The sequence below is a fragment of the Lithobates pipiens genome, unplaced genomic scaffold, assembly GCF_037356315.1.
Source record: "Lithobates pipiens isolate NorthernLeopardFrog02 unplaced genomic scaffold, aLitPip1_a1.2 Scaffold_8, whole genome shotgun sequence".
Lineage (NCBI taxonomy): Eukaryota > Metazoa > Chordata > Amphibia > Anura > Ranidae > Lithobates > Lithobates pipiens.
This window is the reverse complement of record NW_027507903.1, coordinates 313,970,459-314,239,043: the sequence shown is the minus strand read 5'-3', so window position 1 is coordinate 314,239,043 and position 268,585 is coordinate 313,970,459. Positions and strand designations below refer to the sequence as shown.

Here is a 268,585-nt window from a genome sequence, read left to right as displayed (position 1 = left end):
TGGGTTATACGCTACCTCTAGGTGATTGGACACTGGCAACCAATAGCAAGAAGGTTCCTCCCATATAACCCCTCCCATACAGGAGTTACCTCAGTTTTGTAGCAAGCAATGAAGAGTCCCAGGAAAGAGGGGAGGGATCTCTGTGTCCCGTGATGTATTCAAAGAAAAGGATTTTACAGGTAAGCTGTATTTAAAAATCAGTTTTTCTTTATCATACATCACGGGACACAGAGCAGTTATTCATGACTATCTGGGATGTCTTAAAGCAATGCACCTGAGGGGAGGGATACACAGCTTAGACAAGTCCCAACTGTCCTTTGGCCCTATAAGGCCATCTGCAACACGCTATGACCAAAGATTGTCTCTTTGAGACCTGACATCCACCCGATAAAATCTGGTGAATGTGTGAACTGAAGACCATGTGGCTGCCTTGCAGACCTGAGCCAAAGACACCTGTCGATGCACTGTCCACGAAGCACTAACCCCTCTAGTGGAATGTGCCTTCAGATCTCTCAGTGGAATCCTATGCCTCAACTCATATGCCTGAACAATAGTTTGGCAAATCCACCTTGAGACAGTTGAAGTCCTAGCTGCCTGTCCTTTCTTAGGACCCTCAGGCACAATAAAGAGAGAGTCAGTTTTCCTGAAAGGAGCCAACTCCTTTAAGTAGACTTTAATAGCCCTTACTACATCCAGTGAGTGGAGTAACTTTTCTTCCTTAGACCTGGGATTTGGAAAAAAAGGAGGGTAGAATGATATCCTGATTCAAATGAAAATTGGAAACTACCTTTGGTAAAAACTCAAGACGAGGGCGCAAGACTGCCCTGTCCTAGTGCAGAATCAAGTAAGGTTCTCTGCATAAAAGGGCGGTTAGCTCCAACACTCTTCTGGCCGAAGTTATGGCCACCAAGAAGACTAATTTCCTGGTCAATAGGACTAAAGGAATCTGCTTAATAGGCTCAAAGGGAAGATACTGAAGGACTGATAGTACCAAAGTCCCAGGGGCATAAGGGGGGCTTAATCGGTGGTCTTAGGTGCGTCACTCCTTTAACAAAGATGTGCACCAAGGAATGGGCTGAAATCAGTCTTTGGAAAAAAAACAGATAAGGCCGAAATCTGACCTTTTAGGCCAATCTTAAGCGTACACCTGCCTGAAGGAAAGCAAGGATCTTTCCAATTGTATACTTACGAGGGTTCCAACCTTTCCCTTTGCACCAGGAAATGTATGCTTTCCAAACCGTGTAGTAAATGGCCCTGGAAACCGGTTTCCTAGCATTTATCAAAGTGGACAAGGCTACAACTCTAACCCCGCGGTCCTTTAACACCCTGGCTTCAATAGCCAGGCCGTCAAATTTAGCGACCGTAAAGCAGGATGGAATATTGGTCCTTGGGACAATAGACCCAGGCGTAACGGAAGGAGCAGTGGGTCCCCTACTGCCAATTTCACAATTTCCGTGTACCAGGACCTCCTGGGCCAGGCTGGGGCCACCAGGATCACTGGTCTTAGTTCCTCTTGTATCCTGCTCAGCAGATGCGGCAAGATCTGGATTGGAGGAAAGGCATACAGCAGGGAATACTGGTGCCAAGGAGTCACCAATGCGTCTGTCCCGACTGCTGCGAGGATCGTTGGTTCTGGACACAAATCTGTCCAGCTTGGCATTGAACCGGGATGCTAGAAGATCCACATCCGGTGTCCCCCAATACTGATAAATCTGGAGAAACACCTCGGGATGAAGGGACCATTCCCCTGGCAACAACTTTTGGCGACTTAAGTAGTCTGCCTTCCAGTTGTCTACCCCCGGTATGAATACTGCCGTCAGAAACAGCACATGCCTCTCTGCCCATCTTAATATGTGATCCACCTCTTTCTGAGCCTCCATGCTCCTGGTGCCCCCTTGGTGGTTGATATAAGCGACCACTGTGGAATTGTTGGTTTGAACCCAGACTGGGAGACCCTGCAGCTTGGTCGTCCAGAAATGCAGAGCTAGTCGGGCTGCCCGAATCTCCAAGAGATTGATGGGCAAGGCCCTCTCTGCTTGAGACCACTGTCCCTGGAACGACGCTTCCCCCAGAACTGCTCCCCAGCCCAGACGGCTGTGGTCTGTGGTCACAACCTTCCAGGCCACTGGTGTAAAGGAGTTCCCGACCTTTAACCACTTGCAGACCGGACCATTTTGCTGGTCAAAGACCAGACCATTTTTTGCGATTCGGCACTGCGTCGCTTTAACTGACAATTGCACGGTCGTGCGACGTGGCTCCAAAACAAAATTGGCATCCTTTTTTTTTCCACAAATAGAGCTTTCTTTTGGTGGTATTTGATCACCCCTGCCGTTTTTATTTTTTGCGCTATAAACAAAAATAGAGCGACAATTTTGAAAAAAAACACATTTTTTACTTTTTGTTATAATTAATATCCCCCAAAAATATATAAAAAAATGTTTTTTTCCCTCAGTTTAGGCCGATACGTATTCTTCTACATATTTTTGGTAAAAAAAAAAAATCGCAATAAGTGATTATTGATTGGTTTGCGCAAAAGTTATAGCGTTTACAAAATAGGGATAGTTTTATAGCATTTTTATTAATTTTTTATTATTTTTTTTTTTACTAGTAATGGCGGCGATCAGCGATTTTAATTGTGACCGTGACATTGTGGGGGATCCATCGGACATTTTTGACACATTTTTGGGACCATTGTCATTTATACAGTAATCACTGCTATATAAATGCAGTGATTCCTGTGTAAATGACACTGGCAGTGAAGGGGTTAACAGTGGGTGGCAGTGTAGGGGTTAAGTGTTCCTAGGGGTGTGTTACTAACTGTGGGGGGGGGTTGGGCTTTCATTTAGTGAACACAGATCTCTGCTCCAATCACATGGAGCAGAGATCAGCATCACTAGTTGCTAGGCAGAATGGAGAAATGCTGTTTACACGGCATTTCCTCCATTCGGCCGCTCCGTGAGACGATCGCGGGGATGCCCGCGGCGATGCCCGCGGCGATGCCCGCGGCGATCGAGTCTGCGGGTCCCGCGACCGGACTCACCAGCGCGGGAGCACGCCGCCGGTGGCGCGCTCCCGATGGCAGGGCGGCATTGAATATTGGACGTACCTGTACGCCAATATGCCTGCCCGTGCCATTCTGTCGACGTACATCGTCGTGCGCTGGTCGGAAAGTGGTTAAATTGCTGGTTTTTGACCACCAAGTTAGGCTCCGTAGAGTCTGTTGGGACAGGAACATAGGATGATCCAAAGTTAGAGTGGTTTTGTTCCAGGCCTTTAGAATGTTGCTCTGGAACAACCTGGAGTGGAATTGAGCATAAGGGACTGTGCTGAAAGACAAAACCATTTTGCCCCATAGCAAATAGCCTCATTCAAAGGCGAGCAGATGGTTTTTCTTCTCTTTTCATCCTCCGGACGAGCTCCACTATGGAGTTGATCCTTACAGGAGGTAAAAACACCTTTTCTTGGATAGTGTCCAAGTTTAGACCCAAGTACATTAATACTTGAGTGGGGTGAAGGTTTGATTTGTTTATATTCAGAATCCAGCCTAGGTGTTGCAAAATTTGTACAGTCTTTAAGATGTTTTGGTGTAAAAAAATACTGCACTGTGAAAAGATGTGTTCTACCCAGCTGCCAACACTACTGAAGACTACACAGTAACATACAAAAATTAAAACAAAAAAGTGTGGTGCTTAGGTGGCAACAAACCACATGAACCAGTAAGGCACTAATTCAAGCAAAGAAAATATGTGTAAATTCCATTGTATATCAAGAGATCTTACTCCCAGGTGGAAGAGTGCATGAACCTCATGCACACAAAAGGTTAAGGTAAAATTAATTTAACATATACAGTCCATCAAGTGAACGTCTAACAGTCCTTGAAATGTGTAATATCAATCACAATTCCAAACTTGAGGTGACGTGAAAAAAGGTGAAATTCAACTTCTGATGTGTAAAATAATACCACCACCACCGTGAAAAAGCAGGGGAGAGGAGGCTTACCAAATGACGTGGACTCAGAGGAAGGCTTACGCCTCTCGAGTCATATGTAGGTTAGCAAACCAGATAATCATACATCTAGTATGTAATCTCCTGCAAGTCTTCAGGTCATGACATCATCCGTAGCGATCCTCCTATAGTGCTCATCCCACGAAAATAGGGGACTCAGGTATCAAAGACCATGGAAGTAGAAAACTAGCATAGCGTGATACCGTTTTAACATCCAATTTATTAAAAAATAATAATAAAATTACACTCACATTTGGTTCAATCGTAATAACATAGTCAGAAAGTAGCGATGTCTGTAAGGGGGTCCACCCAGCGCGTTTCAGCCGTCCTACTCTTCCACCTGGGAGTAAGATCTCTTGATATACAACGGAATTTACACATATTTTCTTTTTTTTTTAAGTGTATGTAATTTTCTTTGCTTGAATTAGTGCCTTACTGGTTCATGTGGTTTGTTGCCACCTAAGCGCCACACTTTTTTGTTTTAATTTAAGATGTTTTGGACCAGGACAGGACGAGACTGATCCTTCAAAAGAAGATTGTCCAAATATCCTACCACAACAATTCCCTGGGATCTTAGGACCGCCAATACAGGGGCCAGAATTTTTGTGAAGACCCGAGGAGCTGTGGCTAAACCAAACGGCGACGAATTGAAAATGTCGCACTTCTACTGCGAAACAGAGAAACCGTTGATGCGGCATGGAGATGGGCAGATGAAGGGATGCATCCTTGATATCTATGGATGCTAAGTAATCCCCTTTCTTTAGGGATGTTACCACAGAGTTGATTCCATACAGAAACTTTGGACACTTAGAAACATATTGAGAGATTTGAGGTCCAAAATGGGCATTACCTCCCGATTTGTTTTCGGTACGGTGAGCAGGTTTGAGTAAAACCCTTTGAACCTTTCCCCGTGCGGGACCTTGATGATTACTACCTGCTTTTGCAGATGCTCTAAGGCTAGGAGCAGACATTTCCTTTTCTCTGGTTCCGCCGGAACCCTTGAGCTCAAGAACCGAGTTGGAGGGAACTCCCAAAACTCTATCTTGTAAACCGATGTTATGATGGAAATGACCCACTTGTCCTGAACCTGTTTTTTCCAAGCATCCAAAAACAGCCGAAGTCTTTTCCCCACCCGTAAGAGCGGGGGCGCCCCTTCACAGGGTAGACTTAGAACTGGGCTTGTTTGACCTTTCAGTCCAGGGTTTTTTCTGACCCTGCAGTTTTTTTAAAACCGGACTGCTGAGGCCATCTATACCAATTGGGAGAAGAAGAACTAGGTCCTGGAGCATGGGGAATCTTAAAGGAGGGTCGCTTATTCTTCCTATTAACAGGGAGCAAAGCACTTTTTCCACCTGAGATCTTTGGGTTTACTTATCAAGATCTTCGCCAAACAGGCTTTCACCATGAAAAGGAAAAGCTGCAAGAAGCTTTTTTCATGGTGTTTCGGCCGACCAGCTTTTTAGCCACAAGAACCTGCTCATATGCACGGACAGAAGTGCACAATGAGACATCTGTTGGATTGCATCTTTTAGTGCGTCTACTGCAAAGCCCAAGGTGCAAGGGAGCTCCGATAATTCCTCGGTAGCTTCTCCTTGACAAGGTAGGTTCCTGACCAATCTTTTAACACGATCTTTTAAGGACTGGCAAATGGCAATAGCTGCTATCGCTGGCTGAAAAGCTGAACCAGCAACTGTAAAAGAGGCATTTAGCAAGGTTTCTAGCTTTTTATTGGCCGGATCCTTAAATACCTGGGCGTTATCCACCGGGCAGGTCAAATTTGTATTTACTGAAGAAATGGCAGCATCCACCAGAGGTGTACCCCACTTCTTCTTGAATTTCTCCTCCATAGGATACAAGAGGGGAAACCTTTTTGGAGGTAAATATATCCTGTCAGGATGATCCCAATCTGCATAGATCACCACTTCTAATAACGGATGCACCGGAAATCCCTGGGAACCCTGCTGAGGTGGAAGAGAACCCAAAGTAGAACAGGAGGGTCCCGTTTCCTGGACTGTGGGTCATTTAAACCCAGCTTGAACCATCTCTGTCAGAGAATGGACAAATAATTTTTGGGGAATGGGAGGCTGAAAATGGCTTGTCCGAGCTAGACTCTGCCATTGAAGAGTCCTCAGCTTCTCCTTCTTCCTGATCCTTTGCAACCGGATCCTCCTCCCACTCTGGGTCCCCTGGTCCTGCCTGGTTATTAGAATCCTGATGCTCAGATGACTCACCATCATGATCACGTTCTGGAGAGGGAGATCTGTTACGTTTTCTCCCTGCTTGTGTTACCAAGGCAATCATACCCGCTATTTTACCTTCAAGGCCAGATAAGGCGGATGCCAAATCATCCTTAGTAACATAAGCCAAGGCAGGGGCACCAGTTGTGGCCACAACAATGCCTGACAAATGCAATGGCTCAGCCAAGCTAGAAGCCGCAGGACCTTCAGGGGAAGTTGGAATAATATCCTCAAGAGTTTGATCTCCTGCTTTTAAAGGAGGTACTCTTAACCCTGTATTGGTCTTGCTGCCTGTTCCTCTTTTCCTGGAAGACATTGATTTGCTTGCAAGTATGGGAAGACAGCACTCCCTCTGAGCTTCTAACTATAATCCAGTATACAGTAGCTATTACAGTTTTAACACTGTCCCCTTTAACCTGATGCAACTGTGTCCAAAAACCTGCAGACTCATGTGCCCAACAAGCTCTATGCCTCCACGCACACACCAGGTGAACTGCCTCTTTTTAAAGGTTTCCAAATGGCGTCATACGATCCACGCAGAAGGCGTGGTATCTGAACATATAGTGGTGCGTATGACCGTACGGTCACGGCACGTGCACACGTTCGTGCGGCACCAGCTTCTCCGCATGCGCCAGCGTTTCATCGTTATAAAACACATCATGGAGACATTCTGTAACAGCTTTTGAAAAGACACAGTAACAGAGGGAGTACTCACCAGTCCACGCTGCAGGACCTGAGAATCCAGGCCCAATCTTCCCCCATCACGGTGGGTAGTGCCTCTGTGGACCTTCAAGGACCGGGTCCTGCCTTGGGCCTGTAAAGCACCCTTTGGGTTATCTTGGGCAAGATAATGACCAGAATACCATTATCCAAGGGTGCGGCGCCTAAATAGGACACATTACAAGCAAAACCTCGTTCTTGCATCGAGGCTCGGGTACCATTCCTTTAGCTTCGTGCCATCCAAACGGATCCGATTACAACGTCCTCACTGGGACGCTCAATTGACGAATTTTTGAAGAGCTTCACGTTCTTGACCATCACCTGAAGACACTGGCAAAAAAACTGAGGTAACTCCCGTATGGGAGGGGTTATATGGGAGGAACCTTCTTGCTATTGGTTGCCAGTGTCCAATCACCTAGAGGTAGCGTATAACCCAGATAGTCATGAATAACTGCTCTGTGTCCCGTGATGTATGATAAAGAAAGTTCAATCTCTCCGAACTCCCACCGAGTTTGAAAAACTGTGCTGATCTAAGGAGGTGATCCCACATGGCCTCTCCTGCCACGTACACACGACCGGACTTTCCGGCAAACTAGGTCCGATGGTCTTCCCGACGGACTTTCGGCGTGGTTCCGATGGACTTTCCGAATGAACGGGCTTGGCCACACATGAACGGATTAGGTCCGTTCAAAAGTCCATTAGTTTTAAACGTGTTGACGTAAGACGGGACTAAAAAAGGAAGTTCAATAGCCAGTATTATACAAATGACCCATAGAGCTTCTATCTCATGTAAAACTCAAGAGACAGGATACACAATTTTATCTAGGTGATGCAGGATCCCTAAGACCTTACTAAATTATTCCTGCAGCGTTCTCTGCTGTGTTTGAGATGTTGAGAAAAAGAGGGCTCTGTGCACCATGTTTTCTGGTCTTGTGCAGGTCTTAAGGACTTTTGCCAATTAAAAAATGGATCTTGAAATTAACAGAAGTACAAATGCCTGACGATGCTGCAGCCCCTCTACTACATCGGACCCCCTATGTCACGAACCGCTAAGTGTTCTCTAATGCATTTACTCAATGCTGCTCCGGTATTCAATGATACTCATGTATTCCATTGTTATGGAAACAAACTGCTGCTCTTCCCCTCAAGTTCTTGGGAAGTTGGGAAGTTCTTGATCTGCTCGACTCATGTCGCATGCATACAAGCTTTCTCCCATTTCCCCTGTGCCTCTTTTTTTCTGTCATTCCCTCTTGCTCAGTCGGGCCTTTTCTTTTGTTATATATACTGTATATATAGCCAGCAATTTTTTAGTACATATGGACATAATTCTACTTTTTTCCCATATTTAAGACCACTGGTACTGTACTTACAGGGTGTTACTGAATTTAAATTCTTATGTGTTTTGGACAATGGATGTTCAATGAATGCTGATCTGTTATTATGGATTTTTGTTCTTTTCAACTGGTTTAAATTTCCCCTGTATGACAAAACTATACAGAATGAAAAAAAATAAAAATCTGTTGTGTTCTATCAGAACGCATACCACCAAATATTGCAGAAACACTCCCGGAATGGAAAACCATCAACCTAAGCCTAACCCCAATGGGGGACAAAGAAGTGATAAACCAGCTAATCACACATGAAAATATGCAAGTACGGCAACCTCCTATATACCTATGCAATGCTGGTGGCGATAGAGGCTGATTCCATCAGAGTCTGTAATTGCGGTGAGAGGTCCATCCTCCCACCATATTACCCATATTTGCCATTCTCCCAGTCACTTCTCAGTAAAAACCACAACAGCAAGATCATAAGCAAGCATCTCCCCTTTCCCTTGTGCCAAAAAAGAGGCTTGGAACCACTAGCCCCCGGAAAAACTGACATCACTCCGACTGAAACTTATGGCTGGTGTCATCAAGCTAACAGAGGACCCAGAAGTACTGGCACAAGCATTGTGCACAAACTGCAACTGCACCGCCAGTAAGCACCACATTCTACTGATGCGATCAGTGCCAGCCCACCAGAAGTGCAGCCGGAAATCCCATGGAAGCCTCTGTCCCAGGATGTGCCTCTTCAAGTCATGGTCTTCCCCATATCTTTTCAGCAAGTAAGCTTGCTAGGTTCCACCAGACAGAGCAAATGCAAAAAGTGAAGGATCTGGAGGACTTTCTTTTACCTGGCAATGTTTTTCCTGCCCTGATGGAAAGAGACTAAACATCTTACATGCAGTCGTGGAAGATGACTGGCGGAAATTACTTCTTGTAGGCATTTTATATAAGGCTACTTGCACTCTGGGGCAATAGGGACATCGGCGGTAAAGCACCGTTTTTTTTAGCGGCGCTTTACAGTAGTTTTTGCAGCCCTTTTCAAACGCTAGTGGGGTGCTTTTAACCCCCGTTAACAACCAAAAAAGGGTTGAAAGCACCCGCAAAGTGGCACTGCAGCAGTGCTGCCCATTGATTTCAGTAGGCAGGGGCGTTGTAGGAGTGGTGTATACACTGTCCTACAGCGCCCCTGCCTACTGAAATATGCTGCTTGCAGGACTTTTTTTTAGCATCCTGCCAGCTCACTGCTCCAGTGTGAACGCACTGGAGAGGAGAGGCTCTTTTCAGGCACTTTGCAGGTGCTATTTTTTGCACTATAGCACCTATAAAGTGCCTCAGTGTGAAAGTAGCCTTACTGCCTACCAGTCTATAATAGTAAGTCAGTGAAATTTTTGACTACTCTTCCATGCAAAATTCCTTCAATTGCAGGATGTTTGTGTTTTTTTCTTTTTTTTTTTTTTTTTTTTTATCAGAAAGAGGTTTTTATCGAGTAAAAGCATAACATTATTGTGACATACAGTAACACTTCAATAAGCATATTGCCTGTCATCATAACCCATTACCCAGCAGTATAGTTTTGCCAAAACATTAAATTACAGCTTATTAATATGACATGTAGAAACGTTCATGTCTGTCTAGGTACCTATTTTTATATATCCACGTAGGTATATTTGGTAACATAGAGATTCTGTATCTAAAAAAATATTAAACCTTTATTTAACTTAACACGTGGGTATTTATTTTCCTATGCCAACCCCACCTTTTCCATACAATGTTTCGTTCTATATTTCTCAGCCCTCCAACAATCTGTTTAGTACTAATTGTTGCGGTGCCATGCCTGAAACATCCAAATATGGCTGCCAGATGGAAAACAATTTTTTGGGGGCCTATGTAGTTAGGTTAATTTTTCTCTTATGATCATGTTATTGACCTGTTCTATCCACTGTCTCCAGGTGGGCACCCTGGAAGAGATCCAGCATCTAGTGATCAACTTACGTGTGGTATAGAGTAGCCGCAGTAGTGCAAAAAATGTGTTCGGCGTCAACAGCTCTTCTTTCAGTGACCCCAGCAGACAGACAGTAGGGTCTTTTTTTAACTGTAGTTATAAGCCTGTGATATTGTGGAAATGACCTCCGTCCAACATCGAAAGAGTTTCGGGCACCTCCATAACATATGCAATAAGTCCTCATGTCCTTGCTGACATTTTGGGGCATAATGGACTATCCCTATGCCCCCATTTATGTAGGTGTTGGGGTGTTCTATAGGCCCGGTGAAGTAGGAAAAGATGGGATAGTTTTTGTGTGACCGATACTGATACCAAAGGGGCAGCTAAGCAAGTTTCCCATACGTTATCTTCTATATTGCCCAAATCCTTCTCCCATACAAGGTAGTTCCAGGTCTCCCTTTATCGCATTTAGGATTATGGAGTATGCTCCAGAGATCATACCCTTTAAATCTGTAGTCATAAATACCTTTTCTATAATAGTGTGGTCTGTCAAAATTAAATCTGATGTCCGGGCTTGTGCATTTAAGGCATGCCTCGGTTGCAGGTATTTATGGAACTGTTTCGAAGGTATATGATATGTCTGTTGGATCTCTATGAACGCTTTCACTGTTAGCCCTCGATAAAGTTGAGATATGTATTGTAATTCAGCTTTCTTCCATTCTCTAAACCCTTCCAAGGGCAGTAATTCCCTATATTGAGAGTTGTGCCATAATGGAGTACATAACAGAAAATCTGTAATGTGAAGTGTCTTAATATACTGCCAAAGTGTGTTTAGTAGAAATACGGTTAGTAAGCCTGAATTCAGATGTGGAAAGCCTCCTTCCAAATGCATTAAGGCCAAATGAACCGATTCCTCTGGGATGAACATATTTCTAATTGAATCCGAAGGGTCAATGACCCCCCAGCCCCCTAATTGTTGAATCTGCAAAAGTACAAAGTATGCCCTGGAATGTGGGGCAGCTAAACCCCCTCAATCTTTTCCCACCTGTAGCTTTGACAGTCTAATGCGAGCGTCCTTCTTCCGCCAGATTAAGTCACAAAACTGTGAGTCTATGCACAGGAACCATTTTCGTGGAATCCATATTGGGGCATTATTGAAAATGTATAATGCCCTGTACACACGGTCGGACAAGATTTTGTCTGAAACTTATGTTACATACACATAGTCGCACAAAGTTGTCGGAAGATCCGATCGTTCTGAACGAAGTGACGTCAAACATGTATGTTGGGATTATAAACGGGCCAGTAGCCAATAGGTTTTGTCTCAGTTTATTCTAAGCATGCGTGGCACTTTGTCCGTTGGAATTGTCTACACACGATCGGAAATTATGCGATCAGATTTTGTTGTTGAAAATTTTTAGATCCTGCTCTCAAACTTTGTGCATCGGAAATTCCGATGCAAAAAGTCAGAGAGCCCACACACGATCGGATTTTCCGACAACATAATCCGATTGGACTTTTCCCATCTGAATTTCTGACCATGTGTACAGGGCATGTGAGTTGAGGGGCCAACACCATTTTTATTAAATTAATTCTTTCCACTACGGAAAGTGGCAGTTTACATTCGTTCAAGCGAATATACTCAAGCGGTTCCAGTGAAACCTGTATTCCCAAGTACTTAAATTTTCCGACTACTTCCACTGCCCGTGCACACTCTGGAAATGGGCAAGGAAGCGGGTCGAGCGGTACTCATTTGTCCCAATTTATCGAGAATCCAAGTTTCCAAAGTCCTCAATAAGTTTTATCACTGCTTGCAATTGCCCCTATCGTGCCACCCAGATACAGTAGGGTGTTATCTGCACACAGACACAACCTCTGAGTTTGGTCCCCTCCTAAATCCCACCATCTCTGGTGACCTTCTGATATGGGCAGCTAAAGGTCCCAAAGCCAAGGCAAATAGCAGGGCGACAAGGGGCATCCCTGCTTAGTGCCCCGATAAAGCTTAAATGGTCCTGACATGTCCCCATTTACTATAATACGAGCTGATAGGGTTGCATATAATACCTTAATCCATTGAATAAAAGTGTTACCCACACCAAAAACGCTCCAAGACCTCCCATAGATAGGCCCATTCCACACTATCAAAGGCCTTGGCTGCTTCCAATGAGAATAGTGCTCTGTTGCCTGTATTGTCTACCCGTACTTGTAAATTTAGGAAAAGGCATCTAAGGTTCTGGGCTATGGACCAGGCTGGTATAAAGCCACATTGGTCTCGGTGAACTTGCTTTTAAATAACTGTCAACAATCTCAATGTCAACACCTTGATAAACATGTATAAATTGCCCTCTCAAAAATGCCTTTGCTGCGTCCCATACTACTCCTATGGCTGCAGAATCTACCTTAAATCTGGGGAAGGATGTTATCAGCTCAGGAATGGGGTCAGGTTCCGGAAATAGGGATAACCAAAATGGATTAAGTTTCCAGCTGGATTGTCTCGGTGCTATGGGGAATGCTAGGTCCACCCAAAATGGGGAATGGTCTGAAACCTGTCTAGATTCATATTGTGAATCTGCCTAGAAGGGGAGCATATGTTGATTACCTAGTCCCAGATCAAGCCTAGATAAACCGTCATAAGCAGGGGAGTGACAGGAATTCATCTTTGTATTAGGGTATTTCCTCCACATTTCCACAATCCCAAGCTCTCCCACTAGATGGGGCAATGGCGTAGGTTTCCCGACAGTAGGAATGGATTGAGATTTAGGATCCAACTTATCCCATTTTGAGTCGAAATGATTATTATAGTCTCCTGCTGCTATCACCAGCATGTCAGGGCATCTGGCCATAAAACCTGCCAATATTTTGAGCACCTCGGCTGAGAACAGTGGAGGAATGTATACCCCAGCTATTACACATTGCACCCCATATGATTTACATAAAATAAATATATATCGACCATAGGGGTATATCAGCACTTGGCAGAATGTAAATTGAGTCCCCTGTCTTATGAATATGCTCACCCCTCTGGAATAAGTAGCATGATATTGGTAAGTATACATTCTCGGCGACAGTTTATGAATCAAAGCAGATGATAAAATAAGTCTATCGAAGACATATAATGTCAGTTTTCAGCCGTTTTGTATTTCGGAACACCGCCATATATTTGACAGGGTTACCCAGTCCCCGAACATTCCAGGAGAGAATTCGTATAGAGTTATCCATGGAGTCTGAATAACAGAATTGGTGAGCATCCTCCAGCAAAGTCAGGGAACTGTAACCTTTCACCCTAGAAAACAGTAGGGGAAACAGTTCACTTGTGAATTTACCCTTTGTACCTCGATTCCCCTAAGGGAGATCGGTTGGTGCAAAGGGGGCAGAGGCATAGATATCCTGAAATAGAAGCAGACCTACGCAGGGCATCTGAAGAAAAGGTGGCACAGGAACAAAAACAAACAGTAACAAACGGTGTGTGGCCAAACTGAGGCCCCCATAAGAAAACGTTCATATCCAACTGGCCATTTGGGACTTCCATGGGGGGGTCAGTAGAAGGTCAAAAGTAGTTCAGTGAAATTTTTGTGTTATCCATGATCAGTGAGCCACTCATATTGCGTGCCTTAGCAAGGATCACAATTCCGTCCTCATAATTCAATAGTTTAAACATCAAGGTGCGAGGGGGGATGTCCTGGAGGTAGAGGGCGCATGGGCACTCTGTGTGCCCTCTCAACAGAGAACATGAGAGTAAACGATTCTTTCCCAAAATGGTGGTCAGCCAGGCCTCAATGAAGGCAACAGTATTTTTCCTCTCGGTCTTTTCAGGAATGCCTATGGCCCTCACATTGTTTCTTCTCATCCTGTTCTCCAAGTTGTCATCACATTCTGCTTTACCTCCCGCATCAAGGGCTCAATGTCATCCTCCACACTACTCAACCGGCCCTCCAGAGCTGGTGTTCTCAGTTTTTACAGGTCATGCCTTATAACGGAGACATCCGCCCCTTTTATCTTAGCAGTCAGTACAGTAATGAAGGTGGTGCAGTTAGTGACCACCGCCATGATGTCTCTAAGAGTGGGCTCAGGGATCTCTTCAGGGGAAGGGGAGGGTGCAATCTGAGAGGCATGTTGCAAAATCATTTTCTCTGAAGTTCATTGACTGACACAGTATCTTCATCTTGACCTTAGGGTTATAATTGCCCCTTTAGGAGAGGACTAGGCATAACATGTTAAAAACAGCAAAACTGCACAGTATGCCCAGGGGGCGTTCCTACTGGCTATAACCCCTCGCACTGCATCCAGCTCAGTTCGTCAAAAGCAGTAGAATTATAAATAGGAGGGGTGTCCGTCAATGAACTTCAGAGAAAAGTATATTTTACGGGGAGTACCAAAATCCAATTTCTCTTTCGTTCATTGACGGACACAGCATATTCATCTTGACCTTAAAAAATGAGGGATGGGAAAAGCAAGAATATAACTTCACCCATAACAACCATAACTCCTCAATGGAGGAGTTGCAACCTAAAACAGCCGCCTGCAAAACCTTCAGGCCGAAGCAAGCATCCGAAGATGCGCTCACATCAACCTTGTAAAATTTTGTGAAAGTGTGAACGAACGAACAGGTCACCGCCTTACACATCTGAGAAACAGACGTTTGATGTCAGAAAGCCCAAAAGGCAACAATTGCCCTGGTAGAATGTGCCGTGACAGGAAAGGGAGGCGCTCGCCCCCTTATGGCATAAGCCTGAACCACAATCTGTCTGATCCACCGATTTGGAGTCCGACCTCCAAAAAGGAGCCATAGCAGACAGATACAAGAGATACAACCGCAGAGCCCGGACCACGTCCAAGGAATGCAAAGCAACCTCTTTGGTGTGTGACGGCCGAGGGCCGTCAACTCAGAAAACCTCCTGGAAGATGACCACTAGAAAGACCAAGAGTGTCAATAAGGGGATCTAATGTTTTCAAACAGCGGTTTCTGAAGCACCGAGGACACCAGATTCAAATCCCACAGAGGCAGCGGTGGTCGAAATGGAGGGGCCACGTTGAACCCCCCGAACAACTGTATTCACCAATGAATGAGTCGCCAAGAGTCGCTGAAAAAAAGACAGCCAAAGCTAATCTCTGCCCCTTAATGGTGCTTAAAGCAAGTTTCTGATCCACTCCTTGCTGCAAAAACAGCATGATCCTGGAAACTGAGTATGTGCGCGGATGCCACCCCATCTCCTCACACATGGAGATGTAGGCCTTCCACGTACGATGATAAATCTTCCAAGAAGATGACTTCCCTGCCCTCAGCATAGTGGCGATTACTGAATCCGACAGACCTTAGCCCCTTAGCACCTGGCTTTCAACAGTCATGCTGTTAAAGCCAGTGACAGCAGGATGAAGTATTGGACCTTGCGACAGAAGGTCCTCTCGCATCAGCAGCCGCCAAGAAACATCCTTTACCATTCGTACTATGTCGGCATACCACAGACACTGAAGCCAATCCGGGTCAATGAAAATCATCGAAATCCCCTCGGCCTCCAGCAGACGTGGTAGAAGTTTGAGTGGGGGAAGGCATAAATCAGGCGATAATGCCCCCATGGAGCCACCAACGCCTCTGCTATGTCCGCCCAGGGATCTTTTTACCTAGCCACAAACCTCTGCACCTTCCGAATCAAGAGGCCAGGAGATCCACGTCTGGCATGCCCCATCTTACGCAAAAGAGCCGAAATACATCCGGATGCAGTGGCCATTTCCCTTGATCCAGCATCTGAAGACTTGGGTAGTACGCTTGCCAGTTTTCTACGCCTGGAATGTACACGGCCGACAAAGCCGGCATGTGCCGCCCTGCCCACTGCAGGATGTGAGTGACCTCCAGTGCTGCAGCCGAGCTCCTTGTTCCTCCTCGATGATGGACATACGCCACCACCTTGGCGTTGTCCGACTGGATCCTGGCCAGATGCCCCTGCAGCCTCTGTGACCATGTGGAGAGGCACCGCCTGATCGACCGAAGCTCCAGCACATTCATCGGCAGGCGGGATTCTTCCTGCGTCCAGCAATCCTGGGCCGACTGTATGCCCCAAACTCCCCCCCAACCGGTCAGGCTGGCATCCGTTATGATCACCGTCAAATCAAGAGGAACGAACGACTTCCCGGATCAAAGGGCCGGCGACCTCAGCCACCAGAACAGGGAATCCCTGACTAACTGGCTCACCCAAATTTGACAATCTAGGGACCACGGAGATTTATCCCATTTGGACAGGATCTCCTTTTGCAAGACTCGAGTGTGGAATTGAGCATACGGTACTGCCTCGAAAATGGGTACCATGAGACCCAGGACTCGCATGCAAAAACGCAGTGACGACCACCTGCAGGACACCAACAACTTCACTGCAGCTTGAAGAGTCTGCAGCTTGTCCGAAGGGAGAAAGACTCTTGCCTCTGAGGAGTCCAGAAGCAAGCCCAGGTACTCCAGGTGTTGAGTCGGCAACAACACTGACTTCTGGAGGTTCAGTACCCAACCATACTCCTGAAGAGTTTGCATTGCGATTGCCACATCCTCCCTCAATTCTGAGGCGGAAGCTGCTCTCAGAAGGAGGTCATCCAGGTAACCCACGATTGCAATCCCTCGCTGCCTTAGCAAAGCCAGAAATGGGGCTAGCACCTTGGTGAAGACCCTCAGTGCCGACACCAGGCCAAAAGGGGTAGCTAAAAATTGGTAGTGCCCGTCCCCAAATCGCAGAAACCTTTGATGCTTGATGCATATGGGGACATGCAAGTTTGCATCCTGGATGTCCAGGGATGCCAGAAATCCCCCTGGAGTGCAGCGACCACTGAGCGAATGGATTCCATCCTGAACCTTTGTATTGTCACAAAGCAGTTGAGGGTCTTGAGATCCAGGACCGGATGGACTTCCTTCTTTGGGACAACAGATTGGTGTAGAATCCCTGAAACCTTTCCGGTGTTGGTAAAGGGATTATCACCCCGTGTAGCAGCAGGTCTTGTACTGCCCCGAACAGGGCTTCCCGACAAGCCAGATGATGATGAAGGTTGGAGGGAAAGAGTTTCTTTGGTGGACAAGAAAGAAACTATCTTGTATCCTGATGAAACCAGTTCGCAGACACACTGGTCACAAAGTAGGGAGGTCCACTGAGCTGCAAACTCCCGAAGGCAAACCTTCATGCGGCAACAGATTTTCTTTCAAGTTTGTTTGGCTTACGAAACCAGGGATGCTTTTGTCCCTCAGCGGGCACCTTGGCGGACTGGAAACGCTTAATTGCTGACCCGGGCGGATGAAAAATCTGCTTCTGAGCGGAAAAGGAGAGCCCTTGCCTATGGCATGGCTCCTTACCTTTCCTAGACTGTGGGAGAAAAGTACTCTTACCTCCAGTAACATTCTCAATAATGTCATCCAGTGAGGCTCCAAATAGCCTCTCTCCCTGGAAGGGCAAATCCGCCAGTGCTTTCTTAGATGTCTGGTCCGCAGACCAGCATTTGAGCCAAATCAGGCGACCTAGCACTACTGCTGACACTTAGCCTCTAGAGAGCAAGGGGGCCATATCTAAGACCGCATCACAGACATACTTAAGGCCCTGCACCAACTAGTCCTCCAGCTCCACAGAGACCGGGGAAGTCTGTTGTTTCTCCAACTCACGGTGCAACAATTTAGCCCATTCAGTAAGCGTCTGTGACAACAGGGCCGTGGCTAGCACTGGCAGCAATGCTGACCCCACCACCATAAACATGGACCGGGCAAACGCCTCGGCCCTCCTGTCGGCAGGGTCCTTGAAAGCAGGGGTCCCTTCCACCGGAATCGTGGTTACCTTATTTAAGTGGCCTGTGAGCATCTGCCTTTCCTTGGTGGCCTTCCAGACATGATCAGGATTTTTTTCTTTTCACAGCAAACTACACTGTATTATATACTGTGTACACTGGCTGCACTGTATTACAGTGGTGTGAAAAAGTGTTTGCCCCCTTCCTCATTTCCTGTTCCTTTGCACGTTTGTCATACCTAAGTGTTTCGGAACATCAAACCAATTTAAACAATAGTCAAGGACAACACAAGTAAACACAAAATGCAATTTGTAAATGAAGGTGTTTATTATTAAAGGTGAAAAAAAATCCAAACCATCATGGCCCTGTGTGAAAAAGTGATTGCCCCCTAAACCTAATAACTGGTTGGGCCACCCTTAGCAGCAACAACTGCAACCAAGCGTTTGCGATAACGTGCAATGAGGCTTTTACAGCGTCCTGGAGGAATTTTGGCCCACTCATCTTTGCAGAATTGTCCTAATTCAGTTACATTAGAGGGTTTTTGAGCATGAACAGCCTTTTTAAGGTCATACCACAACATCTCAATAGGATTCAGGTCAGGACTTTGGCTAGGCCACTCCAAAGTCTTCATTTTGTTTTTCTTCAGCCATTCAGTGGTGGACTTGCTGGTGTGTTTAGGATCATTGTCCTGCTGCAGAACCCAAGTTCGTTTCAGCTTGAGTACACGAACAGATGGTCGGACATTCTCCTTCAGGATCTCTTGGTAGACAGCAGAATTCATAGTTCCTTTTATCACGGCAAGTCTTCCAGGTCCTGAAGCAGCAAAACAGCCCCAGACCATCACACTACCACCACCATATTTTACTGTTGGTATAATGTTCTTTTTATGAAATGCAGTGTTCCTTCTACGCCAGATATACTTGGACACACACCTTCCAAAGAGTTCCACTTTTGTCTCATCGGTCCACAGAATGTTGTCCCAAAAGTCTTGGGGATCATCAAGATGTGTTGTGGAGAAATTGAGACGAGCTTTGATGTTCTTTTTGCTCAGCAGTGGTTTTCTCCTTGGAACTCTGCCATGCAGGCCATTTTTGCCCAGTCTTTTCCTGATGGTGGAGGCATGAACGCTGACCTTAACTGAGGCAAGTGAGGCCTGCAGTTCCTTGGACGTTGTTGTGGGGTCTTTTGTGACCTCTTGGATGAGTCGTCGCTGCGCTCTTGGGGTAATTTTGGGCGGCCGGCCACTCCTGGGAAGGTTCACCACTGTTCCATGTCTTTGCCATTTGTGGATAATGGCTCTCACTGTGGTTCGCTGGATTCCCAAAGCTTTGGAAATGGCTTTATAACCCTTTCCAGACTGATAGATCTCAATTACTTTCTTTCTCAATTGTTCCTGAATTTCTTTGGGTCTCGGCATGATGTGTAGCTTTTAAGGATCTTCTGGTGGACCTTACTGTGTCAAGCAGCTCCTATTTAAGTGATGCCTTGATTGTGAACAGGTGTGGCAATAATCAGGCCTGGGTGTGGCTAGAGAAATTGAACTCAGGTGTGGACAACCACAGTTATAGTATGTTTTAACAAGGGGGGCAATCACTTTTTCACACAGGGCCATGATGGTTTGGATTTTTTTTCACCTTTAATAATAAACACCTTCATTTACAAATTGCATTTTGTGTTTACTTGTGTTGTCCTTGACTATTGTTTAAATTGGTTTGATGTTCCGAAACACTTAAGTGTGACAAACATGCAAAGGAACAGGAAATGAGGAAGGGGGCAAACACTTTTTCACACCACTGTATATACTGTGTACACCACCTGAAGTGTATTGGAAACTGTACACACTGTATTATATACTGTGTACACCGCCTGAAGTGTATTAGAAACTGTATATATATATATATATATATATATATATATATATATATATATATATATATATATATATATATATATATATATATATATATATATATATATATATATAGGCTACACTGAATGCAGTGAGTGTGTGCGTGTGCATATATACACACACACACCGCCTGAAGTGTATTATATAATGTACACACCAAAATGAAATTATATATTATATATATATATACATACATACACACACACACACACACACTGTACACCACCACATGAACTGTATAATTATATAAAATATATATACATTTACATACACACACACTAGAAATATATATATGTCTATCTAGATCTCAAATACACTGCCTGCACTGACTGAATATATAGTCTACGCTAAATGCAGAGAGTGTGTGTGTGTGTGTGTATGTATGTGTGTGTATATATATATATATATATATATATATATATATATATATATACACACACATACACACACACACACACACACTCTCTCTGCATTTAGCGTAGACTATATATTCAGTCAGTGCAGGCAGTGCATTTGAGATCTAGATAGACCGATATATATTTCTAGTGTATGTGTATGTATATATATATATATATATATATATATATATATATATATATATATAAATTACAGTTCATTTGGTGGTATTCAATGTACATTATATAACACACTTCACATCAAATACACTGCAACTAACTAAATGACCTGCCTGCCTAATCTAGCTCAAGCTATCCCTCTGTCCATGCCAAGAACACTACACGCACCTGCTCTATAAGTGGCCTTATATAGAGTGGGATGTGGACTTCGTTCCCCTGAGCCATGATTGGCCAAAGGCACCCTGCCTTTGGCCAATTATGGCTCTCTCAGCAGAGTGTGCTGCTATTGGCCAAAGCATGCAGGTCAGGTGCATGCTTTGGCCAATCATCAGATGCTAATGCACTGCACTCTTGCAGTGCATTATGGGGCGTTCCACGGCACTCGAATTTCCCACAAACGCTCCATAATGTTCACTGCTCGGCAAACTGGGGAATACCCGATGTTCGAGCTCATCCCTAATTAGAACTACCTTTATAAGTGCAATTGTTTTTAATGCTTTAAAATAAAGCCTGCATTCACTATATCTGGTCTCCCACAGTACACAGAACATGAAAATGCAATTATTTTAGTAAATACAAACGGCTAAATACCTCTTTTCATTAGCAGCATATAGCAGTCTCGCGACTTCGATCAGTGTCTGTTTAAAGCTTGTAGGAGGAGTTTTCATTCCGCACCGACTGTCCTATCAGGATGCAGGACCATCAACCCTCTATCTGGACAGTACTGATTGGCCCTGTGCTGATCACATGCACCCTCCCAAGAAGAAAAACAAAACAAAAAACTTTCTAGCAATACACACCAAACTGAGCATGTGCAGCCTGTCCCCGGAACAATGTATTATAAGGACATTAGGACAGTAGGAGGAGAGGATCAGAGAAGACAGGATCAAACAGTCTTTTTACACAATGCAGAGTATTAACACCTTAGGTTCCACAGAGTGTATAAGAAGCATGCTTAACTACATATACAGACTGATTTTACTGTTGTGGGTTTGTAACACTTTAATATTAGAGGAGTGGAGTATAGTGAGAAGCCATACAAAACCATACCAGGATACTAACAAGCCATTCTGACATGACTGTCGGTGAGTGGGGAGTACAGGCAGGAAGCACTGCACTGTGGACTCTGCAAATTGAAATATTCATCTGCACCAGCACTTTGATTTGCACTTATGGACTTCATTAAGATTGTTGCACTGGCACTTTAGTAGATTACTTTATATGTATGTATGTATGTATGTATGTATGTATGTATGTATGTATATATATATATATATATATATATATATATATATATATATATATATATATATATATATATATATATATATATATATATATATATATATATATATTAGACACTTTATGAAACATAGTACTATATTTCATATGTTTGAATTGATGTATTTATTGATGTATTGATAGAGTGGAGAGAGCACGGAAATTTATATATTTAGAATAGTAGCATCTTGTTTTTTTCCCCGATATTGATCCAATAGTTATATTAACCTAATACTACAGTAGTAGCGCCACAGTTCACATTGATTCATTTTATAATTTATTATTGGTTAACAAACAAAACATTCTGTGTTCAGCTACACCCAGCCTTCCCTAAATACCTACCTAAGCCTCATCTCAATCTAGAACTGTGCCAAAAGCAGCGATGCTGCTCTGTCTCTCCCTCTATCTGCACTGGACATGGAGGCAGCAGGAGACCTGCTGCTGTCAATCACAGCCTGTGAGGAGAGAGCGGAACCAAGATGTGCTGTGTGTGTCAATAGACACAAAACTTGGCTCGGGATTGAGCCTGCACAAGTGCCTCCATAGCAAGCAGTTTGCTAGGGGGGCATTTGGAAGTCGAGAGGAGCCAGGAGTGCCAGCAGGGGACCCCGGCAGATGATCAGACATTCCCTGTGAAAAAACATTAAGCAAAATAGGTAAATATACGTTTAAATAAACATCCATTTTTTTCCCCCTATGGTTCATCTTCATAGAATGAAAAACATATATACTAGGTCGTAGGTCACGTACAGTTTGAATTAGTTGAAAGCCAAAAGGTTAACAGGCTCTTCAAGAAAAATGGAAAAAAAAATTTACAATAGGGGATTGTGCAAAAGGACCTACAGTCAATCATTCAGATTTGCGTGGAGACAACAGGGACAGAGCATGAAGATGAACTGTTTTTGTGTGGGTTAATTGGTCATTTGAGAGCTAGAGTGAACATATTTTGCTACGTAATGGATGTTTTGCCTTGCGAAACACTATGACCCCCCTTTAATAACACACCCAGTTCATAGAAGATACACATTCCAAACATTTTAATTGACATTTTCCTTCTGCAGTAATATACAATACTGTGTTCTTGTGTTTAAAAGTGCTTGGCCTTTCACACTCTAAATAACTCTTTGATGACACTCTTGTGCCACCAAGTGGTCAAGGATATACACTGACTTTTATAACTGCTTTTGCAACTACAGGAGACACTTACTGGAAAGTCAGAATTGAGGTCTTTCGATATCCCATTCTGCGGTGTCTGACACTGAATATTCACATTTTATGTGTAACCCTTTGGTGATGTCAGGGTCTGCACGGGAGGTTTCCAATATAAAGAAAGTTGACCACCACTGAGTTAGAGTCTACATGTTTCCATTTTTCATAATATAAAAGAGGCTGAGACTCTACAGACATACTCTGCATATTTTTTTTTGCAGTGAAACACACTGCACAAAACATTATCTGTGCTACAGAACACTGTGGAGTTGTGTTGGATTGCCATTCCAAAAGGAATGATGGTGTGAATGAGCCCTACATACAGTTGGTATAGAAAAGTATCACCCCCTTTAAAATCACATTTTGTTGCTTTGCAGCATGACATGAAGACGTTTTTTTTTTTATCCAGCTGTATTAACTAGTGCAACTTATAACATTCAAGAGAAAGATGGTACACCAACATGTCAGAAAAAAAAAAAAAAAAATCAAAAACAGTTGGAAAAAGAATCACCCCCTTGTGTCAGTATTTTCACCTTTTGCTATAATTACAGCCTTTAGTCTGTTGGGATAGGTCTCTAACTTTGTACATCTAGACATTGCACTATTTGCCCATTCTTCTTTGCAGACCTGCTCAAATTTAGTTGATGGTGATCGTTTGTAGACCACAGTCAACGGGGTTTAAGTCTGGGCTCTGACTAAACCATGCAAGGACACTCACCTTTTACTCCTTCAACCACTGCGTGCTCATTTTTGCTGTGTGCTTTGGGTCATTGTCATGTTGACAACTTTCTGTCAGAGAGCAGCAGATTTCCCTCAAGAATTTGATGTTTTTTTGCCCCATCCATTCTTCCTCTATCCTGACAAGTGCTCCAGTCCCTGCTGCAGATAAACACTTCCCTAACAGGATTTTTACCATCTTCATGCTTTACTGTAGGAATGGTGTTATTTGGATGGTGAGCTGTATTGGATTATTGCCAGACATACTGTTTGGCGCTGAGGTCAAATAATAAAATTTTAGTCTCATCTGACGCACCTTGAAGATTTTGAGGCCACGTGGAAGATAGTGTTCTGGTCAGATGAGACTATAATTGATTTGGCCTCAACACCAAATGTCTGGCAAAAATCCAATACACCTCACCATCCAAATAACACCATTCCTACAGTAAAGCATGGAGGTGGTAAAATCCTGTTATGGGGATGTTTCTCTGCAGCAGGGACTGCAGCACTTGTCAGGATAGAAGGAAAAATGGATGGAGCAAAATACCAACAAATGCTTGAGGAAAATCTGCTGCTCTCTGTCAGAAAGTTGTCAATGGGAAGAAGATTTACCTTCCAACATGACAATGACCCAAAACGCACAGCAAAAATGACACACAGTGGTTGAAGCAGAAAAAGGTGAATGTCCTTGGATGGCCTAGTCAGAGCCCAGACTTAAACCCCATTGAAAATCTGTGGAGAGACTTGGAGACTGCAGTCCACAAATGGTCACCATCAAATTAAACTGAACTTGATCAGTTCTGTAAAGACAACAGGGCAAATATTGCAAAGTCAGTAGAGACATCCCAACAGACTAAAGGCTGTTATTAAAGCAAAACGCGGTCCAACAAAATACTGACATAAGGGGAATGATTCTTTTTCAAAATTAGTGCTTCTGTTTTTGTTTTGTTTTTTCTGACATGTTGGTATTTTATCTTTCACTTGGATGTTATAAGTTGTACTAGTAAATACAGCTGGATAAAAAAACTGTCTGTCTCCATTTCAGGCTGAAAATCAACAAAATGTGATTTTAGGCTGGGTTCACACGACTGCGAATTGGATGTTCGCATAGCAGGAGATTCTGACTGGCTCTCTTATGGAGCCGGTTCACCCATCTTTGCAGTGGCTCCAGTACACATTGCACAGGAGTCTTGTGCATCTTTTGCTCCATTTTAGGTCTGAATTCAGCCAAAAATTGAAAATCGGACCTGAAACGGTGAATGGGGACACACCGGACTCCTACTGTGAGCCGGAGCATGCTGCAGTGTGAACCCAGCCTTAAAGGATGGTCATTATTTTCTATACCCATTGTATGTGACACAAAGAAATGTAGGAACCTTGAAGCAGAGAACTGGATTCCTTAAAGGATATAAGAATTTGTTACACTGTCTTTATTGGATTCACAGTCTCTAATGAGAAACATAGCAGGAAAAGCAGCATCTCCTGTGTTTTACTTAACCTGCTTGAGATAAGAATAATAATTAAAAAAAAAAGTGCTGACAAAATATAGCCATTTCATGTCCTGACCAAAACGCATTAACCTTAGCAGATTTTCTGCTGTCATGAATTTACTTCCTGCACTATATGCAAGAGACAGGTATACTTTAATAAAAGAAATATATAAATCCACACTCGCATAAAAAGAAACAGTTTACATTTATTCTCTTGTTACTTTATTAGATTCTCTTATATACATTGCAGTGTTTTTGCCCCAGCTGAAAACTCTTCTGAAAATAATTTTAACTGCATTCAAGTTTCCTGCAGAATTCTCCGTCTAAATGAAAAATCAGTTTCCAGTATGGAGATAAATATATATATTTTTCCAATACAGGTACAGAATTGAAATAAACCAAAACACTGCATTTCAGGAGTTAGCAGCAATTAGCAAAGTGGGCTTTTTTTTTTTTTTTTTTTTAAAGAGTTTTTATAGATTTTTGGCTTCATTCACATCATGCAGGACTCAAACTGTTCCCAGCTGCAGTCAATAGCTCCTATCCCTATCAGGGAACACACATTTTTCACATGAACGGAGCTAGTCTCAGGCTACATAATGTCAAATATATTAGGTGTAAAAACTATTAGAAGGGAAAGTAGTATGCCATGTTATTACTATCATCTTGCTAAATGCTTTAGGTATATTTATAAAGGCAAGGTTATGAGTGGTAACAGAGAAACTAATCAGCATTGCTCTATTACTAGCCTGTCAAACTGTCATCTGATCTGGTTGCTCTGGGATACCCCATCATAGACAATACTCACTTTTTGCATTGTCATGGTAAATAAGCAGTCAGCTCTTGCAAAATACAAGATTTATACTGATCCATTACTTCACATGTTATAAGCGATCTCCCACACTTCTATAACTTGACCTTCACTAATGACTGGCCAGCAGCCTGCTACATTTCAAACAGAAATAATGCACTAAACAACTTCAAGTCAAAAAGCTATGAAATAGATTAAACCCTTACGCAAATATCTAGAAGGCACATTAATTGGGTAGATGGCTAAAGAAAATATTTTTCACTTGGTCCCTTGTCGTGCTTTAATTAAATAAAATAGATATGATTGGGCATAAAGCAATAACCCACAGCATTAAGACTGGATTCCATTTAATGGCAACACTTGAAGTGAACTGAAATCTGATATCTGTGGGTTATTCAATTTTATTAAATAAACCACAAAGATTTTAAACTCCAAATATAAATAGATTATATTCTGGTCTGCATTTAAACTATAGGGCTTCTCTGGACTTAACGAGAATCAGTTAACTAACTTACCCTTCTAGGGCAAAGTGATAGATTCTCTTGATAGAAACACCTCACCTCCAGATTCTTATCCCAGGATGCAGTGCCCAGTCCTAAGTAGCCACTCTCCAGGCCCGAACATGTCCAGGAAGAGGAAGGTGGTAATGTGGAAGCTCTGACACCGAACTTACATAGGGGTTATGATGCCACACTCTGAGCCATGGGAGGCAGAGACATATGGGGAAGAGTTTGCACTGATTGGGCAGAGTAACAGTCTCTTTAAACATTTCTGTTCTATTTTTTGATATTTTTTGTAAGATTACATGGAGAGCTCACCATGTAGACAGAAGTGCTGCAGATACAAAAAGAGAAGCATCTGTAATGATGGTATACGATTGATAAACACACAATGAAGTGACATAAAAGTTAGCACAGTGGCAAACAGATCATCTAGGTAAATATACAAGCAATGGATGAGGAATAAACTGACAGCATGTATACAGTTTCCGATTTTCGTTTTTTTTAAATGGAAACTTTTTTTGTTTAGTAGGACTATAAAACACAGAGCCAAACAATGGTTGGTCCCTGAAACCAACCCTACATATGGTGCAATTGGTTTTTAGCTTTTTAGGACACAAGTAAAACCTTACATGTATAATAATGAACACTGACTTCCTCCTATGGTTTACAGGATCCTCAGATTCTATAATGTCCTAGAGATAACTTACACCCGTCTTTACAGATATGCTGGAGGCACCAATAGGAGTTGTTGGTTAAATTGTAGGAAATCTTTCTCCAGCTTTGTCTGCAGGTGAACTTTACAGTCTGTATTGTTCTCTTTAGTTAAACAAAACTTTATGAAGCTACAGCTGAACTGTAGGCATGCAGCTTGCCAGGTTTCTGGATTGATCCGCATTGTCCTACTTCTACTTCACTCATGCGGAAAAACATTTCCTGTTCCTGCTTCTTCTGCTCCAAGTCGTCCTCCAGTGCCTGGTGTAAAGTAAAAAAAAAAAAAAAACACAGATGGGAAATAAAATAAAATCTAAAAAAGCTTCTAAGAATTCTTGTTTGTGATTTAATAAGAAGTACAACCCAAACTTTACCTTACATAATGCACAACTTACATCCAACGTAAGCTCAACACACTGGAATAACTGCTAAATAATACCAGTATGTTCACCAAGTAGTAATATTTATAAAGAAGTGATTGCAACATCTGGAATCTATAATATATTTAGGGAGTCGTTGAAATGTAACTGCCCCCTTGGTGCAATTTCCCTAATACTGAGCTGTCCCGATACACACTCAGTTTTTTGTTTTTGTTTTTTTTCATTCAACCCAGCGGGCTGAAAGAAAACAAAACAAACAGAGGAGCTTGCTGTACTAACTATCATATGTTAGTACAGCGATCTCCTCGCTGAGCTATTGTGTTCTGATGGGGGACTGCCCCCTCGCCAAAACACACCAGTTATCGCTCACAGCCATTGACTGAGAGCGCTGATCGAATGCCAATATTTCTTCCATGCCCCTTCGACAGAAGCTGGATGTTTGGCTTGCTTCTGTCGGACAGGCTGCTGTACACACGGGCCAAATGTTGGATGGTTTCTGTTGAAGCAGTCGATATCCGGCCCATGTGTACTCACCTATCACTGATCCAGCATCATGCCACTAAAAGTCGCCAAACCGCTCGTTAAAATATTTTAAGCCAGGGCTGGCTGTGCACTCTTCATTGAATCCTAAGGAGAGTCTGTACCCAAGCTCCACCATTTATAATAAAATAAAAAAACAAATAATGAAAAAAATGTAAAAAAAAGTGTCCCCCCGCGCATAGGTTCAAATGCAAGCACGGACATAGAGCCAGCACATGTATGTAAACAGCAATTGTACCACACGTGTGATATACTGCCAAGAACATCAGAATGAGAGTAATAATTATACTACCACAATTCATGGTTAAAGGATAAACCTAACATTAAAATCCCTGAATATACAGACTTCCACGATCTAACACTAAACTATCTAACCCTGTAAAGAAGAAATCAGTACACATACTGTAACTTTTTCAAGTGACCTAACTTGATCCCACCCTACGCTGAGCTGTCACCTGCAGTTTTGCTGTGGAGGCAGGTGCAGAGGACACATCAGTCCCTATTCATTTCACAGCCATTGTCGGCTGTGTCCTCTGCAGAGCTTCCGCCACTGGAGACCAGACTGGATCGGCTTCAACAAAAAGGTATGTATATGGATTTCTTCTTTACAGGGTTAGATAGGTTAGTGTTAGATTGTGGATGTCTGTGGATGTAGAGATTTTAGTGTTAGGGTGGACTTATCCTTCAAGTCTGGGTTCACACTAGTGAAAATTGAATGCTGATGTTTCTGCATCCAATTCGTATGACAGGAGAGCATGCCCAGCTCTCAATGGAGCCATTTCACACATCTCCGGGGCGGCTGTGAAGCAGATTGCACAGGTGACCTGTGCATCTTTGGATCCGTTTCAGGCAAAATTTGGACATGATTCGTCCCTGAAACAGAGAAAAGGGGCGCACCATACCCCTGCTGTATACCACGCAAGCAAGAAGTGTGAACCCAGCCCAACTCTAAACCGGTAACCTCATTTCACAAGTGTGCACAATTTTGAGTCCTGACATGTTTGGTATCTTTTTACTCGACGCAACCCCATATTTTATCATTAACAAAATTGGGTATTAAATTGTGTCTGTGTACTAAAATTCATTTTAGTGCATGTTTCCTGAGAATTTGTATTTTATAAATAACTGTGCAAATACTGTGTAAAAAAATGCAACTGCAACCATAAAAAAAAAATAAAATCGAAAAATGTTCCCAGGCACAAAGTGGTTAAAACATATTTCCATTATTGCAGGCAGATTGGGCTAAGGGGGTGGGTTCACCTTTTTGCAAAAAATAATAAATGCGCACATTTTCTTTTAGGAAAAATAAATTTGCATTTTTAATTTTTGCACAAGAGCCTGTGGAGAATTTCACTTGTGATCCACTGGGCTCCTGCAGACACGTCATCTGGCTTTTGGCCTGTCCCTCCATACAGGCTTTCTTTCAGAAAGCTAGAGGACTTGTCAATGGAATTTGAATTTCTCAGCCCATTGAGAACTACAAGCCGTCTGCTGCATTGGTAGATGGGACACTCAGGGAGCAGCTGTAGGACCCAGATAGCAAGGATAACTTGCCAAAAATTTGTGGCAGTGTTGAATTGTAGAAGACCAAAAGGAGCTGCGCTAAACAATGACAGCACTCAACAATTCAACGTAATATGAACCGTGATGTCCACCGGCGCTGTGGATGGGGCCTGCACAACTGCTGCTTTGCGGTACAGTTTTAAGGATGTGTGGCTGATGCACTGAGCCAAAAGCTATGGGAAAGCAAGGGCCGGACAAACCCACATTGACTGCAAGAACTCCCGCTGATTGGAGTAACTACTCCCGTCAGCATAAGGTCGGCCAATAAATGCAGAAATAAAACTTGTGGCTTCCTGTCTATATAGAGACATAAAGACAGAGAGGTAATGGTGATTGTGTCAATCATAGTAAAGATTAATGGTGTATACAAAGTATGAGAGTAAAAATAAAATTGAAAGCTCACCATATCAAGGAGTATGCATAGATCAATGGGTCCCAGCAGCGAGCACCAGCAATGCGAGTGACATTGCTTCTGCCAGATCCCTGAAAATTGCAGGAGCCTTCCCCCCACCCGAGCGAGCGAGAGGGAGGGCGCCCCTTCATAAGGAGGCTTTAGCACTCTGCTTTGTGGGCTTCTTTCCCCCAAGATCTCTTCTAACCTTGGTGCTGACCCTGGGGTTTTCCCCTTGAACCTGACAGCTGAGGCCCCTGGTACAGGAGAAGAGGCCCGCTTAAATGAGAAATGTCTGAATTTCTACTTTACCGGTAAAAGAGAGCTTTTGCAGGTATTCATCCAAATCTTCTCCAAATAGCCGTTCACCATGAAAAAAGGGAAACTGGCTAGGAGCTTTATACACGGTGCTTCAGCTGACCAATTCTTCAGCCAAAGAATTCTGCGAGAATGCAGTCCCAACATAAGACATGAGATTTGCATCTCTCATAGCATCTACTGTGAAACACAGCGTGTCTGCTAAATCAGCGTACTGTTGGGTCTGTTCAACAGGCAGCAATTTAAGCATCTCCTCAAACTGTTCCTTAATGGCCTGGGATACACCTGGCAAGAACCGGATGCACTGCTGAACCTGCTAAAGCCATCTGTTTTTTAGAAAGGAGCTCCAACTTCGTATCTGCTGGATCCCTTAACATAAGCGCGTTATCAACAAGACATGTGAGGTTCTTATTCACCAAGGTAATCACAGCATTAACAGCTGAACCCCCCATTTCTTATAGAAATCCTCTGCCATAGGATACAGTTTGGAGAATCTCTTAGGAGGTTTAAGCTTTCTTAGCCACGCATGAATAGGAAAGACATCCCCAGACGGAGGAGGTTTTAATGATTCTAACTTAGAGATGGGATCATCAAGAGCCTGCGCTGCAGGTAGCAAAAAAGTTGAACGAACCAACTTAGTGAGTGTGCACAAGCAAGCTCTCTTGTGGTGATACTCCTTCCATATTAGGATCCTTAGAAGAGGATAAACCAGAGTCTTCCAAATCCCTAGGAAGATCTGCCTAAACATCTGCCTCAGCATCCTAAACCTCCAAACCAGGATCTTGAGCACTTGATGGGGATCTGCTATGTTTAACCCCAATCTGGAGGGATAAAATAGCATCAAGCTTCTTTTCCAAACCAGCAATGGTAGAAGACAACACTTCACGTGTAACATACTCAGGGGCTGAAGAGTCTTGAGTGACTGCAAGTACAGTTTCCCCCGACGGCTCAATCTGATCGGCTGCAACACTCTCAGAGGAGGATGACATTCTTTTGGAAAGTTTTAGTTTTTTGTGACCCCTTAGGACCCTTAGAAGAGTTCCTGGTGCCTTTACCACTCATAGCTTACAGCACATAGCAGAGGCACTACCAGCAAAATAATTTAACACTTGCTAGGCTATAGTACAGCACAATAACTGCTATTAATCCTAGCTATATAGTACAATGTTGTCAAAAGGGAAATGCCTGTGTCACCAAACCTCCCTGTCACTGTGTCACCCAGTGCTGTGTTCATATTTTTCTTTGATCACTGTACTGGTGACATTTGTGACACTAATCAGCATTAGGGTACTTAGTAGTACGTCCAGATAGGTCTAGGGACCCCTCCAATAAAGGTTTAACCCCTTGATCACCCTGTCACGATCACCATATTAGTGTCACGGTTGACACTAGTTAGTTATTTTTGTATAGCGTCAGGGCACCCACTGTACATTACCTAATAAAAGGTTTAACCCCCTGATCACCTGGCGGGTGATATCAGTTAAGTTTTAGCGTCAGATAGGGCCTGCGTCGCCTCAGGCAGCGTCAGATTAGTGCCAGTAGCGCTAACACCCACGCACGCACCATACACCCCTCTTAGTAGTATAGCGTCTGAACGGAACAATATCTTTGATCTGATCAGAACTATATTAGCGTCCCCAATAGTTTAGGGTTCCCAAAATCGCAGCGTTAACAGCATCAGCCCAGATACCTGCTAGCACCTGTGTTTAGCCCCTCCACCCAGCCTAGCCCAGCCCACCCAAGTGCAGTATAAATCAGTCACTGTCACTTTCTAAACACATAACTGCAGCATACGCAGAGTCAGGCCTGATCCCTGCGAACGCTAACACTTTTTTTGGGTAGCGTTTGAAGTAGTAGCTGACAGGTGCTCTTTTTTCCTGTGAGTCTCACTACTGTACCAGTAAATTTAGAGGCCAAAATGTCCAATCGAAGGCACACTAGTGAAGAGGCCTCCACGTTTCTGAGCATGACAGATGAATGTGAAGAGGAACTCACCCAACTGTCAGATTCAGGCTCAGAATATGAACCTGTAGACAGCAGCGGCACCCTGACAGATTGCTCTGATGATAGAGTAGTGGTCCCTGCCAAGGTCAGGCGTACCCGACCCCCATTCTTCTGCTGTTGTTGAGGTGCAATAACCACAGTGCTCTAGCATGGGAGCAGAGAGCCAGTACTAGTACCGCTCACCCTTCTGGTGAACTGGCAAGCACCAGCAGCTTAGTACATCCTGGTTGTAAATCCAGCACTGCAGTAACACTTGGTGACATGGCGAGTGCCATAAGTGCAGTTCAAGCTGATGAGGTGGCTAGCACAACTAGTGTCCTGCTGCCACCAAGAAGACAAAAACAGGCCCCATCAAGCCCATAGTGCCCTTCCTGCTGCATTTGCCAATCTGAATTGGGAGCCCACCACTTCTGCAGCACCTGTAATTCCACCATTCACTGGCCAATCCGGAATTCAGGTGGAAACAGTTGATTTTACATCACTTGATTTTTATTTACTGTTTTGTTTTTTTAAACAGAAGATCTCTATAGATCTATTATAGACCAAAGAAATTTGTATGCTGGTCAATTCATCGCTGCTAATCCCCAGTTGACCCTTGCCAGAGATTGGAGACCTATTATGGTCTCTGAATTTAAGACCTTCCTGGTCCTATCCCTCCTCATGGGAATAACAAAAAAAAAAAAAGTGAGTTGCGGTCATATTGGACCACTGACCTAATTCACCATATGCCTTTGTCCTCTGCCTCCATGACCATGACACGACACGAGCAGATCTTGCAGTTCATGCATTTCAATGACAATGAACTCTGTAGTCCCTGGGGTGGCCCTGAATACGACGATTGGCTCAAAAAATTCAGCCCCTCGTAAACGACTTCAACCAGCAATTTGCAGCCTTGTTTACTCCCAATCAAGTTGTCTGTGTTGATGAGTCCCTCATTACGTTTTCTGTCAGTATCTTCCCAGCAAGCGTACCAGATATGGGGTCAATATGTATAAGCTCTGTGACAGGGCAACAGGCTATACATAATAACCCCAATTTTTTTTTTTTTTTTTTTAAAAGAGTACCTGTCACTACCTATTGCTATCATAGGGGATATTTACATTCCCTGAAATGATAAAAAAAAAAAAAAAATGAAACGTATAGTTTAAAAATAAAAGAAGCAAAGGCGAAAGTAAGCGTCAGTCTGGTGTCATATGTAAACAGCAATTGCACACATAATGCATGTGAGGTATCACTGCAAAAGTCAAGATCAAGGGCAGTCATTTTAGCAGTAGACCTCCTGTGTAAATCTAAAGTAGTAACTTGTAAAGGGTTTTAAAGACTTTTAAAAATGTATGTAGTTTGTCGCCGCTGCATGTTTGTGCGCAATTTTAAACATGTCATATTTGGTATCCATGTACTCGGCATCATCTTTTTATTTAATCAAACATTTGGGCAATATAGTGTGTTTTAGTGCATTAAAATTAAACCAAGTGTTCCAAATAAATTGCGTTGAAAAAAAAATCACTGTGCAAATATTGTGTAAATAAAAATAAAAAAAATTGCAATTCCCACCATTTTAATCTGTAGGGCCTTTGCTTTGAAAACAATATATAATGTTTGGGGGTTCAAAGTAATTTTCAAGCAAAAAATAATATTTTTTCATGTACACAAAAAGTGTCAGAAAGGGCTTTGTCTTCAAGTGGTTAGAAGAGTGGGTGATATGTGACATAAGCTTATAAATGTTGTGCGTAAAATGTCAGGACAGTTCAAACCCCCCCAAACGACCCCTAAGTTTTGGGAAAATTACAAACTTTTTTTTGTGCACAAAGTTGTCACTAAATGACGTATTGCTCAAAAATGCCATGGGCATATGTGGAATTACACCCCAAAAATACATTCTGCTGCTTCTCCTGAGTTTTTGAATATAACCATGGCATGTGTGAGCAATATATCATTTAGTGACAACTTTGTGTAATTATTTTTCTGGTCATTTATCACTTGTGACAAAAAAAAAAAAAAAATATTTAACCACTTGAGGACCGCCGTATTGCCATTGTACGTCAGCACAATGGCACAGGCAGGCATAATCACGTACATCTACGTGATTGCCTTCCAGCGGGTGGGGGGTCCGATCGGACCCCCTCCCGCTGGATACGGCGGTCCGGTTCGCTCCAGGAGCGCTCCGTGATGAGGGGATGGCCGTTGGTTTTCGGCCACCCCCTCTGGATCGCTCCTGGCCAATGAGAAGCTTCCTCCCCTGTGTATTGTTTACACAGGAAGGAGGAAGTGATGTCATTCTCCTCGGGGCGGTCTTTTTGACCGGACTACGAGGAGAACAGTAAAAGTAAGTGTGCACCAACACTACACTGACATGTAGGTACACACAGGCACACAAACCCCCCCCGATCCCCCCCCCGATCGCCCCCCGATCCCCCCCCCGCCCCCCCTCCCCCCCCAGTCACAGTGTCACTGATTGCATTGATCATTTCTTTACTGATCAATGCATTCAGTGTCAGTTGTGACAGTAAAAACTGTCAGGACAGTTAGTGTTAGGTCCAGGGTAGCCCCCTATCACCCCCCAATAAAGATTTAACCCCCTGATTGCCCCTAGAGTTAACCCTTTCACCCCCTTTTGCCAGTGTCACTAAGCGATCATTTTTCTGATCGCTGCATGTGTCGCTAGTGTCGCTAGGTAGCTAGTTATTTTTTTAGGTTCACCGCCAGGTTTTTATATCGCTAGGTACCCCGATATACTACCCAATAATGTTTTTAACCCCCTGATTGCCGCTAGTTAACCCTTTCACCCCCTTTTGCCAGTGTCACTAAGCGATCGTTTTTCTGATCGCTGCATTAGTGTCGCTACAGTCACTAGGTAGCTAGTTATTTTTTTAGGATCACCGCCAGGTTTTTATAGCGCTAGGTACCCCGATATACTACCCAATAATGTTTTTAACCCCCTGATTGCCGCTAGTTAACCCTTTCACCCCCTTTTGCCAGTGTCACTAAGCGATCATTTTTCTGATCGCTGCATTAGTGTCGCTAGGTAGCTAGTTATTTTTTTAGGTTCACCGCCAGGTTTTTATATCGCTAGGTACCCCGATATACTACCCAATAATGTTTTTAACCCCCTGATTGCCGCTAGTTAACCCTTTCACCCCCTTTTGCCAGTGTCACTAAGCGATCGTTTTTCTGATCGCTGCATTAGTGTCGCTACAGTCGCTAGGTAGCTAGTTATTTTTTTAGGTTCACCGCCAGGTTTTTATAGCGCTAGGTACCCCGATATACTACCCAATAATGGTTTTAACCCCCTGATTTCCGCTAGTTAACCCTTTCACCCCCTTTTGCCAGTGTCACTAAGCGATAATTTTTCTGAACGCTGCATCAGTGTCGCTAGTGTCGCTAGGTAGCTAGTTATTTTTTTAGGTTCACCGCCAGGTTTTTATAGCGCTAGGTACCCCGATATACTACCCAATAATGGTTTTAACCCCCTGATTGCTGCTAGTTAACCCTTTCACCCCCTTTCACCAGCGATCACAGTATAAGTGTCACTGGTGACGCTGGTTAGCCAGTTAGTTATTTAGGTTCCCCGTCAGGTTTTTATATAGCGCCAGGGACCCCCATATACTACCTAATAAAAATTTGAACCACCTGATTGGCCCTAGTTAACCCTTTCACCACTGATCACCGTATAAGTGTTACGGGTGACTCTGGTTAGTTTGTTTTTTATAGCATTTTATATTCAAATCCGGAAGGCAGTGCTTGGTTTTCGGGGTCCCGTACGTGGCTAGGCTCCCAAAAAGTCCCCCACATGTGGTATCCCCGTACTCGGGAGAAGCAGCAGAATTTATTTTGGGGTGTAATTTGACTTCTGCCCATAGCATGTGTGAGCAATATATCATTTAGTGACAACTTTGTGCAAAAAAAAAAAAGTTTGTAATATTCCCGCAACTTTTGGCAAAATATAAAATATTCCATGGACTCAACATGCCTCTCAGTAAATAGCTTGGGGTGTCTACTTTCCAAAATGGGGTCATTTGGGGGGGTTTTGTGCTATTTTGGCATTTTATGGCCTTCGAAACTGTGATAGGTAGTGAGGAGTTAAATCAAAAATTTGCACCCTTAGAAATCCTGAAGGTGGTGATTGGTTTTCGGGGTGCCGTGCGCGACTAGACTCCCAAAAAGTCCCACACATGTGGTATCCCCGTACTCGGGAGAAGCAGCAGAATGTATTTTGGGGTGCAATTCCACATATAACCATGGCATGTGTGAGCAATATATCATTTAGTGACAACTTTTTGTAAAAAAATATTTTTTTTTTTTTTTTGTCATTATTCAATCCCTTAGGACAAAAAAAAAAAATATTCAATGGGCTCAACATACCCATCAGCAATTTCCTTGGGGTGTCTACTTTCCAAAATGGGGTCATTTGGGGGGGATTTGTACTGCCCTGCCATTTTAGCACCTCAAGAAATGAGATCGGCAGTCATAAATTAAAAGCTGTGTAAATTCCAGAAAATGTACTCTAGTTTGTAGACGCTATAACTTTTGCGCAAACCAAAAAATATTCGCTTATTGACATTTTTTTTACTAAAGACATGTGGCTGAATAAATTTTGCCCTCAATGTATGACTAAAATTTAGTTTATTCGATTTTTCTTATAACAAAAAGAAGAAAATATCTTTTTTTTTCAGAATTTTCGCTCTTTTTCCATTTATATCGCAAAAAAAAAAAACCGCAGAGGCAATCAAATACCATCAAAAGAAAGCTCTATTTGTGGGAAGAAAAGGACGCAAATTTCGTTTGGGTGCAATATTGCATGACCGCGCAATTACCAGTTAAAGCAGCGCAGTGCGAAATTGCAAAAAGACCTCTGGTCCTTAAGGTATTTATTGGTCCGAGGCTGAAGTGGTTAATGGGCTCAACATACCCATTGAATATTTTAACCTCCTCAATTTCCTTGGGGTGGCTACTTTCCAAAATGGGGTCATTTGGAGGAGGGGGGTTGTACTGCCCAGCCATTTTAGTACTTTAACCACTTTCAGACCGGACCATTTTGCTGGTCAATGACCAGAGGTCTTTTTACAATTTGGCACTGCGCTGCTTTAACTGGTAATTGCGCGGTCATGCAATGTTGTACCCAAACAAAATTTGCGTCCTTTTCTTCCCACAAATAGAGCTTTCTTTTGATGGTATTTGATTGCCTCTGCGATTTTTATTTTTTGCGATATAAACGTAAAAAGACCGCAAATTTTGAAAAAAAATGATATTTTCTACTCTTTGTTATTAGAAAAATCCAATAAACTCAATTTTAGTCATACATTTAGGCCAAAATGTATTCAGCCACATGTCTTTGGTAAAAAAAAAGTCAATAACTGTATATTTATTGGTTTGCGCAAAAGTTGTCACATCTACAAACTAAGGTACGTTTTCTGGAATTTACGCAGCTTTTAGTTTACGACTGCCTATCTCATTTCTTGAGGTGCTAAAATGGCAGGGCAGTACAAAACCCCCCCAAATGACCCCATTTTGGAAAGTAGACCCCCTAAGGAAATTGATAAGTGCCATGTTGAGCCCATTGAATATTTTATTTTTTTGCCTCAAGCGATTGAATAATGACAAAAATTCACAAAGTTGTCACTAAATGATATATTGCTCACACATGCCATGGGCATATGTGAAATGACACCCCAAAATAAATTCTGCTGCTTCTCCTGAGTACGGGGATACCACATGTGTGGGATTTTTTGGGAGCCTAGCCGCGTACGGGGCCCCGAAAGCCAAGAACCGCCTTCAGGTTTTCTAAGGGCGTAAATATTTGACTTCACTCCTCACTACCTATTACAGTTTTGAAGGCCATAAAATGCCAAGATGGCACAAAACCCCCACAAATGACCCCATTTTAGAAAGTAGACACCCCAAGCTATTTGCTGAGAGGCATGTTGAGTCCATGGAATATTTTATATTTTGCCACAAGTTGCGGGAAAATTACAAACTTTTTTTTTTTAATTTATTTTTTCCACAAAGTTGTCACTAAATGATATATTGCTCACGCATGCCATGGGCATATGTGAAATGACACCCCAAAATAAATTCTGCTGCTTCTCCTGAGTACGGTGATACCACATATGTGGGACTTTTTGGGAGCCTAGCCGCGTACGGGGCCCCGAAAACCAAGCACCGCCTTCAGGCTTTCTAAGGGCGTTACAGTTTTGAAGGCCATAAAATGCCAAGATGGCACAAACCCCCCCCCCCAAATGACCCCATTTTGGAAAGTAGACACCCCTAAATTTAGGGGTACACTAGTGAGACTAGGTAATAAATGGCGGGTGCCCTGAAACTATAAAAAAATAACTAACCAACCAGCGTCACCTGTAACAGTTATATGGTGATCACTGGTGAAAGGGTTAACTAGGGGGCAATCAGGGGGCTTTATGCGGTAGTATATGGGGGTCCCTGGCGCTATAAAAAGCTGCGGCGAACCTAAATACCTACCTGCCCAACTAGCCTCACCTGTGACACTAATACAGCGATCAGAAAAACTATCGCTTATTAGGCTGGGTTCACACTGGAGCGATGCAGGAACGCCACGAATCCGCGGCGGGTTCCCGCATCGCATGCCTCCCGGCGGCAGTTCAAACTGCCCTATGCGAACTGCTGGGAGTGTCAGTGAAATGTTAATGACACCCCCAGATCAGTTTGCATATCGCAGTGCGATCTGCAAACTCGGATCGCATGGTGTGAACACCCATGCGATCCGATTCTGCTGCGGACCAAAAAAAGGGTCCCGTGCGAATTTGCCGCGGGTGCGGCGCGAATTCAGCCATACTATCTGTATGGCTGAACTCGAATCGCACAGAGATCGGATGTGATTTGCACTGCAGTGCGGTGCGAATCACATTCGTTCTCATAAACCGCTGCAATGTGAACCCAGCCTTAGTGACACTGGCGACGGGGGGTGATCACGGGGTTAAACCTTTATTGGGGGGGTTAGGGGGGTACATTAGAACTAAAGGGGGCTAACCCTAACTGCCCTAACAGTTATTACAGTCACAAATGACACCAATGCAAAAAATAAAAATAAAATGCAATTGGTGTCACTGTGACTGGGGGGGCAGGGGTAATTGGGGGGGTGATCGGGGGGTGAAGGGGGGGTGTGAGTGTGCCTGGCATGTTCTACTGTGTAGTGTCGTGTTGGTGCAACTCACCGATCCTCTCTCCTCGGTGCCGGAACGAAAACTACCGACACGGAGGAGAGATTACATCACTTCCTCTCCTGTGTTTACATTACAGGAGAGGAAGTGATGTCAAGGAGCATTTCTATTCGTCGGGAGCAATCGCGAGGGGGTGGCCATGAATGAATGGCCGCCCCCTCATCCCAGATCGCGGGAAGGCAGGGACGTATATATATGCCCATATGCCTGCCCGTGCCATTCTGTCGACGTATATCGTCGTGCGGCGGTCGGCAAGTGGTTAAGAAATTAAATAGGTAGTCAAACTAAAAGCTGCGTAAATTACAGAAAATGTATCCTAGTTTGCAGACGCTATAACTTTTGCACAAACCAATAAATATACACTTATTGTTGACATTTTTTTTTTTTACCAAAGATATGTGGCTAAATACATTTTGGCCTAAATGTGTGACTAAAATGGAGTTGATTGGATTTTTTTTTTATGACAAAAATAGAAAATATTTATTTATTTCTTTTCAAAATTTTCGGTCTTTTTCCTTTTATATCGCAAAAAAATAAATAAGGCAAATCAAACACCATTTAAAAGAAAGATCTATTTGTGGGAGAAAAAGGATGCAAATTTAGTTTGGCTACAACATTGCATGACCACGCAATTACCAGTTAAAGCAGCACAGTGCCAAATTGTAAAAAGTGCTCTGGTTAACGTAACCCCAGCCTGTAAAAGACAAGCATCTATACTTACCTTTTCAGGTGCTTACTCTTTGCTGCTCTCTTGTCGTGGCAGGCATTCGGCACTCATTAGGTGTGTTTAATATCTAAACTCCCTACTAGAATCTGTGGTTCCTCCTGCTGGCTCATAATCCCATAGTGACTTGCGAGCCGGAAAAAGGAAATACAGTGTAAGGCAGTAGAAACAGGTATCCTGGGGAGTAGTGCCTACACGGCTTTAATCATAACTACGATAAGACATGAAAAACATATAAATAAAATATACAAGGTGAAAATATTATGTACATACCTTTTTACGAGGTCTTAGCATCTCTCTCCAGTCTCTTAGCATATGAATGTGGGATTCATCAACTGCCTTCAATTTTTGGGTCTCATGCTCCACTAGAAGGTGACACTTCTCATTCTAAAAAGCAATCCAATGAATGCCAATACATGTCAGGAACAAAGATGGACCAACAGGATAAAAATATGGCAGCATCATAGCAGAGTCATTGACACCAATTTAATTAATTAAATCTGAGGCTGCAGAGCTGAGAAATAAACTAAAATGCAGTGTAGTCTACTGAAACAGAGAATATGGGCCTAAGAGGTTAAAAATGTATTAATGAAAAATCTTAATTAAAAACAGATTCTGTCCTATAGGCCTGTAAAAGCTACAAGTAAAAAGATAAAAAAAGAAAGAAAAAAAAAACTGCTAATACAGTTACTGCATGTTTAAAGGTAATACCATGAAATTATACGCTACCTAGACATACTACAATATCTCTGCAAATATCTGTCTATATGATAATATTAATGCAGAAAAAATGCAAGCCATGATATTGATTTTGTTAAAACTAAAAGCATAAAATTATACTCAATAGTCTGTTGTGCTGTAACATCCAGGACATATCACATATACAGATAGACTCTCTATGTTGTCTTCACCTGTAACTGTTGCAGCTCCCTTGCATTGCTGTCACACTGAGCCTGCATTTCCAGTAGGTGGTGCTCATGTTTCTGTTGCTGTTGCGCTCTCTCTGCTTTCTGTCTCTTCTCCTCCTGCATAGAGAACTAAAAAGGGGGAAAAAAAACTGTAATCTGGTCTGCCATTAAACACAGCCTTATAAATGTATCAAGCCTATCAAGAAGACCCTGAAAAGTCATACTGCATTTTTGGCACATTTAGAGGCAACAGTAACCTTTTACAATTTGACCCCATGCCCCAACAGTCCATCTCTAGTTCCGATGTGATTGAAATCACATTTGTTGAGGCTTCGTTATTTTTCAGCCTAAGTTCAAGAATGACATTTTTTTTTCTATTTGGTCTCCTTAGTATTGCTGGACATTCATAACATGTAGTATGAATGGTTCACTACTAGCATCTAATGCCGCGTACAAACGATCGGACTATGGCGGGAGTCCGCAGGACCGCTCGTCCCCACCCACTTTCCTGACGGGCCGGGCTGTGTGCTCGGATAAGGGTCTGTTATGGACTCTGGAGGGACCACCACGCTGTTTTTTCAGTGTAGGGCTTCCCCTTTAAATCCATACCATGCGACAGCACTAGCGAGATGTCAATCTCGCCGATGAAGTCGGCGACATTCACCTCCTTCGCTAGTCCCATCTACCAGGAGCCACGTTCAAAATGAACAGACTTTTCTCCGTGTGTGGGCAAGTCCGTTCATTTCGAAAGTCCGGCGGACTAGCACACAGACGGGCGGATTGTCAAAACTTCTTTCTAAGTCCACCTGACTTTTGGAAAGAAGAAGTCCGCCGGAGCCCACACACGGGCTGATTGTCTGACAGACTCTGGTCTTGTTTGGCCTTCATCCTCCCCTGAGTCTAGAGCATGACATATCCCTGCTCCACATGCTCTTATCCCAGGAGGTTACAGCTGAGGCATAATAGTGCTGGATGTTGAACCTTGTGGCGCGTCAATAAGGGGCCGACTCATAGAACCCAGAAGAGACACCTGGCTCCCGATGATGCAAGGAAGAATATGCCATTGCCAGACATGGCGTGCAGTGGCAGACTGGCAGATCACAGCCCTGGATTCGCTGGGATTCTAAGTATGTTTTTAGGATACCCCAGAGAAAAAGGTAAATAGGAATGCAAAATGAAATATGTACGGAGGTGAAGTTCCTCTTTAAAGTTGCACTGCCTGCCAGCCAGCCCATTTATTAACTAAATGGTTGCTTTTAAGAGACATTGTCCTTAACACAGGATAACATGCATTACCACATTGCATAGCAAAATAGACCTTTAAATGTTATTTATAACACGTGAAGCACCTTTAAATCTACAGCCTGCTGTACTTTTTCGAAAGTGTCATAAAGCAAATGGTGTAAAATTGGAAAATCTAACTGAATTTATAATTGTGATGAGACCATGGAAACCACCTTGCTATTATACCAATTGCTACAGAACACAAGATGTAAATCAAGGAGTATGTGTAGTTTGAATATAAGATACAGACATTAAAGTGGTTGTAAACCCTTACATATACCCAGTGAAGTGACTAGCCTTACTCAAAGATTAAACAAATCTTCCTACATAAGTTGTACATGTTTATCTGCAGCCCTCCCCCCTACAGCTATCCAAACCCCCCAAAGGCCCTTTTCAGCTCCAGCAAGCAGGGATCTGATTTCACATACAGCGCACAGCTCAGAGAGAAGAGCCGAGTATAATTTGAGCCCTAAGTGAAGGGAAGGGCCCCGCTTCTACACAATCCCGTAGGGAAAAACGCACAGCTAAGAAACCAGACTTCTAACAGAACTCACACTCAGTGGTTTGGCTTGAGGCAAGTGCACACTATAGAAGGATATGCTTTGTTCGTTTTTCAAGTGAGGTTTACAACCACCTTAAGATATTTTTTTTTTTTCAGACTAAAAACTACCTTGATTACATGAACAGATTAGAAATAGACACATGCACACACTTTTGGAAGGGACCTTTAAAAATAAAAAAGATTAAAAACCCACAACAGGCAGGCTTATGCTACCCACCTGCTTAATTTTCTCTCTCTGCTCAGCAGCACTAGAACTAGAACTGATATGAAGGCTTTTCTTGTACATGGCCATCCTGGTCTTTCCTTCACTTCTCTGGACTTTTGGTAGTCGAACCCTTTCCTGCTGTTGCCGTAATCGAAGCTGCTCCATCATGCGCTGGTTGTACCTCTGCATCTGTTCTTTCTCCTGTAACAAGGATACAGTTGCATTTTATTTCAGAATACCACCAGATATGCCATTGTGAAAAAGTCTGCATCTAAATCACGAAAAGACAGTTTCAAGTAATGTAGGGCACCTACGTCTCATGCTAAAACAGCTAAATTGGGGGGCTGTCATCTAATTCTTAGGATTGAGCATTTATAAGTGCAGTGTGTATATCAAGTTTTTGCTTCAGCAAACTTAATGCCTTTAAAGAAATCTCAATTTCAGTTTGTTGATATTAACATAGATCTTAAAGCGATATTAACTACAAACATGCTATATATATATATATATATATATATATATATATATATATATACATACATATACATATATACATACACACACACATACAGGTGCATCTCATAAAATTAGAATATCAATAAGTTAATTTATTTCATTAAAAAGGGAAACATGTATTTTATATAGATGCGTTACACAGCGATATATTTCAAGCTTTTCTTTCTTTTCATTTTGAGGATTAAGGCTTACAGCTAGTGAAAACCCAAAAATCATTATCTCAGAAAATTATAATATTATATAAGAGCAGTTTAAAAAAATAAAATAAAAAATAAATACCGTATATACTCGAGTATAAGCCGAGATTTTCAGCCTCTTTTTTGAGGCTGAAAGTGCCCCCCTCGGCTTATACTCGAGTCATCGCTGTCTGCCCGCTCGATCAGCGTGTCGAGCAGACAGACAGCGGCCATTCTATTCAAAAGCCGCGCCTCCGGCTCCGCCTTCGCCTGTGATAGGCGGAACACTGAATTTCCCAGCAGCCTGTGTTCCGCCTATCACGGACATCGTATCATCCTCGTACTACGGACGAGGATGATACGACGTCTGTGATAGGCGGAACACAGGCTGCTGGGAAATTCAGTGTTCCGCCTATCACAGGCGAAGGCGGCGGCGCAGCTTTTGAACTTTACAATGGCCGCCGACGAAGAGGGCACGGGACGGAGGCAAGGCAAGGCACGGCACGGCACGGGACGGGACGGGACGGGGGCAAGGCAAGGCACGACACGACACGGGACGGATGCAAGGAGGCAAGGCACGGCACGGGACGGAGGCAAGGAGGCAAGGCACGGGACGGAGGCTCGGGACAAAGGTAGGCTGGACACACACACACACACACACACACACACACACGGATGGAGACACACACAGGGATGGATGGATGGATGGATGGAGACACACACAGGGATGGATGGATGGATGGATGGAGACACACACACACAGGGATGGATGGATGGATGGATGGAGACACACACACACAGGGATGGATGGATGGATGGATGGAGACACACACACACAGGGATGGATGGATGGATGGAGACACACACACACAGGGATGGATGGATGGACACACACACACACAGGGATGGATGGACGGACACACAGGGATGGACGGACACACAGGGATGGACGGACACACAGGGATGGACGGACACACAGGGATGGACGGACACACAGGGATGGACGGACACACACACAGGGATGGACAGGCATGTCTCACCCTCGGCTTATACACGAGTCAATAAGTTTGCCAGTTTTTTTGGGGGTAAATTGGGGGCCTCGGCTTATATTCGGGTCGGCCTATACTCGAGTATATACGGTAAAAGGATTTTTAATACAGAAATGCTGGCTTACTGAAAAGTATGTTCACGTACAGTATAGTATGCACTTAATACTTGATCGGGGCTCCTTTTGCATGAATTACTGCATCAATGCGGTGTGGCATGGAAGCGATCAGCCTGTGGCACTGCTGAGGTGTTAAGGAAGCCCAGGTTGCTTTGGTAGCAGCCTTCATTTCATCTGCATTGTTGAGTCTGGTGTCTCATCTTCCTCTTGACAATACCCCACAGATTCTCTATATGGTTTAGATCAGTAGAGGTTGCTGGCCAATCAAGCACAGTGATACCATGATCATTAAACCAGGATTTGGACTTTTGTCGGTGTGGGCAGGTGCCAACTCCTGATGGAAAATTAAATCAGCATCTCTATAAAGCTACAACCTGGGCTTCCATAACACCTCAGCAGTGCCACAGGCTGATCGCCTCCATGCCACTTTGCATTGATGCAGTAATTCATGCATAAGGAGCCCCGACCAAGTAATGAGCTAAAACTATCCTGTATATGGACATACTTTTTAGTAAGCCAACATTGATGTATTAAAAACACTTTTTTTTTATTGGTCTTATGTAATATTCTAATTTTCTGAGATACCGAATTTGGGGTTTTCACTAGCTGTAAACCATAATCAGCAAAATTAAAAGAAAGAAATGTGTAATGCATCTATATAAAATATATGTTTCACTTTTTTAATTTAATACCTGAAATAAACTTTTTGATAATATTCAAATTTTATGAGATGCACCTGTATGTGTATGTGTGTGTATATTTATTGAAGCATCAAAAATACCCACTGGCACAGGTGGTTCCCACTAGGGTCTGTAAGAAGCACAAAAGTCACAATCTTTAAAAGTACCAAGGTAAACCTTGCACCTACATCCTGATCTGATGGGTTCCCCGAAGCCACAAGATGACCTTCCTTACAATTAGAGCCAGACTGCTACTAACAATAAGATGGTTTACCATCAAAAAGAAAAATCTACACAAGGAACACGCACTGACATGGTCAGGTAGTCATGCCAGGGGTTAAAAAACACAGCTATGGCTAATTACTGGACAATGCAGGCTTAGGCAGTCTAACTATTGAAATTTAACTAGTGACGATCCTTTGCATAGAAAATGGTCTCTTCAGTATTTTCTATAGTGAACAGAGAAGGGCCTCCTTTTCTTCCCTTCTATCCTGCTCACACAGGGCCGGGCCTATTCATATAAAGGCATGCAGGCTAGTCTAGTACAAAAGATAGATCTTTCACCCCAATCACGAAGATCCTAATATAATAAATTCTCATCAAGCTGTGTCCCCCAATGGGCAATAAAGAAAACGTTTTGATTTAGAGGAGTACTGAGCTGCAATCTTTTTTGCACCAAACATTTAATGTAAAAAGTTACCAGTGATCAACCCCAGCTGTTTTTGTACCTTGTCATGTTTTCTAAGCAATTCATGCCGCTGTAAAAAGTACTGGTCTTTCAGCTGTTGCTTATTGAGCTGGTGTCTCTCCTGCAGGTGGCGCTCCTCCAAGTCCCAAATGCAGGCTTCCCTGTCTAAGAGAACAGAATAGAACTCTGGTTAAAACAACAAAACAAAACCATGAAATATAATTATAGCCAAAGTTTTTATTTTTTTATTTTTTATGAATGGTCAAAGTTTTTGTGATTTTTTTCTTGCCATCTATGTCCCACTAGGGAAATTTCCCTGAGGGAAATCATCTTTTCACCAGAACAAGTGTCCGCATTCCCACTATTCCTGTTCTGTGGCCAACTTAAAATTTGTAATTTTCTCTCACTTTCATTTTCAGTGATATCGGTCACCAAGAGAGGGTTAATCCAACAGGGACACTTGCAACGTCTGCTTGATACATTAGGGTCCCTGCCCTATAAAAAGAACTGCAACAATAAAGTAATCAGTAATCCTGAAAATGTTTCAGTCATCCTGAAAAAACACAAATTCATGTCCTTGGGTTGCTATGTTTACTCTAGACTGCATGTATTAAACAATACCTAGATGCCACCCATGCTGGATGTCTGCCCTTTTTATCTCCATTACACGGTTGCTTGATGAGATTAGTAATTTACAGAAAAGAACATTGTTTGTGCTCTTAGTTCATCTCCCAAGAAGGGACACTAAAAAAAATGTTCTTGGTCTGAAAAGTTTAAAACTATTGCCGCCACCAACTTTAAAGCTCTAATTTCTCATGCAGCAGAGGATCCGGATAGTTAGTGGACCTTCCTTTTTTTAAGCTTTTTATTAATATATCTCAGAAAATAAATGCCCACAGGCATAATCATTACTCCCCTCTTTCAACCCCACCACTATAGACAAGGTTGCTAAACTGCTTGGTAATGTCCACTTTACCACCTGCCCTCTGGATCCTGTTCCCTCACAAATGCTGTGTTCACCCTCTGGCTCTATGCTACACTCTCTAATCCACATCTTCAATCTCTCCCTCTCTTCTGGCATCTTCCCCATCTCTCTAAAACATGCACTTGTCCGACCCATACTTAAAAAGCCCTCACTGGACCCATCCAATCTTAACAACCTACACCCCATCTCCTTGCTCCCCTTCTTATCCAAACTCCTCGAACGTCTGGTCTACAACCGACTGACCATCCACCTCGCTGATAATAGCCTTCTTGATCCCCTACAGTCTAGATTTCGTCCTCAACACTCCACAGAAACTGCTCTCCTAAAACTAACAAACGATCTACTAACGGCCAAAACCAAAATCGACACTATTCTGTATTCCTCCTCCTGGACCTCTGTGGTGCCTTTGATACAGTTGACCACCCACTCCTCCTCACAAAACTCCACTCCTTTGGTCTCTTGGGTGACTGTACTTTTCGCCGGTTCTCTTCTTACTTATCCGACCGCACCTTTAGCGTTTCTTGCAACTCTACTTCTTCCTCTCCTCTTCCTTTCTCTGTTGGGGTCCCCCAAGGTTCTGCTCTTGGACCTCTCCTATTTTCAATCTATACCTCGTCCCTGGGTCAACTGATAGCCCTCCCATGGCTTCCAATACCACCGCTATGCTGACGACAACCAAATCTATTTCTCTACATCTCAACTCCCTCCTTCTGTCTCTGGACGTATAACTAATTTACTATGAGATATATCAGTCTGGATGTCACACCACTTCCTCAAACTAAATCAAAAAATGGACTTATAACTTTTGCTCCCCCATATGCCCCTTCCCCTGATTTCTCTGTCAAAATTGGTGACACAACTATAAGCCCATCCCCGCATGCCAAGGTTGTAGGTGTAGTCCTGGACTCTGAACTCTCCTTTAACCACTTCAGCCCTGGAAGAATTTACCCCCTTTCTGACCAGAGCAATTTTTGCAATCTTGCACTGCGTTGGTTTAACTGGCAATTGCGCGTTCGTGCGATGTGGCACCCAAACAAAATTTACGTCCTTTTTTCGCCAAAAATAGAGCGTTCTTTTAGTGGTATTTGATCACCCCTGAGGTTTTTATTTTTTGAGCTATAAACAAAAAAAGAGCGACAATTTAAAAAAAAAAGAAAAAAAAAAAAACGCATTATTTTTTACTTTTTGCTATAATAAATATCCTCCAAAAATATCTAAAAATAATTTTTTTCCTCAGTTTAGGCCGATACGTATTCTACATATTTTGGTAACAAAAAATAAAAAAATAAAAAATATCACAATAAGCGATTATTGATTGGTTTGTGCAAAAGGTATAGCGTTTACAAAATAGGGGATAGTTTTATGGCATTTTTATTAATATATATATTTTTGTTTAAATGGCGCGATCAGCAATTTTTATCTGGACTGCGTCATTATGGCGGACATCGGACATTTTTGACACATTTTTGGGACCATTGTCATTTATACAGCAATCAGTGCTATACAAATGCACTGATTCCTATGTAAATGACACGAGCAGAGCCCTCTGATCCCTCCTGTATTGATTTGTATTGTAAGTGTACTGTCAGCCCTCATGTTGTAAAGCTCTGTACAAACTGTTGGCGCTATATTAATCCTGTATAATAATAATAAATGGTTTAATTTTAGGGGCTCATTCACTCCAGCAGTGTTGGGCTGTGCAGGGCAGTGTTGGCGAAGGGAGTCCCGTCAAAAGAACAGCATTCTTATTCTTGACCAAACGCTTCACATGAATGGCTTCTCCATGCTACCCTGTATCTGGGGAAAAAGGAAAAATGTATGTGCTGTCCATAGAAATTACTCCTGCACCAGAAAAACAACAGCTGGTATCTGCAACTGGCAGCCCACACAATCTTCTACCCTCCAATTTTTATCAGCCCAACTGCACTATCCTGTGAATGATGTAAAGTACATCTTAATAATTAGAGGTCATTTTACATGGAATGCATCATTCATATGAATGTGACCTATTGCCCTCTGACTTGGGGGCTGGATTTTTCTATAATAGTTGTTGCTAACTTTGTAAATTTGGCACAATCTGGCAGCAAACAGCATTATCCGGTTCTCAACAGGTCTCATACCAATGATACATACTTTGACTAGTCTGAAGCTGGGCAACGATGGATCGAAATTCTGTCGGTTCAGCAGGTACCGGTATAATTTTAAAAGGCTTGTGGCCCTCTGTGCTTGACAGAAGGTGATTGTTAGGTTGAACAGATGTGCTAGAAAACTTTTGTCTATCAGCAGCTGCAGCCAGTTTGGTATACCGCCATCCATTTCATTTGTGTGAATTGAGGATTTTTTTATTTTTTTTCAATCAGCCTGTAGACTGAAAAAAAAAAAAAAAAAAAACGACTATGCTAAGCTTTAGAACAGTATAAGTATTACTACTATCACTAGTATTTTTTTTTATTGTTTTGCAATTGTACAATCAGATTGTATAATGTATGGTTCAAATTCTACACATAGCCATTTTGAGATGCACTATATTACTAAAAGTATTGGGAAACCCGCCTTAAGATGAAGTTTAATGGCATCCCGGTCTTAGTCGTAGGGTTCAATATTGAGTTGGCCCACCCTTTGCAGCTATAATGGCTTTAATCCTGGGAAGGCTGTCAACAAGGTTTAGAACTGTGTCTATGGGAATGCTTGACCATTTTTTCAGAAATGCATTTGTGAGGTCAGGCACTGATGTTGGATGAGAAGGCCTGGCTCGCAGTGTCTGCTATAATTTATCCCAAAGGTGTTCTATTGGGTTGAAGTCAGGACTCTGTGCAGGCCAGTCAAGTTCCTCCACCCCCAACATGGCTCATCCATGTCTTTATGGACCTTGCTTTGTCTATATTCTGGTATTGACTCAATTAAACAGGTCCCTGAGTATTCCTCCCACAACAGGGGATGCGTGCCCCCCCCCGTAAGTAACTGGAGACATTCCATCCCCCAGAGCGTGGAAGAATGAAGTCCAGGCCCCACAATACTAAATCCAAAAAGAAGAGGAAAAAAAAAAAAAAAAAAAAAAGAGAAAAGGAAACCAAAAAGTACAATAACTGAAAAAAGAACGAGGGGAGGAGGGGAGGGGGAAGGACTCCGAGCTCTGATCCATGTCAACCAGGAGGATACCTAGTCAGCGGCTTTCTGGGGATCATTAGCTATCCAATCCATTTGGCACTTTAAGACTGGAGATTTTCTAGGATGTAGAAGCTGCCTTCCCAGGAACCAGATCATCAGTGGTCTACAAACTGTGGCCCTGGGGCCACTTGCTTTTATTGGGCCCTTGAGACATAATTCCTGCCACTGAAACTAACAACATGGCCCTATTCCTCCCACTGTCACCAACTATTCATCTCCCTAATAGCAAAGAGCAGTTATGGTTTACTCCCACTTGGTACAGTCCATCCACTCTAAAGTCTGAAGGACAGTAAACTGGCCCCTTATTTAGAAAGTTTGGAGACCCCTGATTTACATCAACATTAAAATTTCAAGATGACAACATCAGTGAGATAACCATATAGGTATAGTGCAAATTTTCAATTTTCCTCAGCTTCAGCAGAGGGGACCATAATTTCATCAGCACAGACCTTTGGTATGAGACTCGAAAGAGTCAAGTGTTTTTTGTTTTTTTTTGGAAAACATCCATTACATTTTTAGGGGGCAGCCTATGATGTCATGTCTCAAACCGGAAGTCAACGGGCCACCATTTTCTAGCACTATATGTTCAATCATTTTTTGAGATTCCCACATACTTGCATTGGGGGATGGAGATGGATTGAAGCATTCCTGTAGGAGTGGAGGAGAACAACGTTCCTGGTATACCAAATGTGGCTTAAAGTGAAAATTGATTTGACCTGATGATTATTGGGTCAAACTAGAAGGCAAGAGTATTGGCACGTTGGCTTGTGCACAATTAAACAATTAAAGAGACGCACACATATATTAAGAGGATATACTAATTCCAGCACAAGTGGATGAAAAATAATAATGGGCATAGTTAATAAAATTTGATGGATATAGACTTGCATATCCGAAGGACTCTTATTTATTCAATTTGTTATCTTTTCGTTTTTTTTATGGTTAATTCTTTTGGTTGCACATGACGACAAGATTGGGGTAACCATGCAAATGGACTTGAAGAATTTTTTTTAGATTTAGTTTTGCACCATTTGATTCAAATGTTATTGTTGCATTTAGTATAAATTCTTCTCCACGCCACTGTTGAGTATACAGGCGGTCCCTGGGTTACAAAAATCCGACTTACAGTAGGAGGGAGACAACAGGAAGGGAAAGGAAATCTACCTCTTGGGAGGGAAATTCACTCCTGTAAAGCCCCACACACACTATCAGATTTTCTGCTGATTTTTTTCCTTCAGATTTACCAAAACCATATAATATGAGGTCAAACCGTAGGAGTTTCAATTTGTATGCAATCAGGCAGGCCCTTCCACTACATGGTTTTGGTAAATGGGGCTTAAGAGTTATCATGGGAAAAAGGTGTCTCCACTGAAGCTTTGTCACCAATCCTTGTTTCCACAACAACCCAACATTTTCAAAATCCAATTGTCACAGGGACAGAAAGTGAAATGAAATCTTCTGAACAGGGACAGCAAATCAAATGTTACAGGGGTGTCAACCCTTCCCTATGCTATCCCAAAAACCTAAAAAAAAAAAAATTTTTGGGCTGGAGCTACACTTAAAAAAATATACCTGTTCCGACTTGCATACAAATTCAACTTAAGAACAAACCTACAGACCCTATCTTGGGTACTGCCTGTATTAAGATTCCATTGACAGTGTCTGATTCATACGTGCATAAATTACCTGATGAGCCTGACAGAAATGTTGTCAGTGTTCTGTGTTCTCTGCCCATTATGCATTCTTAATAATGACATTGTTCTCAGCTGAGGGTTATAGTACCCCTCCTCTCTAGGTTATTGAGAAGAAGAAAGGGGACAGTGTTTATATTCCTGTGGTGGCAGCACTACGTTTCCATTTCAATATAGTATTCAATTTTTGTTTTTAGCCCAGTACACAGGGCTCGAATGTTGGGAGTCAACAGCTGGTTAAAAAAAAAAAAAAAAAAAAAGTCTGCCATTCGGCCCATGAGTCAGTCCAACGGTAGCTGTCCGTTTGGCTGGCTTCTGTCGGAAGAGCATGCTAGAAAACCAGCAGTTGACCGGCGTGCTCAGCCAATGGCTGTACTCATTTTTGATCCTTAGTACAACGGTTCCGACCGGAGCGGTCAGGTTTTTTTTTGTTCGTTTTTTTATGAAAAAAACAAAAACAAAAAACTGTTAGTGTGTTCCAGGCTTTACATATGCTCAAAATAAAATGGTAGTACCTTCTGCATTAAAGATTTCATCTTATAGATGTTTTGACACACATTTTCACACCTAGTTTAATCGCTGATAAAAGGTATACATAAAACACCCTAAAGGCATTATGCAGTTTGTCTTATGCCGCGTACACACGGTCGAACTGTTTGACGTACTTAGTCCGTTGAAACACATTTCAGCGGACAATCTGCTTGTGTGTGGGCTTCAGCTGACTTTTTCAGCGTGCAGTCCGGAGTACTAAGAATTTCGGATTTTACAAAAATCTGTCCGTCGTACTTTGGTTTCAGCGGACAATACGGTCGTCAGTATGCTAGTTCGACGGACTAAGAACGGCGCATGCCCAGAAAGGATTTACATGGCGGAAGGGTGCTTTGCTGTGTCTTGGACTTCCTATTTCTAGTCCCGTCGTACGTGCTGTACACGTCATCGCGCAAGCTTTCGACGGACTGTTTGTGCATCCGTGTGTGGTCAAGTCCGTTCAGTGGAAAGTACAACGGACTGTCCGTCGGATTGTATGACGGACTAAGTACGTCAAACAGTTCGACCGTGTGTACGCGGCATTAGGAAGGTCAGTTCCGCCAAGCCTAATCCTACACTGGGGTAAAGCGGAGGAGAACTCAAAGCACAACAGTGTACACCTCAGTAGCATGCAGAATGGCCCTCTCAGGTGTTACGTTACCTCTAAGAAGTTGTTGTTTCTTGTTCAGGAATTCCCTCTCTTTGCTGTAAATCTCCTTCTTGTTCTCTAGGGTGATGGCACTCATGGCCAGAGCCATATCTTGTTTCTGTTTATTTAGGAATTGTTGCTCCTTCAAAAATGACACAAGTGAATTGTAATGCAATCATAGCTGACACTCAGCATTCAAAGCCAACATTTACTTAGGTAATATGAAAGTCCAACCAGCTTACACTGCTGAAAATGACAAGAGTACAGTGACTATCTTATGTTACATTCCCCACTAAGAATACAAAAGCAGTACAGAAAGTATTCCAAGGAGCACTTGGCAGTTATTCAGGGCCAGCCAGCGAGCTCTGAATAAGCAAGCCATGCTTGTTCTATAGAACAAAAGAACAGTGTTTATCCACAGGTAAGCTGAGCACCTTGCTTAAATGGTTTTTAACTATATCTTTTCCATGATAGGTTTTGTACTCTACAATAACTGATCTCGGTCTCCTGGTCCTACAGAGCCTCAGAGCCGGTTCACACAGGGGCGACACGACTTTCAACACGACTTTTGGAGGCAACTTGGACATGACCTGGGGCGACTTGCAACACGACTTTAAGTCGCCCCAGGCCAGGAGACTTTTGCCATGGCCAATCAATCAGAGAATGAGCTCTGAAGGGGGAACTCCACGCCAAATAAAAAAAAAAAAATGGCATGGGTTCCCCCTTCGAGAGCATATCAGGCCCTTAGGTCTGGTATGGATTCTAAGGGGAACCCCCTACGCAGGAAAAAAATGGTGTGGGGGTCCCCCCCAGATCCATACCAGACCCTTATCCGAGCACGCTACCCGGCCGGCCAGGAAAGGGGGTGGGGACGAGCGAGCGCCCCCCCCCAGATCCCGGCCCCCCACCCTATGTGAATGAGTATGGGGTACAATGTACCCCTACCCATTCACCTGTGAAAAAAAAAAATGTACAAAAAAAAAAACACAACACACAAGGGTTAAAATAGTTTATTGCACAGCTCCGGGGGTCTTCCGTCTTCGGGGGTCTTCTCGCTCGTCCCCACCCCCTTTCCTGGCCGGCCAGGTAGCGTGCTCGGATAAGGGTCTGGTATGGATTTGGGGGTTAACCACAAGCCGTTTTTTCTGTGTAGGGGGTTCCCCTTAGAATCCATACCAGACCTAAGGGCCTGGTATGCTCTCGGAGGGGGGAGCCCATGCCATTTTTTTTTTTATTTGGCGTGGAGTTCCCTCTTGAGAGCTGATAATTCTGTCAGAGTCGCCTCCGTATAGACGGAGATCCGACTTGGAGGTGACCTCCATTGAAATCAATGGGTACCAGTCGCCTACAAGTCGGATTGAAGTAGTACAGGAACCCTTTCAGAAGTCAGAGCGACTTCAGTAGTGTGCATTAAGACGGTTCTCATTCACTTACATTGATTTTTACATGTTGTCCGACCTGAGGCGACTAGGGGCGACCTGAAGTCAGATCTGAGTCGCCCCTGTGTGAACCGGCTCTCAGGATCATCATACGTGGAACAATGTAAATGCTTGCAAATTGATACATTGACAAACTCATCTTGGTCTCCTGGTCCTACAGAGCCTCAGGTTCATCATACGCGGAGCAATGTAAATGCTTGCAAATTGATACATTGATAAACTGATCTTGGTCTCCTGGTTCTACAGAGCCTCAGGATCATCATACGTGGAACAATGTAAATGCTTGCAAATTGATACAAACACCATGAACCGAGGAAAAATCTGTACTGCATTAGTCTTTTGGGGCTAGTGGAAAATTTCTACTGAAGGCAAACCTTGTGTTAACATGTGCCGCTATTATCTATGAAATAGAGCAGCATGCTGTTACCTCTGACTGTTTCCTCTGTGCAAATTCATCCATTTTTAGCCTCATGGTTTCTCTCCGTTGTTGTCTTGGAAGCTTCTCCACTTCAGCCTTCAACTGTAAGATAAAGCAGATGGAACTTGAAAAGCCACTGGTTATAATAAAAAAATAAAAAAAAAAGTAAAGCTGTGACATAATAAAACTCCCTGCCCCCCTGCTGTAATTGAAGATGCCACAGCTGGACAGTTCCCTTACTTGTTCAGCCAAAAGTCCAATAATGATTTAAAAAATATATCGATTCATACTAATTTAGCGAACGTGTGTATAGGGCCATTCATGTTCAGTTAGTATACATTATAAAATGGTACTAACCCACAAGTAAACACTTATTATGATAGGAGATGAGCTGAGAGGCTCTAGAATAGCATACACCTCATCCCATTTAGTGAAGATCAAGAAAGAGGATTGGGATTATTGCGATGCTTGTAATGAATAATGCATAAAGAGTGAAATAAAAATAAATAAATAGATAGAGATAGATAGAGATATATATATATATATATATATATATATATATATATATATATATATATATATATATATATATATATATATATATATATATATATATATATATATATATATATATATATATATATATATCTATCTATATAAAATATCTTTATGCATTGTTCATTAATTACAAGCACCACAATAATCCCAATCATCCTCTTTCTTAATAAACATTTATTATATTGCAGTTTTGGATTTTTAGATGCGATGGCTGAATTTGTTTTTGTTTTTTTCTTTTTCAGGCTTTTTTTTTTTTCTATTTTCACCTTGTGATCCAGCCAGTAATTCTGTTTTTCTAAAGAGTAATCTCTCCAGCAGAATGCATTCACTACACAAATGAGACAAACCATTTTTACACTGACAGGGGATACTAACATGATCAGCTTTTATTTATGTAAAACCTTTATCCCACAAGTAAAATAACTGTTTGCTGTAACTGCTTATAAAGTGTTAACTGGAGTTTGGCTTCAGTTTGCTGGTGTATTTAAATCAGCTAGTGCATCTAACACTCCCCTCCCCGCAGACTGACAATGCTGCTGTCCAAAGGTGCCCATTGTGCTCATTCATCCAGAGTAGAGGCACTCTAATGCAGGAGGTGTGTTTACTGGCCAGATCACCAGGTGAAAACAGACAGGAAAAAAAAGCTAAAGAAAACGGATGAAGCCACCATATCTAATGATTGCTAAACTACAATATTTAACATTTTACACGTTGGGTTTAATGCGGCTTTAAAAAGAAACTTCACCCTTATGTTAAAAATCACAACAAAGGCACTTTTTTTTAAATGTTTAGATATTGGAATCTAAGTCCCCATAAAATTGTGGGCCATTTCTGCTTTGCATACCTGATTTTGATTTTCTTCTCAGTGTGACCACTTTCTCTAAGGGCAGATTAATCTGTTTCCCTTTACTTCCAGGTACTTTGGTTCTACCTCTTGAAATATGTGACAGTGCACATCATCTGAAGGGAAAGCCACTGGTAATGTAGCCTTCCCATGATGCATCTGTGACGTCCTGGTTAAATCACCAGTACCTCACTCAACCAGGAAGTGGAAAAACAGTAATTGTAAGTAAAAGCAAAGTTTAACTTATGAACGTAAGCGGTTTTTATATCAGCATGCAGATAGTTAAAGGATGGAAAGACCTGCTTTAAGCTGTCATTGCACAATTTTCAAATGCTTGCTAATTTTCATATTTCATATACAGATAAAATATGATCTAAAGTATTTTAGCTTGTACTTGCAGACAAAGAATGTTCAAATGTTAATGGATGGTTAGCTGATGTCAGTCATGAACCAAAAAAAAAAAATCCAGTCAGTCAATTGGGACAGGAAAAAACATGTCCATGTATCAAAGTGGACATCCTGTACAAAGGAATTTTATAACTTCTAAAGGTAAATGTCAATTTTTACGCAGAGTTTTACAGTATACGTCTGCTAGAAAGCTGTGATATGAGAAAGGGAGCAATAAATAGCTTACAACAGTCTCAGTGCAAAGGTATCAGTCTAGGTCATAGTAAGAGGAATAGCATGGGTCATAAGGCATAAATAACTGGCAGGAGATGCTGTAAGTATAGTCATGGAGTTGATGAACTGAAGGCATCATGGCAGGGATCATAATAAGGCCTAGCAATGCTGGATTGTACTGGCAGCTTTTAGGTTAGATTTGTATTAAGGAAAGAAGTTTGTTCATACCATGATTGCCTTGGCTTTTTTTTTTTTTTTACTTTACCTACAATTATGCAAGTGTAACAGTAGATACATAATACCGTAAAAGCTCCAGTGATCTCCAAAAGTTGTATAAGCTAGGACTCCATTGTGGGCGATTCAATGGATACATTTTTGGCTAAGGATACATATCAGAGCATGGCTGTAAGAGTCTTGTGGTGCACCATCTGCCACCAGTTGCATACCACAAGGCTCTGTACTAGGTTATGTTCTGTTTAACCTGTTTGTAAGTGATATGACTGAAGGTCTGATGGGCAAGGTTTGTCTTTTTTGCTGATCAAAGAAAGCCGTGATATCGGGTTGATATCCCCATAGGTGTCTAACACAGAACATGATTTGGCATTGCTGGAAGATGGGTCAACACAATCATCAGTTCAATGTCTCTGAATGCAATGTAATGCATCTAGTGAAAAGGAATCCCTTGATAGAGTGCATCACAGTGTTGGCCAGCAACTACAGAGAAAAAAAAAAAAAAAAAAAAAGATTTGGGGGTACTTATTTCATATCCCTGCAAAATGAGCCAACAGTGCGACCAGGTAGTGGGGAAAGTGAATGGAATTCTGGGATGCATCACTAGAGGGATCGCCACATGAGGTCTTGAGATCCTCTTTACAGCTCCTTAGTTATACATCATTAGAATACTGTGTCCAGTTCTGGGTACCTCACTAACAAAGAGATATTGATAAGATGGCAGAAAAAAAAAAAAAATGGTAAAAAGGTCTAAAAGCAGGGGTAGTGAACCTATGGCTCGCGAGCCAGATGTGGCTCTTTTGATGGCTGCATCTGGCTCTCACCTCTCAATCCGCGGATTGCGTGGTGTGCCGATCCATGGATTGAGCCCATAGGAAAGGCCACAGCTTCGGCCTAGCTCCGGCGCTGCGGCTATCTTGGTACACCCGATGGCAGCCTAGGTGAGCGGCGCGCTGACGCCATCATCCCCCACCACAACTTCCCGTGGATCTGCCTGCCCGTGTGTTATGGTAAGCAAGCAGACAATCGTAGGGGAGATGTGGATATTACAGTGGGGGAAGATGACATGGATATTACAGTTATAATTGAAATGAATCGATAAAAAAAAAAATGTAAACATATTGTATGGCTCTTGTGAAATTACATTTTAAAATATGTGGCTTCATGGCTCTCTGCGCAAAAAAGGTTCCCTACCCCTGCTCTAAAGGGATAAAACATCAGGAACCAAATATGTACAGTCTTGAGGAAAGAAGGTAAGGAAGAGCATAACAAATCTTTAAATAACCTAGGGGTGGGAATACGTTTCAGCAGGGCAGTATTTTTCATATGAGGCCAAGACCAAGAACATGAAGATACAATCTCAAAACTAGCAGGAGGAAAGTTTAAAACTAACCAAGAAAGTAATATTTTACCAAAAGAGTAGTGGATGCTTGGAACAGGCATCCAGCAGAAGGCCTAAGTCAGTCAGCAGTAAACAAATTTATATATGCATGGGACAAACATAGATCTATCATTTAGAAAAAAGGTTAAAAAAAAAAAAAAAAAAAAAAAAAAATCACTTTCTGTTGGCACTCTTTTTTTTCCAGTGGGCAGGGCATAAAATTCTTCATAAACAAAATGATATAAATAAAATACACACATTCCAGTTACTTAGCAATACGCGTACGAACACATATTGGCATTTAAAAATACTTCCTCTCTCATATACTTTACAAAGAAGACAAATGCTACTGAACAGGATTGTAAGGTTGTGTAAAGTGATTCTGTCAGATAATACGATTAATGCATTATCAGATACATCTGAAATGTACAAACATGTCAAAACAACAGGCACTTACCTCTTTCTTTCGTAACTTAAGCTGCTCAAGGAATCTGTTATATTCCTTTTCTTGCTCGGTGCGAATTCGCTTGGTCTCATCTCTCCTGCGCACGGCATGCATTTGTTCCATGTGTTCAATATGCTGCTTCTGTTGGCGTTCTAGCATTTCAAGTTCTGTATCATAGTACTTTTTCTTTGACTGAAAAAAACAGAGGTAGGCAACATTCTGTAAACTAAGAGGGTAGGCAGTACTGGAGTCCCTCAAAGTGAAGATGCACTGTGGTACAACTCCTATTTAAAGGGGCATATTGGCATACAACTTACATAGTGTATACTCTAGATCAGTCAATAGATGGCATGCCAAATGTTCGCTATATCCCTCCAACAACAATTGCCATTGTGTCACATTCAAAGACACTCATATGCTTATGTATATGGCCTGTAAAGGATTTGGTCAGAGTACATAAAACCTGTCACTGCTAAGCTATCTTTCTGAAAACACCAGCTGCCTAATGGGCACGCTGGTCCCCTTATTACAATTTTCTTTTATTGACTGATCTGTAGCAAGGATATAGATCTGACATTGAAGTATACTATATTTCTTTATCTGTTCTGGAGCAGTGACTCTTAAAGTATTGAAGCCAGTAGGTCAGCAAGTCGTATCAGGAGGTGGTTAGGAATTGCAGCTACTTATTCTACTTGGGCAGGTTTCCATTTCAAGCCAAACTCCATGGATTCTCTTAAATGGTTGGTTCATCCTTTCCAAAAAACGCCTATGCAGATAAGGGGTATCTGTAGATAAAAACAAACTGTGCAGCCCTGACTAAAGTTGAATAATGCCCTTGCTAAATTTACATACATCCTAGGCCAAGTGAGGCCTAGGCACCAGGGCAGCAACAGATACTTTTGGTCCCCTTTGACAGTTTAGGCCTGACCATCAACATTCCCCAGGGCCTGCCCACGGGCTATCCCACCGAATCCACACACCCGCCACCTCACCTGTACGCATTCAGCCCCCCTCACACCTGTATAAATGTCAGCCGCCCTACACACACCTATATCTATGGCAGCCACACACACACCTGTATATATGCCAGTCCTCCTCACACCCGTATATATGTCAGCCCACCCCCCCCCCCACACCTGTATGTATATATGCCAGCCCCCCTCACATCTGTCTGCATATATGCCAACAATCCTCACACCTGTATGTGTGTATTTATACATCTCAATCAGCCCCACACATACACAAATCTGTAAACACACAAGCCTCTGGTCCCTCCCTGTACACAAACACCCTCCTCCCATTCCTTCACAGCAGCTACCTGTAAAGGAAATCTTCCTACCTAGTCCCAGCTCGTTTGCACAAAGCTGACATATTTCTGATAAAGAGGAGCACGGTACAGGCAGCTCAAATCAGGGGTGAAAATGCACATAGTAGCCAGAGGTGGCATTAAATAGCTAGATGTCTGAGCTCAATGACACAGAAAGTAGTGGAGGCTGCGAGATCATTTCTATAGTGCACCCTTCACCTGTCTTGCCCCTTACAGTTGTATTGGCTGTACCCCCCTGATGGCAGCCCTGCTAGGCACTGTTAACTGTGGGACCTATATAGACAGGTGTGTGCTTTTCCAAATAATGTCCAATCAACAGGGCCGGATTAACATAGGGGCTATTGGAGCTGCAGCTCCAGGCCCCTTTGTCAAGATAGGCCCCTTTCTCAAGATAGGCCCATTTGCCCAAAAAAAAAAAAAAAAAAAAGAAAGAAGAAAAAAAGAAGATCGACTGAGGATTGTAGCTTGGCGATCAGGAGTCACAGAGACCCCACATTGGGGGGTAGGTAGATAAAGACCCACTCCAGCACTGGTTAAAAAAAATGGGGCTGCTATCATCTATGGTTCCGGAGATACAGGGCTGCTTGCACAGCCTGTCAGAAGCTACATACAGAGCGGCCAGTATAAATACAAGCTGGAACACTCTGCAGCAGACTGAGAGGGTGAACTGACAGTGCTTATAATAATTATTTGTATATTACTTATGATAATTAACCCCTTGCCACCCAGGCCCATTCTGAGACTTCTCTCCTACATGTAAAAGTCATCATTTTTTTTTATGCTAGAAAATTAATCAGAACCCTCAAGCATTATATATTGTTTTAGCAGACACCCTATGGAATAAAATGGTGGTCTTTGCAACTTTTTATGTTACATGATATTTGCGCAGCAAACGTTTTTAATTTAATTTGTTTTTAATTTAATTTGTTATAACAAAAAATAGTTTGAATTTTTATTTATTTATTGTTTATAAAAGGCCCCACCAAAATCCTCAGCACCAGGCCCATGATGTTCTTAATCTGGCTCTGCCAATCAACTGAATTTACCACAGGTGGACTCCAGGTTGTAAAAACATCTCAGGCTGGGTTCACACTGGTATGACACGACAGTCATACAACTGTAGATCAGACTGCCCTGCAACTTGAAGTGTGACTTCAATCCGACTTCAAAGAACGGGGATCCGACTTTGACCCTGACAATACCAGGCACTTTGTGTCTGGTATGAATTTTTAGGAGAAACCCCATGCCAAGTTTAAAAAAAAAATAATAATAAAAAAAAAAAACACACACAGCATAACATAGGGTTCCCCCTCCAAGACCCTTATCCAAGAACGCAGTCCGACAGGTCAGGAAAGGGGGCAGGGACAAGCGAGCACCCCCCCTTGCACCATACCAGGTCACCTCCCCTCAACATGGGGGGGCGGGTTCTTTGGGGAAGGGGGTCCTGCGTCCCCCCCAACCCCAAAGCACCTTGTCCCCTTGTTGAGGATAAGGGTCTCTTCCTGACAACCCTGGCCGTTGGTTGTCAGGGTCTGCGGGCGGGGGGCTTATCGCAATCTGGAAGATTCCGGTCCCCCACCCTACGTGAATGAGTATGGGGTACATTGTACAGCTACCCATTCACCTAAAAAAAAAAGTATCAAAAATAAAAACAGTTTTTGACAAAGTAATTTATTAAAGCAGCTCCAGCATCTCTTCTCCTTCCGGCGATGTCTTCATCCTCCGGGTTCCTCTCCCTCCGCTGATGACATCTTCCGCTGACGATTCTCCTCTCTCTCTGCTGTCTTCTCCCTCTGATCTTCTCCAAACGCTCGCTCCTGCTGTAATGCTAGGTCTGCTGTGTGGCACTGCTTAAATAGCCATGGGGGCCACCCAGTGATGTCACCAGGAGGACCAGCCCCCTTGTGATGTTACAAAGGGCAGGGCCTCCGGATGATGGCACTGGGTGGCCACACCTCATGGCTATATAAGTAATAGCACACGGCGGACCTCGCATTACAGTGGGAGCGAGCGTCGGGAGATGATCCGAGGGAGAACACAGAGAGAAGATAGTGGAGAGAGAACACAGCGTAGAGAGGAGAACCGGCAGAGGGAGAAGACATCGTAAGAAGAGACGCCAGAGGTGCTTTCGTAAATTACTTTGTTAAAAACCTGTGTACTGTTTTTATTTTTGACACTTCTTTTTAGGTGAATGGGTAAGGGTACAATGTACCCCATACATATTCACCTAGGGTGGGGGGGCCGGGATCTGGGGGCACCCCTTGTTAAAGGGGCTTCCATATTCCAGAGCACCCACATCCCTTATTTTCTTGGCAGGTTACCTGGTATGGTTCGGGGGGGGGGGAGGGGGAGCTTGTTTGTCCCCACCCCCTTTCCTGACCTGCCAGGCTGCTTGCTCAGATAAGGGCCTGGTATGGATTTTGGGGGGGACCCAGGCCATCTCTTGGCGTGTGGATTCCCCTTAAATTCCACACCAGACTGAAGGATCCTTAGAGCACAAGTCGCATGCCAAAGTCGGATAAGTCAAGACAATGATCCAACTTCAATGATATGCAATAGGCTAAAATAGGATCAAAATCGGACTAAAGTAGTGCAGGAACCTTTTTCAAAGTAGGACCAGTTAAGAAGGCTTATAGGGAACCATTGATTTATACATGTCATGTGACATGCGCTCCCGATGTCGAAGCATTTGTCATACTAGTGTGAACCCAGCCTCAAGAATGATCAGTGGAAACAGGATGCACCTGAGCTCAATTTTGAGTGTCATGGAAACAGCTGTGATGAATAAATATGTACATATGATTTTTTTTGTTTTTTATTTTTAATACATTTGCAAAGATTTTGTAGAATTAGAAGGAAAATAACAAATTTATTCCATTTGGGAATAAGGCTGTAACATGAAAATGTGGAGAAAGTGAAGCGCTGTGAATACTTTCCGGATGCACTGTATGGACCAATTTTTAAATATTGTCAAAAAACTTGATAAACAATATATTGTCTAAATATCTGTGGATCTCACTTCAACTACTGTTTTATTTTTTAAAAGTCACTTCAGGCTGGAAAGAAACTAAGGAGACAATATTTGCATTAAAGCGGGAGTCCACCGGGACTCCGCGTTTTTTTTTTTTTTTTAAAAGCCAGCAGCTACAAATACTGCAGCTGCTGACTTTTAAAATAGTGACACTTACCTGTCCAGCGCGCCAGCGATGTCGGCACCCGAAGCCGATCTCTAGGTCGTTTGTCGGGTCCTGCCGCCGCCATCTTGGGTATGGGAATCAGGAAATGGAGCCTTTCGGCTTCATTTCCCGGTTCCCTACTGCGCATGCGTGAATAAAATGTACTGCTCTTTTAACATAAAGTTAAAAGAAAAATGTTGGGCATTTCCTAGATTGTTGCATGAGTGACTTCAGCTAAACTTCAGCTAAGTTATAACACAAACACCCTTTTACATTATGATATCTTTATTAAACAAAGAGAACACATCATTAAGGTCAATGGGAATACGATTACCATTTAGAGCAAGGACATACGGAAAATGGTTAAATCACACTCAAGAATTCCAGGCAAAGAGATAATATTTAAAGTGTGATTTAAAAAAAGGCTTCTAATATTTCAGTGCCAATAAGGTCTGTTCTGAGGCAAGATCTGTTCATGAAAACCATGCCACAATAAAAGAAACTGTAGAAGACATTAAAAAGAAGAAGCATTTTATAGTTTTATGAAAGTCTACCGAGTCCTGTAGTGATGTGAAGGTAGGTAGAATGAGGCCTCCAGTAATACCTGCCCTTTATCTATTCTTATATGTGCTCCTACTATGGAGGCTCTGGAAATTAAGTTAGGACCACAGTATATACAGAGCTCCCTTGGTGTGGGCACTGTGGCTTATGCATATACTGTATTGGCAAAAGTGTGCAAAAAACCCTTGGTTTTTAATGTATACTGTTAGACAGGGCCAATTAAGTTGTTTTGCAGGCTGTTCGGGAAGTGATGGAAATCTTTTGTTGGTTTGTGATGTGCATTGTCCTTCTATGTGCACCTTGCTGCAAAGGTCGGTTATAGTTTGGGGTGGTTACTATTTTTGTTTAGGTGGGATGAGACACTGAGCGCTACGGGGGACGAAAAAGATCAACACTTCAGGAAACGTTGGTTTCCAAGAAGTCATCAGCCTGGGATTTAGAATTGCTCCGGAATCAAAACATTGAGACATTTTGGCTTACTAAAAATAATCTGTTGGATGTGATTGGATCAAGAGAGTACAATTGTGTTTCATCAGCTTAAACAGACCCCGTCACCAACTTAAATAATTGCAGGTAAAAGCACAGGAAAATTAAGTATTTTAAATGCTTACTGCATGACTGCTGCAGCTAAATTTTCCATAACTGATGCTTTATTTACTTACAATATGCCTTTGGACTCGCTATGAAATTTAACAACGCTGGTTAGAGTCAATTCCTAACACAGTCCCTCCCTCATTGCAGTTCTCTCCTCTTCTGGGATCGCCAAGTTACTCATGACTGGCCCAGCTCCTCCCCCACCGCCCTACATGACCTTTTACATAGCTTCCGCATTAGGAGCAAAGTGGAATACTATCACGTGCCACTTGAATGACAGCTCCGAGTCTGCTGGGGCTGCTCACATAACCAAGATGGCAGCACCCAAAAGCCATCTCAGGCCCTTTGAATGTCCACAAAAGGGAGGCTTTTTTTTTTTTACAGGTAAATTACATGCATTAGATACATTTAAATGCACATATATTCTTATTAGAAGATTGTTGTTGAAATGAATAGTCTGGCAAAAGGGTTTCTTTAAGCACAAATGTGTCTATTTATGGTACCTCGAAAAAATTCAGGAAATCTTAGGGGTTCAAAAACTTACACTACTCTAAACCAGGCTGCATTTGAGCTTTACTGACCCCTGCCTATCACATTTTTGCCACTAAGCAATATTATGCTCCTTGATGCTTTTCAGTGAGATTAGCTCAGTAAACCTTTCTGAAAACGAAAGTTATTCACATGTCTCATGCCATCATATATCTAAAAATCAACAGGATTATTCCTCATTCCAGAACAGTGGGCTGGGTGATGCAAATACCATAATTTATTTTGTCAAACCAGAAATGCTGGTGTATAAAGCAAAAAAATAAATAAAAAATCTAATAAAATACTTTCAATAAATCATCAAGATGCTTTCCTTAAATAAAAAAATAAGGCATCTTAACCCCTTCCTGCCTGGCCTATAGCAGAATGACAGCTGGGTGGTGGTTCAGTTATCCTGACTGGGAGTGTGTGGCGATCGGTGTGTCAGTCTGACACACCGCTACACCGATCTCGGTAAAGAGCCTGGGGAGGAGGCTCTTTATCACGTAATCAGCCATGTACAATCACAGCTGATCACGATCTAAACAGGAAGTTGATCGGCTTTTTCTCATTCGCATCTGACAGATGCGAGTAGAGGAGAGCCGATCGGCGGCTCTCCTGACGGGGGGTCTGCGCTGATTGTTTAGCGCAGCCTCCCCTCAGATGCCCACACTAGACCACCAGGGAAGCCCCCAGGACCACCAGGGAAGACCCTAGCATGTGGATGGCCAGATACATCCCCATGGCCATCCACATGTGAAAAAATATGCCAATTAGTGCCCACAAATGGGCACTGACTGGCACCTCTTGGCAAAATACAAAACAGGGATGCTCAGTAATGCCACCCATCCGTGCCACTTATCAGTGGCACCCATTACCTATCAGTGCCGCCTATGAGTGCCCATCAATGCAGCCTATGAGTGCCACCTATCAGTGCCCATCAGTGTCACCTCATCGGTGCCTATCAGTGCAGGCATATCAGTGCCCGTCATTGAAGAAAACGTACTTATTTACAAAAAAAAATGTAACAGAAACAAAGAAAACTTATTTTTTCAAAATTTTCTGTCTTTTATTTGTTGTGCAAAAAATAAAAATAAAATCGCAGAGGTGATCAAATGCCACCAAAATAAAGCTCAATTTGTGGGAACAAAATGATAAAAAATTTGTTTGGGTACAATTTACCATGGCCGCGCAATTGTCATTCAAATTGCGACAGCGCTGAAAGCTGAAAATTGGCTTGGGCAGGAAGGTGTCCAAGTGCCTGGTATTGAAGTGGTTAATGTGAAAACATTATGTAAAACTATTTCTGTGCCTTCTAGAATTACGGTATCTCTGAGCTGAAAAAAGATACAAAAGCCAATTCATTCTAACTTCTGAAATTTTAAAGGTGGCCTCTACTATTAATAGGAAAAAGGATTCTTACGTTCATTTCCTGCTCAAAGCGACGTATCATCTGCTCCAGCTGTAAGACATGTTTTGCATTCAGCTGGGCCTGGTTCCTGTGCTCTTCTTTCTGCAAGAGCCTCAATTCACGTAGTTCTTGGCGCCTGAGGTAGGTAAAACATTATTGGATTTAGTGCTTGCATACTCTTTATATTATTGGACAAGTTCATTTTGTCTCACACACGTGGTGGTAGAAGTCCATTGACATTTGTTTCAAAAGGTTAAAAATTCTTAGTATGCAGAGCTAAAGCTGGATTGAACCAAGAATTACATTTTCTGTTCCCACAAAGGAAGTGGCAATTTCCTTGCTTCCTCGTTCTGCATTAATAATGGAGCTGTCAGTCAAAGTTATGTAGCAGAAATGCTGCCTAAGGACATACAGTTTGTGAAAATGCTTAGAAAATAGAATTGTTTACAGAGTTCAACCATGTTTTTTGTCTTTTTTCTAGATTAAAGTTGTTTAAGCTGTTGCAAAGGAGTAGACCCAACCTAGAAATCACAAAACCCCAATAAGATCACTTATTTCCAGGGCAGAGTATAGTCCCCTGCTAATGTTCAAAATTAAATTACAATGATCCTTCTAGCATTATCCCTATAAATACTTTGCTGCCCATCCAGTATGCTACACTTAACGAGAAGTTTGGGGATAAAAAAGGAAAAAAAACAACTTTATAGTCATCTAGGTGAATGCAGCATTGATCCAATGCTGCATCTGTACCCCCAACTCTACACCGAGAACTAAGGGATCAAAGACCACTGATCACTCACTTCCCAGTCTTCAGTGAGCTGGTGACTGTCAGTCATCACCTCTCTGCTCTGCCCCTCCAGCGCTAGGCTGGTGGGGGGGCAGGAGCAGCTGGCTCAGGCTCTCAGCGGTTCATTAACATTAAAGTCAGGATCTATCCAGAGTCTAGACTGGCTAAATACGGGTCAGGGGAGTGCAGAAGTAGGCCAGAAGAGCTATACTTCTCCCTTACCACTCTCTAAGAAGCACCCAAACACCAACCTAGGGAATTCCCCCAGTAATCTGCTCTTATTTTATCTCTTTCAGGATTGTGAGAAAAGCAATTCAAAACCCACGTTTGACTGCACGATCCCTCCAGAAAGATCTGGCAGACACTGGAGTTGTGGTACACTATTCCACTATAAAGAGATACTTGCACAAATATGGTCTTCATGGAAGAGTCATCAGAAGAAAACCTCTTCTACGTCCTCACCACAAAAATCAGCGTTTGAACTTTGCAAATGAACATATAGACAAACCTGAGGCATTTTGGAAACAAGTTCTGTGGACCGATGAGGTTAAAATAGAACTTTTTGGCCGAAGCAAAGGTACATTTGGAGAAGAAAGGGCACATAATTTAATGAAAAGAACCTCTGTCCAACTGTTAAGCATGGTGGTGGATCAATCATGCTTTGGGGTTGTATTGCAGCCAGTGGCACAGGGAACATTTCACAAGTTGAAGGAAAAATAGATTCAATAAAATTTCAGCAAATTTTGGATGGTAACTTGATACCATCTGTGAAAAAGCTGAAGTTAAAGAGAGGATGGCTTCTACAAATGGATAATGATCCTAAACACACCTCAAAATCCACGGAGGATTACATCAAGAGGCGTAAACGGAAGGTTTTGCCGTGGCCTTCACAATCTCCTGGCCTCAACATTATTGAAAATCTATGGATAGACCTTAAAAGAGCAGTGCGTGACAGACAGCCCAGTAATCTCAAAGAACTGGAACACTTTTGTAAGGAAGAATGTGCAAAGATACCTCAAACAAGAATTGAAAGACTCTTGGCTGGCTACAAAAAGTGTTTACAAGCTGTGATACTTGCCAAAGGGGGCAGTACAAGATATTAACTCTGCAGGGTGCCCAAACTTTTGCAGATGCCATTTTTTTGTTTTCTGTAATTTTGAAAGTGTAAATGATGGAAATAAAATCTAACTTTTTTTGACATATTATAAGAATGTCTAATTTGTAATTTGATGCCATTTGGAGATTTTTCCATCTTTCCTTGGCTTCGTTATGCACATTAATACACATTTTTACCAGGGATGCCCAAACTTTCGATCCCCACTGTAGCGCGACTTAAGGCGACTAGGGGCGACCTGAAGTTGGATCTGAATCGCCCCTGTGTGAACCGAGCCTAAGAAAAGCTTTCCAAAATATTCCTTAGACAGATCTTGATCAAACGATCGACTGTTGAGCAGGAACTGCCACACAGTGATCAGAATGTGACCAGTCCTTGCTGGATTCGAATTATGTTTACTTCGGGAAGATTTATTCTCATTTCTTGTTGCATTTGATTTTTTTCCTCCATTTTCTTTATTGGATGCGTTTTATAGCAGAAAGTAAAAAATATGGTTTTCTCTTTTTAAAACTGTCTGTTTTTTGTTTAGAGCGCAAAAAGTAAAAACTGTAGAGATGATCAAATACCACCAAACGTAAGCTCTATTTGTGGGGGGGGGGGAAAGACAAATTTTATTGGTGTACAGCATTACCCGACTGCACAATTGTTAGTTAAGTTAACACAGTGCCGTTTTGCAAAAAATGGCCCGTGATGAAGGGGGAGGGGGGGGGGGGTAAATATTCCAGAGGGCAAGTGGTTAAAAAAATCCTTTATATTCACTTTAATATGATTTATCATATATTTACCAACTACAAGTATGACGGATGCCTTTAAATCGGTGAAGAACAAAAAGATCTTGTGTACCTTAAAAAGCGCATCTCTTCATCTTTTTTATCATCGTCCCCAATAATCTTGGAGGTTGTAATGCTCACTTCAACTCCATCAACTACATATCGCCTGGTACGCTTCAGTGTTTTGCTGTGAAGTCGAGAATCCTAGAAAACATAGGAAAAATGGCGTTAACAGTTTATTGTACACCCGTTAACAGAGATAACTGAAAAACAACTCCAGTTATCAGTAAGGCTGCATTCACACCTGAGCATTTTAAGTCACGTGTTTTTACGGCAATTTGGCCAAGTTTTTTACCCCGCTTTTACCGCGATTTTGTTCAGGTCACCAATGTAAAAGGCAGAAAAATGCCTGTAATCTGCCCCATAGAAGCTTATGTTCTTTTTTGAGCTCAGGGCATTTTTCTGAAGTTTTGCTTCAGGTGACAAAACGCTCAGATGTGAACAGGTGCCATTGAAATTAATGTGATTTTGCTTCTTTGGTGTTTTTTTCAGGCGTTTTACGAGCTGAAAAAGCTCAGGTGTGGATGCAGCCTAAAATGGCAACACTCAGCCAGTAGCTACAGAGGCATACATTCTTCAGAACGATGGATACATGGTAAAAATGTAGCATTTCCTTTATACGATTTGCAAGAGCACACCGCTTACACTATTGTATAATCATTATTTTGTGCATAGTTGTGTGTATATATGTACATGAGTAAAATAAATTGCAACTCTCAGAATGAAAACAGACCTTGGTGCAACAAATCGGCTTAGCGGGATTCAGGTAACAAGTCCGGGTCGGCTGTAAGGTGCCAACCTCGTTTTCAGGGAGTCAGAGGTTGAGTAGTCGGTTCAAATAAGCCAAAGGACCTTAAATTTGTGTAGGCAACTACCCTCCACCACTCCACATCTCCAGCATGAGGGAGATACGGATGGGAATATTTTATGAAGAGTTTGAGGATCTATGTACCATCGGGAGAGGAGTTTAAATTTTTTTCCTGGGTATAGCAGGATATAGAGGATTTATGCGTAAAGTGGAATGATTTTTGCCAGTCCTCTAAAGGAAGATCCCTGCCCAAGTCTGTAGACCACTTCCTGGTGTAAGAAGGGGGTTGAACATGTAGCAGTGCATGTTGTAGAGAGTACAAAGAGGAGAGTAGGTGTCTAGGTGTTTCTGAGAGAGAGCACAGCTGGTCGAATCCCATTAAAGGTCTATGGATTTGGGAAGAGGAAAACAATTCAGAGCAAAACGAGGATATCCGAAGTGTCGTGAGCCACCTTGAACGCCTGGTAAAACGGGGGTACCTAAAGAGGGATCCACAAATGAACTTGCTACAGGCCAGATTGGTCAGGAGAATGGGCCTATTGTATTGGACCCCATACCTTAAAGCAAAGAAAGGTGGTCAAATAATGAAGTGAGGGGCGAGGGGTCTGTGGATAGAAGAGATGACAAGCCCCTTTTGTACCAGAGATGTAAGGCAGTGTCTGTTAAGAGGGAGGTGAGGAAAGTAAGTGTAGTTTCTGCCCATAACGCCAGAGTAGAGCCCGTAGATCAAAGGGGGATAGGTCTTGTTCTACCGAGATGGATGCTTTAGGGAAAGGGCAAGGGAACCATTCCAGGACCCTGGACAGCAGAGCTGCCCTATGGTATAGTTCAAAATCCGGGAGACCCAGCCCACCCCAAATTTTAGGATAAGTGAGCAATGTGTGGCGAATGCGGGATAGGCCCTGGTGCCAAATAAATTGGATGGACATGGAACGGAGGGAGTTAAAAAAGTGGTTAGGGACGGCAATAGGTATTGTTTGAAATAAATACAGTAATTTAGGTAGGGTGTCCATTTTTAGGGAGTTAATGTGACCGAACCAGGGTAGCGAAGAGGAGCATCAGCGTCTAGTTCCTTCCTGAGTCGGGTAAGTAAAGGAAGATAGTTAAGGGAGTAAAGATCCGACAAATTAGATGGGATTGTTACCCCCAAGTACGATATGCCTTTAGTGCTCCATAGGAACGGGAAGTTAGCCTTTACCCTGGCAAGGGTGGGGGGCGATAAGGAAATATTAAGGGCCTCTGTCTTGGACATATTCAACTTGAAGTTACTAAACTCCCCGAATCTGTGGAATTCGTGCATCAGAGAAGGTAGGGATGTGTGTGGCTGCTGGATGTAGACCAGGTCATCCGCGTAGAGGGAGAGGTTGTGGTCAGCGGAGGGTGTCTTAATCCCTACACTGGAGGTATTCTGTCTGATGGCTCTAGCTAAGTGTTCTATCACTAATACAAAAAGTAGGGGTGACAGGGCAGCCCTGCCGGGTACCGTTCGATATGTGGAACCGTGTGGATGAAGATCCATTAATCAGGACGGAGGCTGAGGGTCGGGAGTATGGCACCATAACCTTGGACACAAAGGCGAGGCCAAGGCCTATCTGTTCGAGACAGAGGTGCAAAAACTGCCAAATGACTCGGTCAAACGCCTTCTCTGCGTCAAAGGAAAGAAGGCATGCCTTAAGGTGGTGTCATTGAATGTAAGAAACAAGATGGATGGTTTTAGTTGTGTTGTTTCTGGCTTCCCTTCCAGGGACAAACCTCACTTGATCTGTGTGGATAAGAGAAGGTAAAAAGGAGTGAGAAGCGGTTAGCCACAACTTTTGCAAAAAGTTTAACATCTATGCTGAGTAGCGAGATCGGCCAGTAACTACTGCATTGGGAAGGGTCTTTACCTGGTTTGGGTATGACTGAGATTTTGGCTGATAAAAGGGCACTGGAGGGAAGATGGGAATCGTCTATAAAGTTAAACGCTAAAGAGAGCAGAGGGGCGAGGGATTGGGCAAACAATTTATAAAACTGGGGAAAAACCCATCGAGGCCTGGACATTTACTGGATTTCAGCCCTTAAAATCGCAGTGAGGAATTCCTCCACTGTGAGAATCATCTAAATCAGCAGAGTCTTTTGCATCTATCCGTAGTAGGGCCGTCTCAGTGATATAGTCCTGCATGTTGGGAGGGTGCGGGCTATTTGCGGGGGACTGTCTAGTCTGTGGGGGAAGGTTATATAGCTGGGAATAATAGCATTGGAAGGTGTCTAAGAAACCCGGGTGTTACTAATCTTTTGTTGACTGGAAGTGCAAATATGTTGGATGGGTCGGCGGGGGGGAGGGTGTTGGACTTTCGCTAAGTGTTGCCCACATTTGTTGGCTAAAGTATAGTGCCTATTACGGCCTCTATCTCTGGCTATAAGGGAGTGGGCGTTTAATGTGTTGAGTAAATCTCGTTGGGCATTGGAAAGATCAACATAGGTGGTAGGGTCCGGGGTTTGCTTGAGTGCGAGTTCCAAAGTAGCGAGCGTGGAAAGCAAGTGGGCGATATCAGCAGATCTGGCCTTCTTTAGGTGGGCCCCTTTCAGCTTTTAACAGGGGCAACTGTCTGTACCCCTGTTAAGCAGATTCACCCCCTCTAATTATTTAGTTTACCATTATGATTGAAAGCAGAATTAAAACAAAAGCCCAAATTTTGGGGTGTCCCCAGAAAAGTAATAGAGGGGAAATCTTCCAATGGGGAGACTAGTTCTGATGACCTGGGGGTTCCAAAGGAATCCCCTTCAATTGCAGGGATTTTCTCTCACTTCCTGTTCACAAATGTCTGCAATAGAACACAGATTGGGGGGGGGGGGGGATCTGGCAGAGGTTCTAATCCTCCCTTGCTCTATTCAAAATGTAAAACATTTTCCCTATAGTTCTACTTTAAGTCCTTGTATCATTTCATTTGCAAACCCTGCACAACAGAGCTTAGACTGGAAGAGGAAGAAGTTGCTACACTGCTCTATGTAACAAGGCCCATGGGGGGGGGGGGGGGAAGGAGAGGGAGAATAGAGATGAACTCATCAGCCTGCTGTTCTTTTCACAGTCCAATCACAGGCTCAGGACAGGGGGCAGGACCTATTGTACCTGCATCAGGTAGATGTCAGACCTCCAGGCAGGCTGTGCTGTTTGGAAGAGCTGTGTTAATCTCAGAGAGGAATACAAATTCTTTGCCAGGTAAAACAACTCCCTTATTTGGAATTCATCTCTGTATTTAGCAGTTTGCATGGAGGTCAACTTTGCATATCCCTCCCTATTTATCCACATATCTCAACAACTTTATCAAACTTGTAAGCGAGTACACTATCATAAGGAATTGTGAAAATGTCAATGCCATGGTAATTTTTATTTGCACAAACAAAAAAAACAAAAAAAAACAACTCCCCTGACTTTTTTTTTTTTTCCCCAATTCTACCAAAACCTAGAAAATAAAAATGTATGCACCGAAATTTGCTATCAAATTAAAGCCACATCTTTTCCAAAAGAGATTTGTAATTTTAGGAAATACTACAAATGCTAAAAGGTGCAAAACGAACACAAAAAAAAGGTAAAAAGGTTCTGGGACTCAAGGGTAAGAAAAAAGCTCTGAGACTTGTGTGGAAAGGGAAAACTCTCCACAATTCAAGATAGAAAGGGAATAGGCTCTGGGATTCAATGGCCGAAAGGAAAAAAAAAAAGTCTGTGGGACTTGAGGTAGGAAGAGAAATTAGGCTCTAGGACTCCAGAGTGGAAAGGGAAAAAAGGATTGCGACACTCAAGGGTGGAAAGGGAAAAAAAGTATTTGGGACTTGAGGGAGGATCACTATGAACATCACCCCATCACTTGTCCCCTGCTGACCGACACACCACTTTCCCCGCTGCTTAAATAAACAAAGAGCAAGGTCAATGGCATCACAAGGGGCAGGGCCACCTGGTGACGACATGGACTATAAATGACCATGTCCATATTTGGTCAATTATGTCATAAGGGGGTGGAGCCATGGATATTTCCCTTTTCCCTTATGATGTCATTGATCAAATATGGACATGTCGATTTATTGTCAATAATGTCACCAGGTGCCCCTCTTGATATCATTGACCTCGCCCCCTTTGTTCAAGTAAGAGAGCGTCAATTTGGCAGGAGCCAAGCGACAAAGCGGTCGTGTCAGCAGGCTTTTATTTTTTCATATTGGCAATGGGCACCATTTATCGTAATTGATGCTGTACATCGGGGGACATTTTAAAATGTGTTTTTTTTTTAAATATCAAAATAAAAAAGGTCAAAAGTTTCATTGTGTTTATTTATAGAGCACATTCTAATTTTTTTGGTGAACGAGTAGGGGTAACACTCATACACATGGCAGGGGCTGGAATCTGGGGACTTCCTTGCTAAAGGGGACTGCCAGATTCTCATAAGTCACCTGCACGTCCACAACCATTTGGTCGGGCTTGTGGGGAAGAAGCCCTGGTCCTAATCAACATGATGCAAAGGTGCTGTTCTGGGGGAGTCCACCCCCCAGCATAAAAGCACCCTCCCCATGTTGAGGGCATGAGGCATGGTATGATTTGGGGAGTAGGGAGGGTTCACACTCACCCCCCCCCCTTTGTTGGCCTGCATGCTTGGATAAGGTTCTGGTACGAATTTTGGGGGGGGGGCCCTCATGCCAAAAAAAATAAAAATAATGGAATGATGTGAGGCCCAATGGTCTTGGTATGGATTGGGGGAAGGGACTCTCATGCCATTTAAAATAAAAAATAAAAATAAATAACGTTGGCCTTTTTGTTAACGTTCTGTTGTCAGCAGGGATAAGCCATTATTATGACGCATTGCACACAGTACTGGATTTGTGTTCTCTTCAAGAACCCTTCTACTGTGTTCCCTTTCCACCGACATGTCCCATAATAGCAGCATAGGCTGCTATGTCTATTGATACACGGCTGCCTGATTGTATGCGTCGCTCCCTCACTGGCTGAATAAGTGACGCTTTTAGCTTTCTGGATCACTTCGCTACTTAGTGGTCAGCGGTCAGGATGCGTACTCACTATAAAAGGTGTACTGCTTGAGGCAGACAGGCAACTTAAAAAGCTGCACTGCTGAGGCAGGAAAAAGGTGTATTAGAAATGTATTATTTAGCAGTTAGTATAAAGTTAAGCTTTGAATACTGTCAATACACTTTGAAGATGGGAATAGTGTATAAGCATGCAATGACATCATCAATCGACAAACAAATTCAAATTTCACCGACAACCACACTGGACTAATTTCCAATTATAAAGATTAATTAACCCTTGGAGGTGTTGGAAGATACAGGTGAATCTGTATTATGTTTTTATATCTTTCGAAGAGCTCCACTCAAAAAAACAGAAAAAAGGCGCAAAACTTGTCCACGCGGGAATTTCTACATCGTGCACTGGATGAGTGTATCAACGAAAACTGCGATAAATTAAACAAAAACGTAGTTCTCTTCTCAGCATGCAAAACTCACATCAAGGCACTTCCGCAGCGTGTGCTAATATAGGGAGCGCTCCAACCCAATCTTTCATGTATTTTGAACTTCTGAATAATGCCACCAACAAAATAAGAAAAGGGAGGGTGCAAACTGGCTAAACAAGTTAACTGTACACTAAGTAAATCATTGCTGAAGATCTTTATGCCAATAAAACAGGCACACAATATACGTCACTCACTTTGCTTTGACCTATGTAAATAATGCTCACTCGTATGCAGATGTTGTTGAGTCATTTTAAACAAGGGCTCATCTGGTACTAACATTCCAGAAATGTGAAGAAGCAGGGTGGGTATGTCCTAGGATACAGAAGTGTGAACCCACACACGGCAGCAGCCTGGGTGAATGATTAACAGGTAGGCAATTCTATTACTGATGGCAGAAATAACCTCTAATGCAGGAATATTTGTGTACACAAAACACAGTGCAGAGTACAATTTAAGGCACAGCTAGAAAAACACATAAACTAGTACAGTATCCAAATATTGCCAGCAAACAATATTTATGTTTTATCCCTTAATGACCTTAACCCGTTGCTGACTGCCCTATAGCACATTTACCACTACAGAGCGCTCACGCTGCGCAGGATCTTTTATTTCCACATGATCCTGCATTTCCAGTTATCGGGCGTGGGAGCTGATCAGAGGGTCCCACGGACCCAATGTCCGCCAGCACCCGCTGATCTTTCAGAACACAGTCAGATTACCATTCTGTCAGTAAGGAAGGAATGGATCCTGTGTTCCTGCAAAGGTAGGGACATGGATCTATGCCTTCCACTAGTACAACCACCTTCCTCACTAAACTAGAACACCAGCTAGGCACACGGTTAACTCTTTGATCGCTCCTGATGTTAACCCCTTTCCTGCCAGTGTCATTAGTACAGTGACAGTACATATTTTTAGCAACACCGTGCCGTACAGCAAAAAATGGCCTGGTCTGGAAAGGAGGGGTGTAAATCTTTCGGGGCTCAGGTTGGTAATACTACTGTACAGTAAAACAAATAAAAAATTGAAAAGTGCAAGCCTATTTTTGAAGCACTTTAAAGGTGGCACTGTCTTTCCAGCTTGCACATGCAGATCACAGGAAAATGTACAGAGCCAGTGTGGCTTTGTTCTATGGATCACCGAGATCCAATCACAGCAATAAAAATGTTTTAACAAAAAATGTCAAGAAACCCTTACTCTTCCACCAACTGCTTATGACTTTATAAGGATGGCCCATAAACTAAGCAATAATAAAAGACAACACATCTACTTAGTGTTAAGACCGATTGTCAAACCTCTAGGCCTCTAAATAGGATATATAATGCTGCTCTGGAGCATTAAAACTGAATTTGCAACTTTCTTTTAATAGAAATGAATGGAATGATCAATCCCAGCATAGATCATACCTCTGTACTATGCTGCTTTGTTGTCTGCAGATCCCCTGATATTCTGGGTTTAGTTGTTGCTTTGTACCACGTGACACACTGTAGTTTTTGAGAGACTGTTTCTTCAACAAGCCCCTTCTCTGCAGTGACCGAACACTCCCCTTTGTAATCTTCCAGACTCTGCAAATGATGCAACTTCCTTCACAGCTCTGATGGTGGGTGGGATGAAATACATCCCAATTAGCAGTCAATCCCACCTAGTCACACTTAGAGGAAGAGTCCAATCCTCCCAAGTCCCTCCTCACAGATCACTCACAGATCACAGCTTTATTCAAGAAAACAACTTCTTACACAGCTTGTTTTGAAAGCTAAAAGCTAAATGTGCCACTGCTGGGCAGGATTGAATGAATCACAATTCAGTCCTGCCCAGTTAAATATGCTGACCGGTGAGTACAGGGAGAGTCCCACCCCTTAGATCCCACCCTCTTAGAGCCCTGCTCCCTGTGAAGTGATTCATTTACACATGAAGGAAACACCATCATAATAACCTCCCATAGCCCTGTAGTCTTAGATTGTGCCATTATTCTTTGGCATGCTGCAAAACAGAAAAGACACAGGAAGGAGGAACGACACATTTATACCTTTCACCACCCACATGAAGGCCAAGAAACACCCACAATAACCTTACAACCCACCCACATAAACTCCCAGAACTGGTACAAGTGGCTCCGCTCCGAAAATGCAGCGGCTCAAAGGATCATGGGACATGTAGTGTCAGGACTAGAAATGGAAGGAAACAGGAGGTCAGAGAACTTTGAAATTCAGCCAGGAGGAGAGACACCACAGACAGAGAAACCTGCTGTATACAGCTAAATGAGGTAGGACATAAAAAATGGACCCTGGGGTTGTCATTCATTTACATGCACAAGGCATCCGTTTCAGGAAGGAAAAGCTGGAGTTCTTCTTTAATGACAAAGTGTCATGCGCTCTTTACCTTTTGTCTGCTTAGGAAATATTAAATAGTACTTCTGCAACATTTTCAGTTGTTTGTAAAGCCCAAAAACAAACCACCTATGCTGCTGATATGATTTATCACACAAATGCTGTGTCCCAGCTAAAAATGCATGAAATTATGCCGGATAATGCTGTCCAAATCATAAAACTAAACCGTAAATCCAATTAATAAAAAAGTAAGCATAAATAAGGCTAAATATAGGTTAAGGAGATCATACCAAGACATTCAACAAGACTTCATAGAGAAACAAACTGGAGGGAAAGAAAGGATGAATGTGTTACCCTTACCAATCCATCAGATGTTTTATTTTTCTACACTACACTTTTTTACACTACAAAATGCCAAGCATCTGTTACAGCCATCTTCTATTCTGCCTTCTTCTTAACTTCTATGAAAAAACCAAATGCACACAGGCACATTGCTCTGCTTTCATTCAGCACTGACTAGACTCAAGCTATATTGGTGCTATTAGACCCATCTAACAAGAACTGCTAAACTTTCATCTGGCTCTACGGAAAGGTGAACAGGAAGCTGCAAATGGTATCAGTTCAATGAACTCAAGATGCAAAACACTTGAACTTCATAGGCCCTGCAGGAAACAGAAATGAGGGTAAAAGATAAAAGTTTACTGAGCAGCACCAATGACACAGCCGAACTATGACTCAGTGGTGCTTATCAAGTTATTGCTGAAAAGCCAGCAAATCTCACAAATGTTTTACTAAAGAAATGTTAAAACACACTGGCATGGGTAAACATCATCTTACCCTGACAGAAATTGAACCAGTTTCTTTGTTAAGGGAAAGATCAGCGGACAAGTTCATGCTGAGATCCACACTGTCTGAAGCAGAATTACTGCCTGAGTCGGAGTCCCTTTTTGACCAGCTACTGAAGAAACGTGAGGGAGAGCTGATGCTTCCATTATGCATTAGCTCAGCAGAAAGGCGTTCATATTGGCTGTTCTTTGGCTTGTGACTGTTGGGTAGAACGGAGATGTGGTCTTTATTTCCATCTTGGCTATGATTTTCAGCTGCAGAATGGCCCCTTCTATCTACTTCAATCAATGGGTTGATGTTAATAATGTCAGGCTTTGGATCTTCTACACTGTGAGTACTCTGTACATGAATATTCTCTGAAGAACTTCTGCTGTCAGCTTTGCTGCTTATAGTACTGTCTGGGCTTTGGTCCTTCGAATGTTCTGCAAGAGGCTTTATTCCATTGCTAACTGGGCGCTTGTCTTTTTCCACATCAGAGGGGTACTGGCCGTTCTTTGCTGGTGGCTAAAAAACAGAATGACAAAAAAAATCGATGTAAAAAATAATGACCAAAATATGCACCATAGCAGCAAATAAAAGAAAATTAACACATACTAAGTGATTGTAAAGCTTAACCCTTTTTTTATTAAAATATAAAGCCTACTATATACTTACCTGCTTTGTGCAAACGGTTTGCACAGAGCGGTCCGGAAACTCCTCTTCTGGGATCTCTGACCAGAGCTCTTGGCTTATACTCTTCTGCGTCTGCCTCCACAGCAAGCGCTTGCTATGAGGGCAAACGCTCAGGCTTGCTCCTGAGCAGAGCGGTGTGCATCCATAGATACAGATGCCTTCCAGAAGCTGCTAGTGTGGCATAGTGCAATAAGCAGCCAGATCGTGAATATAAAAGTGTTAGTCAAAGGAAGAAAAAAAAAAGGGTGAAAGATAAAAAAAAAAAAAAAAACACATCTTCAACAGGAGAAGGAGTCCACCATTTGAAAAGCACTAGCAAAAAACTGGAGCCTCGAGGAGCAAGCAGGGTTATAGAAATACACTTGGGCCCACCAAAGATTTAGTCACCTGAAGGTAGCCGCATGAAGGCCCTTTCAAATGGGTATTCCACTTGTATGTTTTTTATATGTCTGTTTTTGTAAGAAAAATGGACAGCAATTTATTCCTATGAGCTTGCAGATGTAAACCGATGATCATCTGCTTACATCCACCTACATCTGTGTCCATTCAGGTACATTTTTAAAACAGAAAAAGACTGCATCCTTTTCAGTTTACACATATCTGAAAAGAACTAAATGCATGCTGTCCACTTACATCTATTTTGTTTATGTTAGTTTTTACCCAAGAATCTTTTTTTTTTCATAATGTCTTCTATGGTTAGTGTATTCAAGAAAACAAATGCAAAAACGGATGTAAACTAAATCAGTATTCATAAGCTTATTAGCAAAAAGTTTGACTGAACTGATTATGCCCGCGGGCCTTGCTCACACAGGTGTACTCAAGCGTACACCCATGCAAGGGCCACGTTTGCCTGCACAGGATGAACAGATTGCTCTGTGCATCTGTGTGTGGGTATTCCTATTCATGTCTATTGGAAACAACAGCTGTTCCCAATTTGACAATGTGAGGGTGCCTGTCCCCAAATGCCGAAAATGCGAGTTAGGAGACACGTACCCACACAGATGTCAAATTGGAGTAGTGGTGGTGTCTGTGCAGCCACTGTGCCCAATAGACATGAATGGTACTGCCCACCAATGGATGCACGGAAGAAATATGGCCCTTGCACAGGTGCATGCTTAGAGTTGTAAAGGCAGAGGGTTAATCTGAATGCATTATATGCATTAAGATAAAAATTATTTTGTGTGTACCAGCCGCCCCAGCACCCACCTAAATACTTACCTGAGCCTCATCTCTCTCCAGCGATGTTGACGAATGTCTAAGCTGTCCTCCCGATTGGCTGAGACACAGCAGATGCGCCATTGGCTCCCACGGCTGTCAAAGTCAGCCAGGGTAGAGAGGGGCAAGGTAAGGGCTCAGTGTCTGAATGAACACACGGAGCTGTGACTCTGCTTCAGTGCCACCATAGGAAGCTGCTGACTGTGGGGGCACTTGATAGGAGGGAGGGGCCAAGAGCAGCAAATAGGGACCCGAGAAGAGTAGGCTCCAGGCTGCTCTGTGCAAAACCAAACTGCACAGGGGAGGTAATTAGAACAGATTTGTTATAATAGACTTTACAATCACTAAGCACACCGTGTATATGAGGATCAAGAATTAAGTTCTGTGTCCTGTACTTTACATTAAGGATGTATATTTAATTCCAACAGGTTATATCAAAACCCCTAATAGCCTGGAATGCTCTTGTTGTAACAAACATTAGAAATTTTCAAGTTTTTGCATTTGCTGTTGTCTACTTTTGTGCCATAATGGGATGCATAGGCATCTTTTATACCCCAAAACATAATCTGCAATCTTCTAGCGAAGATACAGAAGTGCAAATTTTATGTAAAGAAACAGTGTGGTAATGACCATTAGTCAAGGCTCCCCTTTCAATTAACAAGGTCTAATTTTCTTTTGACGTTATGACAACATAACAAGAAAACAATTTGTTTAAGGCTACATTTACACCTGAGCATTTTGTTTTCAGGCAGAAAGTCAAGCATTTTTACAGCGATTTTGCACAGGTCAAAAGGTCACACATTGGGAAGATTCAGCTTTTTTTTTTTTTTTTTTTACTAGTGGCCATGGTCATCTAGAAATAAGGTGAAGGGAAAATTCAAAATTTTATAGTTGCCCTCATGTTAAGAGGCGTGAAGAAGTCTTCCAATGGGGACACCTGTTCAGGGTACAACTGACTAAAAGGAGAAGTCATTTATGAGATTTCCTCTGACTTCCTGTTGGAAGCGAACGGAAATGTCCCCAATGGTAAGAAGAACGAACAGACTTACTGGCAGCATCATCAAATTAAAAGGAAAGAAAGCCTAAAAAAGAAAACAAATGCAGCCATCATATGGAAGAATTGGTAAGCTGCAATATAATAAATTTGCTTTTGGGTTTAATACCCTCTTGCTTCTTGTTAACCTTCAGTGAAGAAAATAAATACTTGTAATGTCTATTTACCTTGGCTAGTATAATTTAGCGCACTCGACATTACTGAGTATTGGGTATAAAAGGCGAAACAGACTCCATTGTGGTTGTTGGTAGGGAAAGAGATTTGGGCTATATTGACCCTTCATTTTATTTACAATGGTTACAAAAAAGCCAAAATAAGTCAGAGCTTTAAAGTAAAGATGGCAACTTACAGAAACTGAATCTGGAGAATCTTCTTCCTCAATTTCTCCATTTTCTTCTATTTCATCCAAAACCTCAGCTTTTGCTTCTGCCACAAGATCCCGCAAAACACGGTTTTTGAGGTCTTTGTTTACAAATGGGTGCTGGAAGGCAATTCATAAAAATTTGTAAAAAGAGAAGGTACATTTGATCCAGTTGTATACACAAGATCAATAGTCTCACACATGCAGGCATTCTTAATGTAAATAAATGGAGATTAAGAAAGAGCCCCAACAAAGTTATGTAGAACTGGTTACAAAAATGTTATGTATTTTTAATATCAAAATTTTAAACCTCTGGAGTTTCAACTATGCTCTGGTGATTAATCTTTTACATATGTTGCTACTTGCTGTTTTTGTGCCTCTTGAAATACTGGTGCCATCTTGAAATATTTAACATCTTCACTTACCTGTCCAGGGAACCAGCACTGTCCTCATTCAGGCTGGTTCTTGGGGTCCCATGCGACCGCCATGCTAACCGTGGGAAGTCAACCTTAACTCCTTAAAGCTTCACAGCCAGCTCTCTGCGCTGCATCCTGTAAAACGGTCCTGCAGGTGTGACGTTTCCCTGTGGTCAGGTATGGGAGGCAGGAGACAAACTTATGCTCAGTTCGCCCAGGCGATCCGGGCATAAGTGGGAGTGGGTTCCTGTCAAAACAGGTACCAGCTCCTGCCCCCCCCCCCCCCCCTCCCAAAAAAAGTGTGCAAATATTGAAAAGGAGAGGAGAAGGAGGCAGAAAAGCGAACTTGCCTTTAGGGGTAAATAAAAATGTATAATGTTTTATTATAGCTATTAAAACACCAGACTTTGGATGCTTATTTCCCAATTGCGTGTACAATCCCCATTAGTATAACAAAAAGGGCAAAGAGGGGGGTATAATCCATAATTTATTTTTTATTTTTTGCCATCTGTGTACCACTGGGGAGATTTCCATTCACATTCTGTCCCATAGTCAAAACAGGCAGAGAAAAAAAAAATCCCTGCAAAGTGAGGGAATCCCAGTGTTTCACTATGGTCACCGGAACTAGTGTCTCCATTGGATGACTACTGTGTCAACCCAAAATTTGGGATTTTCTCTCATTTCTACGCCAACGGTAAACAGGACAAAAAGAGAGGGTGAATCTCCATAATGTGGGCACAGACAGCAATAAAAATTCACAGGTGTTCTAAGCACTCTCCATTTTATACAAAACAAAAAATCTTTAGTTATACTTTAAGATGCTAATTAACCGGTTTCCGACATCGTCAGAATGGCACGGGCAGGCAAATGGGCGTAACTGTACGTCCCTTTCAATTTGTCGCCCTGCCGTCACGAGCGCGCCAGTCGGGACCCCTGTGAGTGCGGTCATGGGTCCCGCGGACTCGATCGCCGCGGGCATACCCGCAATCTTCTCACGGGGAGGCTGAACGGAGAAATGCCGTTGTAAACCTAGCAACTAGTGATGCTGATCTCTGCTCCATGTAATTGAGAAAGCCCAGCCCCCCACAGTTAGGATCACTTAACCCCTACACTGCCACCCACTGGTTAACCCGTTCACTGCCAGTGTCATTTACACAGGAATCACTGCATTTATATAGCAGTGATTGAGGTATAAATGACAATGGTCCCAAAAATGTGTCAAAAATGTCCGATGTGTCCGCCATAATGTCGCAGTCACAATAAAAATCGCTGATCGCCACCATTACTAGTAAAAAAAAAATAATATTAATAAAAATGCCATAAAACTATCCCCTATTTTGTAAACGCTATAACTTTTGAGCAAACCAATCAATCGCTTATTGCGATTTTTTTTACAAAAAATATGTAGAATATGTATCGGCCTAAACTGAGGGAAAAAAATGTTTTATTTATTTTTGGGGGATATTTATTATAACAAAAAGTAAAAAATAATGTTTTTTTTTTCAAAATTGTCGCTCTATTTTTGTTTATAGCGCAAAAAATAAAAACGGCAGGGGTGATCAAATGCCACCAAAAGAAAGCTCTATTTGTGGGAAAAAAAGGACGTATATCTTGTTTGGGAGCCACGTCACACGACCGCACAATTGTCAGTTAAAGCGACACAGTGCCGAATCGCAAAAAGTGGTCTGGTCTTTGACCAACAAAATGATCCGGGGCTGAAGTGGTTAAACATTAAAATAGGTTCTATCGGTGTAGTAATTGAAGAAAAATATAGCTGGAAAAATTTACTTTATAGGCACCACTGATAAAAATAAATTTTATTAAACACACCACAAAAATATAAAAACAGAATTAATTAATTCTGTTTTTATATTTATGTGGTATGTTTAATAAAATGTATTACTTTTTATAAGTGGTGCCTATAAAATATGATTATTATAACAGCTTACCTGTAAAATCCTTTTCTTTTGAGGTACATCATGGGACACAGAGACTCAGTAATTAGTGATGGGTTATAGGGTATCACTAGGTCTCTGTGTCCTGTGATGCACCTCAAAAGAAAAGGATTTTACAGGTAAGCTGTTATAAAAATCCTATTTTCTTTCTCGTACATCACGGGACACAGAGACTCAGTAATTACTGATGGGATGTCCCAGAGCAATGCTATCTGAGGGGAGGGGAGGGGAACCCCACAACATAGGGTGTAATCAGACCTGTGGACCCTGTACCGCTGCCTGCAGCACACTACGCCCAAAGGCGATATCTTCATGCCTTCTCACATCCACCTGATAAAATTTGGTGAATGTATGAATTGATGACCAGGTTTCGGCCTTGCAGATTTGAGCCATGGAGGCCTGGTGATGAACTGCCCACGAAGCACTAATAGCCCTAGTGGAATGTGCCTCGATTTGAAAAGGCAGAATCTTTTGCTTCAAACCATAAGCCTGAACAATTACTTGTCGAATCCATTTAGCAATGGTAGATTTCGACGCTGCCTGTCCTCTTAGGACCCTCTGGCAATAAGAACAAAACATCTATTTTGCGAACCTGAGCAGTCGCTTCCAGATAGGCTTTGACTGCTCTCACTACATCTAAAGAATGTAGTGACTTCTCTTCCATAGAGCAGGGATTTGGAAAAAAGAAAGGCAGAACAATATCTTGGTTTAGATGAAAATCTGAGACCACTTTTGGTAGAAAACTAGGATGAGGGTGGAACACCACTCTATCCTTGTGCATTATCAGATACGGTTCTTTACAAGAGAAGGCCACTAATTCTGATACTCTTCTGGCAGAAGAAATGGCCACCAGAAAAATACATTTCCTTGTCAACAGAACTAAGGGAATTTGATGTATCGGTTCAAAAGGCTGCTTCTGTAAAGCTGACAGAACCAAATTCAAATCCCAGGGGTTCAGAGGCACCCTAACTGGAAGATTAAGGCGTGTTACCCCTTGTATAAAGCTTTGGACCAAAGAATGCGAAGCAAGTGGACGTTGAAACAGAATCAATAAGGCCAAGACTTGGCCCTTGATAGTACTCAAGGCCAGTTTCATCTCTAACCCATTTTGCAGAAATTCGAGGATTCTGCTTACGACATATTTTCTGGGATGCCAACCCCTGGATTCACATCAGGAGACACATGCTTTCCAGACTCTATGATAAATCATTCTGGAAGCTGGCTTTCTTGCATTAATCAAGGTAGATATCACAGGGCCCGAAAGCCCACGATTCTTTAGAATGTGGGTTTCAATAGCCAAACCGTTAAATTTAGCGTTTGTAAGGTAGGATGGAATACTGGTCTCTGGGATAGCAGGTCTGGAAGGAACGGTAAGGTCCAAGGAGAGCCTAACGCCATCTTCACTATTTCTGCATACCAAGCTCTTCTGGGCCACGCCGGGCCAACAGAAGCACCAACCTTTTTTCCTGCCTGATCCTGCAAAGGAGTCTTGGCAGTAGCAGAATAGGAGGGAATGCATAAAACAGAGAACTGATGCCACGGAGTTACCAACGCATCTGTCCTGCATGCAAGAGGATCCCTCATTCTTGATACAAAGTTGTCGATCTTGCTGTTGAACCTGGACGCAAAGAGATCTACATCCTAAATCCCCCATCTCTGGCATATGGCCAAGAAGACGTCGAGGTGAAGAGACCATTCCCCTGGGACTAACTTCTGGCAGCTCAAGTAGTCCGCCTGCCAGTTCTCTACCCCTGGAATGAAGACTGCCGATATGCATGACACATGTCTTTCTGCCCAGATTAAGATCTGGTTTACTTCTCTCTCAGCTGCACGACTCTTGGTGCCCCCTTGGTGATTGATATAAGCCACTGCTGTGGCATTGTTGGACTGGATCCTGACAGGGCAACCCTGCAACCTGAGTGTCCAGGCTTTTAGGGCTAGATACGCTGCATGGATCTCCAGAATGTTGATCGTAAGGCCCTCTCAGTCGTGGACCATCTCCCTTGGACAGTCGACTGTTCTAGGACTGCCCCCCAACCCGAAAGACTGGCATCTGTTACCACTGTCCAGGTAACTGGTAAAAAGGATTTTCTTTTCAGCAGATTTTTCGGGTATCAACCACCAGCTGAGGCTCAGACACGTTGTAGGGGACAGATGCATCAGAAAATCTAACGCCTGAACCTTCTTGTTCCAGGATACTGTTTGCAGTAGCCTCAAATGAAACTGAATGAAATGAAAAAATGAGTGTAGGGAACTGCTTTGAATGAAGCCACCATCGTCCCCAACAACTTCATACAAAGACAAATAGAAGGACCCTCCTTTGCCCTGACTACCTGAATCAGTTCTCTTATAGCACTGATCTTTGCTTGGTGTAGGAATACCCTCTGCTGGGCTGCATCTATGACCAGACCCAAATACTCTAGTCTTCTTACTTCTCTAATTTGAGAGCCCAACCTAAGCATTCCAGGTAGTTGATTGTGATGACCAAATTTTGGTCCAGGCGGGCTACCGACCGGTCTATCAAGAGCAAGTCGTCTAGGTATGCTATTATTGTTATACCTTGGGCCCTTAATCTGGCCAGAGGAGGGGCCAAGATCTTTGTAAACACCCGAGGTGCAGTAGCTAGCCCGAAAGGCAGAACTACAAACTGAAAGTGGTGTTTTTCTACTTCGAAACGCAGGAATTTTTGATGAGCAGGGAAAATAGGTACATGCAGGTACGCATCCTTGATGTCTATTGATGCCAGAAGTTCTCCTCCTTGCAGGTTGGATACTACCGATCAGATTGATTCCATAGGAAAGGACCTTATCCTTAGAAATCGGTTTAGATCTTTGAGATCTAGAATGGGTCTGACATCTCCATTTGGTACCATGAAAAGGTACTGTGAAAAGGTTTGAATAAAACCCCATTCCCTGCTCTTGCATGGGAACTACCATGCTAGGAGAGACTTCTTTTTCTCTGGGGAGTACATTTGATCTGAGGAAATTAGAAGGGAATTCTTGGAATTCTAGCTTTTAACCTAGAGTTATTGAGGAGACCACCGATTTGTCCCGAAATTCCTCCTGCCAGAGCCCTGAGAACTTAAGTAATCTTCCCCCCCACTCGAGTGAGCAGGGGCGCCCCTTCATAAGGAAGTCTTAGCGTTTTGTCTTGAAGACTTTCTCCCCCAGGACTTCTTTTGTCCCTGGGGTTGACTCTGAGTTTTAACCTTTGAGCCTGATCGAGGAGGTCGTCATGACTGCCTGGAGGCTGATGACCCTGGCACTGGAGAAAGCGCCCGTTTAAAGGAGGGACGTTTACTCCTTTTCTTGACTGGTAAAAGGGTGCTTTTCCCACTAGAGATCCTTTGGATATAATTGTCCAAATCCTCTCCAAACAGTTTTGCACCACAAAAGGGAAATCCCGCCAGGAGTTTCTTACATGGTGATTCGGCTGACCAATTTTTCAGCCATAAGATTCCACGCATGTGTATCAACACAAGCGTAAGGCGAGAGGTCTTAAGGATAGAATCTCTGATAGCATCAACAGCAAAACACAAAGCCGCTGACAGGTTAGCTAACCCCCGGGCTTGCTGTTCGGGTAAAGCTTTAAGCACCTGTTTAACATGGTCTCTCAAATATTGACAGACTCCAATTGCTGCCACTGCAGGTTGAGCTACTGAATCTGCCAAGGAAAAAACATTTTTTAATAGGAATTCGATTTTCTTATCAGTTGGATCCCTAAGCCTCTGAGCGTTGTCAACAGGACAAGTCAGGCTTTTGTTTACGGAGGAAATGGTGGCATCAACTGCCGGTATACCCCACATCTTAGTAAATTTTTCCTCCATAGGATAAAGTGTAGAAAACCTTTTAGGAGGAAAAAAATGTTTATCTGGGAGATCCCACTCAGAATAGATAAGCTTTTCCAGTAAACCATGAACAGGAAAGGCATGTGCAGTTTGAGGAGGTTTCAGTGAACCCGGAGAAGAAGTGGGTTCTTTAACTGACTCAGGTACAGGTAACTTAAACGTGGAATGGACCGATCCAGAAAAAATTTGCACCAACATCTTCTCATCCTGAGAAGCTTAAGAGGGCCCTTCTCCACTAGATTCCTCAGAAGTAGAATCATCAGTCTCCTCCTAATCCTCTGAGGGGGATTCCTCTCCTTTATCCCAGAGTTCCTCACTCTGAGGGTCCTGGGTGATAGAGAGGGGCCTAGTGCGTTTTCTTCCACTGAGTGAAGATGCGATTAAGGCCACTAATCTTTCCTCTAAACCGTTTATGGTTGAGGAAAAAACCTCCTGTGTAATGTATACAGGGGCTGAAGTGCCAGAAGCAGCTGCAGCCCCTGACCCCGATGGCTCTCCCTGGCCAGCCTCCCCGGGTCCTGCAGGGGGGGGGAGAAGGTGCTGCAGAGGGGGGTCCTCAGAGTCCTGCCTGTCCTCTGAAGGGGACCCCTTTGAGCCCCTATTCTTCGGGGTACTTGTACCTCTTCTACTCATAGTGCAAAGAAACAAAAGGTAGAGGTTCCACAAAAAAATGCACTGCCTGCTGAGCACTGTAGTTCAGCAACTGCCGCTGCTACCAAGACTCAGTCTGGTGCCTAAGTAAATGCTGCCTGGGAATGCCTGTGTCCTCCACACTCACATGCGCCTGTGAGCTCTGTGTCCCTACATAGGCTGTGTACATCTGAAAAAGAGTACACTTTAAAGCCTGTGTAGCCTAGTGCTCCGCTCCCCCTCCTCCGATCACTTCTGCCCCCCCCCCGCTAATTTTTTTTTTAAAACAAGCATTTCCCGCATGAGCAGAGGCTCTAACCCTGCTGACAAGCATGGAGGGGAGGCTGGGGCAGAGAAGAGCGAAGGGCCAGTGGACGTGAAGCCGCTGTAATGACAACGGCAGCGGATGGCGGCGGGTGGTGCGGTATGTCACCGCTCTCTGCCCAGGCCTGTCTCAGTCCCCAAATCCGTGGAGGGAGAATCCCAGAAAGAAAAAACCCCCTTAACTTCATCGTTCCTCAAGCATGGCTGGAGGAGCATAGAGCGCGGACACCAAGCAGACAGATCAGGCATGAAAGGTATGTGCTCTTGGCAGCCCCCGGTGGTGACTATAGGCATAGCATACATTTACTTAAAAAGGAGAAAACCTACTAGAATTAGAAAAATTCTTGAGGAGTCTCCCTTACCTTATCCAGCTGCACGGTTTGAATAACAGGACAGATCTTCACCTCTCACGGTGGGCTACGTTAGGAAAAAAAACCTTCAGAGACTGGGGCCACCTTGAATAGGGCAATCCGCAGTTCTGGGCCCGTAAAGCACCCTGCCAGGAATATGGCTGAAAAAAACAAATACTGGATCCCAGGGTCCAGCTCTCTAAAAAGAGAAGCGCTACAGGTAAAACCTTGTTTCTTCTGACACAAGGCATGGGTACCATCCAAGTCAGTCTGGAAAATACACTTTTGAATGGATTCGGTTGCATAGCTGGCCCCAGTAAGGATATTCCAGCGGAGCTCAGCACAGCACATCTTAACTTGTGACCAACACCTAAGACACTGGCGAAAAAACTGAGGTACCTCCAGTAGGGGGAGGGGTTATATGGGAGATTGAACTTCCTGTCTAGGGTGTGCCAGTGTCCAATCACCTAGTGATAACCTATAACCCATCAGTAATTACTGAGTCTGTGTCCCGTGATGTACCAGAAAGTAAGTAAATTTTTCCAGTTATATTTTTCCTCAATTTCTCAATATGTGAGATCATGGCGCTTTGTTATTTTTGTACACCCGCAGAGCCATCCTGCGTTGGTGTGCTTAGATTTTTTCTTATCTATCAGTGTAATGATAATGATTCTTTGGATTGCGGCTAAAAGTTTTTTTTTATTTTTTGTATAGGAAATGTTTTCCTGGTGTACTCTCTCTCTTGGGAGTAGTATGGTATCAATTTCATACTGCGCTTACAGACAAAAAACGGAGTTACGTACCGGTAACATCCTTTTCCGGGAGTCTTTCAGGACAGCCACCTTAGAGAGACCCTGGCTCCTCCCCTCTCAGGAAACACCGCCTTCAATTTCAAGATTTAAGCCTCGTCCTCCCTCTGCTCCTCAGTTCTTCCAGAGTACCTCCGGCCAACTGGGGAGACACAAGAACACGTCAAACAAACAAACTTTCCATCTTACCTGACAGTCTCGTGTGACGAGTTCCCGACGATCTCCAAAAACCTGGGTGGGAACCGGGGCTGTCCTGAAAGACTCCCGGAAAAGGATGTTACCGGTACGTAACTCCGTTTTTCCCAAGTTCGTCTTTCAGGACAGCCACCTTAGAGAGGATAAGCGAGCACATTACCTTAGGGTGGGACCACTGCTTGCAGCACTTTACGACCAAAGGCCTGGTCTTTGGCTGACAGGAGATCCAGTCTATAGTGTTTCACGAACGTAGCAAAACTGGACCATGTTGCAGCTCTACAGATCTGTTCAGGAGATGCACCAGCCCACTCTGCCTGAGAAGTTGCTACTGCCCTGGTTGAGTGTGCTCTAATCCCAACTGGGGGTTCTAACCCCCCTGCCACATAAGCCTGCCCAATGGCTAACCTTAACCATCTGGCTATCGTACGTCTAGAGGCTCTGGAACCCTTCCTAGCCCCTGAAAACAACACAAAAAGTGAATCAGACTTCCTGAACTGACTTGTACAATCTAAATAATGAAGGACACATCTTCTAACATCCAATCTATGAAAGATGTGTTCCTGTTCTCTTACTGGATTTGAACAGAAAGTAGGTAGCACAATCTCCTGGGCTCTATGAAAACTAGAGGCTACCTTAGGCAAAAATGCCGGATCCGTCTTAAAAACCAAACGGTCCGGAAAAACCTGAAAAAAAGGTGCCCTAACAGAAAGGGCTTCGAGTTCACTCACTCTCCTTGCTGTAGTGATCGCCACCAAAAACACAGTTTTGAGAGTGATCAGTTTTAATGAGCAACATTCCAATGGCTCAAAAGGTTCTCCTGTGAGAAATTGTAAAACTAAAGAAAGATCCCAAACTGGGAAGGGGGACTTTGAAACAGGTCTCTGCCTACTTAGGGCTTTGAAGAATCTCATTATCCAAGGGTCTGAAGCTAGCTGCCTTTCTAAAAACACGCTTAAAGTGGATACCTGACCCTTCAGAGTTCCAAGACCTAAACCTTTATCTGCCCCAGCCTGTAGGAACTCTAGAACGGCTACAGAGCTGTGCACATTGAAGGAGCTCTCTGAGCACCAGCTATTGAACCGCTTCCATACTTTTAAGTAAATGGTCCTGGTTTCCTTTTTCCTGCAGTTTAGGAGCGTGGCTACTAAGCGATCAGAGAAGCCCTTGCCCTTCAACAGTTCTTCCTCAGAAGCCAAGCTGCAAGGTTCCACCACTCTACCTGAGGACAGCAGATTGGACCCTGAGAAAGAAGATCCTCCTGGACTGGGAGAATCCAGGGGGGTTCTACAGACAGGCCCTTCAGAATGGAGAACCACGGCCTCCTGGGCCAGTGAGGTGCGATTAGAATAAGGATAGTGTTCTCCACCTGAAACTTCCTTAACACTGCCGGAATCAGTACGGGAGGGGGAAAAGCATAGCACCTGGAGAAATCCCAATTCTGTGCTAGTGCGTCCACCGCCAACGCCCCGTCCCGCTTGTTTATAGAAAAGAAGCTGGCTACTTTCGCGTTTTCCCTCGAGGCAAAGAGGTCTATCGAAGGAATCCCCCACCTCTGGGTGATCATTTCGAAAACCTCCTGTTTGAGAACCCAGTTGCCTTCTCTCAATGTTCTCCTGCTGAGGAAATCTGCCACCTGATTTTGCTCCCCCTTCAAGTGGACTGCTGACAGGGACAGGACATTTGCTTCGGCCCACCCAAGGATGGCTTTTGTTAGGGCCCATAAGGATTCACTCCTGGTGCCCCGCTGTCTGTTGATGTAGGCTACCACTGAGGAATTGTCCGACCTGACTTTTACGTGATGCCCCCTGAGTTCTCTCTGAAAGGTCCTGAGAGCCAGATCTACTGCCCTCAGCTCCCTCCAATTCGAGGATCTCTTCGACTCCCTCCTCTCCCAGGTACCCTGTATCAGGCGGGAGTTTAGGTGTGCACCCCAACCTGAGCTGCTTGCATCGGTTGTGACCACCCTGGATATTGGTAAAACCCACTCTAGGCCCTGGGACAAATTTGCTCCCTTTCTCCACCACCAGAGGGACCTCTTTACCTGGTCCGGAACCGACACCAAAGAATCCAGGGACCCCTGGCTGTGATCCCAAACCTTCAGCATAAATAATTGCAGGGGACGGTAATGTAATCCCGCCCACTGGACCGCCGGGAGCGTGGACGTCAGCAAACCCAATGCCGACATGACCCTCCTTACTGAGATCTGGTGGCTGCCCTGGAGAAACAACAGTGCCTTGTCTACCTTTTGAATTTTTTCTGAAGGGAGGAAGACTTTCTGTACTGTTGAGTCCAACACATATCCCAGGAAGGTGACCCTCTGGGAAGGATCTAAGTTGGACTTCTCCAGGTTCAGAAGCCAACCCAAGTTTACTAACAGGTCTCTTGTTGTCTGTAAATCTCGAGTCAACTGTGTCGGAGAAGGGGCAAACAGGAGAAGATCGTCGAGATACGCGATCACTGAGATTCCCCTGAGACGCAGATAAGCCAGAACTTCTGCCATTACTTTGGTGAAGATCCGGGGGGAAGAGGATAGCCCAAAGGGAAGTGCTTTGAACTGTAGGTGTAGCACCCCTACCGAGGTTCTTACTGCCAGTCTGAGGAAACGCTGGTGGGCCTCTGCGATGGGAATATGCAGGTATGCATCTTTTAAATCTATCGATGCCATGAAACAGTTTGGTGGAAGAAGTGCTTTCACCGAGTAAACTGAATCCATCCGAAACCTTTTGTAAGTGACTGAGACATTCAGAGGCTTCAGGTTCAGGATAAGCCTGAACTTTCCCGAAGGCTTGCGAACCACAAACACGTGGGAATAGAAGCCCCTGCCTGTCTCTCCTGCTGGGACCCGTACTACCACTTCTTGCTCCTCTAACTCCTGCAGAGAGGAAAGAAGGGCAGACGATTTTTCTGCACATTTTGGCAGCTCGGTGACAAGGAGTCTCAGAGGGGGGAGTTCTGAAAACTCCAAACGGTAACCCCTTCTGATGACCCCCAACACGAACTGATTGGAGGTGATCATCTCCCACTGTGGGAGGAAGGCCCCCAACCTTCCTCCCACTGTGACCCTGTCACTGGGACTTTTTGGGCTGTTCAGGAGGGCGAAAAATTGCTCCCCCGCGCCCTTTGCCCTTGAGCCCCCAACTTTTCTTCTGCCGATTAGTTCTAGGGGCTTCAAACTTCTTCTGGGGATGAGTCTTTTTCTTTGACTGCTCCCCAAATTTCCTCTTAACGGGAAAGGCCTTTTTCTTATCCGCCGTGCGATCAAGCACTGCTTCAAGACCTGGCCCAAACAGCAAGTCTCCTGTAAAGGGGATCCCACAAAGCTTTGCTTTGGACACATTGTCTCCCTGCCAGGTCTTCAGCCATAAAGCCCTCCTAGCTGAGTTGGTCAGAGCCGAGGACCTTGCAGACATTCGCACGGATTCAGCTGAAGCATCCGCAATGTATGCTATCCCTTTAAGCAGCATGGGAAAGGAGGATAGAATGGTCTCCTTTGCCGTCCCTGCTTCAATGTGCGCATTAATTTGGGTAAGCCAATACTCCATATTACGAGCCACCACTGTGGCTGCCATGGCCGGTTTAAGATTCCCCTGTGATGAATCCCAGGCTTTCTTTAGGAGTGAATCCATCCTTCGATCCATAGGGTTTGAAAGTACCCCCATGTCCTCGAAGGCCAGATCAGTGTGTCTGGACACCTGGGAAAAAGCAGCATCTAATCTGGGAGATTTATTCCAGACGAGAGCCTCCTCTTCTGAAAAAGGAAACCTTCGTTTTAATGCCCCAGAAAAGAAAGGTTTCCTCTCAGGATCCTGCCATTCCTTCTTGATGGCATCGATCAAGATGTCATGCACCGGGAACACCCGTTTTTTCTGTTCCCCCATGCCCTTGTACATCTGATCATGGAGTGACAGTGCCTTCTTTTCCTCTTGTATGCCTAAAGTGGTATGAATAGCTCCTAAGAGCTCATCCACTTCCTCCAGGGAAAGCTTATACCGTGAGGTTCTACTGGATTCCCCATCCAACCCCTCATCATCAGATTCCCCTTGGGAGTCTGAGCCGACACTGTCAACCTCTTCCTCAGCTTCCTCTCTGGGACCCCCTGGATTCTCTCCACCTGCAGGAGGAACATCCACAGGGCTGGATGGTACACTCTGCTGCGCTGGTGTAGGAGTGCTCTGGGGCTGAGGCCACTGTAAACTAGAAAAAAAGTGTCTGGAAGGACTGGAAAGTATTAGAAAGTTCCTTCACAGAAGCCGCCAGATCTGCCCCCTGTTCTGCTGCCTGCTCTCTAACCAATCCTTCAATACACTCTCTGCAAAATGCCTTGGACCAGGAATCCCCCATAGAGGCTCTACATGAAGGACACTTCTTCCTAGAACCATGGGGGGACTTGCTTGTGGCTTTCTGAAAGACAGAAATAAAAGAGAGAGCAGCATAAAATTAAAAAAGAAAAAGAAACACCAGCGCTACATAGAGGACCACCGGGAGTGCCTCCCCCAGGATCAACCACCACCAGGATCCCAGACGCACTGCCCTTCCCCCCGACCACCAAGGGGGAAAAAACACCAGTGGAGCTACTGGTTATAATGTAAGGGAACACCTCCCCAGGGTTCCCCTTACCTTTGAGTGGCTGGTGCTGTTATCTCCAGGAGCTCTTGGAGCCTCTGCTTCAGACATTCTCCTGTTGAGGAAGAGTGGTGCGAACGTGCCTCCTACAGCTGCCTGTACAACTTCAGAAAGAGAGGCCGCACCAGCCGAACGCTTGGTCCCCTTTCACGTGCCGCGTCCGGAACCGGAAGACGCGGATACAACGAAGAAGTCCACCCCCACCGGAACTGACGTCGCCCGTCATCCGGTCCGGCCTCCAGCTCCAAGCCGACTGCTAACACAGGGGGACCTTGGACGTCTCGTTGCAGCGCCCCCCTGGGCGAACGAAGGGATGGACCGCCCCAAACTTCCTGCTTTCCCCAAGCGAAGTTTAGACTGCGTGTAAAAAAAGGTCAGTACGAGGGTCCAGCTCCCCAGCCGACCGGACTGCCTACCCTGTTGCAGCACCCTCCTGGGCGAACGAACAGGAGAACCTCTAAAACTTCCTGCTTTCCCCAAGCGAAGATTAGGGTACATGTAAAAGACGGTCAGTCAAAAAACCAGCTCTCTGGCCGCCCAGACTGCCGAACCCGTCGTAACACCCGCCTGGGTGAACGAACGGGTGAACCTCTAAAACTTCCTGCTTTCACCAAGCGAACATAGAGTACATGTAAGACGGTCAGTACGACAGAGTCGGACTGCCGAACGGAGTCAGAGCTCCGTTTCAGATACGTAGCCTCAGTTTCGCCAACTGATTTAGCTAAGGTTCCTTAGCGGTGTCTCCCCGCCAGAGGAAACACCATAACTGAGGAGCAGAGGGAGGACGAGGCTTAAATCTTGAAATTGAAGGCGGTGTTTCCTGAGAGGGGAGGAGCCAGGGTCTCTCTAAGGTGGCTGTCCTGAAAGACGAACTTGGGAAATTAGGTTTGACTCTAATGTGTTACCAACTGGCAAATTTTAACAGAATAAGGGTATCCTAGTGTTCCTTACTCAGTTTTGGGGGTGCTCAGACCTCATTACTGTCACACTAATCAGTAAAATATTATAGTATTAAAATGTGTCTTGGGCTGCTGATCAGGTCACTTCAAGTATCATTCGGCTTAAAAACTTTAACTGTAGCATCTGAGATGCCAGAACTTACCAGACATTGGGGTTGATTTACTAAAACTGGAGAGTGCAAAATCAAGTGCAGCTCTGCATGATAGCCAATCAGCTTCTAATTTCAGCTTGCTCAATTAGACTTTGACAATACAAAAAAAAATATGAAAATTGATTGTTTTCTATGCAGAGTGGCACCAGATTTTGCACTCTCCAGTTTTAGTAAAAAAAACCCTAATGTATTACAGCCAATGCAAGCCTTCGAGGGGAGCTAAAGGTCAATATAAAAAAATAAATAAAAGAGAAATATTGCACACTGCCACTTCACTATAGGAACATTGCATTGATATACAGGATTTGCTAAAATTTCAACTTTACCTCTATCCCTGCCTCTCATATTGCATGCATCTTAGGTTGAGAGTTTTGACATGCACTTTACAGCCTTGAAAGCTATTAAAATACATCACTATATTATATATATTTTTTTAAAAGTGCTGAATAGATTTTGGCAGTGTTTAATTGATACTTCCTATGAGATGTTCACTAATCATTTAGTATTATAGAAACATGAAGTCCCTAAAAGCATTCAAAAAGCTCTTACTTCGTAATACCCAATACGTGTACTGCAATATGGGTCTTACAATACGTATATCTGTGCATAATTATGGTGGGTATGTGTAGGTTTTGTATGTATGGGGAAGGGTGATGAGTGTTCTTTGTCTTTTTTTTTTCTCTTTTGGACTTAAACTTGTTTTTTCAACCATTCCTCGACATAACATATTACATACATAATGTGGGCATCTAAAATCGGGCACAGTCATGATGCAATATTGAGCAGTGAAGGGGTTATAGATGCAACAAAATTTCTCCTGATCTCTCTATATTAAAACATTACCAAAAACAAAAGAACAATATTAGCAAAAACGTTGAGATCTTGTAGATAATGCTCATTGTGTCTGAAGATGTTTGGCTTACCTCCAGAAGCTGCGCTGCACTTGGCCTTGTTTCAGAGTTCTTATCAAGGGCTTTTTTCAGGAAGTCCCGAAACTCTAGAGACCTTCCAATGATACAAATAGTTTGTGATGTCATTAGATACAATATGATAGAAAACATGACCAAAAGCTTAATGCATTCTTCTTTCACGTGCTCATTTCCCTATGCATATCTGGCAAAACTCTCAACAAAACAGACAGAAATCAATGATTCAGAGGACATGCTTCCAAACAATCAAAATTGTCTAATTGTATATAGAAAAATTGAAAAAGATACATTTATGCACACACAGAACAACATTATGGTGACACAATAACAGACTTTAAGAGGATAACCCAAACACATATTTGTTTTTTTGAAACAAGCAATATGCAACAAAAACTCAGAGCAACTAACCCGGAATCATTGTTCGGCCATGGCTGGTGTTGGACGTTTCAATCATCCCAGCACCATGGTTGGTATGATGTCAGGATGATTGAAGTGCATTATTTTTATTATTACATAGTTCAAACATAATTATTACATAGTACAACCATGATGCAGAAGTGAGAGCCCTGAGCATGTCACTTGCCACTGTCACCTACCACCAGTTGTAGCTTGTCACTTCTCCTGCCACGAGATGAGGCTGTCATTTGCCATGCTGCCTGCCACCAGATGAGGCTATCACTTGCCACGCTGGGTGCCACCAGATGAGGCCGTCACCTGCCACTCTGGGTGCCACCAGATGAGGCCATCACTTACCACGCTGGCTGCCACCAGATGAGGATGTCACTTGCCACGCTGGCTGCCACCAGATGAGGATGTCACTTGCCACGCTGGCAGCCACCAGATGAGGATGTCACTTGCCACTTCGCCTCCCAGTGCCACCAGAGGTGGATTGTCATAGCATTGGTGGCAGCACTGGTCCATTTAGCAGAGGCAGGCCTCTGTACAGTGGTCAGTTCTAAGTGAGGGCGGTAGAGCAGTGATGTGGTGCAAGAAGTCATATCTCTGATCCCCCTGCTGCACCTCAGTCATTGAAGAGGCCAGCGTTGTGAGAGCGGAAGAGCGGTGATGTGGGGCGGGCTGAGAGAGATGATGTTACCTCTGCTAGCCAGCCCGCTTCTCTTAAACATCCGCCTGCCTCTCTGCTTCACCTGCCTTTCTCATCCACCAGCTTACCTGCCTTTCTCGCTCATGCTGACTGGACTGTGGAATGTTCGGCCTGGCCACAGGGGGCACTGTCTCCGGTGGCAGGCATGGAACTATGGTCTGGTTAAGTGCTTGAATTATTCCCTCTCGGAGTCAAGCCAGTGGGAGTGGCCCTCCCACTGTGCCCTCTGGGAGAGGCTATTTAAGACACGGACATCACGTGGTTCAGGGTTCCGGTCCAGTATGCTGTGCTGGGTATATGGTCCTGGTCCTCCCGACCAGCCCCCAGGAAGGCTATGGCCTGGGGTGCGGTTCCACCCGACTTTGATGCCTCGGGGCTGGCTAGCCCAAGGCAAGGGAACTGAGGAAGGACTCTGAGGTGGATGGGTGCTGTCTCTGGTCTGGGAGAGACCCAGTATACTTTGAGCATTCTAGGGGAGGACTCTTTAGAATACCACGCGTGAGGTTGGTTCCTTAACAAGAGCCTGGAAGGGCTGAAGTAACCGAGAGAATCTGGTCTTGGGGATATCGCCAAGTGGGCTGAAAGATCCAGGTATCCTGCAAGTGTTCTACAGCTTAGTTTCCCTACGTGTTCTGCTACAACATCGGCGATAAAGACTTTGTTGCTGAGTAAGCACCTTGTTGGCTGCTAGGCTTTGTGAGAGAGGGACTGTCCAACCTGAGTGCTCATCCAGCTGTGAATGGTTATTCTCTGGATGCAGTCAAAGTAAGCAAGTTCTTTAACGTTTATAGACTTTGACATTGAGAGTACCTGAGCTTTCCTTTCCAACCCTCTGATCCCAAGTTAAAAGACTGTTCAGTGGTTGATGTTTGCAAATAAAATCTGCAAAACTGGATCTATTGTCAGTCTCAAGTTACTGGGTCATCTACTATGGGACATCCCCTAGACGTGTCACAAGGAGAACAAAAGGTAACGGTAAGCCCAAAAATAACCAGCAGCTCCTTTGGGGGTTAGTGCTACACATACAATTGGACAGGAAGAGAGAATGAACTACCACAGTGCTCCACAGCCCCGTGTTAGTTCATTGAAAACTACAAGCCGACAGCTGCAGAGGCTGCCGGACATGGTCATTTTCCATTCACAGAACACTCTGAATGAGTGAAGTGGCAGGCCAGGCAGAGCCCTGCTTGGCCAAGTTTTCTTCAAAATTGTGAAAGCAGGGGGAGGGGGAAAAAAATCCCTGCTAGCCATTAGATCGAGGAGGTGTGGGGACTGGTCCATTCGTAACATGTTACACCCTGAATATGGGTGAAAAATATAACATGTTACCAACTTATCCTTTAAGAGAAACTAAGAAATGGTTGGCTGCATTTTGCATATTTTCATTCCTCTGCACCACCTTGCTGAATATGCTTAAAGATGTTTTAGGTTCTCAAACTCCTAATTCCCATTTTGAGTTCTCTTCCCTCCTGCCTTTCAAACACTCCATAAATAAAACACACATTCGCATCCAGCAATACTTGAATGTGTGTTTTGATCATCAACAACCACTAATATAAAGCAGATTCCAGCTTCTACAAAGTAGTATGTTCAGAGGAAAAATATTTTTGGAATTTCTAGCAATACATCCTGTTATGATTTGAACTTGAATGTTCTAAACCTCTCCACCATGCCATAAAACAGAGCACAGAATCCTTACCACTTTGAAGGGGCAGCAAGCGTGGGTGGCTCGGACTTGGCGATTTTCAAGAGGACACGCATGGGATTAAGTTCATGGTGTGGGGGTTCAATCTGAGCCATTTCAATCAGCGTTATTCCTAAGGACCAGATATCTGCTTTATAATCGTATGGAGCATCTTTCATAGTCTCACACATCACCACCTCAGGGGCCATCCTGCAAACAGAAGTTGACATCAATTAATTATTAGTCTTTTTTTTTTTTTTTGTAAACTCTTTATCAGTCTTGCTGCTGTATGAACAAAGAGGCTTTGGCATAGGATAAAACTATGCAAATAAAAAGCATATTGATGCAAAACATTCTCCTCACATCTGGATATCAACAGGCCATAATATTTAACAAAACAACAAGCTGTGGCATTTACATTTTTTAAAATTAAACCAGCCATCTCTTCCAGTACTAGAAAATGATGCTGAAAACACCAATGAACCAAAGGAATCAGAATTTCCCATTTCATTTGTATCATATGCACATTGTATAGAAAAGCACAGTAGTGTAATTCAGCAGCTGGAGGATTGCTAATGCTTTATTTCAGTGTTTGTTATATACATGGAGACGATAACTCAAAGATATGCCAAGATGACCAGTGAAATGCTGCTATTCTAGTAACACCAGTATAAAAAGATGTGGTATGTTAAAACTTTATGTTAGCTTAAAAAAATTATCAAACATGACACAGAAATTTGTACATTAAGGCTGGATCCACACTGAAGAACAGAGCAGCTCACAGCAACGGTCCCCATTCACCATTTCAGCACTGTGCTCTCCCATTCATTTCAATGAGACTTTTCACACTCGGGTGGTGCTCTTGTGGGACATTAGGAAGCGGCATCTTTGGGGCGGTTCGGGAGACCTGTATTTAGCGCTCCCAAAATGCCTTGCCTATTAAAATGATTGGGCAGCGCTTCCAAAGCACCTGAAAAGCGTTTTGGAAGCACCGCAACGCGGGCACTTTTAACCCCTTCTTTGGGGTGAAAAGTGATCCACTAGCGGCCGAATAGTGCCGCTTAAAACGAACGGCGCTTTAGTGCCAATGTGACCCCAGAGTGAAAGGGGTCAAAGAGAGCAGGACACTTTTTCATACAAGTACATGGTACAGCAGGCACAGATCAGGAATATGAAATGTTGGGTTTACATACTGTAAAATAAATGAGGTAGGAGAAAAAAAAAAGCTTACACTGGGACACTAATGAAACAAAGGTCATTAAACAAATGTATTCTAGAAAGCATTTACTCAAACATAGTTGTAAAGGATAGAACCAGTATACCTGGAAAAACTGCAAAAAATATAGAACATAGATCCACTCCCTAGTGTGGAAATTCAGCACAAATTAGAAAGTAGATCTACAGTACAATTCATAGTAAACTCTGGGTGAAGAAAAAGTATAGCTTTTTGATAAAACGGACAATTAGCACTTATATTACTCTTTAGATTTAGGTGATTCAGTACAGCAGCCCTAAAAATCTTTTGTAGAAGCACATGACTACAATAACTGATGTTTATGGGAAACAAACAAACAATCAGGAACAATTTTCCGGTATTAAACGTAAACCTGGCATTCATGAAGATGTGCAGATTAAAGAGTAACTCCACTTTTGCTGAGAAACGAAAAAAAACATTCCCTTCTGGGTGATCTATGTATATTGCTGAGATTTTACCAAACTATGTTACAGATTCCTACCTTTTGTTATTCTGAAGAAATAGCTGTTTATTTCTGAGTGTCCATGTTCATAGTGACTCTAATGGGAGTGATTTTATAATTATCAGCTGATGCACCTGCAGGGGTCTAATGTGGAAATTGCAGGGTCCGCATCCTTTTAGATGTGATGTCCCTTTAGGAGTATCTCACCAAAAATGAAATTTTTGTTTTTGCAGGGAATGCAAAAAAAACTGTTTGCAGACGTCTGGGAAAATGAGTAGGTCATCACATAAACAGGAAACAACATTTTTAGGAGGTACTCTGTACGCCATCTGGGTACAGAATGCCTCCATGTAGACATATTGTATTTTACATGAAATTACAGTGCAGAAGATTGAAAGAGATAACATTCAATTACAGTATGACTTTAGTTGCAATTGTATACACTATATTTTTTTTTTTATTTGCTATATTTTTTTCCCATGAAAGTGGAGTTACCCTTTAATGGTATCTAGCTTAACGAGTATGCACATCTAAAAGGGATATCTTCTTTGAAAAAATGCCATTTGCACACAGCTCATGTGCTATAGGAACATGCTTCACATTTACACCCCAAATCACTCGTATATAAGGGGCTAGCAGTTCCCCAGTTTGTTCCTCATGACCATTTTGCTTGCCCTCCACTGAGCTAGTTCACCACATCTATCAGCTTCACATGAGGAAAACATTTAAGTAGATACAGATTACCTAATAGAGCTGCATACGCAAAGAAACGAGGGAGAGCAACTAGCAGTACAGTACAACCTCCACTGAGATCATGCCTGTATAAATCCTTTCTGTAAAGTAATATTAACAGGAGACACTCCATTCTCCTGCAATGTTTTAAAGTGGTATTAAACCCAGAACCAAAAACGTAACATATTGCAGCATACCAATCATGTGATGGCTGCATCAATTTTCCTTTCTTAGGCTTTTTTTCCCCCTCCGTTTTTACCTGGGGATCTGGCCAGTATGGATAGGCGAATGGTTCGGCACAAGCATGAGTTCGGGCCGAACTTTGGTTGTTTGGACGTTCTCTTAACAACCAAATTATCGGGTCTTTTGACCGTTTGTTTGGCCCGCCGAACAACCACAATGCACTGTGCCGCCGCACAGTGCATTGAAAGCCCCGATTGGCTGAAGCAATGAAAACTTCGCCCAATCAAGGCACAGAGCACTGTCAGAGCCATGGTTTGACGTGGTCATGATGACTGTATCCAATCCTGGCTCACTGGTCTTAATCCCACCTCACACTTTAAAAGTATTCTTTCCATAGCGGCCATTTGTAGTACGATAGCGACATGGAGAGAGATAGATCAGGGCTCTGTTTAGTGCCATTAGACAGTGTGCTATGTTGATTCTATTGACAGTGTAGAATATCAGTTTAGTGTGCATCTAGGGATAGTTCAGTGTGACTGTAGTGCAGTCATTCATCTTTACATTAGTGTGAATGTAGGGATAGTTCAGTGTGAGTGTAGTGACCATTTAACACAGTATATTTAATTGTGTTACTGCAAGTTCAACACCGTATATTTCAGTGCGTTACGTGCCGTTTAACGCAGTACATTTCTGGGCTAGTGCGTAGTTCTCATGCAGCTGCCAGAGTGGCAAAATCTCCTTGTCAACAGCTTTTCCTACCATAGCCCCATATCAGGCATGGAGGAGTCAGCAGAGTTATTTGAACACAGCATCAGCCACTTGTTCCTCGATGATGCACAGCCATTACTCAATTCAGATTTTGGTTCAGAGGTTGAGGAATGCAGGAACATGAGCCTACAGAGAGGGGAGAACACTGGTACACAAATTGGCATTCATGTGGAGCTGTTAACTCCTGGCCCACTTCCCTCAGCATAGCTGTGGGTTTTTTTTTAGTACATGTGCAGCCGATTTTACCATTGCTATTTGTTGCATCAAGTGATGCATTTCTAATTTTTTTTTAGTTCCCAACCTCCAGGGCTGTCAGCTTCCACATCCCATCTGCATCACATGGTGGATGGTTATCTAGGGCAGAAAAAACAGATGGAGAGCTTTCCAGTCGACAATCCACTGGCTTACTGGGTCATGAGAATAGACCACTGGCCAGAACTTGCCCAGTATGCTATTGAGCTGCTGGGCTGCCCTGTAGTGTGCTTTCCGTACAGGCATTCAGTGCTGGAGGTTTTGTTACTGATCATAGAACGTGTCTGTCCACAGACTCCATGGACCGTTTGACATTTATAAAAATGAATCAGACCTGGATTACCAGCAGCTATGAATCCCCTGATGCAGATGTCGCCGATTAAGTGTTTTTAGAATGTGGAATCTCTGCAGGACTTCTAGGCTGCCTAGTGTTGATTTCATCTGGAAGAATGTTTTTGGTGTAGGTTTCATGGGCACAATAAACCAAAGACCAATTGTTACGCACATGTGTGACAGGTGAATAGCATTGCAATTTTTGACAGCAAGACCAATTCTAGCTTTCATCAAGAGTACCTCTATAGGAATACAGTGTGAAGGCATCACCAAAACCCAAAGACCAATTTTTCCGCATCCGTTACAGAAGTAGAAATACAAAATGTCAGCGGTAGAGACACCAGAATTTATCCAATAAAAGTCTCCAATTTTGCTCCCAGTACTTCTGGTGAACTGGCAAGCACCAGTGGCTTAGTACATCCTGGTCGTACATACAGCACTGCAGTAACACTTGGTGACATGGCGATTAGTGCAGTTCAAGCTGGTGAGGTGTCTATTACAACTAGTGCCCCGCAGCCACCAGGAAGACAAAGACAGACCCATTGAGCCAACAGTGCCCTTCCTGCTACATTTGCCAATCCGAATTGGTAGCCCACCACTTCTGCACCCCCATTCACTGGCCAACCGGGAATTCAGGACACGATACAAGCAGATCTTGCGGTTCATGCATTTCAATGACAATGAACTCTGTCGTCCTCGGAGTGACCCTGAATACGATGGGCTCTACAAAATTCAGCCCCTCGTAAACCTTTGCAGCCTTGTTTACTCCCAATCAAGTTGTCCACATTGAGGAGTCCCGATTAAGTTTTCTGGCCGCTTGTCATTCAAACAGTATCTTCCCAGCAAGCGTGCCAGATATTCGGTCAAGATGTATAAGCTGTGCGACAGGGCAACAGGCTATACATATAATTTTATGGTTTACGAGGGAAGAGATAGTTCCATAGAGCCGAAGAACAGCCCAGACTACATAGGGAGCGCTGGTAAGATTGTGTGGGACTTGGTGTCAACTTATTGATACTATTGATAATTAATCAAATGAATGGGCTGCCATGCCCATGGAAACGCAGCTTGAAAAAAACGATTAGGTGTCATCCTAGCCTAAGAATTGGTAAGCAGCAATATAAAAAAATGTTTGCTTTTGTGTTTAATATCACTTTAACTCATCCATGCTTTGAATAAGTTAATTAAAGAGAGCAGTTTGCAAAGTGTGGACCTGGCTTACAAGGAGGATATGGACTGGGTGACTTCAAACTTCAAATGGAAATGCACTTTAGATCCTACATGGCCAACTAAAACATTCCCCACACTTAATAAAAACATTTACTTTCTTACCAGTATGGAGTTCCGATGAAGGAATCCCTTCTCTGTAGAGTCTTCACATTTTTTGCAGAAACACCAAAATCCGCTGAAAACAAACAGACAGAATTAAACTCTCTCTTAAAACACAACTGTCAATTTGGGGAAATTTGCATTTACTGATGTCAAATAAATGACATGATTGGAAGAAAAAACAAAAAAACAAACATTCTAAATAAAAATACATTTTAATTAGCTATATTTTGGCTTTAACAGACATTTAGGTGACAAGAGAGTAATTCCTTCCACATGTCTAAGGAGGCATGACTAATGTTGCATTATTCTTATATCTTCTCAACTTTTCTTTGATCGCAAGCACCAGTCATCTCCATTTTGCAAACATCTATGTTTGCTGGTAACCTGTTCTACGGTCTATATATCCAATGCCATAGAGTCCCATCAATCAGAAAGAAGGGGGGGGGGGAATAAAGTGTACACGCTCAATCTGAAGCTCGCATTACAAACCAACTATATACAGTACTCTTTGTACAATCAATTTAAGATTTACTAAATCTATATAAAAATGAGGACCTACCTAAACTATCCATTCAATCTGTATCTAATCAGGGAGGCCTGTGTGCTACATAATGGTACTGTAAGTAGACCTAAAGGATATTGCATGGTCAGATTTTAACATGCGTGGTGAGCTGTTTTTTTTCCAGAACAGCAACAGCTGCAACAATTTCCTCAACGTATAAACCTGAACTTCAAGCAGATATAAAAACATACAAATGAATGAATCCCTGTATTCATTAATGCATAATTAAATGTATTTTTGAAGAGACACTGTCACCTTGCCAATGCAGAACAAAGTCACATTGTTTCTGGAAACAGAATATCCCAACAAAACATACTTTCCTAACCTGTTTGACCCTTTCGCTTCAATAGGCACAGATGTCAACTGTCAGAAAAGTCCACTTAACAGTGCTTGAGCCCAATTGACTACTTTGCCCCAGGACTGTCACAAGGAAGCAAGCCACAATCTCCTTCATACCGCAAAGTGATTGTAAACCTCAGATATGAAATATGACCAAAGCATATCCCCCTATAGTGTGTACTAGTCTCAATCCAGAGCACTAAGTGTGATTTCGGTCTGCTGCTTCATTCCTCTGCCATCTGCAAGAGTCACTTCTGACAGATTTTCCTGACACTAAGAGAAAAATGGTGACAGGAGAGGGAGCTCCAGCAGATTGACAGCCTGTGTGCAGGGGGTGTTGTTCCTGTCCTTCAATCAGCTCTCAGAGCTCTCCTCACGGATGTAACTATAGCTCTCTGCCCCCTGCTTTTCAGAGCTGAGAGACATGCTGTAAATTCTGTACTTTGAATGGATGTAGGGGGCAGACAGCAGTAGATAAACATATACAACTTATGTAGGAAGATTTGTTTCATCTCTGTATCACCTGAGGCCGGTCACTTCACTGGGTATATTTAAGAGTTACAACTACTTTAAGCGGTAGAAAGTAGTGTCACTGGCTGAGGAGACACTGTTACCTTGCCCTGCATGAGCAGTTGACATTTTTTTAATGCCAACAGTTTAAAGGGGTTGTAAAGCTCTGTTTTTTATTTTCTAAATAGGTTCCTTTAAGCTAGTGCATTGTTGGTTCACTTACCTTTTCCTTCGATTTCCCTTCTAAATTTTTTTTTCTTTGTCTGAATTTCTCACTTCCTGTTTCTCCTCAGTAAACTTCACACCATCATCCGAGAGGTGTTTAGTCAGCCAGAACAGCTTACTGAACAGCTTAATGAAGAGGAACAGGCAGTGAGAAATTCAGACAAAGAAAACAAAGAAAAAAAAAACATTTAGAAGGGAATTTGAAGGAAAAGGTAAGTGAACCAACAATGCACTAGCTTAAAGGAGCCCATTTAGAGAATAAAAAATTAACCTTTACAACCCCTTTAAGTACCCAAATTTAATTTGGTGTGACCTACTTGCAATCTCTGTACAGCAGAACACAGACTGGGAGATAGAGAAGCAGCACAAGGAGCCAAACAATTGTACTGAAATACTTATGTGCATACAAGTAAAATGTTGATAGGAGGAGAGAATGGAACAGGGAGACAGAGTGATGCGCTCATCAGTCTGCTGCTTTTCCTTTTACTGTCTAACCACAAGCTGGAGACAGGGAAAGACCTGTAACTGCTACGTAAATGCAGTCAAGCAAAATTAAGTCTTCTACCATACCAGACAGGGCTTTGCTGTGTGGCAGAGCTGTGTAAATCCCAGAACTGGATGGAAGGAAATACAAACTCATTGGCTGACAAAACAGCACCTTTATGTTTTTCTTCTGGGTATTTAGGTGTTTGCTTGGCATTTAGTTTAAGGAGTGGACTTTTTCTTTTTCTTTAAAGTAATATTCCCTAAACACATCCTAAGGAACTCCTAGCAGTTATTACAGATACTTGCATAACTGTGTAAAATAACATTTTCAGTAAACACTTTTTATTCTTTTATGGTTGCACAAACCCAACAAAAATAATTTACATAATGATCCAAATTTAAAGTCAATTATATTTCTTTAAAAATACATTTTTATTTTCTTTTTGTTTGTGGTGCCAAAAACGTCTATGCCAGTGATGGCAAACCCGTAGCACGTGTGCCACAGCCTCCACGCAGAGCCCTCTCTGTGGGCACACCAGGAAGAAGAGCACCCATCGACACTGACCGGCCATCCATACAAGCTGTCTCATCCACACCACAACCCCCATCGAACTACATCTCTGACAAGTCTTTAGGGCCATTGGTGAAGTGTCAGAGGTGGGCGTGAATTAGAAGAAATAGCTCCCACACAGCTCTGAGGCCAGGGGTGACGTGTGGGCGGGAATCCATTCATACAAGCTGAATCTCGCCCCCCCCCCCCCTCCATCGAAAATACATCTCCCACAAGTCTGAGGCCAGTGTTGACGTGTATGGGGTGAGCGTGACCGAGAACAAGGCTCTGGTAATTACTAAGGCAGATCACCTGTGCAAAATAATGGAAAGCTTGAAAACATGACCTGTTGGGGCGCCTTGCGGACTGGAGTTGAAAAACACTGGACTAGAGGGTGAAGAACGTAACTAATGAAGGTCAGCAGTTTTCGAAAAGGAAGATTGCAATTCTTTTAAGTCCAGCAAGTGCTCTTTAAAGGTGCTTTTAACCGAAAGCCTAAAATATATTACAACTTATCAATTTTAGATGTAGTGGATGCATTTGATTTCTTTTTTAGGTCTTTTCACTTTTGTTTTCACATGGTGATGGTAAAAATGGAAAAAAAAACTGTTGCTATATTAACAATAAAAGTGTTACCTGGAGTTTGGCGTTTTAATTTGTTAGGCCCCATTCACACCTGTGTGATGTGTACATGCGCATTTGTTGCTGGACAGCATAGGGCAGTCAATTCACTTAAATGGGCTGCCACACATTTGACAAAACACACCAAAGTAGCTTTCTGCACCTTTTTTTTTGCCAGTGAGCCTTGTGTGTTTTCAGAATATGCGTTTGTCGTACAACAAAATGCATGTCTGCTAGCCCTATGTGGGGTGTCATTAAGAGATAAAAACACCACAAACGCAATGTGTGTTTAGGCACATTTTCTATGCAAGTTCCTGCACTGCATAAGTGTGAATGAAGCTATAAAGTCCATCTTAATTTGCTAGTGCATCTAAACACTACCCTTTCTAAGACTGACAATTCTGCTTTTGGAAAAGGTGTCCCTGTTGCTCCTCAAGAGTGCTGGAACCAACGCATGACAGGAAGTTACTGGCCAAATCACCAGTTGAAAAAAATCTCCACAACAGAAAATTAATGCAGCCACCACATCTAAAGACTAGAACACTGCAATACAAAGCTTTGTTTTAGGCTTAATACCAATTTTAATCATTTGTGGCAGGTCGGGTTCGTGCCACTGCTTAAAATGGCGGTCTATGCCAGATGCTCGAAACAGGCACACTAATGGCTCAGGTGTCTGCTGGGTTTATGTTAGAGCCAGAATTAGAGGCGAGTGGTCCCCAATCTCCTGAGGAGATCAGTCTGTGAAGGAAGCTGTGAGGAGCACATTGCTCTATACTGTACAGGAGCCAACAAAGGTACAGCGTTTTGTGCACGAGCACTGGGACTGTGTGTTTGACAGTCTGGAGGATCAGGGCAGGAGGCCTAAGTTGTGAAGTTGGAAAAAGGAGCCAAGAGGCTGAACATTGTTTATCGTATTGATGGTGTGAACCCCCCTGCGTGGGAACATATCCCTGTGAACTTGTGTTTCATTTTGCTGTGTTACAAAATAAAAGTGGGCAGAAAAATCCCTGAAACTGATTTCTGGTGTGCAGTAAACTCAAGCTGAGCGATCTCCCAGCTGGGCCTGTCACTCAGCCACAGACAGAAGACAGAGCCCGAGCGGACAAATGGAGTATGGCTATGGTGGTTGCTCGAGCTGCTTTGTCTTCTGTCTGTGGCCGAGTGACAGGCAGATGTGACGACGTCCCCATCTGTGCTAGATAGACAGAACATCGATCCAATGATACATTGAATCAGTGTGACGTGTATCATAGGAGGCGGGAATTTGTTACAGTAGCCGCCGGGATATTCAAATCCGTTTCAGAGCTCTGTGTGATCAGGCTGTATTTCATGGGCACTGGTAAGGCTGCATTTAGTTGGCACTGGTAAGGCTGCATTTAGTTGGCACTGGTAAGGCTGCATTTAGTTGGCACTGGTAAGGCTGCATTTAAGGTTTGCCACATCCCTGACAGGGGTTTTTACAAGTTGGGATGTGAGTGTAACGACATGGCCCTTTAAAGAACAGAAACAAAAATATGTATGTTTTTAATTCTCTTCTGTGCAAATGAATGATAAGATTCTGCATTTTCATTTGGATCTCTGAACCGTTCTGTGAACCTTATTATACCACAGAACATAGTCAGAGATTACTTATGCAACCAAATGATTTGAAGAGGCTTACCAGGCCTTTACTTTTGGCCAGGCTAAACCTAGTACATACACTGTTCTACTTTGCAATGACCATTCAGTAATGCACACACGATATCTTCAATGCAGTTTCTAACATTTAATCCAGATGAACTCTGGCCGAAAATGTCACAACAGAGCTAGAAAAAAATGCCACAATGAATACTCTATTACAGTCATGAGATAATGCAAATGTGCAAACAAAACTGCAAAAATATCACAAGACAGGTAATGAGGAACCAAAATAACAGGCATTGCCAGGGTAATTTTACATGAAAAAAAATAAATAAAAAAATCTTCCCTCATTATTTATGTTACACCACTAAAACTGCAGTGATATATGACGGAAAGTTGAAATATTACTGTGGTAAAAGAAAAGCAGGATAAGGTTTCAAGCATTGTCTTTCTTGCTATGTGCTACTTATTTAACACCCAATTCTGGGAGAAAAACAATCACCTTTGCAGTGGGTCCAGGGGCGGACTGACAACTCATGGGGCCCCCTGGGCAATAGGAGATTATGGGGCCCCCAGGCAATCAGATTATGGGGCCACACAGTATACACACACAGTATACAATCACATAGTATACACAGACATGCTTCTATTGGCTGAGAAGGTACTGGAGAGGTGGGGCAGCTATAATCTCAGGATATTTAGACCAAAAGGATGTCAGTAAGGGACATTTCAGAGACAGATGTAAAAAAAAAAAAAAAACACAAATTTTTACATACTGTCCCTGGTTTTACTGAGGCTGGCAACCCTGATGGGGCCCCCTAGTGGCACGGGGCCCTCGGGCAGTGCCCGAGTGGCCCAATGGTCAGTCCGCCCCTGAGTGGGTCTGTGCTTGCTCCTTTTGTCCAGGGGAGAGGAGAAACAGTTTTAACTTACCTGATCTGCCAATCCCTTGGTAGTTGGCACTCCCCCACGATCTGGCAGTGGACTGTCCCTTGGCACCCTGAAGTCCAGAGTAGGGATGAGCCCAATGTTAGAGTGGAATGTAAATCCAACTTGAACATCGGGCGTTCGCCTGTTCGCCGAATATCGAACAATTTGGAGTGTTCGTGGCAAATTTGTAAGCCACGGAACACCCTTTAAAAAGTCTATGGGAGAAATCAAAAGTGCTAATTTTAAAGGCTTATATGCATGGCATTGTCATAAAAAGTGTTTGGGGACCTGGGTCCTGCCCCAGGGGACATGTATAAATGCAAAAAAAAAAAAAAGTTTTAAAAACTGACTTTTTTGGGAGCAGTGATTTTAATAATGCTTAAAAGTGAAACAATAAAAGTGAAATATTCTTTTAAATTTCGTACCTGGCGGGTGTCTATAGTATGCCTGTAAAGTGGCGCATATTTCCCATGTTTACAACAGTCCCTGCACAAAATGAAATTTCGAAAGGAAAACAATTTAAAAGTACTCGCAGCTATAATGAGTTGTCGGTCCCGACAATACACAAAAGTCATTGAAAAAAAAAATGGCATGGGATTCCCCCACAGTCCATTACCAGGTCCTTTTGGTCTGGTATGAATATTAAGGGGAACCCTGAACCAAAAAAAAAAAAAAATGGCGTGGGGGGTCCCCCTCAAAATCCATACCAGACCCTTATCCGAGCACGCAACCTGCCAGGCCACAGGAAAAGAGGGGGGGGACGAGAGAGCACCCCCCCTGAACCGTACCAGGCCACATTCCCTCGACATGGGGGGGTGCTTTGGGGTAGACAAAGCCCCGTGTCCCCATGTTGATGGGGACAAGGGCCTCATCCCCACAACCCTTGCCTGGTGGTTGTGGGGGTCTGCAGGTGGGGGGCTCATCAAAATCTGGAAGCCCCCTTTAACAAGGGGACCCCCAGATCCGGGCCTCCCCTGTGTGAAATGGTAATGGGGTACAAATGTACCCCTACCATTTCACCAAAAAGTGTTAAAATGTCAATAACATGCTGAACGGAATTAATGTGATGTCCCGCAATATGAATGTGAATATAAAGGCTTGTTTATTGTGGTTGCAGGGACATGTAGTGTGTGCACGTGCAGTAAAAGCACTTCCGCCAGTAATGGACGTGAGGACTATAAAGGGAAGGCCAATCCCCATGAATGCGTTATCATGATGAAACACGCCGGGCGTGGCTGTATGGCAACCAGCGGTGATGTCTGACGTCAAACCGGAATGGACAATCCAAGTCTGATGAGTCAGTGTGGGCGAGATACAGGTTTGAACACCACGGGTCCGCTGTGACCACAATACACCAACACTTGCTAGTAACAGGAGGATTGTTTTATGCTTGCTTTACTTGGAACTATGAGAGTTTAATAGTTGGAGATTTGTTTTTATTCATTAAATTGCTTTAAACGATATCACACTATTGGAGCACTTATTTTATTTTCATGTGGAGAGAATTTTTACCCTATGCACGGTTGGATATTGTTGGGAAGGTAAAAAAGTGTATATACCGTGCATGACAGTGCAAGGCACCTGAGATCAGCGAGTGTGTTTAAGGAGAGCGTAAGCACCTTCACATGCTGTGCGGTGGAAGATTTAAAGTAACAACTGTTATAGAAGCATATGTTTCGAGTCACAGAGAAAAAAAAAATGTAGACTATTTTATGGACTTTATTTCTTGTCACTTTTGTCACTGGTGATAGAGCGGCTTTCACTTGTCACTGGGTGTCATTTTATTTTATAGTATTGATTGTTACGATTTACAATAATTTGATATCAGCGCCACTATTTAATGTTGCATTTAGGTAGAGGGTCAATACAGTTTCCCGTCCACCTAAACTGACAGGCCGGGCAAGGAGAGCATTCAGAAAAGCAGCCAAGAGGTAATGGCAACTCCACAAATCTGATCTTTATGGAAGAGTGGCAAGAAGAAAGCCATTGTTGAAAGTAAGCCATAAGTCGCCCCATTTGCAGTTTGCGAGAAGCCATGTAGGAGACACAGCAAACATGTGGAAGAAGGTGCTCTAGTCAGGTGAGACCAAAATTGAACTTTTTGGCATAAATGCAAAATACTATGTATGGCGGAAAACTAACACTGCACATCACCCTAAACACACCACCCCCACTGTGAAACATGGCGGTGGCAGCATCATGTTGTGGGGCGCTTTTCTTCAGCAGGGACAGGGAAGCTGGTTAGAGCCAAATACAGGGCAAGAAGAAAACCTGATAAGGCTTCATTCTCACGAGGCAGATCCGCTGCCTCGGAGTCCGCCTGCTCAGCGGGAGATCTCTCCGTTGATCTCCACTGAGCCGGCGGATGACAGGTCCCTCTCTGCTCACTGAGAAGGGAGGGGCTTGTCGAGCACCGCTAGTTACTATGGAGAGATCGGATGAAAACGGACAGCGTACGGATGCGAACGTAGGTGCATCCATCTGATTTTAGCAGATCAGACTGGGTCGGATGCCAGTGGACATGTCACCGATGACATCCGTCACTCCACAGACTAGCATGGAGTGCCCTTTCAGGTCCGCCAGCAAAACTGACAGGCAGACCTGAATGGTCCGACAGTGTAAAAGGGGCCTTAGAGTCTGCAAAAGACTTGAGGCTAGGGCGGATGTTGACCTTCCAGCAGGACAATGACCCTAAACATACAGCCAGAGCTACAATGGAATGGTTTAGAGCAAAGCATATTCATGTGTCCGAATGGCCCAGTCAAAGTCCAGACCTAAATCCAATTGAGAATCTGTGGCAAGACTTGAAAATTGCTGTTCACAGATGTTCTCCATCCAATCTGACAGAGCTTGAGCTATTTTGCAAAGAAGAATGGGCAAAAAGGTCACTCTCTAGATGTGAAAAGAAGGTAGAGACATCCCTAAAAAGACTTGCAGCTGTAATTGCAGCGAAAGGTGGTTCTACAAAACTATTGACTCAAGAGGGCTGAATACAAATGCACGCCACACTTTTCACATTTGTAAAACATTTGGAAAACCATTTTTCATTTTCCTTCCACGTCACAATTAAGTGCCACTTTGTGTTGGTCTATCACATAAAATCCCCAAAAAATACATTTACCTTTTTGGTTGTAATATGACAAAATGTGGAAAATTTCAAGACGTATGAATACTTTTTCAATGCACTGTATATAATGACATTTGCATTTTTTTGTACTTCCTTTGAAATGCATAATAAAAATCATTGGGAAATTAAATACTTTACTCTTTTAATCCTTTGTTATCGCTTGGTGGTGATTTCCCTTACTTTACTGAGAACTACACTGTCCGATCAGGCCAGCTAAATACTGCCACATTAGGAATCCATCCAGGGCTTCCCTCCTAGTCTCAGTGAAATGGTAGGGGACTTCAGCTCACCACTGATAAATACTTATATTAGGTACAATGTGGCTAGATAGCTTTCTACAGGTTTTATGTTCTATTAAGACCATGTAATTTTATGTGTATAGGTAACTTGGATAACTTGAACTTGGACCGCTGTAAGAATTGTGATGGGAAACCCTGCATACTACTTTGGTCTTTTAGTTACAATATATAGTAGTGCCAAGTACTTGAAGACATTGCTAAGACTATTTAAGATATCATTTAGGCCTCAAAATATGGAACGTATTGTTAAGGTTAATAGGAACAATGTATTTCAAATTTCTGCAATTTATCAGCAATATCAGCTTTGCCAAACACTCAAATGACACGGATGATAAAACTTTGAATGCATGACACATTTTATTCCTAAAAGACCTCTGGACATATTTTGATCCAACATACTCCTGAGAGACACAAATCTAGTGTTGGGACTGCTAAACAGGTACTCGTTGTAAAGTCAGCTAAGATCAAACATATGAACTCGTTTCAGGATTTTACTGTCAGGGCAAGATCAATGCACAATGTTTCTATATATTGAAGCTGTTTAATGAATCTTTTTGAAGCCTTAAAGACACTGGGTGCTTTTTTCTCTGGTGAAGTTTGAGGGTCACAATTTTATGAGCTGTGAGCATTATTACCTAGACAAGCTAAATTTTTACTTTCTTCCCCCAGAGTGGAGTGATGGGACATGTTTCTATTTGTTAAGCTGGGAGGGACCACAGACTTGAAGATTTACAAGGCTTAACTCAATAACTTTAAATTACATCTCCTTGCAGTGCAAAGCCACTGGTTGACTTTAATGTAGACCTGGATACATATACTTACCTTTCTTTACCTCCCTGTAAGCTACAAGTCACCAGAGTCTATGGACTTTCCTGTGACATTGCTGGGCCCATGTGTGATTGAAGTCAAGAGAAGATTCTTCTTCTGTCTGGCCATCTCATGGTTTTACTTTAAGGCCGCGTACACACGCGCGGACTGTTGGCCCAACTTTGTCCGTCCAACAGTTTGAGCGAACAGTCCGCTCAAACTTAGCATGGACGGACATGGCCACACACGACGAACGAACAGTTTGCTGAAACCGTGCACGATGACGTGAACGGCACGTACGACGGGACGCAAAATACGACGTCCTATACACTGCATTATAACTTTCGGCTTGAAAATCCTTTCTGAGCATGCGCGGAACTTAGTTTGACGAACAAGCCTACACACGGGCGGACTGTTCGTTGAAACAAGGTTTCAGCGGACAGTTTTTCGGAATTTCCGTAAAACCTTGTCCGTCCAACTGTCCGCTGAAAGCCCACACACGAGCGGACTGTCCGCCCAAACACTGTTCAGCGGACAAGGTTGGGCCAACAGTCCGCGCGTGTGTACGCGGCCTAAGAGTCTTGACCAAGCCCTGCCTGACACAAACCCTATTCATTCTTCTGTCCAATAAAAGCAGATCAGTGACCAAAAAAATCTCCTATTGAAAGGGGGGCAGATAGTGTATAAGTGGCTTATTTTACTTCTAATTTGGTGGGGCTTAGTCTCCATGCACACTCACCTGTGCATATATACCTTTCCTACCCCACTTCATTCAGAGACTGGAAGCACAGACACAGCCGAGTTAGTGCAAAGTCCCTTCAGTCAGAGCTCACACGTGGTTGAAAAATTTCCTCCTTTGACAGCAACAATCTAGGCACCACTGCTCATGCTTCTCCATTAGAGGAGGTACCTAGCATTTTCTTTGCTTAAGATGGATGAAAAGAGCAGTGAGAGTGTAAAGGAGAGACACACAAACATTTATGGCCAAGAATGGTATTAGCAGGGACCTTGTGGTGCTTATATGGAGACAAAATGTTTCACTTTTAAAAGAGACCATGTCACCTACTTAAAAACTGCAGATAAAAGCCACAAGTATTTTAAATGTGTACTTGCAGTGTTTTTTATTTCCATATGTAGAGCCCTGCTCCTAATGAGCAGATGCTTTTATTTTTGTAAATTTAAGTTTGTCTGAAGCTGCTGTTTGGCTCAGACTAATTATGTCAAAGTTCTGGTTTCACTACCAGTTCAGCTGGGTTGTGCTAGTTTTCCACTTGGCCGTGGGTGTCGCTGTCACCACCAGTGAGTGTTGGAAATGCAACAGGCTGAATGCGTTGGGTGCCCCTTTTGCTCGGGGGCAGCCCGGTGGGAGTGTTTCGCCTGCTGTGCATTCTGGGTAGGGGTACTTAAGGTACAAACGTCATATTTTTGGGGTTCGTTATCCCGACCTCATGGCCCTCCTGGCCTGAGGTGTGTGCTGCCTCTCTCTATGTCTCGGGGCCGGCTGGCCCAAGGCTTTGCAACTGAAAGGGTGGGCCCAAAAGTTTTGGGACCTACCGATCCAGGGGTGGTCCTGTGGTGTCTTGTGGAGAGAAGCCAAGCAACTGGAGGATCCAGGGGACCGATCCCAGGTCACCTATCACACAGTATCGCTGGATTGGCTGAAAGAAACTGGTGCTATGTGACAACGCTTTAATTTTACAACAAATTGCTGGTTGTGCTTTCCTGTGGCAGAGGATTGCACAATGATTCCGTTGAAAGTCTGTGGCAGGGACTTTGTTTGAGCATCTCACCGGCTGCTAGGTCAGTCAGAGAAGCCCATCTGGTGGTTGCTAGATCCAGCCTGTGGAAGCGGTTTGTCCTCTGGATCAAGGAAATACCATAACGCTCAATTACAAGATACATGAATTCCCCTTAACCCTTAATCCCCCTATTGCAAAACTTCATGTTCTTTCAAATAAATATTTGAAAAAGGACTAAGTGTCGGAGCTAACATTCTTTAATCCACTCTACAAACGGGACCCCTAAGACGGACACAGTGAACAGGTGAGGTAAAGGTAAGCCCAACAAAAACAGCAGCTCCTTTGGGCGTCAGTGCTACACAAAATATGCTTTATTCACTTACAGTGGCTCTTTGTACTTGCTAGAAACCTTAATGAATTGCCTAGAAAAGCTCCTGCCTCCTTGTATGTGCTAGCCTTCCCCTCTTTTGGGAGTGTATAATTCCTATCTGTGCTGGCTAAGCTTCTCCCCCCCTGCCTTCTTACATAACCTTTTACATAGCTGCTGGGGGAAGAGGGCAGAGGAACACTATAAAATAAATTGCAGAATGGTGAGCTCAGTCATTGTTGCATTAGAGAGGTGACTGTACATGCGTGGTTCGGCAAGCCAAGTTCTCATAGCCGAGTGCTTGCTTGTTTATAAGGTGCATCCAATGGTCAGATGTCCTGCTATCTAGGTAGGATGCAGAGGGAAAGCCCATGGTAGCAGCAGCTTAAAAAGGAAGGATCATTTTTTTCAAACAAAGGGCAGCATTTTAAATGAAATGCTGTAATGCATATGGATTTGAAAAAAATAAAGTGAACACTATTTGGATAAGCACCAAAATTTATTTTAGATGTATACTTTATTAATTTTGTATCACAATAAAAAAAACAGGCATTTTTAATATTTTAAGTGTTTGTGCAATCTATCAAAGTAGCACCTGAAAAGTTTCACTGCTCATATGCTTCGGTTTTCAACTGAAGTATGATCTGGAGTTTTTTCAACAACTCAACTCTGGGCAGATTTAACCTGTTGCCTTCAGCATCACATATGTGGCATCATGGAGGTACGCCTTCTTTTGAGGCGCCACATATACGAGCTGGCAACACCCTCCATAGCACACTCTCATGGACTGAGCTGTCACCGAGATACTCTTGTCTTGTGACAATGATTGGGAGCTGGGAGGACTGGTGTTTTTTTCTTTAAAAAAATAAATAAAAAATGATCACTTAATAATAGATTAAAATTCCTCTCTGTTATATAAAACCATAAACACATTTCAGTAAACCTGAAAAAGTTCACCAGAACCCCTGCACAGACAAGATATGCAAATAAAAGGAGGCCTTTTTCCATAAGTGCTGCTTAATAAATACACGTTCACAAAACTTCCAAAAAAAGCTCATCGGGATATTGAGGCAGCCCTCTGCTTATGATTTAAAGTATCCACTGCATACCTAGAACAGCTGTGCTTTACAGAGCAGGCTGACATATGCTACCATTTTAGGAAAAACACATTACTTCTGTACAGTCACATTAGGAGACAAGGTCTTCTCTCATACATACTTTATCTTACATACACCAGAGATCGCATTCTGCTGGGACAGAATAGCAATCCATTGTGGAATCTGTGTGCCTAAACCGACATGCAAAGCTTTGAACACTGCAAACGAGTCTGGAGTTAGCCAGGAGAATTATGTCACTGTAGGGTTTATATTTACCAAAGACTCACATGCTTGTAGTGCAGTATTCTGTCCATGACAACTTTCCATTAAATTTTCACTTTTACCAGATTTGGAATCTTTTAAACTGCATGTCCCCCACCAGCAATCAGAACAAAAGATACTTGCATACACGTCTAAAATAAGCTAAATGTGAATAAAAAATTTAAATGTCAGTCTAAAGCCGGCCATACATGGATTGAAATTTGGCTGGTCCAGCAGGGACAAGCCAAGATTTGATACATCTATGGGCAAGCCGATTGGATCCCCGTTGATCAATCAATCCACTTGGTTACAATTAGCCTGTTGGATTCTTTACATGCAATTACTGCCAGCAGCTGTAGCCACTAGCAGTAATCATTATGTTCTGTCCACCAGGAAGGCTGCCCATGCATGCCCCCCACCAGCAGAACACAATACCGCTGCAGGAGGCATTCGCTCACCAAAATGGACTGTGTAGATGGGAAAATTGTGTGATTTTCTTTCCTTCCAAAGACTTGGAAAGGACTAGCGGATCTGCAGGGTTTTATTAGGGTCTGTGTTCCCATCAGGGAGATTTACTCCCACTTTCTATCCTAAACAAGTGAATAGAACTAACCCCATGAGGGGAAAGTTAACCATTGACAGCTCTCACCAGAACCAGTGACCACATTGGAATAGGTGTCCTCTTCTTATCGCGACAACCATAGAATGTTGGTTTTTCCCCGACTGTCTCGTGACCATGACAAAAAGCGCAGGTAGGTCTCCCTAATTGGGACACATCAAGCAATAAAATCTTGATAAGCGTTTCAAAATCACTAACCAAAACATAAAACAATGTTTTGGTTGGAATTCTAATATATTGCAACATCTGTAGAGCAGTGTCCTGATAAAAAAAAAAAAAAAAGTGCATCTCATTTTGGGCCATACAATGCTCCACTGAGATGCTGTACATGGGGCTAAGCTTTCACAGGATTCATGTAATGATGTTTAGGATTGGCCTTACTTAAAAACACAACTAATTACAAAATGTAGAGTCTTTAGAGTATTTCCACTTAAGCCAAAAAGGATTAAAATTAAACTATTATCCTCTTGGCAAAAAAATGCAACTCTTTGATTACATAAAACATTCACTACAGAGCAGAGCTGTTCTCGGAAGCGGTATTAAGTCAGTGATATAACAAAAGGGGCTCCCTACTGCAGCAGATTATTCCCCCACCACACAGGCATGGGAAAACGCTCAACACTCAAGGCACAAAAACCTATACAAACACATTAAAATCACCGCAAAACTCAACTTAAAACAACTGTCACCAAACACGAACATAAATAAATATTTCACAGAAACAGAATTAAAGAGATGGTAGTCCAAACCACATCAGTACAATAAAACCACACATTTCACAAAATCATCAGGACAGTATTATATACAACACTTCAAAACATCTCAGTATGCTACAAAGTGAGCAAGTAAAATGAAACTGTAGTGAAAGCAAATACATGCTCAACCACAATACTAAAAATATTATCCTTGTTAAAGCCCAACCCGGGTCCAAAGTTTTTCATTTTTTCAGTTTTAGTTTTTTTGCTTTCTTTGTCCTGGGGTGGCTTACTCAAATTTTTGTTGGTAATCACTGTCACCTAAAATGAGTGAAAAGCCAAAATTTTGAGTTGTCAGCAGATGTGTGACACAATTGTCACCTACGTACATGTGTACATCTGACCTGCACAGAGTCCTTACCTCAACCTGACAGAACACCTTTGGGATGAATTAGAGTGGTCCCATGGACACCTTGTGGACAGCCTTTCCAGAAGAGCTGAAGCTGTTATAGCTGCAAAGGGTGGATCAACTCAATATTGAACCCTACAAACTAAGACTGGGATGCCATTAAAGTGCACGTGTGTGTAAAGGCAGGAGTCACAATACTTTTGACAATATAGCGTAGGTATGTGTGTGTATTCTTACCTATGTGCGTAGGGACAGGGGGATCTGTAATTTTTTGGTTTTTTTATTTCATTCAGTTTTTTTTTTCTTCACTTTGGTATTACAAGGGGCTGATAAGCCCCTAGGTCATAGTATTGTGTAGGGGCAGGTTCTCTTTATGAAGCATTAGGCAGCTGTTGTCCCCCCAGCACTCTGCCTGAGGTGATTGAGGACAGAAGACTCTGCTCAACACCAGACGCTTCTTGCTGTCAAATTGTTTAACAGCCAAGAACACAGAAGTGCTCAGAGCTGAGCCCTGCTAGGTTCACTGTACAGAGAAGAGATCTGGCATCAGATCTATCCCCTATTCACATTGCTTCTCATCCTAAAGTACTCTCTTGTCTTGGGTTCCCAGGAGGAGCAGAAGCATGCAAGAAAAAGTAAGGAAACGTGTTAATGCCAAACTTCTTAAAAGATTGCTGCTGTATTGGGAGGGTTCTGTAGTAGGGGCAGCACAGTGGTGTAGTGGTTAGCACTTTCGTCTATCAGTAAAAGGGTTGCTGGTTCAAAATCCCAGCCACGACACTAACTGCCTGGAGTTTGCATGTTCTCCCTGTGCCTGCATGGGTTTACTCCAGGTGCTCCAGTTTCCCCCCACACTCCAAAGACATGCTGGTGGGTTAATTGGATCCAGTCTAAATTGGCCCTAGTATGTATGAATATGAGTTTGGGACCTTAAATTGTAAGCTCCTTGAGGGCAGGGACTGATCCTAGGTGGGAAACCAGGCTGTCTTGGAAGACTCCTAGAAAAAGAGAGTTACCAGTAAGCCTAACTCCAGTTTTCTTCTCTCGCCTTCCAGGACAGCCTCTCTGGGGTCTAGCTGGTGGGTTGGTCGCAGTGGCCATAGTATTTTGAGGAAGAACAAATGCCAGCCAATCAGGAATAGAAACCGGTGGCAGTCCCAATGTTTCCAGGAAAGCCGGGACTTCCGAAGGGTGACGCAGAGTGTAGGACCGACCACCTTTGCGTACAATAAGATGGAATAGGTGCCCCCACTTGTAGGGGAACCTCTGTTCATTTGGTTTCTCCAGGGGGGGTCGCATGCAGCGTCGCATTTGAAGGGTCCTCCGGGAAACATCTGGTAGCAATGTAATTTGGGCTCTGTCAAAGTCCAGACTACCTTTGTGCCACGCTGCTTGCAGGATGTCTTCCTTCATCGAATAGCTGTAAAGACAGCAAAGAACATCATCACGCGGTCTGCCCTCTGCGGGACCTCTAGGCCCCAGTGTTCTGTGGACCCTGTTGATGGTAATCGGGGTTTCTGCAGGGTGGTCCAAGCAGTTATTAAAGATGGCTGTGACCGTTGCCTTAAGGTCTGCCTGTCCTGTCGCTTCGGGCAGATCCCCGATTCTAATATTGCGTCGACGATTGCGATTTTCAAGGTCATCTAATAGTAGTTGCAGCTGCGCGACCCTGTCTGTGAGGGTGTCCTGAGTGTCCCGCATACCTGAGATATCTTTACTCAAGGCTGTCATATCCATCTCCAGAGAAAGTACCCTTGTGGTTGCAGCTGATACTTCCTGCTTAACCCCCCGCTATCTCACTGCTCAGTGCCATTTCAAGTCTGGTCACCATGTGGCTCAGATCGTCTTTGGTAGGCAGATTTTGTAATAGGGCCCACAGGGTTCAGTCTACAGAAGATGCAATAGGGTGGGACAGCTGGGCCTCCCTCTGTGTCCCTGAATTGTGTGCAGGTTGGCAGGGCACTTCTGGGGAAAGCAGCCCGCTCTGGGAGGGCCCCTGGGATGCCGTTGAGCCATGCTGGAACCAGGGCGGCAGACCACTGTGGTCTGGGCTGCCCAAGGAGGCCAGGGATAGCGTTCGGGGAAGGCAGGGAGAGAGGTCGCTAGGCGGAGAGAACGGAGGCAGATCGTGGCCCCGTTCAGCTCCCCTCTCTCAGGCACGGCTAGTCCAGAGGCGCCCGATGCAGCGGGCGCCATCTTGGCTGGATCCAGCGCGGAGGCCGGGGGTTGGAGCGGGATTAAGTACCTGTCCATCTCTCCTGAAATTTTCTCCGTTCGTCAGGCTGTGTCTTGCCGCTGTCCGTGGCTGCTGGGGACACTGAAATGTGCGGTATGGCTGTGTTAGGCTGCCGAGGGGTCACGGACCGGGAGCTCAGGAGGCTTGCGTCCTCACTCTTCTCTGCCGAGACCACGCCCCCCAGGACAGCCTCTCAAATAATGAGCACGAAACTTAGGTTGGGACCACTAGCACAGAGAACTTTTCTTCCACACGTCTGCTCCTTACTGGAAAATGGGTCCAGACGATAATGCTTTGTGAACATAGAATAGCTGGACCACGTGGTCTCCCAGCATATATCCTCCAGAGTGACACAGGCCCTCTCTGCTCACGAAGCTGACACAGCCCTGGTCAAATGTGCATTAACTAGGGGCAATTGCATGCCTGCCAGTCTGTATGCCTCTGCAATTGCCATCCTGATCCACCAAGCAATGAAGGATTTAGATGCCTTATAACCCCTCCGAGCATCTGAAAAATGAACGAACAAGGATTCTAAATCCTGAATTCCTTGCTGGCCTTGAGATGAGCCAAAAGGCTTCTTCTAACATCCATTAAACAAAATCTTCCTTCCTCATCAAAGGCTGGGAGGAATAAAACATTGACAGGACAACATCCTGCATTCTATGAAATAAGGAGGATACCTTGGGGAGAAAACTTGGATCTATTTTAAGCACAACCCTATCCTCAAGAATTAACAAAAATGTTTTTAAGACTAGCCACGTAATTGCCAATTTCTCCAGGGGTTCAAAGGGACTGCTCATTAGCGCCATGAGGACCAAGGACAGGTTCCAGGCTGGACAGGTTGGCACCCTCGCCAGCTTGGATCTGAAGAGGGCCTTGAAAACAAAATTGCTACATATAAAATCGGTCCTGCTGCAGGGAGACCTGAAAGAAGACACCAAGTGCCACGGCCTGTACCTTTAGCGTGCTGACGGAAAAAACAGGAATTGAACTTCTTCCATATCTTAGTATAAACGGCCCTAGTTACTGGTTTGCGGCAACTAAGAGTAGAGCCTTTACTACTCTCCGGGAGCCCCGGGACCTTAAGAGCTATTCGTCAGAAACCATGCTGCTAGTCTGAGAGTCGCTACCTGAGGATGCCAGATTGGTCCCTGCAAGATTAGATCCCCCCTCACTGGGAGGAGAATCAGGGTAACTATGGTGGATCAGCAGATGCTCATGCAGGTTCTCTAGAGGGAGCACTTCCAGGGATTCCATTTGCATGAGCTTCTGTAGACCAGGATCTCCTCGGCCAAAATGGAGCTATTATAATAAGGTAAGTTTTTTCGCTCAAGAACTTCTGTAGAACTGCAGAGATCAACCTTACTGGGGGAAAGTGTAACAAGGTCTGAACTCCCATGTGCTCACAATGGCATCTATGCCCCTGGCTCGATCCTGGAGGTGCCGGAAGAAGAACCAAGCTACTTTTTTGTTGCTCTCTGAGGCGAAGAGGTCCATGTCTGGGCGACCCCAAGACAGCATGATGTCCTTGAACACCTCCAGGTTGAGTGATCACTCATCCTGTCACACCTGTTGATTGCTCAGGAAATCTGCCAGAGAATGCTGGGTCCCCCTGCTTGTTTATGTATGTGACTGCTGCTGCATTGTCCGTGAGAATGTGGAGATGGCACCCCCTAACCAGTGACTGGAAGGCCTCTAGTGCCTTCTGGACTGCCAGCAGTTCTCTCCGATTTGAGGTCTGCCTGGCTTCTGCTGGAGACCAAGCCCCTTGGGCCAGGTTGTCGTCCAAGTGAACCCCCCACCTGAAGAAACTGGCATCTGTTACCACTAGAGCTACCAGACTGGACCACAAAAAACCTCTGTCCAAGTTGTGTCGGGCTCGCCACCACCACGACAACGAACTCTGATCAATAGGTGCATTCGGAGGTCCAGTGTCTGCTGGATGCCATCCCAGCACTGTAGAAGGTGACTGCATAGGAAGCTGGTGAAATCTTGCCCAGAGGACATCCGGGAAGAAAGAGGTCATAAACCCAACCACTTTCATGACTTCTCTGATCTGGACATCCTGACTGGTCTGTAACCGTGCCGCGGCCTGATCCATCTTCCCGATCTCCTCTGGGAGAAACACTTTCCTCTCTACTGAAGAGATTGTGTAGGCCAAGTACCGTACTTTCTGAGCAGGAACAAGATGGCACTTGTCTTTGTTGATCAGCCATCCAAGAGAGTGCAGAAAATCATGCGCCTCCTCAAGATCCTTCTCCAGCTGCTGGCAAGACCCGCAGCTGGAGAAGGATAAAGGGGGGGGGGGGAATTCATCCAGGTAGGGTATAACCGTAATGGCTTTCATCCACAGTGAAGCAAGGGACTCTGCAAAGACCTCTGTAAAAATCCTTGGAGAAGACAGTCTGAGAAACCTCTGGAACCCTGGATGTATAGTGATATGGAGGTATGTATCCTCAGATCGACTGTTGCCATGAAGCAGTCTGGAAACAGAAGTTTTTTTTATTGTAAAAATAATCTCCATCCTGAAGTGTTTGTACTTCAGGGACTTGATGAGCAGATGGAGATTCGGGATTAGCCTGAACTTGCCTGAAGGCTTTCTCACCACGAAAACATGCGAAAGGAAGTGCTCCCTCTAGAGAACCTGCATGAGCATCTGCTGATCCACCAGATCCCCCAATTAAAAGCCTCAGTACCTGTGCCCTTTCTCGATCTTGGGATTCAACCTGAACTGAACTCCAACTTGTAGTAGTTCTTTATGATCTCCAAAGTGAACAGACTCAAAGTCACTGCAGTCCACTGTGGGAGAAAGGCCCCAAATCTTCCTCCCACTGAGACACAGGCGTCATTGTGATTTTTGAGAGGCCTTCAGAGGGATGAATAGGATACCTCCTCTTCCTCGATCCTTGTGTCCAGTCTTCTTGGGATGGCTCCATCTCTCCTGCTGGGTTTGCTGCCTGTGACCTTCGAAAAAAACTTAATGCCCTCTGCTTTCCTTCTTTTCTCTGGGAATGCCTTCTTTTTGCCCTGGGTAGCAGTGCTTCCTGGAGGCCAAGCCCGAACATGTGACCACCTGAAAAAAAGGCACCCATCCAAGCCTTCAACCATTTGGCCCTCCAATGGTTGAAGTACTAGTACTAGTACTGGCGACCTGGCTGCCAGCTTGACTGACTCTGAAGAGGCGTCTGCCAGAAAGCCAACTGCTTTGAACAATAATGGTAATGACTTAAGCAGCTGTTGCATGGATGTGTCTGCTGAGATGTAGGACTGCAACTGTGTTAGCCAGCACTCCAAATTCCCGGCGACGCATGTAGCCGATAAGGCTGGCTTCAAGCTGATGGCAGAAGCATCCCAGGCCCTCCACAGAAGCACATCCCCTCTTTTGTCCATGGGGTCCCTAGGTCATTGAAGGTCAAATCTGTCTTCTTGGAAACGCTAGCCAGCGGCGCATCCAACTTTGGGATCTTTTGCCAAGGATGGGCTGCTCCATTCTCAAAGGGAAACCTAAGTTTCAAGCTGCCTGAAAAAAAGGATCTTCTTTCAGGGTTCTCCCACTTTGGTTTGATAGACCCCACCAGGGATTTATGCACGGGGAATACCCTGGACTTCTGTGCACTAGACCCTTGATACATGAGGTTGCGCTTCGATAACTGTACCTACTCCTTCCTGATTTCCAACATATTATAGATTACTTTGAGTAGGTTACCCATGTCATCCAGTGACAGTCTGTACTTAGACCTCCTGGAGGAACTATCCTCTCTCTCTGCCTGAGAGGAGGCCAGCGACCAAGGTTCCCCTTCCCTGTCTTCCCCCATCACCTTCCTGACTGGGCTTCGACAGAGCTGGCATACTGGTGGCCCTGGATAGGGTTGTGGGGACCCTGCATCTTATTCATTAATCTCTTAAATGATTGGGAGGTGGTCGTAATTTTGTCTTCAACAGACGAAATAATCTTGTGACACACAGTCACTGAGTCATCCTTGACTAGGCTACTAACGCACTTAGGGCAAAGTGGCTTTTCCCAATTGGTGCTCAACTTTGTTGCACATCTTCTAAGAGGCTGCATCTGTGCCCTGTCCTGGGCTTTAACCTAAGAGCCAAATAACCATAAACAAATACCCAAAAGTGCCAACTCCTAATACCAAATAACCACTGTGCTGGGGTCAAAATGGGAAGGTGCCCCCTCGACACCTGTGGCTCCCCACCAAGGGACTAGCCGGAGGACCTCCCAGGGAAAACAATGGGCACCTTTCTCCACGCTTACCTGAGAAGTGTCAGTGCCAGAAGAACCTGAGTCCACCACCTGCAATCCTGCAGTGCCCTCCATTGCTCCTCTTATGTCCGCCACAGCCTCTGCAGGGTCTTCACTTGGCTCCTGGGTGCCTGTAAAGCCCCACCACTGCGGCCACAAGACCCGGAACCTTGTCTCTGGGCACCCACTGATATCACTCCGCCAGAAGCCTGCGTCACTTCCAGAACCAACTTGGAGCGCAACTGCCCTGCCTCCAGGCGCCATAAGTTTCCTGAGGGGGAAGCCCCCTATTGTGCCCTGCCTAGCCATCCATAGTAAGCAGCACTGCAAAAGCAGTTTGGCGGGAGCTGCGGCATCCACGGGGATCCTGCGCTCCGCAAGCCTACTCCTCCCTGGATGGACGGATGAACGTGCAGGAGAGGAGAAGGTACATGCCAGGGGATCACACAGGACAGCCCTGAGACATGGAGCTCCCCTCTGAAAGTTCCTACATGCATCCTTACCATCCGGCAGGAAACTGGAAGACAGCCTTTAAAGTTTGGTTGCATGAGTTTCCAGTCCCGGAGGGAGGAGCCCTATGTTTAAGAGGCTGTCCTAGAAGACTAGAGGAGAAAGTGTGTTGTAGGACAACAGATAAATGGGTACAACTTATGTAGTAGGATTTGTTTAATCTCGGTATATTATCTGAGGCCAGTCACTTCACTGGGTATATACAAGGGTTTGCCACCACTTTAAATAGTATTCCATACATTAAAAAAGTTATCTTTAGAGGGTTATCCCCCTTTTAAGATCAGGAAGATAGTAGGCTCAATTTACTTAGCAGTAAGGCAGATCAGTATTTTCAGCCATGTGACTTTCAGCTTTTGTTGGCTCTCACTGCTGTTTGTAAAAATAGTGAATTGAGCCAAGTCTTTAAGTTACAAAGCTCTGTGTAGCAACAAATAGAAATATGACAACAGGAGAGTACAGCCAGCTGCTCCTATAAAGTTGACTAATACAAACTTTTTACTCAATCTGGCTGTAGTAGGTGTAGGAACAAAATATGTAATATTGCAGCTTATCAGTCATTAGTGGTGGCTGCATTAATTTTCTTCTTTTTTTTGCCTACCTTCCCCTCTTTCACTTGGTGATCTGGCCAGTAGCCTACAGTGCACTGAAAAAGTATTCATACCCCTTGACAGAGTTGATGGGAAGATGGATTGAGCCAAATACATAGCCAAATATATAGCCAATGCATTGTCCAGCGGGACAAGGACCCAGGGCTGTCTTAATGAGAGGGCACACCTGGGCTTTCACCAAAGCAGCTGGTCCTTGAGCCCATGTTGGGGGCCCCACAATGGCACTGAGAGTGATGGATACACAGGGAAGGCAGGCTGTCAGCGGTGCACTGTGCAGAATGATACCCATTATTTTACACCCAGCAGGGAGAGGACGGGCCGGAGCACCAGTGATGCTCTGACCCCGCCCCATACAGCTTGAATGCTTGGGACTCGAAGGCTGCAGGGATTAGGAGCTGGAGTGGGAGTTCCTGAGTCGGCAGCAGCGAGAGCCCACCTGCGAAAAGTAGCATTGTGGATGGTGTCACGGTGAGCCCAGCTGTTCAGCACTGTTTGTACTGAAAGGCTTGGAATGCCTGGAGGGATGCTCCCTCCTCTGCCCTTCCTTCTGCCTGGTTGATTGGTATAGGTGAGTGCAGGGCTGGAGGTGGGCAAAAAGCCAAAAGTTTGCACTGTATCTCCACTGGAAAAGGGGGTACTACATGGATGGAATAATGGTGCTGGGGGATATCAAGGGTGTATAGGGGGTAGCAATGCTTGGGGCAGCTTGGGTGGCCACAGCGTAGAGGGTATCAGGGATGTAGTGGGTTCACAATAAAAGGGGTATCTGGTTACAGTGCTAGGGGAATATCTAGGGCAGCCTTTCTCAACCTTTTCAACACAGAGAAACCCTTGAAATAGTTCTCCAGTCTCGGGGGAACCCTGCTAAAAATTAGAAATTATTATTATTAGAAAGAATTACCTCCAGATAGCTAAAAAGATCAATGGTGTCAGTGGGAACTTATCTGAGAGGCAGAAATGGCCCAATGCTGAAGGAACTCCTAGCAACCTCTGGAGGAACCCTAGTTGAGAATCACTGATCTAGGGTGTAGAGGGGTCAGAGTTCTGGGGGTATATTTAGGGTGTAGAGGGATCAGAGTGCTCTGGGAATATCTGGGGTGTAGAGGGATCAGAGTGCTCTGGGAATATCTGGGGTGTAGAGGGGTCAGAGTGCTTGGGGAATATCTGGGGTGTAGAAGGGTCAGAATGCTTGGGGAATATCTGGGGTGTAGAAGGGTCAGAGTGCTTGGGGAATATCTGGGGTGTAGAAGGGTCAGAGTGCTGAGGAGGCATCAATTCAATCTAGCAGATATATTATTTGCACAGGACAGCTTTGTTACTTTATGTATGTAGTCGTTTTCCCACTGTTTCTTTGCTGTACAGAATGATTGTTCATGTAGTTAATGCGGAGCTCCACCCAAAAAGCATCGCTTGTCTGCTCCTATCTACTTGATGTCTGAACTGTCTCCATTATAGGGGTCCCAGAGCATTACTTTGCCCAGGGGCCTATGATGCTATTAAGACAGCCCTGCAAGGACCATAAACACACAGCCAGAGCTACAATGGAATGGTTTATATCAAAGCATATTCATGTGTTAGAATGGCAAACTCAAAGTCCAGACCTAAGACCTAAATCCAATTGAGAATCTGTGGCAAGACTTAAAAATTGCTGTTCACAGACGCTCTGCATCCAATCTGACAGAGCTATTTTGCAAAGAAGAATGGGCAAAAACTTCTCTAGATGTGCAAAACTGGTAGAGACATACCCAAAAAGACTTGCAGCTGTAATTGCAGAGAAAGGTGGTTCTACAAAGTATTGACACAGGGGGCTTAATACAAATGCACGTCACACTTTTCAGAAATGTATTTGTAAAAAATTTGGAAAACCATTTATCATTTTCTTTCCACTTCACAATTATGTGCCACTGGTCTATCGCATACAATCCCAATAAAATACATTCATGTTTTTGGGTGCAACATGACAAAATGTGGAAAATTTCAAGGGGTATGAATATTTTCTCGTACTGTATGCCTACACTTTGCATGAAGCAACAACACAGACACATTTGGACAGCAGCATTTTCAGTCTGGGGGGAGGAGAGCATTAGATACACTTACACATTGAAGTTAAACTCCAGATAACACTTTTTATGCAGTTAAATCAGTATTTTTTTTTCCTTTTGGGGATAAAGGTTTTACAGAAAAACAAATCAAGGCTGATCATTGTAAGCACCTCTGTCAGTAGTAAATAGTTTGCATCAACCATCTAACTGCTACATCTGCTACACCTTGTTCTGTTGAAAAACAGGCTTACTGGCCAGTAGGGCGTTGCTAGGTCTACAAAAGATCTGAGGCTAGCAGTATATTATATCTTTTCATGATTATATCTTTTCATGTAACACTGAAGAAATGCCACTTTGCTACAATGTAAAGTAGTGAATGTACAGCTTGTATAGCCGTGTAAATTTGCTGTCCCCTCAAAATAACTCAACACACATCCATTAATGTCTAAACCATTGGCAACAAAAGTGCGTAAGATGGCCTAGTCTATAAGAAGATTTCAAAGACCCTGAAACTGAGCTGCAGCACGGCGGCCAAGAAAATACAGTGGTTAACAGGACAGGTTCTACTCAGAGCAGGTCTCGCCATGGTCAACCAAAGAGGTTGAGTGCACGTGCTCAGCGCCATATCCAGAGGTTGTCTTTGGGAAATAGACGTATGAAGTGGTGGGAGGTCAGCCTGTCTGTGCTCAGACCATACGCCGCACACTGCATCAAATTGGTCTGCATGGCTATCATGCCAGAAGGAAGTCTCTTCTAAAGATAATGCACAAGAAAGCCTGCAAACAGTTTGTTTAAGACAAGCAGACTAAGGATATTGATTACTGGAACCATGTCCTGTGGTCTGATGAGACCAAGATAAACTTACATGGTTCAGATGGTGTCAAGCATGTGTGGCGGCAACAAGGTGAGGAGTACAAAGACAAGTTTGTCTTCCCTACAGTCAAGCATGGTGGTGGGAGTGTCATGGTCTGGGGCTGCATGAGTGCTGCCAGCACTGGGGAGCTACAGTTATTGAGGGAACCATGAATTCCAACATGTACTGTGACATACTGATGCAAAGCATGATCTCCTCCCTTCAGAGACTGGGGCGCAGGGCAGTATTCCAACATGATTACGTCCCTAAACGCACCTCCAGCTGAGGGTAAAGGTGATGGACTGGCCAAGCATGTCTTCAGACCTAAACCCTATTGAGCAGCTGTGGGGCATCCTGAAACCGAAGGAGGAGGAGCGCAAGGTCTCAAAAATCCACCAGCTCCGTGATGTCATCACGGAGGAGTGGAAGAGGACTCCAGTGGCCACCTGTGAAGCTCTGTTGAACTCCATGCCCAAGAGGGTTAAGACAGTGCTGGAAAATAATGGTTGTCACACAAAATATTGACCCAATTTGGACATTTTCACTTAGGGGCGTACTCACTAGCAGCATCATTTTTTTTCAGTGCTGTCACATGAAAAGATATAATAAAATATTTCCAAAAATGTGAGGGGAGTACTCACTTTTGTGAGATACTGTATATATATTATCATTACATCAGGGTCCCCAGAGAGCCCCTTCCTTAAATCAGGGTTCTCAGAGAGCCCCTGCCATACAGTGGGGGCCCCAGAAAGTCCCCCCTTACATCAGGGTCCCCAGAGAGTCCTCGCCCTCTTACATCAGGGTCCCCAGAGAGCCTCCCTTACATTAGGATCCCCAGAGAGCTTCCACCTTACTTCAGGGTCCCCAGAGAGTCCCCCCCTTACATCAGGGTTCCCAGAGAGCCCCTTCCATAAATCAGGGTCCTCAGAGAGCCCCCCCATTATATCAGGGTCCTCAGAGAGCCCCCCCCCATTATATCAGGGTCCTCAGAAAGCCCTTACTTACATCAGGATCCTCAGAGAGCCCCCCCCCCCCACTTACATCAGGGTCCCCAGAGAGAGGACAGGCAGCAGTGAGATGATGTAATCTCTTGCATGCTGCCGCCCGCTCTCCGGTTCTCCCGTGTCTGTGTCCAGCCGGCTGGCTCTCTCATGCCGCCACCCACTCTCCTGTCCTCCCGTGTGTCCCGCCGGCTGGCTCTCTCATGCTGATACCCGCTCTCCGCTCCCCTGTGCTGCCCGTCAGCTCTGTCACGCAGCCAGGTGGTTGGGGACCCCTGCAGAAACTCGGGGCTATGGGCCCCAGATTCATGCTATAGCCCCAGAAGCCACCCCCTAGTGACGCCACTGCTGGCCAGATTACCAAGTGAAAATAAAAAGAAAGCCTAAAAAAAGAACACTAATGCAACCATCACATCTAAGAATTGATAAGTGGCAACAAAGTAATGGTCTGATTTTTGGTTTGATAACCGTATTAAGCTTCTCAGGTCAAACAGGGCAACTATTTTTCTATTCAATTAGCCTACAAATTAATGGACTAAGCTTTAAAAATAATCATATGTTGGTGGGACAAACCATTTGTACATAAATGGCAGTATTAAAAATCTATTTAAGTAAATATATTGCACAATTATTTATATTTTTATGAGCAATGAGCATAATAAAAGGCTAATTTCTGGAAATAAAGGGGAAACGCTAATGGTCTTGGATAAAGCGTATGCAGCAGCAGATTGGGCTTTAGGCCTCTTTTTACTTTAGGCACCAGAATACACTAAAATCATGTTTTGGGTACAAAGCATGTCAAAGCTTTTTACAAAGGAAATAAAGCCTTTTTCATTTTGTGTTTTCATAAGCTTACCAAAATAAAAAAAGAGAAAAGAAAAAAAGAAAAAAAAAAAAAGCAAAGAAAGAAAGAAAAATAAAAGAAAGACGAATGAGTTTATTGGAGCAGATTAGAATTAAAGGAACAGCTAATAAAAAGATTAAAAGTATATCAAAAGGCAACATATTTTATTCTGAATAAAGTAGGCCTAATATTCAAGCTTCCCATTTTTTTTTTTTGCCATTGGTAGCTTATTAGCGACATTTCCCTTCACTTCCTGTCCCATAGACTCCGCGGTAAATGAGCAATATGAGGGATAGGTCCTCTTATAGTAGCCGTCACAGCAATAAGTCTGGTAAACAGGACATGTAGGCCCTTTGCATGCAGACAGACCAATTAGGCCTGCCTGACAGCAGTTTTTTAGGGGGACCTGATTGGACCATCCATTGCTCTCTATGGAGCGCCAGACGTCAACGCTAAAAATAGACGAATGGAGATCCTTTGCTTGTCCACTCTGCAACTAAAAGATCAGGATGTCCACCTGGGAGAATTTTGAAAAGGTGTGAACAGAGGACCAGGTGGCAGCCTTACAAAGCTAGACAATAGAGGCCTGGTGCCAGAATGCCCAGGAAACATCCACCAATCTGGTGAGTGAGCACATACAAGTAAAGGATGAGATTTAACCTTTAGAGTTTAAGCTCTGGTGATAAGTTGTCTTATGCATTTCAGGATGGTGTATTTAAAAGCATGATGCCTCTTGCAAGGGTAAGACAAATAGGGAGATCCTGATAGAAGCTGTTGCTTTGAGTTAGATCCATCAGAGTCTATGTCCAGGCAGTAAAGAGCAACTTCAACTTCCTTTGGGTGCTTTGGAGCAGTGCACAAATATAGCAGGACTAGGTATTTATTGAGGTGGAAGATTAAAACCACTTTAGGAAGAAAAAATGGTTTTGGGCATAAGGCTAACTTGTCCTTATGAAGAATGAGTAATATGCCAAGGTATGACGGTTCTTTTTTGGAAGTGGCTTTTTTTGCTTTTAGCAAAGTAGAAATGACAGACTCAGAGACTCCTCTGTCTTTTAGGACCCGGGCTTCAACAGCCATGCTTAAAGCTTAAAGACAGTGACTGAAAGCAGGATGGATTAGAGGGCCTTAAAACAACAGGTGCTGGCTGTTGGAAAGAAGTCAGGAGTTATCTTCATGTAGTCAAGAGTATATCTGTGTATCGGGTTTTTCTGGGACAGTATGGTGCAATGAGAAAATTGATAGTTTCTACTCTTACTATATTTTGAAGAACAGAGAGTAGAATTCACACTGGAGAGAAGGCATAGAGTAGTTTGAACTAAGACCAAAAAATTATTAAAGGCATGAGATGCCAGTGCTAGTGGATGCTTGGTCCTGTCCAAAAATAGAGGTAACTTGTTGAATCTAGAGGCCAGGATATCCACCTCTCAGAGCCCCCATCTCTGACATGTCGTATTGGGTTGAAGATGTTAGGGTGAAGAGCTCCGTTCTCCTCGGTCCTTGCCTGGGATGTGGACAGGAGAGATTGCTAGACAATTTTTCTCTGTTTGAGAGATGATCTGGGTTTCTTTCCTTAAGGTTGTATGACTCCTTGTTGGTGGTTGATGCAAGCCACAGCCATGACATTGTCTGGTTGTATCCGGATTGGTTGTCTTTGCAAATAGGGGGTTCCAGTGTTGCAGAGCTATCCTTATTGCTCTGAGCTCCAGGATGGGGCGCTTGGCTTCTTCCACTGAAATGGTGGTTCCACATGTTCTTGAGGGTCCAAAGCCTCAAATACCGATATCTGTTATTTCCCATTGATATGGAAGGAACGATTTTACAATTATTAAAGGTGGGTTGAAGATCCACCAAGCTAGGGATTTCCTTGCTTGGCTGGACAAAAGCATGGGTAGGTTGACAGAAAGATCCCGATTGTTCCATGCAATCAAGATCTTTTGTTGGAAAGATCTCAAATGAAATTAGGCAGATAAAACAGCTACCATGATATCCAGAACTCTAATGGAGACCTGCAAAAGAACCTAATCAAAGAGATACCCTCCTTCAAAAGGGAATACATGTACATATGGAGTCTTAAGCAAACCAGGCTTTGAGACACATAATTCTTTGCGTAGATAGACATTCCGGAAGTTTGGGTCATTACTTGTTCTAGAGCATCCAAACAAAAGAGCAGGGCAGAATGTCATTTTTTTTTTTTATCACCATTGTGATATTACAACCCCCTCACTTTACTATAGCACCTCCAAAAATATGGAAAAAAAAAGAGCCAAGCGCTCCCAATAGTGTAAATTCAATAATAGGATTTTATTAAGAAACAAGGTTAAAACCACACACTTATTAAAAACAATTCATGCTATGTATTCTCCAGGATCCAATTGGTTTACTTCCGCATGAACTAATTTTGTCAGAACGTCATTGGGGGCTCAGAGACAAGCATTTTAGAACAGCTATGCACAATACGACCAGTCAGAATATAGGGATTATATCTCTCTGGTAAGCCTTTATGTGTGGCCTTTCGGTGAAGTAAACTTTTTATGGAAGAACACTTTGGAACAGTTTTCCTTGTCTTTTGACACTGAAGAATTGGTTGTGATCACTTCACAGACTGTTTTTATTGCAAGTCTCACACATTGTTTGCACACTTAGGCTCCATTCACACCCAAGCATAGCAATTCACTGGTGTTTTTAGAGCTTTTTACAAGTTTTTTTTATTTTTATTTTTTTTAAGCGTTTTAGAAGCATTTTACAAGCATTTTACAGCTTCAGGCATTTTTGTTTCCCCAATGGAAAGCACTAGGAGGAGAGGGAGGGGAAAATAGGAGTGGTGAGCTGCTGTTTGAGCAGAATACAAGTGACAAAACACTTGTAAAACTCTCAAGTCAGGAGTTTCTATTGAAGTCTATGGGGCCAAAAACACTTGTAATCTGTCAAAAAGAAGCTCATGTACTTTTCTGAGCGATAGGTGTTTTGCTGCAGGTGACAGAAGTAATTGAACAGGGGCCATTGAAATTAACGGGATTTGGCTTGTTGAGTGTTTTAGAGTTACAGAAAAATCGCTCAGGTGTGTCCATTGTGACACAGAAGATTTGGTTGCAATCATTTCACGGACGATTTTGTTTTGCACATTTAATGTTTGGGCACTCAAGATAGATCAGAATATATATATTTTTCAAAGCACTGTACTTCAGCTTTGTGGCTTATCCGCTTTCCGACGATATACGTCGGCAGAAGGGCACGTACAGGAAAAAAAAAAAAAAAAAAAAAAATCACATACCTGTACGTTGCCCTTTAAGAGGAGGCGGTCACGGGTCATGCGAATGTGATTGCCGCGGGGACACTCGCGATCGCCTCTCGGAGAGGAAGAATGGGGAGATGTCGATGTAAACAGCATCTCCACGTTCTGCCTAGTAACAAGTGACACGGATCTCTGTTCCCTGTGAATGGAGTAGAGATCAGTGATCTGTAAAACATAGCCACACCCCCCACAGTTAGCAACACGCCCCTAGGATACACTTAACCCCATACACTGCCACATCGTGGTTAACCCCTTCACTGCCAGTGTCATTTACACAGGAATCAGTGCATTTGCATAGCACTGTTTGCCCCAAAAATGTGTCAAAAATGTCCAATGTGTCTGCCATAATGTCGTAGTCACGATAAAAAAAATAAAAAATAAAAAAAATAAAAATTACTGATCGCCACCATTTAAAAACAAAAAAGAACAATAATAAAAATGCCATAAAACTATCCCCTATTTTGTAAATGCTATAACTTTTGTGCAAACCAATCGCTTATTGAAATTTTTTTTACCAAAAATATGTAGAAGAAAACGTATCAGCCTAAACTGAGGAAAAAAAATAATGTTTTTTTATATATTTTTGGGGGATATTTATTATAGCAAAAAGTAAAAAACATTTTTCAAAATTGTCGCTCTTTTTTTGTTTATATCGCAAAAAATAAATACCGCAGGGTGATCAAATACCACCAATACGACCACGCAATTGTCAGTTAAATCGACACCGTGCTAATTCGCAAAAAGTGCTCTGGTCAGAAAGGGGGTAAATATTTCTCCAGGGCTGAAGTGGTTATGTCACCAGGGACAGGACTATTAGAACAAAAAGCATCATCATCTCTTTTCAATAAACTAGAAAAGTAGTACCAGTAAACAGTAAGAAAACACAGAAAATAGTGTTATTACCCTGGTTGGCAAGGGAAAGTCCTTTGGAAGGGTTACCAGTAAGCCTTGGTTCACACTATGCGCAGCCGCACGGCACAGGGGTCCGATGCGTAGCTACCCCGGAGATGTGTGAACTGGCTCCATTGAGGAGTCGGTCACATGCCCCTTTCATGCGAATTGGATGTGGGGAAACCCGCATCCAATTTGCAATAGTGTGAACCCAGTCAAAATGTGTATTTATAATGCGTTTATCTGTTTGAATTTAATTCCATTTTAAATTGATCCCATTCTTATGCATCTCAAATACTGCAATTCCTGCACCTCTCATCTCTAGGTAAAAAAAAAAGTTTTCAGAATTTTTTTTTAATGCATCTTGATTTTGAATGCTCACTAAATAAACCATTATACTACACAATTATCTCTTCGTCCTTATAAACTGAAAAACATACATACATCATCCAATGGGTTCCTCAGTACAATATAACCAACCAACCTACACAGACATACACTGAACATTTTATGGTCTGTATAGCGCACGCAGTTTAAACTATGTTAAGGTATTCTTAAAGATAATGAAAGCTGTTCTTACCTAGTTTGATATCCCCATCTTGTGTTAGCAGCACATTTCCTGCTTTCAAGTCTCGATGGATGATCTTCATGCTGTGGAGGTAGGATAATGCTTCCAACATCTGCTTACAGATGGCTTGGATTTGAGGTTCTGTCAATCCACGATCCAGCTCTGTCAGAAGTAAAAAGCAAAAAAATTGCAAACTTAGGCAGACATGGTAGATAACAAGTACGGCAGATCTAAAACTATATTTAAAAAAATTCCAATGGAACAATTAAATTCTTCAAGCTGATCTAAACCCGCTCCTATTTTACAGTCAAGAAAGCCGTCATCTTAGCCCAGGAGTAAGCAACCTTAAAGAGGTGGAGATCTACCTGAACAACATGGGAGCAGTCAGAGATCACTAGGCACAGTGTCGCCTCCTCATACCCGATTTAAACCTCTAATTGCCAAACTACAGTGTCGCAATTGCGTGCATTGCATGGCAACTGTGGGTTTAAATCAGATGGTGGGAATGCAACAGAACCCCTCCTCACCACCACACCAACACACTCGGACAGATTTTCAATGGAGTAGCAGTGCCTGCTGCACTTGTGAATAAGTCCTTATTTGCATTTGGCAGCCGCAACCTTAGCTACTTCCAGACCGCCCACCACACATACACTGCGGCAGGGCTACCCGGCTGCGTGAACAGACCTACCCTTGCGGTGGTCCGTGCATTAGATTCAGTGGGTGCAAGTGCGCACCGCGAGAGCTTGCCACGGGTCCGGTGGACTCTATGTCCGCTGGCCAGACGCGGTTGTGGGAAAGAGGCAGAATGGGCATCTGCTTATGTAATAAGGCAGATCCCCATTTTGACGGGAGGAGAGAGAGATCAGCTGAGATCAGGAACAGCGATCTCTCTCTACTACCAGTCAGTCCATCCCCCTGACAGTTAGAAAGCACCTCCCTAGTGAACACTTAACTCTTTGATCACCACTAGTGTGAACCCCTTCCCTGCCAATGCCATTTGTACAGTGATCAGTGCATTTTTATAGCACTGATCACTGTATTGGTGTCACTGGTCATCAAAAAGTGTCACCTGGGGTCAGATTTGTCCGATGCAATCCCACTAAGAAACGTTAATTCTCGTCATAACTATTAAAAACAATAAAAATAAATAAAAGTCCCTAAATCTTGTAGACGCTTTAACTTTTGCACAAATCAATATACGCCAATTACCAAAAACATGTAGCAGAATACATATTGGCCTAAACTGATGAATATTTTTTTAGGATATGCATTATAGCAGAAAGTAAAAAATATTGTTTTTTTCCCAAACTGAGTTTTTTTTGTTTATAGCGCAAAAAATAAAAACCACAGGAGGTGATCAAATACCACCAAAACAAAGCTCTATTTGTGGGGGAAAAAAGGACATCAATTTTGTTTGGGTACAGATTTGCACGAACCCGCAATTGTCAGTTAAAGCAACAATGCTGTAACAAAAAAATGGCTTGCTCATTAAGGGGGTAAATCCTTCCGGGGCTGAAGTGGTTAAGGCTCATTTACTTGTACACTTGGGGGGGGGGGGGGGGGGTGATAAAACCCTGCAGTTGAGTCACTGTTTTGACACCCCCAATCCCACCCCCTTTAGCTGCCGAGGCAGCAGCCAAAGGTGTACACATGCCACATCAGAAATTAAACCCCCTATTGGTTTTGGTGGGTGTTACCGCCTGCCAATTGCGACCCATTCAAGAAAATGGGGCCATTCTGCAAGCTCCCCACAACTGCATGCTTCTACAGGGCACAAGGGGTTAAAGCAGATAGTGAGAAAGCAACACAATGCTGCCTGCTTTAACCCCTTGTTTGTTGTACTGCATAAGGTTTCAGGGCACTTGCAAAGCAGACTCATTCACTTGAATGGGTCATACTTGGCAGGTACTACACCCACCAACCATGACAGGGTGTATAACTCCTGCTGCGGGTGAGACCTGTGTACAACCCTGGCCACCCCTAAAGGGGTGTGGCTGGAGTGCGGCGGTAATAAAAACACATCTTGCCTATGGATTTTTCTACCCACCAAACTGCAAATGTAAGTTAACCCTTACTGTTCTTAGACCTCAGATGAGGTGGCTTTCACACTGATGTGCTGTGGTTTACCTTCACTGTGTCTGCGGCTTTCCTTGGTTAGCTGAGCTTTTGCCATAGACTTCCATTATACCCTACAGATGTGGTGCGCTTTCAGAAAGTGCACAAAACCCACAGGATAGAATAGAGAGATTTTTTTTTTTTTTTTTTGTGAGAAACATGAGTGGCCATCAAATGGAAAAATCCATATACTGTGTAGAAAAAGTCCAACTCAACAAATGAAGAGAGATAAATAAAATGCCCCAAAATCATATAAGCAACGAATCCTCTAGGAAAAGACAAACTCTCCTTTAAAGAGGAAGTAAACCCTAATGGGTTTACTTCCTCTTTTTTTCCCTGCAAAGGTAAAGCATAATGGACTACTATGCATCGCATAGTAGCTCATTATGTGTCACTTACCTGACACAGGAGCCAGCGAAGTCGCCGCTGATCCATGTAGTCCGCCGCATCCATCTTGCTGGTGGCGTCTCGCAGCTCCGACCAATGACAGCGGCGAAGCCGCGATGACGTCACTCCCGCGCATGCGCACGGGAGTCGCGTCTCGCAGCTCCACCGCTGCCATTCGGCGAAGCCGCGATGACGTCACTCCCGCGCATGCGCACGGGAGTCGACAAATTAGGCAAATCCATTCTTGCCGCATTTAGTGCGCCTGCGCGCCGCTGTCTACGGCGCATGCGCCGTAGACAGCAGTGCCCATTTTCGGGCAAATATCTCCTAAACCATATAGGTTTAGGAGATATTGCTTGGACCTACAGGTAAGCCTTAATCTAGGCTTACCTGTAGGTCAAAGTGGTTTGAAGGGGTTTACTTCCTCTTTAACAGGAGAGGTAGCAGAACGAACTCCACCAAAGCACCACCCGTGTATATAATTCCACCTTACCCAATAACGAGACCACCTTTAATGGATTGTCGAGAACACTTTGTGCATAAACACTGCAGCAGGCGAGTGTGCAGCATGAGAACGTTCCGATGTTTGTTTGTCAGATTATTTGATTATGCTCATTTTAACCTATGGCTTTGTGAGTGTTTTTATTCCTTTTTACGTTAAACCGGTTTACTTACCCTACTACACAAGCCTTTTTTCATTTTCCTTAACCTTGTCGTTTGAAATTTTTGGGGGTTACATGGAAGGTCTTTTGGAGCTTCAGCGATTCCCCTGCTGCAGTGATTATACACAGAGCGTGTATTGACAATCCGTTATGGGTGGTCTGGTTATTCGGTAAAAGTGGAGTTACATACACGAACGTGCTTTGGTGAAAGTCCGTTACCTCTCCTGTAGGGGAGTTCATCTTTTCCTATAGGATTCATTGCTTATATGATTTTGGGACATTTTCTTTATATATCTCTACACATTTGTTGAGGTGAACTTTTCTATACAGTATATGGATTTTTCCATTGGATTGTAACTCAAATTTCTCACAAAAAAAAAAATATATATATTTTAGAAATATTTGTGTATGTACGTATTTGCTAATGATTGTTTTTTCGCGAGCGCTGCACCTATTTTAAGTTTAGCGCATTTTGGGTTAGTATCAAGACCTTTAGTGCTGGCTGCTATTTTTATCACATGTATACCTTTTATTTACATTGTTACATAACTAGATCATTATGCCCAGTGTGTTTCACACTGACCTGAAGATCTCTTCTTTCCTGCTGCTGGCACCACTCTGGAGACCGCTATCTGGTATAAGAGGTGGAGCGCAGTTGGTATCACTTCACATGGGACAGGAGAAAGCACTACAGAGGGGGCATGGGCTCTTGCTTTGTACTACAGATCCAACTTTACAAGTAGTCCCTCTGCATTACACTTTGATGCTCTGGGTTGGTGGGTCAATAATTTCAGGTGCTATACCTGTGAGCTTTAGGCTGCTTTCACACTTAGGCATTTTACAGGTACTATAATGCTAAAAATAGCGCCTGTAAAGAGCATCTCCTCCCAAGCCATTGTGAAAGCCTGAGTGCTTTCACACTGGAGCGGTGCACTGGCAGGACGCCAAAAAAAGTCCTGCAAGTCGCATCTTTGAGGTGCTGTGCTACAGCGCCCCTGCCCATTAAAATGAATGGGCAGCGGCGCCAAAGTACCGGCAAAGCGCCGCTGCAGCAGCGCTTTGTGGGTGCATTTAACCCTTTTTCGGTCATTAGCGGGGGTTAAAAGCTCCCCGCTATCAGGCACAAAAACAACGGTAAAGCGCCACTAAAAATAGCAGCGATTTACCGCCGATGACCCCAACGTCCCGGTGTGAAAGTAGTCTTAGTTTTTAAGTAGTCAATCCCAAGAAGGTCACTAGAACAAAGAGTTATTAGTTAGTAACAAAGTTTATAATTAGGATTACATAAATTCACACAATCATCATTTATAGGTGGGTTTAACTTGCAAGATATGCAATTTTATAATAAAGCATTTTTACCAAGGCATTTAGACTTGAATGCATAATATTTACACATTATGTAGATCAGAGATTTTCACTAACAGGCAATTTGCTAGTTGCATAGGATTTTAAAGTCTCCTTTCCCCATAAATGAAAGCCAATTAGATTACTTATTTTCCAATCAGCAAGTGTGGCATATTTTATACGGCTCTACCTCTCATTCGTCATTCATTTTCATGTCTTCTGCCCCATACACGCTATCAGATTTTCTGCTGATTTTTGTCTTTAGATTTACCACAACCATGTAGTGCAAGGGTCTGCCTGATTGCATACAAATTGAGACTCCTAAGGTTTGACCTCATATTATATGGTTTTGGTAAATCTGAAGGGAAAAAAAAACAGCAGAAAATCAGATAGTGAGTATGGAGCTTTACTGGTCTAAATGATTTAAAGGTATTTCCAGCTAGCCTTCTGATGAATGTCTTGTACTGTACTGTGTGTACTAAGGAGCACTTGGTACAAAAGTTCATATCACTTGTAAGTCTTTCTCAAACATTTAAAAGCATCAACTACAGCCAATGTGTTTCGGGGGAAAGAGCCTGCTGATTTTTTTCAGCGAGGAATCATTTACAGTTTAAAAGGAAAAAAAAAAAAGAAAAAATGTTGTAGCTGTGGATTCAGTATGGAATGGTTAGATCCCTTTACAGGTTTTTCTTGAGGTGGACCTGCTGGTACCTGGACTGAAAAAGATGTTAAAGTGGTTGTAAACCCTTACAGACCACTTTGTCTTACATGTCCAAGGTCCAAGAAATATCTCCTAAACCTACACGGTTTAGGAGATATTTGCAAAAAGACAGGCACCGCTGTCTATGGCGCACACACCGTAGACAGTGGCGTGCAGGCACACTGAGCATGCCGCTAACGGCAATATGCCGTTAGTGGCAGCTCCCATGTGCGGGAGTGATGTCATCGCAGCTCCAGCCAATCACAGCGCCGGAGCCACGATACCCAGATAGAATATGGATGCTCCGTGGAACAGGGGAAAGCGGTGACAACGCTGGATCCTGTGTCAGGCGAGTGACACAGGAGCAGCCTATTATGCTTTAACTTTGCAGGGAAACAAAGAAGAAGTAATTCAATTTCTATGGGACTGCTTTTTGAGTGTCATCCGTCTATGGCCACACAGGTACAGTAAACACAAAGAGGATTTTACCAAAGTATGTATGTAATGGGGTGGGTCACAGGCCAAGGGATAAAAGCAAGCTAGGAGAGAGCAAGGCAGGGGTCGAGGGTGGACACAAAATGGATAAGTGCACTCAAAATTGAGTCTGTTGTGTATAACCCACATACAATTTTAATGTTTTAATGACTATTGTATGATGGTGGTACCATTTGAATAGGTTTTATTTTTTTTTGTTCACTGTTATATGGCTAGTTATTTTTTTCCTTGAGAAGGTCAATCCAGGCCTGGTGGTGGTAGGAGACTGCCATTTCTCTCTCTTCTTTTTAAATGTTCATATCCTACCATGCTAATTCAATTTTAACTTGTATGAAAACGAAATGTTCTGACTTTACTAGCGGCATACTTTTTGGGCCAAGCCAGACATAGCCAGGAAACCAGTGTTTTCCCAAATGCAATGTTTTTCAGTATAGGTTTCTATTAAGATTTCCCTTTGACGTGCATTATCACTAGCTACACGGGCAACTGTGTCATTTTTAAACACAAAATAAAAATAAAAAAATAAAAATAAATAAAATGTACCTAGCATGATGGCGTCAACTGCTCCTCCTTGACAAAACTCAATCATGATCTGTAAAGCAACAACAAGATAAGTGGTGGGCAAACAATTTACGATACACAACTAAAATGACTATCTTATACAATATTGAGCAAGAATTCTTTTTCAAAATGAACAATCACACAAATGGTTGTATTAGCCGTTGAGTTTATTCTGCAGCCTTTCAGGGAAACCTGTCATGAGAGATTTATGGAAAGTCACCGCTGACCTCCTACTGAAAATGCTGGTTGACTGACCATCTTGGATTTCAATACTCTGAGTCACTGATCTGAAACTCAGTCAGAACTTTTGATCTGCTTGCTTGAGCTTGGGACTTTCCACAAAAGTCTCCTTGAAATGTCAGAACTTAAGCTCTTCTAAATAATCTCATTTTAAAAAAATCACAAAAATAAAATGTAAAAAAAGCAAAAAGTTAAAGTCGCTGCAAAACCTTTCAGTATTCCCAAATACCTCATGAATTGATTTACTAATGTAGTAAAGGCTGTTCCCTTGTTATGAATGTTCACTTTGTAAAACAAATATTAAAATCTGTTACACCTGGATTCAAAGTGGTATTAAATTCATAACTAAAAATTTGATATGTTGCAGCTTACCAATCATTGGCTGGGATGGCTGCATTAGTTTTATTTTTTAGGCTTTTTTTCCTTCAGTTTTCACCTAGTGATCTGGCCAGTAACAGACCTCCTGTATTAGAGTGCCCCCATTCTGGGTGAGGGAGCACAGGGGTACCTTTGGACAGCAGGCTTGTCAGTCTGGGGGGAAGGGGAGGGGGAGTGTTAAATGTACTAACAAATGTAGATGTATTAACACATTGAAGCTAAAGTTCAGCTCACAATGTAGTTACACAAGCCGTTACAGCAACATATTTTTCCCCCTTTTGGGATAAAGTTTTTACAGGAATAAATAAAAGCTGATCATGTAAGTACCCCAGTGAATAGTTAGAGAGGTTATTCTGTTGAAAAATAACAGACTTACTGCCTGGATCACCAGAAATTAAAAGAAAGCTTAAAGTACAGTACAGCTCACATACGGTTCAGTACACTGTCCAAACTTGTCAGACCTGCACAGCAGAAGGAAGTCATTCAAAGTGATTATAAAAAGGCAGAATTTTTTTAACCTTGCTATCTCCCGCCCCCTTCAAAGCTTCCTCGCATCTCGCCTTTTAAAAAAAAAAAAAAAAAACCTGACTCGGCGCTAGTACCTCGCCACAGTTTAGGCAGCTCCGCCTCCCTCTCTCACTTGCAGCAAGATCATTGGTCAGCATCTGTGCACCAGAGCACAGATGAAGATTCCAATGCAGTCTACCATGTGATGCCCCATCCCACACCTATGACCACACTGCACCTGCATGTCCCCACTGTGAGCGTAGGGTAGGCAGGGATCTGTGAGAACCACCAAGAGGAAAGCTGTCCTTGTAAACACAGAAGGCTTCTGTGATTACAAGTGACATCGGTGAGTGAAGGATGAGAGCTGGAGAAGTTCCAGCTGAAAAAAAAAAAATAACTGGGTGCGAGGGCCACATGAAATGGTCTGGAGGGCTACATTTGGCCTGCATGCCATATGTTTGACACATGTGATGTAGAAGGTTCCAAGCAGCAGATACTGTCATTTTTTGTCACCAAATAGGGCGAAAGAGTTAGACACATAGGTGTCATCTATCATGGCGCAGCAGAACCGCTAACCTTAGCAAAAGGTAAAATAACTATTCCCTTAAAGTGGTTGTAAATTCTCAAGGTTTTTCACCTTACTGCATTCTATGTAAGGATAGAATGCTGCTGTCAATCAAAAGCTGTGACACCGGAGCGGGAGGTGGGGAAGAGTCCTGCTGTCTGACACAGGTGCCCCCCAGGGAAAACTACTTTCCAGTGGGGGCACCTAATGAAGAGGAGGGAAGTGGAGCACTTGCAGGGGACCCCAGAAGAAGAGGATCAGAGTTACTCTGTGCAAAACAATTGCACAAAGCAGGTAAGTATAGATATTTTTATTTTTTTAACAACAAACATGATAGTTTACAAGCCCTTTAATGTAATGCATTTATGATATATCCCTTCAGTCTTTCATCCTGACACAATTACCTGTTTGCACAATTTCTATAGGGACATATGAGCTTTTATAGGGCAGGAAAATAAGTTGCTGGTTGATGTTTTTTGTAAAATTTTTAGAATTTGGACATGCTAATATTTATAAAAAGATTCTGTGAAACCCGAGAAAAAAATATTATATACAAAATTATTATTTTTTTTTTTCAAGAACAGAATTTCAGTAACTTGAAATAGGATAGCTTGAGCACCAACATCGCAGATTCTGTTAGCTTGAAAGCAAGTTTGTCTGCTCCCTAGTATTGGGATGGTGGGGTGCTCTAATTTACTCCCACAAACCAAAAAACATACTTGTAGATTACTGAAATTGGATTATAGCCTGACTGGCCCCAGTTTATATGCATGACTGTGGTTGGAACAGTAGACCATAAATTCCATTGAGAACAGAGAATAATGTGCATTGTGTATGTACAACATAAGCAGTAAATAATTTGTCAATATATAAAAGGGGTTAAATCAGAAAGAGTTATTAACATAATTCTATTGGGACATTTATTTTGTTGTCAGTAGATGCAAATATATTCAACTTGCAATAAGCTGCATTTATTTATTTATTTTTAGCATAAGGGATAGCAAAGTCTCGGTCTCCGCTTCCTTAAATTGGTGCACAGGATGTCTACATATTAATGTGAGGTGGATTTTATTATGACCAAATTTTGAACCACATGACCTAGTATAACTATAACTGCCTTATGGAATACAACTGCTTCCTCCAGATAACAGCTGGGCTCTTGTAAGGAAGTCATGTAATTTAACCAGTTTCCACAAGAAAATAAAGTCGCTAGATTTGACTTTTTTATTTTTTATTTTTTTTTTACCTCAAAAGAAAGCATGACAACTTCTGACTTCTCTAAACCGATAATAGAGTTTAGAGTAAAAATATAATAATAATAAATACTACACACAGCATACAGTATGTACAAGTGTGTGTGGACATTTCCCAAGTAGCACTTGACTAGCAGAAATATCTGCTAATCTGTAAATGGACAACCAAGTGGTCATTTTGTACGTCAACGTTTTCAGTATAGAAAGCAGGTTCAGAAGTTCCAAACCCATTTCACTCAAAAAAAAAAAAAAAATCATCTTTGGTTACCACCATGTGTTCCTCAAATTCAAAAAGCAATATGCTCATTATTCAGGAGTGCCTAGTGAATATCCGGCCAACTCTCAACACTCACAGTGGTAAACAAACATATCCAACTTGACTGTTTGTGGGAATCCCTTGTTTACTGCAGACATTTATACTACACAACTTGATAAAAATGATGGCATACAATATCAACTACAAACATCAGTATAAAAGAAAAAAAAAAACGAATCAAAACTTTCACGTGAACAGGCTGCTAGCACCAACATGAAAAAGGGCATTAAAATCTAAAACGCATCGTAGTTACACACACCCTTTTTTACAAAATTCTGTTCACTGCACCAGCTTCTAAATCCAGGGTATACAAAGCTTGCAAGTCATGTGCAACATAAAGTGTATGTATCTAATCTCTGTCTGATCCGGCATGCAGATCCACATTCTCCCCATGTTTGCAGAAGAGAACATCTGAAAAGCCATGGTATGTACAGACACCTTTTGCTGCATATTATTACGATGCACATTGTTAGCAGAGCTGGCAGTTGCCCTTTTGAAACTGGCAAAACAAATGGAAATACCATTAAATTATATATTAATAGCAAACATGGTTACATAGTTAACCATCTTAAAATAAAAAAAAATAAAAATAAAAAAAAAAAAAACACACACACACACACACACACACACACACACACACACACACACACCACATGAATCCATTGGCTTCAGCAGAACGGTCAAATAAATAAAAACAAATAGGGGGTTATTTAGGAAAGGAAAATCCGCTTTGAACTGCAAGTGCATTTGGAAGTGCAGCCGCTCTAAATCTAAGGGCCGGTTCACACAGGGGGCGATGCGAGGCGACACCGACTTGCCTCGCCGCGACCTGCCGCGACCTCAGCGGCGATTTGCAAATGACTTCTGTATAGAAGTCAATGCAAGTCGCCCCGAGGTCGCCCAGAAGTAGTACAGGAACCTTTTTTCTGAGTCGGAGCGACTCGAGTCGCTCCTCTCAGAGCGGTTCCATTGTACAGAACGGGGGCGACTTGTCAGATCGCGGCGAGGCAAGTCGTGTCGCCTCGCATCGCCCGCAGTGTGAACCGGCCCTAAGGGGTAGATCTGAAATGAGGGGAAGCTCTGCTGATTTCATCATCCAATCATGTGCAAGCTAAAATGCTGTTTTTTATTTTCCTTGTCCCCCTCGGATCTACAGTGTCTGCACTTCCAAGTGCATTTTCAGTGCAAAGTGCATTTTCCTAAATAACCCCTATAGAGTATATGCATATAAAATACAAAATCCTAAATCCACAGTCGATCCAAAAGGCAGCAAAAAAAAAAAAAAAATAAAAAAAAAAAAAACTTTAAAAAGGCAACAGACCCGTTTGCTCCAACTGAAACTTCCTTAGATCAACAATCTATGTTATTTCTTACAAATAGAATAGCCAGTTATGTTCTGTATGTTTAAACACTTCGCTACCAAAACAATTTTCTCAGTTTTTTTGAACACACACATGTTAACAAGCACATTTAACGCCTGAAAATTAGTTAACCTCCCTAACATTAGATTTCATAAAGCAAAGACCCTGAAGAATAAAATGGTGCCACGCCAGCTGCATTTTTCAAATTTTTTGATAAAACATAAATGTGGTGTAGTGATGAGTAAATACATACCAAACATGTCGAGCATTAAAATTGTGTGCCTGTGAAGCAGCAACAAACTACAGTACCCAAAATTGCATGGAGGTTAGAAGCCTTACAGGTTATCAGTTTAGAGTTAACCATGAGCGGCACAGTGGCACAGTGGTGTAGTGGTTAGCACTCTCACCCAGCAGTAAGAAGGGTCACTGGTTCAAATCCCAACCACGACACTACCTGCCTGGAGTTTGCATGTTCTCCCTGTGCCTGCGTGGGTTTCCTCCGGGTACTCCGGTTTCCTCCCACAATCCAAAGACATGCAGGTAGGTTAATTGGCTTCTGTCCAAAATTGGCCCTAGTATATGAATGGGGACCTTGGATTGTGGGTTCTTTGAGGGTAGGGACCGATGTGAGTGTGCAATGTACAGGGATAGGGAAAATTGTAGACACTCACCCAGGTTGAACTGGATGGACTGGTGTCTTTATTCAACCTTACTAACTGTGAAACTATGAAGGATGGCCCTAGAATTATTGCTCTCGCTCTGATGTTCGCAGTGATGCCGCACATGTGGGGTAATCATTTTTGTAAACAGGAGCATCCACTGCACGCGTTTTTTTGTTGCTGTGTGTATGTGGGTGCCATAACTTTTTTTTTTTTTTTTTTTACACTTAGCTGGCCAATAGCCCCCTACATGATAGCGTAAAGTAACAAATAATGCTGCATTTATAATCCTGTTCTACCAGTCAGCACTTATAAACCAGCGCTGGTAGTCAAGTGGTTAAAAAAAAAAAGGCATGGTAAATATTCGTGCCTTCCTGTTGGGTTTTTCACCTGCATAAGACATTGATCATGTACTTTCATGGTGTCAGTGTTGGCCTGTATGCACAGCCTACAGTTGAGTAAATCTTCATATTCCTGAATCACTAGCTTCAGGTTGTGTAGAAACATGAGACGCACAGGTTAATGCATGACCCCTGTCTGTAGTGTGAGAACCGACACTTTTTTGTGAAGAAACTACTTTTCTTACAATCCAAGTGCAATTAAGAGCTACACAGTAATTAGATCCAACATAGACACAAGCACTTAGTGCTGGTTCACACAAGAGCGACTTGTCAGGCGACTTCGTTCTGTACTATGGAACTGTTCTAATAGGAGCGACTCAAGTCGCTCCAACTTAGTGACTTCTATACAGAAGTCGTTTTTCAAGTTGCTGCTTAAGTCGTGTGCAGGTCGCGTCTGTGAGTCACGCTTTAAGTCGTGTCGCCCCTGTGTGAACCGGCACTCAGAGTATTCACAGACATACAGAGCTCATCGTACAGCTGGGAGATGATCCATTGGGGGGGGAGGAGTGGTGAGCAAAGCTATGTGACCTAGAACAGAAAGTTGTCCGGTCCCCTTGGAGAACAGGGACAGGTTAGCTGCAGCAATGAACATAGGGGAATGGATTAGCCATGACACTGCAGACTGCAGCCACACATGTGAAGCCACCATTACAAGGTAAGGCAAACAAACAAGCCTTGGAATATAACTACACTAATATCTAAAACATTGAAAACTGTACTGCTCAAATACCCCCAAACATGTTTTTGTGGTTTAGGCAACTACGATTAAGTCCCAAGAGGCTGAAACACATCTGAGGAGTTCTGTACAGGTGGTTTACCCATCTCATTTATATTAATGCAACAAGGAGTAAATATATGTGTGCAGTCAGTCACCATTTCGTTAAAGAACATTAATTCCTAGTTAAAGCCCAAGTCCGGGAAAATAAACGATGCTGTGCCAGAACTGCAAGGGTTAACTGCTCATTTATGTCTAGGGGAATTCTAAAAGGAAATAAACCTACCTGATCTTTAGCTCTCCCCCACAGCTAGACCAATCCCTGAAGCGCCTGCACCCCAAGCTTGACCAGTCCAGGGTCCTGAAACCATCAAGACCAGGGCAGTTCAAAGCAGTATTTTTAGATACTGAATAACTTTAATGCAGCGTTCATCAGATTGATTTAATAGCCATGTGGTAGTATTACAGATGCCTTCAGATGTATAATAAAGTAGGGAATACTTAAATGACTTTGTATTCACTGCTTCCCATGTGGCAAGTGTGATGGTTTAAGTGTTGAGAAAAAGCTATTATCTGTAGCTCAGTCATGTGAAGCCATCTAGAAAGATAGATTGGGAGCATTACACTGCTCTGAAAGTCCTTGAAGCTTTGAAATTGTCATCATCACTGTATTAATCTGTAGAAAGGTTCCAAACTTAGATCTTTAACTGTTTTACAGGCAAGAGCATGAAATTGCCGATGGGTGTAACTGCTAATGAAAGACCCAAAGAAACTGTTTTAATGGGAAGAAATATTACAAGTTGCCAGTTAACAGTACAAGAATAGAAGGCCAATTTGGTCATCACCGACTTTCATCAGCTGTCTATGCAAATCCACTTTTATTTCAACTTTAAAAAAAGGTAAATTAGAACTTTTAAAATTCCTTGGATAAGGTGTTAGTTGATTGTAGCAGCATTAAGAGTGTTGTGTGTGAGTTTAAATGTCAACACAAGTTTTTATCATTAACACACCGTGGACGTTTCCTCCTCCGCTAGTTTCCTTTTGTTCCTCAATACCCAACTATGCTGAAGGTCAAGACACAGCTGTGTTTATGTGAATAGAGCCAAAGCAGAATGCAGCATTAAACACTTATAAAATTTGTTTAGGAACATATTTAAAGAAAAAGGTGTTTGTGTACACAAGCCTTATGTTCCTTTAACATGGGCATTCCATTTGTATGCTTTTCATCCATCTATTGATGGGAAGCGATCCTAAAAACTGATAAAATGGTTAGTTTATGAATCGATTGTTAGGAACTGCCATCTCTCGACGTCCTAGCAACCAGTAACTCATTCCAGCTGTCAACAGGGATGAACCATTGGTTTTTAAGGGGACGCCACCTGTCGCCACAGAAATAAGTGTCATCCTAGCTGTCAGCAGGGAATTCCTCACCGACAGCAGAAAGTAAACAAAAAATAGCTGGAAAAAAATCTATAAAACGCCCTTTAGGTCTGGTATGGATATTTTTTGGGGGAGGGGAACCTTACATCAAAAATACCCCCCCCCCCAAATATATACCAGACCCTTATCTGAGCATGCAACCCCCCCCCTTCCCAAACCATAGTAGGCCACATGCCCAAATTCAGCCCCCCCCCCCCCCCCCAGTAAATGAGTATAGGGTCAATTGTACCTCTACTCATTCAAAAACATTTTACAGTTTTTGACAAGTTTTTAATTACAAAAAAAAAAGTCCCCCGATGTAGATCAATCAAGTCATGCAGCAACGTAGGCCCACATCAATCACGATGGACAATGTTCACACAAAAATGCAAAACCTGCCCCCCCAAACCCAACCGACATTGCTGGATCTCCCCATTGCTAAAGTAAACAAAAGGGGCAGGTCATCTGATGTCATCTGATAACCCCATCCCTTTGTGGTGGGGCCAAACGGCAGCTCTGGTTCTCCCAACACTAAAGTAGTAACAAAGGGGCGGTGTCACAAGGTGATGTTTCCAAATGGCCTTGAATCCTTATTACCTCGCTGCCAGTATGTGACGCCATACAATGGCAGGGTCACCCAGTGACGTTATCATATGGCCCCACTCCATTGTTTACTTTAGTGGCTGAGTCAGCAATGTCATCAGTCAGTGGCCACCAAGCAACGGGAGCAGTCAGGCTAGGCAGGCTTTTTTTTTTTTTTTTTTAATCGTGCGAGTCAATGGCCATCGTTCATCGTGATTGACATGGACCTACAATAGCTGGATGACATGACTGGCAATAGATCTACATTGCATTTTGTTTAAATAAAGGATTTGTCAAAAACTGTGTTGTGTGTTTAATTACACTTTTTTGTGAGCTAGTAGGGGTACCCCATTACTCATTCACCTAGGGGGGGGCAGGATCTGGGGGCCCCCTTGTTTCTTCCAGATTCCAATAAGTCACCCCTGCACCCCCACAACATCGGGTCAGGGTTGTGAGGAAGAGGCCTTTGTCCTCATAAACAAAGCTGTGTCTTGCCAGGGGAGCCCCCTCACGTTGAGGGCATGTGGCTTGGTACGATTCAGAAGGGGGGTGCATGCTTTCCTGGCCTGCATGCTCGGGTAAGAGCCTGGTGTGGATTTGGGGGGGGGGAGCCTCTCACATTTTAATTTCTATTCTCCACTGTTAGCAGGGATGACTCACTGTTAAGAAGCCGGCAGTAGCATCCTTCACAACCGACTCACCCCTGCTGCTGATGTAGTAGTCCTCACTGAGGATACTATGAGTAGCAGCTGAAAGCAGGGATGGTTGCCAGGATGCCGGCGGGTGTTAGCTCCTAACAACCAATGCAAAAATGGATGCCAAAACAAACTGTTCAGTTGCAGCTATTTAAAAATAGAGACTTGTTCCATTCCAAAAATGGACCTGAAGATACTCAGATGTATTCATCATCTGTCTACGTCCATTGCTGTCCATTTTTCACCCATTAATGGAATATATATATATATATATATATATATATATATATATATATATATATATATATATATATATATATATATATATATATATATATATATATATATATATACCGTATATACTCGAGTATAAGCCGAGATTTTCAGCCTCTTTTTTGAGGCTGAAAGTGCCCCCCTCGGCTTATACTCGAGTCATCGCTGTCTGCCCGCTCGATCAGCGTGTCGAGCAGACAGACAGCGGCCATTCTATAATTCAAAAGCCGCGCCTCCGGCTCCGCCTTCGCCTGTGATAGGCGGAACACTGAATTTCCCAGCAGCCTGTGTTCCGCCTATCACGGACATCGTATCATCCTCGTACTACGGACGAGGATGATACGATGTCCGTGATAGGCGGAACACAGGCTGCTGGGAAATTCAGTGTTCCGCCTATCACAGGCGAAGGCGGAGGCGCGGCTTTTGAATTTTACAATGGCCGCCGAGGCGCCGACGAAGAGGGCACGGGACGGAGGCAAGGCAAGGCACGGCACGGGACGGGACGGGACGGAGGCAAGGCAAGGCATGACACGGGACGGAGGCAAGGAGGCAAGGCACAGGACGGAGGCTCGGGACAAAGGCTCGGGACACAGGTAGGCTGGACACACACACACACACACACGGATGGATGGAGACACACACACACACAGGGATGGATGGATACACACACACACAGGGATGGATGGATGGATGGAGACACACACACACACAGGGATGGATGGATGGATGGATGGAGACACACACACACAGGGATGGATGGATGGATGGACACACACACACACAGGGATGGATGGACGGACACACAGGGATGGACGGACACACAGGGATGGACGGACACACAGGGATGGACGGACACACACACAGGGATGGACAGGCATGTCTCACCCTCGGCTTATACACGAGTCAATAAGTTTGCCAGTTTTTTTGGGGGTAAATTGGGGGCCTCGGCTTATATTCGGGTCGGCCTATACTCGAGTATATATACGGTATATTATATATATATATATATATATATATATATATATATATATATATATATATATATATATATATGCACCCATGAGTCGAAAGATAAGTGAAATTCCAGCTCTGCTCAAATGCTGACCAAGTTTGCTTAAATTCACAACAAAACCATTTATGATGGAACCATTCATTTCACTGTACATGTCTTCAATACACTGACAGGTGGAGGGCCCACTGTAAAGTCACAAAGGTTAGCAGAGTGATGAAACACTGCAATTGCAAAACAACCTTGCTTTTCATAATGAATGCAGTGTACATGCACAGAATAATCAGCAAGTATGCGAAAAGTCAGACCTCTCGTCTGACTTTTCTACTTTGAAAGCGGTTTTGATATGTTTATGATATACTCTATAACAAGCTTTTTAAACCAGGGTTTTGAGAAACTCTAGGGCAGTGATGGCGAACCATGGCACCCCAGATGTTTTGGAACTACATTTCCCATGATGCTCAACTACATTGCAGAGTGGATGAGCATCATGGGAAATGTAGTTCCAAAACATCACTGCCATCACTGCTCTAGAGTTTCCTCAGAGGTTAATCCAAAAAGAAAGCATTAGGTTTGCAAAGACTGTTCAAACCTTGGTTTAAACAGACAGTTAGTATATATCCAAGGGTAGGAAATAGCACTTTGTACACCACACACATATTGCAGGTCTCTACAAAAAAAGAAAAAAAAAAAGAAAATAAATAAATAAATAAATAAAAAAGAGTAGAGCTTTAATCTATGAAATGGGAGAAAGTACCTCCTTTCAGCTGCTATGCACTGTGTTCTACGTAGCCTGACATCTCTTGGCCACAGATAAGTGATTATACATTATACCATTTGAGTACATTTTATCAGTTTTTGTTTTTTTCCATCTCTAAAAGTAACAGCTGCATCTAAATCAAATCAATATTTGGTGTGATTATCCTTTGTGCAAATGTTCAAGTGTAAAGCCCCATACACACTATCAGATTTTCAGCTTAGTTTTTCCTTCAGATTTACCAAAACCATGTAGTAGAAGGCCCTTCCAGAGTTTTGGTAAATCTGAAGGAAAAAAAAAAAAATAATAATAAAAAAAAAAAAATCAGCAGAAAAAAAGTGTGTATGGGGGCTTCAGAATTAATGCTGGTTTGAAGCCAGAGTCAGGGATTTTTTAAGGATTAGAGTTAGGTGTATGATTAACCAAATATATCAAGCAGGTACTAATGAGCATCAATTTCATTTGCAGGTTGAGACACAGTTGTTAAACAAAAACAGCTGTATAGGAGGATTAAAACTGTATGAGGAACAGCCATACTGTAGAACGAAGGTGAAGTTGTGGAAGGCAGCTTCATGTCACAGGTCATACGCCATGACAAGACTGAGCACAGCACCTAGACACAAGGTATCCGTACTGCCTCAGCAAGGTCCCTCCTAGGCAAAGTTTTCAAAGAAGCACAAAGAAACAGGGAATGTTGAGGGGAGAGACTGCAGATGCTGGCATATGTTCCAAAGGTAACAATTTAATGCAGCAGAGCAAAGACACATCATGCTTACTTCTCTTTGACATCAGAAAATGTCCAGCAGTGGCGTCAACATAGAAGTGGTAGAAACCAGTAGGACCCAGGTACACCTACCTACTGTTTGCAAAAGTCTGGCCAGAAGTGGTTTTCATGGAATTGTGGCTAAAAAGCCATACCTCTGATGTGGAAACAAGGACTCAACTATGCACCAAAACAGAGGAACTGGGGTGCAGAATATAGAAGCAGGTGCTCTGGACTGATGAGTCAAAATTTGAAAAATTAGGATAATATATGTAGCAGGAGGCTGTGTCTTTGCAGAAGGGTTGGAGAGTGGTACAACAATGGAGTGTCTGCAACCAATAGTGAAGCACGTTGAAGGTTCTTTGCAAATTGTGGGCTGCATTGCTGCAAATCAAGTTGGATATTTGGTGTCCTCAATGCTGAGAAATATAGGCAGATACTTATCCATCATGCCATACCATCAGGGAGGCATGTGGTTGGCCACAAATATATTGTGCAGCAGGACAACGACCCCAAACATGCAGCCAATGTCATTTAGAACTATCTTCAGCATAAAGAACAAGGAGTCCTGAAAGTGATGGTTTAGCCCCCACAGATCCCTGATCTCATCATTGAGCCTGTATGGAAATACATAAAGAGACAGAAGGATTTGAGGCAGCTCACATCCACAGAAGATCTGTGGTTAGTTTTTTAAAATGTCTGGAACATCTTGTCAAACATCTCGCCGAGTTCCTTCGCAAAATGTGTACAAGTTTACCTTGAAGAACTGATGTGTATTGAAGGCAATGGGTGGTCACACCAAAATATTGATTTTTATCCTGTTCTATTCTAACAAAAACTACACAGCATTTATCAACATGTTAATGCAAAGCTCCAGTCTCTTAAGTGAAAATGAAAATTCAGCTACAAAAACTATAGCTGCCGACTTAACAGCCACTCGCCTGTCCCACGATCCAGCGGGGTGCACACCCCGACATTTTTTCCCTGTTTCTCTCTCTCTCTCTTCTCCCCAAAAGCTAAATTTAGCAGAACGTCCCTTTTTGGGTGGAGCTCCGCTTTAAGCATTCTCATATTAAACTATACGTCAGCCACTGCTTCATTGCAACACCCCATGGTTTTATGTTAGGTGTATATAACAGCCCCTAAGAGAGGCAGATGGCTTTGGCACTCACCAAAGAAGATTGGCGGTGACCAGTCGGTTGAGGGAGGAAGGTGGGGGGGCGACTGTGTAGAGTGGACTTGGGGGAGGACAAGAAGGAGAAAGGGGCAGAATCGCGAAATAGGAGTGAAAGGAAAGGATAGGAATGGGGGAGACGAAGGTCACCTCGCAATGTTGGATTCTTTTTCATTCATTCTTGCAGTATCAATTTTAGCTGAACAAAGGTGTTCCTGTCTCTGCATAGTGCTATGATGTAGCCGGAAAAAGGCAGGGTCTTGATGGGCTTGGAAATCCATTAGTTTTTTGGGCTGTCAACACTAAGCCCTTCCAGAATTTTGAAAATGTAGGCCCATCCAGAGAACATGAAGAGCTTTCTTTTGGTAGCATTTGATAACCTCCGCGGTTTTTATTTTTTGCGCTATAAGCAAAAAATGGCAATTAAAAAAAAAAAAAAAAAAAAAAACGCAATAAGCTTATATTGATTGGTTTGTGCAAAAAGTTATAGCGCCTACAAAATAGGGGATAGATTTATGTCATTTTTTTTGCTAGTAATGGCGGTGAATTGCGATTTTTAGCAGGACTGCTATATTGCAGTAGACAGATCGGCCACTTGACACATTTTTGGGACCACTGACAATTATACAGCAATCAGTGCTATAAAAATGCACCGATTAGGGCCGGTTCACACTGGGGGCGATGCGAGGCGACACGACTTGCCTCGCCGCGATCTGACAAGTCGCCCCCGTTCTGTACAATGGAACCGTTCTGAGAGGAGCGACTCGAGTCGCTCCGACTCAGAAAAAAGGTTCCTGTACTACTTTTGGGCGACCTCGGGGCGACTTGCATTGACTTCTATACAGAAGTCATTTGCAAGTCGCCGCTGAGGTCGCGGCAGGTCGCGGCGAGGCAAGTCGGTGTCGCCTCGCATCGCCCCCTGTGTGAACCGGCCCTTACTGTGTAAATGTCACTGACAGGGAAGGGGTTAACACTACGGGACAATCAAGGGGTTAAATGTGTTCCCTCATGTGTGTTTCTAACTGTGGGGGAATGGGACTGACTGGAGGAGGAGACATATCATGGTTTCTATTCACTAGGAATAGAAGATCTGTCTCTTCCCCTGTTGAATGAATGAATGAATGAATGAATGAATGAAATACTTGTATAGCGCACAATGTTCACATACACACATCCCTGTTCTGGCTCTCGTGCCCGTGATCCGGGGTGGACGGCGGACATCGTAGCCGGCCACGCACACCTGGTCCCCTGCTGTGCAGTAGGTACCTGCTAGGACTCTTAAAAAGGAGCCGACGTACAGGTACGACGATTCATGGGAACATGCAGACCTGCTGCTGTACAAGGACAGCGGCTGGTCGGCAAGTGGTTAGCATGTTATACGGCACAGTGCTTGTGCTGTCATTTAGCCCCCTGTATCACCTGAAATACATGGCTGATCCTGCCAGGTTCTGCTCTCCCCTTTGAAAACTGACCACGGTTAATCATGGCTGCTGAGCCCTGACAACATGGTCCGTTTACGTGCCTCTGTCATTCACTCTCTTCTCCATACTCTTCCCCCCCCCCCCCCCGCGCTCCTGTCAGCTCCGTACCCACCCCCACCCCTCCTGCTGCTGAAATTACTGTTCAATTTATACAGCATCCTGTTTATTAATGTAATCTGCTCTTGTGTCTGTGCCTTTAAAAAAAAAAAAAAAACAATGCAGCTATATACCCGTTTTCAGAGCGCCAATCGGTGCTCATGTGACCCGCCGCCTCTCTCCTCCTCCCCTCCTGACTAACGTCAGTGGGGGATCCACAGCCCCGCCTGCTGCAGCTGTCAGGCTGAGAGAGGTGGGGGGGGGGGGTCACATGAGCACTGGGCACTCTGAAAACAGGTGACCAGTGCGTTGAAAAAGTATCCATACCCCTTTAAATTTTTCACATTTTGTCATGTTACATCCAAAAACGGAAATGTATTTTATTGGGATTTTATGTGATAGCCCAACACAAAGTGGCACATAATTGTGAAGTGGAAAGAAAATGATAAATGGTTTTCTACATGTTTTACAAATAAATATCTGAAAAGTATGGCGTGCATTTGTATTCAGCCCCCCTGAGTCAATAATTTGTAGAACCCCCTGCAAGTCTTTTTGAGCATGTCTCTACCAGCTTTGCACATCTAGAGAGTGACATTTTTGCCCATTGTTCTTTGCAAAATAGCTCAAGCTCTGTCAGATTGGATGGAGAGTGTTGTGAACAGCAATTTACAAGTCTTGCCAAAGAATCTCGAATTAATTTAGGTCTGGACTTTGGTTGGGCCAAACATATGAATATGTTTTGATCTAAACCATTTCATTGTAGCTCTGGCTGTATGTTTAGGGTCATTGTCCTGCTGGAAGGTGAACCTATGCCCCAGTCTCAAGTCTTTTGTAAACTAACAGGTTTTCTTCTAAGATTCCCCTGTATTTGGCTCCTTCCAGCTTCCCCGTACCTGCTGAAGAAAAGCATCCCCACAACATGATGCTGCCACCACCATGTTTCACGGTGGGGATTGTGTGTTCAGAGTGACGTGCAGTGTTGGTTTTCTGCCACATATAGTGTTTTGCTTTTAGGCCAAAAGGTAAAATTTTGGTCTCATCTGACCAGAGCACCTTCTTCCACATGTTTGCTGCGTCCCTCACATGGCTCGCAAACTGGAAACCGGACTTCGTATGGCTTTCTTTCAACAATGGCTTTCTTCTTGCCACTTCCATAAAGGCCAGATTTGTGGAGTGCACAACTAATAGTTGTCCTGTGGATAGATTCACCCACTGAGCTGTAGATCTCTGCAGCTCCTCCAGAGTTATCATGGGCCTCTTGGCTGCTTCTCTGATTAATGCTCTCCTTGCCCGGCCTGTCAGTTTAGGTGAACAGGCATGTTTTGGTAGGTTTGCAATTGTGTCATACTCTTTCCATTTTCGGATGATGGATTGAACAGTGCTCCGTGAGATGTTCAAAGCTTGGGATATTTTTGTTATAACCTATCCTTGCTTTAAACTTCTCCACAACTTTATCCCCGACCTGTCCGGTGTGTTCTTTGGCCTTCATGATGCCGTTTGTTAACTAAAGTTCTCTAAAAAAAACTCTGACGGCTTCACGGAACAGCTGTATTTATACTGAGATTAAATTACACACAGGTGGACTCCATTTACTAATTAGGGGACTTCTAAAGGCAATTGGTTCCCCTAGATATAAGTTATGGGTATCAGAGTAAAGGGGGCTGAATACAAATGCACACCACACTTTTCAGATATTTGTAAAAAAAAATTAAAATTATTTTCTTCCCACTTCACAATTATGTGCCACTTTGTGTTGGTCTATCACAAAAAATCCCAATAAAATACATTTACGGTTTTTGTTGTAACATGACAAAATGTGGAAAATGTCAAGGGGTATGAATACTTTTTTCAAGGCACAGACAGAGGAGCAGATTACATGAACAGAGGGTGGTGTACATTTTACTTTGTGGTTTAACAACCACTTTAAAGCAACACATATAATACGGAGAGATTATGTTTAACTGAGTTGGTTCCTGAACATAAAGTTTCAAAAAAAGGTGTCAGCGAGTGTGAGCAATTTCCTGGTGAGGAAAAAGAGGACAGAAAATTGTGAAGTTGAAGAATTCTCCAAAACCTGAGGGGAGGGGGGGGGAAGCAGTTTGTACAGCACAGCTGATAGTGTGGGCCATTGGAAAATGTTGCCAAAGTGTACCATCCTTGTCTTGCCTGCCACTGCCAAGTCTGAAAACCAGGATCAGAAACCCCCAGTTTGGAACAAGGATTTTGTTAGAACTGGGTACAGTGGAGATGTGGCAGGGGAGATCTGAGAGGATTCAGAGCCTTAAAAAAGAGATTGTGAATGCCAGACTTGCTATGGGGTGAGCAAATAGTGATGAATGGAAAGCCTTGGAAAACCACAGGAGAATCCATAAATCTCTTAAAGTGGCCAATTGTTTTCTAGCTACAGGCTGCCTAGATTCTGTGAGTCTGCACAATCTACCATTCGCCTTAAAATGAGTCACTGAGTAGTAAAGGCCAACATCTGGAAATCCAAGCCCCTCTGCAATCTAAAGGCTCATACACACGATCTGACTTTGTACAAACTTTCCTGTGGATTTTTGTACAAAGGGCGTCGGCCGAGAACTTGTATTGCATACACACGGCAGGACTTTTTCAGCCAACTTTCACCAAATCATGTGGTTTTTCTGCTCTTTACAGCCACCTTTGGTCAACTTCTGTATTGTTGTCTGATCTTTTGCATTGGTTCTGAGCATGCCTGTTTGTACTTTGTACAAAAGTCCTATGGTTTTCTGTACACACGATCAGACTTTGCTCCATTGGACTTTTGTTGCCAGAAAGTTTGTCTGTTCGCACAGCCAACAAAAGTCAGATGAAAACCAAAAGTGTTTGTCCGATGGAGCATACACACGGTCGGATGTTGCTCCAAAACAGCTAATTTGCATGTTTGTTGTCAAAAAGTCCGATTGTGTGTATGGGCCTTTAGAGTAGTGTGTCCAATTCTTACTGGTTTAGCTGCCTAAATAGTCTACAGAAAAAGAAAAAGAAAAAAAAGAGCATGGTTTTGGCTCAATAACGATTTTGGTATGAATATGGGCAAAGCTTGTAATAAGTATAATATCTTGAGTAGAATGTTCAAATGTTCATTTTAATGCTAAACCTTCCATTCCAAGAGAAATGTGCCAGTTACCCATCGATTGAGGTTACTGTGAAAGTGTTGCAGATGTGGAAGGAAGTATGTGGGTGCATATTTTAGTTAGGATATTTTGATCAGATACTTGAGAGACCTAAGTATCTGATCAAAGTGGAGGACCCCCCCGCCAACCCCTTATACTTACCCGAGTCCTCATTCATTCCAGTGCATTGCATGGCTGTTGCTCTTCTCTCCCCTCACTTCCATGTCTTACTGGCTTTGCTGAAGCACCGGGAGCCATATGCTCCCAATACTGTCAAAGTCAGAGATAAAGGCTTGGGGGCTGGGCAAAGTCTTGCTATCTGTGTCAATGGCGAGCATGTACGAATGCCCCCATGGGGGCACTGGACAGAGGATGAAGCCAGGAGCGCTGGCAGTGAACCAGAGAAGGGGAAATTCAGGGCCACTCTGTGCAATTCTATTGCACAGAGCAGGTAAGTATAAAGTTTGTTATTTAAAAAAAAAAAATCCTTTGTTTTTTGCACTTTCATTTCCATTACTTTTTATTAAGTCTTCAAAGAAGTACAAAAGCCAACTAGAAAAGATGCAGCTGAAATGGTCAGATAACAGTCTCCATTTACATTCATACTTGCAATAGTACAGTAATCAAAGTCAAGACAGTATCCAAAATCCTAAGGTCATCCATTGTGCAATACATTTAGCTTCAAGAAATAACTATATATTCGAAGAGGAATCCTTTAAGTAGCCTCTCCGAAGTTTGACTATGGAGAAGTACATGGCTACGTCAATATATATTAACCATGGTGTAAATCTGACCTCCCCTATCCAAGAGAAAGGAGGGGTAGAGCCACCTCCACTGGCAGCAGAGACGCTTTTAATGTCGGTCACGCTAGCTTTCTAGAACATTTTCTTCTATGACACAATGTGCAACACAAGGTAGTACATTCAATGGAGAAAAATCAAAAAATCAGCATACAGAGATGAAGAGAAAGGTAAAAATAAGTGGAAAAACAAAAAAGGTAAAACTAAAAAAGAAAAGCAGGAGAAGAAGTGCACCGTCTACTGACAGAACATAAGTTTTGGCCCCTCTCAAGAGGAATCAGAAATATATTTTATCAAAGGGATCTTAGATTTTTTTTATGAAGAAGGCCAATCTGCCATGTAGAACCACTAACAAATGTTCATTTATCATGATCCATGTCAACTTGGCCTTCAAAAGATCAAACTGGATTGTGGGAGATTTCCAGGATCTTGCAATTGAGATTCTGCCTGCTGTGAAAATAAACAATTAACGGTCTCACGTGCCCAGTTATCCCCTCCACCGGTCTTCCCACTAAGGCCTGTGGGTGGAGCTTTAATTGGGTTCACCTAGCGTAAGTTAAAAATATTGGTTCTTTCATATAGCTTACTTGCTTGACAGGTTTACATTGAAGAAGTATCATGAAAGCTAGAGATAAGACTATTTATAGGTTAGTATAGGCCTGCTACTTCCCGGTTTAGGTGTCAGGCAGAAAAGTGTAAATAAGTATTAAATTGTCATGTCCTGTTCATGCACTATGCATTGGCTTGAATAACATAAGTTCCACTATTGTATATATAGTTTTGGAAATTAATATTATCACCCATACATCTTTGTATACTTAAGATGATGTGACAAACTAAACAAACAAGTTCTGCTTTTCATGATCCAGTGTGTGTCTGAACTGCATTACTCCCAGGAACCTTGCGCCAAGTAAAGGTGGAATGGAGGCCGATGGTAAGAATTAACCCCTTCAACGAATAAATTAAATGTGCAGAAATAGAACCGCTTGACTGTTAGACAAGTCCACCATGTATTTAATATATCACACCCTCCTGACCGCAGCTTCTGAAGCACGAGGAGGCTCTCGGGACACACAACGGCAGTCCTACTGGCACCATACACCACCTCAGGAAAACCTTATAGTCCATCTCAATCAATGATATTTGGAATTGCACAGAGCCAATTTGCCCCATTCCTCCGCTGCTCTCGTCTCTGCCAGGTCCTGTACCCATTTCAAAATTTTTATCCCCCCTCCCCCACAGTAAAATGATGCATTCTGGGTGTAATTTGCTCAGGTGCACCACATTTTTTATTCTTTTGTTTCGAATTTTCTACAACTTACTGATCATACTAATGTATCATGAACTGTAGATAAATTGCATCTTAGCAGGGGTCTCCTGGGACTTGAAAACTATTTTGAGGGTTTTCTGGAGTACCAAGGTTGGAAAGGGTTGCTTTATACTATTATCCAGCTGTGCTATAATGCGAATTAGGTCGGCCATAGAATGTTAAAATTTCAGCCAGTGCAGCAGGAACTGAGTTGAGATTCGAACCATGTATCGGCAGTCTGAATGTACCAAGTTGAACAATCAACTTGGGTAAACAAGCCCGCTGGATGCGATTGCCGCCAACAGCTGGTTTAGCCGCTAGCAATAATGACTGTCTGGCTCAGTGGGAGGGATTCTGTTGTAAACACAGTCTGTTGACCATGGTGGCAGGAAAGAAATTCTCTCCGCGTATGGCCAAACTTAATGATTCAGACCAGTCAGTCAATCTCCAGGTATTTTGAGCCTCTCTCCTCTGCAGCCCTCCAGTCTTAGAGACAAAACTGACCACATCTAATGCTGAACCCATTGTAACCAATTACTAAAGAATAAACCACACTCCAAAGATGCTGGTAAATTAAAGCGGAGGTCCACCCTAAAGTGGACCTCCGCTCATCGGAACCCTCCCCCCCTCCGGCGCCACAATTGGCACCTTTCAGGGGGGAGGGGGGTGCAGATACCTGTACAGTACAGGTATTCTGCACCCACTTCCGGGATAGCTCTCTGCGGAAAGGGGCGTATATTACGCCTCTTTCCGCAAGTGCCCGCCCCTTTCTGCAAGTGCCCCGCTGCCTGCTGGGAAACACACAGATCCCAGAGGCAGTGGGGACCGTCCTTATTGCGCAGCGCGATTCGCGCATGCGCAGTAGGGAACCGGGAAATGAAGCCGAAAGGCTCCATTTCCTGATTCCCATACCCAAGATGGCGGCGGCAGCACCCGACATACGATCTACAGATCGGCTTCGGGTGCCGACATCGCGGGCGCGCTGGACAGGTAAGTGTCACTATTTTAAAAGTCAGCAGCTGCAGTATTTGTAGCTACTGGCTTTTAAAAAAAAAAAAAAAAAAAAAAAAAAAAACGCGGAGTCCCGGTGGACTCCCGCTTTAAATTGGCTTCTGTCTAGAAAAAATAAAAAGATTAAAAAAAAGGCCCTAGTATATGAATGCGAGTTGGAGACGTTGGATTGTGGGCTCCTTGAGGCAAGTGAGTGTGCGCAAATTGACGGTGCTATATGGGTACCTTAAATAATGATATAATAGATGAGCATCTTTATGAGACACAATGTACAGGGATAGGGACAATTGTAGACACTCACTCAGGTTGAACTGGATGGACTGGTGTCTTTATTCAACCTTACTAACTATGTAACTATGTAACCAATTAGCCATGACAGTGGGGAAACTGGGTTGTGGGAATCTACCATAAGCCCACAGCTGACACACTGATTCTGTAATAGAAGCAAGCAAAAACTAACCCTGAAGAGTATTCACAGGAGGGAACAAAAGAAAAAAAAAGACACAGAAATGTCTATCAATAAAAAACTAAGAATGGGAGTTGCCCCCCCTCCCCCCCATACAATTATTTTAGTTATTTTTTTCTAACAGATGTACGTTTTATTCAAATTTGTGCAATGAATGAATATAAGGAAGATATCAATGAAGCCATATAGATTACAATGAGCTCAGTCAACTCTAGACCATCTGTACAGGTAGGGGGGTCTAAGGTACCAACTTTAGCAGAAAGTGTAGCATCTTACTTTGCTGGTCAAATAATACGTACTAGATGTAAAGACCCTTTGAAGATAATAATTTAGATAATATTTTTGTTACAGGAACTTTAACAAAAGCGTGTCTATTTCTCATTTGTCCTCCCTGCTTAAGTGATGTCGGTCTATAAACATCATGTTTTCTCTGTTTATAAGTACAGAAAGGGGAATACATAGTTTGATTAATGGGCATATAAGGTTGATTTAGACCTGGAATGGACAACTGGGCCATGCACATGACTCCCAAAAATGTCAAATATCAAAATCAATGTCAGTGAAGCAATGCGTTTAAAATCAGAGTTTTGCTCAACTTTCATTCAACAGACCTGATAGGCAGCCCAACAGCCAGCTAAAGAGGGGCACAAAACAGGATTATAAGGCTGCTGATAACTGTGAGGTATCAGCCTTGCATTGATAGCCTGCAATAAAGTGTGTACATTTTTCCAGAATCTCCAGGTGAGAAACTTTACAAAAGATACACAAACTATTTGTGTAAGAAAAAAAAATAGGATTTTTTTTTGTCACACTTACCTGTAAAACCCTTTGAGTACATAATGGAACACAGTTTGGCCAATATTCATTACCTACTGGGTTATACTTCCTCTCTAGGTAAATGGGCACTGGTAGACCAAAGACCAAAAGGTCTTCAGACAGGAAGTGATCCACTATATAACCCCTCCCATAAAGGAAGTTCAAAAAAGGAGGGGAGGGACCTCTGTGTCCCATGATGTACGCAAAGAAAAGGATTTTACAGGTATGATGAAAAAAAAAATCCTATTTTCTTTTTCATACATCATGGAACACAGAGTTAGGCTAATATTCATTACCTACTGTGACATCCCAGAGTAATAGCCTTGAGGGGAGGGAGACACCGCGCCAAACAATAACCATCAGACCTTATACGTCAGCCCGCAGTACACTTTTGAACATATGCACTGAAGACCAGGGGGCAGCCTTACAAACCTGAGCCACAGATACCAGATGGCAAAAAGCCCACGAGGTTCCTACACCCCTGGTAGAAGGAGCTCTCATCTTAAAAAGGGAGGAGCTTTACGTTTCAGACCATAGGCCTGAATGACCAACTGACGGACCCAATTGGCAATGGAAGCTGCCTGTCCCTTCTTGGGTCCTTTTGGTAAAACCAAAAAAGGGAGTCTGATCCACGGATCTCCGCCGATCGGACAAATAAACCTCGACTGCCCAGACAACGTCCAAAGAATGCAGTTGTCTCTCTTCCCCCAAAGGAGGCCGAGAGAAAAAAAGAAGGCAAAATAATGTCCCGAATTAACTGAAAGGCTGACACCACTTTTGGCAAAAAGGATGGAACAGGTCGTAAAACACAACCCTGTCATGGTGAAGGATCAAGTATGGTTCCCTGCACAAAAGGGCCACCAACTCTGACACCCTTCTAGCCGAGGGGGATAGCCATCAGGAAGGCTAGCTTGTTGACAGCAAGTCTAATGGAATTTCCTTGATACGTCCAAATAGTTGTTTCTGTAAACACAGACAGCACCAAATTCAAGTCCCAAGGACACACAGGTGACCAAACGGGGGGAAGAAAACGAGTTGCCCCCCTGGATAAAGGGTCGGACCAGTGAACGGGAGGCTAAAGGCATTTGGAAGAATACTGTCAGGGCTGAAATCTGACCTCTGATTGTACTCAAAGCCAATCTGATTTCCACAGCTGACTGTAGAAAAGAGAATTCTCCCAATCACGTACAGTCAGGTCCATAAATATTGGGACATCAACACAATTCTAATCTTTTTGGCTCCATACACCACCACAATGGACTTTAAATGAAACGAACAAGATGTGCTTTAACTGCAGTCTTTCAGCTTTAATTTGAGGGTATTTACATCTAAAGCAGGTGAACGGTGTAGGAATTACAAAGAGGACCGGGGGGCTTAGTAGCTTCTTTAAGAGGCAACTTAAAGGCAGAACGAACCATCTCAGTAAGAGTCTGGATCATAAGCCTCTGTAACTGAGACATCGTCTTGTCCAGATTGTTCAGAAGCAGACTCATCATCCAGGCCATCTACAGAATCCTGAGCTTTCAGCTCTTCCCCCATCCTCAACCCATTCCTGCTCCAAACTAGGAGGCTTCCGGGGAGGGGGACCTGTCATGCTTCTTGCCGCCCTGCGGGATGGAGGCAATCATGCCAACAATCCTGTGCTCTAACCCAGCTAAGGCCAAGGACAGTTCATCCTTGGTGATGAAGGGTGAAGCAGAAGCGTTGACTGTAGGCACAATACTAGATAGGCGCAGCAGCTCAGATTGCCTGGAAGCCTCTGTTCCTTCAGGGGATACAACACTAGGGATACGGATACGTTCATCAGATTCATCAGGAACTGCTGACAACATAGGTCTGCCTTGTAGTGTTAGTCCCGCTCCTCTTTTTTGAAGACATTTACAAGCCACAAAAAGAGCACCTGGGTGTATTACTAACACACCTCAGAAGGGAGACCCTTTAATAGGGCTCACCAAGCCCCTATGCAACAATCCTGCCAAGCACCTTTAGCCTGCCAAGCAACACCTTGTCACTCACGTGACCTGGGTAAGGAGAAATGAACCACTGAAAATGCCTGGTTCAGAGCCTGCTCTGTGTCCCACAGCTGCCTTCTGGAAGCACTGCATGCTTGGCAAACACAGCTTAAATAAGCCAGAATGTTCTGTGCATGCGTGGTTCTGGCAAAAGGGCATGGCGATCGAGCATGGCTGTATTCGCCTATGACGCAAATCTTTGTGCGCCCAGATAAAGGCTACGACGCATGTGCGACTTCGGGGGGAAGCCACGTGCGCCATGGCCACCAAACAAACTACAGAGCACAGCAGCGCTCTTGGGAATGCACGTTCCCCAATGACGTGAAAAATATATTTTGGATTTACTTCAACCACTTCCGGACCTCCGCACGCCAATATCCGTCCTCACTTTAGGACGGATATCGTTATTATGGCAGCAGCTGGCTGCCATAACCCCAGTATCGCTGTGTTTGGCTGGCAGTCCGGTACAAGATAAAAGTGCTTTCTGCAGCAGATTCGCCGCGAGATCACTTTTACTGGAGCAGTCGGCAGCGGAAATCGAATCCTTCCCATGGCTGTGCAAGGAGACGAGTGAGGGGGAAGATTGCCCCCGCCTGTCTCCATGACACTGCAGGGCGGAAGTGATGTCAGAACGTCACTTCTGCCCATAGCTCCTAAAAGGGCAATTCTTTTTTTTTTTTTAAATGACAATTCGTTTTTTTGTATTTTATTGCAAATATGAGATCTGAGGTCTTTTAAGAGGTCCTGTCATGCTTTTTTTCTATTACAACAAAAATTTAAACACGCCCCGTCCCGCCAAGCTCACGTGCAGAAGCGAATGCATACGCGAGTAGCGCTCGCATATGAAACCGGTGTTCAAACCACACATGTGCAGTATCGCCGCGATCGGTAGAGCGAGAGCAATAATTCTAGCCCTAGAGCTCCTCTGTAATGTAAAACATGCAACTGACAGAATTTTTTAAATGTTGCCTATGGAGATTTTTAAGGGTAAAAGTTTGTTGCCATTCTAGGAGCGGGTGCAATTTTGAAGCGTGACATGTTGGGTATCAATTTACTCGGTGTAACATTATCTTTCACAATCTAAAAAAAATTTGGGCTGACTTCACGGTTATCTTATTTTTTTATTTAAAAAAAGTATATATATTTTTTTTTAAAAGTGCGTTTGTAAGACCACTGCACAAATACGGTGTGAAAAAGTATTGCAACAACCGCTATTTTATTCTCTATGGTGTTATAAAAAAATAAATGTATAATGTTTGGGGGTTCCAAGTAATTTTCTAGCAAAAAAATGTAACAGTATTACTTACTTGCTGTTGGTTCTTGCTCTGCTAAACTAACATACAAGACCTAAATTATTTAACATTTTTAGGGCCTTTCTAGCCTAATTTACTTGGAAGTTGAATAACCAATTTGTTTATTGGATTTTGGTAGTGCAATTAATATCTACTAATGCGGGCATAAAGAAAATGAGGACAGAAGAGGCCTGCTTGCTCTTTCACATCATCTTACAATGCTGGTGAGGCCAGAAGAATGCATTCTAGAGGGATCAGGCTTTGGTGATTTAACTTGCTGCCTTGAAAGCTGATGTGACTGCTTGGTATGTAAAGCATGCATTCTGCACAAGCAAAACAAGACTGTATTGGACAAAGAATGAACTATCTCCTGTAACAACTTATTACATTTTATTCTCAGGATTTATGTTTTTGCCAAATTGTGATAAATGCATACTTCCAATGACTGGAGTTATAACTCTGTCTTACTCTATCCAAAAAATGAAAGAAAAAAAGAAAAAAAAAAAAAGAAAAAAGAAAAACAGTTTTGCCTTTAGTTCTACTTTAACCACTTGCCCACTGGACACTTACAGCACTGTCGTACTTTGAATGACCAATAGAGCTTTGTTTTGGTGGTAATTAATCACTGCTGTTTTTTTTTATTTTATTTAGTAAAAGACCAAAAAAAATGTGAAAAATGTATAATATATATATATATATATATATATATATATATATATATATATATATATATATATATATATATATATATATATATATATATATATATATATATATATATATATATATATATATATATATATATATATATATTTTTTTTACCAAGTTTCTGTCAGTAAATTTTGTAATTAAAGCAGAGGTTCACACAAAAATTTAACCTCTGCTTTTCGGAACCCCCCCCCCCCCTCCGGTGTCACATTTGACACCTTTCAGGGGGGAGGGGGGTGCAGATACCTGTCTAAGACAGGTATTTGCACCCACTTCTGGGCATAGACTCCCACGGGAGTCTACGCCTCTTCCTTTCCCGCCGTGCTGTCTGCTGGGACACACACAGTTTCTCATTGCCCTGCGCGACTAGCGCATGTGCAGTAGGGGACCGGGAAGTGAAGCCGCAACGCTTCGCTTCCCGATTCCCTCACCGAGAATGGCACCGGCAAGGTAAAGGTAAGGAAAGGTAAGTGTCCATTTATTAAAAGTTAGCAGCTGCAGTATTTGTAGCTGCTGGCTTTTAATATTAATATTTTTTTTTTCTAGGTGGACTTCCTCTTTAAGTAATTTTTCTCCAGTGCCCTGATTACATGTCTCCTGTGAGGATATGTGGCTGATCGGCTCTCCTCACCACACACTCTGTCAGTGTGAGGCTAGGAGCGCGGATTACCGACATCTCCGTGCATCCTGATGTGTTTCTACATATACCTTGACATTATCATGAACATATCTTGTGCTAAATAGATCTATAACTATCTATCCGTCTCTATCTCGTTACAAATTAAATATTTTTTCTACCTCTACCTCCGCACTTCAGCCGCTTCACTTAAAGCCCCAACCTCCTTTTAAATTTACCTGATACTGGGATGGAGGCGCTAACCCGTGCCTTATTTAAAGTCCCAAACTGTTCATTTAATTCACTATGGGGAATGGAAGCGGTTGCACAATTAATCATCAAGAATCGTTATTGTGATCTTGACTAAAGTGTTTCACAATTCTTTCTATGCAAAGAATTCTCTCTGCTCTTCTGAAGCCCCAGCCCTCAATATAAAGGAAGAGAAAAACTGGGAATCAAAACATTCTTTATCAATTGAATTTAAGTATAAGTATTGTAAAAAATTTGTCAATGGAATAGACTGTGTCTAAGTGAAAAAAGTTTAACCACCTAAACACTAAACCTTTTTCTGACATTTGTTGGTTTAAAGTTAAAATAATTTTTATTTTTTGCTAGAAAACATTATAACCCCCAAACATTATATATATATTTTTTAGTATACACCCTAGAGAATAAAATGGTGGTTGTCGCAATATTTTATGTCACACTGTATTTGCGCAGCGGTCTTTCAAATGCAATTTTTTTTGAAAAAAATTACTTTAATGGAAAAAATAAATAAAAAGATATAAATAAAAAAAACACGATCCAGTAAAGTTGTCCCATTTTTTTTGTATAGAGTATCGTGATATTATTCTAAGCAAAAAAATTGTGATTCTCATTTGGGCCAGAATCGTGCAGCTCTACTCTGCATTGGACTGGATCGCCCCCAAATCACTGGGGAAGGGAAGCGGACATACCTCTTATAGAGGTAATATTTGAGGCGGGTGCAACACAGGTTGTACCGGAGCATCCACAGTGGGAGATTTTAGGTGAGCCGTGCAACTAAGGAGCATTTAACACCATGGCAAACTGATCCATGCGGTGATCCTGCTCATCCAATCTGGAAAAAAAGATTACCAGCAAGCAAATTGACTGCATCTTCTGAATTCATGACCTTCGCCTACTCTCAGAAACCATGAAATCAGACAGACAGAAAAAGTACAGTTAAATCACACTTGTTTAATAATAGTAATAAAAAGGTAACCAGAGTAAAAACGTAATCAAAACATAGCCAGAGTTCAGGAACCGGAACAGATAGTCGGACAAGCCAAAAACGTCAGAGAGCTAGAGATGAGTGTAGTAGAACAGCAAGCAGGATCTAGAGCCAGAAGGAATGTCAGCCAAAGAGAAACACGGGAGAGCGTCTCTAGTGACCAAGGCAAAAGCAGAGATCATCTGGGCTGGACAACTTAAGATGGTAGGTCACTGTGGAGAGATAGGAGCTGGCAATTAGACAGCTGAGCGGCCAGCTTTGGGAAGGAAGGGCTGAGCCCAGCCTCGACACTCTCTAGCAATACACACCAAACTGAGCATGTGCAGTTTGCCCCCAAGGCTCTGTTCTATAAGGAGATAGGTAGGGGACAGTGGAAGAAAGGAAGGATCACACAATGCAGATGGATTAACTCTTTAGGTTCACAGTGAGTGTAACAAGCATGCTTTACTGCATACAGACACATTTTACTGTTGTGAGTTTAGGCAACACCAAGTTTAATTTTGACTTTAAATTATGATTTTATAAGCTATGCATGGCAAAGTTTCTTAAAACTGTAGATCAATTTTTTGTCACATGAAAGTTTCAGAGGGCATTGTAGGACAACATGCACCCAGAAAACCCACCAGAGACGCACTGGAAATGAATCAAAAAAGAATATGCATTTTAAAAAGCATTTTTTTAGTGGAACAGTGTTAAAGCAGCCTTATAGTTCCCACTCATGTAAATGAGTGTGGTAGTTGGCTGAATCTAGATGGCAATAGTGGTCAAAACAGTTACCACACACAGGTTTTTATCTGTCAGGATGGCTATGAAGTTAAAAAACAAAACAAAAAAAACACAACAATACTGAACAGAATTTTAATAGACACTGACCTTTAAAAAAATATAACTGTGCATCATGTTTGACAAGCCAAAATCTTAATGTAGGTGGCAAGCGTTAGGTCAAGTGTCAACGGGGGAAACACAGCTTGTTTTCAGGTACATTAGACTTGCATCTGTTTGAGATAATAGTTCAATGACCGGGTCAGCTGCACTGCTAAGGTACATTAACATGCTTCAAGCTGCTTTGGCATTCAAGACACAAGGCCTTCAGACATGAAAAAAAAGCCCCACCAGCACAGGCCCTTGGATAGTCTAGGTGTACTTTAAGCATAAAGCCTGGAATGGTCAACCTCTGAGCATGCCCTACAGAAAGGTTCAGGGAGTATAAACATGGATACAAAAGTTGCCCTGTCCTACTGTAACCAGCTGGATAGAGCCACAATCATCTCAGGTCTGCAGTTGGATTGGCTGGATTAAGCCAATTTCATCTTTTGTCTTCAGGTGCCTTAAGAACTCTCTAACCAATTAAAATGTAAAATAAAAAAATGCAAACCTATTATGTGCACATCAGATACCAAGTCTAATACAATAAACAGAATCCCAACTCATTGAACTTTTAAACATGTGATGAAACTATGCCATGACCTCAATGCTAACACAGAAAAACAATATTACACAATTCCAATCAGCAGAAGAAATCATTCTGAATATGTCAGCTTATTCGATAATTCTGCTTGGATCATGTTTATACCCAAAATCTAATTTACTGCTGAACAAATAAAAAAAAAAAAAAAAAAAAAAAAAAAAAATTGTGATAAAAAAATGTAACCAGAGAGTTACAAATTTTCTCCAAAATGCATATTTATTGGTAGGTAAACTCAGTAGGCATGATAAAAGCCAGACCACACCTATGCAAGTTAATCCAACAATTTGCATTTTTTCTAACGTATGTATCTATGGCACACCTCACCCTGGTATCCAGGGCCTGAACAGTGCAAGTGTATGAAACAGATGAGACCTTTCCCCATTCTTTGCATTCTTTTTGTGGAATGTCTGGCACAGATTTAACCCCAGTTCAATGAGATGTAAATTAATATGCGATAAGAACGGCCTCATGCCATATGAACATTATATGTTGAATTGATTTGCGTTAAATACTTGCACAAAAAAGTCTTCTGTTCAGAAAGGGCTCAACTAAAATAGAAAATAGAACTTGGTGTTTATAGCAGTCATTCCCGATTTAAATTTATGGAGAAAGGAACGTACATTTGGTGAAAGCCTAAACATCTTTAGGATGGCAAGGTCATATTGTATAAAAATGTTATATTGCAGCCTACCAATGCTTAAATGTGGTTGCTGCACAATTTTTTATTTTTTTTGCCCTTTTTCCCGATGCATAAAAATAAGCTCAATTAAAAAAAAAAAAAAAAAAAAAAAAAACACCCCCTCATACATAATGTCTGAAGAACACATTGCAAATATGTGGCAACTCATTACAAATGCATGTACAGTATCTCACATTTTTGTAAATATTTTATTATTATAGATTTTCATCTGACAACCCTGAAAAAAATACACTTTACTACAAGTTAAAGAAGCGAGTGTACAGCTTCAGCTTGTATAAAAGTGTAAATTTGCTGCCCACTCAAAATAACTCACATTAAAAGTCTAAACCACGGGGGGGCGGAGCCGACCGGCAGAGTGGATGGCAGCATAGATCCGCAGCTCCTGCAGTGAACGTTCTCCGGAGCAGTAAATAGCGACGAGAGGCACCGAAATTTTGACCGAGCAGACCGACTACGGTGGGCTGACATCAGCGGGCATGCCGAGGAAAAGGAAAGAGCGGAGGGAACCCGGTAAGCTGACGGATTTTTTCGTCCGCTCAGGCCGCGCGGACAGCCAAGATGGCGCCGGCCTCAGCTCCAGCAACACGCGCCAGTCCTCCCCGCATGTTAGTGAGGGAGGGAGAGGTGATAATACTCATGCGGAGGAGCGGAGACAGCGTTTCCCTGACTCTCGTGCATCATCCACTTCCAATAGCCCTGTTAAAACCAAACAAAAGACGATTGATACCTCACCCTCAGGCTCTGACTCAGACAGCAGGGGGGTAGTGCTAGATGATACCTTAGAATTTCAAGACGCCATTGCGGCCTTCCCCACCAACAATGCCCCAGTAATGGACTCCACTATGAAGGAGATGCTGTTAACCCTACGTAGTGCGATCCACACTGATATGCTACAACTGGTCAAACAGTGTAAATCGGAGGTTAAAGCGGTCAGTAGCAGAGTGACCCACATTGAGAGTAAGATGGGTGAATTTACTGCAACCTTTAACGAAATGGTGGACGCGCATAATGACCATGATGACGACATCCAATGGCTGAAATCAAAGGTCGCGGACCTCGAGGATCGTTCCAGAAGGAACAATATTAAGATAAGAGGAATCCCTGAAACGGTCAAACCGCAAGACTTGATGTCCTTCTTAGCCAAGGCAATAAAAGACGCACTACCGGACCTCCCATTGGAGGAATTGATTATAGACAGGATTCATAGACTGCCAAAACCCAGACATATTCCTGAACAGCTTCCGAGAGACACTATAGCCCGAATCCATTATTATCATGTTAAAGAAAAATTTATGTCGGCGACCAGGAACACAACCCAAATGCCTGAAACTCTGCGGGGGCTGTCTTTCTTTGCAGACTTATCGGCGCATACAATGCAACGCAGACGCAATCTGGTGACCATCACTAAACCATTACGGAACCATAAAATCCCCTACCGCTGGAATTATCCAGCCAAGTTAGTAGTGATGAGAGGCGACCGCGATTACACAATCTCTACCCTGGAGGATGGCATCAAGCTACTAGAAAAATGGAACATCATCCCACGACAAGAGGATAAGCATCAATCGGATGAAGAGGCTGGTGCACAAGGCCCTGACCATTACAATTGAGCTGTCCACAGGTTGGTGCCTATATTTCAACTCCATATACCCCGGAGAGCAGTTCCAGCGGAACAGAATAGTTAATTTTTCCCCCAAAATTAACAGGTGCATACCTGTTCAGATTTCGAGAGAAATCGTACCTTTTTATCTCAAGCGCTAACGCGCAATTGTTTGTTTGTTTTTCTTTTTTCTTTTTGTTTTTTCTTTTGTTTTTTCTCTATCTCTACAGTTCTTCTGCTTCACGTTTGTCAGTCCACTTGGATAGTTCATAAGCAGAAACTTTGCAAGGCAATAACTCTACAATTCTGATTTAAAGTATTTTATATACTTGGTGATTGATAGTTACTTGGTGCACTTTCCATGGACCACTGGTATATCGCACTGCACTAATTTCGTTCACAGGTATCTGGGACTTTAATTGGATTTTTTTATTTTTTTTTGCTAATTGAGTCATAATTTGGTATTTTAAGATCTACACCGTAATATCCTCTCGACTTTTCTTTTATTGAACATGGCATTCAAAATTACTTCTATGAATGTTAACGGTTTGAATACTCCTTTTAAAAGACATATGGTTTGGAAGGAAGCCCAGTCCCAAAAATGTGACATATTATGTTTACAGGAAACACACTTTAAAGAACAGGGACATCCTCACCTATCTCACAATCAATTTCCGCACTGCTACTATGCGTGCGCGCAATCAAAAAAAAAGGGAGTAGCTATCCTGATTAAACAATCGCTAGCGTTTAAATATAAAGCTCATTATTGTGATAATGAAGGCAGATATATTATTTTACAATGTGAGATAGGTGATGCTGCTTACACCATAGTTAACACTTACGCTCCTAATAATAATCAAATAGCATTTCTAAACAAACTATGGAAGAAAGTACAGCGTAATAAGTATGGGCATGTTATATTGTGTGGAGATCTGAACGTTATCGCTGACCATAAGCTTGACATATCGCACTCTGGTGACAGGAAAACGCTTAGATCTTCTTTATCTGGTTTCGCCTGCAAAAATAATTTATATGATGTTTGGAGATGTCAACATTCAAACGAAAGGGATTTCTCTTTCTTTTCGAAAGTTCATCTGACGTATTCCAGAATTGATGTATTCTTCGTGGATAAATTTCTCTTACAGAAAATATCGGAGTCTGACATTGGTCGTATCTCTTGGTCGGATCACGCGCCGGTATCTGTAACAGTGGGCATTCAGAATTTTACTACCAGGGCCAACAGATGGCGCAATGACACCCTACTGTTCGCGGACCCGGCGCTTGCATCGGACATTGGGAGATCGATCAAAGAATTTTTTGAGTTTAATGACACACCTAATGTTGATCCTTACACCTTGTGGCTCTCCCACAAGGCGTATGTGAGAGGGATTATGTTAAAGCATAGTGCGGCCATACGGAGGAAAAGGAGGCAGCGAATGGAAGACATCCTAAGCGACATTACTCATTTAGAATCCCTAAATAAACTAGCGCCTTCCCCGGATACTAGTTCTAAATTATCCAAAGCAAGAGAAGAACTCAGAAGTTTGTTGGTGTCGCAACATGTTAGGACTTTACATAGACTTAAAGCTAACTCCTATATGCATGGTAACAAAGCAGGTAAATTACTAGCCAATCAATTAAAAGATAAAATTACTAGACAAAAAATTCCCTTCTTAATTCATCATAAGACCGGATCTAAACACATTAACCCTAAGGGCATTGCAGACACCTTTAGAGACTATTACGAAAGTTTATATAACATAAGCAAAGATCCTGATACTCCCCAACCGTCACCGATCCTGATTAATTCTTTTCTAAAAGATATTTTACTTCCTTCGGTTCCACCCGAAGATTTAGACTTATTAAATTCTCCCTTTACTGAGTTGGAAATCAAGGAAACAATAGCCAAACTTCCAAATGGTAAAACGCCAGGGCCAGATGGATATTCCTCGGAATATTATAAACAATATAAAGACATCTTAATACCTCACCTTCAGAAGGTCTTTCATAACGCTGCCTCCTCGGCCTCGTTCCCTGAAGAGATGTTACAAGCTACGATTATTACATTACCTAAACCAGGGAAGGCGCCAAATAATGCCCAAAATTTCAGACCTATATCACTATTAAACACAGATGTTAAATTATACGCGAAAATTTTAGCGAATAGACTGGCGAAAGTATTGCCACGTCTTATTAATCAAGACCAGGTGGGATTTGTAGAACATAGACAAGCCACAGACGCTACGAGACGTATAATTAACATTATACATTCTGCAACCGAATCCAAACAACCATCTGTCCTCCTGTCCTTAGACGCCGAAAAGGCCTTTGACAGGATACATTGGGGCTATATGTCTAAAGTATTAGATAAATTCGGACTTAACGGGCAAATAAAATTAGCTATTAACGCTTTATACTCCAACCCGTCAGCCACTATATTTACGGAAGGTATTTTTTCTGACCCATTCCATATATCAAACGGCACTCGACAGGGGTGCCCTTTATCGCCCCTAATATTCGCACTTATGATGGAACCATTAGCGGAACGTATTAGACAGCATCCCCAAATAAAAGGTATACACATAGGGAAAGAGGAACACACAATAACACTATTTGCAGACGATATTATTCTTTCATTGTCCAACCCGACTGAATCACTTACAGCTGTACAGGACTTATTAAGACAATTTAATGCAATATCTTACTATAAAATTAACGACTCGAAATCCAATATCATGAGATTGGTACTACCTTCAGACATGGAGATTTCATTAAAAAATGTTTTGCCATTTTCGTGGGTAGACAAATCTCTCCAGTACCTAGGCATCTCACTCACAAATCAACTTTCCCAGCTTTACCAAGCAAATTTCGAACCACTGATCACAGAATTCACACGGGACTTATCTAAAATGAAACGGCATTACATATCCTGGTCAGGGAGACTGGCCGCATATAAAATGATCATGCTCCCCAAATTACTATACTACTTCAGAGCGCTCCCTATTCAACTGCCAGCCTTTTTCTACTCTAAAATGCAAAATGTTTTGGCACAATTTTTATGGGACGGGAAAAAAGCTAGATGCCACCATACTCTCCTTACAAAACATAGGGAAGCTGGAGGAATGGGGGTCCCACTTTTAAAGGATTACCATATAGCGGCTATTTTGACACAAGCAACAGCATGGTATGACACATCACAACCAATTCACTGGTGTAGAGCAGAGAGATCCTATGTGCAGAAAGGGGAAACACAAAACTTATTGCTTACCACTGCCCTATCCAGTCAACCATTATGCGGGAATCATCCCACGATTCATGCAACTCTTAAGGCATGGACCTACTTTTTACAAGTCAAAAACCCTCATGTCAAACATGTCCCATCACAAATCCCTATTAACACTCTTCTATTACTTACACCGGATCTGCACCTTCAGAAGTGGGAAGCCGCAGGAATTCATTTTATAGCAGATCTTTACAATTCACAAAAACTGAAACCATTTGCCAATTTGCAATCTGAATACTCACTATCGCCCTTAGAGTTCTTAACATTTGCTAGAATTTCTCGTATTCTAAGAACAGCATCCACTCATGTAATTGATATCCCGGAGGAGATCCATAAACTATGGACAATGGGTTCGTCTGGGAAAAAAGGTATCTCTCGCTTTTACAACTTACTGAACAGCAAGACATACCTAGATATTCCTAAGCAATTCCAAAATTGGGAATCAGAATTGAAAGTTACTATATCACGGGAGCAATGGCTTCGCGCAATCAGATATAACAATACTTATACTAAATGTTCTAACTATAAAGAAACAACACAAAAATTAATGCTTAGGTGGTACAAAACTCCTTATATAATAGCAAAGTATGACAAAACTCAGACTAATCTTTGTTGGAGGGGCTGTGGCCAAGTAGGAAATTTGGTACACATGACTTGGTCTTGTATTTCACTGAGAAGCTATTGGTCAGTGATATCAAGTTTAATAGCCGGTATAACAGGCATATTGAACAAGATAATTGCTGCACAAGCAATCTTAAATGTTGACCTTGATATATACCCCATCAACTGCCGACCATTGGTGCTACATATTCTCCAAGCTGCCCGTCTAGTTCTAGCCCGTCACTGGAAGTCACCGTCTCCTCCACTGATAGCAGAAGTTTTAAAATTAGTAAAGGACTCATGCGCATATGAAAAAACAATTGCATGGAAAGAAGGCAATCACACCAAAATCCTAGCCCAGTGGTCTCTGTGGGATAAATTTAACAAAACAAATTGAGGCTCATGCCTGCAAGTTGATACTAATGCCTTAACTTGTTTGTTTCTTTTATGTTAATAAGTTATTAATACTTAAGATGTTATTATTACTGCACTGTTCATGGAGATTTGCCGAATCTTGCTGATCTGAGTGTCAGAAGTAAGACTGACGCACTAGCATTTTATATGTATACTCTGTATTTCTACAATGTAAAAGTTCATATGTTACATGTGTCTACACCATGTATGACTATATAATAATTGTTATTTTTATTCTAATTTCTTTACTGTTTCTTTTGCAATATTTGTATCCATATTTGAAACTCAATAAAAAAATAATTAAAAAAAAAAAAAAAAAAAAAGTCTAAACCACTGGCAACAAAAGTGAGTATACCCCTAACTGAAAATGTCCAAATTGAGCCCAAAGTGTCAATATTTTGTGTGGCCACCATTATTTTCTAGCCTTAACCCTCTTTATCATGGAGTTCATCAGAGCTTCACAGGTTGCCACTGGAGTCCGCTTCCACTCCTGCATGATATCACGGAGCTGGTGGATGTTAGAGACTTTGCGCTCCACAACCTTCCATTCGAGGATGCCCCACAGATGCTCAAAAGGGTTTAGGTCTGGAGAAATGCTTGGCCAGTCCACCACCTTTACCTTCAGCTTCTTTAGCAAGGCAGTGGTCGTCTTGGTGGTGTGTTTGGGGTCGTTATGTTGGAGTACTGTCCTGCACCCCGGTCTCCGAAGGGAGGGGATCATGCTCTGCTTCAATATGTCATAGTACATGTTGGCATTCATTGTTCCCTCAGTGAACTGTAGCTCCCCAGTGCTGGCAGCACTTATGCAGCCCCAGACCATGACATTCCCACCACCATGCTTAACTGTAGGCAAGACACTTGTCTTTGTACTCCTCACCTGGTTGCCACCACACACGCTTGACACCATCTGAACCAAATAAATTTATCTTGGTCTCATCAGACCACAGGACATGGTTCCAGTAATCCATGTCCTTAGTCTGTTTGTCTTCAGAAAACGGTTTACAGGCTCTCTTGTGCATCATCTTTAGAAGAGGCTTCCTTCCATGGACAGCCATGCAGACCAATTTGATGCAGTGTGCGGCGTATGGTCTGAGCGCTGACATGCTGATTTCCCCCACCCCTTCAACTTCTGCAGCAATGCTGGCAGCACTCATATGTCTATTTTCCAAAGACAACCTCTGGATATGATGCCGAGCATGTGCACTCAAATTTTTGTTCGACCATGGTGAGGCCTGTTCTGAGTGGAACCTGAGCTGCAGCTCCGTTTCAGGGTCTTGGCACTCTTCTTATAGCCTAGGCCATCTTTTTGTAGAGCAACAATTCAATTCTTTTTTCCAGATCCTCAGAGTTCTTTGCCAGGAGGTGCCATGTTGAACTTCCAGTGACCAGTATGAGAGTGAGAGAAATAACACCAAATTTAACACACCTGCTCCCCATTCACACCTGAGACAGTGTAACACTAATGAGTCACAACACCGGTGAGGGAAATGGATAATTGGGCCCAATTTGGACATTTTCACTTAGGGGTGTACTTACCTTTGTTGCCAACCCAGCAGTTTAGACAAAAATGGCTGTGTTGAGTTATTTTAAGGGGACAGCAAATTTACACTGTTATACAAGCTGTACACTCACTACTTTGTAGCAAAGTGTAATTTCTTCAGTGTTGTCACATGAAAAGATATAATAAAATGTTTACGAAACTGAGGGGTGTACTCACTTTTGTGAGATACTGTAAATATGCATGCAGAACTGCAAACTGAGTGCACAGATTCTATTGCAAACAAGCCCTTAAAAAGAAAAGGAATGCAGCCACATTTCTGTCGGTAAACAACAATCTAATACATTTTTGTTCTTGTGTTTAATACAACTTATAGTATTAATGTATAAAAATGGTCGAAGACATGATTATTATTTTAAACTTGGGAAAGAGGAATCTATTGAAAAGGCACTATTAGTGGATATTGCGCTATCAGGGGCATATATGCTGCAAGGCAAACAAGGCAATTTTGGCGGGAGTCACATCTAACAGGAAGGGGTGGGGCAAATTTATATAGGGGGGCGCCCTATTTTAGTCTTGCTTAGGGCAGCGCAAAACCAATATACACCACTGTTTACCATGTTAGAAGCAGACAGTCGCCCAGTACTCTGTAGTTCCACACACGTAGGAGTGTTTTTGAAATACACATTTGAAAGTGCAAATGGCTTGGATTATTCAAAGTTTCTTCTGTCCTTTGTACAAAACATGCTTACATGTACTTGTTTTAGCTCAATATTCCCAGTAAAATACCACATATATCTTGGCAGCTTTACAAATACTTGCAGAGTGAATCATAAGTGTGGGCACCGGCAATAAAGTATGGTCATTTATTGCGTGGAAGATACAAAAGTTTAGCTTGAAGAAAAGTGTAACATGAACATAAAGAAAGATAAAGAACAATCCAACCCAAATGTTAATCTGACAAAGTTAACTAATCAAGTGGTATCAAACCCAAAAGCAAAAATCATATTGCAGTTTACCAATTCTCAGATTCATGTTTGACAAAGGTAAACAGGACAAAGTGGGCGAATCTCCCTAATCGGAGCAGCCAGAAATAAAAACCTGATGTGTTCTAATCCTCCTGCACTCCATATGCAAAAAAAAAAAAAAAAAAAAATGGTTTTGCCTTTAGTTACACTTTAAAGTGGTTCTAAAGCCTTAAAGGTTTTTCACCTTAATGCATTCTATGCATTAAGGTGAAAAACCTTCTGTGCTGCAGCTACCTCCCAGAGCCCCCCTTTTTCTTACCCGAGCCTGATCTGATCCAGCGATGTGCACGAGCACAGAAGCTCCTGCCACTGTCTCTCCCCTCGTTGGACGGATTGATAGCATCAGGAGCCGCTGGATCCCGCCGCTGTCAAACAAATCCTGTCACACGGAGTGGGGAGCTGTCCGTCAATGGACGCAACAGCAGGACTTGGGAGCGGCTCGCACGGGTGCCCCCAGGGGAAGCAGATTTTTATGGTGCACCCGATAAAGAGGGGCCTGGAGTGCCAGCTGGGGACCTGGGAAGAAGTATATCAGGGCTGATCTGTGCAAAATCAGGTAACTATAAGCATGTTTGTTATTTTAAAAAGGGAAAGGTTGACAACCACTTTAATGACCACTGTGGACAATGCTAAATCAGCACCTGTAGTGTCTGAAACAAGATAAAACTATTCATATATGCTATTCTCAGCAAGCATCTTATATTTACTTGTACACCTTGTTTAGTTCGCAGAACATTTGTCTGGTAAAAAAAAAAAATTACAGTTCTGTATATGCATGTCCAAAAATGACTAAACTTAATTGGATATGTAAAAGTAGAAGCAACCCTTAGGTAGTATTGACTTTCCCGCATAAACTATAACATAATGTACTTTCTGGTGTCTAGGATTACTTTAAAAAAAAAAAAAAAGTACCGGTAATTTTCTTAAAAAGTAAAAGTAACTTTCTTTAAAATTCCACTAGCCCAGTACAAATCAACATAAACGACAATTGATGTATTCTGAACACCCTCTGCACATTATAATTTCAGCCTATACTTTGAGATCCAAGCCAATCAGGTTACTTTGCCTCCTGGTATCTAGAGAATTCTTATGATTCCAATGCTGCATGTAGTTATGCTGATAGAATGGAATGAAGGCATTCCTCAAGAGTATGTCTGCAACCCTCTGCATTACTAGGCGTTTCCTATTTCTTCTCCTTAGGAATCAATTACCGGTAGGTCCTGTTTTCCAAACTTGTAGATAGAGTTTGCTAATCTGTAAGGAGATCTGGAAAACAATCAGTGGCACCAGAGGAGTGGAGTACACAATTTCTTAGGATCAGTGTAACCAAGAAACTGAAAACAACTTCTATGCAGCAATCAATTCAATAAAGTGCAGGTAGAGAATCGAGCAGTAATATAGACCAGGTTTTTAAAAAACAGATTTGTGTAGTGCTACCCCCATTGGAATTGCTTGTTAATGGGTCCTCTGTTGCTGACCTCGACCTTCTCAAAGACCCAGACCCTCTGACACAACAGACTGGGTACTCAAACACACAATTTTATAGAAAAATAAAATTCGGTAAAGGCGGGGAAGAATAAAAGGTGAAATGAATACCAATGGTGGGGATACACCTAAAATGTAGGACGATAATGAGTAACTGAGCCCAGGTATTACCAATCACCTTACACTGTAACAGGGTCACCTAGAGTATTATGAGGGCATTCAGAAATGGATAGTATAAACCCCCAGAGGCTACGCTGCCTTAGGCCCTGGAGTGACTTGGCTAGGTCCAAGTCTGCTTGCAGGACTTAATGTTCAGGAAGGTGTACAATTGCTAAAGTTTATGCAAATACTATTAAACAGGGAGGAAAAGTCTTTAAAAATGAGGGGAATATTTTTTTGTGTTATTTCAGCCGGCGAGGTTGGGGCCCTTTCATTGAACTACTAATGGTGATGCAGAGTGGCTTCCAGATTATCCCAGTTCAAAAAAGTGAGGACTTGAGAAGAACTCTGGCAGAATAACTTATACAAGGATTAACAGTAATGAAAAGGGCAAGCAGCAAGTGTAGGGAGGGTTAAGTGGATCTGAGCTAATAGAGTAATCCAGAACAGGTGATGTGGCACTGATCAGGTTTTTTTAGACACGATTGTACCTATGCAGCACAATACTGATGCAAACTATTAAAGAATCTTGCTTGGTTTTGTGGTGCAAAGTGTTTGGTGTATTTGCAACCCTCCCACCAATCATGTTCTTTATCTGCAAGGACAGTGGAGGGTCCCTCATGGAACAGTGACTTGAGCTCTGGCAAACCTGCTTTGCATGGCTGCAGCCGCAGATGGTGCCAAGCGAACCCACTCCGTATGCCTGTTGATGTAGGCGAGAAGGCCGGACAGGTGGGTAAGTGCCCTAGGGCTCAGCACTCTCCGTAGACACCCACTTCCTTCCCCTGTCTGGTACCAAGTCCCAAACATTTCCCACACAGACAGTAAAGGGAATTCACTCTTCTCCTCCTCAAGTCCCCAAATGCACTGGGATCTGTAGTTCTGCAGCCATCTCACACATTGTAGCAGTCTCTCCAAAGGACTACATGCACCAGCGTGTTTTGCAGCAGTCCTCCTTCTCCTGCTTCTCATGAGTCTCATCATCTATCTGGATTTGTAGTTCAAAAAGTAAATTCCTGCATTATAGAGATGCTGTTTTTGGACTACATCTCCCATTATCCCAAGCGCTCTGAATTACAGTCTCTGAGATTGCCTGGCTAGCTCACCTGCTCCCTGATCTATCCTTTACTCTGCTGCCAGGGAGGAAGGAGTGACCATAGTGAAGGAGACTCACAGAGCCACAGCTCGGCCAGCACGAGAAGGGGATTTTACACAGGCTGCTCTGGCTCCCAGCGTAACAGTGTAAGAAAAAGGGGGGGGGGGGGGGGGAAGAAACATTTACTGTATGTAAATGGACTTGCAACAGTTATGACTCACTTTTGCTTAGAGAGAAACTCAAGTATGGAGTAAAGAGCACTACACTATTATACCAAAACCACCACTTAAGATTTCCTGCAGTATCCTCAATTTACTATAGTAGTACAAGTGCCCTGAAAACTCAGGTCTAAAAAAATTAGCACAACAACCTGTGTAAGCTTAGCCCTAGATAAGGAATATCTACAGATACTTTTTTTGGCATATTCAAATAAATCAAAAATTCAGATTTTTGATAATTTATAAAGAATGCTTAACATTTAAGATACAAAATACACAATAGCTAGCTTTCAGCAAATAAATTATATATTAAAAGCAAATACTAGGCATTATATGCCTCATGTTGACAATGCTCACATAATTGTGTCTACAAAAACGTAAATGGGACTGTGTTTTTGGAGCAGTATTTTCTATACAAAGAGCACTTCAATGGAAAATTCATCAGCTGGGAACAGCAGACAGAAAAAGCAGGGTTGTGCGATACCTGAACTGCAGAAAGCTTATGATCTCTCTGTTCCCACTAATTTGTTGCTGGCTTAACCCTCAACCCATGACCAGGTAAACAAGAGGGATGTTTTACTTTTAGGGCGTCCATTCTGATATATGCAGGCTCAACCCTTTTTATTTAGGGAATAAAGGTTCAGTTGTTACATTATTTTAAAGAGCAAGTCAGGAGTACACCAATAACTGGAAACCCACTTGTGAACTTCTGCTTTGGCTGGTCCTTTCTAAATAACAAACCCTTGGGATACGAGTCTTTGGAGGCACTGGATTTCAGTTCTCTCCCTCTCCACACCAAGTATATGGCCTCTCCTATTGAGCACGTTGGTGTGGCAAGTCCTCAGATACCTGTCCCAGTTACATCTTGGGGACTTTCTCCCATGTCAGCACACTGTTGCCCACTGGCATGAACATCAGATCATGAAAACTCTTCCTGATGAAGCTTTACTGCAAAACACGTTGAAAATTCACATCCAGAACAGTATGTTATGACTACAATCTATTCTCATATTGTTGAGTCCTCATACATATTTATCTATGAACTATCATTTGATGCAATACAGTGTCTGCTAAAAGGCTATGTAGGCCTTGAGAAAGTAATGCTCTTTTTAAGATTCTTCTTTTAAACATTTATACCCAATAAAAATTGTTTTTATCCATATTGTGAGTGTGGTCTATTCCTGAAAACGTGCACCTTTAAAGTCCCATTTTTTCAGCTTTTGTTTTTTTAAGATTTACATAAGATCTCCACCACGTGACCAGGTAAACCATATTTATGGATAGTCTAATATAATTTTAATCCAGGGCTCGACAAACCCCAGGCGCCAGGTCACCAATGCGACCAGAAATCGCAACCTGGCGCCTAAGCTGCCACCAGCCCACTCACTATTGATGCCCCAGACATGCAGAGCATTAACACTGACTGCCGTCCTCCTCCCTCCTCCACACTCAGCGGCGCCGCGCTAAGTGTGTGAAACTGACAAGCAAACGGAGAGAGAGGAGGATCTGTGAGATTTCAGCTGGATGTCGGAGTGGGCGGGACCCGGCCGGAGTGGGCGGGACCCGGCCGGAGTGGGCGGGACCCGGCCGCTTTCAAACACCAGCCAATGGGATCTGAGCGGGCCGCTACGTGTATGTGGCTTTTCTTAAGCAGCCCAATAGTTGGCTGGTGTTTGATAGCCACTGCCACCGCTAATCAGTGCCACATGCCACCGCCTACCAGTGCCACCTGCCAGTGCCACCGCCAATCAGTGCCAACCAGTGCCACCGCCAACCAGTGCCACCTGCCAATCAGTGCCATGTGCTAGTGCCACCGCCAGTGCCAATAGTGCCACCTGCCAGTTCCAAACCAGTGTCACCTGCCAATGCCAATTGGCAGTTCCACGTGTCTGCCACCGGCAACCAGTGCCACCTGCCATCGCCAACCAGGGCCACCTGCCATCACCAAACCAGGGCCACCTGCCAGTTCCAAACCAGTGCCACCTGCCAATGCCATCTAGCAGTTCCACGTGCCTGCCAGTGCCACCACCAATCAGTGCCATCTGCTAGTGACTAGTGCCATCGCCAACCAGGGCCACCTGCCAGTTCCAAACCAGGGCCACCTGCCATCACCAACCAGTGCCACCTGCCATCACCAAACCAGTGCCACCTGCCATCACCAAAACAGTGCCACCTGCCATCACCAAAACAGTGCCACCTGCCATCACCAAAACAGTGCCACCTGCCATCACCAAACCAGTGCCGCCAATCAGTGCCAGTAGTGTCACCTGCGAATGCCAACCAGTGTCACCTGCCAATGCCATCTGGCAGTTCCACGTGCCTGCCAGTGCCAGCTGTTGCCAGCCTTACTCTTTCTGGTCAGCCCATAACCCTGATGTAACAGCGTTTCATTGGAGTTATTGACTGGGTGCTCCATTGTGAGTTAGGGATAGGGGGTGAAAATGAGTGGCGTTACCCCGGGAGCTGACAATCCATACCACAAAAAAAAAAAAAAAAAATGGCTCCTAACTTTTTTAACTGGCTCCTAAATTCAAAGCAAATTTGTCAACCCGTTTTAATCAATACTGGCATTCTTTTTTCCGACAACTCAAACACACACTGTTGATTTCTAAATCTGTTCATGGCAGACCTGCATTTAACTTACAGTATCAACACAATAGAAAAAAAATACTTTCAGCAAATTTGCCCAAAGGAAAACATGGGAAGGAAAGCAGCTGTGTGCGTCAGAGTTGGGTACACATGCTCTGTAGGTGGGGATGCAAGAATAAGATTTTTGTGCCTTGCTCAGCATACCATACCAAGGCGCTGACAATGTCCCTATTCAGGACAAGTGCTATCTGCCCACTAACTCTTTAGTAGACTCATGAATGTGAATGGACACTTTGCCTTTGTACTGTGTTCCTGGTGTATGTTACAGAGGGGAACATAAACCCTTTCGTTGCTAAAAAGAATGTATTGGGACAGGTCTTCCACCTCGCTGAGAAATATAATTAAGCTGTATACAAAAGCGAGTACACCCCTCACATTTTTGTAAATATTTTGTTATTGTATCTTTTCATGTTGACAACACTGAAGAAATTACACTTTTCTACAATGTAAAGTAGTAAGTGTATAGCTTGTATAAGTGTAAATTTGCTGTCCCCTCAAAATAACTCACACAGCCATTAATGTCTAAACCGCTGGCAAAAAAAATTAGTACAACCCTAACTGAAAATGTCCAAATTGGGACAATTAGCCATTTTCCCTCCCCGATGTCACGTGACTCAATAGTGTTACAAGGTCTCAGGTGTGAATGGGGAGCAGGTGTGTTAAATTTGATGTCATTGCTCTCACTCTCTCATACAGGTCACTGGAAGTTCAACATAGCACCTCATGGCAAGAAGGATCTGAAAAAATTAACCATTGTTCTACATAAAGATGGTCTATGCCAGTGATTGAGAACCTTGGCACCTCAGTAGTTTTGGAACTACATTTCATATGAGGTTCATGCACTCTGCAGTGTAGTTGAGCATCATGGGAAATGTAGTTCCAAAACATCTGGGGTGCCAAGGTTCGTCATCACTGGCCTAGGTTAAAAGAAGATTGGCAGAACCCTGAAAATGAGCTGCAGCACAGTGGCCAAGACCATACAGCGGTTTAACAGGACAGGTTCCACTCAAAAAAGGCCTCCCCATGGTCGACCATAGAAGGCGAGCGCATGTGCTCAGAGTCATATGCAGAGGTTATTTTTGGGAAATAGATGTATGAGTGCTGTCAGCATTGCTGCGGAGGTTGAAGGGGTGGGGGTACTGCATCAAATTAGTCTGCATGGCTGTTGTCCCACAAGGAAGCCTCTTCTAAAAAGATAATACACAAGAAAGCCTGCAAACAGTTTGCTGAAGACAAGCAGACTAAGGACATGGATTACTGGAATCATGTCCTGTGCTCTGATGAGATCAAGATATTATTTGGTTCAGATGGTGTCAAGCGTGTATGGCGGCAACCAGGTGAGATGTACATAACAATAGAGGTCGACCGATATGGGTTTTTCTCTGGCCGATGCCGATGCCGATATTTAGAAATCATGGCGGCCGATAGCCGATATATGATGCCGATTTTTTTTGGGCCGATATGTTAGGCCGATTTTATTTTATTTATTTATTTTTAATCCCCCTTGATCTAACACACCTTTCCCACTGGGGCGATTTTTAAGGCGCTTTTGGGCTAAAAATAGCGCCTGTAAAGTGCCTGCAAAATGGCTCCCCTGCAGTCTGTGTGAAAGACAGAGTTCTTTCACACTCAGGCGATGCGCTGGCAGGATCTTAAAAAAAAAAAGTCCTGCAAGCAGCACGTTTGGAGTGGTGTATACCGCTCCTCCACCACTCCTGCCCATTGATATGAATGGGCACCACTGCCGAAGCGCATGCCATGCGGTTTGGCAGCGGTGCTTCATGGGGGCATTTAACCTCTTCCTTGGCCGCTAGCTGGGTTATATGTGCCCCACTAGCAGCCAAATAGCACCGCTAAAATGATGGTAAAGAGCCGCTAAAACTTGCGTTTTACCATCAACGCCTGCCCGCTCCAGTGTGAAAGCAGCCTTCATAAGTGATACAGAAAATTTCTTACACTTAAACATTTATTAAACAAAACAAACCTCCAATCAGTTTACTTGTATGTATGATCTAGATTAAAAAAAAAAAAAAAAACCTATATATTAAATAAAAACGGGTAGTCAAAACTTTTGGCCAAAAAAAAAAAAAAAAAGGGCTAACTTTACTGTTTTTATTTTATTTTTATTTTTTAAATGGGGTATTTTTTTCCCAAAAAAATGCATTTGAAAGACCTCTGTGCAAATGCCGTGTGACATAAAATTTTGCAACAACCGCTATTTTATTTCCTAGGATCTCTGCTAAAAAAATATATAATTTTTGGGGGGGTCTAAGTGATTTTCTGGCAGAAAATACAGGATTTTTACTTGTAAGCAACAAGTGTCAGAAAAGATTTAGTCTTTAAATGGTTAAACTGAGAACTTCTACACACAGAGATGAGTTCATTCATTCAAGTGTAAACATTGTATCATTTAGTTCTTTTCTTGGCAGACTGCCCAGAGAGGAGGAAAGTGTTGCTATGACGACTCAGCAACTCACACTGACTTCTTACAGAAGTCATTTCAAAGTCCCGCTGTAGAATCGGCTTTTTATCAGCACAATCGGCCGATGCCGATTATTTAAAAAACTGCAAATATCGGCCGATATATCGGTCGACCTCTACATAACAAGTGTGCCTTGCTTAAAGTCAAGCATGGTGGTGAGTGTCATGGTCTGGGGCTGCACGAGTGCTGCCGACATTGGGGATCTAAATTTCATTGAGGGCACCATGAATGCCAACATGTACTGTGACATACTGAAGCAGAGCATGATCCCCTCTCTTCAGAGACTGGGCCGCGGGGCAGTATTCTATCATAACGACCCCAAACACACCTCCAAGATGACCACTACCTTGCTAAAGAAGGTGAGGGTGAAGGTGATGGACTGGCCAAGCACGTCTGCAGACCTAAATCTTATTGGGCATCTGTGGGGGCATCCTAAAAAACGGAAGGTGGAGGAGCGCAAGGCCTCTAACATCCACCAGCCCTGTGACGTTGTCATGGAGGAGTGGAAGAGGACTCCAGTGGCAACCAGTAAAGCTCTGGTGAACTCCATGCCCAAGAGGGTAAGGCATTGCTGGAAAATAATGGCAGCCACACAAAATAATGACAGTTTGGGTTCAATGCAGACATTTTCACTTACAGGTGTACTCACTTTTGTTGCCAGTGGTTTAGACATTAAAGAGGAAGTAAACTCACCCACTCTGATGCTTCTTTTCATTTAGTCCATTATAATAAGTAATTATCAGACTATACCCACTGTAATCCAGCCCAAATCGCATAATACTTACTGTTTAAAGAAACTTTAAAAACACTTGTTTCTAGGGGTTAGGCAGCGCCAACTTAGGTATTGTTTTCTGAGTCCACAGTGGAGTGCATTTCCGCCCTTACATTGAGCACTTCCTGTACTGTTAACCAAGCCTCCCTCCCAATCCAACGTTTCTATGGCAACCCTGCTTCCCTGTTCATAGCTTACTTGTTTATTTCATAGTATTTACTTGTGCCGATATCTAATGTTTGCCTTTGTCAGACTTGTCAGCTTCAGCTGATAAGACTGCAGTAATAGCCAAGTTTAGAATGTATGTGAGGTCACATGGTCACATTGTGTTTAGGAGGAAGCTCTGAGTGATTAGCAGAGTTCAGTGTTGTGCCGTAGGAAGTCCTGATAACAGATAGATAAGCACATAGAAAGTGTGCCGTAAATCAGGGGAGATCTGGGCATACTAAGTGACTTCATTGTACAGAACAAGGATTACAACAATACCAAGCAAGTAAGGAGATATCTACAAGCAGTGTTCATTAGGGTTTTTTTATGCTGATTTACATGGGACAAAGTTGTGGGGGAGGGTTTACAATCACTTTAATGGTTGTGTGTCAAGTTATTTTGAGGAGACAGCAAATTTACACTGTTATCCAAGCTGTGCACTCACCACTTTACATTGGAGCAAAGTGTCATTTCCAAACCAGTGCCAACAGTTGTCACATGAAAAGACGAGAAAATATTTCCAAAAATGTGTGGGGTGTACACACTTTTGTGAGATAGTATATATTACTGTTTAAGATGCTTTTATAGTATGTGTGCTCAACACCTGCAAAAACAGGTTGGGGAGCATTCTGTCCTATAGTGGTATGGTGAGTGAGAGGTCATTTCCCAGACACTGTTCTAAAATGTGCACAGCAGTCTATAGTCAGTGGCACCAATTTAATACTTTGTGTAATTTACTCTATTTCTTTTTGTCAGTGATGGAAAAGAGTACCACGCAAAGCTGGACCTGCAGTCTATGTCAATTGTGAACTTTCTCCACAATGCATAAAGCAATGTGAGGGCTAAACAAGTAGTATCTCACAGGATATATTAAAATGGTCTTCAAAGAAAAATCACTGAATCGTTATCAGCTTGGTGGGGGCAAATTTATGATAAACGCCCAGCATTACACTTCTCACTTTGCACAGTGTCTGCCGATAGTCAATTCTTACATATATAAAAAGTCCATAAATCTATCCCATAGTTTGAAGACACTAACTTTTTCGCAAACCAATCAACAGTTATATATTTTTTTATTTTTTTTGTAAAAAAAAAAAAAAAAAAAAAAAAAAACACAACACCACTATATATATCTATTTTTTAAACTGTTTATAAAAAAAACAGTGCTAAAACGCAGCAATGTTACTATCTATCAATTTAAATCGTTCAGGAGAGGTTGTAAAAATCTCCCGTGTACATGCAGCCCAAGGCATTCTCACCTAGGTGAGAATAGAGTCAAGGGGTGGGTCATTAATGATAAAAGGGGAGGATTGCGATGGTGGAATGTGTCATTATTGGATGAAGGTCCACCTTTAAGCTCCCAGAAAATTATCACTCAAAAGCTGAAGATCAGGCCTGCCACCCTGGTCTTGTTTCTGCCTTGTGTCATGGCAACACCATGTCACTTTTGGAAGACTTCAGGACCATGCGAGTACTAGGTTTTTATCCCTTAAAAGTTACACTTCTAGGGGTAAAATCTTAGAACTGCCTTTACAGTTGCAGAAAACACTGGTATTTGGCATGTAGTGACACCTGTTTCTCAATCTGCGTGGACATATTTCATTAGTGCAGTTGAGCATCAATGCCTTAAGCCAGCCAGCTATACATTTCAGCTGGTTCAGCAGGGACTGGTCAAATTTTAATCCATGTATGGGCAAGGTGGTTGTACAGAAGTCATTCTACTGATCAACTTCTGTACCACTGCAAGGTTAGAAAATTTCCACTCGATCAACACCGCCACTTAAAGCAAGCAGAACTGATCAGTGCATTCTGACCTGGAGGAAGTCGTCCTTCTGTCAGAATATAAAAGGCCCAGTGGAGAGGATTCCCCCATTTGATGTGTGAATTATTATTATTATTATTCCGGATTTATATAGCGCAAGCAATTTACGCAGCGCTTTACAATATAAAAAAGGGAGACAATACAGTTACAATACAATAAAATACAAGAGGATTAAGAGGGCCCTACTCAGAAGAGCTTACAATCTAATAGGGTGGGACAGGTGGTACAAAAGGTTATAACTGTCAGGAATGAGCTGATGGAAGTGGTAGGAGATTAGTTTGAGACGGGATAGGCTTCCCTGAATAGATGAGTTTTCAGGGATCGCCTGAAGGTCGCAAGAGTAGGGGATAGCCGGACCAGTGGAGGTAGCGAGTTCCAGAGGATTGGAGAGGCTCTGGAGAAATCTTGGAGGATGGGGGAATCCAGTGATTTTTTTACTGTTCAATCTTCTGGTTGAACGCAAAAAAATTGAATCATCTATGGGCTGCCTTATCCATTTTGCATCCAGTTTAGATCCATATACTCTGATCTGTCAAGACAGTAGTGGATATCTTTGTTTGTAATTCTCATTTTCTAGGAAATCTGACATATATTAAATAAACAAATTCACAATTCAGCAACAGAGTAATTGTTTCTCAATGAAACAGTTTAGTTTGGGCCATAATTTTAACCCTACTATGAATTTTTGAAATGTCAAAAGCAATTTACTGTTGTGTTTGAATAATAAAAATCAGTCATAATCAGTAAAAGCCATTTTTAGCATATTTATAAATCAGTTTAGTGGTGCCTTGATATGATTTGACACAGTAGTGACATTTGTGCATTTTTCAAGCATTCTTTTATAGTGAACAATGCAATACCTGAAGCGTACATAATTACAAACACACGATGTGGATGTACCAACAATTTGTTATTGAAAAAAATGTTAGCTTATGTAAACCGATACAAGAAACACAAATACTAGAAGTCATCAGAACAGGTTTTTCATAACTACCGGATACCACAGGGCAATGGATTGCGGTCATAAAAATGACATACAAGAGACATGGATGACAAGACAGAGATATACGGATAAACATACAACAGCACTCTACATTGTCTGGTGGATAAAAAAAAAACAAACACAATCTTTTTTTTTTTTTTTTTTTTTTAACTCATCTGATTTTTTTTGATTTTTATCAATTTTAATAAAATGCTTTTGGAGTAAAAATCCATCTAAAGATAGCTTTCTATTTCAGATACATTCATAATTTATTTTATTCAGCATGAAATGAAGCTTAGTCATCTAGCATGAGACTGTATATTCTGCAATAATTTACAATTTTGGTAAACTCATTCAATTAATCCAAGCTCTGCAAGCTGCGATAACATGCACTGCATTGATGCATTCACACAATTGCACAGTATCCATGAGATAAAACAAAGTTCAGGAACATTCCTTTATCCCATTGTTTTGCAAATCTATGTACACTACAATCTGTATGACTGAATTGGTTTTTATTCTAAATAGGAAACCTTCATTTTGTTTGCAAATATTAAGATTCTAACTACTAGCAAGAATGAAGCCTTAAATTTATTAAGCACTTGTCATTTCAGATCCATCATGGAAGCACCTGTTAGTGGGCGTCCACTCACCTGCTGCCGCCATGTCACTCACCTTGTTGCGTCATTCCCACTTAATCAGCTGTCCCATTAAAGTGAATGGGACTGTTGGTGAGTCAACAGCGGGTCAAAGATGACAGTTGCTCTTCACAAATTAACTACTAGCAACTATGAAGCCTTAAATTTATTACCGTATATACTCGAGTATAAGCCGAGATTTTCAGCCTCTTTTTTGAGGCTGAAAGTGCCCCCCTCGGCTTATACTCGAGTCATCGCCGTCTGTCTGCCCGAACAGCGTGTCGAGCAGACAGACAGCGGCCATTCTAACTTTCAAAAGCCGCGCCTCCCTGTCTGTGATAGGCGGAACACAATTTCCCAGCAGTCTGTGTTCCGCCTATCACGGACATCCGCTCATCCTCATACTACGGACGAGGATAAGAGGATGTCCGTGATAGGCGGAACACAGACTGCTGGGAAATTGTGTTCCGCCTATCACAGACAGGGAGGCGCGGCATTTGAACAGGGGAATGGGCGCCGACGAAGAGCGGTGATCCTGGGACGGGACCGGACGGAGGCTCGGCTCGGGACGGGACGGGACCGGACGGAGTCTCGGGACGGGACCGGACCGGACGGAGTCTCGGGACGGGACGGGACCGGACGGAGGCTCGGGACGGGACGGGACCGGACGGAGGCTCGGGACGGGACGGGACCGGACGGAGGCTCGGGACGGGGTGGGACCGGACGGAGGCTCGGGACACAGGTAGGCTGGACACACAAGGCCACACACACATGGATGGACACACACACACACACAGGGATGGATGGATGGACACACACACACACACATGGATGGACACACACACACACAGGGATGGATGGATGGACACACACACACACACACATGGATGGACACACACACACACACATGGATGGACACACACACAGGGATGGATGGATGGATGGACACACACACAGGGATGGATGGATGGATGGACACACACACACACAGGGATGGATGGACACACACACACACAGGGATGGATGGACACACACACACACAGGGATGGATGGACACACACACACACAGGGATGGATGGATGGATGGACACACACACACAGGGATGGACAGGCATATCTCACCCTCGGCTTATACACGAGTCAATAGGTTTCCCAGTTTTTTGGGGGTAAATTGGGGGCCTCGGCTTATACTCGGGTCGGCCTATACTCGAGTATATACGGTAAGCACTTGTCATTTCAGATCCATCATGGAAGCACCTGTTAGCGGGCGTCCACTCACCTGCTGCCGCCATGTCACTCACCTTGTTGCGTCATTCCCACTTAATCAGCTGTCCCATTAAAGTGAATGGGACTGTTGGTGAGTCAACAGCGGGTCAAAGATGACAGTTGCTCTTCACAAATTATAATTTAAAATCAAAACAAAATTAAATCAAGCCTTTTTACTAGGGATTTAAAATTGACTTGATTTAAATCAAATCCAACCTGCCTACGGTAACCTGAATGTCGTAGTTCATCTTACGCCTTGTTCAAATGAGCAGCACTAAAAACAGGCAGTTGAGCTGCAGTTTTACTGCCCATCTAAAAAGAGAACATGCAGTCACTTAGTGCTGTACATATGCCATGACTGCAATCCTCCGCTGTGAAAATTACAGCATTATAGTAAATGGGGCCATGATGCAGCCGCATGTAATGCACGTGGTTGCGCCACGGTGGTGCAGGCTTTTCAAGATTAAAACATGCCCTGAGGAGGCAACAAATCAAATCCCAGCTGCCTGTCAGCCTCTGAAAAGCAATACACCGTGGATCACTCTCCAGACCAGCCTTGCTCAACCTTTTCAACACAGAGGAACCCTTGAAATAGTTATCCGGTCTCGGGGAACCCCTTCTAAAAATTAGAAATCTACAACTCATGATCCATTAGTGTGATGGTCAGAATGGTCCTTACACTTGTGGTCATTGGGAAGAATGACCTCCTTACAGATAGCTAAAAAGATCAACGGTGTGAATGGGAACTTATCTGAGAGGCAGAAATTGCCCAATGCTGAAGGCACCCCTAGGAACTTCTGGAGGAACCCTGGCTGAGAATCACTGCTCCAGACTGACAGCAAAACCTGACCTTCGTGTAAATATATCAGCTTGCTGAATAATTCATGTGTACATTACTATAGTCACATTATTATGCAGTAGGTTTACTGAGAAATTTTCACATTACAGAGCAAGACCCCTTTAAAAATAAGATTCCAGCGCTGCAAATCATTTCAGAGATGGGTGGATGTGGGTAGTCCATAACAGTAGTAATAGTTTACATTAGCTTGTCACATGCAACACATCTTCTTTCCACTTTCTTTTCAACAGCATCAAGAAAACCCTGGAAAATAAAGCCTTTTGAAGCTCCATGCAGACTGGAGCTCAAAAAAGCTTTTTCCGGATGCCAGATTGCTGGCAGAAAACGCTGGTTGAAAAAACACGATTTTAACAGCGTCGTGTACTAGCGTTTATGAGTGTTTATTAGGCCCCTTTGACACTACCGTTCCATTCAGGCCCGCCTGTCAGTTTTTCAGGCAGACCTGAACGGATGCTCCATAGAGCTCTATGAAGTGTCGGATGACAGCGGTGACAAGTCCACTGACATCCAACCCGCTCCGATCCGAAAAAGTGCGACGGAGGAAAAATCTATTTTTCCATCCGTCATCGGATCGGATGATGACGCACACTGCAGTCCGTCATCATCCATCTCCCATAGGAGAGAGCGGCGCTGTGACAGGTCCGTCCCTGCACAGTATGCAGAGACGGACCTGTCATCTTCCTGCTCAGCGGGGATCGGCGGAGCAATCCCCACTGAGCAAGATCACCACTGATCCGCCCCGTGTGAAAGGACCCTTAGCGTTCGTGTTTATGGGCGTTTTTAATAAAAATACAGAGGACACTACAAAAATCCCACAATGCATTCCCAAACTCCCACAATGCAGTAAAAAAATAGAACGCCGAATGCTAATAAATGCGCGTTTATCTGCGTTTAGCGGTTTCTAGCTTTTTTTGTGGTCAGAAAAACGGCACTTTGAACGCAATTTTATGGCGTTCAGAGAACTGCCCATAAACTCCACTGCTGATAAAAGCTAAAAAAACTTCCATATGTGCATGGACACATACGGTAACAGAGTGGAGTTTGTGGACTGTTAAAAAAACAAAACAAAAAAAACACCCAAACTACAAAAAACGGCCGTTTAGGAGCTCCAGTGTGCATGGAGCCTTATGGTATTGTACAAGGTTACGTAATTTTTTTTTTTTTCACCCGGTTTATGAAGATAAAGCAACAGTAGATAGGAAAATAGAAATATACAGAAGAGTTGCATTTGATAAACCTAAAAAGGTTTCACAAGGGTCCAAAGAATTTCATTTTCCATGACACAAATCATTATAAAGTAAAAAATAAAAATAAATAAAAAAGGAGGTTGTGTAAGCCAATATAAGTGAACACTTGTGGAAGACCACTAAGGGTTAACAGTAATGCCAGAGATGCATACGCTTGTATGAACACTGTTTACACAGCTCTCTCTACTGTCAGTCAGAGTTCAAATCATGTTTTTCTTGCCATAGCCAATGATACACTAATACATTCATGGGCAGTTGGAAAAAAAATAGCATGCACAAGACATAAGAATCTATAGAGGTGCAAGTCAGGCAGAGGGCAGCTAAAAGTCTGTGAGCTGAAGTAGAATCAGCTTACTTGCACCATGTTCATTCTTTTTCACCTTCCCTTAAGCCTGGTACACACTAGAAGTTTTGTTTGTTCAACCCAGTGGGCTAAAGGGAAAAAAATAAAATAAAATGACAGATCAACTGTACTAACACACGCAATGTGAGTGCAGCAATTACCCTCGATGTGCTTTTGTGTTCTGACAGGAGGAGCCCCCCACCTACCAGAACACACTGATTGGATGCTGGTTTTCCAGCATGTCCCTTGGACAAAAGTCGGTAGTTAGACCACACTGACAATGTCGGCTGGTTTCTGTTGAACAGGCCAATACTTTTCCAAACTGTGTTATGTTCAATCAGCTCCAAACAAGGAGAATATCACTAATGCTAGTATTAAATTAAAACTTACTAAAGTGGTTGTAAACCTTAGACATCTGAACTAATATATAGTCTTTACATGTCTCCCTCCAAAGCAAAAAGGGGGTTATTTATGAAAGGCAAATCCACTTTGCACTACAAGTGCACTGCGGTTGCTTTAAAGTGGAGGGCCACCCAAAAAAAAAAAAAAAAAAAAAAAAAAAAAAAAAAAAAAAAGCATTAATATTTTTAACAAAAAATAAATAAATAAAATTACTACTTTACCAGAAATCCCTGTTGCTAGGCAGTCTTCCTAATCTGCCTCTTCCTACTCCGTGGTGATCTCGGTCTTCTCTCCTCCTCACGTTGTCTTCTGGGTAATGGGGCGCGCTGTGTTCTGGGAACTGTGTGTTTCCGAACACAGCACGTGCCATTCACAAAGCGCCGCGCGACTTGCGCATGCGCAGTAGGAAACGGGCAGTGAAGCTGCAAGGCTCCACTACCTGTTTCCCTTAGTGAGAATGGCAGCACCGGGACCCGATAGCCGAGGGACAGGTCGGCCACGGGCGGCCGACATCGTGGACGCCCTGGAAAGGTAAGTGTCATTATTAGAAGTCAGCAGCTACTCTTTTTTTTTTTTAGCTGCCGACTTAAAAAAAATAATTCCCAGCTGGAACACACCTTTAAATCAGAGGGGAAGGCCTGAAATGAGGGGAAGCTCTGCTGATTTTATCATCCAATCATGTGCAAGCTAAAATGCTGTTTTTTTATTTTCCTTGCATATCCCCCATGGATCTACAGAAACTGCACTTATAGTGCAAAGTGGATTTGCCTTTACCTTTAGTAAATAACCCCCTAAGTGTCATATCTCTCTGTTGTCTGGTGTTCTCAGCATTTCTGACAAGTTTTCCCTGACACCAAGAGAAAAATGGTGACAGGGGAGGGATCTCTGTTCGTGTGGGCTGCATTAAAAGGGGGGGGGGAGCTGTCCCTTTCCTCCAGTCAGCTCTAAGAGCTCTAGTACAGGGTGACTGGAGATCACCACCCCCTGCTTTGGGAGTCTGTGAAAAATCCTTTTCATCCCCAAGTTTCACAAGAATGTACAGAACAAATGGCTGCAAATAAACAGGTACAACTTATGTAGGAGAATTTGTTTCACCCCCATCCATCACCTCAAGCCAGTCACTTCACTGGGTAGAAGTAAAGGTTTACAACCACTTTAAATACTTCAGAGGCTTCCCCTTATTATGGTAAATCTTGACATATTAGTTGGCATATCTGTCTACTTACCCAAAGTTTGTTTTCATAATAAAATGCCCCGAGCAGCTGGACAATGTTAGGGTGGTTACAGGTGGCCAAAATGTCTATTTCAACCATGTAGTCTTCCAGCTCCTCCTCATTCTTTGTGTCTATAACTTTGGCAGCTGCAAAGACACCAGTCTCCTTGTTCTTGGCCTGGCAATGAAATAAAGCAGCACATTTACATTTTGCTTTATATATATTTATTTATTCAAGACATAAAAATATTTTTTTCTATTTCTAATCCATTAAATGTACTCAAGTCTGCAACCAGAAAGATTTGTTTAGAGCAGCAAAAATAATAAAATGGTTGATCATCTTCGCCAGTACTAAGAGTATACTACAGTATTAGAACTACTGCCTACAGATTCAATTATTACGAATGATGCACTAAAAACATACAGCAAACACAGAGCTACATAAATCTAGACCTACTGCAAGACCATTCCAATGTTTTTCAACACAAATGGCCCTTCTCTACACCATGCGAGACAAACCAGCTTGAAAAATGCATACAGGTTGGATATATTCCAAGAAAGTGCAACAAGACAGTAACTCTACTTCTTGCTTTAAAATTGCCCATTACTGCATGAAGATCTTTTTACTGTACCAATCAAAACGCCATGTTGTACATTTACCACCATGAACCTCACCATATGTCCCTTCTACAGCCATATAATCAAACACTTGAGCCTAGTTAAAGGAAATCTGCACAAATTATTAATATATATTACACACACAGTATCTCACAAAAGTGAGTACACCCCTCACATTTTTTTAAACTCTTATTATATTTTTTCATGTGACAACACCACAGAAATTACACTTTGCTACAATGTAAAGTAGTGAGAGCCGGTTCACACAGGGGCAGCACGACTCAGAGGCGACCTGCACGCGACTTCAGCGCCGGCTTGCAAAATGATTTCTGTATAGAAGTCAATGCAAGTCACCTGATGTCGCCCCAAAAGAAATACAGGAATCTTTTTCTAAGTCAGAGGGACTTAAGTCACTCCTATTAGAATGGTTCCATAGTACAGAACAGAACGCGACTTGTCAGGCGGCTAAGTCACCTGACAAGTCGCCCTTGTGTGAACCGGCTCTTAGTCTACAGCTTGTTTAACAGTGTAAATTTGCTGTCCCTCAAAATAACTCAACACGCAGCCATTAATGTCTAAACCGCCGGCAACAAAAGTAAGTACAACCCTAAGGGAAAATGTCCAAATTGGGCCCAAAGTGTCAATATTTTGTGTGGCCACCATGTTTTTCCAGAACTTCCTTAACCCTCTTGGGCATGGGGTTTACCAAAGCTTCACAGGTTGCCACTGGAGTCCATCTCCACTCCTCCATTATGACATCACGGAGCTGGTGGAGGTTAGAGACCTTGTGCTCCTCCACCTGCCGTGTTTGAGGATGCCCCACAGATGCTCAATAGTGTTTATGTCTGTAGACATGTTTGGCCAGACCATCACCTTTACCCTCAGCTTCTTTTAGCAAGGCAGTGGTTGTTTTGGAGGTCTGTTTGGGGCTGTTCTGTCGGAATACTGCCCTGCAGACCAGTCTCCGAAGGGAGGGGATAATGCTCTGCTTCAGTATATCACAGTACATGTTGGCATTCATGGTACCCTCAATGAACTGAGGCTCCCCAGTGCCGGTGTTCTGGCAGATAGTGTCCTGCCAGCATGCGCAGTACGGGGCAGAAGAAGCTTCGGAAAATCTCCGAAGATGAACGGCGCCTGCGCCATGAGTGGAGGTGGTAGCCCCCCCCATCCAAGCGGACATAGGGTTGGGAAAATTAGAGGGCCCCTCGCTCGGCTCTTTTACATTCCTACTCTATGTCCACTTGGATGGTGGGGATAGAACCTGGACTCACGACGCAGGCGCCGTTCATCCTTGGCTATTTTCGGAATCTGTGTGTGCTGTGTACTGTGCATGCGCAGTACACAGCGGAAACTATGCGATGGGGGACCATATATGATAGGACACCGGCAGCACTCATGCAGCCCCAGACCATGACATTCCCACCACCATGCTTGACTGTAGGCAAGACACACTTGTCTTTGTACTCCTCACCTGGTTGCCACCACATACACTTGACATCATCTGAACCAAATAAGTTAATCTTGGTCTCATCAGACCACAGCAAGTGGTTCCAGTAATCCATGTCCTTACTCTGCTTGTCTTCAGCAAACTGTTTGAGGGTTTTCTTGTGCATCATCTTTAGAAGAGTCTTCCTTCTTGGAAGACAGCCACGCAGACCAATTTGATGCATTGTGTGGCGTTTGGTCTGAGTACTGACAGGCCAACCCCCCACCCTTTCAACCTCTGCAGCAATGCTGGCAGCACTCATACGTCTATTTCTAAAAGACAACCTCTGGATATGACGCTGAGTACGTGCATGCAACTACTTTGGTCAACCATGGCGAGGCCTGTCCTGAGTGGAACCTGTCCTGTTAAAATGCTGTATGTTCTTGGCCACTGTGCTGCAGCTCAGTTTCAGGGTCTTGGCAATCTTCTTATAGCCTAGGCCATCTTTATGTAGAGCAAATTTTCTTTTTTTCAGATACTCAGTTTTCTTTGCCATGAGGTGCCATGATGAAGTTCTAAACATTAATAGCTGCGTGTTAAGTCATTTTGAGGGGACAACAAATGTACACTGTTATACAAGCTGTACACTCACTACTTTACATTGTAGCAGTCATTTCTTCTGTGTTGTCACATGAAAAGATATACTAAAATTGTTAAAAAAAAATAAAAAAAATGTAAGTGGTGTACTCACTTTTGTGAAATACTACATACACTCATATACATACATACATACCATATACACAAATATTATTTACACTTAAATGATTCAGATCAAACACATTTTAATATTACACAAAGATAACCCGAGTAAATCCAAGATGCAGTTTTTAAATTATCATTTCATGGCCTTGTGTGAAAAAGTAATTGGCCCCCTCCCATGCAGAATCATGAATGAACTGGGATTAACCACAATTTTTTGGAAAGCGGAGTTAAACTGTCACTTGCCACACCCAGGCCCGATTACTGCCAGACCCTTTGAATCAAGAAGTCACAAATAGAAGCTGTCTGACAAAGTGAAGCACCCCAACAGATCACAAAAAGCCACACATCATGCCACAATCTAAAATATTCAAGAACAGATTAGAAACAAAATAATGTACATGTATCGGTCTAGGAAGGGTTTCAAAGCCATTTCGAAGGCTTTGGAACTCCAGTGAACCACGGGAGAGCCATTATCCACAAATGGAGATAACTTGGAACAGTAGTAAACCTTCCCAGGCGTGGCTGGCCTACAAAAATTACTCCAAGAGCATGATGACGACTCATCCAGGAGGCCATAAAAAAGAACCCAGAACAACGTCTAAAGAATTGTAGGCCTCACTTGCCTCAGATAAGATCAGTGTTCATGATTAAATAATAAGAAAAACTGGGAAAAATAATGGCATCCATGGGAGAGTTCCAAGGCCAAAGCCACTGCAGACCATAAAGAACACAAAGGCTCATCTCACATTTACCAAAAAAAAAAATAAAAAAAAAATCTTGATTATCCCCAAGACTTTTAGGCAAATATTCTGTGGACTGATGAGACAAAAATGTAACTTTTTGGAAGGTGTGCATCCCGTTACATCTGGCATAAAACGAATACAGCATTTCATAACAAGAACATCATACCAACAGTCAGATATAGTGGTGGTAGCGGGATGGTCTGGGGCTGTTTTGCAACTTCAGGACCTGGACGACTTACCATAATTGATGGAACCATGGATTCTGAGCTCTACCAGAATATCCTAAAGGAGAATATCTGGCCATCAGTTCGTGACCTCATGCTCAAGTGCACTTGGGTTATGCAGCTGGATAATGAGCCAAAACACAACAAGTCCACCTCCAAATGGGTTCAAACAAAGCAAAATTTAGGTGTTGGAGTGGCCTAGTCAAATCCCAGACTTAAATCCAATTGAGATGCTGTATCATGACCATACACAGGCTGTTCATGCTGGAAAACCCTCAAATGTAGCCAAATTAAAACAATTCTGCAAAGAAGAGTGGGCCACAATTGCTCCACAGCAATGTGAAAGACTCATTGTCAGTTATCGCAAACACTTGATTGCAGTTGTTGATGCCAAGCGTGGCACAACCAGTTATTTAGGTATAGTGGGCAATTTTTTTCACATAAAGCCAGGCAGGTTTGAACAGCTTTTTTGCCTTAATAAATGAAACCATCATTTAAAAACTGCATTTTGTATTCACTCAGGTTATCTTTGTGAAAAAATAAATTTTTTGATGATCCAAGTACTTTAAGTGTGACAAATAGGCAAAATAAATAAATAAATCAGAAAAGGGGGGCAAAATACTTTATCACACAACTGTATAATTTATCCAGCCATGTACAATATAGTATGCACTCAATACTTAGTCAGGGCTCCTTTTGCATGAATTACTGCATAAATGCGGCGTGGCATGGAGGCAATCAGCCCGCGACACTGCTGAGGTGTATTGGAAGGCCAGGTCTCTTTGATAGTGGCCTTCAGCTTGTCTGCATGGTTGGGTCTGGTGTCTCATTTTCCTCTTGACAATACCCCACAGATTCTCTATGGGGTTTAGGTTAGGCGAGTTTGCTGGCCAATCAAGCACGGTGATACCATGATCATTAAACCAGCAGAGGAACGCATGAAGTGCTCTAGAATTTCCTAGTAGAGGGCTGCGCTGTCTTTGAACTTGATACACTGTGGACTAACACCAGCAGATGACATGGCTCCCCAAATCATCACTGACTGGAAATTTTACACTGGACATCATGCAACTTGGATTCTGTGCCTCTATATTCTTCCTCCAGACGCTGGGACCTTGATTTCCATATGAAATGCAAAAATTTTTACAGTCGGTTATGATTTGGGGAGCCATGACATCTGCTGGTGTTGGTCCACTGTGTTTTATCAGGTCCAAAGTCAGCGCAGCCCTCTAACACACACACACACACACACACACACTTTGCCTTGCATTTCTATTTTGAACTGAATGAGAGGTTTTAACAGATAAGAGTTCACATATACACTTTAAAAAAGTGGATGTAAACCTCATCCATGAAATCTGACACAGGCACATATCTAAAGTGTTTACTTATTTCTCTTCAAAGCACTAAATCCTGTGTCTTTCTGCTGCTTCCTTCCTCTTATCAGCATGATAACTTCTGACAAGATAAAATTTGTGTTGGGGAGGGAACTTAGAGGTAGATTAGCAGAGAGTTGGTCTATTCACTGTACAGCTCTGCAAGTTTTTGTTCCTCTGCCTATGTGGTGTGGGGGTGTGTGCCTTTCTTCCAATCAGCTCACACACAGTGTATGCCCATACTCCCCTCCCACTGCTGAAACCGGAAGACAGATTTGTAACAGGATGTGCACTTCCTAGAGAGCATAGAAAAGTGAAAGACTGCAGATATACATGTAAAACGTATGTAGGGAGATTTGTTTCATCTCTATCATCTGAGGCTGTTCACTTCACTGGGTATAGGAGAGGGTTTACATCCACTTGAAATCTGAAATAGTGTTGCCCATCTGTAAAATCCATGGTCAGAGTGATTTGGAAAACTGATCCTGTAAATAAAAGTAAATATCTAAAGTAGATGAACTAATTTACACAGAAGTGATCCCTGCAATACAATCCACCCAAGGTACTGTAGCATTAAAGGGAGAGGCACATTAAAAGCTTGTTTGGTTGTACTTCTGGTGTGGATCACAGGAGTGCAGTTCCTTCTGCACTCCTGTGACCCGTTTTCAAACCGACAGCAGGCTGAAGGCCGCTGTTGGCTGACATCACTGAGCCGGTCCAGGCAAGATCAGGACAATGGTATTGGGACCTGCTTACATAGCCAGACCGGCACCCGGCTCAGCCTTTCAGCAAGCCGCTGAGAGACTGAGCCTGGCCAATCCTGCCTCATCTGCAGCCTAGCGCTCCAGTGAGCATGAAGCTGTGAGAACTGAGCCATCGGTGTTGTTCGATCGTTTAGTTCTCAGTTCTGAGTGTTTCGAGGTGCCGGGGGACAGATGCAGCATCCACATAGGCAAGTAATAAAAAATAAAAAAAACACACCTAAACAGTGACTGGTGTGTGGTGCAGTCCGGCGGGATTGCCACCGTCACCGTGCCAACACACTAATCTCAGCGCACTGCACTGTTCACTCTTTTTATTAACTTTTTTGAATTGACAGAGACATTTTATTAAGTTTAATTGTCAACAGTGCGGTGCGCTCATCTCCCGCATACCAACGCAATGCAGTGGTGTGAACCAGGCACACCAGAACACAAGGCATTTAGCCTACACAAGAGATGAGATTGAGCTGGAAGAGCTGCTGAATGCAGCCCCAGCATATCTGGTGTGAATATACTCTTATACAGATAAGTGAAGTGCTGTTGTACCGCACCACTTTGCATTTACTTGCATCGAACAAGTTATCTTATAGATACAATGTAACTCAAAACTTGGTCCTCTGTATCTAAAACACTTGGTGAGGTCTTGACTGATAGTAAATTCCAAATGCTGCTCAGACATACATCCAGCTACATAAAATCATATCTACTGTGTATGAAGCACAGATGAGATGCATTTTAGGCCTTTTAATGACAGATCTGTTGGACTTTTAATATTTTGCACATATTGGGTAAAATTAGTGCTATGTTAGGAGTATTTTAAATTGTGCCTTAGTGGTATATGTTTTAGAGCACGATTTAATTTTTTTTATTTTTACAACCAATTCACTCAACATTCACCCACTAAAAGCAATTTTTTTTATAAGTAGACACCCAAAGTAATTCCATGAAATCCTACAAGAATTGTCCTTCTATTTTGTGGTTCTAAAAATATTTTTGACCCCCCCAGGCTTTATCTTGTTGCACAAAGCAGTAACAGCTATTAAATCGGCACTAAAGCTACACAGGAGTTGAATAGAGCTTAGTAGAAGGTGCTTACCTCATATTAGCAATCACCTCATTTCCAACAAACCAAATGATTGCCAAGAAGACATTTATCAGCAAGAGCTGAATGATTTAAAGATCATCCTACTTGTTAAGAGCTTTTGCAGAATCTAGTAAGCAAAAATTCATAGACCCGCTAGTTACTTGCCTTGAACTCGCAAAGAACATTAATCTGGCCTTTATAGCATATTTTACGCTGCCAAATAGAAGTGGTTGTAGAGGACAGAAATTCATTTTGGCAGGCAAGGATAAAACTTCAGATAACAATACAAATATCTCCAGTGTCCAAGTCATGCTAGAGTTATTACACTATTCAAAATTATTATTATACAGGATTTATAGACCGCCAACAGATTATGCAGCACTTTACAATGTAGAGGTGGGACAGTACAATTACAATACAATAGGAATAGGAGGGCTGCTTTTGAAGCATACAATCTAAAAAGGGAGGGGGAGGTGATGCAAAAGGTAATAGCTGCGGGGATGATCTGTGGAGGTGACTTGGGTAAAGTTCTTGGGCCTGGTTCACACCTATGCATTTTTAGTGCTTTTTGCATTTTGCAGATTTGTGCTACAGTCCATTTAACATGGACACATTCTGTAGTGCAAATCTGCAAAATGCAAAAAGCACTAAAAATGAATAGGTGTGAATCAGGCCTTAGTTGGAGGTGGGAGAGGCTTCCTTGAATGGGTGAGTTTTCAGAGATCGCCCAAAAAGCGGACAGGGTAGGGGCCGACTGGACATACTGGGGCAGGGAGTTATGGATGATTGATTGATTCACAGAAAATCTGTTTAAAATAATCCAGGAAGACTGTCCGTTTCTGACAATCTACTGTCTAGGAGTTGTCCACAAATGGCTAGAGATGTGAACAAACATCTAAACAATTGCCCAAAATACACAATCCAAAGAAAGCAAAATTACACAAGGAGATCTGAGCAGATCTAATCCAGCAGCAACTTTTTATGGAAGTAAATAAATCCCAGACTGTATGTTCACACTAATGACAATATAAATAATAATGTACGTTGCAGGTGCACAGACCTGACAGAAGGCACTTGTGCTTTCCTGCTAAATTCAATCCTGCTGACAGAATCCTCCAAGAAAATTATGTTTTAATATCATAGCATACAAGGAGAAGGACTAAAAGCCAAGTCTGAGCAGTTGGTTGGGGCTGATCTCCCAGATCTACTGTCTATGGACTGAACTGTCAAAAGAAAATGATAGGAATACCCAAGTGAAATTGGTATCCTTTATATTACTGTATTTATTGGCATAGAACACTCACTTTTTCACCAAGAAAATTGGTTGCAAATAGCGTGTGCGTGTTATACACGAATACTTACATTTTAGCTGCCTCGGAGGGGACAGGGAGGAGAGCGAGACGAGCGCCGTCAGGTTACCTACAGTGAGAATCTCCTGTTTACTTGGTGGCCTCTGTAATAGGAAGTCCCGTCTCCTGGGCTGCCATTGGACCACTGTTCTGTCTATAATAGGAGATTCTCACTGTATGTAATCTGTTGGTGCTCATCCCGCCCCCTCTAGGCTGCATTGATGGCAATGGTGAGGCTGCATTGATGTGGACTGATGAGGCTGCATTGATGTGGACTGACCCAAAGTTTCTTAGTTAAAATGTAAGTTTTTTCCTGAAACTTCCCTCTGAAAACGGATGTGCGTGTTATACGCCGATAAATACGATATATACAAAGGATATTAAAATAAAAAAAAAATTAGACTGAATGAAAAAGATAATTAAAAAACAAACCTGCATTTATAAATAGGGATGGCCGAACGGTTCGCCCGGCGGTCGTTTCGTGGCGAATTTCGGCCGTTCACCCGGCGGAGTTCCGTGTTTACTGTGTAAAAGAACTTTGACCTATGATGACACATCCATCATGGGGTACAGGACAGCCAATTGAGACATTACAGCACATGGACACTTGGACACTCCCCCTAACTTATAAATAGACCCGATCCGGCGGCCATTTTACATTCTTTCGTATGTCACTATAGGGAGAGGTTGCCGTGTGGAGCAGGGAAAGACTTCAGTGACCCAAATCGCTAGCTATTAGGTCCACAAAAGTTCTTTTAAGGACTGGTATCATGGTATAGGTGTTAGATGTAGTTCAGGATATAGGTTTGAGGCACTGCTGTGCTAGTGATTGTTGCAGCAGCCTGTCTTTTGTCAGTGTAGAGAGGGACAGGACGCTGTGTGCAGCAGGGACAGTCAGTTTAATCATTAGCTGTTACTATTAGGTCCACAAAAGTCCTTTTCAGGACTGGTATGGTAAAGTAGTACAGGATATAGTTTTGAGTGCTATTCAAGTTATTGTTCCAGCAGCCTGTGTTTTGTCAGTTTAAATAGGGACAGGCAGGAAGCTGTGTGTGGCAGTGAGGGACAGTCAGTTTATTCAGTAGCTGTTACTATTAGGTCCACAAAGGTTCTTTTCGGGATTGGTATGGTAATAGGCTTGTACACGTATAATATTCTTTCTTCCAAATATAGAAAGAATATTATACTTGACTGCTGCAGTAGTCCTTTATCAGTATAGGGACTGAGGTACAGTCTGCTAATCATTCACAACCTACTAGTTCCAAAAAGGTCCTTATAAGGACTGGTAAGGTCTAGGGTACTACAGTACATAGGGTTGAGTGAGGTACAGTCTGCTATTCCTTAAGGACTGGTATAGGTCCACAATATATAGGGTTGAGGCTATCCTGGATGATGAGCAGGAGCCAGGCCACCACACTGCTTCCAATTTAGTGCAAATGGGGGCCTTCATGCTCCAGTGTTTTAATAGGGACCCCCGTATAAAAAATCATAAGGGTCAAAGACCAGTACTGGGCGGCAACGTACTTAGACCCCCGGTACAAACACAAAATGGCGGAAATGTTACCGCCGTCACAGAGGGCTGTCAGAATGGAGCACTTCCAGGCCTTGCTTCGAGAAATGCTGCATTCTGCTTTTGCGTGCGCTGGCAGAGGAGCAATTCCCACTCCCAGAGAAGGAGTTGCGGGTACCAATACAACAGCGCCTGCAAGAAGAGGCCGGTTTGAAGATGTGTTGGTGACTTCAGATATGAGGTCATTCTTTCAGCCGACCCATCGACAGGTGTCATCCGGATCCAGCATCAGGGAACGCCTAGACCATCAGGTGCCCGACTACATCGGGTTAACGGCCGATGTGGATGCTCTGAGGAGTGATGAACCCCTGGACTACTGGGTGGGCAGGCTTGACCTCTGGCCAGAGCTTGCCCAATTTGCAATCGAACTGCTGGCTTGCCCCTTGTCCAGTGTCCTGTCCAAAAGGACGTTCAGAGCAGCAGGGGGGATCGTGACTGATAAGCGTACTCGCCTAGCTCACGACAGTGTCAACTACCTCACATTTCTAAAAAATGAATGAGGCATGGATCTCGGAGGAATTCAACACATGTGACCAGTAGACCATGTATATGTCTATAAACGATTTTTTTAATCGAGCACACAGACCTTCTTTCTTCATTTGGCTCACTTCCTTGTCCAAAAAAAGCACACCGTACTATATGCCCGTACCCTCCTGTTTGAAGAGGTTTAGCTGTGTCATATTTCTACTGGGGCTGCTTATTATGAGGGACTCCCACCATCCCTGTGCTATGCTGACTTCCTCCTGGGGCTGCTTATTATGAGGGGCTCCCACCATCCCTGTGCTGTGCTGACTTCCTCCTGGGGCTGCTTATTATGAGGGGCTCCCACCATCCCTGTGCTGTGCTGACTTCCTCCTGGGGCTGTACCTATGCTGTGCATATTATGAGGGGCTCCAACCATCCCTGTGCTATGCTCATTATGAGGGGCTCCAACCATCCATGTGCTATGCTCATTATGAGGGGCTCCAACCATCCTTGTGCTATGCTGACTTCCTCCTGGGGCTGCTTACGGTGCAGGTGTCAGTGCTCTCTATCACGGTGCTGGTGTCAGTGCTCTCTATCACGGTGCTGGTGTCAGTGCTGTATGTCACGCTGCTGGTGATCATCTCCTGCACCCTCTTTGCCTACCCTGACCTTCCCTCTCCTCCATTGCCTTCATGCGCTCCACAGTCCTGAATTGTCACAACAATTTCCCATATAAAAAAAAGAATGCTTGTAGTTGTCGATCCCAGATTCACCTCATACATGTGTTATGTCATTGGCCATGTGGTGGGACTATGTTTGCACAGCTAGTAATTATTTTGTGGCTACAAATTTGACCTGTAGGTTTGCAAAGTTCGCCTCCCATTGAAGTCAATGGGGCCCGCCGCGAACGTTACGGTTTGCGAACTATCGGCCGCGTTCGCGAAACGTCCCGTCAGAAGTTCGTCCATCACTATTTATAAACAAATAACTCAAAATGATTATAGTTTGTTTAATAAACGTTAACCCACCAAATCTTGAGAGGAGGGTCCCTTTCCAATTTAGTTGTGTCTGCCGTCAGGAAACCAGAAGTAAATTGTATAAGTGGGAACAAACGCATTGAATATACAGGAATTTTAATACTTTTTGTTATTTACATTTATAGCGCAGCTGGAAAGCAGATTTAGTCACCCTGCCGGAGGACTCAGGATATTGAACCTCAAAGTGCATCATTTCAGAGCAGATTACAAAAAGCATAGCAAACGTCTGGTTAGAAAAACACATTTTGGGTCATCTTTATGTGTGGGAACTGAAAGAGAAATCTAAAAGCTAAAAAACTCTCCACAGTTTACAAAGCAGAAGTTCAGCACTGGGACAAGACATTCAGTTTGTAGAAAGTGCCCAACTTCTGCAAGCCACAATGCATTTTTTTTTTCTTAACAGGTGTGGGTTTGAATTCCTTCAAGAGCAAGACCAAGAGTGTCAAATGAAAGCAGAACAGAGAACAAACAACTAGTACGGACAGCATATATGTAAAAGTCTGGGGAAAAAAAAAAAAAGGGGGAAACAGTATACAATGAAAGACATTACAAAAGCCCTGAAAAATCCATGACCTTAAAAGATGAATTCCAGATATGTTTTTGTTGCATAGTTGCATTGGCCCAGCTTGGAACAATGCAAGTATGCATATTCCATACCCGGCTGATCTCTGAGGAAGAGGAGAATCACTTCAGTAGCCACCGCACTGATCCTCGCCACTTTCCAGAACCTAAGCTGACCTGCTGAATAGTAACCTCAAGGGGTCCCCTCTTGGCACAAGCACCATTCAGAAAATTAATACAAGTCCTTCTACAATTAGATGCTTGGACTAGGTGGGTACCTCCTTGCCTCTCCACTTTGTTAAGTCAGAGAAATGGTCGCACCTATTGAAAAAATGCTAAGTGTTTTCTCAATGGTGCCCGGGCTATGTGAGTGACCCCCTGCAGACTATGCAACAAAGCAGCTGCTCTGCATGGGACCTGGATGACTGCAAGGATCACTGAAGTAGTTATTCTCCTTTTCCACGGGGACTTGCCAGGTATGAATTATGCAGGTTTTCATTTTTCCAAGCTAGGCCAATAAAACTATGAAAAAGATAAACAAAATACACATACTAGGAGTTCAGCTTTTAAAGCACTTGTAAACTCCAACATATTCCTTCTCTTTGCTCCGTATGATGGCCCATTATATAATTGAAAGCATTTTGCTATATTTTGAAAAAGTAACTGTCCTTCCAGCTGGAAATCTTAACTTCTAGTGCTCGCTTTCTCTGTGGACACCCTGACAACTATGTTGCGTCACTCTAGAGGAGTGCGTAAGGACTATAAAATGCATTCCTATCTCCAGAACATAGAGTGAGGTGTTCCTAGAGGGAAGATTTCTAGCGGGATGGACAGTTTTTTTTTTAAAAGCAAAACTGTCCATCCAGCTAGAAATCTTAACTTCTAGTGCTTGCTTCCTCTGAACAGTCATCAGCACTGTTCCCAGCTAACACCGTTGACTACAAAACACCTCCCTCTATGTTCTGGAGATAGGAATGCATTTTATAGTCCTTATGCACTCCCCTAGAGTGACGCAACATACTTGTCAGGGTGTCCACAGAGAAAGCAAGCACTAGAAGTTAAGATTTCTAGCTGGATGGACAGTTACTTTTTAACAATATAGCAAAATGCTTTCAATTGTATAATTAACAGACCATCATAAGGAGCAAAGAGCACAGGGCCCCCCTTCCCCAAAGCACCCTACCATGTTGAGGGCGCACGGCCTGGTACGGCTCGGGGGGGGGGGGGGGGGGTCTGGCTCATCCCCACCCCCTTTCCTGACTGGTAGGGCTGCATGCTCTGATAAAGGGTCTGATATGGTCCTTGGAGGGGTAGGGCTTCCCCTTTAAGTCCATACCAGGTGACGGGGCCAGCGAGGTGTCAATCTCTCCATCGAAGGCGGAGACATTGACTTCCTTCGATAGTCCTGTCTACCTGGAGCCGCATTCAAAATGAATGGACTTTCCTCAGTGTGTGGGTAAGTCCATTCATTTCAATAGTCCGTCCATAGTCCAACGGTTTGTCTGCCGCATCTAGACCACCGGAAAAGTCTGGTCGTGTGTGGGCAGGTCCGTTCGTTTTGAAGTCCGGAGGTTTGTCCGCCGGACTAAGTCAACCGGATAGTCCGATCGTGTGTACGTGGCATAATAGTCACTGCCCCTAAAAGAGGTTGTGAAATGGTCAACATAGATGTCAACGTTTGTGCTGGGAAAAGTAACCCCACTTCCTTTTCCAGTAATCAGTAAAGGAAGGGAGACGAGAACTCTCCAAGAGGACACAGGAAACAATAAAAAACACATTTAAGCAGGAGAAGGAAAGGTTAAAAAACTGTCAGGTTTTATTTCCATTTGTGTTGCCATTAGAAGAATCTATCTTATAGCATTTCAGGAATTTGGGCCTGACATGTATGTGCTGTCTGTTTATGCATTACACTTTTGTGCTACGTGTTCAGAAGCAACGTATGCTCCCGCTATACAGCAGTTAAATATAGGCAGCAGTCAGCAAAGAGAAATCCCATAAGACACTGCCTTTTTACTCAAGAGATCAGAGGGGCTGGAACAATGGCAAACAGGTTATAACAAAGCAAAACATAAACAAATACTAAACATCCCTCTTATAACACTTCAATCACTGTGGCCGAGTCAGTTGGGAAATGAGTAAGAAGCCAAGACTCTGCTCTTCTGGTTGGGGGTCACAATAAATATACCTTATATATAAAATCTTATTCATTCAGAAACTATTAGCTTCTTATCAAATATTATGGTAAACGTGATAACAACAACTTAAAATGTGTACTCACTAAAATATATGTTATATGGCAAAGATTGCAGCAACCATGTAAAATAATTAAAGAAGAAGATCTATAGTCAAAGCATACTTTTATTTTAGAACATGGTTGTAATAGCAATACAAACAATAGTTCTGTACTTCATGTTGAGTTCTGCCTGTCTTAGCCATCTTTCCAAAGCTTTCTGGATTCCCAGCATGCTTTGCAGCTTCTCCTGCACGGTTTACTTTCATTTTCAAAGAACTACATGTAGCACTAACCCCCAAAAGGAGCTGCTGGTTAGATTTGGGCTTACCGTTACCTTCCGTTTTCCTCGCTGCATGTCTAGGGGTATCCCGTGGTAAATGGCCCAGTAACTTGAGAGACCGACAACAGATCCACTTGAATGGATTTTATTTGCATAACTTAGATAGATAATGAACAAACAGTCTCTTAAATTGGGATCAGAGGGTTGGAAATGAAGTTCAGGTACTCTTAGTGTCAAAGTCAAAATGTTAAAAGAACTTGCTTACTTTGACTGCATCCAGAGAATAGCCATTCGCAGCTGGATGGTCACTCAGGTTGGACAGTCCCTCTCTCACAAGGCCTAGCAGCTAACTTGGTGCTTACTCAGGAACAAGTCTTTGCCACAGACGTTGTTGTAGAACGTACAAGATAATGTCTCTGCCACAGACGTTGTTGTAGAACATGCAGGGAAACTTAAGCTTGAAAACACTCGTACCTGGATCTTTCAGCCAGCTTGGCGATATCCAGAAGACCGGATTCTCTCGGGTACCTCAGCCCTTCCAGGCTCTTACTAAAAAACCAACCCGTACGTGGTGTTCTTCTGAAGAGTCCTTCACTGGAATGCATGAAGTCACTGGGTCTCTCCCAAACCGGAGACGGCACCCAACCACCTCAGAATCCTTCTTTAGTTTCCTTGCCTCGGGCTAGCCAGCCCTGAGACAAAATTGGGTGGATCCGCACCTCAGGCCATAGCCTTCCTGGGGGCTGGTCAGGAGGACCAGGACATGAAGTCAGCACATCATTCCAGACCGGAACCCAAAACCATGTGACATCCACATCTTAAACACCCTCTCCCAGAAAGCACAGTGAGAGCGCCACTCCCACTGGGTGGGCTCTGAGAGAGAGAGTAACTTAAGCACCTAACCAGACCATAGTTCCATGCCTGTCAGAAGAGACAGTGCCCCCTGTGGCCAGGGCGAACATCTCACAGTCCAGTTAGACTGATGCTGAAGTCTAAATTTAGACAATTGTACCCAAACCAAACTGCAGTTCAGGCATAACTTTAACTTTGAAAAACGCATAGCGCGTGCTCTTCAGGAGCCTGCAGTGATTGTCGCACAGACTCTGCCTCCTAAAGCTCCTCCTCCTCTCAGCATCTTTGTAGTTTAGGCAGGCGTTTGGCCAGAATTTGTAATGGAAGTGAGGTTCTATTGTTGCCATCTTGCTACACCCTGCACTTGTCCACAGTAAGGATACAGTGAGAAGATGGTAAGCGGGCATCTTGTTACACCCACCAGAGTTTTGCATTTTACACTTATTTGTAACAGTAGACAAAGCTTATATATGAATGAATGAAATACTTGTATAGCGCACAATGCGAACTGAATCGCCTCTAGGCGCTGTGGCGAGCTTTGATCATCTGCTAAGTATAAATAGCTGCTAAGCTATATAGTGAAATGCAGTATTTAAAAATGTGGCTGACTGTTTAGATGTTCAATTTTAAAAGCAGCAGCAAGCCAGCTGATCTCACAGGTTTGCTAATCTGACAAAACACTGCTGCTTTTAAAAATCATCAGAACAGACTGAGGGCTTTCAAAATACTGAATTTCACTATAAATGCTGCATTTACTGTTAAAAATAAGTGCAAAATGTAAGAAGCCGATAGGTGTAACAAGGTGTCTGATTGACGCCTTTTCCCTATATCCTGTGGACGAGTACGGGATGTAGCAAGATGGCACGATGAAACATCACTTCCGTTACAGATTCTGATGGTCGCCTAAACTGATAAAAACACAGGCTCTGTGAAACGTGGGCAGCAGTGCCTACTCACAGACCATAGTGAATACATGTCACAGAATTCAAGGAAGTAAATATGTGGATCTTCACAAAGTTTACAAACTTCAAGATCATTTGGATTTAAAGCAATGAACTTCTAATATCTAGGCAATACTGCAGACAAGCTACATTGTATTTAAAAATGTACTGTTACAAATGTAATTGCTGAATACTGTACAACGTTTAACCACTTAAATACAGGGCACTTATACACCTTCCTGTCCAGACAAATGTTGAGCTTTCAGCACTTTGAATGGCAATTGCACGGTCATGCTACATTGTAGCCAAAACAACATTTTTATCATTTTTTTCTCACAAATAGAGCTTTCTTTTGATTGTATTTGATCGACCTTGGGATTTTTATTTTCTGCTAAATAAAAAAAAAAAAAAAAAAAGAAGACAGAAAAGTTTGAAAAAAAAATAGTTGTTTTTTGGTTTCAGTTCCAAAACGTTGTAGTAAGCAAGTTTTCTCCTTCACTGATGGGCACTGATAAGGCGGCACAGACGGACACTGATAGGGCGGCACAGACGGGCACTGATAGGGCGGCACAGACGGGCACTGATAGGGCGGCACAGACGGGCACAGAAAAGCATTGTACGGATGGATGCCAATCAGTGCCAAACAATAATGCCTGCCAATCAGTGATGCCCATTGTGGGCACTGACTGGCATCCCTTGTGGTCTAGGTTGGCATACATGGTGCTGGGCATCCCTGGTGGTATCCCTGATGGTCCAGTGTGGGCATCCTCTGGGGAGGGGGGGGGGGGCTGCACTGATAATCGATCAGCACAGACCCCCACTATCAGAGGAGCAGCCGATCTGAAAGCAGAGACTGAAAAACGTAACAATCGTGGCGATGCGCGCCCCCGGGGGTGCACAGCGGCTCAATATCCTGATCACGTCATAGGACATCCGGTCAGGATATTGAAACCACTTTGCCGCCGTCATTCTGCTATATGGCGGGCGGCAAGTGGTTAAAGAGGAACTGCAGTCTGCTCACATAATTTGTAATAAAAACATCTTTGCTATTCTGAAGCTTCTTTGCATTATTCTTACTGTGATGTCTGATCTTCCTCCATTTTAACTGTGGGCAGCTGAAGCTGCGGAGGAAAAAAAATAAAAAATAAAAAAAAAACATATACTCCCTTAGGCCAGATTGTTGCTGCATCTGTCCCACACCAGCTCTGGACTGAGAGCTGAGTGATCAAACACCGCTGGTCACTCAGTTCTCCCTTTCACTCTGAACAGGGAGCCATGACTGTCAGTCTCTGCTCTGCCCACTCAGAGGGCACTAGAGCACTGGGCTGTGGAGGAGGTTGGTACGGTTGGCTCGGTCTCCCAGAGGCTTGCTGTGAGGCTGAACAAGTCCAGGCATCTGGGTGGATCCCAATTGTAAAGTCAAGATTGAGCCAGTGTCTGGACCGTTTGAGTGATGCCAGCCAACAGCGGTTACAGAACAAACTGCACTCTTGTGATCCATAGCAGAAATAGGGCCAAAAAAGCTTTGGCCCCAACATCTCCTTTAAAGCACAAGTGTAGCTAAAGTTAAGTAAAAAAAATTACACAAAAGTCTGCTTTCACACTGGGGAGTTGGGGGCGTAGCCGGTAATTCGGTGCTATTCAGCTGCTAGCGGGGGAGCTTTTAACCCCTGCTAGCAGGCAAAAAAAAAGTTTCAATGGGTAGGGGCGCTGCAAGATGCTGCTTGCAGGACTTTTTTTCTGTCCTGCAAGTGCATTGCTCCAGTGTGAAAATCCGTGAGAGGAGAGGTGCTTTATAGCGCCTGTAAAGCACCTCAATGTCTCAATGTGAAAGCAGCCAAATTACTGTAAACCAGATGTGTCTCTTCTGCGATTCACTCTTCTTTTAGTTGAAATACTCCCCCACCCCACTCAGCTCTGCCATAGAATACAGGAAGGTAAAAAAAAAAAAAAACACACACACACACACACACACACACACACACACACACACACACACACACACACACACACACACACACACACACACACACACACACACACACACACACACACACACACACACACCTGCCTTTACAACCACTTTAAACAATTACATATGACCTAAAAATAATTACAACATATAGTTGTTCAGGTTTATCTGGTATAGAGACTGCTTTCACCACGTGCAGTGACCTGCGATTTTTGGCACCAGGCCAATGCTGGCCAGTGTATGAGCACATAGAAAACAATGGCTCTGGTTATAAAGAAAACGCATTCAGAAGCACTATACAATAATACTTGTGATGGGCTTTAGCATCAGAAGTGATAACAAAAGAGAAAGTCAGCGTTTATATAGTCAGAAAATTAGATCAAATTTTTTGTGCGTTTTGAGAAAATGACTGTTCCTTGGATCTATATAGAGGGTTTGATTACATCATACATTTGTACTGAGGATTTTCTATACTGGTGGTGGTCCTCAGTTCAGAACAGAAATACTTTACTGAACAGCACATGGATGAAAAAGAAACATATTTCCTGCATGTGAAGTATGCAGTCACACCAGCTTTGTTATGTTTGTATGTGTGTGAGACATGTTCAGTAATGCTGGTTTTATCATGACAAGCAGTGAGGCCTCAAACTTATGATAAGAAATTACAGCTGGGTGTGCACAGGATGTAGTATTCTGCCGAGATGGCTCAAGACCTTACATTTACCACAAAGGAGAAACAAAACAAGCTGAGAAAATACTTCTCATATTAAATATACTCTTATAAAAGAGCTATAAAATGCCTTTTTATGAAGAACATACCAATAAGACTTGTGAAGCAAATGGTACATACACATATGAAAACAAAGCTTACTTATAAGCAAAATTTGATTCTTGCATCCAGTGTTTGTATTTAAAAAGATCGGCAATACCAATTATAACCAATATGAAAGAAACAAGGAGGCCGCATGCCATAGCATCCTGTGGACCCACCATGACACAAAGATAAACAGCCAAATAACAGGCAGGACAGATACTAGAGCAGTCCTGCCGGTTATGATCAGAGCTCAGGGCAAACAGCAGAAAGTGGCGGGGCACACAGGCCGATTGAGAGATCAAACCCCTTAGACTATATACATACATATACATACATATATAATAATATATATATATATATATATATATATATATATATATATATATATATATATATATATATATATATATATATATATATATATATATATATATATACACACACACACACACACACAGGGTGATCGTTTCACTCAGGCACAAACAAACCAGTTCTATACAGGTCTAGATTCCAGAGAGGTGGACATAGGACAGACAGCAGAGGTAGCAGGCAGATCAGGATAAGCATGCACAAGCCAAACCAAGCAAAGCACAAATGCAGTTGAAATATGCATGAGCAGACAGACTTTTGAGTACGTCGAACGTCCAGCAGTTCGGAGTGTGGATTCAGCTTTTTCTGGTGTTAGTCAGAACATGAAAGGATTAGCACCACTGTCAGATTTTATTGCTCCCCCCAGGATGTCGATAGAGAGATTTTTCATCATTTAAGTCTGGAACACTTTTTTTTTTTCATTCAACCCAGTGGGCTTAACGGGAAAAAAAAAAAAACTGACCGCCTAGATCATACTTAGCTGTAGGGGTGCAACGGATCAAAAAACTCACGGATCGGATCGTTCCTCGGATCAGAGTCACGGATCAGATCATTTTTCGGATCAGCAAATAATAATTTAATTTGCAAAAACCTGTGAAAATTCCACCACCATATAGTCCCCACTGTAATATCCACAATCTCCCCCACTGTAATATTGGCTGAGTATGGCTGGGTACGGCTGGGCACGGCATCGCAGAGTATTGGCAGGGTATCGCAGAGCATTGGCAGGGTATCGCTAGAGCATTGGCAGGGTATCGCAGAGTATTGCTAGAGCATTAGGGTACTGCAGAGCATTAGGGTACTGCAGAGCATTAGGGTACTGCAGAGCATTAGGGTACTGCAGAGCATTAGGGTACTGCAGAGCATTGGCAGGGTATTGCTGGGTACTGCAGGGTATGGAGGGATGGCTGCTTCCATCTCAGGATTTCTCCCCTCCACTGTACAGATTAGTACAGAGAGGGGAGAGAGGAACCGTCGGAGCGATCAGTGTAAACAGCCTGGGTGTAGAAAGATGGCCGCCGCTTCGGAGGTAGGCCGAAGCTGCGGCCTTTCCTAAGGCCGAGACAGCGGAGCGCTCCACGGATCGCGGCATGTGCCGATCCGAGCGGGTTGACCCGTTCGGATCATGGATCGGTGATGATCCGTTGCACCCCTCCTTAGCTGTACCAACTATGCAAAGTTAGTACAGTGATCTTCCCTGCTGTTCTATTGTGTTCTGACAGGGGAAGGCCCTCTGCCAAAACACTTGTCAGCAATCTGAGCCATTGGCTCCGGATCAGTGCTCTCGGGCAATTGGCAGACCTTTTTCAGTCATTCACGAACGGCCAGCTTCTGTCAAACCAACCGCAATACACACGGGCCGAATGTCACCTGGTTTCCATTGAACTGTCCTATGCCACCCAACATTCGGCCCATGTGTATTGGGGTTGTAAACCCTTGTGTTTTTTCACCTTAATGCATCCTACGCATTAAGGTGAAAAAAAAAAAAAACTTCTGGCAGTGACCGGCTCCCTCGTTTTACTTATTCATTCCCCCTCTTTGCACAGGGTCCCGGTTCTTGATTGGATAGATTGACAGCAGCGGGAGCCAATGGCTGTGCTGCTATCAATCAAATCCAATGATGCGGGCGCCAAGGCCGAGTCTGGCATTCGAGTCTATGGATGTAAATGCTGGACTCAGGAGAGTGCTTCTCCTATGGGGTTATCTAATAAGAGGAGGAGCCGCAAGAGCCGCCAGGTGATCCCAGAACAAGCTACAGACAGCGGAGGTAAGTATGACAGTTTTTTTTTTTTTAACCACTTTCAGACCAGACCAATTTGCTGGTCAAAGACCAGACCACTTTTTGCGATTCGGCACTGCGTCGCTTTAACTGACAATTGCGCGGTCGTGCGACGTGGCTCCCAAACAAAATTAACGTCCTTTTTTTCCCACAAATAGAGCTTTCTTTTGGTGGTATTTGATCACCCCTGCGGTTTTTATTTTTTGCGCTATAAACAAAAATAGAGCGATAATTTTGAAAAAAAACACATTATTTTTTACTTTTTGTAATAATAAATATCCCCCCAAAATATATAAAAAAACATTTTTTTCCCTCAGTTTAGGCCGATACGTATTCTTCTACATATTTTTGGTAAAAAAAAAAAAAAAAAATCGCAATAAGCGATTATTGATTGGTTTGCGCAAAAGTTATAGCGTTTACAAAATAGGGATGGTTTTATAGCATTTTTATTAATAATTTTTTATTATTTTTTTTTTACTAGTAATGGCGGCGATCTGCGATTTTTATTGTGACTGCGACATTGTGGGGGACCCATCGGACATTTTTGACACATTTTTGGGACCATTGTCATTTATACAGTAATCACTGCTATATAAATGCAGTGATTCCTGTGTAAATGACACTGGCAGTGAAAGGGTTAACCAGTGGGTGGCAGTGTAGGGGTTAAGTGTTCCTAGGGGTGTGTTACTAACTGTGGGGGGGTTGGGCTTTCATTTAGTGTACACTGATCTCTGCTCCAATCACATGGAGCAGAGATCAGCGTCACTAGTTGCTAGGCAGAATGGAAAAATGTTGTTTATACAGCATTTCCTCCATTCGGCCGCTCCGTGAGACGATCGCGGGGATGCCCGCGGCGATCGAGTCCGCGGGTCCCGCGACCGGACTCACGGGGGTCCCGACCAGCGCGGGAGCGCGCCGCCGGCAACGAATATTGGACGTACATGTACGCCAATATGCCTGCCCGTGCCATTCTGTCGACGTACATCGTCGTGCGCTGGTCGGGAAGTGGTTAATAACAAACAAGATGAAGCCTTACAATCCCTTTAAATGTTCAGCTGACTTTGGTTTCACAAGACAAGATCTGAAGCTAAGCCTGAGTTCACACTGATGCGGGTTTGAAATTGTGCGAGCTCTGCTGAACTCGCACAATTTCAAACCGGCAATGCAGTCCGACTTTGGGGGGCGATTTGACAGACATCTGTCCGGGTTCATGCACAGATGTCTATTCAAATTGCCCCCGAAGTCGCCAAAAGTAGTGCAGCAACTACTTTTGGGAATTGGTATGGCACTGCAAAGTCAGCGTCGCATTGATTCGTATGGTGCCATTGCCTGCAACAGCTGCCGATGTAGCATGAGATTTAACATGTCAAATCAGCCCAATGTGAACGTTTAAAATCCAAGTTCCAGGTAGCAGTAAAAAAAATTGACAGGGGTTCCAACCTTCCTTGCTTTAGCAAAAAAAAAAAAAAAAAGGCTTTTAGCTGGACATATGCTTTATTTAGTCATCACGGGCACTTATAAAGCTCTGTCAGTTTACACAGAGCTTCACGTATATATATTGTACATTCACATCAGTGTTTGTGTTCAAGGAGCTTACAATCTAAGGTCATGTTATGCGTTAGTTTAAGCTTTAGCCTATTTTCACACTTGCGCCGGTTTGCAGCCTGTGTTTGAGCAGGCATGGCAGCCTATTCATTTGAACGGGCTGTTGTGCCTGTGTTTTTTTGCATTAAAAGAGAAGAGGTTTTTGCGCCATTTTTAAAACACGGTCGCAGGGGATGCAAAAACACCATGCGATCTCCCTGCGGTTCCTGCACCTGCAAACATGCTGCGGGTTGAGATGCGTGGGGGTGCCATTAGGAATTATTGGAAGCCCTGTGCATCGCTACAGGAGCAGCACGTCTTGGCTGTAGGTGGGTGTGGGAACTGCTGAAATTCTCACATCATTAGATGTGCTGGCTGCATTAGTTTGCTTTTTTTTTTAGGCTTCTCACCTGGTGATCTGGCCAGCAACACACCTCCTGTATTAGAGTGCCTCCACTCTGCATGAAAGAGCACCTTTGGAAAGCAGCATTGTCTGTTTTGGGGAGGGGTGTTAGATGTACTAGTATATATAAATACACCAACAAACTGAATCCAAGCACCAGCTAACACTGCAGGTACACAAGCAGTCACAGAAACAGTTTTTCCTCTTTTGGGATGATGGTTTTACATGAATAAATTAAAACTTATCATTGTAAGCAACCCTGTTAGTGATAAATAATTTGGCACATCCCTGTAACTGTTACATCTGCAAGACAGCTTGTTCTGCTGAAAAACAAACGTATTGCTTGGATCACCAGATGAAAATAAAAGGAAGGAAAGCCAAAAAAAAATAAAAAAAATAGGGAAGGTAAAGAAAACGAATGCAGCCATCACATCTAAAAATGTGTAAGCTGCGATATAATAAAGGTTTGCTTTTGGGCTTTAACCACTTCCAGACCGCCGCATGTCCCTACTTTGATGACGTATATCATTATGGCAGCAGCTAGCTGCCATAACCCCGGTATCCCCGTGTTCGACCAGCAGTCCGGTACAAGATAAAAGTGGTCTCTGCGCCACAAGATCACTTTTATCGGTGGCGGGAGAGGCCCCCCCTCTCTCCACGATCCGGTGCCTTTTGCCGCTTACCGAAGCCGTCAGCAGCAGCGGAGGCGATAGTGTCTGTCCCCTGGGCTGACATGGAGACGAGTGAGGGAAAGATGGCCCCCACCCGTCCCCATGACACTGCATGGCAGAAGCAATGACAAAACGTAATTTTCGGCCATAGCCAAGGGCAATTTTTTTTTATTTACTGCATTTTAGTGTAAATATGAGATCTGAGGTCTTTTTGACCCCAGATCTTATATTTAAGAGGTCTTGTCATGCTTTTTTTCTATTACAAGGGAGTGACACTTTTATTTATTTATTTTTTTGTGTAAAAACAGTGTAAAAATAAAAGGTGTAATTTTTATTCCTATTACAAGGAATGTAACATCCCGTAATAGAAAAAAAACATGACAGGACCTCTTAAATATGAGATTTTTTTTATTTTATTTTTTTTTATAAATGACATACATATATTATATATATAATTATTTTTTTTTTTTTTAAACGCGCCCTGTCCCACTGAGCTCATGTGCAGAAGCGAATGCATACATGAGTAGCACCCGCATATGAAAACAGTGTTGAAACCACACATGTGAGGTATCACCGTGATCGATGGAGCGATAGCAATAATTCTAGACCTTTGCTGTAACACAAAACATGCAACCAGTAGAATTTTTTAAATGTGGCCTATGGAAATTTTTAAGGGTCAAAGTTTTTCGCCATTCCACGAGCGGATGCAATTTTGAAGTGTGACATGTTGGGTATCAATTTACTCGGCGTAACATTATCGTTCACAACATTAAGAAAAAAAAATTATAAAAATAAAAAATTGGGCTGCCTTATTTTTTAATTAAAAAAAGTGTATTTTTTCAAACAAAAAAAAGTGTGCTTGCAAGACCGCTGCGCAAATATGGTGCGACAGAAAGTATTGCAACGGCCACCATTTTATTCTCTAGGATGTTAGGAGGAGGAAAAGGTGGTTAAAGTGGTTAGACTGCCACTGCTGACCATACCGGCTTCAATATTTGAATCATTAAACCTAGAACAAGTATGCGGATACCTTAGGTTCTCTCCGATTTTCCTGATTCTTCATACTAATTCAATGCCAGTATGGTCATAATGGCAGTAGGGCATTATGCACATTAAATAATAACCCCCACTTACTTTCATAATAAAATTTGAATTATTTAGCAAAGGTGGATTGTTAAAATGCAGTAATCTTGTCCAATGGACCATCCATGCATTTGTTTATTTGCAGGACTTTGGTACAGATATAGAGGGAAACAATAACTTAAAAAATGAAAGCACATCTAAAATGCATAGATTACTCCCAGACCCAAGTATTTATATTGCCAATTTCCTTGGAGAATATTTGTACCGTTTTTTTTTTTGTTTTTTTTTTGCCACACTGTATGACCCTTTGGAATTCTTTAACCATGAAAAACTGAGCAGTTCACATAGAACAAGCAGTTAATTAGCAACCTGGGAGTACCCAACATGTACACATTAACTTTCTGTTTGCTGCCAACACAGTATAAACCCTTGACAAGTAGGGCAGCACCTTTATCAACACAGTCATTTAAAAGTACAATCATTTCAATCAGGCAAAATTTCAAACACAGGTCCAATAAATTACACGGAAAGCAATATCTGTTTACAGGCAAGGAGTGCTAGAAAAAATAAAAATAAATAAACATTATGGTGAAAAAGATTCTCTTTTTTGACCAAACAGGTTTGCTTATGTGAAAAGAAGAGTCCGTAGGGACTAAAGTCTCTTACTCTGTCAATGAATGAAGGACAAGTTACCATTAATGTGTTTACAGGAGGCAGGGATGACTTTTATACCACTTGCCTACCTGCTGCCCTAATGTGCCTGTGAAGCCTAGAGAACTACCTGGCATTTCTGGCCATAGATGTACACAAAACTCTCCCGGCCTTCCTATGCTGCAGAGCCAAAAGTCTGAGTGACTAATTGCAATGCCATTTGCAGTCACAGGAAGGCAGTTAACGTTGGGGGGCCAGCATAAGAATGCACAGTATATCAGGAGACCAAGAATCCGAAACCAACAATAACACTAAAGTGTTCTACACCTACACACTATGGGTAAATTATGAAAAATAATCCATGTAAAATTTTACAGGAGAACCATGTCCATATGTATAGTACCACATGTCAAACAAGGCCCGCGGGCCGAATCCGGCCCATCAGGCCATTCCATGTGGCCTCTCTACCTAAAAAGTTTTTGGTTTGTTGTTTAACCGAGTTGTACAGTTTATAGGTCACATTAAAAAGGTGGAAAAAGTTCTGAAATTATTTATCTTTGTCTCATTCTCTTACATCACAGAAACCTGACATTTTAACAGGGGTGTGTAGACTTATTATATCCCCTGTAGGGGAAGATGGGGACTCTTGACATCTGATCAGTGGCAGCTGGTGCTCAAAATTTTTGGGTGAGTGCAAACAAACTTAAAAAATACTGAAACCCCCCCCATAAATTGTAGCCTCACTGTGCCCATCAAATGCAGCCATTATGCCCATCAAATGCAGGCACTTGTGCCCACCGATTTCCCCCCACTTGTGGGGTTTGCCAGCTCTGGCTGCATCCCACCCCATGCAGCTCTGACAGGGGGGGGTTGGGGGATGCAGCAGAGGGGACTTTCCTCTCAGAGTGGCAGTGACCTTCGCTCCAGTGCGAGTCTCCTCTTCCTAAGCGCCATGCATCCAATAGGGTGGCCTGGCGCTTTGGCCAATTGGGAAGCAGGTCTGACGTTCTGCCTCTTGATTGACGGGCAGGAAAGTTATTGTGAAAATAGCGAAAAAATGAATTCGCTATCGATACACAATTAGGTGGGATCAGGGAGCTCTTACAATAAAGTGGTCAACTTTTTTTCATTTTTTTTTTATTTTTACATTAAAGTTGACAACTTTATGGCTCTTTCACACGGGATGGATCAGTGATGATCCGCCCCGTGGATATCCTCTTGCACAGTGGGGATCATTCCGTTGATCCCCGCTGAGCACGCAGATGGCAAGTCAGTCTTTGCACACTGTGCAGGGACGGACCTGTCAGAGCGCCGCTCTCCCCTATGGGGGAATCGGATGAGGACAGACTGCAGAGTCCTTCGTCACCCAATCCGATGACGGATGGAAAAGTAGGTTTTTCCTCCATCACACTTTTTCAGATCGGAGCGGGTCGGATGCCAGTGGACATGTCACCGCTGACATCTGACGCGCCATAGGAGGTCTATGGAAAGTCTGTTCAGGTCCGCCTGAAAAACTAACAGGCAGACCTGAACGGATTGGCCGTGTGAAAGAGGCCTTATTGTTCACAATAGATTCTCAGATCTCAGCAGTCACATTGAGTTTAATGTATTGCAATATATCCATGCATTTGTTTTTTCTAAAATAAAAAAAATAAAAATGTTTTTCACACAGGGAAGTCAAACTTAATCTGTGAACTATTAGTGCTTTTCATGAAAACTGCAACTGTGCCTGAAGTCGGAAAGGCCACAATTTTAAGGTGAAGGGTCCCTTCAAATTGTAAAAGGCGTTTCAATATTTACCAATCATAAATATCCTAAACTGCAACTTCCAGGGAACACAAATTACTGTGTTTAATGGATACACATGCCCCTTCCCCTTTACAGTTAGGGCCACATCACTTTTTTCTTTTTTTTTTATTGACATTCTGCAGTCACAGCACTTATTATTGAACAAAATAAAATAAATGACAGTTGACTTTGTCTTAACCAATTTCACTTCTGCTTATCTTCCAAGAAACACCCTCTCTATGAGAGCCAACACACAAGATGCCACCATTTCACATTTCTGGTCATAGGTCATATAGTTTTAGTTTCTATACTGTATAACATTTTTACTTGAGATCTGTAAACAGTTCTGAAGGAATTTGTTAGAATCACCTAGTAGAGTTGCAATCATATGGCTTCAGGATCTCTCCGGCACCTCCATAGGTAGGAGGAAAAGAGCTCCCAAAATAATGAGCATAATGTGCTCTCCTAGAAAAAAGACAAAAAGACATAGCCACGGACTGTATAACTACATGGGCGATTATACCATGCTTATATAGCTGAAATGTAACTCTAGACCTGAAATTTTTTTTCCTAAAGTGGTTAAAAATAGGCATTTTTTTTTCCTTTCAAAAGTTTCTGCCCACAGTTCCCCTAAACATTTACCTGAGCCCTATCCAGCACTGTTCCTATCTGCAGAAGCTCTTCTCCCCTCTCTCTGATCACAGAAGACTCGGCAGCCATTGTCTCCTGATATTATCAATCAAATCAAGACAAAAAAGTGGACAGCACAGGTGGGGAACCCCAGAAGAGGAGGATCGGGGCTGCTCCTGGCAAAACCATTGCACAAAAGCAGGCAAGTATGACATTTTTTTTTCTTTTTTTAAACAAAAAACAATTATATATACACAGGTCAGGTCCATAAATATTGGGACATCAACACAATTCTAATCTGTTTGGCTCTATACACCACCACAATGAATTTTAAATGAAACAAACAAGGTGTGCTTTAACGGCAGACTTTCAGCTTTAATTTGTTTGTTTTTTTACATCCAAATCAGGTGAACGGTGTAGGAATTACAACAGTTTGTATATGTGCATCCAACTTTTTAAAGGGACCAAAAGAAATGGGACAATTGGCTGCTCAGCTGTTCCATGGCCAGCTGTGTGTTATTCCCTTATTATCCCATTTACAAGGAGCAGATAAAAAGGTCCAGAGTACATTTCAAGTGTGCCGTTTGCATTTGGAATCTGTTGCTGTCAACTCTCAATATGAGATCCAAAGAGCTGTCACTATCAGTGAAGCAAGCCATCATTAGGCTGAAAAAACAAAACAAAATTCATCAGAGAGATAGCAAAAACATTAGGGGTGGCCAAATCAACTGTTTGGAACATCCTTAAAAAGAAAGAATGCACCGGTGAGCTCAGCAACACCAAAAGACCTGGAAGCACATGGAAAAACAATTGTGGTCGATGATCGAAGAATTATTTTCCTGGTGAAGAAAACACCCTTCACAACAGTTGGCCAGATCAAGAACACACTCCAGGAGGTAGGTGTATGTGCGTCAAAGTCAACAATCAAGAGAAGACTTCACCAGAATGAATACAGAGGGTTCACCACAAGATGTAAACCATTGATGAGCCTTAAAAAACAGGAAGGTCAGATTAGAGTTTGCCAAACAACATCTAAAAAAGCCGTCACAGTTCTGGAACAACATCCTATGGACAGACGAGACCAAGATCAACTTGTACCAGAGTGATGGAAAGAGAAGTGTATGGAGAAGGAAAGGAACTGCTCATGATACAAAGCATACCACTTCATCAGTGAAGCATGGTGGTGGTAGTATCATGGCGTGAGCATGTATGACTCCAATGGAACTGGTTCTCTTGTATTTATTGATAATGTGACTAACAAAAGCAGAGAGATTAATTCTGAAGTGTTTCTGGCAATATTATCTGCTCATATTCAGCAAAATGCTTCAGAACTTATTGGACAGCGCTTCACAGTGCAGATGGACAATGACCCAAAGCATACTGTGAAAGCAACCAAAGAGTTTAAATGGGAAAGACGTGGAATGTTATGCAATGGCCAAGTCAAATCACCTGACCTGAATCCGATTGAGCGTGCATTTCATTTGCTGAAGACAAAACTGAAGGAAAATGCCCCAAGAACAAGCAGGAACTGAAGACAGTTGCAGTAGAGGCCTGGCAGAGCATCACCAGAGATGAAACCCAGCGTCTGGTGATGTCTATGTGTTCCAGACATCAGGCTGTAATTGCCTGCAAAGGATTTGCAACCAAGTATTAAAAAGTGAAAGTTTGATGGATGATTGTTAATCTGTCCCATTACTGTTGGTCCCTTAAAAAGTGGGAGGTACATATACAAACTGTTGTAATTCCTAAGCTGGAAAAAAGTATAAAATCTGGAACAATCTTGCTATTCTGTGAAAGATATTATGTCTGTATCTGAGCACCCCTCCTTTAGAGCCAGTTCACTCCAGAACATGGTGCGCAAAATCTGCATTTTGTGCGCCTTTGCAGCACCATGCTCATAATGTACTGCAGTAGCAATCTGCAGTGAGTGTCAAGAATTTACTAACTACACCCCAAACACACATTGAAAATGCAATCATCTGCCCATTTCAAATGAGTAGGCTGAAATCACAATGCACCTGGATCGCATGTGAATTGTACAGGAACGCAGAGCATTTGTGCGATTTATGGATTGAACCAGCACTTATTCCATAAGAAAGAAGTCACTGTAGCTGGAGCCTTAAATAAGTAAAATGAGTTATCTGGTGACAGCATAGGCTTTCATTTTACAACATCAGCAACAAGTTAGATTTCACAATCCAATATAAAAGTTTGAGAAAAATCTCCTTGCTGGGTGTCTGTTGGTCACTTTCCAAAACTTCCAGGATTCCCTGCATGCTTTGCAGCTTCTCCTCTGCTGTTTACTTTCTATTGACTACATATCCCAAGGTACTTTGCTGTCTGTGATTAGCAATTCCTGTACTGAAACTCCTCCTCAGCAACCACCAATTCAGAAGGTAGGCCCTGTAAAATGTGTAGCAGTAACTATCAGCACAAATACAGGTGGATATTTATAAGAAAAATCAATTCATTAATTATAAGTCCATGATGAGGTCAGGGATTCAGGGTTTAAAATTTTCCAGATAAGAGGAATAAAAAAAATAAATAAATAAAAAAAAAAAAAAAAAAAAAGAAGGGGAAGGAGCGCCAATTTTGAAAAATAAAAATTTAAAATGCATTATTTTTAACTTTTTGCTATAATAAATATCCCCCAAAAATATATAAAAAACATTTTTTTCCCTCAGATTAGGCAGATACATATTCTTCTACATATTTATGGTAAAAAAAAAAAAAAAATAAAAAAAAAGAAATAAAAAAAAAAAAAAGTAAAGAAAAACTTATATTGATTGGGTTTGCGCAAAAGTTATAGCGTCTACAACAAAGGGGATAGATTTATGGCATTTTTATAAACACTTTTTTTACTAGTATGGTGGCGATAAGCGATTTTTTATCGTGACTGCGACATTATGGCAGACACGTCAGACAATTTTGACACATTTTTGGGAGCATTGGCATTAATACAGCGATCAGTGCAATTAAAATTGTATTGATTACTGTAAAAATGTCACTGGCAGTGAAGGGGTTAACACTAGGGGGCAGGGGAGGGATTAATGTGTACCCTATTTTGTGTTCTAACTGAAGGGGGGGGGGGGGGAGAAATGGGACTGTGCAGGGAAACTAACAGATCGCTGTCCATACTCTGTATGGACAGATGATCTGTCGGTTCACTGCTCAGAGAACTGGAAACTTTACACACACAGCTGCCGGTTCTCCGTGTGCCCAGAGCGATCGAGAACGTCGGGCACTCACATCAGCTCAGGGAGGGAGCAGGGGTGTGCACGCTCCCCCTAGTGGCCATTTATGCTACCGAAGTAGCATAACGGAGAGTGGTGCAGCCAAGCCATGCTGCCGCAGTAAAACTGCTGCGGCTGGTCGGCATGCGGTTAATGGCAAGGTAACAGAGACTTACAAGAGGTAAAAACATAGAAGGTGCATCTGTATAAATGTGTGGAGTCCATCCGGAGGTCCCTGGATCCGGGTCTGGTCATTGTATGTGGCTGTGTGTTAATTCCAGTCGCTCTGCGTGTCCTGTGGCCACCAGGGGTGCCTGGAACCAGCATTGGACACCAGTGGATGACGTCATGGGCCAGGAGTACATCCATGGGAACGTCCATAGAGAAGGAGAGAAGAAGACTAGCAGGCTACGCGCTCGGAGCTACAGCTCCTTCTATTGGCTCTTGTAAGAGGTGAACCCTAAACTTCAGCAATTCCTATGGAGGGGGGTAGTGCTACAGTTACATTGGTCAAAGCTGGACAAATGTACTATAGCTATGTGGAGCACTGACCCCCAATGGAGAGGCTGGCATTATTGGGCTTACCATTACCTTCTGGACCTCGTGTACGTCTAGGGGTTTCCCGTGGTAGATTGCCCAAAGAATTGCAAAAACTGACACTGGATCCTCTTGTTGGGATATTTATTGGAAAAGAGAACACAGTTTCTCAATGAAGGGTAGAGGGTTAGGAAAGGTAGTTCAGGTACTTTTGTAACTGAAAAGAACAGGAAGTCTCTCACAATATAAATCCAGGAGCATTACTGTTTCACAACTGGATTCTCACAATACTGGATAGGCCTTCTCTCACTAGGCCTAGCAGCCGAGTGTTAAGTAAAGCAAAAGTCTCTGCCACAGACTTGGATGTAACTGAGGGATATAGACAAATCCAGAGAGCCAACGGTACCAGTATCTCGTAGTTGGTCCGGCGATACCGTATGAGTGTAGATCCATTTAGTGTCCGGCGCTACATATGTAAAAAAATATACCATGCCTGGAAATCTTTCATATACTTAAAGTGGCACTTCACCAAAAATGGAAGTTCTGCTTTAGGTCTTCCTCTACCCTCCTCTATTACTTTTGTAGGTACCTAGTTTTAGCAGGTATCTGCTCCCACTACCAGCAGAAGTTCTCTTCCCTGCCCATAACCTCTTGGGAAACGTCACACGTTCCAGGAGGCTGTGGGTCCATTCACGAAGTGCAGAGTGGCTTATGCATATGCAGTGGAAAGCTGGATGTGAAGCCAAAAAGGAGTCACAGCCGGCTTCCCACAGAAAACACGCCAATGCCAAGGACCCAAGGAATGTTGAAAAACCAGCCCATGTGAGGACAGCGCCGGATCCCTGGACAAATTAACTACAGTATTTGTAGTTGCTGACTTTACTTCTTTTTTTTTTTTTTTTTTTGGTCAGACTGTGACAATGACAACTACATTGTCCAAACACACTCATGTCAGAGAAAAAAAAAGGCAATATACAGGTTCAATTTATACTGCTAGATGAGAGCGGTTCCAAGTATCCGATGAGCACATAGCTATGCACAGCCTAGGGTACCTTCTTTCATTACTCTGCTGGTTAGATACATATATAAGCTACAAAGCCAGTCTAAACAAGATATTTTTCTTCTGTCCATGTATAGCAGTGTAGATTTAAAATAAAAAATGAAATGTTAAAAATTATGTAAAAATTGTCAAGCAGCAGCATGGCTCAATTAAAGCATTTTTAAAGCAGCCGAGATTCCAACATATTATAAGGGCAAAATCCCCCCCACCCCCACTATTTACTTTCTCTTAATTCTTGTAGCTTTCTCCAGATTTCTTGTCCCCGCCAACAGCTGGCTTCACATACACTATGAGTAGGCCTGTTGATCTAATTTGTCCATTTTGGACACATCCCATTGAGGCCGCATTCACACCTTCGCATAGCGGGAACATGTGTTCCTGTTCGCGGTATTTACTTAATTTTGCGTTTACACACACATTCACTTGCATGTCCTACGCGCCACAAATGCTACAAAGAAACTCCAGAATTTTTGGGTGTGGACCATCATGAGTTTTTTCAATGCGGTTTAATGTGCGTCTGCTAACCAAATTTGCAGTGCCATTAACAATTAATGGCACCTCAAGCACAATGCATATTAGCGGTGTATTTTTCCGACGCTTGACAAAAACACGCGTTTCCTGTGTGTTCTATTGTGCGTTCAAGAAACGCAAAGTGTGAAGGGAGCCTTAAAGCCATCTATTTTAATCTTTTAAATAATCAAAAAGGGACCAACACAGCTTCTTTTTTTTTTTTTTAAATAAACTTTGTATTGTTTCTTCACTGTACCAAAGTACGGAAACAGAAAAATAAAGCACATCAAAGAATATTGTGTACTGATGTAGCAACTTTCTGAGGAACAATATACCAGGAAGTATTTCTTCATCCACAAACCATGTGTGCTATCACTTTTAAACAGGAAATTAATATGTGGATTCCCAAAGCCACAAACCCCAACATTATCTGTGATGCAAAAAAACTGTTTTTTAAAAGACTTGAATATTAGGTTAAGGGTCCTTGCACACGGTACTGATGTATTAGCACCAGATCCTGCTAGGAAAAAAATGCCTTCATAAAAAAAATAAAAAAATAACGCAAATATGGCATCAGATGATAGTCTGTGTCCGTTAAGGCCCATTTGTTTTCCCAAAAGGAACAAAGCTGCGTATTTTCCTATTTAGACAAATCTGAATGGATGTAAAACAGATGCCGTCCATTTGTGTCTTATTTAAAAGTAAGAAACATTTTTTGTCCATACATTTTCACCTATGGTTGGCTTCTTCAACGACTGGGTGTGCTGGGATAGATTTAGACAGACATCTAAATCTCCCTTTACTCTGAAGTCCGATCTGCATTCGGAGTGCACTTCAGGAGGCCATTGACAGGAGGCGAGGAAGCGATGTGGCACCACCTGTTTTAACCCTTTGCAGCACTTCCCCATTTGCTTGAACATGTAGTGTTCAACAGGCTTGCTGCCTGCCAGTCCCTCCCTACCTGTCCACTGCCTGTTGGAGCTGTTAGGGGGGGGGGGGGAATTGTCAGACGGTCAAGATGTGCCTCAACCATGCATTTTTCTTGTCAACTACACATGTGTAAACAGGCCCTTGGGATGTAGTGACTCTGATCCAGCTTTGACAAGATTAAACTGTATCTTACCGAAAATAATTTTTCTTCATTTGTGTGTTCACATTTGTGTATTTTATAAATCATAGGCATATTATTAAATCATATTATTTTCCCCATCTTAACACCTGGTTGATCCTGCCCTCATTCCTTGTTTTAAATTGACCACCCAAAGCACAAAAGTTGATCTGTGTTTGCATGGTCAGTTTTCCTTTCTTTTGGCTGGCCATTCAGAGGTAAAAGGACACCCTGCCGACACACAGCATGCCTATATTGGGTAGTTTGTTCAGTCACCCCCCTCCCCCAACCAATCACAGCGTGCCTCTGACACACACACACACACACCTTCCCAATCACAGACTATAGAATACAGGCACACTGTGTCTGCGCAGTACCCTGTAACTCCGCCCCCCACCACCAGGAAGAAGCTATACATGGTCACATGACAGAACTTAATCTTGTAAAAAAGTCAAGACAGATCATTTCTGAAACTAACCAAAACAGTTATGGTGCCTGAATAGTTATAACTGCAGAAAATAAAATGCATGCACAGTATTTTCACATGTATTCCAAAGGCTCTAGATCATACGAATGCAGTCAGTTCCAGTCAGTTTCCGGTGCAGAAACTGACTGCACTGGTGTGAAATAGAGCCATTGGAATACATGGAAAACACTGCATGCATTTTTAGTGCAGAAAAAAAAAAAAAAAAAACACACCGAACTGCATCTGGTGAGAGCTAGCACTTAACGCTTGTGCTGTGTAATTTGGCCCCCTGTATCACCTGAAATACCTGCCTGATCCTGCCTGGTTCTGCCTCCCCCCTGTATATCATAGCTGCCAAGCCCTGACACCATGGTCAGTTTACATACCTCTGTCATTCGCAGCTCTCCCTCACCCCGCCTGTCAGCTCGTGACAGTAGCCACCCCTGCTGCTGAAATGCGTTTCTTAATCCTGGGTGCCTGTCTCTGTGTTATATTAATAAATAAAAATTTAAAAAAAAAGCCATCTATACGAGATTTCATTGTGCCGCTCACATGACCAGCAGCCTCTCTCCTCCCGACTGACTTCAGCGGGGTATTTTTTTTGACCCCTCCCACTATAGCTGTCAGATCGGGAGAGGGGAAAGCTGGCCAGTCACATGAGTGCCTCTCTAAAAACAGGCATAGATAGAGGGCTTTTTTTAATTTTATTTATTAAAAAATAAATAAATAAAGCAGAGCAGAGGCAAGGGCACACAGGATTATATAAATATATGACAGTGGCTTAACAACCACTTTAAAAAAGGTAGAAGCGATTCAACCCTATGTCAAATGCATTATAAATGCATGCCCTGTGCTTAGGACAGGGGTAAAAAATGTGATATACAAATCCTTAGACTTGTGAGAATACAAGAAAATAATACAGAATAAAAAATAAAAATAGCAACATGAAAATGCTGCAAAACTACTAAGGCCCATGCACACGAGACGCAGTTAAACGCGTGTTCAGATGCAGTTGGACACTTTTTTCAACTGCCCCTGAACTCATTCAATGTTATCCTATGTGTCCATGCACACAGTCTCGTTTTTTGCTGTTTATATGCAGTTGCGTTTAACCTTTTTTTCCAGAAGCAAAAAAATGGGTTCAGATGCAAAAATTTCCACGTTTCAGATGCAAAACCCGGCACCCGCGTTTGCGTTTATATGCGTTTTTAAAGGAACCCAATTTTTTGGACCTTAAAACTCAGAAATATGATCTGAGAATGACATTTTGTGACCCGACTTTGGGGGCCCATATCTTGGGGCCAATTATTGCCAGGAACCCCAAATTTGGTATGCAGACACTGTCTAGCACTACAGCATATCCAAATTTGGGGTTCCTATCACCAAGTGACCCCGAGATAGGGGGCCCCAAAATGTCATACACTTTTCTGCATCAGAGAATGACATTTTGCGACCCGACTTTGGGGGCCCATCTTGGGGCCAATTATTGCCAGGAACCCCAATGTCATGTCATGCACTTTTCTGCATCAGAGATACATGGCCTCAAAAGTCAACTGTGACCATATGCGGCAATGTAATTTGGCCATTAGGGTTGGGTGTTATGGTAAGTGGTTATCCGTTAGTGTTATTGTTTAGGATTAAGGGTTGGGTTAGGGTTGTTTAGGGTTAGTGTAAGGCAGGGCTCGACAAAACCCGGTCGCCAGGTCGCATTGGCGACTAGAAATAGCGACCTCGCGCCTGGGGCAGCACAGCTGGGGGTATCCTGTGTCTGTGGACCCCCCCAGCGTGATCGCGTCGGGCCGTTCCGCCAGCGGCCGAAAATTTAGGCCGCGGCTTTGAGGCCTTCTGCGGTCCTATGATTCCTTATGGAATCTGGCGCCCTCTTGTGGTCGCCGTTGGTATGACAAACCAGCAATGTTAATGAAGATTCCTCTGCCTGTATTATATTACCTGCCTCTTCTTCCCTTTATTTAGAACCCCCTAAACATTATATATATTTTTTATTCTAACACCCTAGAGAATAAAATGGTGGTTGTTGCAATACTGTCTGTCACACCGTATTTGTGCAGCGGACTTACAAGCGCACTTTTGTTGGGAAAAATAATTTAGTTAATAAAAAAATAAGACAACAGTAAAGTTAGCCCAATTATTTTTTATATTGTGAAAGATAATGTTACACCGAGTAAATTGATACCCAACATGTCATGCTTCAAAATTGCACCCGCTCATGGAATGGCGACAAACTTTTACCCTTTAAAATCTGCATAGGCGACGTTTAAAAAAATTCTACAGGTTGCACGTTTTGAGTTACAGAGGAGGTCTGGGGTAGAATTATTGCTCTCGCTCTACCGATCACGGCGCTACCTCCTATGTGTGGTTCGAACACCGATTTTATATGCGGGCAGGACAGGGCGCGTTTAAAAATTATTTTTTCTGCTTTATTTTAACTTTTTTTTTTTCCACTGTTCTTTTAAAAAAAAATGTTGTGTCACTTTTATTCTTATTACAAGGAATGTAAAAATCCCTTGTAATAGAAAAAGCATGACAGGTCCTCTTAAATATCAGATCTGGGGTCAGAGAGACCTCGGATCTCATATTTACACTAAAATGCAATTGAAAAAAAAATTGTCATTTGAAAAAAATAAATAAAATGTCCCTCTAAGAGCTATGGGCAATGACTTGGAGACGGGGGGGGGGGGGGGGGGGGGGGGGCGGCGACGGCGCTGCTATCTTCCCCTCACTCGTCTCCATGTCAGGCCAGGGACAGGTCCGGATCGTCGTCACGGACCTGGCTCCTAACTTTTTAAGCTGGCTCCTAGATTCCAAGCAAATTTGTCAACCCCTGGTGTAAGGGATAGGGTAAGGGATAGGGTTAGCTGTTAGGGGTAGGGTTAGTGTTAGGATTCTGGATATTTTAATAAGGCATTAAAAAATATTATACTACCATATACAGCAGCAAAGAATTAAAATATATCAATAAATATTTCATGATAAAAATATAAAACATGTATGTGCATCTGCGTACCTACCCCGACAAGTTTTTTAATTTTAGCCGGATGTCCATTGTCATATTTGATCTGCTCTTAGAAAAAGTACGACCTGGTCTGACATTCGTGGACACCAATATGAGAAACAGTGTGTCACCAGAGGAACTGCTGTTGGTAACGATCAGGTATGTGTATATATTTATAAAATATATTTATCTATAGATGTACAGATGAATTCTTTTCTCTGTCCTTTATTTAAAAAAAAAAAAATGTCTATTTATAGCAAATTATCCAATTTTTTAAAATATCTAAAATGTTCTTGTGGCAATTTTTAACATGTTAAAAATATATTAAAAAATTGGCCAAATAAATTTAAAACAATTATAAAAAAATCTAATTAGCATAGATTTGCTTTTAAATAAAACAATTTGAAACTAGAAAAAAAAAATGAATAAAAACATATATTTAGATTAAAAAATAAATAATTAACTATTTTAATATTGTTTTATATTAGAAATAATGAAAACATGTTAAAAATTGCCACAAGAAGATTTTAGATATTTAAAAAAAAATTGGATAATTTGCTATAAATAGACATTATTTTTTTTTAAATAAAAGGGACAGAGAAAAAAATTCATCTGTACACCTATAGATAAATATATACACATACCTGATCGTTACCAACAGACGTTCCTCTGGTGACACACTGTTTCTCATATTGGTGTCCACGAATGTCAGACCAGGTCAGACCAGGTCGTACTTTTTCTAAGAGCAGATCAAATGTGACAATGGACATCCGGATAAAATTAAAAAAACTTGTCGGGGTAGGTACGCAGCTGCACATACATGTTTGTGAAATATCCAAAGGACATTCGCTGTCCCATCAACAGATGGGTCCAATATCGAGCTCTGACTCTGAACCTCTCACGAAATTTGCGACAACGTTGCTGTCTCATCAAGAGCAACACCAGGAGCATTTCCTGACATATATTCAATATGGGATCCATTTCAAAATATATACCACAGAAAGAGAGGCAAATGCAAGTGTACAACTGCTCTCTATGCTGCTGCTGCTCACTCTGATCAAAATAGCAGAAATAGTAAAAAAACATGCTTTGAGAGCTTGGGGAGGGTCTACATGATGTTATCTTTATAAACGCTTATAAAATGCAAACGCGGCTAAACGCGGCATGCAAACGCGGCAAAACGCGCGTTTCTAAACGCGAGTGTCAGCTTTTTTTGAGCAGAGTTTTCACCTGCGTCTCATGTGCATGAGGCCTTAGTTAAATCACGTGGCCATTAGCAAAAGAACAGACTCTTCTAAGGTCTGGCTTTATGCACTCAGGCAGAATAAAAGGTGGCAAGGATCATCATATGTAAAACAGTAAAGGTTTCTTCAGTTATTATAGTGACTCTAACCATATCCTGCGATACTGAGAGCAATTGATTTACATCATCTAATGAGTGCACGATATTGTACATATCAACCCATTCAGTTTAAATTAGAAAAAAAATATATATATATATATAAAAAAAACACACCACACCCACTTTAAATGCCCCCTTTTTTTTATAGGGGGGGGGGGGGGGAAATCACATTCCCCTCTGTTCAAAGCTGCATAAGAGCTGGGGGAGGAGAGGCAACAGCACACTGATCTTCCCAGTGAAAGGTTGTACAAGGAGGGGCATGCCATGACCAGTCTGATCATTGAAGGAGAGCACACTGAGCTCCTAGCATAGCTAGAAAACTGACCATGGTGTGTTATTCTGCTTAGTGTGATCAGTTTTTCATAGAAAAGCAGAGGGACTGGCAGGAAGGGGGGGGGGGGAACACACACACACAACACTCCACCCACAGCACAGTATATATATATACATATACACACACACACACACACACACACACACACCTGAGCCCGATCTTGATCCAGCATTGTGACAAGAGTCGAGGCTCTCTCTACTCACCCTCTCTCCCCATTGGCTCCTGCTGCTGTCAATCACAGCCAGAGACAAGGGAGAGGGGGCAAGACTGAGCCCTGGTTTATGTGCGTCTTGTGGACACAGAGTAGGGCTTAGGAGCGAGCATGCACGAGTATTGGCGTGGAGGAGAAGCCAGGAAATGCCGGTGGAGGACCTGAAAAGAAGACCATCAGGGCTGACCAAAACTATTGCACAGAACAGCAAAGTATGACATGTTGTTATTAAAAAAAAGAAAAAAAAAGAAAAGAAAGAAGTTTATGCCAGTACCTTCTACATACAAGCAAAAAAATTAAAATTTAAATTAAAATAAAAATCTACCTACAGCATGGTCAGTGCTTCATTGTTACTGACTCTGTCAATATTTGTTTGTATGACTTGTGCTTAACATTATTACATTTTTAAAATCAAGGTCCTTTGACCTCTGGAAAACAGTTGCTGCAAAGACTGAATAAAAGGGCATGCATTGTGAAACTGTTGGAATAAAACCATAACTTGACATTTTACCATCCTCCAGTTACTAATGAGATAGAGACTTGTTTTTGCAGAACACAAAAGGTCTAATTTTAATTTTATCATAATGTATTTGATTGTTTGATTGTATTTTGACACGTCACTGGAATGTGCCAGTGTTTAATCTTGGTTATTCCAGCCTGTGACTAACCCCCCACCTCTGGGGATGCATCATCATGCAGACTACGACTAACGTACTCTGAAGGCATTCCCGCCCCCACCAAGGAAGAAGAATAAGCTCCTGTGACATCAGCATAGTGGCTAGAAGCCTGCAGGCTAAAGAAACGCAAATCCCCCCCCCTTTTTTTGGGGGGGGGGGTGGCTTCAGGGGTGTTTGGCAGTTGTAGGGTTAAACTAGCTTGAGTTTCATAAAAATAAAGCTATTTTTTTTTATGCACAGTAAAACATGCCATGTTTTGTAGTGCACTGCCATGTTTGCAATGTTTGTCAGCTAGACACTAATGCTTTGGATGCATCAAAATAAGTGGCATCGCAACAGCAGTGCATATGTCAACCCCTATACTGGAGCAATTTTTTTTTATTTATTTTTTTGTACAAATGTTAAAATCTGAATTTTTGCTAGAAATTACTTTAAACCCCCAAACAATTCTATCTTTTCTAAAGGCAAACTAAAATAAAGGCAGTTGCACTTTTATATGGTGCACAATATTTGTGCAGCTATTTAATCAAATGCATATTTTCAAAATACAATAAAATAAACCTGACTGCAAAGAAGCACATTATTATACCAATGTCTGGTAAAATATAAAATATGGTACCGATTGAATAGATACCAAACAAGGCACTTGTGAAATTGCAAAAAATAAAAACACACACACACACACACCACACAAATGGTACCCAAAGTTTTCCATAGATAATGCTTTAAAAGCCTTTACAGGTTGTCAGTTTAGAGTTAACTATGGATTACTGCACTTGCTCTGACAATAACTCACTTGTGGCGCAACTTATGTTTGCATACTCAAGCGTCCTTATGCTGTGCGTGTGCATTAAGGGGTGTATGAGGGTACTGTTATTTTATTAGCACTTTTACCCTTTTAAAATACTTTAACTGCTTAAATACCAGGCCGTTTATATTTATGCAACTATATGAATGAGCCTCTAACCTAAATATTCATTACTCGGCCACAGATTCACTTTAAAGTTGTTCTTTGAGAACTTTTTTTTGATAAATTGTTTCCCCAGCTTTGCTGTAGGGCTATTCTTTGGCCTGCCTCCAACTCTTCTATCCACCATCGGATCAGGAAATGCTGCCTGATAACTATTTCAGTGGTAGCAGTTTTCTGTTGAGAAGAGCGGTCGTCGCCAGATAACATCAGCTATCTGTTCATTTCCCCACCGGTATTATCGAGTGTGTCCAACATAGCACTGCAGACTCCTCCTCCCAGTCTGGCTAAGTCAAACAGATCCTGAAGTCAGGTAATAAAGGGGTCAATTCACTAAGAAAAAAAAAGAAAAATAAATGTGGTATAATAGACGCATGTTGAAACAAATGTGCAATTGTTCAATTCACCAAGAATTGCACAATAAAGTTTTGATAATGTGGCAATTACCACATATTTTCGTTCAGCACTTTGTCGCATTGAGCTGGTTGCTAAGGAGCAGGTTGGGAAGCCGGTTGCCACGTCCTTAACAGATGACTCATCAGCTATCAGGGGGGTTCCCACCAAAAAGCAACAGTGTGTCCCCCCCTCTCCCTATGCAGGCCCTTGGGGTTCAGAGGTTCATATCTCTGAGAAACATGCTGCATTCCAGCAGACATGCAGGATGGCATTAAATCCTAATGGCACATCCATGCATCAGTAGCATCATTTTGCACATGCTAAATTGCATGGTGCAGCAGAAATATGGAATTCAATGCAGCACAAAAAAAATAAAAAAAAAATAAAAAGGAAGAAGGGGTGGTGTAGGACTGCTTTCCCTGCATTTCTTACGGGTAGCGCAGCACATTGAAATGAATATGCTGCCCTACTAGGGGCGTGCAAATATATAATTTTCTCTCTATATCTATATGTGCAAGTTCACTTTTACAAAAGAATTGCTGTACCTGAGGCTGCCGATGTCCAGACACATTGGATCGCCAATTTACTAGTTCTGGGATTTGAAATCACAGCGGCTTTTTCTCCTCTTCTCCAGGATGCTAGAATGCTTTCCAATACGAACCTTTACAAGGTATGTTTGTTTAGGAGATTAATTCCCCATACACACTATTAGATTTTCGTCTTCAGATTTACCAAAAACATAATAGGCAGTCAATGAGTATTCAATCAGGTAGGTCCTTGTACTACATGGCTTTGTTAAATCAGAAGACAAAAAACCTGCAGGAAATCCAAGTGTGTATGGGGGCTAAGGCTGCATTCACACCTGATCGCTTTCAGCTCGTAAAAACATCACATTCATTTCAATGGCACATGTTCACATCTGAGCGTTTTGTCACCTAAAGCAAAGAAGCTCAAAAGAGCTTGGAAAAAAAAAAAAAAAAAAAAAAAAAAAAAAAAAAGATAATGAGTTGTTTTGTTTTTTGTGTTTTTTTTTTTTTTTAGGGCACATTACAGCCATTTTTCTGCTTTTTACATTGGTGACCTTTTGACCTGTGCAAAAATCACAAAAAAAATAAAAATAAAAAAAAATACAGTAAAAAAACACGTGACTTTCTGCCTGAAAACAAATGCTCAGGTGTGAACGCAGCCTTAGCCACAGGGGATGTCTGATCCCCATACCAGTAAAGCGGCGATATGAATTGTCAGTGCAGGAGATCGCCGGGCTTCAGATACAGCAGGACCGAGTGTAATGGGGGGCCCAGTGTAAATTCACCTTACAGATTTTTCTGTAAAAGGTGAACTTACCCTTTAAAATCTCTTTGTTAAGCATTTTACTGCCACAGTGGTTCTAGCATTTTTTGCAAACATTGTAAAATGCACATTTTATGCATGAGGAGTAGTAAAAAAAGATGCAAGGCCAAAGCGCGTTTGCCCATATTCCTCATTTGGGTCACAGTTGGTGCTTTCCTGTGACCCACAATCAGCCAACAGAGGGCTAAAATTTGCTGTCGGGTGACATCACAGTCCGACTCCTGACTCTGGTGAGAGGCCAACAATGTCAGGATCCACCAGTCGCTCTTGTCCCCTCTCCTGCCCAGTACTTCAGTGAGAGTTGGAGGTGCAGAGCAGAGACTGTCACTTATAGCCATTGCTTACTATTGTGAGCTCTGCGATTGGGTACTGTACCATGTGGTACCTGTGACCAAACTCGTCAGACCTGACCAGACCAGCGATAGCTATGGCCAAACACAGCTATCACAATAGTAAATAATGGCATATGAATGGATGCCACAGTGTAAAAAAATATTGCTTATACAGAAATCACTGTTGCAATAATAAAAAAAAAAAATAATAATCCTGATGACACTTTGCAGAGCAAGACAGTGTCACCAAGGACCTTTGCTTCTGTGGGGAAGCAAAGGTTTCATTGCAGAGGTCCAATGCACTCCCCACTGCATCAGACCTATAGCATGTTGTACCTCTGCGTGCATATTTTTTCAGGCGTTCTGCCCTTTTTTTTCCCCCCCTTCATCTCAGTTGAGAACATGTCAGTTTTGATACATTTCGGATGCCTTTTTGCGGCATGCAGCATGTTCTACTTTTGTTGACTGCACTGGAACACGCTGCACTGGAGTGAACTAGGGTAATTGGAATACATTGAAAACATCACGCATGCACGTTTGATGCAAATTAAAAATTCATCTGGTGTGAACCAGCCCTCGGGGTCTCTCTAGTTTGCTGGCAGGGGACGGGCTTTTTTTACTCAAGCTGTTACTGATGAACAGCAAGACTTTGCACGCTTATTTTTTAAAGCACCTGTAATGTATTTAGTGGGTCTAAACTAAAAGTTCAATTGGGTATTTAGTGCTCCAAAATTGCTAACATATTCCCAGTGCAAAGTAATGGCAGCAGGCACAAGACTGAAAGTAGTATGAAAAGTAGTCAGCGGGTAATGAATAATGTTCTAGGTCAGTGATGGCGAACCTTGGCACCCCAGATGTTTTGGAACTACATTTCCCATGATGCTCAACTACACTGCAGAGCATCATGGGAAATGTAGTGCCAAGGTTCGCCATCACTGTTCTAAGTGTTCATGGAATGCATTTTTAAACAAGCCATGGAAACATGCAGTCAGTGATCTGTGTAAAATGTTGGTCATCGATTGTGTCAGATTCCATGACCTAGGAGTATGTACACTGTCTGCATTTTCATCTCTCTTTTCATGCAGGGTCAAAACAACAAGTATATGCCATTCATCTATATGGTAGTTACAATATTTGAGCATATTTAGATGCAGCAACAATACAGCACAGATGAGAAAACTGAAAATTTGGTTTAGCCCTGATTCACAACAGTGCAGCTTTGAAATCGTTGGACTTCAGCGCAGATTAGTGCAATTTGGACCTCCGCTTTCATTGCGGCTTGTGACTTAATTTAAAAGAAGTCAATGCAAGTAGCAATGAAATCGCAAAAAAGTAATGCTTAGACCTTTTTCAAAGTCGCTGCGATTTGACAAGTTGAACGGTTCCATCACCGACACTGGAATTCGACTTGTCATGCGATTTTGAACTGTCAAACTGCATGATAAATCACACTGGTGTGAACCAGGGCTTGGAGTCTAAACGGTATTGTTATCAGCTCTACTTTATTATGAAAAATGTATCATGAGTGAGACCTCTTCCAACACCGTAGCTTTATTCAACCTTACTATGTAACTTCAGTACATGGGAAGTAAAAAAAATAAAAATAATAGGGATATTGGAATTCTAGCTAGACTAGGGGCCCTTTAACACAGGCTTTCTGATAAGGTCCCAATTGGACCTGCATCTGGGTCTATAGGCAGTCTGAAGTGAATAGACTTCAGACTGCCTACCTCTAAATACACCCAGAGAGGGAAAAAAAAAAAAAATTATATATATATATATATATATATATATATATATATATATATATATATATATATATATATATATATATATATATATATATATATATATATATATATATATATATATATATATATATATATATCCCCATACCACAGAAAAGTAATGCACCCTTTTCCATTTTTATTTTATAACCTAATGTAAACAGACAAAAATTTGTTTACATCTGCCCATCCCTAGAACTAGTATGGGTCCACTCCTGTCCGCTGTGTAAATGCAGACACAAACTAAACAGGCACGGATGTTTTTTTTTTTTTGTTTTTGTTTTTTTTAAAGCACACACACACACAACTGACATCTGTCCTATTCAGCCGGCGATCTGCTCACAGATCTCATGCTGAACAAAGTGGCACGGCATTATGTAAAAAGGCCCTAAGGCCAAGTGGTGGGTGCTAGAATGACATCTAAGAAGGCATTGAATGATTAATAACTTCATCTTCTACCCATAACTCAAATATCCATTTTGGGTAGACTATCCCTTTAAATAAAAGTAAAAAGCACTGAAGCCGTTTAGGATTCATAAGCCAAACAAGCTGAAACAGGTCATTATGATCCATAAGAAACAAAACTAAATGAATATACTTATAGGAAACTGTATTAGGTTCAAGAGCATAAAATTAGTATTATGCATTTTAAAATCTATATTCAGGGCAGGGTGGATAAAAAAATCAGATTTTTTATTTAAAAAAAATAAAATCATATTTAATCTAATGATTTTTATCAAAATGCATTTTAACAAAAATGCTTTTGGAGTAAAAATCCATCTAAAAGATAGTTTTCTATTTAAATAAACAATAATGATTTCGTTTATTCAGCATTAAATGGAGCTTAGTTATGTAGTATGAGGCTGTATATTCTGCAAAATTTACATTATTGGTAAACTCATTCAATTAATCCGAGCTCTGCAAGCTGAGATAACATGCCCTGCATTGATGCATTCACACAATTTCACAGTAACCATGAGATAAAACAAAGCTCAGGAATATTCCTTCATTCATTGTTTTGCAAATCTTTGTACACTACAAACGTTATGGTTGAATCAGTTCTGATATCGCTCTATTACTAACCTGACAGCTCATTATTCTGAATAAGAAACCTTCATTTTGTTTGCAAATATTAAAGATTCTGACTACCGGTAAGAATGAATCCTTACATTTAAAGAGCACCTGTAATTTCAGATCCATCCTGGTGGCGCCTGTTAGCGGGTATCCACTCACCTTGTTGTGTCACCAGCATCACCAGCCATCCCATTAAAGTAAATGAATAAAGCTAAAGAAAGTTCCTCTAAGTGGGACTTTTAGGGGGTAGTGAACAACTGACAGGTGGAGGACCATACCCACAGCTCTATGACAGGTGGGGGGGACCATACGCGCACACAGCTCTATGACAGGTGGGGGACCATACGCGCACACAGCTCTATGACAGGTGGGGGACCATACACACAACTCTATGACAGGTGGGGGACCATACACACAACTCTATGACAGGTGGGGGACCATACACACAACTCTATGACAGGTGGGGGGGACCATACGCGCACACAGCTCTATGACAGGTGGGGGGACCATACACACAACTCTATGACAGGTGGGGGGACCATACACACAGCTCTATGACAGGTGGGGGGACCATACACACAGCTCTATGACAGGTGGGGGGACCATACACACAGCTCTATGACAGGTGGGGGGACCATACACACAGCTCTATGACAGGTGGGGGGACCATACACACAGCTCTATGACAGGTGGGGGGACCATACACACAGCTCTATGACAGGTGGGGGGACCATACACACAGCTCTATGACAGGTGGGGGGACCATACACACAGCTCTATGACAGGTGGGGGGACCATACACACAGCTCTATGACAGGTGGGGGGACCATACACACAGCTCTATGACAGGTGGGGGGACCATACACACAGCTCTATGACAGGTGGGGGGACCATACACACAGCTCTATGACAGGTGGGGGGACCATACACACAGCTCTATGACAGGTGGGGGGACCATACACACAGCTCTATGACAGGTGGGGGGACCATACACACAGCTCTATGACAGGTGGGGGGACCATACACACAGCTCTATGACAGGTGGGGGGACCATACACACAGCTCTATGACAGGTGGGGGACCATACACACAACTCTATGACAGGTGGGGGACCATACACACAACTCTATGACAGGTGGGGGACCATACACACAACTCTATGACAGGTGGGGGGACCATACACACAGCTCTATGACAGGTGGGGGGACCATACACACAGCTCTATGACAGGTGGGGGACCATACACACACACACACCTCTATGACAGGTGGGGGACCATACACACACACCTCTATGACAGGTGGAGGACCACACACACACACACACACACACACACCTCTATGACAGGTGGAGGACCATACACAGCTCTATGACAGGTGGAGGACCATACACAGCTCTATGACAGGTGGAGGACCATACACACACACACACCTCTATGACAGGTGGAGGACCACACACACAACTCTATGACAGGTGGAGGACCATACACACACACAGCTCTATGACAGGTGGAGGACCATACACAGCTCTATGACAGGTGGAGGACCATACACAGCTCTATGACAGGTGGAGGACCATACACAGCTCTATGACAGGTAGAGGACCATGCAGGGTACATGCCCGGTACTCAGAGGTCACCTGACCTCCCAGGCCAGCACGCCCCGCCCCCGGCTCACCTTGTACACCTTGCCGAACGCTCCATCCCCCAGCTCGCCCACTATCTCCCACACCAGGTTGGGGTCCAGGTCCCTCCGGACGTGCTCGTACTCTCGCAGCTTCCTCTTGTCCCCAGCGAACCGCAAAATGCGGCGAAAGTTAGCGAAAGCCATGTCCGAAGCCGAGCTCAGTACACCCAGACGAAGTCTCACTGCCCCCGGAGGAGGCTCCGGCCAGACGGGACTACACTGCCACACAACTCAAGTCCCAGAGAAGAGAGCGGCTCAGCACCCAACTCACACCCCTCACCCCGCCCAAGGGCGGAGCCTAGCGCCACATGCCGAAACTACACCTAGGAGGGGCGGGGCCTGCTCACAGGCAACTATAAATGCGGCGTGCCAAGCCCGAGTTATTTTTGGATGCAGAAGTGATCGGTCTGATGATGGGTCGTGTGTTGTGTTTTCCTTTATTTTGTGCTTTATGTGAAAACTTCTGTTCTACAGGTAGTATTGCAGTAAACTCACTGCTATTCATAGAGAGATCCTTCCTTTTATCACACTCTTCATTCCAACAACAAGCTTACATGTATACCCCCCTTCTGTAGACATGGATGTGATGTCACCGGTGTTATCAGACTCCCAGCTGTCAATCCCCATTTATACCTGTAAGATTTAAAGGCCACTTCCATTTTTAGGTTTCTTTTAACACTGTTGGCCGGGGGGCAGTAATAAGGTTTTACCGCCCCCCGTCTGCCTACCCAAATCCTAACAAGGTTACACACATGCTGCGACTGATGCAAAGTTTGACAAACTCCCATAGTGAGATCAATGGGGCCACACTACGATCACCAACCAAACGCTTGGCTCACAATTGCCATGTGGTCCCACAATATAAGGGATAAAGAAGAAAAACAGGTGTTGAGAGACAGCGGTAGTGCCCCCCTGAATGCCTCTCAGCCACAGTTATACCTCTCTCTGAAAAGTGATCCACTGCCAGAGAGCCTGGGAACTACCGTGGATGCTGTCAGCAGGGGGTGTCATGCCTTCGAGAGCCCTATAAAAGTGATCCGGTGGCTCTAAAGCTGCCTGAATTGGACAATAAGCATTATCAGGAGTGCAAAAGAACCCTTACACCATGTTACACATTACACCTATATTTAGGGTGTAACATCTAATAGAAGTGTCAGAACCACCAGGGTCGCACTTGCAACCGGGCCCTGGAGTTCCGCCGCTGTGGGGGGCCCCAAGAGTTCCAGACTGTGGCTCCACAGTGGGGTTGCTGGCTGCAGGGCTCTGAGCTGCAAGTGTCTCTCTCACACAGCCCAGAGCCAGTACTGACAGTTCCCCCCTCCCCCCTGCACAGACAGGAGAGGAGAGAGAGAGCTGATCAACTTTTCCTCCTCCCACCCCTCTCCTCTTGTGTCTGTCCCACCCCACACTCCCCAGCAGTGCTCTGCCTCCCAGAAGGGGATGTCTAGGCAGGAAGTCCAGTGAAGAAATGTGCCGACTACCGATGCCTGAGTGAGCTCATCATCCACCTCTCTAGTCTCCCCTCTCCCTTCCTCTCCAGATAGTACACTAATTTAATCATTTAAGGGGGACTCTAAGGGGTGCTTTGAAGACACTTGGTGAGCAGAGAGGCCCCCTTACATCAAAGTTCCCCTTTATACCAGAGTCCACAGGCTCTACAAACTCTGATGTAAGGGGGGCTCTGCAGCTCGGATTTAGGGAGGCTTTGCAGACTCTGATGTAAGGGGTGCTCTAGGGGTCCTGATTAAAGGGGAATGCTGGGAACTCTGATGTAAGTGATTTCATCTAATGTTTTTATTTTTTTTATTTAGAGGTAAATATTGTGAGTTATTTGGTTAAAGACAAGTACTTCCTGTTTCTTCTAGCTGGGTCAGAAACCTAAATTGGAAGATTATGATATTTTATAAAGGGGTATTTCTGGGAGGTAGAAACAGAATTGGAACTTTTGCAGGTAAGCAACCCTCTGTTCTGGTAGTTTAACAGTTGCAGCTTTTGTGTATATTGAAGTCTGGTGATAGAAGTGTATCTATCCTTTTTTAATTATTCATATGCACAATGCCCGACATCTTAACTTAATCTGTGCTACTGTATGTGTGTAGTGGGGTTTTTTTTTGGGGGGGGGGCGCGCAAACAAACTGAAAAATACTGAAACAAAAACATCAAATGCAGCCTCACTGTGCCTATCATATTCAGCCAACTGTGCCCCATCATATGCAGCCACTGTGCCCCATCATATGCAGCCAACTGTGCCCATCCTATGCAGCCAACTGTGCCAAACATATGCAGCCAAATGTGCCCAGAAAATGCAGCCAAATTTGCCCATCATATACAGCCACTGTGCCCATAATATACAGCCAACAGTGACAACCTCCCCCCGCCTGGCTGCCCGCCCGCTCGCTTGCTGCCACCGGACACTTACCCCATCGTGGTGGCGGGTCAGGCAGCGGGTGATGGCAGCGATCTGTGGGACAGGTAGCGCGGGTCAGGCAGCGGCTCCTGTGTCCTCCCTGCGTCTCTTCTTGCCTTCTGTTAAGTGGCCAATGGGATCGCCTGTGCCTTCAGAAAATCAGGTGACAGTATTAGACCCGTGCCTCCTGATTGGCTAAAAGGCAGTTCATGTTAGAAAAGTGAATATTCATTCGCTTTTCTAACACACCTGTGTGGACTGTGAGCGCAATGCTCTGCGCTCTAAGTCCACCTTTTTTGAAGCCTATTAGAGCCTATGGCTCTATTCAGATGCTTAAAAAAAACTCTGCCACTGTAATTCAGGCACTCGGCATCCGAAAAGGGGGTGGACGCTTGAATAGGGGGGTGGCGGCCATGGATAGATTTATGCAATACATGAATCTATTTATTAGTCATATAGGGTGGTGGCTGGATAGAGGGGGCAGCGTCCGTGCGTCCTTAATGGAGGGGCAGTATATTATTAGATGAACTACCTTTTTAAAATAGAGTTTATCTGCAGCTTTTGTCTGAAATTCTCTAGCTAGCTTTAGCTCAGGGTTCAGTAAACAACAAAGGAAAGGGTCAAGTTAGACATCCGACAGCCCATAGGTTGCTGGAGGTCCAGTTGCAAGGCAGATTAGGAACTGAGAAGCAGAGTAGATAGGTTTACTTTGAGTTCCAGTGTCACACCACCGATGTTGTCAGTAAAAAGCTGCTTCCTGGGCTGATTGAGAGCCAGTTGGAGGACTTCTGCACCACCACTTATCCAGTATTCAGCTCTTCAGGACCAGACTGTATAACTGTGATCATCTCCCAGGGCCCCCTGCAACTGAACCTTGTTGCCACTTTCATCCAGAAGAATCTTTGCTAAAAAAAAAAAAACTGTGTACAATAAGGGACTCCTTTGGGCCCATTTGCTATATGTTTGTGTATTGGATGTATATGTACTAATGCTAATCTTTTATCATATAATGTTTGCATTATTTCTATACTGGTATATCTGTAAGCTTATGGTTACTGTTATATGCTGGGTGCAGTAGTTCCTTTGCTCCAAATCACTTTGCTTAGATTACTAGTATATTTTCCAGGAAAGGAATCCCCCAGTCCTAGGTGGAGACACTGCCAAATGTTCTATTAAACTTGTCCTTCCACTTAGCAAAGGCTCTGGTTTTCCTAATTACCTACAGAATTAGAACCACAACCTGTTTGAGGAGGGCAATTTCCCATAACCCTCCCAAAACAAGACAACACAATTAAGTGTTTGATTGTACTTCCAGTTCCAGACACTACTAGACAGAGACTCCTGTTCACTGTACAAACTTTCCTGGCTGCTAAGAGACAGCAAATCTGTATTGCTCAGTACATAGGAACATAAACATAAGAAGCTCCTAAATTCTTAACATGTAGAACAATGGTAGTCAACTTGCTAAATATAGGGAACCTCAACTGTTCCTCCTGACAACCCCAAATAGTTGCACACAGTATTTCTAATGCAGCAGAGGACTTTCAGAGACTGCAGACATACAAGAGATGGTCAGAGACTGCAGACATATACGAGAGATGGTCAGAGACTGCAGACATATACGAGAGATGGTCAGAGACTGCAGACATATACGAGAGATGGTCAGAGACTGCAGACAGATACGAGAGATGGTCAGAGACTGCAGACAGATACGAGAGATGGTCAGAGACTGCAGACATATACGAGAGATGGTCAGAGACTGCAGACATATACGAGAGATGGTCAGAGACTGCAGACATATACGAGAGATGGTCAGAGACTGCAGACATATACGAGAGATGGTCAGAGACTGCAGACATATACGAGAGATGGTCAGAGACTGCAGACATATACGAGAGATGGTCAGAGACTGCAGACATGGTTCATAATACAAACCGTGAGAGAAATGCTAGAGATTACAGACATTATACAATCAATGTTGCCAATCTTACTAAGGGCTGCTGGAGCCTGAGATCAGTGCAACAAGTACCAGAGAACTGGAAGTTGAGCACCAAAGATGTACCAGAGGGACACATAAGACTGGCATGAGCAATGCCAGTGAGCGGTCTTGTATCCGTCCCCTCCTGCAATGGCATTTTGTGTACACAAAGTGGATTTATATCCTCTTTATATCCTCTGTGGCTATTGGGGAATATATTTCAATAAAAGTTGTTGTGTCTGGAATTCAGCTTCAACTGAGAGATTAATATAAAAAAGTAGATTTTGTCAATGTTAGCTCAGCCATGGTGCTGCAATAAAAAAATAAAGCTAAAAATGTATTTTTAAGGTGCCAATAATTGAAAACAATGAGTTTTAAAAAAAAATCACATATTTATTAGTACATAAATATACATTTGGAATCATTTGTTTCAATGGAGTGGTTTACATGATTGCATTCTCCCTTAAATCCTGCATATACACCACTTCTCCTTATACCCATGAGTGCTATATTTACCATGGTTACTTGCTTGTAGTAGCATAGCTCCCAACTGTCCCTGATTTCGAGGGACTGTCCTTGATTTGGAGCAATGTTCTTCTGTCCCTCATTCCTCCTCATTTGTCCCTAATTTTGGATATATATATATATAAAATGCACTTTTTATCTATCAAAAGGTGTTTTCCAGCACTAAACCTTTCATCTGATTTGTAAATTGCTGCATCTGTAAATTCCAAAAGCCAATATAAAGGAATAATAGTGGTAAAAAAGCACTTTTGGCAGGGGGTGTGTGGTATACCTGCATACTTTTGCTGATAGGTGTCCCTCATTCCCATCTCAAAAAGTTGGGAGGTATGTAGTAGTGAATTGTGGTGAATAGTGAATGCAGTCTTGATGTGTTTTGCAAACTTTACTTCCTCACAATAATGAAATAAAATAAATACCTCTTGGACCAGCATCCCTAACTGATGCCCAACAAATGCGGGTGAAGAGTGCCTGGGATACAAAAAAAAAAGACGAGGACGCTGGAACATTATTAACGGGTAAATGTCCATCTCCTAAAGCTTCATTCACATGGGCATACCAATCAGTTTGAAGATGCACAGGTGTTCCATGCAGTCACTTGCAGACAGCTAGTTCAAATCAATGGCGGGCGGCCAGTAGCATGGATCTGCACAGATCTCCAAGCACATTCCTGGAGTGTGTCTGCATTTTGATCCATTCATTGGACCCGCACACATGTATACACCATGATGGGGTTCTAGATCTGTGCAGCTGGCTGCCCATCATTGATTTGAACAGGCTGCCGTGCGGGTGAAGATGGTCTTTCACGCTGTTGTATATATCAGTACACCCAAGTGTATGATGCATAAGTGCTTTAAAAAGAATGTCATAGAGTTTACAACACAGTTTAATAGTATACTGCTGCTGTATTTATCAGAAATGTGAACCGAAAAAGTAGAACTAATTTCAATTAGAACAGACATTTAGGTATTACTGTAATAGGAAACTGAAACCATCGCCCTCAGTAACGGAAACACTTTACTTTTAATACTTGGTTAAAGTCTTATAGAATATAAAATTCAGTATTTGAGGTTTTCTATAGGTGTGGCCTAGATAGCGAACAATCACGTATAAAACAGCTGTTCAGGTCTAGTGGGTAGTTATAAAAAAACAGAGAAATAATTGTTGGAGAGGATTTTGCAAGAGCTTATATGAGTAGGGCTATTCAGTAGGAATTTCACAAGAAACATTCAAGGTGACATCAGTTTTGAGCTCTGCAAGGAAACATCATCAGCACGGGACAATTATATAAGGCGACATTCTGTTCAGGATTATTATATTAGTACTGAACAAACTTTTCAATATTTTACCTGATACCAATGCTCTGAGCCACCTTTATTCCCACTTTTTTCAGCAGAATAAAATAGATGTTAACTCTGACTAAATTACACTTATTGTACTAACGATTTGTGTATCATAAGCAATTAGCTTTTTCCCCTATAAATTATTCTTTACTTTTTGTTTTTGCACCTCAGTTCTGATCTATTTTGGTCTCTTCCTGCTACTTACTGTCTACATGCTCTCCCTCCACTGCCAGCTGCACATAATTGCTCCCCATTGTCTTCCTGGAAGTGACAATCGGACCATGCTGCACAGTTTTATTAGGCAAAAAGGAAGTTCTGGACAGCTGCACTCCAGAATATAGCATTTATTTGTAAAATGTCCAACAGATACAAACCACAGCAAAAAATGGGACAAACGAGTTGACACGTTTCACACTTAACACTAAGCACTGTTAAGTGTGAAACGCGTCAGCTCGTTTGTCCCTTTTTTTGCTGTGGCATGTATCTGTTGGACTTTTTACAAATAACAGCTATATTCCGGAGTGCGGCTGTCCAGAACTTCCTTTTTGCCTCATGTTGCTATATGCTTAGCTGTTACCTGGTGTTCCAGTTCCGAGGAGAGTTGTATAGCCATATTTCCACCTGGAGCAGTGATCCCCTTCCCTGCACAGTTTTAGCCAGGGGATCACGTGACAGGGTGACAATGCAGGGGTACAATTTTAAATAATTGTTACCACATAACAGGAAATATTTGAATATGGACATAAAATAAGCAGCAGATTACCAGGCATTACCCTAGCAAGATAGTGATAAACTTATCTCTTTCATTCTGCTATCTCCTCCAATTAGCACATTCCTCATTAGCACATGAACTGACTGGCCTCTTGTGCTACTTTACCTCTCTCAGCCCTGGTTCACACTGGCATGCAGTTTGAATTGTCAAATCGAAATGTCAAATCGCATTTCAAATTGAAACCTGCACAGATGTCTCTGAAATCGCAGCTGAAATCGGGACTAACATGCAGGAGTAAAATCAGCTGAACTCGCACAGCTTCATTCCTGCAGCTCAGTGTGAACCTGGGCTCAGTCTGAGTTCTGCTGTACAGGAACTTACACCACTTGCAGTTATAAATATACACTTAATGATGTTTTAATAAATACTTTTGTTGCCAGCAGTTTAGACATTAATGGCTGTGTGTTGATTTATTTTGAGGGAACAGCAAATTTACACTCGTATACAAGCTGTACACTCACTATATTACATTATAGCAAAATTTAATTTCTTCACATGAAAAAAACAATATAATAAAATATTTAGAAAAATGTGAGGGGTGTACTCACTTTTGTGAGATACTGTGTGTGTGTGTAGGTGTATGTGTGTGTGTATATATATATATATATATATATATATATATATATATATATATATATTATATATATATATATATATACATACATAAATAATAGTTTGCTTCTGGTTACTATGCAAGAAATGAAATGCTAAAAATGTATCAATATACTGTACAATCAAACAGTGACTTTAAAGCCCCATACACACTATCAGATTGTCTGCTGATTTTTTCCATCAGATTTACCAAAACCATATAATATGAGGTCAAACCTTAGGGGTTTCAATGTGTATGCAATCAGGCAGGCCCTTGTACTACATGGTTTTGGTAAACCTGAAGGAAAAAATCAGCAGACAATCTGATAGTGTGTATGGGGCTTTATAGTCCATAAAGTTCAATATGGAAATAAGTCCATGTGCCAATAGCAATGAAAGCATACAGTATAGTGGAATGAAGGTGTATCTATTTTTTCTCAAGATAACGATTCATGCCACTGTGTGGCCAATCCAACGTGAATTGTTAAGGAATTTCACCATACACACGTGCCCTCAATCAAGCCTCTTACCAGATGCAATCCCCAATTACAGAGATCAAACACACATGAGAAATAATGGACCCCGTGCGCATGCGCGAGGCGCCGAGATCGGACATGTTCTGATCGGGCTCCGCTAGCCTCCGGCCAGAAAGAAGCTAGAAGAAGCAGGGGGAGCCGATCGGAGCGATACCTGACCAGCAGGCAGTGTACCGGGAGCGGAGGATGCCGCGGAGGGCGGCGGGGAGCGGATCGAACCATAAACAGCATCTCCAGCAGTCCCGTAAGTCCCGCTCCATGCAGGCCTCACAGCGAGCCAAGATGGCGCCCGGGAGGGGAGACACGCAGCGTGGCAGTCCAGGACCTATCCAGCTACACACAGCCCCTCTAGAAGAGCGACAACAGGGGGTAGAGGACACAGACCTTGGAGGTTTACTTGCCCAGAGATCCCACTCCCCACCTCAGCATACAGAGACTGGTGATTGCTTGCAGGAGTACAATTCCCTACAAGTTGTTCAGGGGCAGGAGGGGGGAGACATGGTAAACAGAGGAGAACTGTACCAGCAGAAAACATTATCTTACGCCAGCATTGTCACCCGAGCTGAGGTACATAGGGACCCCTTTTCATCCCAGTCTCAAGATGAGCTCTTTTCTCCACAAAGACAACTATCCCCTGGGTCGGGCTCCCCTGAGTGTGTTATGTTCGCTGACTCTCCAGCCTCCTCCACAGATAGGCAGATGGCTGAGCTGGCTGAAGTGGCGTTGAGTCAAAATAGTAGCGGACCTGGCCAGAACCCCACCCCGGCGGCTTCTTATTCAGGGGACGCGGTCCTCCTAGCTAGATTTTCAGCTCTACTACAACAAGAACTGTCCAAAGCATGTACTATAATCACCACGGGAATGAGGAACGACTTTCAAAATATTGGAGAGAGGCTGGACACTATTGAGTCAAAAATGGACGGTACTGTGAAAAGAGTGAACCAAAACTCTAGAATGATCACATCTCTCCAGGACCAGCTGGATCAGGCAAACGCAAAGATAGAAGACCTGGAGAATAGGTCTCGCAGGTACAATTTTAGGGTACGCGGACTCCCTGAAACCGAGGTGAACTTGGAGGATTCTATACACGCTCTGATGAAACAATTGATACCAGACATCTCCCCCCATCAACTTGAATTGGATAGGGTTCACCGGGCCTTGACGGCCCCCAGACCAGATGGACTTCCGCGAGACGTGATAGTCAAACCCCACTACTACCGGATTAAAGAGAAACTTATGATGGAGGCGAGACAAAGGGGTGACATATCTCTAGCGGGGCACCCGATCCAGATTTTTGCGGACCTAGCCCAGTCGACAATTCAAAAGAGGAGGTCGTTGAAACCGCTTCTGAATCATCTGATTGATCACCGTATAAAGTATCGATGGTCATTCCCATTCCGATTGACATTTGCCTACAAGAATAAAACCCACTTCTTCTCAGATTTCCACTCTGGTGAGCTGTTACTCCAGAATCTGGGTTTGCTTCCTTTGGAGCCCGGGGCTCCCAACGCCTCCATGGAAGTGAGTCGACCGGTATCCCCCTTGTGGTCCCAACAGGGCAGATCCAGAGCTAGGAAGACTCCATCGGTTACTTGACTGGACTGAACTTGATAAACCTCATACTCTTCTTTAGTCCCAAGAGGGACTTCTTTGCAAGAAAGAACTTGGTTTGCTTTGAGGCCTTGGGGGTCCGGGGCCCTCCCCCTTCCCCCCCCCTTTTTTTTTGTTTTTTTTTTTTTCTTTTCTGTGTGGTTAATAAGCCTACTACTGGAGCTCGGGGGGGGGGGAGGGGGTTGCCTATACGGGCTAGTTTGAGTTTATACCTCTTAGAGGTTTTGCCATTTAATTGCTGCCTACTATAATTTTCAGATGCCTTGACTCTGGTGTTGTCCTGGTTGGACCCTTTCCATAGTTAATGTAGATACAGGGCCGGAGGAGGGCGCACGCCACTTGTGGTGAACTTGTCTTTACACTGTTGGTGGAGACAACTTCACAACGAACAAGGGGGACTTAGCTCCCTAGTCGGTGTACTGCTCGGCGGTGCACGGGTTATTTTAGGTTACCATTTTGATACCTTGTCGTCCAAGAGGCGACAATGAATATGCAGTTCTATTTTGGTTGTTATACCTGTAACTTACACTATTCCTTTTTTTCTCTCTCCTTTCCTACTTCTCTTACTTTGGATGCGCTCCGGCTCCGGCTGGGAATATGTATGAATACTTTTGACGGCGTTCGAGATGAATTCTTTCAGTTGATGCACAGTGAGTACAACCTGCCAAATTACCATGACAAATGACCCCCAATCGACCTACTCGGTGGGGACACATAATGTACAAGGTTTGAATTCCCCAACTAAAAGAGCGAAGGCGTTCCATCAATATCATAAATTGGGGGTGGATATTTTAATGTTGCAGGAGACGCACTTTTCACGGACCTCAGTCCCCAGGTATCTGAATGCCAGATACCCTACAGTTTACCTATCTAGTGGACCTGACAAGAAAAGGGGAGTGGCCATATGTTTTGCAAAACGAGTCCCTTTTACCCCCACTAATGTTGTGAAGGATAGGGAAGGTAGATACATCATGGTGGTTGGGAAGATTGATGACAGAGCTGTCACCTTCCTCTCTTATTATGCCCCTAATGTGGGTCAACTTCCCTTCTTTCGCGACATGTTGAGGACGGTAATGACCCATGTGGAGGGACATGTGGTGTTCGGGGGCGATAGTAATACCTCACTGGATCGGATACTGGATAGGTCTAATCTGGAGAAACCCATCCTGAAACACGTCCCAAAACAAAGTTGTGAAATAGCACGCTTATTGCATAGCTACGACCTTATTGACCTATGGAGGAACATCCACCCCTCTATTAGGGAATATACCTTTTATTCTTCAGTGCACAAAACTTACTCCCGTATCGACCACTTGTTTACTCTGTCCCCTCTATTACCGCAGGTATTGGGGTCAAAAATTATCCCTGTGGCATGGTCTGATCATTCTATGGTTCAAGCAACTCTTACAGGTTTATGGGCCAAGCCACGTTCATCGTCCTGGAGATTAAATGAGTCCCTCTTGAATGATCCACGCCTTGTCGTTGAAATAGAAAACACATTGCGTCAATACTTTCAAGACAATCCCAATTCGGACACCTCCCCATCCACGGTGTGGGCGGCCCACAAGGCCACGATTAGGGGGACCTTGATACAGTTGTCGGCTAGAAGCAAAAGGGAACGGGATAAGATGATAAAGCAGCAGGAGAGGGAGTTACTAGACTTGACCCGGGCACAAAAACTAAAACCACAAACCGACCTTAGAACACAGATAGACATGGCGCGATTGGCTCTGAATATGAGCCTCACGACTAAAGCGGAAAAGTACGTCCGCTGGAATAGGCACCGGTTTTACTCCCTTGGGGATAAACCTAACACTTTACTAGCTAGGAAACTTAATCCCAGACCTTTTAACCCAGCGCCTCCTAAACTGAGATTGCGGAATGGCCAAACTTCCCAAAACCCGCAGCTTATAATGGAAGAATTTCATGCATTCTATTCTAAGCTGTACGAATCTCCCAAGGACTTTGAGGCGCAGGAAGCGGGAACATTCTTGCGGGATTTACAACTCCCCACATTGTCTAAGGAACATGCAGAACTGTTGGAGGCAGAGTTTACTGAGGGAGAAATTGCGGCGGCCATCAAATCCATGAACCCGTCAAAATCTCCAGGCCCTGATGGCCTCTCGGGCCACTATTACCGCAAGTTTAGAGAGATTCTGACCCCACATCTCTGTTCTTTCTACAATGACCTGCGAAGGGGATCCCCTCTACCTCCACATGAGAACCGGGCTTATATACATGTTATACCGAAACCGAACAAAGACCATGGTGACTGCGCGAACTATCGTCCCATATCTTTGATTAATGTAGACCTCAAATTGCTGACGAAGATAATGGCCACACGGCTGAGTGGATTTTTGGCGGAGTACATTCATCCGGATCAGTCGGGGTTTGTCCCCACTAGACAGGCCCCAGACCAGACTAGACGTATCATTGATATTATCACAGCTTTGAACTCGGGATGGGACGGGGGGGGACGGAGGGGTGCATTGCTGGTTTCCCTCGACCTGCACAAGGCGTTCGATTCTTTGTCATGGGATTACTTATTTTTTATCTTGAGCAAATACGGCTTTGGACCCAGCTTCTTGACTACACTAAAAATGATTTACGAAGGCCCCACGGCATCACTAGTAATTAAAGGCCATCACTCACCAAACATTTGCATTCACAGAGGGACCCGCCAGGGGTGTCCTCTGTCTCCCCTTTTATTTATCCTGGCCCTAGAGCCACTGGCCATCAAGATCCGTGAACATCCGGACATAATGGGAGTCACGAGTGGGGGTCGGGAACATAAATGCGCAATGTTTGCGGATGATATACTATTGCTCCTCTCCTCTCCAGTTACTTCCCTGCCCAATCTCCATGTGGTATTACAGCAGTTCACATCATTTACAGGTTTACGGGTGAATCACTCTAAATCCCAAGCTCTTGACGTGTCCTTACAACCCCATATAGCCCGAGCAGTACGGAGCTCCTTCCCCTTTCAATGGCAAGATAAGTCTTTGCCCTATTTGGGTATTGTGCTGACCCCATCTCTGACCACACTCTACAAACATAATTTCCCTCCACTGTTCAACAAAATAACTGCAGATCTTAAACGTTGGTCGAATAGCCCCCCGTCATGGTTTGGCAGGTTGTACTCCGTTAAGATGACAGTTCTTCCTAAGGTGCTTTACCTATTCAGGACTCTCCCGATTTCTATTGATAGGCGAGAGCTCCAGAAATTTCAGGCTAAATTATTAGATTATGTATGGGGACAGGGTAGACCTAGGGTGAACAGACAAACAATGTATACACCTAAAGCGAGGGGGGGCCTGGGTATGCCGGATCTGTTTAAATACCACCAGGCAGCAGTGTTATCACAATTAATTCGGTTCCATACACGCCATGATAAACCACTCTGGATGATGTTGGAATCCTCCCAATTCCCTGGAAGGGAGATTAGTCATTTAATCTGGATGAAAGCAAAGGATAGACCCAAGGTGATGAGTCCGACCCTGTCCTACTCTCTAAATTTGTGGGATAGATTGTCGACCACCCACGCCTTTAGATCTGGGCATGCTCCGTTAGCCCCTCTGCTTAATAATCCTCTGTTCGCCCCGGGTTTACGGCCTCAGGATTTTTTATGGTGGACTAATAAAGGCTTGCTGCGTATAGCTGATCTATGCGACCATAAAGGGGCTTTGTCACGAGTATCCTTACAGGATAGATATCAGCTCCCGAGGTCGGAGTTCTTTCGCTTTACTCAGATAGCGCACTTTCTGGCAACATTAAGTCGCACTTCTGATCTCACTACATATACCCCAATGGAAACCGTTTGCAGGACGTACGACAACCACAAGAGTCATATCTCCATGATATATACTATCTTGTTCCCGACCTCTCAGAAGTTGCCTTATATGGAGAGATGGGAAAGAGATATGCAGTGCACCTTGCAAATGGAGGAATGGAACAAGATAGTACAAAATGCATCTAGAGCTCTTATTAATACTTCTTTGATTGAAGCAAACTATAAGGTGTTATTGAGGTGGTATATGGTTCCAGCTCGAGTGGCTACTTTTGCTCCGGGGGCGTCCCCGCGGTGCTTCAGAGGTTGCAATGCGGAGGGGACCATGTACCACATATGGTGGTCATGCCCCAAGGTGCGTAGGTTCTGGATACGCACGTACAATTTTATTTATTCTTTGACCCGAGTGAACCTTCGGAAGTCACCGTTGCAGGCGCTGCTGGGGCGCCCCGTGGAAGGGGCATCGAGGCCAATGAGCACGCTTATAGCTTTCATATTTGTGGCGGCAAGGGTTTCTATAGCTAAATCGTGGAGGTCACCAGCAATACCCTTTTATTTGCTCAAATCAAAACTGTCTTGGATTATGGTGAATGAACGCCTATCGGCAATACTAACTGATAGACTGGCTTGGTTCAACAGAGTGTGGGGCCCGTGGATCAGGGATTTGGTTACAGCCTAATGGGTTTACCTAGCCCGCTAGGGTTGGGGGCCCTCCTGGAGCTGGGGTGCATCCTCTCTTCTATCTCTTCTATCTCTTCTATCCTTCTTCTTCTCTTTCCTCTCTCTACTCTTTTCACTCATCTCAGTCTATGACAGCTATCTTATTTCATCTTTCCCTCTCTACTGGGGGGGCTCTTTATTTTGGGCCGCATATGTGCCAGTGAATACGGTACGGTTATTAGGATATACTGATTAGAGTACCGGAAGGGGAATTGAGGGCGGGGGGGCGGGGCTCTAGTACTTGCCATACCGCTCTCATATAGAGCAGGATAAATACATGATGTTGGTATGTGTTGATTTAATTATTCTTTGGGCTATCTTTTAAGCCATGCATATGCGGACAGACTCCCTTTTTTTCTTTTTGTTTGTCATCATATGGGTACTGTTATGCAATAGGAGTTATATTGTTATCAGACTTCTGTTTCTCTGTGTCTTAATGATGTCAATTACTGAGATTGTTACTTCAAAGTTGAAAACTTGAATAAAAATATTGAAAGAGAAATAATGGACCCCTCTGGGTGTCTCTAAATGGCATCAGTATGGTCCACTGGGTTTTAACATATGATATTACCCAATACCAATGCCACAAATTAGGATCCAACTCAGACAGCTGCCATAGAGAAAAAGGAACATAGGCCGCACATAGCGTGACTACTGCTAGGACACGTTTATTGTTATAACTACTTGCTGCCCGCACTATAGCCGAAAGATGGCTACAGAGTGGACCTTAATTTCCGGGAGGGCATCCATGGACATCCTCCCAAGCAAGCACTGTCTGCGTGTCCTTGCGGTTTGCACGTGGCACATTCTGTGATCGCAGAGTCTATGAAACTCGGCTGATCACAGATCTGAGTAAGGGGTCGATCTCGGCCCCTCACCACGTGATCAGCCATCAGCCAATGATGGCTGATCACTTGATGTAAACAGAAGCCCGGCAATCGGTATTTTTTTTCCCTCAAGCTGTAAGTGTGAGAGGAAAAAAAGTTGATCACCGGCTTCTGTCAGAGGGACATCGGTCCCTCACACAGAAAGCCGTGACTGCATTTTCTGTGCCCACCAAAGTCAGCTGCCAGTGCCCACTATTCCACCTGTCAGTACCCACCAGTGCCACCTACCAGTGCCCACAGTGCCACCCATCAATGCCCACCAGTGCTGCCAATCAATGCCCTTGAGTAAGGGCAGATGATTCATGTAGCATTTACTTCCTACAATCCATCTGGCCTTAGCTCAGTCATGCAGGCAGGAGGGTGTGATTAGCTAAGAAAAACTTTCCTCCCTTCCTGAAGACACCTGGGATCTATGACATATTTTGGCCATGCATGGAAACCAGGAAATAAATGAAGAAAGTGTAAATAATAAAAAAAAAAAATTAAAACAAGTAAATATAATACACTTATCAGAAACCATGAAATCAGACTGAGACAGAAGAACAGTTAAATCACACTTGTTTAATAATATAAATAAATAGAACAAACATAGTCAAAACATAGCCAGAGTTCAGGAACCGTAACGGATAGTCAGACAAGCCAAACATCAGGGAGCCGGAGATGAGTGTAGTAAAACAGCAAGCAGGATCTAGAGCCAGTCATGCAGGAGAGCGCCTCTGTGATGTTGACTAAAGCCCCATACACACTATCAGGTTTTCTGCTGATTTTTTTCCTTGAGATTTCCAAAACCATATAATATGAGGTCAAACCTTGGGTGTTTCAATTTGTATGCAATCAGGCAGGCCCTTGCACTACATGGTTTTCTTAAATCTGAAGACAAAAATCAGCAGACTCTGATAGAGTGTATGGGGCTTAAGGCGAAGGCAGAGATCCTCTGGGCTGGGCGGCTTAAGTAGGCAGGACTGATGAGCAGGATATCATCAATAGCTGAGTACCTCTGGAGAGATAGGAGCTGACAATTAGCTGACAGCTGAGCGGTCAGCTCAGAGAAGGAAGGGCTGAGCCCAGCCCTGACAACACCTTCCTACAAGATACTGACACCAGAACGGCCTTTTGCATAGCTCCCAACTGTCCCTGATTTCGAGGGACTGTCCCTGATCTGGAACAAAGTCCTTCTGTCCCTCTTTCCTCCTTTAACCTTTCAAAAAATGTTTCCCAGTGCTAAACATTTCATCTAATTTCGAACTTGCTGCATTTGTAAATTTCAAAACAAGTATAAAGGAATAGTAGTGGTAAAAAAAGCACTTGTAACCCTAATCTTTTTTTGTATAAATCTCCTTTAAGGGGGCGTGACAGGGGTGTGTCTTTTGCCTACATTGATTTGATAATAGGTGTCCCTGATTCCCATCTCAAAAAGTTGGGAGGTATGTCTCATGGAAGAGGGCAAAGACACCAAATACAGGGGGCAAATCTAACTAATGGAGTCTTGAGGGATATGAGAAGCAGTCAAGTTATTATTTATTTATCTAATAGACCTAAAGCATGCATGCATTGCCTCTTACCTGTCAGGGCTGGCTTAGCCCTTCCTCCTCTGGGCTGGCCGCTCAGCTGTCGGCTAATTGCCAGCTCTCTTCTCTCTCCACAGTTACCAGCTGTTCCTGATGATGCTCGTCTGACCTGCCTATTTAAAGCCTTCCAGCTTATTTCTCCATTGGCTTCACGTTGGTTACATCTCAAGGAACCATCTCCTGCTGTTTGTTTCAAGACTGGCTTGCTGACATCCCTCCTGGCTTCTTATCCTGCTTGCAGTTGCTCTCCTTGGATCCCTGACTTCTGAACTGGCTGATTACCCAATCTGGTTTATGAACTTTGGACTGGCTGACTACCCGATCTGGCTACTGGACTCTGGCTATACTTGACTACGCTTTTTTCTATTTACCTTTTTATTTTTATTATTAATAAACAAGTGTGATTTGATTGTACTTCTGTCTGTCTGTTTCATGGCTCCTGACAGTACGAATACAGACAGCTGGTAACTGTGGAGAGAGAAGAGAGCTGGCAATTAGCCGACAGCTGAGCGGCCAGCCCAGAGGAGGAAGGGCTAAGCCAGCCCTGACATTACCTGAACATGACAAATACATTTTCTTTATAACTATTATGTTCAGTTTCTCCTTACCTCCTGCTGTAAAAAACATGCCCTTTTTGGAGTTCAATATCTCAAGCTAAAATATGCATAAGTAAGAGCATCAACTCATCTCTCCCTTCATCGTCCTTCATATAGCTCCATCATTAATAGACAGCATGTTTGAAAGGAGGTAACACTAACTGTACTGTACTGTGTAACAAAGTATGTATCCCATGGGCCACACAGCAAAGCAAACCTGCTGTAGTAAAATGTGGCGGCCTCAGCTGGTCTTCCACCAGGCCACGCTTCCAATGCGTTTCACTCCCCCTTGTAACTTAATCATGGGCGGGACAATTAAATTCATCATCGGCTGCCACACAATTAGGAAATAAGTGTCAAGTGTGTATAAGTTAGGTCACAGAGGTTGACACCTATTAAACTTGCAAGAAAAGAACATACAGTACATATGAACCACAAAAATCCATAGTGACCAACTCTTATCAAAACTTATAATTTATGACATTATATGGTATCTACAAATAAATGAATCCCAACAAAACACTCAAAAATTGAGGTATTGTGGTAATAGAGGTCAGTTCAAATTAAATAGTGAACCCAGTAAATGAGTTTTGTACATCCAAAAAACAAGAATAACATTAAATCTAAGAACAAGTATGGATGGGTGATAATGATGCGCTCTCTGACTCTGAGGCTGGGTTCACACTGCTGCGGCTAGGAGACCCGGATGTGATTCGCACCGCACTGCAGTCCAAATCACATCCGATCTCTGTGCGATGCGAGTTCAGCCATACAGATAGTATGGCTGAATTCGCATCACACCCGCTCCAAACTCGCACAGGACCCTTTTTTTGGTCCGCAGCAGAATCGGATCGCATGGGTGTTCACACCATGCGATCCGATTCCTGTCCGAGTTTGCAGATCGCACTGCGATATGCAAACTGATCTGGGGGTGTCATTAACGTTTCACTGACACTCCCAGCAGTTCGCATAGGGCAGTGTGGACTGCCGCCGGGAGGCATGCGATGCGGGAACCCGCAGCGGATTTGCGGCGTTCCCGCATCGCTTCAGTGTGAACCCAGCCTCAGTCCCACAAGAAAAGAGAAGAAAGGAAAGAATATAGTGGGACCATTCATAGTAGTGGGTATTGTCCCACTCAAAGTTTATACCCCTAGGGATGCAAATATCCAATTTAAAAATCTAGTATACCCCCTTCCTACACAGGAAAGAGAAATGGTCACCACCATGGACAGGACGATTTATTCTTTCAACAATCTGGACTTTAAAAGAGTATATGTTTTAATGATGGAATTGATTAAAATGCCAAGCCAGGTTGCTGTTTTTATTTGTTCTTATGGCAGAAAAATGACCCCTCATCCTATCACTCAATATTCTGGTCTTCCTGCCTACATTGAATTGAATGTCACATATGGTGCATGTTACCAGATATATGCAAGACAAAAACAGAGAAAATTTCCAGCTCAACTCACCAACCAGTCTGCTCACCAACCGAATTAACCTGTCTAAGCCCTTGTACACACGGTCGGAAAATCTGTCGGAATGAGTCTTATCGGACCGTGCCGTCAGATAATCCGACTGTGTGTGGTATGATGTACACAATAACACTGCGCAAAAGTCAACAATAGAGGAAACCTGAGAAAGCAAGACTGAAAACAAGGCTGCTAACACGCTAAAACTGGGATCTTTTTAGCTCAGAAAACGTCAAGAATGTGAAGTGTAAGCGCCAAGCATATATAAATATAACCTTTGAAATTGACAAAACCTGAAAAAGGATTTTGAAAAAAACAATACTGTGTACATATACCTATAACAGGCAAATACAACGTGACCCAAGATGTGGGGATATCACAACATGTATAAAAAATAAAAAAGTGAGTATATAAACATTGAAATCTATATATCCATAGGACTAAACGTATATCATACTAACAGAAAAAATCCCACTTTACTGTGACATAACCCCGAAAAAAGGGGGGTGGCAAAAAAAGTGTACAGTGAACATCAACATAAACATAAAAATAATGAAAAAACACTAAAGTTCATAGATTAATAAAATGGCGTATAAAGTGCAAGTCCCAATAGACTTCGGTGTCCACAAGCGTCCCGCTTTACTGTAACTAGAAGTAACTTCACCCAGTGTAGCTCCCACCACCTTAAGAA

At 43.0% G+C, this 268,585-nt stretch overlaps 1 protein-coding gene and 1 long non-coding RNA gene across 2 annotated transcripts; one reads left to right on the top strand and one right to left on the bottom strand.

The window, feature by feature from the left end:
• Positions 1-25,345: 25,345 nt before the first annotated feature.
• On the bottom strand, positions 25,346-249,378 carry STK10 (serine/threonine kinase 10). Its single transcript, XM_077472770.1, has 19 exons — positions 249,099-249,378; positions 200,949-201,113; positions 144,427-144,475; positions 138,190-138,339; positions 105,815-105,887; positions 100,533-100,727; positions 97,723-97,804; positions 82,528-82,659; positions 79,229-79,741; positions 69,778-69,908; positions 67,046-67,169; positions 59,452-59,631; positions 55,369-55,461; positions 53,515-53,644; positions 46,522-46,646; positions 43,269-43,457; positions 41,209-41,334; positions 40,571-40,684; positions 25,346-27,445 (listed from the first exon to the last, which is right to left on the bottom strand). Exons 1-19 carry the CDS (start codon positions 249,249-249,251, stop codon positions 27,308-27,310), a joined length of 2,862 nt encoding a protein of 953 aa, XP_077328896.1. The 5' UTR covers positions 249,252-249,378; the 3' UTR covers positions 25,346-27,307.
• Positions 249,379-249,501: 123 nt separating this feature from the next.
• LOC143961140 (uncharacterized) lies at positions 249,502-266,243 on the top strand. Its single transcript, XR_013270419.1, has 3 exons — positions 249,502-249,581; positions 250,973-251,058; positions 265,907-266,243. It is a non-coding gene; the product is annotated as an uncharacterized LOC143961140 (long non-coding RNA).
• The last annotated feature ends 2,342 nt before the right edge of the window (positions 266,244-268,585 follow it).

Bases quoted from the DNA above. Each gene is read 5' to 3' on its own strand.
- STK10 (XM_077472770.1), bottom strand. From the start codon at position 249,251: ATGGCTTTCGCTAACTTTCGCCGCATTTTGCGGTTCGCTGGGGACAAG. The intron at 69,909-79,228 runs GTAAGATGATGT...TATGTTTTCTAG, and splicing joins CTGGTTCAATTTCTGTCAGG to GATTCTCGACTTCACAGCAA. The intron at 53,645-55,368 runs GTAACAGCATGC...TCATTTTTGAAG, and splicing joins CACAGAGGAAACAGTCAGAG to GAGCAACAATTCCTAAATAA.